The 251,489-nt window shown below is 42.5% G+C and overlaps 4 protein-coding genes and 1 pseudogene across 15 annotated transcripts; 3 read left to right on the top strand and 2 right to left on the bottom strand.

Annotated features, from left to right (window-relative positions):
• Positions 1-13,509: 13,509 nt before the first annotated feature.
• On the bottom strand, positions 13,510-161,181 carry RGS3 (regulator of G protein signaling 3). 9 transcript variants are annotated; one of them, XM_027869730.1, is made up of 16 exons: positions 161,102-161,181; positions 160,335-160,402; positions 147,642-147,723; positions 146,396-146,501; positions 145,813-146,155; positions 144,514-144,553; positions 129,447-129,643; positions 117,130-117,241; positions 105,970-106,013; positions 92,701-92,820; positions 41,048-41,803; positions 34,250-34,314; positions 17,145-17,246; positions 16,613-16,674; positions 15,382-15,548; positions 13,510-14,556 (listed from the first exon to the last, which is right to left on the bottom strand). In XM_027869730.1, exons 2-16 carry the CDS (start codon positions 160,347-160,349, stop codon positions 14,371-14,373), a joined length of 2,397 nt encoding a protein of 798 aa, XP_027725531.1. In that variant the 5' UTR covers positions 160,350-160,402; positions 161,102-161,181; the 3' UTR covers positions 13,510-14,370. The 9 variants fall into 9 exon arrangements, with proteins under 9 accessions (XP_027725531.1, XP_027725532.1, XP_027725533.1 ...); XM_027869731.1 differs by lacking the exons at positions 160,335-160,402; positions 161,102-161,181 and adding exons at positions 127,187-127,270; positions 152,086-152,249; XM_027869737.1 differs by lacking the exons at positions 13,510-14,556; positions 15,382-15,548; positions 16,613-16,674; ... (3 more) ...; positions 160,335-160,402; positions 161,102-161,181 and adding exons at positions 75,839-80,931; positions 127,187-127,270; positions 152,086-152,252.
• A 42,905-nt stretch (positions 161,182-204,086) lies between these two features.
• CUNH9orf43 (chromosome unknown C9orf43 homolog) lies at positions 204,087-215,276 on the bottom strand. Of its 3 annotated transcripts, none has more exons than XM_027869600.1 (12): positions 215,235-215,276; positions 213,848-214,046; positions 213,604-213,748; positions 211,153-211,240; positions 209,642-209,766; positions 208,916-209,015; positions 208,258-208,418; positions 207,491-207,632; positions 205,654-205,735; positions 205,241-205,326; positions 204,801-204,882; positions 204,087-204,598 (listed from the first exon to the last, which is right to left on the bottom strand). In XM_027869600.1, exons 2-12 carry the CDS (start codon positions 214,044-214,046, stop codon positions 204,399-204,401), a joined length of 1,410 nt encoding a protein of 469 aa, XP_027725401.1. In that variant the 5' UTR covers positions 215,235-215,276; the 3' UTR covers positions 204,087-204,398. The 3 variants fall into 3 exon arrangements, with proteins under 3 accessions (XP_027725401.1, XP_027725403.1, XP_027725402.1); XM_027869602.1 differs by lacking the exon at positions 204,087-204,598 and adding an exon at positions 205,066-205,139 and having other exon boundaries at positions 204,857-204,945; XM_027869601.1 differs by lacking the exons at positions 204,087-204,598; positions 204,801-204,882 and adding an exon at positions 204,894-205,139.
• Positions 215,277-215,756: 480 nt separating this feature from the next.
• POLE3 (DNA polymerase epsilon 3, accessory subunit) lies at positions 215,757-219,367 on the top strand. Its single transcript, XM_027869261.1, has 4 exons — positions 215,757-215,924; positions 216,031-216,116; positions 217,423-217,541; positions 217,757-219,367. Exons 1-4 carry the CDS (start codon positions 215,859-215,861, stop codon positions 217,927-217,929), a joined length of 444 nt encoding a protein of 147 aa, XP_027725062.1. The 5' UTR covers positions 215,757-215,858; the 3' UTR covers positions 217,930-219,367.
• A 96-nt stretch (positions 219,368-219,463) lies between these two features.
• On the top strand, positions 219,464-220,434 carry LOC114048621 (annotated as a pseudogene).
• Positions 220,435-222,812: 2,378 nt separating this feature from the next.
• Positions 222,813-232,125, top strand: ALAD (aminolevulinate dehydratase). Of its 2 annotated transcripts, XM_027869443.1 has the most exons (12): positions 222,814-222,908; positions 226,003-226,136; positions 227,188-227,238; positions 227,722-227,818; positions 227,984-228,119; positions 228,299-228,382; positions 228,579-228,667; positions 228,976-229,031; positions 229,148-229,235; positions 229,425-229,511; positions 229,881-230,010; positions 230,583-232,125. In XM_027869443.1, the coding sequence occupies exons 2-12, from the start codon at positions 226,024-226,026 to the stop codon at positions 230,642-230,644; spliced, it is 993 nt and encodes a 330-aa protein (XP_027725244.1). In that variant the 5' UTR covers positions 222,814-222,908; positions 226,003-226,023; the 3' UTR covers positions 230,645-232,125. The 2 variants fall into 2 exon arrangements, with proteins under 2 accessions (XP_027725245.1, XP_027725244.1); XM_027869444.1 differs by lacking the exon at positions 228,299-228,382 and having other exon boundaries at positions 222,813-222,908.
• The last annotated feature ends 19,364 nt before the right edge of the window (positions 232,126-251,489 follow it).

Raw genomic sequence — 251,489 nt, 5'->3', positions numbered from 1 at the left:
TATACCTGTAAGAATACCAAAGCACCAACTTTGAGTAAGTCACATGATCTCCCCTGGCCTTAGTTTTTTAGATGTAAAATGGTAGAGATGAATGAGATGGCCTCTGAGATGCCTTTCAGTCCTGAATCAAGAATCAGTTCAGTACTCTGGGAGCTCCACAGGACAGAAGCCATGTCTTAGCCAAACTTGTGTATATATATATATATATACACATAGGGTTAGGGACTGGATCTATGTAGGACTGTAGGATGTCCCAAAGTCTTAGAGTGGTATTATTAAATTATTAGGTATTAAAGCTTCAAGCTATAGGCTAATAAAGTATAAAATTTCACTAAGACTTTTGGAACAGCCCATATAGGGAAAAGGGAATAGATCCCTTTACCAGTGCAGTTAGAGGCTTTACAACTTGAAGTTGCATTAGGTGGGCAGCTAGGCAGTGCAGTGGATAGAGCACTGGGCTTGGAATCAGGAGGACCTGAGTTCAAATCCAGCCTCAGACTCTTACTAGCTGTGTGACCCTGGACAAGTCACTTAACCTTGTTTGCCTCAGTTTCCTCATCTGTAAAATGATCTGGAGAAGGAAATGTATCTTTGCCAAGAAAACCCAAAAAAAGGGATTATGAAGAGTCGGACATGACTGAACTTACAGAGAATTAGAAGGTTAAACAACTTGCCCAGGGTCACATAGCAGTATTAATCAGACACTGAACTTGAACCCAAGCCTCGTCTCCTTAACTATACCTGGCATTTAATAGATTTTAGAGTGGATATTGTTTAACTCATGGGCAAGAAGCAGAGAGAGGCAGCGTTCAGTCTCCCCAGTGCAGTGGCAGGGTGGTAAGCTGCCCTACGTGCCTGATGGAGGCTTTGCCCACTCCTCCTGGCACAGGGAGGGAAGGCCCCGACACAAAATTCTCTGGGCCCAGGGCTATACAGTGGGGGAGGGGGAAGGGGGCAGATTTGAGGGAGTCGACAAAGATCCTTCTGAGCCAAAGCTTGAGGAAGATGCTGAGGCAAGCAGGGAAAAAAAGTTTTCCTTCCAGAAAGGAGAGAGAAGCAATTTATATTTCTGTCCAGGAGAGAGGGGAAAGGAAAAGCTGAGCCTGAAAATAGAAAGCAGGAAACCATGATTCAGCCTGGGCAGCACTGGCTTGTGGCTTGGCAGAGCTATTTGGCACAATGGGAGTCCCAGAGGCCAGTGAGGAAGGTTCTCCCTATGAGGCCGCTCCCCCAGCCAGTCATTCTCTGTCCTGGTGCCAGGAGGCAGCCACAGGCAGGCACTTGTCAGGGACCCACCCACCCCTGCTCACTACTCTCATGCCCCTTCCCCAAGGCAACCTACCAGCTCTGGCCTCCCCTGGCCTCCGCGCCCTGGCCAGGGCTTCTGGTGCCTGCAAGGGGCCCTCCATGCCAAGTCCCAGCGGAGCCAGGTGCTTCTTAGACTATTGCCCCTCCCCCCACCCAGAATCACAGAATCAAAGACCTAGAGTTGACAGAAGGGACCTCAGAAGTCATGGAGTCTATCTATCTCCCTCATTTTACAGTTGGGAAAACTGAGGCCCAATACTGCTTATGCTCACAGAGCAATTTACTATTTACTTTTTTATTTATTTACTTTTACCATTTATTATGTTGGGTGGGGTACAGAGGGAGAGGAGAACTTGAAATACTCCTATGAGGGAGACAGGCTCATCTCCCTGAATTATCATCATCATTTTGCAGATGAGGAAACTGAGGCCCAGAAAGATAAGTGACTAACACAAGATCACACAGTGAATTAGCAGCAGAGCCAGGACCAAAATTACTTTCTAGGGACAAGAAACCGGGACCACAATAATGGGGGAGGGAGCTGACCTGATGGACAGGCAATCTCTCCAGATTTCCAAGTTTTTCTGCCCATTGTGGACCTGGCCAAAGGCAGACTATACACCCCAAACTCTAATCTCACTCCCAGCTCTCAAGGGCTGTTAGGATACCAATGAGTCCCCTTTTCCTTATGGTTTAACCAACAACATTAAGAAATTTCCCACGGTCCTTCTTTCTACTCCACATAGCGGCCCCAACCCCTCAGTATCTTTTATTTCCTTCATTTTAAATTGGGGGCCAGGGAATAGGAAGAGAAATGGTAATATTATAATAACTCCTATTTTTACAGTGCTTTCTGATTTATAAAGCACTTCTCACAACAACTCCGTGAGGTAGTGTGAGGATTCCCCCCCGCCCCAATTTTACAGATGGGAAAATGAAGTCCTGAGAAGTAGAATGATTTTCCCTGGGTCACCAACGTAGAGTGTTGGAGGCTAGAGTAAAGCAAGTTGTTTTTGAAGCTTTCCTAAGCCCTGGGGAACCACCTTCCCCAAGCTGGAAACAAACAGGAATGTTTGGTTCGTCCATTTCTCCTTATCTCTGGGAACACAAGGGTTTCTGTGTCCTGGCCTAAGTTGACATTGTGTCTTCCAAGGGCATTGGGCACATCTAGCAGCCGCTGAGCCCTGCCTCACCCCCCATTCAGGGGTAATCACAGCCCTCATTCCAGCAAGGAACTGGAACATACGAAAAACAAGGAATTGCAAAGTCCTGTGTTTCATGGAAGAATGTCAAGTGCACAGATTTAGGGCCGAAAGGGGCCTCAGAGACCATCTAGTGGGAAGTCCCAGTTGGGACTCCATAATAATGGTGACTCAGAGCCTGGGGGTAAAGATATGCAATTTCTTTAATAAAAACATATTATGCAATCCCCATGTCAAAGCAATCCACAAGACAGTCAAAACAACTGTATAGATGGTGCCTGGCACATAGCAGGCCCCTTAATTAATCCTTGTTGATTGGTTAAAGAGATACATACAGTAAGAAAAGCAGAACCTAGAGAACAGTATACACAATGATTACAATAATGTCACTTAAAGAAACACCAAGAGACAGCTGAATGCCAAATAAAAACTAATCCTGGCCCTGGAGAACCAATATGAAATGTACTTCCCTCCTCTCAGGAAAGAGGTAGGGGACTACAGGAGTGTAAGGGTACATACTTGTCAACTGGGATGTATTTAGCCTTTTATTTGTTACAAGAGAGGGTTAGGTTTGGGGAGGTACATTAGGAATTGAAAAAAAAATCTTCAGTAAGCAATACGACCTCTTAAAGGTGGGTAAAAAATCCAAAATTCAAGGAAGTTTCCTGGAGCTTGTGAGCACCCCACCAGAATCCTAGACCTGTCTTTATACTCCCTGCCCACAGAGCCCACAGCTAAACCGATCAATCTCCCTGGGGGCAAGGTTAAGTCAAACAGCTGCCCCCTCCCCACCTTTCATAGCTCTTCTCTCACAAGAGCTAAGTGATTCCGGGTGTGTTCCAGTACTACGGGTTAATTCAAGCTGCCACAGTTTCAATAGTGTCCAGGCCCACAAAATTTGACCCCCTCATTTTACAGATGAGGAAACTGAGGCCCCACCAGAGTAATTTGCCTATGGTCACAGATAGTATGTAGCAAAGCAGGGAAATGAACCCAGTTTGCTCAGAATCCAGATCTAGGCTTCCATCCACTGCATGTCTCTGCCTCCAAGAAGCAGGTTTCCCAGGGGGAAGGACAGCTGAGTGGACAGTACACATAGAAACATCTTCTGGAGCCCAGCATCCTCCCAGAGCTTGGAGAACAAGGAATGATAAAAAAAAAAAAAAAAAAAAAACAACAACAACAACAACAATACAAGGGAATCCTCTGGGGAATCTCTGTTAGAGACACTTAGGTAAATACTAAGTGCTATGTCATAAATTGGACTCGGGTGCCCAAAGGACAAATGCTTTCTCCAAAGACACACAGTAAGGGAGGGAAGAACCAGAAACTAGCTCTTCATCCTGGTATCTGGGCTATATGTCAGGCTAGTCAAACAAGCCCAGTGCTGTTCAAGGTCACAGAATCAAATATTCCATGCAGGGCTCCTCAAACAGCTCCCTAAAGTGTTTGTCTACAGACCATTCATCGATGGTGGGAAAGAGAAGTTAAGGAAGGCAGGAGGAGTCACAAAGTTGTTACAGATACATAAAAGGGGGGGGGGGAATCAAACCAGGGAAATGGGGAATGGCTCACCTCCACCATGATCTACACCATGGCCCCAGGATGACAAGGGATGGACAGTCACAGAATGCTAGGCAGGACCTTAGACACAACCTAGAATCAGAGAAGTCTTTCCTGATCCTCTCCATAGCTAGTGCCCTTCTTGTCCTTACCCACTTTGTATTAATTGTCCTTATATTTATAAATGTTCTTGTACATCTCCCCCTTAAGAAGGGAAGCTCTTTGTGATTAGAGATTGTTTTTTCATTGCATCTGTATCTCTAGTGCCTTGCATATAGTAGCTACTTAATAAATACTTGTTTGATTGGAAAGAGCATTAGATTTGGAATCAGAGAGCTTGGCTTGAAATCTAGATTTCATAACTTACTACTTGTGTAACGGAGGCCGATAACTTAAACTCTTCTAAGCATCAGTTTCTTCATCTGTAAAATTAGGGGATTGGACTAGATCACTAAATCCTATGATCTGGTCTACCCCTTCATTTTATAGATGAAGAAATTGAGACTCAGAGAAGGGAGTGACTTACCCAAGGTCATCCAATGACTCTGCACCCATGTGATCCCCACAAGTAAACAGGAGACTGTTTTCTATTGAGTTGGCATGGTCAGGGGACTCTGGTTCCAAAGGCCAACAGTTTGCTCAATGGACTTCACTGGAAATAATTTCACCCAGTACCCACTTTGAGGCTAGAGTGTGCAGAAGGCCTTGACAGTATCTTTTTTTTTTCTCCCTGTCCCAACAGCAATGATCCAGGATGATATTTCTCGCCCATTTTCCATCCACTTTCTCTTTGGGGTAGATGCCCAAAAAGGAGCATTTCTTGGCAAAATTACAGTTTGGTGGAAGTTTATGAGATCATGCAAACAGCAGCAAGGACAGCCATGCATAAAACCTGTGAAAGCACTGACCACATGATTCTGACCTCAAGGTGATTATCTCTGCTCCTAAAATGATTAGGAAATGGAAAGAACAATGAAAAATCAGTGGAGATCTTAGAAATATAGATTCATAAAATGTTAGGGTTGGAAGAGACCTTAGAATATAGAAGGTTAAGGCTGGAAAGGACCTTAGAGGACCATCTCATCCAATTCCTCATTTTACAAATGAGGAAACTGAGGCTCAGAGGGGTAAGATTTGTCCACAGTCAAATTGTGAGTAAGGACAGAGTTGGGATTAGAACCCAAGCCTCTTGACTCCCCATCCAGCATTCTCATGATGGTATCATGTTGGTGTTGGTAACTTGCACCTTTTTTAACTCATCTACCAGATAACAAGCATTTAAGTAGAGAAGGCACATGGAATAGAGTAGATAGAGTTTTGGATATGGAATGGGGAAGACTTGAGTTTGACTTTTAATATTGGCAAGCCCATGGGCAAGTTACTTAAGTTTTTTGGGTACTGGTAAAACAGGAATAACATTGCCTAACGCCCAAGGTTGTTGTAAGGAACAAATGAGGTAGAAATGTATCCAAAGCACTTTGCAAGCCTTCAATATTATATAAATGCCAACTGATTTTACCTGCTGGGTACCCCAACAAGGGATGAGCCCTTCCCTTAAGGAACCAACAGTACATTTGGAAAGATAAAACCAAGCCTTGTAGAACTCCAAAGGGAGGCAGCAGGCCACAGTGGTAAGAAAGCTAGAATAGTTGGTGGAAGACCTGAGACTATTTCCCAGGCTTGCCATTCATTTGCTCCTTGGGCTGTTTTAGGGGTGGGAAGGGTACCTCTGGGCTCTGTGGCTGGAATTCAAAGTCCCTTCCTCTCTCTCTGATCCATTTCCCTCAGTCCTTCTTCCTTCCTTACCCAGTTTATCACAGAGAAGTCTAATCAGGGACCAGAGAATGGGAAAACTGTGCAGGTGAGCTCTGCCCCTAAAGGCTAGTTCCTCAGGGGAAGTTTCAGAAACTTGGACCCCAGGGAAAGCATGCTGTTCTTGTTGGGAATTATCAAGGCCCCACTCAGCCATAGCAGCAACTTCAGTTTAAATGAGGAAGTCTCCCTTTTCACCAAGCAACCCCAAAGGAAAGGGAACCCAAAGCCAGTTTCTAGAAAGCAGTCAGAGGCACTGCCCCAGAATGGGGCTGGGGAGGAAGAACGGTGGAGAGGGTAGCAATAGGCCTGGGCCATGACAGCACCCGCTCCCTGGCCTCACTCCAGTGACTAGGGACACGAACTTTAGCCTTTCTGACTAATGCCCGAGGTTCCCTCTCTTGGGGCTATTATACTGCCTGTTTGCCTAGGCAGCAGTGCTCGTCTGAGGGCTGGTGACATGACAGGATGACCTTATGATTCTTGCATATTAGTTCCAGCATGAGAAGGGACCTCGAAAGCCAATCCTCTCATGTCAGAAATGAAAGAGATCTCAGGGACCTATCTAATCCAACTTGGAATTTTTTTTTTGGAATTTTTTTTTAACAGTTGCTCCCCCCCCAACATAAGATGGGTGACTTGTCCAAGGTAATACATCAGGTTAACAGCTGAACTAGGATTTAAAACCCACATCTCTCAACTCCCAGACCAGTTTTCTTTCCACTATACTGTGAGGGATAGGGCTGGGCAGTAGGAGTGGAACTATGGGTGAAGGAATTTTCAGACTAGGTGGGACAGTATCATTATATGGTGGTCGGAGAGAGAGGGGGATCCAGCCAGTGAAAGAACTTTGGCATGAAGGAACCAACTAGGGAGCAGGTTAGGGCCTCAAGACTAGGAAGCCATATGGCGCCTGGTCCTTAGCTTTCAGATAGTAACACTCAAATCTGGAGAACCCATGTTGAATTTGAGCTCAGGACCATTTGTGGTCATCAGCCCTACCTTACCACTCATCCACCAATGCTCCTCATTCCTGATTAAATTGCCCACCAGCCAGAGCAGCACCTGGCTCCTCGAGGCTCCCACAGTTGCAGGAAATCCAGGGACAAAGGGTGCCAAACAGAAACCTCCCTGCAAGTCAGCTGGAAACTCACTCATCTTTTCCTCCCGCTTACCCCCACAGGAGCATCACCATCTAATCTGCAGAGAATTGACCCTTTCTTTGAATCGTCCCTGAATAAGGCAGCCTTCATGGGATCATTCCTTTCTATCTCTGGGACCTCAGTCCCTCAGAATACTCTGTGGGATCATTGTTCTCCCTTCTGCTTTCAGTGAGAGACATTCTGCCCAGAAGCCTGGAGTGCTGGGAACCGGGCTGTCCCCCAGCTAAAAATAACCCCAGCCGGCGGCAATTGTTGGGTTCTTGCTCCCTTATCTGTCCCCCTGGAGGTCAGAAGCCATCTTCAGCCCAGAGCAGAAAGAGCTGTCCCTGACTCTCTTTTGGCAGAAGCATTCTACTGGACTGTTGACTCACCCAGCCCCAGCCCCCAGCCCGCTCCCAGCTGGGAGCAAGGCAGTTGGCTCTGGAGCTTAATATCTCCTGCCTATGTGACCTGGGCCAAGTCACTTTGTCTCTCCAGACCTTTTTAAAAACTTATTATTTTTTTCTAATGAAGATCTTCCTTCTCTACAACCTTCCTGCCCCCTACCTATTAAGAAAACAAGAAAAACAAAACCCTTGTTACAAACATGTATAGACAAGCAAAAAAAAAAATAATTCTCTCATTGGCTATGTCCAAAAAAAATTATGTCTCAATCTTAGACTAAGGCCCAAGATTGTTTCATTATCTACAAATTAAGGAGATTGGACTAGAGATAATGAGACAGTGTCTGCTACATAGTAGGTGCTTAACAAATGTTTGTTGACCAAGATTTCTTCCAATTCTAAATCCTATGATCCTTTTCATTTAAATCACTCTCCCAACTTACTCTTAGGGGAAACCGACATCCAAGGTTGTAAAACTCTGCCAGTTCTAGGATTCTAAGGTACCAACACATTATTGCATGCCCCCTTTCAGGAAACCTACTTTCATTTTAACAGGGTCTTTTTGGAGACCATTCTTGAAACCCAAAGCTGGGACCTGGGGAGGTCAGTCCTCTCCCTTCCCCCAGTTGCAGCTGGAGGTCCAGTGGTGGTGGCATTGCATCCGCCTTCCAACATAGCGCGGCAGATCTACTACAGACACAGTTTTTGGATGAAAAATGCTATTCAGAAAGGATCATTTTTTTCCATTTCTCAGATTTCCTTATTTTCTTTGTGTAGCCTAGAGGCTAAGCCAGAGGCCCCCAGTGGTTAAAAATAACCTGGAACAGCACTAAATTGATGGAATCAGAGAATTACAGAGTTGGGGGAGGAGGGATGATGTCAGATATGATCTCATGCAACCTCTACCCAAAGCATGAATCTGTCTATACCCTCCCTGACAAGTGGTCATCTAACCTCCACATGAAATTTCAGGGAATGCACCATTCCTCCAAAAAGCAAGTTCCATCTGGGGGAAAATGTTAAGAGTTAAGACAGTGTTTTCTCCTTTTTAAAGGTTAGGGACTAAAATCTCCACCCTTTAATCCCTTCTTCCTTCCTGTCCCCCCACCCTGTAAAGTCCACCCATTGGCCCTGGTGGTCCTTGTTCTACTGAAAGCATTGAATCTCTCTCCCACAGGACAACCTTTCATACATCTGAACACAACAACTCTCCCTGTCTCTGTTAATTAAGACTTCTCTTCTAAACAACCTCAGTTCCTTCAGCGTCTGGCCCTGGCATGGTGTGGTTTTAAGACCCCTCTACATCCTGGTAGTTCTCCCTTGGATATGCTCTACCTTGTCAATGTTCTTCCTGAAATGTAGCATCCAAAAAAGAAGATGATTTTACCAGGCCAAGGACAATGGGACCATCACCTCCCCTGCAATGGCTGCTGGACTTCTATTAGTGCAGCCTGAAATTGAATTAGCTTTTTTGACAGCCACATCCCACTACAGGTCTGTATTGATTTGACACCAATAAGCTCTCAAGGATATTCCAGCCAGAAGGGACCTCAGAATCCATTTCCTTTATCTTACAGTTAAAGTCCAGAGGGGGCTAATGCTATCCAACATCACAGTTGTGAAGTGGCAGAGCTGGTATTAGAATCTATGTCTACTGATTGGAGGCTAGTGCTCTGTTGTCTCACTATCTGTTCGGTGGCAGCTATTTAAAAAAACAAACAAACAAAAATCCAAACTCCAAATCAGTTACCTCCCTAACACTTAGCATTTGCTGAGAAAAACTGAACAATCCTGATTAAAAAGAGCCAGCCTGAGGGTGGGGGTGAAAGGGGGAGGGAAGAGGAAGACAGGACAAGTGTACCATATGCTTCTCTTTGGGGACTATTTTTTACCTCATTCCCCTCCTCCCCCCAAATTGTCCAAGAGGCCAGATGAGGCCTAAGGCATAACGGAGAGAAAGTAGGAGCTGACCCTTTGGTATGAGCTGATGAAGGGAATGGGAGAGATGGAGGGAGGTTGGGGTGGATGGATGGAGAGGCATGAAGGATGAGCCAGAGTGGGGACAAGGAGCATCTATCTGTCTGTGTACCAAGTGATCTGTTATCAGTGTCCCTGAAGCAAGAATGAAAACCAGGCAGGCTCTTGGCAGGGGTAGGGAAATAACCCACCTGGGTGGGTTCTAAAGGCCCTCACGGTGCTCGATTCTGAAGGAACCAAGTCAAATGGCTGAGCAGGGTGAGGACCCTGCCTCAAAGAGGGAATTCTGGAAGGAAAGAAGTGTCTGCGAGCAGTCAGAGCTAAGCCAGACGTGGGTGGGGAGTGAAAAGTTAGGAATGACAGACCTGATACTTTCAGTGACACACACAACTGGAGAATGGCACGAAGTCGGAGGCAAGAACCCTGGGAGAACAATGCCTAAAGCCAGGCCAGTGCCCACCTGGGCCACACCTGGAATTTCCTCACCCACCCCAAAGAATCGTAAGAACTCAGGTTCTGTGATACCATTTCAGAGCTGGAAGAAACACAGACCACAAGCGAAAACACAGCATAGAATGTCAAGAATGAGAGGCACCTTAGAACACTGAATGTTAGAACATAGAACCAAAGAATCTCAGAACGAGATATCTAAGGAACCACAGAATCTGTCTTCTGATAGTCCAACCCCATGACCCCCACCCAATGCAGGCATCCCTTCCATTGCACCTGACACAACTGCTCCCCTCCAGTGATCTTAGATTGCATCAGCTGAGTTGGTGGAGAGCAGGAGGCCTGTGAGGGATGGATGGACTTTGCCATGAAGAGAACAGTGACCTCGTAAATAACTAGGAGGTTGTCAATGGGTCCATGTGGCTATTTCGAGCAGCAGCAGATGAGACCATGACAGCAGCCTGAATTACCCAATCGATTTCCTCACAAGCACAGAGTCAGAACCACAAAAATAGAAGCCAATTGACATCCCAAACCCTAAACATGTCTTTTCTTTCATTAATAGTTAAAACTTTCACCTTCCTTAGAAGGCCTGCAGATTATGGACAAAAAGGTGCCCCTCGATTCCCAGGCTTATTTATCACCACGATAATTCCTGACATCTGCATAGCCCCACATAATAACAAAGTTCTTTTCTCTCATTGTCTCTATTGTTGTCTAACACAACCCGGTTAGGCAGCAATTGTTCCCAGTTTACAGACAAGGAAACTGAGACCCGGGTGAGGCTGTATCTCATAGCTAGCAAGGACTAGAATCAATGCCTCCCAACTCCCAATCCAGTGGTCTTTCTACTGGGCCACACTGCCTTCTGGAATTTAAAAGTTGCATCTCTAAATCTGCCATAATCTGAAGGCAGGCCTAGGGGCTGGTGTCTTAGCTTTCTTTCTCCAAACAATTCCCTGGGGATGTATGACATTAAACAAGTTAATGAGACCTGCTCCCCCCTTTATTGGAGTCAGAGAACACAGTATCTCCCTTCCATAAATTCACTCAAAGGTGGCTTTCCCCTGCCCGTTCCCAACCCCCACCATGTCCATCCATGGTTGACCTTTAGGTTCCCATGGAAACAAACCCCAAAGGGAATAGAAAGCCAAAGTGGTCAGAATTCAATTTCATTGAAGCCAGCTGCCCCAGTTCCACTAATCCCACTCTGGTTTCTTTTAGATGCTGAATGTGGAGAGCCAGGGATAATATTTGATAATGCTTTGTTCATGACCTCTCAGGTATAAATCGATCATCTAGGGTAAGTGTCATGAGGTTGCAGTGGGGAATTACCAGCAGGCCTGGCTTCTGTTCCCAGTTCTGTCACTGACTGGGTGACCTCTGGGGCCTCAGCTTCTGCTTTGTAAAAAAGGAAGAGCTGGCACTGGGTGACCTTTAAGTCCAGAATTCAAAGTTCAACGGAGACTAATATCAGGAGAATTGTCTATCCATCATTTTCAAGAAGTTCTATGGTTCTGGAGCTACCCTTTCTAATCCAAGGTGAGGACTCCTCAGGGCAGGGACAGGATGTCTGTCTCTTTGTCTTGTTCTGTCTATGCTCCCTTCTCAGATCTGCAGGGTGGAAATTGTCTGGTGAAGAAGCTCAGAATTGGATCAAGAAGCCCTACCTGCTGGTTCCATGTAGAGGCCAAGGCACATCATATCTCAATTGGGAGCTGCTTTCCCTCAATCATCAGCAGCTGGGATGTTGCTCTAGCATGAAAACCATGCATGGTTCCATGTTCTAGTGTGCCCATCCCACTGCTGACAGTGATTCAGGCCCAGGAGGTAGGGAATGTGAGGCACCTGACCACACATTCACCTCCTCTGCTTACCTCTTCAACACTTTAAATCAGCAATCATTTATTAATTACATACGAGGCACTGTGCTAGATACTTGGGCTATCCCCAGTAGAATATAAGCTCCTTGGAGGCAGGGGTTATTTTTGATTGTCTTTGCATACCCTGGTGACTTGCACATAGTAGGTGATTTAATAGATGCTTGTCGGATTGGATTGGATTCTCAGACAGCCAAGCCCTGGTGTCCAGAGCTAGGAAGGGGCTCTGGCAGTGAAATAGCAATAGTTCTGCCACTAGTGGCTTCCTGGCAGGCAGGCTACCCACAAATCCCAATCTGGGAACTGGGGTCAGGCACAGGCTAAAGAAAAGTTCTCTAGTCCCTGATGGGAGTCAGAGGGGATAAGGAAAACAAGGGTGGTCTCTGGCCACCTAGCAATGGAGCATACAACAGGTTTCTGAGCACTAGTGTCTGCTGGCTGACCCTGTAAGTTGTCTCTCCCCAGGAAGCCGGTCTCAGACATAGTTGGTACCAAAACCTAGAAAAGCTTCCTGGAAGAGAGGACACTTGAGGAAGAGGTCAGGTGGGAGGAGGGGGAAGAGGAGAGACTGATAGGTATGGGGAAAAGGAAGGGAGAAGGAAAGAGAGAAAGAATCTAAGGGTCTCACTGCAAAATCAGGCAAAGAATCTAACCCACAGAGTAAGTTTTGGTGCTTCTACCCCAAATAACAGGCCCAGGGCACCCACCAAGGAGGGACAGAGGCTAACTCCATATGCTGAGAGGTCACAAGGTAGCTGGGTCACAAGGATGAGGAGGGCCTTTCTGCAAAGTCTTCAGGACCTCAGGGAGGCCCGTTAAGAGCCTAAGTCCTACCTCTTAGAGGAAGCCTTAACAGATGACTCTAACCCACTGTCTCTTGCTCAGGCTGCATTTAGATTCAGTACTACACAGGTTAACTCCTTGCAGACCGCTCTCTCCGTGGAGGTAAGGAGCCAGCTGCCGAGGGGAGAGCTAAAGGTAGGTTCTTGTGCTGGTCGGTCCCGTGCACAGGGCCTAGGAGGAGGCTACATCCTAAAGATGATCTGAGGGAAGGACCAGACTCCTGGGGAGCTCTGTCCTATCCCACACTGAACCAGGAGACCAGAAAGGTCATTAGACGCCACATCTCATAGGACCAGATACAGAGTGGCAAGGGCCAGGCCCCTCATTCTATGATGACATACCCACGACTGCAGTCACTGGCAGAGCTTGCCTGCGGAACTAGTTTCTGGCTCCAGTTTTCTTTTGACTCTCCCACCATGCCCAGACCTGTGTTCTAGTTCACTACTCACTAGCTGTGCGACCTTGTGCAAGTCGCTCCCTGCCTTCCCCACTCTGGGCCTCAGGTCCCTCATGAGGCAGCTGGACTAGATGGTGCTCTGTGAAGGGCTCTGCCTTCTTCCAGTCCTGGACATCTATGAATCTCAGTAGGATTAAAGCGTTAATCCTGTAGGTGAAAAGAGGGCCTATAGCATCCAGATAAAAGAGATAGCAACCAGTAATAGAAGTCAGATGGGCCTTTTATTCATTCCATCACCTGGCTGTGTGGATGGTTTGAGAGCCACAGCAATGGCTCTCAGGGACCAAATGTGCTGTCCAGAGCCAGGTGGGCCCCGTCAGAGATACTGTCCCTCTGCTGAGGGTCAGGCTTGCACGGCACTGTGTTCATATTATTGAACTTGAGATTTTCCACAAATAATATGTACATCCAGGGACCCCAGCTGCCTGCTGCCAGGGTCCTTTGGGCAAAAGAACAACCCTCCCTCCCGCCCCAACTTATAAAAGTGTGTACACCTTCTTAAAATAGAACGGTCATTCTGCTTTGTAGCTTCCCACGAAAACATACTTAAAATATTGCACTTGTAAATTAAGAAAATAAAGAGGCAAGGATTTCCTATTACAGAACAATGCATCAAGCATTCGGCTACAGTGTTGAAATAAATAAAATTCTGAGGCCAGGGTCCAGGGTGGGGATGTCAGGGTGCTGAGCACCAGGGCCCCAAGGGATGGCACCTGGAGGCCAAAACCTACAGGGTAAGTCAACTGAGCACCTGCCGCCTGGCCCAGGGAATACCTTCCCCACCCCCACCTTCTGCTACCCAGTTGTTTCAGGGCCCTGATCACTGTGAAGTGACCCAGAAGCAGGGGGCAGGCCCGTGCTGGAGGATGCTTGGTGGAGCTCATAAGTTAGAGGTAAGGTTCCTGTACTGGTTGGTCCCCTGTCCCCTCAGCTTCACACCTGCCCCTGGCTCCTTGCTGCCTGGACAAGAACCTTTCAGCCTGTACCAAAGCCCTGCCTATGCACCACGCCCATAGGCCCAATCCTGGGGCAGGCATCGTCGTACCAGAGAGTGGCACTGGGGGTGGGAGCAGGGTGCCAACACACATGGCACCAGCCCACTGGCTTCTCGAGTCCCCAGGGACTCTTATAGTCCAGGCCTCAGGCTTCTCATATGTCCATGGGCCAGTCCAACAGAGATATGGCTTCGAGGAGTCACAGGCAACAGAGTGGTCCATTCTCTCAGCCATCCTCAGGAGGGTGGGGAGGGACAGGGCAGGCCACCTGCTGGGCTGGCTTCATGTAAACATTCATCTCCCCTGGGCTGCCCGGGGGAAGGGAGGGGGAGCCCCCCTACAATGGAGGGCTCAGCTTCTTCTGGTTAATGAGGTCTAAGTAGAGCTCTGAGCGGAGGAAACGAGGATAGGAGTCCTTCTCCATAAGCCCATAGATACGCTTCTGGGCCAGATCGAAGCAGCCCCTGGTGACATTCTGCAGGTTGTCCTTGGTGTGTTCCCTTGTGTAGGAGTCCAGGTTCACCTGAGAGGAGAAGCAGATGCAACATCAAGGCCGTGACCTGAAAAGTTGTATTGGGCCCTCAGAAGTAGGATGTGCCCAGGAGGCCAGTACCAGTCAATGTTTCCAAAGCTAAGTCTGTACTGGTACAGTCCCTTATCTTCAAGCCCCTGTGTCTCCAGCTATATCTCCAGCTGCTATCTCTCCAGCCTGGTGAACTGATCTAATCAGAACCCCCCAGGCGGCTTAATTCCCTGCAAGTCCTTTAGTGACAATCCCCAAGGATGTCCTCAGTTCATGTCACTGGGAACAAAAGACTAACTTTCCATCTAGTCTCCCAACTATAGGAAGGCAAGGAAGACACCTGCCCCCCTTCCCCCTTAACCAGTAGGGTGGAGAGGGGGGGTCTTTGAGAAGGAACTAACAACTCAAGATGAAGCATTAAGGGCTTTAAGGGCAACATGACCTGAGGCCTTCCGGGTTCACTCCCTCAGGAAAGGCACATACGGAAGAGTCAACCAATCAACCAATAAGCATTTATTAAGCACCTACAATGTGCCAGACACTGTACTAAGTGCTGGGGACACAAAGACAGAAATAAAATAGTTCCTGCTCTCAAGGTGCTGACATTCTCTCAGAATGAAGCAGGCCCAGCGTCACTGTGCTACAACCCAATCCTGCCTTAATGTCATGAGCTCCTACCATAAAATGGACTGATCAAGTTTCCATTCGTAATATTGCTCCGATGGAACTACTTTCCCCTGGAACATTGTTTTGCCCATAGCTATTTTCATATAACCAGTTAAAGACATTGGCTAAGAAATACACAACCACACACAAAGGGGTTACCTCTTTACACGCCTGGATGGCAATATATTCTGCAAAGATCTTCTTTGCCTTAGATGCCATCTTGGATTGGGACTTGACTTTCTTGAAGTCCTCACATGCCAGCCAAAATTCCAGGTTCTCTTCACTGAACTCTGTTCGAAGGAAGGCACGAAACACTGCTAGTCCATCTGTCAGAAGACAAAGAGCCCAGATTACATTGGGAAGGGACAGCCTAGCACCAGATGAGATGCCTGCCAGTCCCATCATAGGTCCCATCATGCATCCGGGAAGAGGAGGACAGAACATACCCGAGACATCTCCTAGGACTCCCCACTGAGCCTGGCCCAGAAAACCAAGGAATAGCTTGGTATATTAGAGAGCTCACAGGGCTGGGAGTTAGGACACCTGTGTTAATTTAGTCCTCTCTCTGCTACCAACTCATTGTATGACAATGGGCAAGTTGATTCGCCATCCTGAACCTCAGTTTTCCATGCATTAAATGAAAGAGTTGGATAAGATGACCTTTTAAGGGTCCTTTCTAGTTCTCTGACAATTAGCTATAAGACAGACTCAATTAAACGCAAGAAACATTTATGAAATCAACTAAGCCTACTATATAAGGCACTGCTCCAAATTTTGGGCATACAAAGACAAAAACAGTGCCTGTCCTCAAAGCCGCCCTATCTCTTATCTGTCTCTTGCTAGTTGTAGGAAGAACCCAGCCTGGCTTAATGCCTGGCTGATAGGGGTATAAAGGTACAGCTAAAAAGATTCCTTCCCCCCACTCCCGCCCCTTCTCTTTGGACCCGCAGTCTCTCTCTCAGTCAAAAGTTCAGAGGAACAAGTGAATCCCAGTCCCATCAGAGGCCTCCACATCAGACTTTTGAAACAGTGACTCCCTGGGAGGCCGTGTTGAACGGTTTGACATTCATCATGGACATTCCATGTGGGATGTTTCTGCTGCTTCCTTCTGGTGCCTAAGGAAGGACTTAGGACCCTTTGGAGAATGAGAATAAGGGCTAGATAGTGACTACGGGTTATGGGGTAAATTTTCCATACATTCTCATGGAATATCTAGCTTCTGCACTGAGAGGAGAACAAGCCTGGGCCTGCAGCTGCCCAGAAAACAGAATCCTTCTCTTATAAACTCTAAAGGGAAGAATGGTACACAAGCCCCCAAATTGAAGACAGGAAAGAAGGCAGGAGAGAGGTACAGGAGAGGAGGAGAGGACCTGACAATACACACACTTACATTTGTGCAACAGCAGTTTCTCCAGAGATTCTCCCCACTTGAGTGCCTCCTCGGATGTGGGCCTGCCAACAAACAGGAGAGAGATGATGTGAACTCAGGCTGAGCCAAGGCGAGTGCTACTGCTGCCTATTTAGCTAATAAGCAGCAGCAGTTGCACCCATCCAGGAACACAAGAGTGATGGGAGCTGTGCTCTTTTGCTCTAGGACTGGCTCTCAGATTTGGGCCTTTTCAGTAGACGGTCAAAGTTAACCAACAAAGTCTTCTGTTGCCCCCCCCCCCCAACACTATGGGATGAGGAGGCTATAGGAAAATAATAGATCCCAGATCCCTGAACTCTGGCAGGGGAAGCTGGCCACAGCTGGCAAAGGCTCCTTTCTCCGGTCTTCATTCCCACTACTTCTGAATCCCCACCAGGGGAGCAAGGATCTTCCAAAAGGAGCCCAGGTCTAGTTTAATGGTAAGGGTCCTGAGGCAGGAAATGTGGGGGTGGAAGCAGAAGAGGATCTACTCCGGACCCACAAAAGAACTCACTTCAGGGATTTCATCCCTTTGTCCGTCTTGCCAGCCACATTGCCCCCAGGAGAGTCATTTCTTCTCCGGAAAATCCCCAATCTGTTCTTCATATCTTTGGCCCTGAGAGAGAAAAGAGGGAGAAATCTTTAGCCTCAAGAAAGAAGGCAAAGCAAGCAGGAGTTGAGGGCTAGGGCCCATGGTCCAAAAACTTCTTGGTGCCTGACAGGTAGGCCCAGATCGCACGTACTCTTTCATCGTGTGTCTACGTTGCAGGTTCCCATTCCTCGTTCGGTACATGCTCAGGAGCATCTCCGAGTGGAACTCAAGAGGCCCTGGCTTAGACAGGTCTCGGAAAAAGGGCATGGCCCTGGAACCAAGTTGGCCCAATCTGGACGGACACTTCAGGTGGATAAGAAGCAAACCACCCACCCAAGGATCCTTCTACAACCCTTGCCCCCAGGCTTGGACAGGCAAGGACTGCCCTCCACGGAAAACTCAGCCCAGGCAAGCAGGCAAGCAGGCAGGAACCAGCCAGGGCCAGTGTCCACTCAGAGCAGCGGGAATTCAATGTCTGGGCTCTGAGCAGAGGCTGAAGCTGGTATTCAGACAGGAGGAGTCAGGAAGTAGGAGGGGCTGGGAAAGCAAATGAGCAGAAAAAATACAAGCCAAGCCTAACAACTAGTGAAAGAAGCATGTGTCTTCCACTAGGCTGGCCGGCTCCCACTGAGGCCCGGCCCCCACACGCCAACCCTTACATGGGGCTAAGGCAGGAAGCTGCTCTGAGCTATTTGTGACCAGGGCTCAGTAGTTGCCATGACAGCAAGGGAAGGGAGAAAGAAAATAAGTCAGCAAATACCAGGGATGGGCATCAACACGTCCTGCCAGGATGGCAGTAATGGTTATTTTTAGAACAGACTCATTTTTAGCACTTTCCCCCCAGAATGTCATTGGGAAAAAGGATAGCAGGTTTCAAGATGGGATAACCTTGGTTGGGGGGGGGGGGGGGAACAGTGTAAAATTAACTGGCAGGGAAGGGGTTAAATAGCCCACACTCATTCCTATTTTTTACCCCAACCCTTACTCCCTCCCCAAGTCTTGGCACTTGGGATTAGGGGATTGGCCAAACTTGGGCAGTGCCAAGAGATGGGTGCTGGATATAGGCATCTGTCTGACAACTCTGGTCCCTCTGGGCTCTGCTTTCAATCAGCAGCACTGGAAGAATTCCAGGATCCAGCTATGCCTATGCACAGAGGTGCAAAATTAACAAACAAGGCAACCAAGCCTTGTTGGCTTGAAGCAGAAGACTAGACTTTGGGCACTGCCAGAGGCTTACCCCAGCTGTCTTGGCCCCCAGAAGCAGGCTTTCTAAAGGGCCTGGCACTTGGAGCACAGCCCAAGCAATGCCAACCCAATGAAACAACATAGGGTGGAAAAGCTCTAATCAAAATGCAGAAAACAATCATTAGGATAGGGAGTGGGCCAGTGGCTTAGGAAGAGGAGTGAGCATCTCCTCTATTGTTTACCTTCAGGCATTTGGCTCTCAGGGGAGGAAGGGGTGGGGAGGTGGGAAGTTGGAGGCAATTTCATCCCCAGGAGAGAATTCAGGTCTGAAGAGTCTAGAAACCCACAACTAACCAGTTTGCTTCTTTAACCCTAGGTCCTCAATCATGGGCTTAATGTTCACAAGGATAAAATACTACAGTGTTACAGTGAAGTCACCTAACCCAACCCTCACATTTTTCAGACAGGAAAACTGAGGCCCTGAAAATGGGGAAATTGATGTCCTTAAAAATCATACAACTCTTTCTACTACTACTATTTTTCCCACCACATCTTATCAATGAGACTCAAAGATCACACACACACACACACACACACACACACACACACACACAAATGACAGACAATTCCCAAAACTCTTGTTAGTTGTGAATAAATCCCCTCCTCATCCTTCACCTAAAATGTAAGCAGTAATTAACTGGACAAATAAGGACTGTTGCTCTTCTCCTATCCCCTGATCAGCCTCAGGTGGAAGGTAGAAGGGCGGTGATATTCATATTTGTTATGAGGGTTTTATTTTTGTTTTTCTTTTTTCCGGAGGAGGGGAAAAGTGGAGCACAGTGAGAAATAAATGTTTAATTCAAAAAAAATTAAATTGCAAAAAAAAAAAAATCACTAAATGAGTTTTCCCTCTACCCTGAAGCATGTCTATTACTTCCCTCCCCCTCCTCAGGACTACTGTCTTAGACTTATGCTCCTCCTGGAGCAAAGAAAAAGAGAAGGCACAGGCTTGCAATAATTCATTCTCTGAAACACTGGCCCCTGGATAATTAAGAGTTGACTATATTGTTCTGGGCCTGTCACCAAGTGCTTACAGATGGAAGTCTGAATACCCTGCTGACCTCCTCCTAGGACAAACAGCCTAGAGATGCTACCATTAAAGCTCGGATTAGTTATCTCTCCACTCCCAGCCCAGCCCACTCTCCCTTCCTTCATAGCACAATGTCTCTTCTCTGGTATGTGACGGGTGACATTCCTTTTCCTATTTCCCCCCCCCCCCCCCCCCGCTCCCCAATCAGAGCAGAGCTGAATCTCCTTTTTGCTTCCAAAGGGGGAATGTGGCCAACGATATCAGAGGTCCTATGGACGCTGAGAGTGGGGCAAGGTGAAGGACAGGGCTTATAAGATTTGAGAAGAGACCTTAAGAGACCATCTACTATAATCCATTCATTTTACAGATGAGGAAACTGAAATTTTCAGGTCACAAATGGAAGTCAACAGGAAGGCAACTGCCCAGAGACACCATGTTTTATACCCTCTCCATCCCTGCCTCTAATAGGGAACAAGACTCCCCCTCTGGCCCACTGCTTTCAGTTGACAAGAGCCTTTTTTCCTTTCCCCAGGTTCCTCCTGCTGTCCTAGTAAGTGAAAGTATTAGGACCCCTGTGGGGAGGTCGAGAGCAAGGGCAGTGAGATTGCAAGAGTCTCCCAAGGCTTCTGTTTCCAAGTCTTCCATTAAACTGCCCAGTAAAATTGCTTTCTCTTCTCAGGCCTCTACTTTCAGAGCTCTCTCTGGGTACTCTCTACCTCTAAGGGGAAAGGATTAATGGGGTGAACGGCTTTGAATTCCCAGGTCAGGTATCCGGCCAGACAAGTGGAGCAGTTATTCTCTAATATAAATATGTCATTAAGGATAAACTCCCCGACTCACAAGCAATCCATGTGTATTCCGCATTGGACTGCTTCCTTAGTAACCCCTACCTTCCCCCCCATATGTCAACTTCTTTTGGAGTTTACAAGCGCTCAGTATTTTTCTGCAGCTCCAGAGCTAAGTCTAGAACCACAAGGGCATGCTGAATGTGGGGAGTAGTGTAACCCCAGAGTGTGTCCAAGCCTATTCACATGCTGAGTTGACTCTGTAGCCAACCATGACTACCCAGCTGCCTTCTTTCGAAGCCTATGTCTGGCCAAATGCATGTCTTTAAGGAATGTCAAGATCCTTCCCTTCACAATCCCCTCCCCTCAAATGCAGACTTAGGAAACTACATGTCCCTTTCCCCCACTAGACTCCCCACTTTCTTGAAACTAATTAAAATCTTTTCCCCCGGGGACATTGGACTTATACAGTTGTTTATTTTTCTTTTACTTTCTAGTTTAATTTTAAAATTTATTTCCAAATACATCTTTCCCCAAAGTATGATCCCTTGTATAACAAATCATGAAAAATGAAAAAAAAAAAAAGCTGTTTAGCAAAACTAACCAGCAACTAAACCAAGCCTGACATTATATCAATATATGTAATGTTCCATACTACAGTCCCCCATCTCTGCAAAAAACAAAGGGAGATACTTTTGCAGTTGTTTTTTCAATGAAAAGGGGGTGGGGTGGGGAATCTACAACACTGCCCCAGTTTGTAAATAGTTAAAAATTATGTGGGTTTGGGTTGTATGCTGTTTTTTCCCTTCTGGAAAATCCAAATTGTTCCAGGCTGCCCATAGTGGAAGAGCTTCCCCAGTCTTTGTAGTGAACAGGGGAGAAAGGAAAAGAGGCCTGGATAGAACAGGAAGGGGCTGGAGAACAGGGGCATCTTGTAGCAATAAGTCCAGGAAAATATTGCCCAAATCAAGGTTACAATAAAGGCCTCCAGGTTACATACAACCTTAGGTTAAGAGAGAAAAGACACAGAAATCCTCTGTGCAGGGCACCCTTTAGGAAAATCACTCCAAACCCCAGTTTCTTCCTCTCTTGTCCCTACCCCTCACACATCTGCCTTAGTTCACAGCTATAAAATCACAAATTGAGGTCCTACCTTTCCAGATACTTTTCAGAAAAGTCAACCATAGTGTGGTACATTGGGGAGAAACCGGTCAGTAGAAAGCAGTGGGCCAGGCGCTGTGCTGGAGGCACTTGGCTCCAAGCACAATAAATAGCCCAAGAAGGCTGCCGGCAACCAAGCCCCTGCAGTCAGCCAATGGGAGGGCGCTTAGTCCCAAAGCTCCCCAAGGCGAGACCCGGGAAGGTCTCTAGCTAACTGCCAGCAAGGCAAGGACATTAAGACAGAGGGGTTATACTTCTCCCACACACAAACTCCAGGGTCAACCAGCACCCTAGACTTTACCCTGGTTTTTCTATAATCTAATCTCAAAGAGTATGTTAGGGTATCAGAGAGGAAAGAATCTGATAAAGGTATCCTTAGTGCTAGGAACTTCCAGCATGTTTTTTTTTGCAAATATTATTACTGCAATGGTCCCATTAATTAACAGCTACATTAAAAAACCAACACTGGGGGAGAGGGGGAACAGAATTGGAAAAGGGGAGAAGGAAGGGAAGGTACTTGAAATGATAACCAAGATGGGCCTTTGGTGTAATAGCTCCACCTGCTGGCAATATTTGGGATATTATAACTGATTTTTGAATTAATTTCTCATTTGTACAAAGCTCTAATATCATGGGTCATAGACCTTGAACGGAAAGGGCTTAGAGGTAATCTCTTCTAATCCCCTCAGTTTACAGATGAGGAAACTGGTCCATGCAAAGGCTAAGCGACCTGGCCAATTTCATAAAAAGTGGTATAGCCAGACTTCAAACGCATCTCGACTCCCAGTCCGTAATTCTCCACTGCTTCCCATCACAGGATTCAGAGCTGGGTGAGACTGTAGGAATCTTCTCTTTCCACGTAACAAAACTGAAGACCAGAGACGTTAAGTGATTTGCCTAAGGCCATATAAGTCATAAGAAAATTGTCTACGATCCGGGCCTTTTCCTCTCCTCTCACTCTCGTCTCAACTCTGGCTTCCTACCTCATCATTCCACTGAACCCGCCCCCTCCAAAGTTACCAGTCATCTCTTAATTGTCAAACCTAATGGATGTATCTCAGTCCTTATCCTTCTTGACCTCTCTTCAGCTTCTGATGCTAACAATCTCCCTTTTCTCCCAGATACTCTCTCCTCTCTAGGATTTCATGACCCTGCTTTCTCCTGGTTCTCCTCCTATCTGTCCGAGCGCTCCTTTTTAGCCTCTGCTGGATTTTCATCCAAGTCATGCCCACTAATAACCAGGGACCCCATGGCTCCATTTTCGACCCTCTCATCTCTGTATACTGTCTCACTTGGTGATCTCATCAGCTCACATAGTTTCGATAACCACTTCATGCAGATAATTTTCAGACGTATTTATCCAGCCCTAATCTCTCCCCTAAATCCATTCTCACATAGACAACTGCCTATTGGACATATGGAACTGAATGTCTTGTAGACGTCTCAAACTCAGCATTTCCAAAACAAAACTTACCACTTTCCCCCCAAACTCTCCCCTCTTCTGAACTTCCCTATGACATTGAAGTCACCATCATCTCGCTAGTTGCCCCAGCTAATAACCCCAATGACATCCTTGACTCACCACTTGTACTAATCCCACATACCCAATCTGTCACCAAGTCTTGTCGCTTCCACCTTCAAACATCTCTTGCTCTCGTATGCTCCCCTCCCTGTTCACATAGCTGGCACCCAAATGCAGGCCCTCACTGCCTCACAACTGGACTATGGCAATGGCCTCTTACTGATCTCCCTGCCACAAGTCTATCCTCTACTCAGCTTCCAAAGCAACCCTCCTGAAGCTCAATCCTTGCCATATCACCAGCCCTCCGCCCCCACCACACACCCAATAGACTTCAGTGGCTCCCTGATACCTCCAGGATCAAATATAAACTCTCCTGTTCAGCTTTTAAAGTCCTTCACAACCTGATCCCTGCCTGCCTTCCCAGTCTTCTTTCACTTTTGTCCCATTCATGTGCGATCAATCCAGCAACGATAGTTTCCTTGCTCCTCAAACAAGACAGTCCATCTCTTTACTCCACACTTTTCCAGTGGCTGCCCCAGATGCTCTACCAGAGGGTTGCTGGAACCAGCCACAACAGCTCCAGGGAGCCAATTGTTAAATTTTCAGTGTGAGCATTTATGCCTTGGAAATTGGCAAATAATACAAATTTGGGTTTGATATATTATTTTATTGTCTTATTAATTGGCTTAAGAAAACAATGGAGAAAATGTTTAAATGCAGATTGACCTTAAAAGTGTGCCATGCTTTTCAGACAGCCAGTTGTTAAATATTTATCAACAAACTCCTGCTCTCCCTCTGACTCCCTGGCTTCGTCCACCCCCTGGCTTCCCTGGTTTCCATCAAGACTCAGATCAAAACCCAGATTTTGTAAGAAGCCTTTCCCTTGTAGTGCTTTCTCTTTGAGATTTATATTATATTGAATTATAGCATATATCATATTTAAAACATATACATAGTTGTATATACATAGGTGGTTGCATGCTGTCTCCTCACTAGAATATGAGGTCCTTGAGGGCAGGGACAGTCTTTTCTCCTTTCTTTGTATCCCCAGCCCTTAGCACAGTGCCTGGCACACAGCACTTAATCAGTGCTCATTGATGATGAAGTAGCCAAGCCAGAATTTGAACCTAAGTTTCTAAGACCTCCAATGCAAAGGTCAGCCCATTCTATTGCACTGCTGCTGTTCTGGACTAATCTTAAACCAGAAGTGCTCATGCTATATATCAAGGACCAGTGATTGACACTATGGAGCTAGGAGTGGCCTTGTTCCTGTTCACTGGCTAGGAACTGGGCCAGCATTACATAGGGGTTGAGCATGGGGGACTTAAAGAACACCAGAAGGGCCCCTTTGCCCAAAAACCCCTAATAGAATCAGTAGAGTCACCTCACTTTAGAAACAAAGGTTATCTGACAAAAAAAAAAAAACTTCTCTCCTCTCCATATTTTTACCCATTCTTTCTCTTCCTACTACCTTGTCTCACCTGAAGGGAAGATCCTTTGTCCTAATCTCTCCACCTGTCTTCTAAGTCACCTCGTTCCATCAACCATCCCTTCTCTTCCATGAATCTTTCATTTCTCTCTCTACTGGGCCATTCCCCACAGCCCACCAAACTACCCAGGTCACTTCTGGTCCCAGGCATCATCCCTTCACCTGCCAAGACCTCTAGCTCTCTCCCTCTTCTTTTTACTCCTAAACTTCTACACCACTGCCTCCAACTCCATTGAACAAACCTTTAGCAAGTACTTAGAGTGAGCATGGTACTAGGCAATATATGGAGATAGGGAGACAAAACAAAAACAGAGGGACTCTGCTCTCCACAAAACTTTCATTCTACTGGAGGAAACAACTTTTACAGAGATAAGTACATAAAAAACAATGAAGAGGACAGAACTACAAACAATGAGGGAGATCAGGAGAGGTTTTAAATAGGCAATGGCACTAACACTGATCCTTGAAATTTAGAATTTTTAAAGACATTTTATTGATTCTCTTGTATTTATATCATTTTAACTTTCTACTACCCCTTCCTTCCTTTTCTCCCCTCCAACAGTATAATCCTGTCTTGTAACAAATACCTATGCCTGAGGAAAGCAAATCAATACATTGGCTGTGTGTGGATATGTCCACTGTATACATCTGCTGTAGAATCCAATGCCTCTCTCTGTGGAGGGGGGGAGTCATAAAGCTAAGAACTGTAAGAGGCAGAAGTGACAAGGGAGTGTATTCCAGATATGGAGGGACAGCTGTGGGAGGCACGGAGCGGGGACATGGATGTAGTTAGGCTGGGATAGAGACTGGGATAAAATAAATTTGGAAAAGAAGGCTCAATGCAGATGGCGTTACATACTGAACTAAGGGAAAGGAATGGGAATCCACCAAAGCCTTTTGAGCAGGGAAATAACAGTCAGACACGGACCTAAAGAAAATCATGTTGTCAGCAGTGTGGAGAATGATCTAGAGAGGGGAGAGACTAGAAGCACAGACTCATGAGGAGGTTACCACAACAGTCCACACACACACACACACACACACACACACACACACGAGGTGGTACAGTGAATGAAGAGGAGGAGATGGACGAGAAAGACATTGGGAAGGTAGAATCTTTCAGACACGGAAGCTGATCAGACGTGAAAGGGTGCAGGAAAGAGAAGAGTCAAGGGTGACTTTAAAGTTGCAAACCTGGATGACTTAATTCCCCGTCACATACTCTCCACCCCAGTGACCCTGGCTTCCAGGCTGTTCCATGAACGAGACACTCTGTCTCTGGGCTCTGGGCATTTTCTTGGGCATTGGGCATCCCCCATGCTGGGAACACTCTTCCTCCACTCCCATGACTGACCTCCTGGCTTCCTTTAAGTCCCATCTAAAACTCCACCTTCTACAGGAAGCCTTCCCCAGCCCCTCTTAATTCCAATCCTTCCCTCTGTTCATTTCCTATTTATCTTGTCTATAGTTTGCTTGTACATATTTGTTTGCATGTTGTCTTCCTTATTAGACTGTAAGCTCCTCGAGGACATATTTTGCCTCTTTTTGCATCCCCAGCACTCAGTACTGTGCCTGGCACATAGGAGGTACCTAATAAATGTTTACTGATTGATTGACTATAGGAAGATGGTGGTGTCCTTCCTCAACAGAAACGAGGAAATCCTGGAGGAAGGATAGATTTAAAGCAGAAAATAGTGGACATATTGAATTTGAGAGCTGATAGGAATATCCAGGTGAAGGTGAGCTGGTGATGTAGGACTAGACTGAATAATAACAATAATTGATATACAGTTCTTTAAAATTTACAGTGTGCTTTACATGTATGATCTCATTTGACCTTCACAACAACCCAGTGAAGTAAATATTACAGGTTTTATTATCCTCATTTTATAGATGAGAAAGCCGAGGTTGAGAAAGGTCAAGTGACCTAGGGTCTCACAGACAGTGAAAATCAGAGGCAGGATTTGAACCCAAGTCTTCCTGACTCCCAGTCTAAAATACTATGTACTGCATGCATCACGCTGCCTCCCAAGAAGACAGACTAGAGCCAGAAAGAGAGATGTGAGCATCTTCTGCATAGAGACGCTGGGAGTAGACGATCTCACCAAGAGGGAAACAGGAGGAGAAAGAAAAGATAAGATGGCATAGGATAGAGGTTTAGGCAATACCCATACTTAGAGCAGGGAGGAGAGCGACCTGATTCAAAAAAGGAAAGTGAAACCACAACTTGTTACAGTGGGGAAAAATAAGGACTTTGGAGTCCCGAGGACTTGAGTTCAAACAATGCTTCTCATTTCATTAGTTGCATGACCCTGGACAAGTCACTTACCCTCTGTTTGTCTGTTTCCTCATCCATGAACTGGATATACTAGCACCTACCTCCCAGGGTTGTAGTAAGGATAAAGCATTTTGCAAAACCTTAAAGTGCTCCATAAATGCTAGTTATAATTATTATTATGTATGTCCCTGGGCCAGTCCCTTACCCCCTCTAAGTCTGTTTCTTATGTACAAAATAGGGGTTCTGGACTAGCTGGCCTCCAAGGTCCATCCTGGCTCCTGATCTATCATCCTGTAAGGAGTAGTCAGTCAGGTAGGACAGCCCTATCATAAGAGCCAGGGGACAGGATGTAGAAAGCACTTTTAATAGAGTGATGAGATCAGAAGCTAAATCCAAAGGACTTAGGAATGAGTGGGACGTGAAGAAGCAAAAGCCATAAGTATACACAACCCTTTTCTAAAAGTCTGAGTATGAAAAGGAAGAGAGATATAGGTGGAGAGTTGGAGGGGTGGCAGGGTCCAACGAAGACATTTAAGGCTGGCAGAGACCGGGGAATATTTGTAAGCTGTAGGGATGGAACTGCAGTTAGGAACAGTTCGAAGATGGGGCAGGGGGAGTGAATGATCAAAGGAGGCTTCCAGAGGAAATGGGAAGAGAGTAGATTGAGGACACAAGTAGGATGGATGAGCTTGGCAAGGAGAAGAGCCACTTTTTCCTCAGAGACTGGAACAAAAGAGGAGAGATGGTGGAAGGGAGGAAGGAGTAGAGAGAAGAGAGAGCTCAGGACCACTTTTCTTGGCAAAATAGGAAGTGAGGTCATCTACTGAGGACAGGGGGAAAGGTGCTTGGGCTCAAGTAAAGAAGAGATCTGAAATAGCCACTTTAGGGAGCGTGGTAGCCATCAGGTGCTGAATGTGCCAGTCACCTCTTGGTGATGAACAATAGGTATAAGAACGGGGCACATGTTTTCAGACATAGCCCCTGTCAATTTGTTTTGCTAGACCAATACACCAAGGAAGGGTTCTATGGCGTGTGCATGTGGTAAGGGAGGTCACTGAAAAGTGACTGACATATTAAAAAAAAAAGGCATCAATGAAACTCTTTTCAGGAAAAAAACTCAATTAGGGATGGAGAAAAGATTACTGTGCAGCATTTAGAACACAGTCGAGTTTAGATTAATAAATTTGTAGTGGATCTAACTGAGGACAGTTATGTGACTTCTTTGGTGGTATTCAGCAGCACTTGAGTAGGCTCAGAGAAAGTGGAGGAAGGGCCGGGGCTCAAGCAATGACAAAAACAAAAAGGCAATGGTGCAGCAAAGTGTGTCATTGACCTGGCTAAGTAGGGGACAAAGAGAGGACAGGAATAAGGGGGTGGGGATAGGGTTAGGGACAGGTTTAGAGTTGGGGATGGAGATAAGGATGGGGATAGGGTTAGGTAGAGAGATAGGAACAGGGTTAGGGATAGAGATAGGGATGGAGATGTGGCTAGGCATAGGGTTAGCAACAGGACTGAGGACGAGGATGTGGTTAGGGATAGGGATGCGGATGGGAAGACAGTTATGGACCGGACCTCTGATTTCATATAGTGAACTTTCCAATAAAGAAACTCTCTCTATCCATGAAGGTTGGCACCTGCCCTACAACTTACAATCCTAAAGAGCCCTGAGAGCAACTGGGCAAGCTTAGTGACTTTCCCAGAGTCACATAACCAATGCACATCCTAGGCAGGACTTGAACCCAGTTCTTTCTGACTCTGAGGCCAGCTCTCTATCCATTATGCTAAACTCAAAAACATGAAGAGAAGAAAATGAGGACTACAACAGAGGGATGGAAGTATTAGAGGTCATTGTGAAGAGCAAAGAACAAGTTTTGGAAGGAAAGAAGGAAACAAGCATTTATTAAGCTTAACTTACTATGTGTCGGGCACTGTTCTAAGTGATTTATAATTATTATCTCATTTAGTCCTCACAAATAAACCTGAGAGGTAGGTGTTACTATTATCCCCATTTTATAGTTGAGGAAAGTAAGACAGCCAGAGCTTAAGTGAGCTGGGGTGGACAAAAAGACTGACCTCCCTTGGCGTCCACTCACTTCTCAAACCTTTGGCAAAATGACTTCCATCCTCCTCTCTACTTAAACACCCCTCCCCTCTCTAAGGTTGCACTTGACCTTATCATCAAATGGCCTCCTTTCTGCCCTTGACCTCTCTGTGACATAGGACACTGTGAACCACCCTGTCTCTTCCCTTGGCTTCCATGACATCGATTCTTTATGATTCACCTCTTATTCTCTGAGTACTTCTCTATCTCTTTTGTTGGCTCCTCATACCCCTTCCACCTTTTTGATGTATATGTTCTATCCCTAAACTTCCATCATCCACCCTCTTCTCTCTGTATACTCTGGCCCTTTGTGATTCCATCCACTTTCATACCTTCAATCAGCACTTTTCTAGCCAATCATTTGAAACCTAGTAGTGGGGTGAAAATAGGGGCTGCAAAATCAGAAAACCTGACCAAGGTGTCTAAAACAGGAATAAGGTCGGTAGAGTGAGGAAAACACTGAATTGCTGAATGCTAGTGATTGTTGATCAATGAGTCAATTGGAGAGTACAGGAGAGGTCCCTGGAACAGTTACTGGACATGACTACACATGCCTGAAGTTTCTGAATGGGCCAAATATGTATAGGGCCTTATGTATAGGGAGACAGGTCCCATTACCTTTGTCCTAAAGACACTGACTGATCTGTGATAACTATGAGGTGCTCCTCTCAAAACAACCATTCAAGTGTGACTCCTGAGACTCCATCACCAGCAGAATTACGTGCTTTGTCCATCACAGCCAGGGAACTGGTGGTTCTGAATCAGTCTACTGGGCAAGTCTCTGATCTGCAGCCTGAAAATGTCAAGTCATACTTGACATCTTTTTTTCCCTTTTTCTAAGATCAGATGGTCCTCTGAACCAATAATTAGATAAACAGATTTATATATTTTATGCCTATTATTTGTATTCTCCTATGTATTTGTTTATGTGTGATGGTGTCCACCTCCAGAGAAAGAATTGATATAGTCTGAAAACAGACTGCAGCATACTGTTTTTCTGTCTCTTTCTCTCTTTCCTTTCTCTTTCATGTCTTCTTGCACAAAATGACTAATATGGAAATGTTTTACTTGATTGCATATGTATATGTATAATCTATATCAGATTGCTTACCGTCTCAGGAAGGGGGGACAGAAAGGAGGGAGGGATGAATTTGGAACTCAAAACATTTTTAAATTTAAAAAAAATGTTAAAAGTTGTTTTTACATGTATTTGGGGGGAAATAATTTTTTTAAAAAAGAATCTCCAGGTGAAACATTAGGGTATACCAACTTTGCAAAAGATAAATCTTTGTTTGGTTCTTTCAGACTTTTGGAAATGGGAGGACCATGGAGATCATCTAGTGACTAGTCTAATCCCCCTCATTCTGCAGATAAAGAAACAGAGGCTCTGAGTCACTGTCATTTTCAAAGCTGTCTCTATACACGTCAATGCACAGCAAATTAAGGAGCAATAGCCCCAGGAATTTACTCTCTAAACCATATAACATAAAGATATTTTTAAAGGTATAAGTATTTCCACTATGTAATAAGCAAAGGACTAAATCTAATACCATGATGAAGGAAGACAAGACCCATGGGAGTTGTATGTCATGGGAATTACTGCTACTCTCAAAGTTAAGTGGGAAAAGCTTTTTGGAGCAGATGCAATTTCAAGAAGTGTCTGATGAGAGGTAATTCCCCTTTAGCAAGGGGAATTATGAAATCATGCTAGAACCACTGCATAGGAAGAAGGAATCAAATGGAAATGAAAGGCCAGCAATAGGAGTCCTAGCGTATACAAGTTGAAGAGGAAAGGACAAAAAGGCAAAAAGGGCAAGGGGAGCAATTCTCAGATCTCGAGAAAATGTCTTATACCAGTAGATTGACAGCTGGGACTTCTCCTATCCCTCCATACTCTTACATTTGGTTGATCTTATCAGCTCCCAGGGATTCAATTTATTATCTCTGCTAATGATGATTCTCAAATCTACTTATCTAACCTTAACGTCTCTGATGCCCTACTGAACATCTTGAACTGGATGTGCCATCTTAAACTCAACATGTCCAAAACGGGATTCATTCTCTCTTCCCCAAAAATATCCCTTCTTCTGAATCTCCCTATTACTGGGGAAGCTTGATGGTACAGCGGATAGCACACCAGGACTGAACTCAGGAAGACTTGAGTTCAAATATGGCCTCTGACACTTACCAGCTTTGTGATCCAGAGACAGTCATTTAACCTCTGTTTGCCTCAGTCCCCTTATCTGTAAAATGGGGGTAATAATGGCACCTACCTTCCAGGGTGGTAGTGAGGAAAAAATGAAATATTAATTATACAGTGCTTAGCACACAACTTGGAACATAGTCTGTTATGTAAATGTTCTCTTACCCCTCCATAGCCTAACTGTTGCCAAGACCTGTTGATTTTACCTTCACAATGTCTCTCGCATATACCTTCTTCTCTCCTCCAATATTATTGCCATCCTGATATAGGCCCTCATCACCTCACACTAGGACTACTGTAAAAGGCTGCTCGTGGGTCTGCCTGCCTCAAGTCTGTCTGTATTCTGGTCCATTCTCCAAAGATCTTCCAACACACACCTCTACCCCTCCCCCATTCAATAAACTCCAGTGTTTCCCTAACACCTCCAGGATCAAATAAAAAAATTCTCTATTTGTCATTCAAAATCCATCAAAACCTGGCCCCTTCCTACCTTTCCATCTTCTTACCACACACACACACACACACACTCTCTCCAGTGACACCAGCCTCTTTGTTCTTTGAACAAGATAATTCATCTCTTGATTCTGCATTTTCATTGCCCATCTTCTAATCCCCACCTCCTAACTTCCCTGGCTTCCTTCCAGTTCTAGCCAAAATCCCACCTGCTGCAAAATGCCTTTCCCAGTCCCTCTTAATGCTAATTCCTTCTTCTCTGTTGATTATTTTTAATTCATCATAGATAGATAGATAGATAGATAGATAGATATCTTCTTTGTACATAGATGTTTGCATGCTGTCTCTCCTTGAGATCAAGGTCTCTTTTACTCTTCTTTATAATCCTAGCACAGGGTCTGGCACATAGGAGGTGCTTAAGGACTGCTTCTTGACTAACTAACAGCTATTCCAGGATGATTTAGAATTCCTTCATCCTATAGACTTTAACAGCAAAAAAGCAAACAAAAAAAAAAAACACAGTTACTCACTGTACCAGATCTCTCTATAGCCACAACCTATAAATTACCAATGCTTGCCTGAGAAGTTTGAAAAAACAGTGATAGACTAGAATGGAACCTTGACAGCAGCCACTGTTACCTCTACTTCTAGGAAATGGGCCAGAGCCCTAACACCTACCACAAAGCCAAATGGATAAGCTCTCATTTTTTCAGCTGCATGTCTGCACCAGTACATGTAAGGTTCCTACCAAGCCTTCTTCCTTCTCTATATCAGCAAAAAGACAAACTTCTGACCCTGCTGACTCTAAAATGGAATATTACGAACTGAATACTGGCTGTGAATCAGCTTACAAGAGACACTAAAAATAGTTGGTCCTATTACCAAAGACAGATGAGAATTTCAGAGGTTGGATACAGAAGCAGCAAGGGCTGGTGGAAAGGGGAAGGAATATAAGCTCTTGGTTTGATGTCATGGGCAGAGCACAGATTGGTTTGAAGTCAGAGGGCATGGGTTCAAATCCTTAGCTTGGCTATTAATTACCACACACTAATCACTTTAGCTCTTGGGGCCTTGATTTCCTCATCTGTGAAATGAAAGGGTTGAACTAGATGGTTTCAATAGCCCCTTCCATCTCTAGATCCCCCCAGTCCTCTGTAGATAACTCCCAGATAGCTTTCTCCACCTCCAGCCCTCCCCAGGGCTCCAGCTCTGTGTTTGTCTGCCGAATATCTTCACTGGAGGTTTCACCTACACCATAAACTCAAACTGTCTAATGCTCTGCTCACCAGCTTTCCCTCATCCCGGCCCCCTGCTCTCCTTCTGTTTCTGTTAATGGAACCTCCCAGTCTTCTAGGCTCGTAACTTTGGAGTCCTTTTCCCACTCTCTCACCCCACACATTTGATCAGTTGGCAATTTTTTGTCATTTCTGTCTTCAAGATCTCTTTGCTATTTGGCCCCTTCTCTCAGCTCTCCCTAAAACTACTTTAAGTCCATTCTAATAGTCTCCTCTCCCATTTTCCTGCCTCCAGCTAGCAACATTCCTTAGGCAATGCCACAATCATGCCACTCCTCAAGTGACCACCAAATAAATGATCAATTCCCATCCTTGGCATTCAAGGCCCTCAACCATTTAGTTCCAAGACATTTTCCCAGTTCTAATTTCATACTACTCCCTTTCACATACTCTATATTCTTGTCAACTATACTACTCTCCATCTGCCATTCTTATTCTCTACTCATCCATCTCTATGCCTTTGCTCACAACATCCTCCATTCCTAGAATGGACACTCCATCTCCACGTGTTGAAAGCCTTCCTTCTGGGCCAAATCACATATCATCTCCTCCTTGAAATCTTCACTGATATTCCTTAGTGAAAGTGATCTCTCCCACCCCAAATTTTTCGGTCTCTGTTGGATCAAGGCAAATATACTTGTCCTCCTCTCCCTCTCCATGAGACTGTAAGCCCCTTGGCATCAGAGTCTGTATTGTATCTGTCTTTGTATCCTCAGAGCCTCATACATTGCAGGCATTTAAGAAATGTCTGCTGAAATGAAATCAGACGATTTTAGAGCTAGAAATAACCTCAGCAATATAGTCCAAATTCCTCACTTTGCAGATGGGGAAACTGAGGCCTAGAAAGGAGAAGTGACTGAGACAAAGTCTCATGTTAATTTAGTAGTAAAAAGCTTGAACTGGAAGCCAGGCCTCCTGACTCCCAGTCCACTACTCTTTCCACTATGCCATGAGTCTAAGCACTTCTGTATGCGGATCAGAAAACTGAGATATAAAAAGGGGAAGTGATTTGCCCAAAGTAGGATCTTTGCAAAGCTGGTCACTGAATAAAAGGTTGACTTTGGAGGGGTATGGGTTGAGTGTCAAGCACGACATGAGATTGGAGGATCCTCTAAGGCATCTCCTAGAGATATAAAAATTCACTTTGTCTTCCCCCTAGGGCAGAAATGCCTCTGGTTGATCCAAATGTCAGGCCACAACACATAACTCTCCAGGGCTGATAGGAAGTGAGCATACAGCACTTTCTATCTCAACCTCAGGCCCAGAAGTACCTGTGGCAGGCTGAGAGGAACTAGTCTGAGAAAAAATTCAGTGAAACAGAGAGCAACCCCCAACTGGGAGAGGAGAAACCTGAAAGGAAATGGGAGAGTCAAGTAAGCCAGAGAAAGCTCAGTGAAGCCGGCAGTCAGAAGATATGCTCCGGAAAAAGAAGCCATGACAGAAGCCGATACCCTTTTTGACTTACAGTTTTTTGCTCCTCTTCTGAGATGCCTCAGCACCATCATCACAGCTTGCCTCAGGCCCGCTCAGCTGGGGAAAGATGAAGATATTTTGTTTACATTAAGAAGGCTATAGTTAGACCAAGGAAAGCTTCATTCTGAGGTATTACTACCCACCTAGATCTCCCTCCCTGGTTCTAAGCCCATGAGGAAGGTGTCTGTATATAGGTCTCCAGCAATGAAGTGAAGCTTTGGGGACTAGGACCAGATTAGGAAACAGAGAAATTTTTTTTTGGGGGGGGAAGACAACCTTCAGCAGACAGATTGCTATCCCCAGCCCAAAGAGTACCTCTGGCTGAGAAAGACGCCTCTGGCTTCTGACTTGTCAGGTCAAAGGAGAAACAGCCGTGCTTGGGCCAAGATCGGAAAGCAAGGGCTGACTTGGAAGAATGAGTCACTACTAAACTCTGACCTTAGCAACCAAGGTCACACAATGTATATGCTAATGACAGAAGTAGGGGCTAGAACCAGGGGTCCTGACTCAAAGTCCAGGCTATAGCTACTCCACAATGGCGCTTGGCTATTTCCTTTGGTATTACATTCATGATAGTCACCCCAACCCTACCTACCGAGCAGCATCTTGTTCTCCTTCTCATGAAGTTTATAGAATCATAGGATCATTGATTTAAAGTTGGAAGATACAACAGGAGTTTATCTGGTCCAACCCCCTTGTTTTCCAGATGAGAAAGTGAGATTCAGAGAGGTTGATTGATTTGCTCATGTCGCACAGGTATTAAGGGGCAGAACCAGGCCTCTCACTCCAAGTTTGGTTTCTCCCCCACTACAGCACATCTCTCCTTCTAGCCAGGTTACTCCCTACACCGTCCTGGCATAAGCCATATCTATGCCCACCTTCCCACTTGTGTTTGTGGCTTCGGCCACTCCTTTCTTAAAAGAAAAATAATAATAAATTTATTTACTTATTTTTAGTTTTCAACATTCACTTCCATAACATTTTGGGTTCCAAATTTTCTCCTCATCTCTCCCCTTCCCCCACCCCAAGGTAGCATGTAAATTGATACAGGCTCAACATATACATTCACATTAAACCTATTTTTCACATCAGTCATGTTGTAAAGAATTAGAACCAATGAGGGAGCAAGAAGAAACAAAAGGGGGGGGGGGGGGGAGCGCGCAAAAAGTATGCTTCGATCTACATTCAGACTCCATAGTTCTTTTTTTTTTTTTTTGGATGTGGACAGCATTTTCTACCATGAGTCTTTTCTGCCCCTCCTTTCTATTTAAACAATGTTCTCTGATCTCCTTTCGACCTAAACAAACCCTGACCATCCTTTCAGGACCTGCCCAGGCCCAGGGCCCTCTCTAGATCCTTCCTAGCCTACTACATTGTCTCCCTTCTGTGATCTCTTCCCATGCTTACATCTGTACCACACAGTTTAGCATCTGATCAGATTCCATCCCAGACTGCTCTCCAGTTGTAAAAACAATTAGTCTTATCTCTCCAACTAGACTGTAAGCTTTCCTAAGGCAGCAATTGTGTTTTCTTGTATTTCCCACAGCATTGGGCAAAGAGTATATACTTAATGAAAACTTGTTGATGGATTGATTGGCTGGAGCAGTAAAAGTTCTGTGCCCCTAGGATGGGTTCATATGCCAATCGGGTGGGCTGGTATTTTATCACAGAATCTAGCTGACACACAGTGTGTCACAAATGTGTAGGTTGTAGTATTTTTCTGTTCTTTTTTTCTTTTTTATGTTTTGAGGGAAGTAACTACATGCAGATACTCCATTTGTGGTCATGGCCTCCTTTTGGCACAACTTGGCCTCCACCTTCCTATACCAGTCTCTCCATCGGGTACCCCCCGCCCGTGGGAACAAGCACCTCTGGCCCCTCAGCCTGGCGCTGGGCTTCCTTCCATTCTAACCTTAAGCTTCCGCAGTTTATCAGCCCAGCACAATGGTACTCTTGAGCCTCTCCCACTCCCCCCTCCCTCCATAGGAGTTGGGGAAATCAAAGCAGTTCAAACACGGGAAGAAACTTCCTTCCATTGTTGGGTAGGACTTGTCTTGATCCTGGTGTCTGCTGGGATCTGTCAGACCCAACCTCCCCAAGCAGATCCTCCCAGAGGCTGGCCCTCAGGGACAAGGCTGGGGCTCAAAGGCACATCACAGAATGTCCCAAGTAGGAAAGCTCTTCAAGATTATTCCAACTCACTCATTTTATACAAGAGGACATAGAAGCCCTGGTAGCAGAAGGTCACCGTCCAAGGCTGTACAGCAAGTTTCAATGCTCAGTACCGTATCCTGAATATCTTATAGATATGGTTAATAAATTTACTGAAGTTAGTGGTAGTTTGGACATGAACCCCAGAGCTCCTGACTCACAGGCAAATGACCTTTCCATTCACAAACTGGAATCATGACAGGCCCAGGAATTGGGGGCGGGGGGGGGGGGAGCAGAGGTAAAGGGAAGAGAGAGGAGAAAGAAAAAAAACAAAACACCTATTACTCTACTTACTTTACAAGTAGGGAAACCAAGCGACTATGAATGGAAGGCCTTTGCCTAAGGATTTAGCCCAGCAGTCCTGATTCTCAATTCAACACCAAATTAAAATTAACTGCATTCCCAGCCCAATTGAGGTTTTTCTCCAAATGCCCTGTCACCTTCATGAAAAGGTTTTGGCAGTGAGCAACAATACACTCCACCCTGCCTCTCTGTTCTCTGCTCCAACACCATCCTTGAACACATGGAGTGAAGCCTGGTCAAGACTTCGATCTTCCCAAGAGCAAATATCTAAGAGTAGGAGAGCCAGAGAAAGGTAAGCAGGATAAGCTAGGGATAGATACAGAATCCACCTGGGCCCAAGGCTGGGCCAGAAAACCATTAGTCAGAAGGGGAACGACTTTTCAACCTTAGAGTCAGCTGGACACAGCACAATTTACTGACTCCTACTATCCTCATTTATAAAGGACTGAGAGCCTTTCAGGCCCGGCAACAGACTTCTCTTAGAGCTAGGATATTGCAGGATCTGAGTGACTTAGTCAAACTGCCATTCAAAAAAACAAAACACTTGAAGATTCATTGGTTTCACTTGGGAAGGTCAAGAGCTGATGCACTGATCTCTAAGAGACAAGGCAGCTAAAAGCAGGGAAAGAAGATAAGCAGCATAGAAGGGGGTGGCAGGGGGAGCATGGTGCAGTGGAAAGGCGTCCCAGGACCTGGATGGAAAGAGCACTGGATTCTGGCCAAAGCATTTAGCCTCAGTTTCCTCATTTGCAAACCTTGTACTATATACTTTATAGTAACATTGTGAAAATCAAATTCAAAGGCATACAAAGCATGTCTGTCCCAGGAGGGGATGCCGATAAGGTTCATTCTTAGAGACAGACTGATGTACTGGGTAGAGCTCTGGGTAGAGTTGGAAAGACCCAAGTTCAAACACCACTTTAGACACTTCCTAGCCGTATGAATCTAGGCAAGTCATTTTAATGTCTTTCTGCCTCAGTTTCTTCATCTACAAAATGGGAATAATAATAGCACCTACCTCAAAGAGTTGTCATGAGGATCAAATGAGAAACAATATATAAAGTGCTTTGCCTACCTTAAAGTGTTATGTAAGCATCAGCAGTAGTTTCTCTGGCCATCTTTAAGACTCGGCTCAAATCCTACCTTCTACAGAAAGCCTTCCTAAGTGTTCTCCCTGCCTCCTCCTGCTCCCTCTTCCCTTTGGAGACTACCTTCCGTTTCCTCTTTATAGATCTCGTATGCACATAGTTATTTCCATATTTTCCCCCTACTAGAATGTGAGCTCCAAGATGGCAAAGACAGTATTTTTGCTTTTCTTTACCTGCCCGGCATTCAGTATAATGCCTGATCAGGGTAAGCATATAGCAAATGCTTACTGACTCACTGATAGTAAGTCATTATAAGTTATTATTGTTGTTGATAATAATAACCCAGATCCTCACTTCTACTCAAGGGAAGATCTCCTGATGAAGGAAAATCTAAGGAAAAGAGATTATTTGAAAGGTGAATATTGATACAGAATTTTTTTTCTATACACAGGAAAGAGGAATTTTTAAAGAGAACTAACTTCTGAGGGTATTGGGACGTGAAGGAAGGCAGAGCTAGGAATCAGGAAACCTGAGTTTTAGTGCTGGCTCTTTCACTACCTTGCTTTGTGTTGATTTCCTTGAACAAATCAATCCTACCCTGCTCCTCTGTCTGGGCCACAGTTTCCTCCTCTGCAACATGAAGAGGATTGAACTGGATGATTGCTAAGGTCCCTTCCAGCTCCAACATTCTATGGTTCTAAGATAATTGGGTTGCTTTCTTCTTGGCTAAAGTCACGTAAACTGAGGAAGCAGGATTCTTTTAGGAGGGGAGAGGACAGAAAAAAGAAGGAAGGAGAAAGAAAAGATTTTAAAACCGAGTACTTTGAAGGAGTGCACAGCTAGGTGGTACAGTGGATAGAGTGCCAGGAAGACTCATCTTCCTGAGTTCAAATCTAGCCTGATACTTAACTTACTAGCTGTGTGACCCTGGGCAAGTTATTTCACTCTGTTTGCCTCCGTTTCCTCATCTGTAAAATGAGCTGCAGAAGTAAATGGCACTCCAGTATCTTTGCCAAGAAAACACTAAATGGGGTCAGAAACAACTGAAAATGGCTGAACAACAACACTTTGAAGGAGGGGCAGACCTATCTGCCACTTTAGACTAGCAAACAGCCTCTGAGCGAGGCTCACCTTAAGTCAGGTCTGAAAGCTAGAAAACACTATGGTCCTAAAAACCATGATCTCTGGACACAGAAAGAAATGACTCAATCCCCGCTCAGGACCTGTGGTTGGGGCTTCTCTCCACTAGAGGGCAGGGGTAAGCCAGCTCGAAATGTCTGCCCTCTGATCCCAGCCCACTGGAGCTGCTCCTCTCATCACTGTGCCGGTTAAAGAGCTTTCAACGTTCTGATGCCAACATTTCACTCCAGATCCAACATATTCTTGGGCCCAAACGCTTTAAGGATTAATTTAAGCAAGGGGCCCTCCTCAAGCCTAGGTTCTAACCCCGACCCTATTCAATTTAACAAGCATGTACTAAATGCCTGGTATTGTGAAAGGTGCTCTGCTAATCACCGTCCAGTTCCTGTGTGACTGGAGGTAAATGCCTCCCCTCTCTGGACATCAGTCGTCCTACTCGTCAGAGAAGGGTGACCTCTCTGCTCCCAGGCAAGTCTAGAAAGACATATTAGTAAATGTTTCGGGGCCAATGAATTACTCTGTTTTGCTTAGCTACCCATCTTTGTTTTTAAAAAAGGGGGCAAGGGAGTGTCATTGGGAAGTGACAGCCACATAGAAAAAGAATACAAATAAAACACAGATTTAATTTTTAAAATAAATAAACAAACATCTCTGTAAGGCCTGAAGTTCAGGACGCAGAGGATGGAGTTTCTGCACTCCCTGAAGTCTGTCTGACCTATCTCCACAGACCCTGAGCCTCAAATTCTCCTAAAGAAAATATTCCTCGAGACAAGAACAACCAGAAAAGGAAAATGGGCCTTCTTTTCTGCCCTCTCCAGTCCCAAGTCCAATCTCCTCAGCCTGCTAATCAACTCCCACCCTACCTCTCTAGCCTCAGCCAAAGTCTAGTCACTGTCCTCAGAACAGGTTACTCCCCTTATAGATGCCTGCCTCAAGAGAGCCAAATCCTACCATCCTTCAAGGCCCTGGTCAGCTTCACCTCCCTCAAGAAACCTTCTCAGCCCTTTCCAGGTCACAGAGGTTCAAGGGCCATCACCCTCTGAATGCCTACCATGTTCAGTGCCATACATTTGGGATTTAGCATCTGACGCCCTCTTACATCTCTTATCTTGTTGTATTATTACTTAATTTTCTATGAGAGCGCTTTGTTTCCTTAACTAAGTCATAACCTCCATGCATGAAAGCAAGGACTATTACTTTATACTTTTCTATAAGGCCCGCCTCTCCTGGTTTCTAGCATAGAACCCTCTTCTTCAGCCTCTTCGTCCAGGGCACCATCCTGCTCTATCCCTTCTGCCCCTAAGCTCTGGCTGAAGGTGCAGTCCAGGCAGACCTCGGGGATCACAAAGAGCTGCCTGTCAGTTAAGGGAGGGGCCCTAGAGCCTGCAGCCTCCTCTGTGGGCACTTCCTCTTAAGGACAGTCACTGGCAGGAGGCCCAGGTTCTTCAGGTGCCCCACTGGCCACCCCCTCTGCAGGCGGGGGCACTTCCAGGTTTGTAGCCTCCCTTACAGCTGCCTCCCCTTGGGAGGGGTTATTCTCAGGAGGTCTTTGTTCCTAGACAAGCTTTCTAATCCTGCTTCTCCCTGGCCCTGGAGTGAGGAGGAACTGAGTTCAAATCTGGCCTCTGATACTTACTAGCTGTGTGACCCTGGCCATGTCACTTAACCTGTTTGCCTCAGTTTCCTCATCTGTAAAAAGAGCTGGAGAAGGAAATGGCAAACCACTCCAGTATCTTTGCCAAGAAAACTCCAAATGGGGTCCCAGAGAGTCAGAATTCAACAACAGCAACAATCCTGCCTCTACAGCTTCTTACTTGCATGAATTTGGGCAAGTCATGTAAGCTTTCTTTGCCTCAGTCTCTTCCTCTAGAAGATGAGGAGACCGGATTAGGACAAGATCCCTTCCAGAGCTAACGCTCTGATCTTTGATGCTGAGTTTGGCATTATATTGGTAAAATCCACCACTATCCCATGCTCAGCAGGGCCTTTGCCCAGGGTCAAGGATGTGCTCCCAACCCCCTCCTCCCCCAGGGGGTATTCTCACCCACCTTTCTATGTCCTGTAAAGAAGAGGGAGAGGTGGTGCATGGAGCCCCCATTTCGGGCCAGCTCCTTCTTCATCGTCCTAGGGGAGGCCAAGGCCCAGCCGCTCTTATTGGCCTCCCCGTCGGAGCAGTTGAGGGTGGTGTCCGAGGTAAAGCAGTGGCTCTTGGGCTCTTGCAGGAGGCTGCCCTCACTGTGGGTGCGGCGCCGCAGGGAGCTTTGCACCGTCAGCATGAAGGCCCCCTCAGCGCCCGACGTCTCGATCATGCTGCACCGCTTTGCCCCGTTCCGGTCTAGGTAGTTGTCATCACTTTCGTCATCCTCGTCCTCATACCCCTCCTCGCCCTCGACGTCTTCCTCCTCTTCTTCAGCTTCTTCATCCAGGGCGCCATCCTGCTCTATCCCTTCCGCCCCTAAGCTCTGGCTGAAGGTGCAGTCCAGGCGGACCTCGGGGATCACAAAGAGCTGCTTGTCAGCTAAGGGAGGGGCCCTAGAGCCTGCAGCCTCCTCTGTGGGCTCTTCTCCTTGAGGACAGTCACTGGCAGGAGGCCCAGGTTCTACAAGTGCCCCATTGGCCATTCCCTCCGCAGGCGGGGGCATCTCCAGGCTTGAGGCCTCCCCTGCAAGTGCCTCCTTTTGGGAACGGTTGCTCTCAGGAGGGCCTGGTTCCTCAGGTGCCCCCCTAGCCCCCACCTCATTAGAAGGGGGTACCTCCTCCTCGGAAGGCATCTCTCTTCTTTCATCCACGTCTGTCTCAAGCATCTAGGGGAGGAAAAAAGGGAGGGAGAGAGAGAGAACAAGAAACAAGATGAGACCAAAGAACATCAGACTGTGCAAAGGTCCCAGAAGTCTTACCTCGTATACTTAGAGCTGATGGCCATAGGACCATAGGATTTTTAATTGAAAGAGATTATCCAGATCTTCACTTTACAGATAAGGAAACAGGACCCAGAAGGATGAATTGATTTGCCTGCAGTCATAAAAGTATTAAGTGGCAGGGCTGGGATTTAAACTTGAGTCCTCTAGGAGTCCAAATGAAAAATTCTTCCCCTGGTCCGTCCAACCTGCCCACATCCCAAATGACAACCTGCTACCTGAAGATTGATTCCCTACCCTTGAGGGGGCCCCAAATAGCCAGCCAGGGGCCAAAAAGTCAGAGGTCAAAACAAGAAGCCAAGGCCAGGCACGCAGAGACTAGGGGCCTGCCTTCGCCAGGAGACTCTGCAGATCCTTCCTGCTGTGTGTAGTGTGATTCAGTAACTGCTTCCTAGAACTGGACCAACCAATTCTTTGGTGCTCAAAGAATACCATGATGCATCCACCCAGCACAGATGGCAGGTTCTGACTGAGCCTGGCAGAGGACAGGGGCAGTGCCATTGTGTGAGAGATAAGAAAGAAAGAACAAGAAAGTGAAAAGTAAAGGGGATATTTGACCAGCACTAACATTTTGAGGGACAATACTATACCAGACCTCTACTAGAGCAAAGAGGGCCCACCATGTTAATTTTATGTTTGCCCTATATGCACCAGGTCCCAGGGGCGACAAACTAGGGAGACCAATTCTACTTCCCTAAACCCTGAAGTCTTTTTGCCTGGCTCCTAAGTACGTGGAGAGACAGGGCTTCTCAGCTGGGGTCCTCTAGTTATATCTAGTCCAGCGCAAGAGGATACTACAAAATTACGCCATTCCTGCTCAATCCTTGCTTGGAGCTAGGACCAGGCTGTGAGTTGGGGAAGTTCTAAATCCCATCTGAATGAACAATGATCAAAACACTGACCAGCAAGAAAAATTTAAACTGGCTTCTGGAAAACACTGCCAGTGACAAAGTACACCTCCCTGTCCCCTGGAGGATGTGACCCCCTTGCTCTTATGTCAGGACGTCCCTGCCTGAAGCCGGGAATGACAACTCTTGGCAATGCACAAGGATGTCACCAAGTTCTCCAAACTGGAAGAGGAGAGAGCTTTGAGAAGCCTCACAACTCTGAGCCATCTCTCTCCCTCTTCTGCTCAGACTCGCTCTGCACTAGGCCCAGAGAAGTTCTTCTCCCTATTTCAGCATTGCAGTTTAGCAGAAAAGGCACTGCAGCAGGAGTAAGGAAATCTGGGGTTCTAAGTCCCAACTCTTCCAATTTACTGATTGCACAGGGTTTTGTGAAAACTTAATGAAGTACTCTCAGATAATACTCATGAAAGCACTTTGGACAGAAGAAAACTTTCAGAGGCCAAATGCAAAGCCAGGAAAATAACTCGCATCTCTCCCCAACAGCTAACTCCACACACCCCTGAGCAGTGCTGGCTGGACTTAACTGTGCAGGGCAGTTCCCTGCCACACTGAATAAGGGATCTGAGGCAGCCTTAGAGCTAAGACGTTCCTCTTCTCCCTTACATGTGACTGAGAGGCTGCTGCTCTCTGAGAAGCAACCTCATCACTCTCAGGTTTCCAATCCTGGCTTGCCATCCCACCCACCAAAGGGGTTCATCAGCACAACAGAATCCCCACTCTCTCAGACAATTCTCTACCTGCTTCCTTGTGCTCAGCAGAAAAAAAGATAGTAAACACCCAGTCGATTCTCATCCATAGCCGGTGCCACCACCAAGGCAGAGCATTCCCAGGTCTGCCTCTCCAGGGAAGTGACTAGCTCTGAATTCCCCCTTTCCTAGGGTGGCCTGGGGTGGGGTTCAGGAGGAGGGGTAGGAGTGGCCCTGGCCTGCCCAGTGGCTGACTCCTTTGCCAGCACCCTGGTGGGTTGGGGGGCTGGAGAATACAGTGACAGACCCAAAACCAGAAATGCAAGTCAGGCAGCTCAGACCATTCCCACTGGCAGATTAGAGCAAAAACAAACAATGCCGAAAAGGGGAAGTGCCTCCTAATCACATTGGCCTCCATCAAGGGGCAGGTTCTTCTTGGTTTCACCACAGGAGATTTCTATGAGAGATTTCCTAGCCAAAGGGTCTGTTTAAGAATCATAGGATGTTAAAGCAAGAAAAAGTACTAAAAGTCACCTAAGTTCAAGTGCCAAGTTTTGGGGGTTTTTTTGAGAGGGAAGCTGAGGTCCAGGGAGAGAGAAAATGACTGGCCTACAGTGACCCTTTTAGTTCTAAGGCTCCCTCCCCTCTACCACATGGTCACTAGCTTCCTCCTGCTCCCATTGCTGGCCCGCCCTTTCAGTTATAGGAACACTGGGGTTTTTGCCTGGAAGTTTCATGCTCCCAGGGAGGGCACCTTACCACCTGGCCCAAGACTGGAAACCCCTGATCTTTTCCAAGGGTCCAGGAAGGGGCAGTATGAGCTGACAGAGCTTTCCTTCTCTGATTGCTCCAACCGGAAGCCGGCAGTTGCTGACTCCAAGTCAATGCTGGCTGAGAGGGTACCTTGGAGGCCATTTAGTGCCGGACCTTCTTGTACAAAGATACTACAAGCCCAGCTCTCTTAGATTCCCAGCCTGGTGCTCTTTCTACTGCACCAGATTGCCTTCTTACACATATGTACTTGTGGATCTCTGAGAAATCCTAGAGGAAGGAGAACAGACTAAGACAACATTTGTATATGCTCCAACCACCTTCAAAAGGAACACAAATAACTCCCCACTTGCCCTTGGAGAAAGTCCTGGGACCTCTAAATTCACTCCTCAAAGATAATCCACCCCTCAGAAGCCTCTTGAGAGCCTAACTGCTCCTGCCTGAGAGGAGACTGGGCTGGAGGCACCCCCTCCTCAGGTCTCAGCTCAGTTGTACATACCATTTCTCTACTGGTCCCTGAGCAGAGGGTCTTAGGACCTAACAAGGAAACCGACCACATTGGTGTTTGAAGAAACTGGTTGTGCCTTCATGTGCTTTCCAAGCCTAGCATTCTCGGAGGCCTGACGTTTCTCTCCTTCCAGGAGGATTTCTAGATCTACTCCATCTTTTAATTTGGCTTAGCCGTAGCTTTATTTAATTTTGCCCAGTGCCCATATCAGATAACAGAGGAGCAGGAAATGAACCAAAAGGAGACTCAGTATAGTATTTCATTAAATCCCTTACCAAATTCAATGCAGGGTTTTAGGCCTGTTGTACAGGGGGTAGCGGATAGGAAGCCCAAAGCTTCTCAGAAACTGCCATTTACTTTCTGACTTGCCCAGACTACAAGAGGAATAGCAGGACCTGGGTTTTTTAAGGGATGGTTAAGGCACTGGTATACATGGGAATGGGCTGAGAGTTGGACAGGTACAGGGGAAAGGGAAATGACAGCAGAAGGATGGCTTCTTGGCCTAAAAGCTGAGACTGGGCAGAATTACTAGCCCCTTCAGAGACAAGGGAAACCCATAAAAGGATGGGTTCTTAGAGAATCTGGTAAGGTCATTTCTAGACTATAGACTCCTTGAGGGCAAAAGAAAGATCTGCTTTTCTATCCCACACAACACCTAAGGCAAGTCTAGGAACATTAGTAGTAGGTGATCAGTAAATACTGAATAGGTGAATGAGTAGTTGAGGATTTGGAAAGGCAATACTTCCAGCAGGTTTGGACCAAAGGCTCTTAACCTGTATTTGCTGTGATGAACAAAAAAAACTAAGAGCAACAACCCATCCAGGAAAGCGATTGTGAGGTTGAAAAATTAGTTTTGACAGCACAGAAAGAGTAGAATCAAGTTCACTTTTTTATCCCTTTGTTCAGTGACCCCGCATGAATGATATTACCTCCCTTCTCTAAAAGAGAGGGCTGGACAAAATCCACAGTATGGCCTAAGATCTTAGCTCATACATTCGAAGTTTGCAGATAGGATTTCAGCAGCAGTACAGCTTTGTGAAAGCCATCTTTACAGTTTTTCACAGACAATGTGGTTTCTTGTATGTTTAACCCTGCCCTTTCAGAAGGAGGCCCTGGTGCCTCCAGAAGGTTTGCCTACCACCATGTGTCAGATGTTTGCCTACCCTTGTGTCATAAGACAAAAAGCTCCCACAGCCTCAAATTTGAGAAAAGGCTCAAATATGGTGCAGTAACAGTGAACAACTCAAGGAAACCAGTCTACTTAGGAAGAAACAGACAAACATCCCCTTTTCCATTCACATGCTCTCCAGGTCCAAATCTCCCTCATGCCTGCCTACAGGAAGCAGATGGTATTAAAACACAAATGTTGTCTCCCTTGGGTCGGTAAGATTCTTCACAGAAAAACCCTCAGTATTATCTCCCATTTACTAGAAATATCCCCAATACATTCTGGTTCCTCAGAGAGGAGGAAGATTTTGTATAGAGAAAATCCCTAGAGGAGGGATGGAAGCAGGAGTGTGCTGGAACCAGCTCCCACCAGTCAGGGAGAGTCAATTGTTAAATTTTCACTGTGAGCATTTACACCATGCCACAAATCAGGGTTTGATGTGTTGTTCTGTCAATTGTCTAGACTAAATAAAGTGATGGAGAAAATGTTAATAGTACAGATGAAACTTTAAAATTTGGCACTGTTTCAGAAAGCCTGTTGTTAACCATTTATTAGCACACCCCTGAATGGAATCAGCTGACCAAACCAATGGGAGTGTGATATTGTAGAGAGAACATTAGGCCAGATGTCCTGGTGCTTCAGGTCCTGAATTTGATCAGGCCTGGCCCAAGGTCATCCCTGGGATGGTGGTCCCCTCATCAGGGTCATCTCAGGCATCTGAGCCTGAGATGAGTAGCTCCTGTCCCATAGATTGCTCATAGTTCGGCAAAGTTCATCAAATCAGAGGCAGCCATTTTCCATATATACATACCTGTGGGGCCTAGCCATCAACCCATAAACTATTTCTTGCCCTGGCAGGAAGTACATAAGGAACACCCAAGGTCAAGCTTTTTTTTAACCCGGTATTAGGGTTACCCACACTACCTGTTACCATTATATTGGACTTGTTCATCACTTCCTGTTACTACGGATTCCCTACTCCTTCTAGATGACTGGCTTCAGGTTCCTGAGTTCTGGTTTGCCTCCCACATGTCTTAGCCACTATCTGACTTGAACCCCAGTCTCTAACTTGATGTGACACTGAACTATACGGCAGATTAACCCTCTCAGTCTAAGTTAGGAACTTTCAGGATCCTAGAGGTGGGCATTACCCACCTGCATTCACTTGCTCTATGCCAGCTTCCAGTAATACCTTCAAGGCAAGCCGTGACATTCCTGCTATATGTCATGACCAACTTTCCAAAAGAATCTGGCCAGAGTAACAACTTGACTTATTCTCAGAATAAAAGTAATAACAGTTCACCTTTGTAAAAGGTGTAAAAGGTCTACAAAATGCTTTCCTCCCATTAACACCATGAATTGGTAGTTTATTATTATTCCTGCATTAGAGATGAGAACACTAGGGCTCACAGAAGTTAACTGACTTACCCAAAGTCACAGAGAGCACTATTGGCCACACCAGGACTAGAATCCTGATTCCCAGTCCACTGCGTTGAAAAAAAACCATTTCTTTTTTTTTTTTCCACTTTTTGGTGAGGCAATCAGGATTCAGTGACTTGCTCAGGCTCACACAGCTAGTAAGGGTCAAGTGCCTGAGGTCAGATGTGAACTCAGGACCTCCTGACTCCAAGGCTGGTGCTCTATCCAATGTGCCACTTAGCTGCCCCAAAACCCACTTCTTTTGATCCTAATTCCTTGCTGCTCCTTTTCAGTACCCCTACTTGGGATTCCCCAATATAGAATGACAAGGGCATTACAAAACTACAGCTCTCCTAAACTTAGGAGAATTTCCCAGTGCCAAATACCCAGAACCCTTGCTCTTACTGGCCCGTTGGCAAAGGTAAACTTTGTTCCCCTCTCAGATTCCCTCCAAGTAGCAGGGCAGGGACTGGGTCAAGGGCTCTCTTTGATCCAGTCTACACTTAAAGATCTGAGGTCCATCATGAGGACCCAGGCCATTCAGGAAGGAGGCCATTCTTTCAACATCAGAACACAAGAGAGGGAGTTAGAAAAGTCTCAGGAGCAATGCAAATATTACTGTCATTGTCCAAGATAAAGTGGCAACCCTCTCCTTCACTTACCTTCTCATACTCACACCCCTCCTATAAGCAAAACCCTAACAAAGAAGGACTCAGTAGAATGCAGAGATGACAATCCAAAGGTCAAATCTTCTATACATTTGAAGAAAAACACCACTATCTTCTGCTTATCTGGAGTATTTAAGGAGCTCAAACCAGGGCTGTCATAATGGAGAAACTGAGGCATTGGGGAATGGAGAAGGGACTTGCACAAAGCCCTACCAGGAGAATGGAGTACATCCAAACAGAAGAAAACTTTCTGAGAAGGAAAAACAAGTGAAATCTACTTCTGCCTTTCTTCCCTCCCTTTAGGAAACTCATTGGCTGAAACCAGAAGAGGGGGAATATTACTTACTAAGGACCTTCGGCAGAAGGCTAGCCTTTGGAGCCCCCACGGCAGTAGGATTCCCAAGGGACTGAACTTGCGCCTGACTCATGGCCTCTTGACAGACTGTCAGTCCCAGCCTCAGTGCCCTCAGAGGATCAGAGCACTCTTGGTAACCACAGTCACGAAGCAGGAAGCTTCACTGCACCCCTGGGGAACAGGAAGCAGAAGTACTGGTAATGGCCCTGTGGCCTCAGGAAAGCAGAAGCAAGTGAACTTACACACCTTCGGGGCCAAAGCTGAAACTCCTCCCCCTCCAGGTGATCAAATACCAACATCACAAGGGGTCATCAATGGGAGTGGAAGTAGCTGCCCGAGGCCCTGTAATATCCTGACTTCCATCCCTCACTCCACAGAGCCAGTCATGTGAAGGAGGGTCAGGAAGGAGGCCTATTGAGAGAATGTGCTTAAACCTTGCACAGCAGGAGCCAAAGAAGTTTCAGCTAGGGTAATGTCTGGGCCACGGCGAGGTAGTGGGGTGCAACGGAAAACAAGATGGTTTTGTTCAGACTCTGGCTCTTCCACTTACTATCAGAGTGACCTTAGCCAAGTCACTTCATCTTTTTGTGCCTCGGTCTCCTCATCTATAAAATAAGGGGGATGAACTTAATGACATGTGAGCTCCCTTCTAGCTGCAAATCTATGATCTTGTGATCCTAGGTGCTGTGGGAAATGAAAAAATAAAATAGGGCCAGTCACCGCTTCAAGAAGCCAACTAGAAGAAAGAAGAAAGAGATGGGTCACTGTAATTCACAGCACAGCATGACAAGGGCATGAGAGAGACATGAGGTGCTGAGGAGGGATTCAAAGGCAGTTTTCATGATGAGCTCTTCAGACATCTCTTCCCCCCAATTACATAAGCATCTCTCTTTCCTTCATCTAGACAGAGGGGGAGCAGGAGGCTCCCGAAGCAACCCTGCCTTACAGTCCCAACCTGGGACAGCTGACTGCTTAGAAACCCCATCAGTCACTCACAGTTTCCCCGGATTCTGCTTTAGACTTTCGCTCCCCTGGCCGTGTCAGTACCACCCAATCCAAAGCCAGCACAAAGCAAATGTAGAGTAGGCAAAGTAAAAAGTTGCTTTTCAGCACCCTTCCACCATCTCTGCTTCTCACATCACAGTCATGGAAGGGCCCACAGAACAAAGAATATCACAGCAGAAAATGTTGGAAGAGGTAGGGACCTCAAAGATCTGGTTCAACTCCTTCATTTTACAGATTGAGAAATTGAGGCCCACAGGGAGAAATGATTCACTCAAAGTCAAAAAGCTATTAAATAAAAGAACCTGAACTAGAATTTGGGACTTTTGCCTCTCAGTCTAATGAAGTCTCTGCTGAGATTCTTCTTAGACTCATGCAAAGAAATAATTCTAGCAAAATGGAGGATAATTTAATTGTTACGGTGAACTCCTGACGTGGTTACCTCACTCTGCTAAAACAGATCAACAACTCAGCTGCGACAAAGAGGGCTAGAGAGCTGGCCAGGGCACTAAGAGGTTAGGTGACTTGCCCAGAGTCCCACAGCCAGAGTGTGTCCAAGGCAGAACTTGAACCCGGATCGTCCTGGCTCTGAAGTCAGCCCTCCCTCCACTGAGTCAGTTGGTCTACCGTTGATTAGTTGTGGTCCTGAAAATAAAGGCTTTGTTGAACAGGCAGTCTTGGGCTTAAGATTTGATTTATGAATGGCTCCTAATACCCAAACCACTCTTGCAAAAGTCTGGGATTCTTAACCTGAGGTCCAAGGGGTCCATGAACTTAGATGGGGGGAAAAATTACATCTTTATTTTCACTAAGCTTTGGTTTCCTTTGTGATCCTATGTGTTTTTTGTGGTCTAACTCAGAAACCTAAACACCATGTACCACTGTTTCTAAAGGAAAATATGCTCTGAAATCGAAATAGTTCACTTACAAATGAACTTTTGGAATACAACCTGTATTCAAATTGAATGTCAGAAAAGGGCAAACTCTAAAGTTGTATGCCAGGCAACACACAAGGTCAATCTCAGGGAGAAGGGAAGAATGCCATGGGAAGGATTTGAACTGCATCTGGACAAGATAAATTGTGCTCCCCTTCTATCCACACACTCCAAATGGTCCAGCACCCTCTACTGCTATAGTAAGCTCCTATGACCTCTGTCAGGGAGCTCTTACATCCCCAAAGGCCCTGAACACATGGCTCAAGTCTTTTTCCTCTCCCTGAAAGGAGATGGTCCTATGTCTAGGCCCATTGCAGCTGTACCCAGTTGGCAAAGCAGAACTCTTCTCTTTGGAGAAGCTGGCTCTGAGGAAAAACGCAAGCAGCTCTAGCTCACCCAGACCCAACCCCAGAGAGAGGCGCCAGCCTCTCCCTACTTAGTGGGACTAAGCTGTAAACAAGCTTGTTTATTCCTGGGAGGAATAATAGCTTTCTCTGGAGTGATGACATCTTGGAAACAGCATAGCTTCACAAACAACAACAAACTTCCAGCCACTAGGGCTTTTCACAAGAGTTGGAGAAGGATTTCCAATGAGAACTATTTGTCAGCCTCCAAAGAGCTAAGAAAGGAATAGGGGCCTGTTTCTGGATATGTACAGATAAGACTTTTATCTGCAATGGGTACCACATTCTCCACCCACATCACCAGGGTGAGAGGAACAGAAGAGAATTTGTAGTGCACCCTGAAACTCATAGACTATTCAAGCTGAAAGAAATTTGAGAACATGGAATGCTGTAGCCAGAAGGGACCTCAGAAAACTGAGGCCAAGGGAGGTAAAGTAACTAGTGTCAAGTCATATAGCTAATTTTTTAAAACCTTCACTTTACCCTCCTCTATGGTAGCTGTCTTCCTCAAGCTACTGTCTTATATCCCTACCACTTTTCACACTCAATTCCTAGAAAAGACTGTCTCTTCTGATTGCCTCCATTTCCTTTCTTTTCCCTTGCAATAGCGCTTCCAACTTCTTTGCCCAAATGAACATGTTCTCTCCTAATTTGCTCGTAATCTTTTAGCTGCAAAATCCAGTGGCCTCCTCTCAGCCCTCATCCTTCCTCGCTTCTCTGCAGACACTGACAGTGCTGATCACTTCTTTCTGGAAACTCTTTCTCCTCTCAGTTTTCGTAATATGGTTCTCTCTCCTTGTTCTTCTCCTCCCTGTCTAACCACTCCTCAGTCTCCTTCGGTGGATCACCATCTCCAAGTGTGGATGAATGTTGAGGCTCTCTCTTGAACCCTCTTCTCTTCTCTCTCTAAACTCTCTTACTTGGTAGTCTTATTAGCTCCCATGGGTCCAAATACCATCTCTACACAGATGACTCCCAGATCTGTAGATCTATAGAACCAGCCTTAGTCTCTCTCCTGAGCTCATCCCACATCACCAACTACAAATTAGAAATTTTCAACTAAAAACCTCATAGACATCTCAAACTCAACATGCCCACAATAGAACTCACTATCTGTCCCATAAAACCAACTCTTAACTCCTCTTCCTAACATTCCTATTTCTGTGGTTGATAGACTACTGGACCTGGAGTCAGGAAGACCTGCGTTCAAATCCAGTCTTAGACACTTACTAGCTGTATGACCCTGGACAAATCACTTAACCTCTGTTTGCCTCAATCTCCTCAACTATAAAATGGGGATAATAACAACACCTACTTCACAAGGTTGCTGTGAGAATCAAATGAGGTAATATTTGTTAAAAAAAAAAGTGTTTAGCACAGCACATAGTAGGTGCTACATAAATGCTTATTTCCTTCCCCCATCACTCAGGTTTTACAACTTTGACTTCTCACCCTCCTCCATCCCCCATATCGAATCAGTTGCCAAGTCTTGCTGATTCTCCCTCTATACCTCTCACACTCAATCTCATTTCTCTATTCACATGGCCACCCTTCCTAGTTCAAGCATTCAACACCTCTCACCTGGACCATTGCAATAACTTCCTATTTGGTTTCCCTGCCTCATGTCTCATCCTCTTTAGAGCCATCCTCCAAACAACTACTAAAGTAATATTCCTAAAGCACAATCTGACCATGTCACTCCCTAGGATTATTATACATTATTCCCCTTTCTGCTCTTCACAGTCCAGCCAAACCAGCCTTCTTGTTGTTCCTCAATCCATAGAGAAAGGAGATAGAACCATGTACTAGGGAACAGCAATTAGGACAGGAAGGGGAATGATGCATAATAATCCTGGAATGGTAGGATCAGAGAGAGACAGATTAGAAATAGTTTTAAATGATAGAAGAATTTGTATCTGATTCTAGAGGTCATAAGAAGCCACTGGAATATACTGAGCAGAGGAGTGATGCAGTCAGATCTGTGCTTTCGGAATATCACTTTAGCAGCTGTATGGAGGATGGGCTGGAGAAGGAAGACATACGAGGCAAGGAAACCAAATAGGAAGTTATTGCAATGGTCCAAGTGAGAAGTGTTGAGGTCTTGAACTATGGTGGCCATGAGAGCAAAGAGAAGCACATGGAGACAAAAAATATTGTGGAAGTCCCAAAATCTTTAGTGAATTAATGGAATAGAACGTTATATAAAGGAAAGTGTTGAGTTTGTAGTCAGACAAACTATATTTAAATGTCAACTCTAATGCACATGAGGGCTTAAGGGCAAGCCACTCCATCTCTCCAGACATCAGTTGCCATAAAATATTTGCACAGATTATCAACTTTGTAAACCTTACAGAACTGGGGGGGGGGGGGGGGGAATTGGCACAATTTTAATTTGAAGCCAGGGCTTTTTTCTAGGACTTTGTTTCCTTCTCAGTAAAAAGGAGATGAATAATCCCCAAAGTCCCTTCCAGCTCTGATACTCTATTTCAAGTAGCGTTGTAACTGATGTTTTCTTATGGAAGAAGCAAGAGATATAAAATTCTCAGCTACAGGAAGGTACACCTGAAGAGGTACAGTTGATTGCAACTTGGCATTCCAGGAAGCCAATTTCCTTCTGTCCTCCTGCCTTTCCACCCCATGTTCCTAGCCAAAACTTTTAACCGACAAATGCCACTCAGTTGCTCTTCTCACAAAACACTAAGCAGAAGAGATGTTTTCACTTAATATCAACACCCGTTAGCTAGGTTTGATGCCCCCTGCCTTGGGAGCTATGATGGAGACTAAGGCTACAGTCAGTCAACAAGCATTTATTAAGTGCTTACTATGTGCCAGGCACCACGTTAAGTACTAGGGATACAAAGAAAGGCAAAAACAAAACAAAACCCTGCCTTCAAAAAGCTTAGATTCTAAAGGGGGACACAACATGTAAACAACCGAGTGCATAAAAGGTTTATTCAGAAGAGACTCTGAGAGGGGAAGGCATTGGCAGTCTGACCTAAGTGCATTGATATCACATCAAGCCGAGGGCTGGGAGAAGAGCCACTACCCTAGGGCCCAGGAAACATGTGCAGGACCAACAATCAGTGTCCAGGCCACCTGAGTTAGATAACATGATGAGCTAACAAAGAACATTCAATTTGCTTCACTCACTACTTCAGCTGGGCTCCAAGAAACCAACCAACATAGACATACACCAACACGTTTTCAGGTGCCTCGCTTGAATGCATAAAAATCTCCTCACAGACACAAGACTAACATACTTATTCTCAGTGGGAGCAACACAGCTAGTGCCCATCAGAGAAGTTCTTGTGTCTCACTCCCCTCACCATAAAAAACCAGAATTTCTCAGCTCCGAGCTCCCCATCCTGCCTAAAAACACCTCCCCTCCTTCTGTAAATAGTTAGCCAGATAGAAAGCCTGCTCTGGGTGGGATCTTGTAGATACATATGTGCTGAAATCTCTCAGTTTCCTGCAGGAACAGACTCTCCTTACTAGACTAAGGCCAACAACTGCCTCCTACTAAGAGGAGGTCCATCAAATGTCAACAGGGCCCCCCCCCCAGACAGCCAGAAAACTGGCTGGCCACGTCTCAAAGCTGCCCCGCTTCTGGGCAATTGTCTTTGCTGTAACTTGGCAAGGGGTTTGACACGTACGAGAGAAAGGAAGAGAGCTGCTCTACCCCTACCACACCTCAAGTCAAACGTGAACTATTAGGTTGACTGAAAAATTAACTAGCACCAGGTCCAGGAGGAAAATGCTTCTGACTGACTCTTCAGACACTTGAGTAGCTGGGGCTTGACCACAATCATTTTCTTTTTCCTTGTCAAGAATAGCCACACAGTGTGGAGAAAGCAAGTCATCCCTGTCAGCTTGAAACCACTGCTGGCTCTTGCAACAGCCTGGTGAGATTTGCTCTTCAGCCTCTTCCTTCCCTCTAGGGTCCCTGAGTCTGGTTAATTTAGGTGAGACAGCCCCACCCCTTGCAGAGCCCAGCCTGGAGCGCCCCTTCTAAAAGCCAGTCTCAAAGAGATGAAGTAGAGGGGGACTGTCTTGGAAGTGGGTTTGGGGAGGACCTGGCACATTTCATAAGTGGCCTTGAGTACAGAGTGCAGAACAAACTGCCCTCAACCTTAACACTTTACAAGTAGCTCAGACATTTCAACAGAGGCAAAGTCCAGAGTTCGGTCAAATCATCACACATATTCACATTCACATACTCAAAACTGCCTAATCTCAGAAGTCTTTATGCCCTCAAAACAAAGAGTTGTAACAGTTTGAAACCGGCACCCATCAGTATCACTGATGAACCCACGAATCTTCTTATTTACTGCCAGCTGGATCCCAACTTTTCATTCAAAGCTGCTGCTTTTAACCAAATAATCCCGTTTGCTAGGTTGCTTCCTACAGTCACAAGTCCCAAGTCACAGGACAGATTTTCTACACATTCCAATTCCTTTCCTCCGAAAATAAAAAGGACGTGCCTAACGATAAGTCAGAGGCAGGGCTTGGAAAGCAGTAGGGATTGCAACAGAATCCACGTTCCCAAGAGCTTTTCTCCTCCCTTGCCCCTCTTCTTCCTCTCCTCCTCCAGAATTCAATTTCATCTTTTCTCTCTCTCATCTCTCTCTCCTCCTCCTCTCTCTCTCTCTTTCTCTCCCTCCCTCCCTCACACCCAGTCTCCTTCTCCACAGTGCCTGCCGCCTGCCGCCCCCCACCCCCTACCCCATACCACACCCAGCTCTCTCAGAGCAGTATACACCATTCTCTCTGGCTGCAACATCTGCATCAATGGCTGCCTTAGAGGAGATTTTCAAAAAGAAAAAGCACTTGGAATAGAATGGAGAGTAGCTCTCCTAAGGCACCTACCCAGCACTCTCTGATGGGAACAAGCTGAGTCCCAAGTACAATGAGCTAAATCAGCCTACCCCCAGCTGCAACAATCCTCCAACCGCAAGGTCCCCGGGAACTAACGGCATGGGCGCCAGGATCAAGCCTGCACCGGGATCCTCCAGCAAGCAAACAGCTTCCAAGAGGGCTGCGGCACTTCTTAGTGGTCCGCGTCAAGTGGCTGCCTGAGACATGTGAAAGACTCTCCCCAGACAGAGCGCCTTTTGTGTCAGCTGGGCTATTTATGGCACTGCCCAACTTCCCCGGGGGGACCATTACCTGCTGAGAGAAGGAAAGCCAAAAGATCAGCTTTCTGCTACACTCATCCATGTCTACGGATGAGCTTTCTGCTTTCTGAATCAGCTTTCTGCCGCCTCTTCTCTTTTCCTCCCCAAACATGCGCCCCATACTGCCCTTGGGCAACAGAAGGTGAGAGGTAAGAGAGACTTAGTTGCTCCCACAAACAGAAAACTCTGCTACTTGCTAAACCATTGTTGTCTGGAAAAATGAGTGTTTGATGTCTCTGGTAAGTCAGTCCTCAATCCAAGGCTTCTCTCTCCCTTGCTATTGTACCTCCGAGCTCACCAAGGCTGTGCATTATTTCTGCCTAATCTAGTCCCAAGAGCCACAGAGGATGGCTGGGGAATCACATTTTTCCCTCCCACACCTGGGAGGGACTAAATTCCCCAAATTATCCACCTCACAAACACAGGCTCGACTTCAGCTTCTGTTTTCCCAACTTCAGACCCCATGACAGAGCCTGGCCAATTCCTCTCTAAGGGCTGGCTTAGGAGTCCCTATTGACCTGGCTGTCAGGCAGCTCAGGATACACTGCTCCATACAGAGGCATGCATCCATCTCTCACACTCAACATTATTGTGTGCTGGGACGTGGAACACGATTAACTCTTCCCAACCGGAACTACTAAGGCACTGACATTTCAGTGCATCCTAGAAGGGCTCTGCTGGTCTGGGGCAAGGTGAATAAGGAAGTGCCAAGTAAAGCCACTGTGCCCTTCTAGAGGAAGAGACAAACCACTCCGCCTCCTCATCAACAACTCCTACCCCCACCCTGCCATCTTACCCCTCAGCAATCTTATTGGCAGGACATGCTGAACTCATTCCAGACCAAGAATGCAGCCACCTCTAGGGTGTGACAGAACAGCCCTTTCAACATCTTCAAAGCAACACAGCTTTAACAGTTTAGGACTGCTATGCTAAAGGAAAATATTGTGTAAATGGAACCTATGGCATGAGAAAAGGAGAGAAGGGGAGATACAATGACTCAAAATGGTATCTTCCCAAGACCTTGGGCACAACGACTATACCATCTTGGGTGTCATCTGCTACATTGTAGACATGATTCCACTTAGCAAACCTCCAGTAAACACCTCTTAAGACTCTGGGCATACAAAGCATGCATAAGATCTGAGTCTGACTGACTGCTGGCTGCAATGAAAACTAACGGAAGTATTTACCTTGGGATCTACAGTCATCTATTCACTTACAGCTACACTGGGGAAATAAGGCTAGTGTTAAACCAAGTGTTAGTTTCACACAGAAAAAGACTTAGCTGAACACTGACCTTTGCCAGGACTATCCAGGAGGCTTCCTCAAAAACATTAGGTATTCACAAATTTGAACCGATCCCTTATCTTGTCATTAGAAGGCAGAGACAAAGAAATGATTTGCAAAGCCCAGAAGTGAATTAGCATTGGCCTAGCACGGACCCCATTCTTGAAGGCAGCCTGCTATGGTGCCCTGTCCAGGATGAATGGGACCAGAGTTGCCAGCTCTCCTGGTTTGCTTGGGTCTCTCTCAGCACTTGGGGGCAGTTGCCTATGCTACTCAGGCAGCAAGGTCTCTGCTCATGGTGTGGGAAGTAGAGTGAGTGAGACCTCTGGATCAAGACCTTTCTTGATGTTTGAGAAGATAAAAGGAAACACTCAGAAGCAAAGACGTTTAGGCCTCTGTTCTGGTGTGTTCCCTGAGCTTGTTTAGCCAGTGGCTGAAGGTCCCTGACCCTACTCCACTACTGCCAAACCTCCAGCACATGAGATTTCCTTACTGAAACACGGACTGGTGGTATTGACACAGTTATGACATAATCAGTGTTTCTGATATCAGTTCAACAGCATCTCTAATAAAATTACATGGCTCAAGGTCATTAGGAGCTTGAATGGGACTTCAGAGGTCATCTAATCCAATAGCTGCATTTTATAAACTAGGAAACCAAAGCCAAGGGAAATAAAGCAACTTGCCTAAGGTTACACATGCAGCAAAGATCAGAGGTAGGATTTGAATTCAGGTCCTCTGATCCAGAGCCAGAGCTCTTTCCACCACACCACAACAAATTAAAGTTGCTCACATGGGTAGTGGGGGGAAAGGTCCTCTGAAGGGATCTGGCTGATCGAGATGGGAGGAAGATGAAGCAGCACATCTGCTGGCTCCTGCTGGGCCACTCACTGGTAGAAGAGGCTGTTCCTTAAGCCCAGTGCCTGCACTAAAGCAATATTCTATTGTCTTTATTCAATAACAGTGAATTAAGTGAGTTAAGTCTGTGCCAGAAACCAGCCAACTCCAATGATCCTCATGGCTCCAGATGACAATCAATCAGAAAATGAGCAGGCAATGTTCTCATTCTCCCCATCTCTGTTCAGTCTCGGTTGTATTACAAAGTGAAGTCTTTCCCAAAGCCTCCTTAAAAAACTAAGTGGCATCTGCCAAATGCCATTCTAGCCTCTTCCATGCACCAATTTCTCCTTACTTAATAGATAACATTAACCAGGCACATCTTTGGACCTTCTTACATGGTGTTACCATTAAAGCAGGCCCTGTCCAGGTAAGATCCATAGCATCCTTATGTACTTTCTATCCCTCTACCTCTTAATTCATTATTATCAAGTCCCTTAGGGCAACTCAGACCTGTTGTGGAAATGGGGAAATCATAGGATTATAGATGAAGAGTGTAAAAGGACCTCCGAGATCATTTAAACTAACACCTTCATTTTACAGCCCTAAGAAACTGGGGCCCAGAAAGCTTCAAATCCAACCTTCTTTCCACTGTAGCCTCCCAAGTACACTGCCCATACCACCTTGATGGCTCTGCTGCCACACCAACAAGTATAGAAGGGAACAGGATGTGACATCTAGTGAAGCCTGCTGATTCTGCAATAGCCTTTGAAACTCCCAAGTCTGTCCTACCATCAACCATAGGCTCTGGGCCTGGTCCTATCTCTGCTCCTTTGGGCTTCTTTACCACCAGTGGGATTCTTGGGTCTGATCAGGTTCTGTGTAGGGATGTTGTGTCCTGCCACAGAATCTTAACCACAGGGAGGTCCTCTGGTCCAATCAGTTCCGCACCTTCATGTAAGGTTGTGCTTCGTTACCTGAAATTCATTCATCACCTTACACCTGGACTATTCAACTAGGCGGTGGCGGCAGTGGTGGTGGTGGTGGCAGCCTACCTCAAGTCTCTCCCCACTCCAGTCTATACTCCATTCAGCCACTAAAGTGATTTTCTTAAACACAGGTCCAATCATAAACACACAAAAACACACGTCACATAAACATACACACACACATACACACACACCCTGTACTTAATAAACTCCAGTGGCTTCCAATTGCCTCTAGAAGCAAATACAAAAAGCTCTGTTTGGCATTCAAAGCCCTTCATAAACTAGTTCCCTCCTACCTTTCCAGTCTTTTTACATCTTATTCCCCAACACATACTGGCCTCCTGGTTGTTCCATGAACAAGACACTCCATCTCTTGGCTCTGGGCATTTTCTGTGGCTGTCTCCCATGCCTGGAATGCTCTCCTTCCTCTGATCTGACTACTGATTTCCCTGGCTTCCTTTAAATCTCAAATAAAATCCAACGTTCTGCAGGAAGCCTTCCTTCTTATTTATGCTGTATATAGCTTGCAACATGTATACTTGTCTACATGCTGTCTCTTGTAAATTCTTTGAGGGCAAAAACTGTCTTTTGCCTCTTTTTGTATCCCCAGTACTTAGCACAGTACCTGGCACATAGTAGGCACTTAATAAATGTTGACTAATTGATTTGTGGAGCACCTACAGCTAAGTGCTCAACACTGTAAAATATACAGAAATATAGAGAGGGAATGGTTGAGGGAAGAAAGACAAGACTGTCAACAACTTGATACGAAAGCTGGGATCTTATTTCACAGAGTGAGACATAGGAAGGAAGGAATTTGGTTCAGGGGAATTCCAATTTTGCCTCCCTCCTAGGCATTGTATTTTAATATTGGAGGCTGGAATTTCCCCAGAACATCCCACATTCCTATTAATCAGTGGGTGGGAAGTATTCTCCTAGAGGCACAGAGAGGAACTGGATATTTCTGTACTTGGGATTTGGAGGCCATTTGCCACAAGTGGTGATAAATCAATAGTTGGGAATGATCCCAAAACAAGGAGATTTTTGGTCACTACAGTTCTACTGCCCCAATCCTTTTCTTCTATTTCACAGCCCCAGGTCCTGGATAGAGGTACAATTAGTAGGTCAAGAAACATTTAGTAAGCACTTGCTTTTGCATTTTTTTAAGCTTTCAAATAAAATGAATGAATGAAAAAGCATCTATTAAGCGCTTACTATGTGTTACACACAAAGCTAGGTGCTACGGACGTAAATAGAAAAAGTAAAACAGCCCTAGCTCTCAAGGGACTCACACTCCAAGCGGAAAGACAATAAAGTCAAAGGTTCAGCTGCAGGTAGGATAGCAAAATCCAGGTTGCATCAATAGGTCAGATGACAGTGCCCTGGAGGCTGGAAGGCATAGAAGCAGGACAGATGATATGGCCCAGAGAACCTTAAGATTCAATATCAGGGTGACAAATCCTAGTGGTCCTCTATTTCCCTGGAAGGAATAGAGTTGGGAAATCCTGACCCATCCAAACAGTATGAGCAGTCAATCAGCCCAGATGGATTCTGGGCAGCCTGGAGCCCTGGGAGATGGAGCAAAGGGCAGGCAAGTGGGTCCAGAGAGTGCCCTGGTAGAAATGTATTAGCACAAACACCATAGCATAGTGTTTGATAAACCTAAAGACTTCAGTTATTTAGAAGATCTCACACTATATTTTACAAAAACTACCAGAAAACTGGGCAGTAATCTAATAGAAATTAAATTTATTCAATACCATAAACCAAGATAAGCTCCAAATGTATTCATAATCTGGACATAAAAGGTCACATCATAAAAAAATATATAAGCATCAGCCCTGGAGTCAGGAGAACCTGAATTCAAATCCAGCCTCAAAAACTTACTATCTGTGTGACCCTGGGTAAGTCACTTAACCCCAACTGCCTCCCCCAAAAAATAAATAAACAAACAAATTAGAAGAGTAAGGAAGAAATTACCATTCAGATTTATGGATAGAGAAGATCGTACAAGATAAAACCAACAACTTTAATTATATAAAATTTTTAAAATTTTGCACAAAAAAATCTAATGTAGTAAAAATCAGAAGGGAAACGTAACTGGGGGGAAATCTTTACAAGTTTGTCTGATAAAGGCTTCATTTCCAAGAAACATAAGGAACTGATTCAAATTTATAAATCAAAAAGCCTCTCCTCAATAGACAGATATATAGTTGAAGGATATGAACAGGAAGTTTTCAAAGAAAGGAATATAAACTATTAACAATCATGTAAATATGTTCTAATTCACTAACAATTAGAGAAATGCAAATGAAGGCAGTTGTGAGGTTCTACCTCATACCTATCAGATGGCAAAGGTAATGAAGAAAATGACAAACGGAGGAGCTACAGGAAAACAGGTAAACTAGAGCACTGTGGGTGGAACTGTGAATCAATTTCTGGTCCAGGCTTTCTGAAAAGCAATTTGGAACTATGCCCAGAAAGTTACCAAACTGAACATACCCTTTGATCCATCTATAGCACTACTAGGCCTATACCTCAAAGAATATAAAGACAAAATAGAACCATCTAGGAGACTTAAGGTATAGCCAGAATAGCTGTTTTATGTCACTTTGTCCTGGAGAGAGAACTAGGAGCGTTAGATTGGGGGGGTGGGGGTGAGCGGTGGAAGGGGTGAAGGGAAAAGGAAAAGGAGGGAAGAAAAAAGAGATAGAGGGACAGATAGGGGAAAGGGAAGGAGAGATGGGAGAGAGAAAGAAGGAAGAAGGGAGAGAGATGAGGAGAGGGAGAGAGATTTGATGAGAAAAATTTCTTAACAGCTCCACAAATTGGGCTGCTGAGAAGTTAATGGGTCCTTTTCACCAGAGGTCTTCAAGCAAAGGCTTGATGACTATGTGGCATGTATGCTATTACAGAGGATTCATACTCAGGCCCAAATAGCCTCTGAGGTCCCTCCTAACTCTGAGATTCTGTGATTGTATGAAATCTCTATCATACATATCCCCATTACCTCAGAACATTTGTTCAACATCATTTCAAACTGGACATACATGAAGGTGACGTGAAATAGGCAGAAGTCACAATCTGCCTCATTTTCTGGGCCCCAGCCCAGCTTGGAAAGCATTTGCAGAGAGACTTCAGGGTCACTGGAGAAAATAACTGAACAAATATTATTGCCATGATTCCAAACGAGTATAATAATTCTGACAACTCAGATTACTGGTATGAGCTCATGACAAATCCTAATTCAGAAGCTCTGGGTGTGGGCCCCTCAGAAACTAAAGCCAAGGCTTTGGCCACTGCATGACCAACACTTCCCCACTTCAGATCCGAGGAGTGCACTGCAGTCGCCTGCTCAGCCTAAAGTGGTTTGACTCAGAATCTGAAGCAGACAATTTTACTTCCTGCACAGCACAGGACTCTTTTACAGCCTCAGTTGCACACCTAACCCCTAGTGGTTGTCTTGTACAGCTACGCTAATGGTCACATAAAGATAGTAAGCAAAAAACCGGGGACAGGTTACAATTTGCACGGTCCAGTACCAATTACTGTCACAGGTATTCAATAAATATTTGATGACTGGGATAAAATCCATCTCTATTACTAGAGATACAACTCCAAATGATCATAAATGGGGCCATTTCCATAGACAAAGGCATTCTTCACAATATCACCTATCAGAATAATTGTAACTAGAAGAGTTAGTACTAGACACACAGTCACTCAAAAACTCCTTGTTGATTGTAGGATAGGGTGACCAGTCTTCTGGCCAAGAGTAAGAAAGCCAGCCCCAAATGGAACTATTGCAGAGTCCATCTACACAGTCCATTTTACTGTAAGCTCCTCAAGGGCAGGAATCACATCTACTTATTTCAATCTCCTCTGCCCCATCATACCCACCAAAAGTTCGGTCCATGTCTGTTTATATTGAAGCTGGTGTTGCTGCCAAAGAATGAGTCAGGGATGGTGGATGGTATCCGCTAAAGAGCCAGTAACCCATTATCTGGCTAAGGGAAACAAAAAAACAAATGTATCAGGGATAGGAAGGGACATAGCCTTCCCATCCCAGGCTTAGGAGCCAAAAAGCTCCTTGGAACAAACCTAGGATGTGAATGTCAGAAAGACCAAGGACTTAATGCACAGCTTCAGTATAGGGGCAACCATCAAACTGCTGACTATAATTCTACTGGACTGCAGATGCTTAGAAAACTTATAGCTCTTGGCCAAATTTTCCCCTAGTTCTCTGGAAAGAACTTTGAGGTGGGATTGCAACAATGTCTAACGCCTGCCAGCCTAAGATAAATCTTTGTGCTTACTTAGACTCTTCAGAAATCAAGTATGTACCTTGGTTAGATAGAATGATATTACAACTTTCTTTTTTTTAATTAATTAAATTTTATTTTTTTCCAAACAAATATCTGCCTTTTCTTCCTCTTCCCACAGCCCATTAAGGAAGAAAGAAAAACAAAGTTCTCCTGTTACAAACATGTATCATCAAAAAAAAAAAATCCTGCATTGGCCCCATCCAAAAAAATATCTGTCAATATGAAAACTGAGTTCAACATCTCTCTATCAGGAGATTGGTATCCTGTTGCATTATGAGTCTTCTGGAATTGTGGTTGGTCATTGTGTTGATCAGAGTTCCCAAGACTTCCAAAGGTGATTGGCTTTATGATATTGTTGCCATTGTATATTCTCACTCTGCATCAGTTCATATAAGTCTTCCCAAATTTCTCTGAAACTGATCCCCACCTTCATTAGTTCCAATAGCACAACAGTATTCCATCACATTTCTATACCATAACTTGTTCACCCATCTCCCGATTGACACTTAGTTTCTAATTCTTCTGTATATTGTGGACCTAACCTGTTCCACTGATTAACTTCTCCATTTCTTAACTAGTATACATATTTTTTGATGATTTCTATCTTCCAGTATTATTTGAGATCTGGTATTGCTAGTCTCCTTACTTTCCGCTTTTTTCATTAATTCCCTTGAGAGTCTTGACCTTTCATTCCTCCAGATGAATTTTGTTTGATTGGGTTTTTTTTTTTAGCTCTATAAAGTAATCTTTTGGTAGTTTGACTGGTATGGTTTTGAATAAGTGAGTTGATTTAGGTAGTAGTATTGTCATTTTATTACATTGGCTATGCCTGCCTATGAACAGATAATATTTCTCCAGTGATACAGATCTTTTTTTGTACAAAGAGTATTCTGTAGTTGTTTCCTGTAGTTCCTATGTGTATGACTTTGCAGTAGACTCCCAACTATTTTATATTTTCTGTAGTTCTTAAAAATGGAATTTCTCCATCCCTGATGGATTTTTTTTGTCATATTCAGAAATGCTTATGATTTGTATAAACTTATTTTATATCCTGTAACTTTGCCGAAGGTGTTGTTTCAATTAGTTTTTAATTGACTCCCTAGGGTTCTCTAAGTAAACTAACCTATCATCTGTAAAAAGTAATAATTGTTTCCTCTTTCCTATGCTTATTCCCTTGTCTTATTGCTATAGCTGGCATTACTAGCATCATATTTGACAATAGACATCCCTGCTTTATCCCTAATCTTTTTGGAAAGCGCTCCAATTTATTCCCATTACAGATAATAGTTGGTTCATGGTTTTAGAAAGATACTACTTTTTGTATTCAGGAAAAATTTATTTATTCCTATGCTTTCTAGTGTTTTTAATAGGAATGGGTGTTGTATATCAGCAAAAGCCTTTTCTGAATATAGGCAAATGATTTTTGTTGTTCTTACTATTAACATGGCAATTATGCATATAGTCTTCCTAATACTGAACCAGTTCTGTATCCTGGTATAACTCCATCCTGCTAATATGTTACTGAAGTCTTTTTACTAATCTTTTGATCAAAATTTTTGTATCAATATTCATTAGGGATATTTGGTCTTGCTTTTGACTATCCTTGGTTTCAGCATCAAGACTACATTTGTAATCATAGGAGAAATTCTTTAGGATATCTTATTTTCCAATTTTTTCAGTTTATGTAATATTAGAACTGTTCTTTAAATGTTTGATAGATTTTACTTATAAGTCCATTTGATCCTGGATTTTTTTCCTCTGGGAGTTATTTTATGGCTTGTTCAATTTCTTTTTCTGAGACTGGGTTAAGTTCTCTATTTCATGTTCTATTAATATTTTATATTTTTATAAATATCTATTTCATTTAGAGAGGCATATAATTAGGAAAAAACAGTTTCTAATAACTTCCTTAATTTCTTCTTTATTGGTTGAAAATTTACCTTAATTTTTGATACTGGTAATTTTAACTGTGTGGGCATCCTGCTATTTCAAGTATGTTTCTTGTAAACAATATATTGTTGGATTATGCTTTCTAATCAATTCTACTATCCTCTTCCGTTTTATGGGTAAGTTCAGACCATTCACATTCATGGTTATGATTATTAATTTTGTGTTTCCCTCTACAATATTCTCTTACACTTTTCCTTCTCTTTATTCCCCTGCCTCTTTATAAAGAATAAAAGGGTGGTGAAAGAGGAGGAGTAAACAGCACAAGTGCTCTAGGTTTAGTGTAATCTGCTTCTGTGACCCTGCCCCTCTTCTCTCTCCCTCATCCAGAGCCCAATAACTAGTGCTTATCCTCCCAATATTTTCTTTTAAACCCTTCTTTGAAATTCAACCTCCTTAGAGTTTGTTTTGCTTAGACAAATCCCTCTTTTAATCTACTCTACTTCTTATCCCCACCTCTCCCTATTTCTCTTTCCCTCTTGTTTCTGTTGAAACACATTTTTGTTCACAACTCTGTGTATGTTCTTCCCCTCTTTGACCAACTCCTATGAGAGTGAGGTTCGAGTGTTGTCCATCCCTTCCACCCCTTACTCCTTGTTCATACAGACTTCTACTTGAGCAAGCAAATTATGTGAAAGAATTTCCCCTATCTTTGCTCTCCCTTCCCCCTCTTCTCCAGTGTATTCCTCTTCTCCTCCCTGTCAATTCTTTTTTTAAGACCATCAAAAACACAACAGAACCACTCTCAAGCCCTGGGTCTAATTTGCTTCTCTTTACGATACCTGATGATGTTCTGAGGGGATACAAGTATCATTTTCTCTTATTACAATGTAAACAGTTTGTGTTTATTTAGTCCTTTATAATTTGCCTGTTCATGTTTTCCTTTTTGTATCTCTCTTGAATCTTGCATTTATATTTCAAAGTTTCTATTCACTGTGGTCTTTTCATTAGGAATTCTTGGAAGTACACTATCTCATACACTCTCTTCCTCTCTCTCCCATCCCCCTCCCCACAGTATTTATATTTAGTTTTTCTGGATAAATTATTCTTGGCTATAAGCCTATATATTCTTTGCCTTCTGGAATATTGTATTAGCTCTCTGCTCCTCTACAGTGGAGTGGCTTTTAAATCTTGTGTGATTCTGACTGTGGCTGGCTCCTCAGTATCTGAATGTTTTATTTCTGGCTGCTTGAAGTTATTTTTCTTCTGGGAGGTCTAGATTTTGGCTATAATATTCCTGGAAGTTTTCATTTTGGAGTTTCTTTCTGGGGCGACTAATGGATCCTTTATATTTCTATTTTGCCCTCTGATTGTAAGAGATATGGGCAGTTTTCTTTATTTTTTGCCTCATGGAGTCATTAGCTTCTGTTTGGTCAATTCTAATTTTCAGGGAGTTTTTCCCCCCTAGGTAAGGCCTCTTGTTACCTCTTATTCCAGGCTGTTAATTTCCTTTACAAATTATTCTTCCATAATTCTCATTTCTTTTCCCACTTTTTTCTCTAGTACTTTCAGTTGGTTTTTAAAATAATTTTAAATTTTTTTAAACTCTTTTTCAAAATTCTTACTTTATTCTTTCCAGGAATTCTGGTTGGATTTGTGTCCAAGCTGTGTTTTTCTTTGAGGCTTTTCTTTGAAGTTATTCTCTTCTTCTAAGTTTGTGTCTTAACTTTCCCTGTCACTATAATAGCTATTTATGGAAGAATTGTTTTTTGCTTATTCATTCTTCCAGTCTACTTCTGGCTTCAGATTTTTTGTTAGATTCAGGCTCTAGACACTTCTGAGAAGAATGTCTAAGTTGAGCTTTTCCCATCTTGGGTTCTTCTACTGCTTTCTGAAGAGTACTGAGTGTTGTGTTACTCCAAGATCTCAGGGACAGCTCAGGCTTTCAGTGCTCCCAAAGTGGTGTGATCAGAGCAAAAAAGGATTGCTGCCCTCCTGATCTGAGCTCTACAAATTCCTGACCTGGGCCTGTGCAACAGTCTTGTTGGCTTGCCCCTGGTTGGAAGTTCCAGTAGACTTCTGCTAGCTCAGCACCTATGTAGAAAGCAGCTACAAAGCAGCTACAAAGCTCTTCTGGTTCACAGCAATAGCTCCTTAAGCTCCTTTTTGCTCTGAAATTCCTGCCCAATTATTCTACTGCAGGCTTCAGGCTGGACTAGAAACTGGAACTGAGACCCTGTTCCACTCTTGGGGTCTTAGCTACACAACTTCTATTTGTTTCTGAACTAGCTTCTTGCTCAGTAACCGACAATGCAGTAAAAAATAGTCACTACACCTCACCCTGGAACACCATCTACTGGGCACAGGTCTCCTCCTCAATCCACCCTGAATCTGCGACCCAGACTGGGGTAGTAAGTAACAAAATTACCAGCTGGGACCTGTTCCCACATCCTGCACAAGGTTAGGGCTTCCGCCTCTTCCCGCCCCCCCTGCTCCCCGCATATAGGTCTATAACCTCTTTTTAGCCTGGTGCACAGCCTTGGTTCTCTTTTAGTTCCTATGGGCTAGAATGTGAATACGTGAACACTGAAGTACAGGTCACTCCTAGACAGATCCTCTCCTCAGTGTCCATAGAACTCTCTGGCTCCTTATGCTGACCTAGGTTAGAAATATGAATCATGATTTTTTTTCTTCCAATTTCTCTATCAGGACTTGAGCTGATATGTTTTCTAGATCTTTGTGAAGGAGTTGTATTGTGGAAAGAGCTCAGCTGTCCTTCCTGCTACTCCACCATCTTACCTCTACTATGCAACTATAATTTTTCTATAAAATGCCATTAAGGAAGCTTCCTTTGATTCAGCTTATCTTAATAAATAAGTGGACCATGCTCCACTGGGACAAAAGGATAAAAGGGAAGAATGTCAACCTAGCAGAGTAAAAACTGCACTCATATACCCAAATGTTTGAGGATAAGAATGAAGGTGAAAGCTCTTCATTGCTATGAAACCCAATATTCTAAGTCAATAAGAGCAGGTCCTTAGGAAGGCTGACCCTGATGCAGCTCCAGGGAAGAGAATTCCGCAGCTTCAACAGAATACCTTCTGCAGCAGAGTCTGGGCTAGCGTTCAATTCCTAATTAATGAGATTTCCACCCTAGTCCCTGGGGAGCCCATTTCATAATCCAATTGTCTTCATCACCACCAGGAAAATGTGCCAGATAATCAGCTTGAGTTTTCCTTTAATTCTGTCCCAGGGCTCCTATCTGTCCCAACCTGTACCATACTAAATTAGTGGTGAATGTGCCTCCAAGCTGCTACCAAAGGTTTTGTTTTGCTATATAGTTCTCAACCAATCAACAATTACTCATGGAATGCCTACTTATAATATGAGTTCAGGTAAATCCAAGTCTCTCTAGGCTTAATTTCCTATGAAATAAGAGGATCTGACTAGATCACTAAAGTTCCTTCCAGCTCTAACAGTCTATGATGCCCTATGAAGCACTATAGTAGGCCAGGGGAGATTCAAAGAAGAAAAGTACCATTATTGTCCTGAAGGAGCTTACATTCTATTTGTGGGTGAGAAAACCTCAGCTGCTCATCATTAACTTATCATATTGTTCTGATATGGATGGATGTGTCCCAAGCTGACTCCAGCTCCCAAAGGGTTGATTCCCATCAAAGTCTTGAGGCACTCAGCAAATCAAATCATTCTTACTTCCACAAAGCTGACCCTAGTACCAAAGGCCTGAAAAATTCTTAGGCACCTTATCAAAAACAGTTCAGATTTGCTCATGGTTTGAACATTTAAGATTTTACAGCTTACAGCTGCCTGATACAACATTAGAATTCTCATTTTTCCATGGGAATTGTTAAGTTCAACAGCAAGGTGAGGAAAAGCAGAAAAGGACTACATGGGTCCAGCTACAGAAGGAAGTAGAGATAGAAGAGGGAAGCTATTAGATGCCAGAAGTTTCTTTCTATGAACCATAAAAATTTACATTCTTCAGGTAGCCCCAACCTGAGATTTCATATTGTGGGATCGAGAAGAGAAAGCCTCCCACAGGTGTGACTAGAATATGCCAAAGAGATACTAGTGTTGATCCAAGCACCACAAATTTCAAGGTCTGACCTCTTTTCCAAACCCTAACTTCATCTCAATTTTGTTGTATGATGCCGTTTTCCCTATTTAAGCAGCAGCAAGAAATAGAGAAAGGTTTTTTGGTTCCCCTTCCCCAGATGACCTTTTTCCCACTAAAGGCCAACATGCGACAAAGAGTTGGAAAGGAAGTTCTTAAGCCTAGGAAAGGCCACCAGATTTCTCCCCGAGTTCTCATCAGACATTAGTCCCATCAAAGACTAATCTCCTTCCCCCCTCTCCTGACCCTAAAGCCTAGAGAGATGAACCAAGGCTCATTTAGGGAGAAGCATGTTTCCAAAAGGAAGTGAGTAGTGCTGGAAGGAGGATTTGAGCAGAAGTCAAGGCCAAAAGGATACTAGCCAGAGGACTAGGAGTCTGAAAGGCAACTCAAAGGAAGTGTCTTCCCATCCGGCCCCCTGGAATTCCCAGGCTCTGTTTTTGCCCAGGGTCAATAAAAGACCCACAGAGGAGCCTGCACTCACTCTAATGAAACAAGAGGGGAAAAAATAGACCTATGTTCCCCCCCCCAAAAAAAAAGACTAATTCTTCCCTTCATCCTGCTAGGCCTTTTCTGGACAGTGTTGGGGTACAGAAGGGATAGGTTACAGTTCAGATAAAGTGATTCTCAGCCAAGCTTCTGTGTACCCTAACCGTGACCTAAGCAAAAGTAACAGGAAGGGGTTGAGAAGCCACAGCTCCTCCCAGGCAGGGACCCACCTCCTCCTTAGAATTGTTGTATGCTTGGGGCAGCTAGGTGGTGCAGTGGATAAAGCACCGGCCCTGAAGTTAGGAGGACCTGAGCGTTCAAATCTGGCTTCAGAACAAACACTTGACACGCACTAGCTGTGTGACCTTGGGCAAATCACTTAACCCTGAATGCCTCACCAAAAAAAAAAAAATTGTTGTATGCTTGAAAGCTATTTTTAGGGCAGACTTCACAGGGTGCTTCTTCACTAGTCCCATGTTTTTCAAGGTCCAGGTGATTCATCAGGGCCCCATTCATTCTGCTCCAGCAAAGGCAGCCAGGAATTTACAGGCAAGTCAGTCAGCTAGGCCAATTCTTCCAAATTTGTTAGCTGATTTCTTGCTATTTCCATTACAGCCTGAAGTGGTAACTTAAATTTCCCAAGGACAACATACTGGACTGCTGAGACGGGAAAATAAAAAACATATCTGATACCATTTGTCCCTTCCACCCTCCCTGGCAAAGTTTTCAAAAATTATCAGGTACAGAGAAGCAATGAGGTATAGCAGAAAGCATACTGGAATGGTACAAGAGTCAAAAAACTTGAATTATATAGCTGCAGCTCTGCTGTATGTCCAGTTTTGTGACCTTGTCAAGTAAGTCATTCCCTGCCCCAGGCTTTCAGCAACTGTAAAATCAGGGCATTAGACCAAACATTCTCTAAGGTTCCTTCCAGTTCTAAAATTCCATAAATATACATTACACTCCCCCATCTCCCCACCACCTCCCCACAAGGTATTGGGGAATGAATGAAAGAAAGCAGGATTAAGCACTTACTACATGCAAAGCACTGTGCAATGATAAACACCACTCCCTCTCTCATCACCGCTTCCCATTCATCTCAGCCTTACCCCTCCCAAATCCCAATCCAGTTTTGCTTTCCTCTTTCATTGTGCCCCCAACAACGTTCTGTCATTAACAAACTTCCCTTCATCTTAAACCTCTTCCTCTTGTGTTCCTACCATCTTCTGGAAGTCACAGGGACCTGGTTCTCCCCAGAAGACACTGCATCCCTGCTTATCCTTTCTGGTAACAGAAGCACCTTTTCTCATGCCCCTTCCCACTCCTGCAGGATTGCTGGAGTTGCCCCTCATGCCACTTCCACGTTCTCCCTCTGCCACCACTAGTCAACAACATCTTCTCCTTTGAGGTTCATCCTATCTAGATACATCACCCTATCCAGACCCTGATGGCAGTTATCTAATGGCCCTCTAAGTCACTGGTCATTCTTTCTCAAGAAATTTGTTATTTTCCCTCTATCCTACACCCTGCTCTAAACCTATAGGACTTCTACATAGATAAAAATGTTCATTCAAACACTCTGGCCTCCCAACTCCTTTAATTTTAATCACTATGACATATTCTTTCACTCTACCTCAGTCATATGTAGGAATAGTCACAATATTGGTCTCACCATCACCTATAAGTGTCTCACTCCCATGATCAAGAATTTTGAAATTCTTCTTACCATAACCTTCCATCATTCCATCTCTCCATGTTTTACTCCTCCAAAACCTATTATTTGTCCTCACCATGACCCCTAATCTCTCCACTCCTCAGTACTCTCCCAAGCCCAACATTCTCTCTATTCTGGCTTTACTTTCCTCCCTTCACAATCGTGACCCCATAGTTAATTAACCAGTTCAACTTCATGCTATCCTCTTCTTTCACATCCCTCAACCCTTTGTCCTATCCTCACTCATACCTTGCCAAACCTCATCCCTAAATCATTTCCTCCAACTTTTTTCTCCACATCTACTCATATGTCACTGAATGGAACTGAAAGAAGTCATGCCATTGGGCTGACTGAGTCTTCTATAAGCTTATGTTTTCTCAACTGGGCCCTCACTGATATAAAACAATTATTTTACTCCTCCCTAATTCTCTATTATATTTTCCACAACAACTGTTCCAAACATTCTCTTCTTTCCTCCATTCTTCCACATCAATATCTTCCCCCACCCTTTTAGAAGAGGATTTTATCTCTTCCTTACTGAAAAAATAAGAGGCCATTCACCATAAGCTCCCTCTTCTCCCCTTCTAATATACCTCAGAATCCCTTAAAATCATCACTATTCTCTCCACTTTTACTCTAGCCTCTGATGAATAGGCAGCCCTTCTCATTGCCAAGACCAATCCCTCTACTTGCATCCTTGATCCCATTCTCTCTCACAACTTCTCCAGTGGATTGTCCCCATGACCATCCCTATCCTCTCCCTCTTATCTTCAATCTCTCCCTATCTACTTGCTCCTTCCTTCTGCCTATAAATATTCTCAGTTTTCCTCGATCCTTAAAGCCCCCTCACCTGACCACACCATCCCCTCAAGCTAACATCATATATCTCTACTCCTTTTCACAGCCCAATTCCTAGAAAAACTACATACAGTCATTGCCACCACTTCTTTTTCCTCTCATTCACTTCTCAGCCCTTTGCAATCCAACTTCTGACTTCGTCACTCAACTGAAACTTCTCTCCAAAGTTGCCAATGATCTCTTGTTAAATCCACTGGCTTTTTCTCAGTCCTCATCCTCCTTGCTTCATCCTCTCTGTAGGATCTGACACTGTTGACCACCTTCTTCTGGATACTTGCTCTTCTCTAGATTTTTTTTGTGATACTGCTCTCTTATGATATCCTATCTGTCTGTCAATGCCACATCAGTATCCCTTCGTGGATCATCATCTATGTCCCACTCCCTAATCTTGGGTGCTCTTCTAAGGTCGTCCTGTATCCTCTTCTCTCCCTATACTTTATCTTTCCGATAATGATCAAACATTGGTATTAAAAAGATGGACTTTCCTTTCAAGAAGAAGTTATTAAAGGAGCTCTGCAATTTTTTAAAGGAAATCCAGCTCATTCTCCTTCTCTTACCTAATTTTAGGCCTAACTTATTGTCCCTTTACAGTGACTGTCCGAGGGATATATCCTAATAGACAAGTTCTATAAGTTGTTCATCTAACTGCATATAATACTCTAAACAATAAACATTCTTCATCCATTTAGTTTTTCCTGTGTGCAGTGCACTACATAATCTCTAAATCTGACTTCCTCTGTGAAGTCTCCCTTGACAAAGAATTTTATTGGCCATTCTTTTTCAAGGAATTTATTATTTCCTCTCTATCCTAATCCCTGCTCTGAACCTACAGGACTTCTACATAGATAAAAATATTCACTCAAACATTCTGGCCTCCCAAGTCCTTTAATTTCAATTACTATGACATAGTACTCACTTGCCTTGTGTACTCACTTGCCCTAAATACACACACTCACACACACACATTATCCATCTATTTATACAAGTCAGTCCCTAACCTAGAAACGAATTATATTCCAAAAGTTTGTGTTAGTTATTTGAAATTTGGAACATACTTTTCCACAGAAAATCAAGCTCTCTTATATCACCACTACCCCATAGTTCAAATTCTTTCTATATCTTCACCTATATGTCTTTCTTTGCTCCAGTCTTTGAAGAAGATGACTATTTGGCTATTCCCTTTCTCCTTATCAAGGCCAATACATCTATCTGTATCTTTCAGCAGATTCCCCTCACCCCACCCCCATTTCCTCAAGAAGCTGGACCCATGGATCATTCGAATTCTCTCTCATTTTTAATCTCTCCCTAACTACCGGCTTCTTCCTTACTACCTAAAAACATGCCCAGGTCTCTCTCATCCTTCCATCTGATATCTTTTCTTCCATTACTAAACACCTAGAATCAGCTATAGTCACTGTTTATACTTCTTCACCATCTACTTCTTAACCCCTGGCAATTCTGGGTCCCAACATCATCACTTAATTGAAACTATTCTTTCCAAGGTTATCAGAGGTCTCTGATGGCCTTTTCCTAGTCTTTATCCTTCTTGACTTCTCCTCACTTTTTGGATATTATTGATCTCCTAGACAGTGCTTTCTCCTGGCATACCTCCTACTTGTTTTAACTATTCCTTCTTAGACTTTTGCTGCCATTTCCCTAAGTATGGGTATCCCCCAAGGATCTGTCCTGAGCCCTTTGGTCAGTATATTCTCTCCTTTGATAATCACATCAAGCTTCTATGGGGTTTAATTACCATCTCTCAAATCTTAACTCCAGTTCCAATCTCTCTCTTGAAATCAAGTCCCATATCACCAACTTGCAATGGCCACCTAGATGCTTTGTCACCATCCCACAATCATGTGACAGAACCAACTATCTTATCTAAATCTGCTACTCCTCCAAACTTCCCTGTTTCTGTTAAAGGTATCCTTCCAATCACCCAGGTTTCATAACCTTGGAGTGTCATCTTTGACCTCAGCTTACTTGCAGATGCAGTTGGTTTGCCAAATATAATCAACTTTCTCTCCACATCTCTCAGATTTATACCCTTACTCTCCATTCACAGGATCGCCACCGTACTTCAGACCTTCTACCCCTCTCACTGAAATCCTAGAACAGTCTTCTAATTGGTCTTCTTGTTTCTAGTCTCTCCTTTCTCCAATCCAGCCTTCTCATAGTTGCCAAAGCAATCTTCCTCAGGCACCAGTCTGGCTATGTTATTCTTCTATGCTCCCAAACCTCCAGTGTCTCTATTGCTTCTGGGACACAAAAGACCCTCTTATATCATGTAAGCCACCCCACCCCCAATCTAACTCCAGACTACCTTTCTACCTTTATTTCATATCATTTCCTTTCACTCCAGCCAAACTTCCCATAGGCCACACCCCATATCTGCAAAGGACTGCTTTCTTAGCTCGGTCTTTTGGAATCCCTATCTTCCTTTGAGAATCCACTCAGGTGCCACCTCTTCCCTGAAGTGTCCCTGATCCAATCTAGTGACTGTTCATATTCTCTTTCCTCCTCAAATTTCCTTCTTTTACTTGTTTGTGGACAACACAATTTTCTAAAACACACTTAATGTATTCTGCCTTTATTATAGTTGCATCCATATCTTATTTCTCTGCTCAGCTGGAAGCTGCTCAAGGACAAAGTCTATATATAATGTTTCATCTTTGCATTCCTAACACTGAACACCTTTAGTACATACTTAATGTTTGCTGAATTAACTGAACATCTAATTTTACCCACAAAATGGATGACTTTGCTTTTCCTTGACATAAGCATCTAACACCATCCATTTATCAGTCAGAATTGGGGTGGGGGGAAGCTAGGTAGCACAGTGGATAGAGCACCAGCCCTGAGGTCAGGAGGACCTGAGTTCAAATCCGGCCTCAGACACTTGATACTTACTAGCTGTGTGACCCTGGGCAAGTCACTTAACCCCACTGCCTAATTAAAAAAAAAAAGAATTGGGGTGGTCTGGAGGAAGAAGGATCACAAATGGAACAAAGGAAGAGAAAGATTGTTCAAGAAAGATTTTCCTCAACAAGAGGTAGAAGAGATGGGGGTGAAGGAGAAGACATACAGACATAATGTGTATGTGTGTATGAGACAGAGAAATTAACATAAGAATTATTGAGCTGTGATTAGTGAAAGAAGAAAAGGATTGAGAGAGAAGGGAAGAACAGCATGCACAATAGTGTCTTGAAAAGGAAGAAAGGAAACGGGAGGAAAGAGCCCTAGGATCAAAAGCTCTGAGTTAACTATTTAGTGATCTCATCAGTTCAGGACTGCTCAACTGTTGTCCAAAGGCTGATTGTCATTAGGGGGAGGCAGTGCGTAAAGTTATCTTTTATACATATGAAATGTGCATAAATTCAAAAGTTTACAATCCGGGGTTCAATTTTATTTGAATGTTTGTTTTTGTTGATGGTTATTCAGTTTAGAATAATAAAAAAGAGAACTTTATTCAGTTATTCCCTGAGTATCACAAAATAAAACAAACTTACTTCAGAAAAAGAAAATCACGTTAAATGAAATAATATTACAATTAGTTCCATAGGAACAATACTTTAAAGGGGTGATAATTCAAATAATGTTACAGCCGTGTTTAGTGATTATATAGTGGCATTTAGTAATACTGTATTAATAATGTCAATTGCATATTGCTGGTCAGGGCAACCTGTTTTGCAGAGTATTAATGTACACAGATAGGTTATGGATACACACTAAGGCTACAGAATTATTTGTGTGGTTTACTCCCTGCCCCCTGACAAATCTTCCTGTACCCATGTCAACACTGGAATGTTATTTGTTGAGTTTTTTAAAGAATGTCAGAGAGCTTGAGTCTAGTCTATCCTCTAAGAGTCTTTATAGCACATATATAACTATGCTGAGAAATCCTCAAATATTTGTTGCTGATGATCTGGATGAAGAAACTGGACCAAATTCTATCCTAGAGGAAGGGTCTCTAAATTTTTGTGGAAAGGAGCTAATTTTTATTTTCCCAAAGCCTCAGGGTCACTAGTAAGGAATAATAATAATAATAATAAGTAAGGAATAGCAAGGAAATGCTTACAGAAATCTATAAGGATATGAGGAACTCCCCAAAAATCATAGGGAGAGACTGCAGGGGTGGCTTTTGGCTGTACCCCAACCCCAACAGCAGAAATGCCTGTAGGGGATTAGGAGGATGGAAAGGTTGTGGCTACTGCCTCAAAATATCCAGGTGTGTTTTGAGATGAGCCATCTGAAGACTCCTGCCCTACACTCCACCAATTTAGGAGTTCTAGATCTACAGGAATGTTTTAGGAGCTAGAACTTCCATTGAACATGGAAAAGTGATGGAAGAGGAACTAAGGACAGGGCTGGGGAAAAGAAGAGGTTTCTTTTTCTAGAACTGCAAAGAAAGCAGCAAGACATCTGCAATTGAGGGCAGGATCAACAATCTCTACCAAACTAATCCGTAATTGACCCCAAATTCCAAAAACTCAATCTTCTTCTCTATGCACTGAGATGGGAAAGGAGTGAAGCTGGAGCAGTCCAGAAAGGAGCTGAGTTTGGCAGAACAAAAGAATTTAGGCCTTTAGATACTTCTAGCTCCTTACTTTCTGTCTGCAACCCTAGAGGAGAATGTCAGCGGCACTTAATGCTTTTTAGGAAAACATTTCTGCTTCCTTAGATGGAAATCTGAAATTCAGCTTGATTAAATTGACATTTGCTTGGTCATTTAGCAATACTTCTGAGAATTCTAGTGGTAACCATGCCTGACGAAAAATCTAAGCACAAAGAATGGGCAGAGCAGAGGACCTTCTATCACATTGAGCAAGGCTCTACTTAAAAGGCCTCTTTATGAGATTTCTGCTAAGTGCCATACACACATGAAAGTGAGAACCAATTTTTCTTCTACTTCAAAACAATATCTGAGTATCAGAATCCTGCCCATCTAGTCCAGGGCTCTCTTTCCTATAGAGAAACAGAGAGAAGGGCATGCTTGTCTTCTGTAACAGCAACCTCAAACATTCCAATGTTCTTTAAGATCCCACTATGGAGCTGTCATCCACAAATTTCTCCCAACTTTTTCAAAAGTTATTTTTATTTTGAACTTGTATTACTCCTTGGAATTAGGACTTCTAGATTACTCTTTCTTTTATTTTTCCTAACTTCATTTATTTCAAGCTTCAAGGGAGGTTTTTCCCTTCTTATGTCCCAGTATTTGGTGAATCTTGAAGAAGTTTCTCCTCCATTCCCTTCATGGGCTCATAAAATATCTGTTGATTAATTAATCAATCTGTTCTCTGTGATTGTCCTTTCAGAATAAAGAGTCCTGATTTATTTACCACAAATCACATCCTTCGTTTCTGCTGAAGAATATTTTTTTTAAAGGTCCAGGCTTGTGACTTCATTGGTGTAGGGGTTTCCAGGTGAGCAAAGTCCCTTTGCTAATGCAGATCAGCACCCACTCTGAAACTCACAGCCTTAGAGGGCTGTCTGAGGCACTGAGAAAGTAAAGACTTTCCCAAGGTTCCAAAGCCAGCATGTGTCAGAGGCAGGACTGGAACCCAGGTGTTCTTCACTCCAAGGGCCAGGCCAGCCCTCTAGGCGCTACCACCTCTATGCATATGTGCCATAGGAACTCTGATGGCAGGACTTTTTTTAAAAACACCCACAAAGACACAAACAAATAAATTATATCATAAAACACAAGTTAAACGTTCTCCCTATACCCAGATCAGAGCAAACACAGAACAACAAATAACCCAGTCAGTGCTGTCTACAGGAGAAGTAACATTGTGAAAGCCTGGGATCTGGTCACACATGAAAACCTTATAAAGATAAAGTGCTTATAAGAGTGCCAGGGACTAAAATAATCACTTTGTATTCAAATAGCACAAATAACCTTCTCAACAATAAATTGTTACGTTCTCTTCATCTTAACTACTGGGATTTAAGACACCAAACTAAGACAATTGGCCAACTAGTAAAGAAGCCACTATGGAGCCTTTAAATGATTAATGGAGAAGAGAGAGGGTTGACTCTGTTATAATGATGAATTTTAAATGCAATCCATTTCGATACATTACATATCATGTATGGACACTTGTGATAGACTGAGATGATGAACAGCAAAGGATACCAGGTCATACTTCCTCCTCCACAGCAAATTAAGCAAGATTAATTGGTTCATTGATTTTTGAGAGAGAATAATGATGGTCCCTGTAGCTCACCATTGTCAACAGCAAGTAAATTGAGGCTCTGATAGAAATGACTGCTTGGCCTTAACAACTAAACATCTACTTTAGCAGGAAGCCTCTGTGTCCCCTCTGGTCACCCAGCATGGGACAGTGGAATAAGCAATGGATTTGGAGAAGACTCAAGTTCAAATTTCACCTCTGCTACTTCTTCCCCATTTGACTTCTGGGCAGTCACTTAGACTCACTGGGCTCCATGCACCTCATCTGACAAATGAGGGAGTCACACTAGAATTGCACTGGCCTCCAAGATGCCTTCCCATTTTTAATCTATGATGCTCTTATCCAACTGGCAGGGAATGAGAACACCAAATCTAGAGGTCCTGGAATATTCTCCCTTACTTCTCTCACTGACCAAGCCCTATGCTTGACGCTCATGAAGAATGCCCAGGACACCTCCACTGAGAATCGAGGAAGAGTCATGGTGAGGCAGCCTGCTCGCTGCTTTCCCAGAAATGTAATTCTCCTGTGTCTCACTCTCTCACTCCCTTTAATGTCATTTCTAAGCAGAATCAAATGAAATCAAAGGGCATCTTACTGTCTGTGCAGATCCTGGCAATACATCTTTAGAGGTTCCAGCTGTTCAACCTGTCATTCACCTGGGGCAGCTAAGCATTAACCCTGAATGGCTGGTCATTGGCTGAGCTGGCCTCAATCTCTTTCCTGATCCAATTGATCCACCTTGCCTCTGGCCCTAGCCCCCCAGGTAACGACAGAGCAAGATCCTTAGTACAATTCACTTTGCTGTTTCCTAGGGGGTCAATCTTTTCTCCACTGTGACTGGGGTTCCAACTGATATACCCGTTACACAAATTCATATGGACAAAGCAGACTAGAGTTTAAAAATAAATCAGGCAATAAGCTAAGTAGAATTCCACAAAAGAATGGACAACACAGTTCCAGTGTTGTGCTGCATCATACAAAGTGGGCCAGGGATAATGTAATGGGATGGCTTTATGACCCTAGTCAGATGGTTTGTGTGCTTGAGTCCCTGAGACTCATAAAGATTTTCTCTCTAGCTTCCCTCTGAGATCTGCTCGGATAATTCGGGTGAGATACAAACAATAAATAGCTCCCCCAGCTTTCATTACCATTTTGAATAAGATAAATGACAGCAGCAGGCGAGGTGGCAGGGGCCATTTTGGAAAAATACTCTTCTTAAAATACACCTATATGGTAAGTCATCCTTCAAACTCAAATGTTAAAAACTAAGGTCTAGAGCAGGGCATCTAACTATCCGTGCAGTGCTAAAGATAAGCCCACCTCTTAATTCAACAGGAAGCAAACAAAGAGTTCCCCAAATGTATCTCCTGACCTCAACTACTCTACAAATGCTGCCATTTGTTTTTTTCTCTAAAATTCACTTTAAGCACAATGGGATAACTTGAGTTTATTGCTTCAAAAAACACCTTTAAAGCAGCGAGAAAAAAAATAACTTTCTGCTAAGGCCTGAGGATATGTCACACTCTCTTGGATACGAACATATTAAACTTGTTGGCTCAGTACAGAGAACCTAAATGTGCTTGAACTACATAACTCAGCATACTTCCTACCTCCCACGGCACTAACCATATTCTTTGGCACAGTATGGAAGGTTCAAGGAAAAATCCAAAAACCCTTTTGGCCCATCTGCTGATTGTACTGATGGGAACTGGGAGAGATATCTCTTAATCTCTTCCCATCCAGAAACCTAACTCTCTCATTCCTGAGCCTACAGTCTTCAATGGTTACAACATTTTTTCCATAAACCTAAGTCCAGGCCTTCTGAAAATGGGAGGCTTCCTAGAAGCTAACTCTACTCTGGATTATAAAGCCCCTCTAGCCATTTCCTGCCCTTCCAAGGGAGAAAGAGGTATTACAGGGAATGAGGAAGGACAGATGAGATTTTATTCATTTCTTCCTCATCAGGAAGAGCTCCATGGAGTTTCCTCTAGGTCTCCTCTGTTGTGGACAATCAGGTACCAATCCGCATACTCCCTTGGAGGCCCTCTCTTGGGACAGCCCTGCATGCCATCGAGGCCACCATCTTAGTCCTCCACATTGAGGTGAAGTTACTGTGAAATGGAGGATACTCAAGTGGAGGATACCCAAGAAAAGGTCAAGTTGTTAGAAGCAGAGTCCTGCCCTTGGGTTTGATCATCCAATGAGAGTTTGTCCTGATGATGTAAAGCTTCTATGCTGAGTTTCACAGGCTGAGTTGGCTGGCGCTGCCTCCTGCTGGAAAGAGCTGTGAGGGTGGAGTTTCTGTGGAACCAGACAGAACTGGAATTAGCTTTCTGTCTACTTCAGTGAGTTCACTTCAACCCACCTGAATTTGCCTTTGTTGCTGAACTCTATTATCTACATATTTATAACAAGTCAAACTACTAGACAGCAAGCAGAAGCAGCTGGGTAGTTAGATATTAGCTACCATTCTCTATTTTCCCTTCCCTAGCTGCCACAGTGGAATGTCAAGATAATAACTGCCTCATGGTCAGACTAAATCAAGTCCTAGTATTCTGTGTAACTCAGTGTCCGGTTTTGATATCATGTAGCCTCAGTGTCCCCACTTTTGGATGCTCAAGGACAGTGATGCAGTGCAACAGGAAAAACGTGGAGCTGTCCTTTTATTCCTGCTCTGTATGGTTCAGGCTTTACCACAAATGTCATCCCCCAAACTAATCTTCCTATAACGCCACTTTCAACATGGTTAAAAATTCTCAAAGACTCCCTGCTGCCTCTAAGAGCAAGCCCAAACTCTTTTGCCTGTCATTCCAGGCTCAATAATCTGGTCAGGACCCACCTTTCCAGTAATATCTATTTCCTAGTACTTCTATGTACACATTTTCTATTTCAGCTAAATTGGATTTTGCCTAGTCATTGCCTCCTGTTATCCAGGCCATTCTCCCCTTCTAGAATGGCCTCTTCTTTTTTCTGCCTGTCTAAATCCTGGCCTATCCTTCCAGTTCAGCTCATATTCTGCTTCCTCTATAAGGCCATCTCTGATTTTTTTCCCCTTTCTAGTTTTTAAAGTATTCAATATCTTTCCCAATTTATTTGATGCTTATTATATACAGTTTTATCTCATTTGTTATCTTTGCATGTAACATGTCATCTCCCTAGACTGTAAAGTTCTTAAATGCAGAATCCAAGTTATATTTCTTTTACAATTCCCACAATAGTATAGTACCTTATGTAGCATGCAGCGTAACACAATAAACACCTGGTGACTATTCAAAACAACAATTTTTTTTCTATGCTCATGTAACCTTAATTCTTAAATTGATGGAGGGCAGGAAACTTTTTGTGCAAGGGATTCCACAGCAGTGATATCAAACTCAAATAGAAATAGGGGCCACTAAACCATAAGGAACATAAGGACAAAAGGAACCTCACAGGTCACATATTGACTTAGAAAACCATACATGTTTATACATTTCATTTTTCATAAAATCCAAGAACTACACTTTAGTGTGATTCAGGCCACATTCATGAGTGTGGTAAGCTTCATGTTTCACATTTCTGTTCTAGGGAATATTGGCCAAAGTTATCATGAACATATGGAAGTTTTATAAAAGTTATGCTAGGAAGACAAAGAAAAGCAATTTCCTTATAACAGGGTAAAAGAGTAAGAATATAGAGATATAAAGAGAAAGGTATGAAGAGAAGAGGTTAAGGAACAGAAGAAAAAAAACAAAGAAAAAATAAAATCTACCCCAAACTATTAAACAGACACAACAACTTCTTAACAAAGTGCTGCGTAGGAACAGGAGAAAAGGAATTAAGCCTCCTGAGAGAAGAGTCCCAGAGCCGCTACCTAGTCCTGCCAACACTCTCTCCACCACAACCAAGAACCTCTGTTGCCATAACTGGGGCCCCCATATCACAGCAGCACAAAAGCCTATCCCAGGAAGGATGCCTTATAGCCAACAGGAAACGAGCACAGCACAGAGCCCTCCTCTGGCCTTCCTCTCTTGCAGCCTCCCTAGATGATATGCTTGGCCATATCATCAAATCAATTGTTTTTAAGCATTTCTAAGGGCAATGTATTTTATTATCATTTGTTAAAACTCTGAGGTAATTGACTCTAAACCTTTATGGAGACGCTGTTAGCCTAATTTTAGAGTCATTGCTGTAATCTTAGATCTAGAAGAGCCCTCTGAGACCAACTAGTTCAATCTCTTCTTTTTACAGATGTTTACAATATGGAAAGTTGTGACCAGAACCCAGATCTCATGACACTGACTACACTGCTCTTTCCAGGAACCTTCCTGCCTCCCTTTGATTATGATCCTGTGACATCTCCCCCTTCCCACCTACCCACCCTTAGTTCAAATGTGTTAGATTGGTACATATTGAACTTTAAAAAGAATTCAAAATCAGTTTTGCTAAGCAGGAATAAATCAGGGAGGTCACTTTTTTGTTGTAAAGTAGAAAGGTCTTTGTCTCCCATCCTGGCCTGTATTTCTCTACTCCTCAAACTCCTTCCTTTTTGCTGAGTGAATCTGGGGAACATCTTCAAATTAGTGGAAATGGCTCTGAGGTCGCTCCCAATCACATTTGTTATTTGGTCCGGCAGGTTTGGTATTTGTCAAAGAAATGGAAAACAGTATCAAGTTGAATAAGAAAGGCACAAGTGAGGGCTTCCTAAAGTCAGCAAAATACAAGTGGCCAGCTTAACACACCCAGGGGGCTTTCTCAGACCTAAATACATTCAGAAGCTTCATTCAATTTCTTTTAGTAACCCAAAACACACCAGTCAAAATCTGGAATTGAAGTTTATATTAAAAGTTGAAAAACCTCTGCCTGTTCTGCAGTCCAGCAGGACTAACTAGAAAACATTGAAGCTGAATTTTATTAAAAACTATTTCTTTATCTATTGATACAATCATATGACTCCTATTTATTTTTGTCACTAATATAGCTAAGTCTATAGTTTTCCTAATATTAAACCATCTCTGCATTCCTGGTTATGGTGTATAATTTTTGTGATACGTTGTGTTAGCCTCCTTGATAATATTTTATTTTAAATTTTTACATATATATTCATTAGGAAAATTGGTAGTCAGTTTTGACTGTCCCTGTTTTATGTATCAAGATTGCATCTGTGTCATAAAGGAATTTGACATTATCTCTTTTTTTTGCAAACAGCATGTGTAATATTGAAATTATTCCTTGAATGTTCGATATAATTCACTTGTGAATCCATCTGGTCTTGGAGATCTTTTTTGGAAGTTCATTTGTGACTTGTTCATTTTCTTCCTCTAAAACTGGGTTCAATTTTCTATTTTGTGTACTGTTAATTTGTGCATTTTATATAACTGACAAGTTTTATTACTTCATTAAGTTATTGGTTTTATTAGCATATATTTGGGCAAAAGAGTTTCTAATACCTTTTATTTTTCTTCATTTGTTGTGAATTCTCCTTTTTCATTTTTGATACTGGTAATTTGGTTTTCCTCTTTTTAATTAAATTAGCTAATTTATCAATTTTATTGTTTTTTTAAACTCCTAGTTTTATCTATGGATTTTTTTTTTGTTAATCTCTTCTTTGATTTTCAGGATTTCTATTTTGAGGTTTTTTAATTTATTAGTTTTCTAACATTTTTAGTTATATTCCCAATTCACTGACCTGTTCTTTCTCTTAATATAATATTTTAATATTATTATATATAGTATTGTTATATGTCAAATATTAATATATTACATTATATTCTTAACATAAGAAGATATAATAAATTTTTCTCTTTTTCATCCTCAAACTTTCTGTATGTTGTCTCATAGACTTCATTATTTTTAATGAAATTGTTCCTACGATTAGTTCTTCAACTCACTCATTCTTTAATAGTAAGTTATTTAATCTCTAATTAATTTTAATTGTTTCTTCAGTGGCCCTTTATTTAACATAGTTTTTATTGCATTGTGGTCAGTAAAGGATGTGTATAACATTTCTGCTTTTCTGCATTTGGAAGGTTTTTACGTCCTAACATATCAATTTTTGAAAAGGTGCCACACATAGCTAAGAATATGTATGTTATACTTTTTTCCTGAGGTCTATAAAATATATTTTTTCTAAAATCTTATTTAAGCCTTTAAATTCTTTCTTGTTTACTTTTGATTAGATTTTTTAGGGCTAATAGGGATACAGTTAGGTCCCCAATATAGTTTTACTGTTTCTCCTTATAATTAATTTTTCTTTCAGTATTTAGAAGCTATGCTATTTGGAACATGTATGTAAAGTACTGAAATCAATTCATTTTATCATGTTGTCTGTTATGCTTTTGACTAATCTCTCCCTGAATCTTTCTTCTCTCTTCTACTCTTTTTTACCTCTTTTTGTTCCTATCTGTATCCCTATAGCTCTGTTGAATGAACATCTTTCTAAAGTAAACTTTTTGAGTGTTCTGTCCTCTTTTGACCTGTTTATATGAAAGTAAAGTTCAAGTGATGCCTGTTCCCTCAATTCCTTCCATGTTCATATGTAGTTTTGTTTGTGCAATTCATTATAAATTAGGTGTTAATAAGTTACTCCATCTTTTTTCTCATTTTTTCACTGTATCCTCCCCTCATTTAATTTTTTTTATTATAGCATCTTCAAAACATAACAAAAATATTTATAGGTCTTCTGATTCAATTGGCCACCTCTATGATATATATGATCCCCTTGTGATATTAGGATTCCAAAAGAACCCATTTAAAGTCCCCCCAAATTAGAATGCAAATAGTTCATTCTTATAAAGTCCTTTCTGATTGTTCACTTGTGATATCTTCTTATTTTTATTTTTCTCTTAACTCTTTTGTTTATACTTCAATGTGTTCCTTTTCATCATTTTTTCATCAGGAATATTTGAAAGTCCTCTATTTCACTATTTTTTCCTTGTAGGACTACTTCATTGGGTAAATTATTCTTGGTTGTAGACCTTTGTCTTTTTGCCTTTTGCCTTTGGGAAAGGCACTCGTACTCCATGTTCTCTGCTCCTTTACAGGGATAGCTACAAAATCTTGTGTGATCTTGACTGTGGTTCTTTAATATCTGAATTCTTTCTTTCTGGCTGCTTGCAGTATTTTTTCTTTTGTCTGGAAGCTCTGGATTTGAGCAATAAAATTCCTGGGAGTTTTCATTTTGGTGTTTCTTTTAGAAGATAATTAGTGGTTTCTTTCTATTTTCATATATTATTCTAATATGCCTGCCAATTTTCTTTAATCATTTCTTGAAATATGATATCCATGGAGGGTTTTTTGGTCATAGTAGTCCTATGATTCTTAAGCAATTTCTCCTTGATTTGTTTTCCAGGTCCATTATATTTTATATGAAATATCTTACATTTTCCTCTATTTTCTCATTCTTTTGATTCTGTTTTAAGAATCCTTCTCTTCTGGAATCATTTATTTCTATTTGATCAATTCCTATTTTTAGGGAGTTTGTTACCAGAATAAAGTTTTGTACCTCTTCTGTCAAGCTGTTAATCCTTTTTCTAAGTCACTCCTCCATACCTCATTTCTTTTGTAATATAGTTTTTAAACTCTTGAATCATTTCTTCAAAAAATTCCAATTTTTCTTGCAGACAAACTTTTTTTTCTTTTCCTTTGAGGTTTTAATTATAGGTGTTTTAGAATTATTCTCTTCTAGGTTTGTCTCTGGCATCATAAAAGTCCTTTCTTATTTTTTTTTTCTTTGCTCATTTTTGTTTCTGAGGCTTCAGGAATTTAGTTCTAGGTCTCCCCTTTGTGGGGATCAAATCAAGTTGAGGATCTTTCCTTTGCCCTGGAGTCTTTCTTTAGGCCAGACTCTCCCTTTCTTCAGGGTAGGATTTCAACTCATGTCTTTTCCTTTACGAGGATACCAAAGTTCTCCTCTCCTGTGATCAGCCTTAGTTGACGCCCTTTAGATGAGGAGAGAGAGAGGAAGGAGAGGCCTTTTCTTTAATCCTCAGTTAAATCCAAGGTTGCCCTCCTCTGGTGGAATAACCTAGTTGAGGCCTTTTCCATGAGGGGAAAGGAGAAGGAGTAGGGACTTTTTTATTTTTATTTACATTGGTATATTAAGGTTATTTTCCTCCACAACACACTAAGGACCTCCCCCCCCACCCCCACCCTTTTTTCCCTCTCTAAAAGCATGTGACACAGAGGGTTTTTTCCTCTCTCAAACTGAGGGAGCTTTTCCCCCTCTTAGTATGGTAAGAGGTTTGCGGGGTTTTGTTTGTTTGTTTTTACCTTAGCTGAAGTCTTTCACTTCCATTTTTTTCCCTTTGGGATACTGACCAGGAGGCCCTTCTCTTCTCCTCCTGAGAGAAGCCTTTCACTTTTGCCCCTTAGGGTGTTAGGGACCACATTTACCACTTGTCTAAAGCAGGAATGAGTTGTTTGGTGATCAAGTTGTTTAGTGTTAAGACAGAACTGAGCTCTACTGCTTCCTTCTACGCTGTCATCTTGGTCAGTTTCAAATATTGAAATTGAGTCACAAATAGAGGAAGAAGGAAGATGGGAAATGGAGGGGAGAAGGAACCACCAAGACCTTACGGCAGAACTCCTAATTTATCCGCCAGCCACTGCTACCTTGATGACTAGCTAATTCCCTATCCCTGTGTTAATCACCAGCAACCTTGGAGTAAACAACCCCCAACCTCCATGCTCTAATCTCATCCCCATCTTCTTCAGTCCTTACCCTTCCCTGTCCTTTTCCAGCTCTGCCCACTCCTTCCACCAGGTCCTTTGGAATTCCCATTCTCTAAGGAACACACCCATTCTAGACCCCTTCCTTTCACTCCTTCCATCTACTTGGTTCTATCTGACCTCGCCAGATAACACTACACTACAGTTAACTAATGCTCTGGTCTCAAATCCTTTCCCCCCTTGTCCTATCTACCATTCACCCCTTGCCAAACCCCAACCCTAGATTACTCCCACTATCCAACTCCTCTGCTCTTCCTCATGTTTTCCCAAGCACAGCTGGATGAGGCTGACTGGATACACTACAAAGTAATGTTATCAAACCTCAACTGAGCCCTTACTACGTGCAGCATGGTATCTTTGTATTCCTCCCCGATTCCTTATCCTACTCCCTACAGAAGCTATTATAAACCCTCCCTTCTTTCCTCAAGCCTGTCACCCTATCAACTGAGGACCCTGACTCTTACTAAGAAAATTGAGACCATTGGCTAGGAGCTTCCTCTTCTCTCCTTTTCTTCATCCCCAATCCCCTTGACATTATCACTTGTTCTTTCCTCCAGTCTCTAACAATGAAGCAATCCTCCTCCTCCTCCATAAGATCAACCCTTCTACAAGGGCTCTTGATCCTCTCCCTCCTGTCTTCTCCACCAAAATGCAAATTCAATCACCTCCCACCTCCAATTTTCAAACTCCCTATCTACTAGTTCATTTCCTCCTATCTTCAAACATACCCAAATGACCCCATACAAAAAGAACTTGCATTAGATCTATCATCCCTTCAAGCTCTCAAAAATCCATATCATTCCTCCCTTTCTCAATTAAATTCTTAGAAAAAGCTGTCTTCACTCACTGTTTCCATTTCCCCTCATCAACCCTTTACAATCTGGCTTCTGACCTAATCACTCACCTGAAAGTGCACCCCTTAAAGTTACCATGAATCTTTTAATTGCCAAATCTGATGGTCTTCTCCCACTCCTCTCATCCTTATTGACCTCTCGGCAACATCTGCTGACACTGCTGATCACCAAGCTGGATATTCTTTCTTCTCTGAGTTTTCTGGGACACTATTTTTTCCTGGTACTCCTTCTCTCTGTATAACTAACCACTCCTCAGTCTCCTTTGCTGGACCACCATCTGTGTCATCCCTCCTAAATCCCCCAAGGCTCTCTCCAGGACCCTCCTCTCTCTCTACACTTTCTCTCTTGTTGACTTAATCAACTTCCAAAGGTTTGCTGTTGTTGTTGTTGTTGTTGTTGTTGTTGGGTCAATTCAATCATATCTAACTCTTCATGAGCCTATTTCAGGTTTTCTTGGTTTGCCATTTCCTTCTCTAGCTCATTTTACAAATGAAGAAACTGAATCAAATAGGATTAAGTGACTTGTCCAGGGTCACACAGCTGATAAGTGTCTGAGGCCAGATTTGAACTCAAGAAGACGAGTCTTCCTGACTGCTGGCCCAGCATTCTATCCCTGTACCACCTAGCTCAAAAGCTAGTTTGAGTTCAAAACTCATCTTTGTGCAGATGCTTCAAAGATCTATACATCCAGTCTCTTCTCTATTGCCTGAGCTCCAATTTCACTTCATTAACTGTCTTTTAGACATTTCAAATTAGAACCATCTCAAACTCAACAGTTCCAAAATAGAACTTATTATCTACCCCCTCAACCCCACTCTTCTATCAAATTTCCAGTTTCTATTTAAGGCACCACCATTCTTCCAGGCTCCCACATTCACAATCTCAACATTATCCTTAACTCCTCCCTTACACCAAATATCCAATCAGTTGCTAAATCTTGCCATTTCTACTTCCATAATATTTCTCACATACACCCCTCTCCCTCTCTCTCTCTCTCTCTCTCTCTCTCTCTACATGTATATATATATATATGAAACATCACTCAAATATATATATATATATATATATATATATATTTGGTGAGGCAGTTGGAGTTAAGTGACTTGCCCAGAGTTATACAGCTAGTGAGTGTTATGTGTCTGAGGCTCGATTTGAACTCAGGTTCTCCTGACTCCAGGGCCAGTGCTCTATCCGCTGCACCACCTAACCGTACCCAACACCCTTTTCTCTTTACTCACAGAGCCACCACCTTAGCTCAGGCCTTCATTGTCTCTCTCCTGAATCATTGCAATGGCTTCATAATTGGTTTCCCTGCCTCATTTCTCCCCACTCCAAACATCCTCCACATAGCTGCCAAAGTGATTTTCCTTAAGATCCAACATGTCACCCCTCTACTCTATAACTCCAGTGGCTATCTATTGCCTTCAGGATAAAATATAACTTCCTCTATTTGGCAATTAAAGTTCTTTACAACCTGGCCCCAACCTATCTTTCCTACTTCATTACATATGTTGTTCAGCTGTTTCAGTCGTGTCTGACTCTTCATGACCCCATTTGGGGTTTTCTTGGCAAAAACACTGAAGTGGTTTGCCATTTCCTTTTCCAGCTCATTTTACAGATGAAGAAACTGAGATAAACTGTTTTAAGTGACTTGCCCAGAGTCACACAGCTAGGAAGTGTTTGAGGTTGGATTTGAACTAAGGTCTTCCTCATTCCAAGCCTAGCACTCTATCCACTGCACCACCAAGCTGCCTTTACAGATGTTCCCTTTCCTGTACTCCAAAATTCAACTAAACTGGCCTTCTCTCTGTTCCTTACAAATGGCACTCCATCTCTAATCTCTATGTTTTTTCAATGGCCATCCCCCATGCTTGCAATGTACTCCCTCCTCACCTCCATCTCAGAGAATTCCTCATTTCCTTCAAAATACAGCTCAAGCATCATATTCTATATGAATTTTTTTCTGATCCCTGAAACTACTAATATCCTTCCTCCCTATTTGTATTTAATTACCTTGTACTTCTCCTGTCTTTATTCTGTATATGTTAATTCTATATATACTTGTATATGTACATGTTAACACCCTCAAAAAAAGTTCAAGCTCCCTGAGTAAAAATTATTTCATTTTTTGTCTTTGCTTCCCCAATACCTAGCACAGTGCTTGACACATAATAGGAACCTGATAAATGTTTATTCATTTAATTGACTAAGTGACATGATAACTGGCTTCCAATATCTGAAAGGTCATCAAATAGAAGAAGGGACAGACTTATCCCATGAGGCTCCGGAGGGAAGAATTAGGACCAATGGGTGGAAAGTTACAGGTTTATGGACTTCAGCTTAATACAGGGGAGAACTTTCGAACACTTAAAGCTATCTCCAAACAAATGGGCAGGATATCATGAGAGATAGTAGGGTCCTAATCCTTTATGGGTATCTAAATAGTTGTTTGATGACCACCTGGATGTAGGAGGGATTCCTGCCCTGGGTAAGAGCTTGGACTAGATGACATGAGAGTGACATTGCACAGAATCAAAAAAGGTCAAAACTGAAAGGGACCTTAGAAATTGTCTAATTCAACTCCCTCATGTTATCTATGAAGAAACTAAGAGCACAAAAGTGAAGTGACTTACCTAAGGTCATAGTGGCACAACTGAGACGAGAATATAAATCTCCTAACTCCTTACATCACCAGCTGGCCTTTAGGTTCCTTCCAATGTTGAGATTTTACGATTTTATAATTCCATAAAAGAAACTCTCAAGGAAATTGAAGAACAGTTCTTTTCACCACCTGTTAACACTAACCATGGTCACCTTCTAGGCAAGGCCTCCTGCCAGGTAGTCATATCTTCATTATCATACCCCCATTTGCTTACCACAGTTCTGTTGTCATATGCCTCTAACAGCTCAGAATGGGGCCAGAAGGACAACCTGTTAGGACTGGGGCAATAAGGATTGATAAGGGGATGGGAAGAGGGAGACAGTGGAACTCTTGGGTACTTTACCCATCTTGTCTCTTCACACAATTGAATTCTGCTGTCCATTTGCCATCCCAGCTTAGGTGAAATGTCACTCTCTGAACAGCACAAGCCAAGTTAAAAATTAGTTGCCATATTTTGAAATAGATGAGAAAAGGCTGATTTAAGAGAAGGGGTAAACACTCCGTAGTTTTTGAGGTATGTCAGTTAAGAGGATGCTTTTCACCAGCCTGAAAAAGGTGTCCTGCGGGGCAGCTAGGTGGCGCAATAGATAGGGCTCTGGCCTTGGAGTCAGGAGGATGTGAGTTCAAATCCAGTCTCAGACACATGACACTTACTAACTGTGTGACCCTGGGCAAGTCACTTAACCCCAACTGCCTCACCAAAAAAGCAAAAAAAAAAAAGTGTCCTCCTATGGTCATTTTTTTTGTAGATATAGACAAAAAAGCCAGGATTGCCAGAAAAATCTGAGGCACAAACTGTATTAGAACTTAAGGGCTCTGGTTTCCTACATTGATAACTTGTCACAGGATACTCCTGTTAAAAACAAAAAACATCCACCACCCACTAGCTGATGCATAAAATCCCTACATTTAAGGCTTCAAACCCTGTTAAGATACAGGTCTCACTGAAAAGGAAGCACTGTAAAATACTATCAGATAGAGAGGAGGAGTGCTATACTACTCTTAGGAGGAAGAGATGCTGCTCCAAAGGAGATAGAGACTCATTACACCATGGACAAATAACACTATTCAACAGACTAGGTAGGGGCTATATTTCAAGATTAATATCTCCTATAGCATTCAGACCCTGGCCCAGCACCCTGTCCTTTCCAAGTCAAATGTCCTGAAAAAATCTGATCTACTATGTAACCATAATTATCCATATCATCAAGTGAAGCAGGATGATCCAAAACAACCATTAATCCTTACATTTTTTTCCTTGCTTATCTTTGACCTACATCACGTGATTTATTTTGCCACAGATTAATTCTCCAAATCACATTTGGCTTAGGTTAATATTTCATATTAAAATATGTCTAAGGATCCTCATAAATATCTGTTGGATGAATGAGTATGCAGTACCTGATGGAAGAGAGAAGACATATGCTTTTTTTTGGGGGGGTGGAGGTAGAGGAGTGGGAAGGAAGGGAATCAGCCCAGTTTAAACTCTTTCCCAGATAATCTGTAAGTGATGAACAGAGAACTGTTCTACTGTTTCCACATTGTCCCTACCACTTTGGGTCCACTAGGGAATAGTGGGTTCAAACTTCTTGTGTGAGCATAGCTAATCCCCTTCAGCTGTCTAATAAACACTTAGGGGAAAAAACAATGAAAGCATCTATGCCAGAGATTGGTCTGGCAGATGTAAATAAATCCCAAAGACTCTGATCAGTTCTCCTACAAACTCAATGCCCTGGGTTCAAAGGACTTCACAGTCAGATCAAGTACTTACCAGTCTGTGACTAAGACCCTAGCACTGCCCTGTGAATGGTGAGACAGCTTGGGGATGCATTCAGGCATCCTTACCTTGTTCTCTGGTGGTGCTGCCGGCTGCTGCTGCTTGGCGATGTTCTCAGACAGGCACCAACACACCCTCTTCTTTTGCTCTTGTGAGTATGCTTCCAAAGTTAATAAGCACTCCGCCTTCTGACGTCAAGGAAAACAGAAAGAAGATTATCACCAATGCCCTGTTGCTGTTTAGTTCTAAGTATCCTAGACCCTGCACCCATCTCTGAGAGAAAGCAGCAAGTGTCTGTTAAAAGCCACAAATGCACATTAATCTTGGGTGACCCAGAGGCTGGGAAGAGGAGTTGGGAAGCTCACTGATTCAGAGGCCAGCTGGCAAGCACCCTAGAAAAGGCTGGGCTGGGGGGGGGGGGGGGGGGGGGGGGTTTTCAAATCCCCCGGGGGGGAGGGGGGGCAAACGGGAGAAAGGGGGGGGGGGGGGGGGGGGGGTGCAGTGAGGGCTTTTCAAATCCCCAGAGAGTAAAGCAGTGCAATGAGGTAGAGAGCAAATGTCAGTGAGGTCATACCATGTGACAGGCAGCACAACGGAGAAGGCTGCTGGAGTAAAATCTGAAGAATGAAAGTGCTTGGGTATTTCGTACCAGTGTTGTGAAAGGCTAGCCCCACCCCCCAGCCCAACAGTGATCTTTCTTGGTTCTAAACTCTAAGGGCATTTATTGTCTGCGTAGCTCCTCTACAAGCCTGCTAGAGTAGAAAGTCCAAGATTAGAAGCCAGAAAGCATGGATTCTAATCTCAGTTTGCCCAACTATCTGTGTGACCTTAGGCAAATCACTGAACCTACTGGAGCATTCATTTCCTCACCCTCAACATAGACAATATAATCTAACTCACAGGTTGTTATAAGGAATAAATGAGACCTACATGAAAGTATTCTGTAAACTGTAAAGGCACTATTCAAGTAAGGTTATTATTCATCTTGTACCTCCTACATGTTGTTAGCAAATTGCTAATTAATACCTATATTTTTATTACACTTTTCATAAGTTGTACACTTCTTTGTATGCCCCACAGCACAATGCTAAGCACAGAGCAGCTACTCAGTATTTGGTGAATGACTGATAGGGACTTTGGACATAAGATTAAATCCAGACGTGAGGGCTGGGTGAGCGCTAGGACTCCTGAGGGTATTCATGTGATATTGATAAAAAGGTGTTTAAAGTTTTTGGAAGAGTCAATGTCAGAATCACATTGTCATAGATCACAAGTGTCCTTCCCCACAAAGCCTGAATTAAGTCATTAACATTACAGGGCTATGATTTCATAAGCAAAGATTCAGAGCTGAAAGGGACATAAGATGTCATCTAGTCCAATCTCTTCACTTTATAGATGAGGAAACTTAGGCCCAGAGTAGTTAAGAGACTTACCCAAGGCCACACAGACAGTAAGTAGCAGAGTCGGGATCTGATCCCAGGTCCTCAAGCATTTTTTCTACCTGTACCATGAAATCAGATAGCTATTCAAAAAGTTAGGCTAAAACTACACTTGAGTGGAAGCAGCAGGAAAGTCTAGATGACATCTTAATGTCTTCTCCAGTCCTGCCATTTTGGGTGCACAATAAACAACAGATTCTTTAAAAAAAAAAAAAAAAGAAGAGCGATCTGAGGTGGTTCAATAGTCAATATCAACACCTTCAGTAATCCAACCCGTTAGAAGATGATAACTCCCAGTTTCAGTCTTTCCAAATGTACCGTTCATTTCATATCAAAAAACATTCAGTCACATTCTAAGCAATATTAATTTTTTTCAAAGAACAAAAGAAAGAGAAAAGAAAATCTCTCTATCCAGATTTAGGGAACTGTATATCTTTAGTTTCTTGAGTGAGGCTTCCCCAGTGTAAAAGACCAGCAAAATGCTGATATCAGTTAAGCTCCTAATGTCAATTGTGATATCCTCCCCTGTTAGGAAAGGGGATCATTCTGGTGGCAACTGATTGGGAGGAAAACTTTTGAAATCTACAGTGTAGATCCCAGTGAAGGAGATGGGGAACTAGCAAAAGGACAGATCCTTCCTGTCTTCCATGGTATCCTCTGCTGACTGGATATGACCTAACACCCGATCTCCTCCATTTCTCTCTTGGGAAAAATTTACCTGCCAGGATTTCATGCAACGCTTCAAAATACATTAAGGTTTCTGAAGCAAGGGAGCTGCATCATTTACTGGGCAGTACTGATGTTCTTTACAGAGTAGACCCTAAAAGTAGCAGGAGCTCAAATCATTTAAAAGAAAAATCAATTGGGATCTAATAGGCTTAAGAGCAAGTGTAGAGTCACCTGGTGGTCTGCTGATAGTTTCATGCACAACTGCCCTCTAGCAACAAGTACTTGGCAGTTCCTTTTTTAGGGATGCTACTAGATAAACTGCCTGGTCTCTCACAATAAGAATGATGCATCTTCCCTCAAATCTCAATGCAAAACCCTCAAGAGTTTTATCTATTCTCTTGTCCTTAAGCAAAACGGATCTTCAAATACTTGTAATGTAAACTATTAATTCAGGGAAACTGAACTACTAATAATTCAACATTATGTTAATGTGGGCTCCTGACCTTTTAATGACCCCACCTTCCAGGTCCACCACTGAAAATGCTATTTCTTCTGGGAATGTCAAACCTGGAGCACTAATTGAATTAAGTGATGTCTCTAATTCAAAAGAATTTCAATACAATACAGTTCACTGTTACATTGGTTTTGATAAATAATATTGATCAAATCATAAACATATAAATGCACAGTTAGCCTATAACCTTAATCCTGTCACTGACATCAGCTTTGTAAAGGGGTTTCCCTGTATTCCTAAGGACATCTGCAAAGGATTGACCCTGCTCCCTTTGAATTTGGCAGTTTAGAAAAAACATGATCAGGGTAGCTAGGTGGTGCAGTGGATAGAGCACTGGCCCTGGAGTCAGGAGGACCCGAGTTCAAATCCAGTCTCAGACACAACACTTACTAGCTGTGTGACTCTGGGCAAGTCACTTAACCCCAATTGCCTCACAAAAAAAAAAAAAGAAAAGAAAAGAAAAGAAAAAACATAATCCACTTCCCTTCAGAAACAAGAGAAAACTCTTGAATTTTCTCTGGCTTAGGAGCAGCAGCTGCATTTTGAGTTTTAATGAAACCCCAACCGCCCATCCCAATACATGGGTCCTTCAAGCACTGCCAGTCATAACTAGCTCACTTATTGATTAAATAAGGGAAGTTATAAAAGTCTAAATAGTCTCCAATCTCCCCACATCTCCACCCACAGGGAGACCTTCACCCCAGAGAAAATGGGACAAGTGACACTTGCTTGCAAAGCCTGGCAGAGGGGAATATAAGTTTAAATCTACTCTCGAGAACTAACTTCTTCTGATGTATCATCATAATAAAATATAATTTACCGAGATCCTAAAAATAGACTTGAAATCATACCATCAGAGAAGAAAAGTTAAATAATATATTAGAAAACTTGGACTAAGAAAACAGGTAGGAAAGAAGGTATTTATCACTATATATATATATGTGTGTGTGTGTGTGTGTGTGTATATATATATATATATATATATAAAGGCTTTTACACAAATAAAATTAATGCAAAAGAAAAGCTATCAACATGAAAAAAATTTTCAAATTAAATATCTCTAATAAAGGTCAGACACCCAAAATTGACACACATCTGAAAGACGAAGAGCAATTCTCTAATACACAAATATACAAGTTGGTTTGGTACATGATCAAAATGTTCTCAAAAGAAGAAATACAAATTATTAATAACCATTTGAAAAATTGTTCAAAATCACTAATAAAAATGCAAATTACAATCACTATTACCTCATAACCATCAAATTAACAAATATAGGAAAACATGAGAAAATTCATTATTAGAGAGGCTATGGAAAGACAGATGTGCTGTTTTACTGCTAGCAGAGCTAAGAATTGACTCAACTCATCTGGAAAACAATTTGGAATATGCTAGAAAAGTTATTAAACTGTTCATCTCTTTGATACATAGATCACACTCTAGGACTACCCCCAAGAAGATTCATCTATACAAAAAAAATTACTCATAATAGCTTCGTCATTACCAAAAAAATGGAAACAAAGGATGTGCCCAATGATTAGGGAATATCTGTGCAAGGTATTGCATGTGAATGTAATGAAATATTACTAAAAAATCAATTTCACAAATATAATTTTGGGAGAAATGTGTATAGCTGTCTCCCTAAAAAAAGATCTGAGGGTTTTAGTGGGCTGCAAACTCAAAAATAATTTTTTTGTGCATTTTTTCCATTTATTTATTTATTTTTAGTTTTCAACATTTACTTCCACAAGATTTTGAGTTCCAAATTTTCACCCCATCTCGCCCCTCCCTCCACCCCAGGATGGCATGCATTCTGAATACCCCTTCCCCTAGTCTGCTTTCCCTGCTATGTCACCGCCCTTCCCCTTCTATTTTCCTATAGGGCAGAATAGGTCAAAAATAATTTAGTAATAAAATATGACATCCAAAAAAAGAGGCATAGCTTCCAGAAATAAGGAGAGAATAGCTCCTCTGTCCTCTGCCTTGGTCAGGCAGGAATAGTGGAGTAGTGTTCAGTTCTGGGTGCCACATTTTAGGAAGGACACTAATAAGTTGGAAAGAACAACAATTGGGATGGCCTTGAGTCTATAACATATAAGAATTAGTTGAGGGAACTGAGGTTGTTTATCCTGAAGAAAAGAAGACTCAGTTGAGAACATGATAGTTATCTTCAAAGAGTCAGTCAATAAGCATTCATCAAGCACCTACTATGTGCCAGATACTGTGTTTAGTGCTGTGGATATAAATATAGGGGGAAAAAAAGGACAGTCCCTGCCCTCAAAGAGTTTACAATCCAATGGGGAAGATAACATACAAAAGAAAGCTGAAAAATCCAGGGTGGGAGTGGGTTGTGAGAGCTTCCTGAGGTATGAGGGAGAACTCAGAGAAGTCCTAGTGTTGTGCAGCCAGGTGAGAAATGAGTGATTGTTAAGTGGAAGAGGCATTAGATCTGCTTTCTCTCCTAGTTCTCCTATAACCTGTTAGACCATTCTTCAGTCTCCTTCACTGGATCATCATCTAGGTCACATTCCCTAATTCCAGGTGCATTCCAAGGCTCTGTCCTAAGTCCTCTTTGTTTTTTCTCTACACTTTCTCACTTGGTGACTTCATGAGTTTCCATGGGCTTATTCATCATCTCCATACAGATGACTCACAAATCTATATATGCAGACCCACTCTTTCTTCTGAGTTCCAGTCATACATTGCCAACTTTCTATTAGTCATTTTGAACTGGATGATCTCAAATTCAACATGTCCCTAAAAGCTAGTTCTTTTTCTTCCAAAATCAACTCCTCTTCTGAACTTCCCTATTTCCATAGAGGGCATCACCAGTACCCTTTCAGTCACCTGGTCTTGCAACCTTGGTGTCACTTGACTCCTCATTTCCCCTTACCCCACATATCTAATCAGTTTCCAAATCTGCCATTTTTAACCTCCACAACATTTCTATGTAAGATTGGGGACTTCCACCAAAGTTAATATAATCACAGAGGCCACACCTAATGATTGAATTAATCAATCAAAAGTATAAACCAGATATAAACAATTACTTAATTAATTTGAAGGGAACAGAGTTCCTTGATTATTGGGTAAAAATAAATTACACCAAACCAGATATACCTTGTGAGTGGCTGGAAGAACCAAATACATCTCTCAACCTATGTATAAAATAGTAAACCAGTTCAGAGTCACATCAGTGTTTCTTGGTGGAGCAGCCACCATTGTCAAACCCCTGAGACAGAATTGCTCGAGAGAAAGAAAGTTTCTCCCCACCCCTCACCTCCCACCCCCTGGCTGACCATATTAGTTTGGGAGATCCTTAGGTCCTTTCAGAGGTACCACTGGTAACCAGAGTATGTAACAGAATCTAGCAGAGTTAGCAGGAATAACCATAGAAGTTGGGAGGAGACCAAGCAGCAACCTTGATATAGCCAAGGCACAAATCCTTGAAACCTGGCAGACAGCAATCTCTATGGACAACTTCATGAAGACTACATCAAGATAGAAAAGGACCTCTGGTAACCAGGAATTCGAGTTTACCCTTTGACTACAGGTTTTTCTACACATATGCATCACTACCATTGTACTCTAAGATTAAGTTCACTCTTCCAGGGTCTTCTTGTGTGTACAGAGGGAAAGTAAGACCCTCATTTGAAATGGGGTGTTTTATAACTATTATTCTTGCTCTGTCTTCTCAGCAAATGTCCTTTTCTTAAAAGCTAACTGAAGCTACTAGCTGATAATTAATAAAGAAGCATACAGGTGGAGGCCTGTGAGCAGCAATACTAGAAACCCTAGATAATGAGGGTTGGTTATCCTTAGAATCCAAAAGGAAAAATAGCCTGAGGATCTGGCTCACCAGTGAGAATGAGTATTAGAGAATTAGTTCCAAAGGAAGTGTTACACTCACATACATCCCCCTTCTTCCTGTTCATATAACAATCACTCTGGTTTAGGCCCTCAGCATCTCTCACCTGGATTATTGCAGTGGCCTCCCTATTTAGTATTCCTGCCTCCAATTTCTCCTTATTCCCATCCATTCTCCACAGAGCTGCCAAATAGATTTTCCTAAAGTACAATTCTATTTCATATCCTCCCTCTTTCCAATTTAATAAACTTCAATAGTTCCTTATTACCTCCAGCATCAAAGAGGTTATCTTTCTGACATCTAAAGCTATTTACAGTCACTTCCTGTACTCTCTGGTGAAGCCAAGATGACCTTTCTGTTTCTCTCACTCCTTATCCCTTATCTCTACGACTGCACTAACCATCTTCCATGCCTGATAGGAACTCCCTCCCCACTTCTTCCTCTTGGAATCCCTGGCTTCCTTCAAAAACCTACTCAAGTGCTATCTGCTACACACAGCCTTTCCAGGCCTCCTCAACATTAGTGCCTCCCCCCACCCAGGGCTATTCTATATGTATTTGCTCTGTATCTTTATGTACACATATCATCTCCCCATTCAATAGAAACTCTTTGAGGACTGAGATTGTTGTAGTTTTGTCTTTGTATCTCCCACGTCTAACCAAGGGCCTGACATACAGTAGGAAATGCTTCTTGATTTACTGTCAGTTTGTTGAACAAAAACACATTAAAAAAAAAAAACACACCTCTATACCAACAAAAATTACTTCTCACTTTTTTGTGTAGGAAAGGACTAGTAGAATTTTTTTGAACATTTAAAGAGTTTGAAAGAAGAAATGGTCAAATTAAGTGCTTCACAGGTCTACTGAAAGAAATATGCTTTTAACTTTAGAACAGGAGGCTAAATGACACAGATTGCCAATGCCAAGGTCACAGCAATTAGAAAAGGTGACAGTTGATGAATATATAAAGTTGCTCAGGGTATAAATGAATCTCGGAGACTTCTTTGGACAGGTTACAAAGAAAAAAGATAAGATACCTAGAGAAAGATATTTTTGTACACATCATTTGATACAAGTTCAAGCAGTGACCAATACCTTGGTACAAGACACAAGAAGAAATGGTTCTTTGCAATATTTTATGTTGATCAATTTGTCCTACTAATGCTTAAAAAATGAATATGCTGTGAAAAAGAAGACATTTTTAAGAGAAAAAGAATTCTTCCATAATAATTATCATACCTGTCTATTGAAGCCCCAAACTGAAATTTAACCTAGGTCTCTAACTTAATATTTTGTTTCTTTTTCTTGGCTTTATTCCACACAAGTAAAATTGGTTCTTTTTTTTTAACTGAAATACTAATTTAAGTCTTGTAAATAGGTAAAAGTAAATTCATGCTAAGTAGTTTGTAAAAAAACATGAATTCATTCTTTACTTTTAAAATAACTGAATATGGCATCATAATTCTGCAAACAGTTGTTCTTCTCAATGAAGTATGTGAGAATCAAATGGGAAAAAAAGATGTCATTAGCTCTCACACACATACACACACACACTCTGCTAGCATCTGAGAGTCTACAGAGAAATAAGATGTACACATCTAAAGAGCTGTGCCTCCTCAGGGCTGAGGTGGGAAAAGGAGTATAAATTGGGTCCCTTCCTTTCAAAGTAATCATCACTGACAAATAAGCTGGGAATAAATTTAAAGGAAAACCTGTTCACAATCCAGATAAACTGTAACCTGGTCCAAAGGCAACATCATGATACTCTGGTGAATGCAAAACTTTCCCAAGTCATTTCCTTGGCAAAAGAGAAACACTCTGATAAGAGATAAAACATTTTGCTGGGCCCTCTGCTGTTTCTCCAGCTTCTATTGTTTGGAATTCTGATGGTGGTTACAGCTTTGGTTGCCAATACGGGTAAAGAAACAATCAAGTTGTGATTAGCAAATACTGAAGAGAAGGATGCAGATGGTGCTAAGGGGACATTAGCCATTTACCCTAAGATAAAATGGTCAGTCACAAGTATTTCTGCCGGGTGCTCTATACTTGGATTATTTGCACTTCTTTGAAAAACATGTTTTCCTAGAAGCCTTCCCAATAAGATCAGTGGTAAAGCAAGGAAGTCCATTATCACCACTATTATTTAATACTGTATTAGAAATGCTTGCTATAGCAATAAGACTATGATGTATATATGATAGTATACTTAGAGAACCCTAGAGAATCGATTAAAAATCTAGTTGAAACAATTAACAACTTTAGCAGGATGGTTTTAGGAAAACGTAAAAGTTTTATATAAACTGATGCAAAGTGAAGTGAGCAGAACCAGGAAAACATTATACATAGTAACAGTAATATTGTAATGATGATCAACTGTGAAAGACTTAGCTACTCTGACCAAGACAATGATCCAAGATAATTTAAAAAAAAATGTTATCCACCTCCAGAGAGAGAACTGATGAACTCTGAGTGCAGACTGAAATATACTTTTTTCACTTTCTTCCTTTTCTTTTTTTTCCATAAGTTTTCTTTTGAAACATGGCTAATATGGAAATATATTTTACATGACTTCACATGTACAAGTGATATAATGTCACTTCCCTTCTCAAAGGGCAGGGGGGAGGGACAAGAGGGAAGGAGACAACTGGAACTCAAAATTTTTAAAAATGAATGTTAGAGGCAGCTAGGTGGCACAGTAAATAAAGCACTGGCCCTGAGTTCAAATCTGGCTTTAGACACTTGACACTTACTAGTTACATGATCCTGGACAAGTAAATTAACCTCGACCGCCTTGCCAAAAAAATAAAAAAAAAAAGTTAAAAAAAATTTTAAGCAATTGGTAAATATTTAATGAAATAAATATGTTTTTGTTTTTTTTTTAAAGAAAGCATGGTTTCCCTCCCAGAGTAAGGCCATTTTTTTTTCTATCAAATAAATGACAGCTAGTAAGTGACTGAAGCCAAATTTGAACTCAGGTTTTCTTGACTCCAAGTCATATCCACTGGGCCACCTAACTACCACAAAGACAGTCTCTTAAGGAGTTTATATTATGGTTGCTGTTGTACACTCATTTCAAACTCTCTGTAACTGCTTTCGGGGAGTGGTTTGTCATTTCCTTCTCCAGCTCATTTTACAGGTGAGGAAACTGAGGCAAACACAGTTAAGTGACCTGCCCAGGGTCACACAGCCAGCAGGTGTCTGAGGTCAGATTTGAACTCGTAAAGATGGGACTTCCTGACTTCAGGCCCAATGCTCTATCCACTGCGCCACCTAGTTGCCCTTTAATTTAGGCTAATTCTCTTGTTCTCTCTTTCATGGGAAAAAAACAAAAACAAAAAAACTGACACTGAGAATATAGAGAATAGCTCTTTAGTTTTCTACACAATCAAACAAGTTCAGACTGAAGGGACCTCAGAGGGCATCCAGTCTAACGCTCTCATTTTACCAGTGAAGAAACTGAGGCCCACAGAGGGGAAGTAACACCCAGGGTCACACCGATATTAAGTGGGTAGAGCCCAGCTCAGGTCTTCTGACTTCAATGTTCAATGTGCTTTTTTTTTTCTCCTATACTATCCCTCCTCCCCTCACTGAAACCACACATCTACTACAACCCACTCATCAAGTGACCCCTTAGCTTTCTATTCTCTCAGACAAGGAAGTCCCCTCCCTGTTTCCCCAATCTCTCCTCATGGAAAGGATGCCTTTCATTGTTCTGATCTTTTTTGGTTTTCTTCTTTCTCTGGACTTTGTTTATTTTCTGAATGTTTTTGTGGTGACCAGAACTGAATTTTTAATAAAAGAAAGCAGAAATATTGCTTCCTAGCCCTTGCTTTTTAACAGTCTTTCTAACATATCCTAAACCTCATCAGTTCTTTCTGTAATTGCTTAAGAGTGACCCATTTTTAATACTATGCAAATGAGACAATGCCCTTGTATGTTTTAAACCAGAACAACAATGCTGATCATAGAACACTGTTCCATAGGGCTGGTCTTGCATGGCTGGTGATTGTCAGAGACCGAAATCCTCTTTCAACCTTCCTGCAGTCTGAAGCACTGCCAGGTTCTGTTTTTTTGTTTTTGTTTTTTTGGGGGGAGGTGGGTTGTTGTTTCTTTCTTTTTACTATCTTGCTGCCACGGCTCTGCAGGTCACCGGGTGGTGGTAAATTAAAAGAAAGCACTAACCTTACCATGAGTTGGAATCCAAAATTCAAACACAGCTTCCCTGGCCAACTTCAATGAATGTTTATGTATTACGGCATGCTAAAGCCAGGCATAGAATTTTACCTATCTCCTGGGTCTATGATGGCTAAACAATACTTCCCCAAAAGGTCAAGACACAGGTACCAAAGGCATATTCAGGAGACTTCAACACACAATTTCTTGATTGGGTAACAACTGTATCTTTGCCTCACACCAACATAGGGAGCATCTAATATTTTATTCCATATAATGAAAAACACATGATTTTATCTGTTTGACAGATAAAAGCTCTAGTTTCTACTACATATAATCAATCAATCAATCAATAAGCATTTATTAAGTGCCTACTATGTGCCAGGCACTATGCTAAGTGACAGGGATTCAAAGAAAAAATTTCTACCCTCAAGAACCTTATATTCTAACAGGGAAGATAATGTGTACATAATATATATTAATATAATTAACAATATCAATTGTGTTACTAATATACTGAATAGCATATTAATAGCATATATAATATTTTATAATATATTGTATATAATGTATACACACACGGAAAATACATACAAAGTAAATACAAGGTAACCTTAGAGGGGGAGGCATTGGCAGCCTATTTTCTACCACAGGGTAGAGAAAAGAAGGGAAACTCCTTGACAGCCATTCTGATAATGTGTCTAGCCACTTGAAACTACTATATAGGCTAAACTATGAGTTTCTGGACTCTCAATATAATTCATTTATAGAAACTCTTCCTGGAAAATCCTGAGCCACTCATATAAAAGAAAATATTCTCTCTCTCTCTGTCTCTCTCTCTCCCTTCCCTCTTTCCCTCTTCCCTTTCCCTCCCCTACTCTATCTTCTCCCCCCTCCTTTCCTTTTCCCTCCTTTCCTTCTCATCATTCTACCTTTCCCCTTCATTATAATTACTATTACATTAAGAGAAAAAGAGATTATTCTTTGGTCACTACAAAATTTCCATCCCTAAATCCCTCTGTATCAGATTAACAGAGATGGTCTCTGTACATCAGTGAAGGGAAAGGCCCAAAACCAATATGTACTCATCAATCATTAGCAGAGTGGCAGTCTATAGGCCCCTAGAGATCAATAACCCAAGGAAAAGTGTTTTTCTTTGTGAAAAACAAATTGAGCCCAGCAAAATGGAATTTTGCTGACCATTAAAGAAATTAAGGGTCTCTGTGCAGATGCCACCCAGGGGAATCAGAATCACAGAATCATAGAGCTGGAAGGGACCTTGAGAGGTCATCTAGTCAAATCTACTGACTTCAAAGAAAGTGATTCTCTAAACCATCCAGAAAGAATGGCAATTTTTTTTTTTTTTTTGCTTTTTGGTGAGGTGATCAGGGTTAAGTGACTTGCCCAGAGTCACACAGCTAGTAAGTGTTAAGTGTCTGAGGCTGGATTTGAACTCAGGTCCTCCCGACTCCAAGGCCAGAACTCTATTCACTGTACCACCTAGAAGAATGGCTATCTTGAAGCTCTTCCAGGAAAGAGATTCCACAGCCTCGCTCATTGTTCTATTCTAATGCTATTACCCAGCCACTAAACGAGTCCTTCCTTATATATAACTCAAATCTGTCCTCCTTTAATTTGGGACCATTTCTTCTTAGAATCCACAGATGTTAAAGTTCAAAGGTGCAGTTAGAACTAAGAAGTATAGTGCAGAGAGTGCCACTGGACTGGGAATCAGGAAGACCTGAGTTAAAAGCTTACCTCAAATACTAGCTGTGTAACCTGGACAAATCATTTAACTTTTCTCAGCCTCAGTTTCCTCATCTATAAAAGGAGGATAATAATAGCACCTACCTCATAAGGTTGTTGTCAGAATCAAATGAAATAATATATGTAAAATGTTTTGTAAACCACAAGGTACTACGTATAAAATAATAATAATAATAATTATTATCATCATCATCACGGAGACCACCTAGTTGAAGCCCCTTTCTTTTACAGAAGCAGAACCTGAAGGCAAGAGAAGAGAAGCTATTTGCTCAGTCACACATGCTTGACAGAAGCCAGAGCTATCCAATTCACTGACAACTGAAAACAAAATAAATCAAGCCCCGAGTATTTATTAAGCACCTACTACGTACTTGGCACTATGCTGACCTTATATTTGAAGAGCATTACACTTTTAAAATAATTTTACATCTATTACCATTTTAATCCTTTTATCATTTGTGTTAGGGAGACAATGACAAAGGTAATCACTATGCCTCTCTTAAAAAATAAAAAAAACAAGGCCCACAGAGATTAAACATCATACGTAAGCTCACACTTCTACAGCTCTTTTTAGGTTTCCAAAGTGCTCTTCAACCAGCCCTGTGAGTTAGTGCAAGCATTATTATCCCAACTTTACAAGTAAAAAAATGCAGGCTCCAGGAAGAGACTTGTCTGTAACCGCTCTAAAGCTAGGGTCACAGCCAGGATTCAAACACATTATCTCTCGATTCCACGTTCAGCCGCCTTTCCACTGAACCACACTGCCTCACAAATATGCTATGGTAGCAGAACTGAAGGGCCTGGACTACAGGCCCCGTACGCCAAAGGCCACCCCTCACTGAAGAATAAAAGGCACCACTGCTGCGCCCCACTGCTCAAGAGGATGACCCCAAATAGAAAGTACTCACCTCTGCCAAGTAGAGTACACAGAATTTCAAGTCTTCTGACAAACCTTCAGAGGAAAAAAAAAGAAAAACACTAACATTAGATGCCACCCAAGAATGCCACTATTTTTCCTAAAGGCAACAACTTCCTAAAGCCTACAACAGGCAGAGTGCTCCCCACTTGTCTACGGGGTACACAACTTCCAGCTGCCCAGCTCTCTGGGGGAACAGTACTACATGCACCAAATGACCGACGACAACCCTAGACAACAACATGCATAACATATGTCTACAAAAGTTAAAATGACATGATTAGGCCAAAGAAGAGACCAAAGGGAAGACAAAGATATGACAGGTAGGAAAGGAAAAAACAAAACAACAGGCAACTGTAGAGAGCAGAGGAGGGCTAAGATATCCCAGTGTAAGTGTCTAACTTAAAAATTAAGTAGGAGGCAAGATCAACTGAAGATCACAAAGGGGCTCTTTAGAGGCCACGGAACACACCTACCACAATGCAGAGTAGCCATTAGGAGTACAGAGTTAAAACGGAATCCACATCAAGGTGGCAGCAGGCCTGGCCAAGGGAGAGAGGGTGTTCTGGACTCAAAAAAAAGAGTCCTCTTCTTTTGATAAAAATAACTCTAGAGAACGGAGGCGCATGAATTATCAGAGCAGGATTTAAATACCGTTTGAGAACATCCAATTCCTTTCATTCTGATTCAGTTTTCACTAAACAACTTTCTGAACTGTCATTTAGGTTTCCTGAATGTGCTGGCCCACTGAGGTGAATGTGTCTTATGCAGAACATTAGTCACAGTCTGTAGAGGTATATCCAACTATAAATTAGTGAATTAGCCTTCTGGTTCAAAGACCTTTAATAAGTCCCTACTGAGCACATAATATATTGGATGCAAATTCCCTACCCTGGCATTCAAGGCCCTTCATAATATGGTCCCAAATTGCCTTTCATCTCCTACCACTTCCTTACAGGAACTCTAATTCCATACAAACTACTCTCCTCTCTATCCCTGGAATGGTTTTCTTGCCTTCCTGCCTTCCACCTTGTCTTTATATGCTGTGTCTCTTCTCCATCTATCAAAATCTAATCACCCCTCAAGGCCCAACTCAAATCTCACTTCCTTTGTTCATGAAGCCTTCCCTAATTCACCTTGCCCATCACATGTTCTCTCTTATAAAATACCATGGCATTTACTATCTAGACCCTTTTATCTGACACATAAACTTCTTCGTATTACAGCTATTTTAACATGCATTTGCCTTATGCCTCCGACTGGATACAACCAGACTGAAGTCAGCATGAAGGCAGAACTATGTCTTGTCTTTCCTTTTATCACTAGAAGCTAACATAGGGAGAGAAAGTATGGTATAATGGAAAGGGCACTAGCCTTGAGTCAAGAGATCTGTGTTCAAACAGCACCTCAGACACTTACTAACTGTGACCATGTGCAAATCACAACCTCTCAGTATCTTACTTTCTTCTATTGTAAAACAAAGACAATAATACTTGCAAACAGTTGTAAGGGAAACATTTTTTTAAATCTTAAAAGTGCTATATAAATGTGAGTTGCATATTAGTATTATACAACAGTTGGACAAAAAGATTTTAAAAAGCATATTGAGGAGGATGACTTGCTGTCTGCTACCCTCAACCCAGGATGGGACCCAAGGAGGTGGCCCTCATCTATCCTCTGGAAATCTTGACCTTGGAAGTAGAGAGAGAGAGATGAGCAAATGATAGGTACTTCACCTCAGAGATTCCCACAGGTTGGAACTTGAGCCAAGTTCCCAGGCTTGAGCCCCTTCCCCCCCCAAACACACATACTCCCCCCTGGGATGGGTGGAGCCCCAAAGAAACAGCTGGAAATTTCCCAGCCCTCTCCTAAGAGAATAGAGGCCCCATTCAAGGAAGGAGCATTGGGGGAGGGGGGAGGGGGAACAGAAAAAGTGGGGGCAGGGAAACATGGATCAGCTCAGTCAGGCCTTAGAGACAGGAACACAGTGCATTGTGAGACAGATTTGCTGCAGCAACTGGTGTAGAGCACTGCAGAGACAGGAAACGTCACAATGGCTCTCTGAGAACCGGAGATGTCTCAATTGTTAGAGCCAGTCCTCTGCCTGTTGCCATTACAGCCCTGCTCAGTCACTCAGAAGTCCAGGAGAAAGTGCTTGCCAAGTGAGATAGATAGGTTGGACTAATGCTACTGCCCAACTCTGTGAAGACTAAAGTAACAAATGGTTGAAAGGTCAACCGAGCCCCAGGCGCTTTTAACTCTCCTCCAGATTCCCCCTTAAAGCAGTTGATTAGAAAGAGCAAAAGCCTCCAGATAGCCAGCAGGGCTAAGCGTACTTAGGAGAAAAACAATTAGACAAATATCTCCACTAAAACATTGGGTCGCTGGATTTCCTTTCCCTCTCACCCCTCCCTTCCAGGAGAAAGAACAGCTCCATCTTCCGAGCAAGGAGACTGGGTGTGGTCACTCATTTATCAATCTCACTGTATAGAATGGAGCTTTCTACAAGTGTTTTCAAAAGAGACGAACAATCCTACCAAGTAGGTAAAAGAAAGAAAAGCCCCCACATAAACTAAGACAGGAGCAGCACTGTGGTGCCCACTGACTGGGGAATGGCTGAACAAATTTCGGCATACATAGTAGAATCCTATTGCACAGGAAGAAATCACGAACACGAGAAAGTTAAAAGAAACATAGAAAAACATGTACGTATGGAGCGATGAAGAGCAAAATAAACAGAACCAGCAGAATGTACGCCATGAAACGTGAACGATATAAGACAGTCAAACTCAGATTTGTTTCAAAGACCAGTCCTGAAACCCAAAGGCTTTCCTGGTCTTGGGAAAGAGGCTCAGGAACTACAGAAACAAATGTTGTATTTGCTACCCATAGCAGTTGTTTTGCTCAACTGTTTTTCTTTGTTACAAAAGAGGATTCTATGGAGGGAAATATATTGGGAAATGACCGGGAGGGCAAGAACATTTTCTTTTATGTTTGTGTCCCAAGCTCTGAACTTGGTGCCTGGCACATAATAGAGGCTGAATGAATATTTGTTGAATTGAATTTAAAATGAACTAAGGCAAAGTGAAGAAGCAGGAAAACAATTTATATGGTAACAACATTTGAAAGAAAAGCAACTCTGGAAGATCAATGCAATGCTCAACCACAGTTCCCAAGGACAGATGACTGAGTTTGCTAACTAACTTGATAGACTCAAGATGCCAAGTAAGACATAGCCAAAGTGGGAATGTTTTGTTTGACTATGCAGATTTGTTACAAGGGCTTTCTTTTTCTTTTTTAAGGGAGAAAAGGGGCCAGGCAGGTTAAGAGGAAATGGGGACAGAGTAGCAAAAAAAAAGAAAAAAGGGTCTTTGAGGCATCTTAAAAAAAGAAATGCAAAGAATGGAAAGAAGGCCAGAAAGCAGAAAGAAAAACAAGGGGTGTGAAATAAATATCTGCAATTTCAAGTACAATCCTCTTCTTTCTGTTCTACCGTGTATATGCAAATGCCTATTTAATTTGGTGTTTATCAAGTGCAAAATAAAATATTTTTTTAAAATGAACTGAACTGAAAAGAGAGGTGAAGGAAAAATCTAGTTTTCAGCTATTATCAAATCTAGGGACGATTCTGCCAAATTGATGTTTTGCCTGCCAACACCCCAATGGCTCTGTGTTGAGAAATCTATCTCCTAAAAGTCTCTGCAAGGGTAGAATGGTAGCATGGAGCAAGAGGGAGGACGACATTAGAACTCAAGGGCCTGGTTCCTGATTCTCCTACTTGATTTTCAGGAGATGAGGTAAGTGAATCTCCTGGTGCCTCTGGATACTAGTCTCAGGAGATGTAGAGGAGGAGGGAAGCAATGATATTGACCAATGGCTGAACAGCAATATGAGAAATAGAAATATAAAGTGCTGCCTAAATGTTTAGTATTATCAAGTCATTTCCTCAGCTTTCAACTACTCCCTATCCCCTCTAAGACGCACTTTTCTAGTGTTTGCTAAGTGAAATCACTAAAGTGGGGCAAGGCTCTTTGTCCACACAAAACCATCTAGTGTGCTTGCATGTGCATGCACGCACGCATGCATGCATGCACACACACACACACATATACTCACACTTACTTCACGCTCTAAAATACTCTGCTGGCCACAGCAGTTACTTCCTCCAGCCCACACTACAGATTAACAAACTGGTCCCTCAGATGAGCAGCCCCCAAAACCCTACCTCTGCCTACCCCCATCTATAGGAAAAGGAAGTGGTCTCTAACCAAAGAAAGAAGTTTCATATGCAAAGGTCACTTGAATTTGTTTAGAATGTATTGAAGGAAATGGAACTTCTCCTCCCTCAGAAAGTGTTTCTTCCATCATGAATGTGTGAAACTCTCTTCCCTCTCACCACCCTCCTCCCCCAACACTTAAGGTCTTACATAATTACCAGATATTCCATTGATAGTGTATTTATAACCTACCACCTCCATATGTAGCCTGAACCCAATTTTAGCCCTAATGACTAAAAAGAACCTTAAAGAGCCATCTCTGGCCCACTTGGTTAAAAAAAAAAAAAAAAAGTCCATTTTTAAGACAGATTGGTCATAGAGATGAACCAAGCCGTAACTCCCATCTACAACTTCCACCAACTGTCCTAGTGGCGGGTCTGACCAATTTCTAAATAATTCTATTCCTAGATGCTATCAGGCTAAAAGGATGGGAATAGGGCTGAGAGATAAAGATTGCCAAATAGGTTCTGCTCTGTAACCTACAAACAAAACCTATTCCATCATGGTACATTCTTGGAATCTAGAAGTGGAGAATCCCAGTTGTATGACTGAGTTTCCTGAGATTAACAATTATCATACTTCTACTCACAAGCTCCCACAATGGTCATTTCTTGCTCCCTAAACTATAGAACGCCCAAAATGCCTCACCAATTCAGTCACCAGTACAAAAGCCTTAGTAATAGAAACTCCAATTCCTTTCTTCTCTTCTCCACTTAGGACTACCCAGACTCCAAAGGAAGGGGTTAAAGGGTCTGGGATCGGAGAGTTCTCTGCATCTTTACAGTGGTTAACTGAGTCCCTCATCAGCTCTGGAATGTCCATGGCAGATCAACAGCAGGTTGCTATTCTGTCTTATGATATCCAAATCTTACTCTGCAGCAAGGATCAACAACTAACTAGAAACTACTAAGACAACTAATGATTGCCCTACATTGCAGGTAGGTTCTTTCACAATTCCAATTCAATGTCTACTTAATAAACAATTATTATACCATATCAAAAATAAAAAGGGTGAATACACTACTAACAAAGATGAAATTAAAGCAATTATTAGAGCTATTTTTCCCAATTATATGACAATAAATTTAACATTTTAAGTGAAATGGAAGAATACTTACAAAAATATAAACTGCACAGATTAACAGAAGAGGAAATCAAATAGCTCAATACACCTATTTTAGAAAAAGAAATTAAATAGGCCATAAATGAGATTCCTAATGATGACGCACTAATGATGGACCCCTAAAAGGTCCTGGACTTTTCCACATGGCCCATGTCCCTGGCGTTGGCCCTTTCCAATTAATAATAATCCTTTCAACTGTCCTTGCATTGTGGCTTTGACCCTGCTCCAATCTCCAATTCTCTGTTACCTCTAACCTAGCCCAGCCTTTCATTGTCTGTTACCTCTGGATCACCCCTGGCCACTTCCTACCCTTAATTCCATCTAGACCCCTTCCCACATGGCCCTGATACCTGGTATTCGCCTGGGGCATGCAGCCTTTCCAAGTCCTTCTCTGTTACCTCCCAGTCACCCAAGCTATTGGTCACTCCTTGATCACGTCCAGATCTTCTCACAGTCTTTCTGTATATAAGGTACCTCTTGCTCTCCATTAAATTGCTCAGATTCCTTAAGAGTCTGGCCCGGTTGTCAATACAAGCGTCACAAATGCTCAGTTTCTTAAAATCTTGCCCACCTCAATCAGTGTTTTTAAAAACCTTGTCTCTGACTGAAAGAAGGCTTGCATCGAATTTATTCGACGCAGGACCTGTGTCTTTTGCCCTTGAATTTCAGGGTTCCCAGCACCCTTAGACTACAACACTAAGAAAAAAACATCAGGACCAGATGGATTTACAAGTGAATTCTACCAAAGATTTAAAGATCAGCTCATTCCATTATTAAATAAATCATCTGGAATAATATGCAAAGAAGGAATTCTACCAAACTCCTTTTCTGAAACAAACATGATGCTGACACCTAAACCAGGAAAAGCAAAAACAGAGAAAGAAAATTACAGACCAATTTTACTAATGTATATTGATGGCAAAAATCCTAAATAAAATACTAGCAAGGAGTCTACATCAATGTATCACAAAGATCACACATTATGACCAAGGGGGATTTAGACCAGGAATGCAGAGCTGGTTCAACATAAGTAAAACTATTACATAATTTATTATATTATTAACAAAATCAACAAAAACCATATGATCATATCAACTGATGCAGAAAAAGTTTTTGACAAAATACAACACTCATTCCTATTAAAAAAACACTTGAAAACATAGGTACAAGTGGATTTTTCCTTAAAATGATAAGAAGCATCTACCTAAAACCATCAGCAAACATCTATAATGGATAAAGTTAGAAGCCTTCCCAATAAGATCAGGAATGAAACAAGGGTGCCCCTTATCACCAATATTAATCAGTACTGTACCAGAAATGTTAGCAATAGCATTAAGAGAAGAAAAAAGAAATTGAAGGAATCAGAATAAGAATTGAGGTAATAAAATCATCTCTTCTTTGTTTGTTGTTTTGTTTGTTTTTGGGGGGTTTTTTTTTTTAGGCAATTGTGGTTAAGTGACTTGCCCAGAGTCATACAGCTAGCAAGTGTCAAGTGTTTGGTCTGAGGCCGGATTTGAAATCAGGTCCTCCTGACTTCAGGGCCAGTGCTCTATCCACTGCACCACCTAGCTGCCCCAAAATCATCTCTTCTTGAAGGCAATATGATGGTATACTTGGAAAATACTAGAGATTCAACTAAAAAATTAGCTGAAACAATTAACTTGAGCAAAGTAGCAGGATATAAATTAAACCCACATAAATCATCAGAATTTCTTTATATCACAAGCAAAGTCTTGCCAGAAGAGATAGTAAGAGATATTTCATTTAAAAATAATCATAGACAATATCAAATACCTGGCAGTATATCTGCCAAGACAAACCCAGGAACTATATGAACATAATTATATAATACTAAATTAGTACTAAATACTAAAATAGTAAGGCTAGATTTAAATAATTGAATAAATATTAATTGCTCATGGATAAGACAAGCAAATATAATAAAAATAACAATTCTACTTAAACTAATCTACTTATTCAGTGCCATCCCCAATAAAACTACCAAAAAATTATTTTATTGAGCTAGAAAAAAAAATAACAAAATTCAATTGGAAGAATAAAAGGTCAAGAACTTCAAAGGAATTAATGAAAAAACTGTAAAGGAAGGAGGCCTTAAACTATATTTATAAGGCAGTAATTATCAAAACTATTCTGGTACTGGCTAAGAAAAAGAATGGTGAAACAGTGGAATAGAATAGGTTTACCATGTACAATAATAAATGATTATAGTAATCTCGTGTTTGATAAATGCAAAGATCTAAGTTTGGGGGATAAGAACTCACTATCTGGTAAAAATTGCTGGGGAAACTGGAAGGCAGTTGGGCAGAAATTACATAGAGACCAGTATCTTATACTGTTTACCAAGATAAGGTCAAAATGGATACATTAGCTAGACATAAAGTGAGATATCTTAAGTAAATTAGAAGAGCACAGAATCTATTACCTATCAAATTTCTGGAAAATAGAAAAATTTATGAATAAACAGAAGATAGAGAACATTGAAGGATGTAAAATGAATAATTTTGATTACATTAAATTAAAAAGATTTTATACAAATAAAACCAATGTAGCCAAGATTAGAAGGAAAGCAGAAAATGGGGGGAGGGGTAACTTATAGCCAATTTCTCAGATAAAGGTCTCATATTTCAAATACATAGAGAACTTTGTCAAATTTATAAGAATATGAGTCATCTCCCAACTGGTAAATAGTCAAAGGATATGTACAAGCAGTTTTTGGAAGAAGAAATCAAAGCTATATATAGTTGTATTTTTTAAATGTTCTAAATCATTATTGATTAGAGAAATGCAAATTTAAAAAATTAAAACAACTCTGAGGTACCATCTTACACCTATAAGATTGTCTAAAATGATAGATGCTGGAGGGGATATGGAAAAATTGGGATACTAATTCACTACTAGTGGAATTGTGAACTGATCCAACAACTTTGGAGAGCAATTTGGAATTACGCCCAGAGTTATAAAACTATATAAATTTTGACCCAGCAATATAACTCTTAGGTCTGTTTCCCAAGGTGATGAGGGAAAAAGGAAAAGAACCTACATGTTTTAAAATATTTACAGCAGCTCTCTTTGTGGTAGCAAAGAACTAGAATTGAGAGGATCATCAATTGGGGAATGGCTAAACAAGTGCTAGTATACGATTGTGATGAAATCCTACTGTACTGTAAGAAATGACAAGCAGGTTGGTTTTAGAAAAATACAGAAAGACTTGCATGAAATAATGCAAAGTGAAATGAGCAGAACCAAGAGAATGCTGTATACAGTTACAGCAATATTGTTCAAAGAGTAACTGTGAATGACTAAGCTATTTTGAGTACATTCATTTTTTATCATACTTTAAGTATGATAATATGATTATTCAAATCAACCAGGAAGGGCTTATGAAGGAAAATGTTATTCACCTCCAAAGGAAGAACTGATATATGGAAGTACATATTATATCACTTCACATATATATCTATATCAAATATTGGCTTTCTCTAATGTGGGGTTGGAGGGAGACAACTAAGAACTCAAAATGTAACAAAAAATAAAAAACAATTTAAAAAACAATTATACTGTGTCTAAATTAAATAATGATCCTAAATGGGAAGTCAAAGACTCATTCCTAGTCCTACTTTAACTTAGGAAACTATCTGTGCCACAGTTTTCTTTTTCCTAATGTAGAGACCAGAAAAGAAACTGATTTCCCCAAGAAGAGAATGGGATGGGGAAGGGGAAGGATACAGGAAATTGCATAGAAAGTTCTTTGCCAAGAAGAGACTCAATTATCTATGAATGCTAGAACAGGAGAGGATCACAGGATCATTTAGTCTAGCTTCTTCATCTTATAAATGAAGAAACCTCTCGAGGCCCAGAGAGGTTTAAGGGATGTGTTTAAGGTTACATAGCTCACTAACGGTAGAGTTAAAGTGAGAATAGAGGTCTCTTGACTTCCACTTCTGGCCTCTATTACATTACATTGCCCTTCCAATTAACAGACCTGCACAACTTGTAAACTTCTTCGGGAGGCAGACAGGTTAGACTAGGGACAGACTAATGATGGTTAGTTGCCATGGGTCACATGACAAACAGGACAGCATATGCAGTGGCAACCCTACATTTTTTGCCCGAAATCCTTTGGCAGGCCCCAAGTGGCCCATGGGCAGTATGTTGTACAGGCCTGCAATTAAATAGTTTGGATTTCACTTCATTTCCTGTCTCCCAGCAAGGGAGAATCATTACTCCCGAATGATTCCCCCAGACTTCTTAAATAGAGTTATTAACCTTTTTTGTGTTATAGACCCCCCCTTTGGCAGTCTGAGGAAGCCAAATACTCCTACTGTGAGTTGTTGTCTTCATTCATAATTGAAGGAAATGGTAAATTTCAGTTAAAGGTTTAGTTCACTAAAGATTTCAGTGACCCCTTGAAATTAATCCACATACCTTTTAGGGGCCCATGGACCACAGGTTTAAAAAACCCTTGCCTTAGATAATTAGTTGCTAAATAATTGAGAAGACTCTATGAAAGGTTCTTACAATCAGTGAGCAAATATTTACTGAATATCTCCATGGTGCCATGGTATTTTACAAAGTATTCAAATATATTAAGGAAAAAGTGTCCGTTCTTCCTAAGCTGCATGCCAAGGTGCACCTATGTCCTAGAAATCAACAAAGCTAAAGTTCTTTGGCAAGACAATACCTATGTTTGGTTATTTAGAATTTGTGGGATTGAGTGAAGTGATGGGAATTGTGGCCAAGAAAGAAGGAAGTGTCTATTCCAAATACAATGCAACTTTACCCTCAGTTAAATCTCAGAGATTAACAGAGAACTACATTATATCCTTCAGGGAACTACAAAAGCAGTGATAGATGCTGCCTAGATGCCTGGACCAGTTGGCAGAACAAAGTCCAGGGATGAAGAAAGACTACTTTCCTCCAAAGAAGCAAGGGTAGAGTTTCACACATGGACTATGTCTAAAGAGCAAAAACAACCAATGAACTAACTACATAGGATGGGCTAACAAAAATAGCCAGGACGTTTTTCTGTATCAACAGCCATCAAAACAGAATTTTTCAACTTCGTAATATTTTCCTCCCATCTCTTGCCACTCTTACTCAAACAAGTTTGTTGTTTTTGGGTGTTTTTTTTTTTCTTTTAAATAATCTGAAAGAGGAAATCAAGTCTCTTTACAGCAGCGACCTCAGGCGCCAAACTAAACTCAGAACAGATATTCCCAGCTGGATCCAAGTTCCTGGAATATAGGGAGATATGATGGAAAGTTTGGACTTGAAACCCATTTCACACCCTCACCTCCTCCCATCCCCCATCTTCACTTCTCTCTTTTTCTCCCTCCCCATCTGTCTGCTCCTGCTCTTCCTCCCCCTTTTCCCTCCCCTCTTTCTCCTATGGATCTTGGGACACACCTATGGGAGAACAAGCCACAGCTTTTTTTTCCTCTCCTCTTCACCCCTATATCCACACCTCTGTCATTAGAAATCACTCAACCACTTTGGTAGATGGGTAGGTACGCAAGGAAGTTTGCCTTGAACAAAACGAAACATTGAGCTGTCCAGTTTGAGAACTGTAAACTGCACCATTGACAGTTACCAGTGCGTAAGAGGAAGACAGACCTAAGTGACCCAAACTAAGCTTTGTGTTCATAGGTCCAACTCTGCTCCCTGGGGAAAAGAAGGGGCAGCACAAGTGAGAATGAAGTGAGCAGCAGAGAAGGACTTCTCCAACACTTACCTTCCTGCAGTTTTACACTCTGGAGGTAGAGTGGGTTCCTCAGGACATCACATCGTCCTGGCTCATCCTCCTTGGTGAAGAGCAACAGGTCAGAGTACACAAACAATGTCACCTGGGCAGGGAAAGAACCACACAGGATAAAATGCAACCAGCCCACAGAATAGTGGATAGCACTAGCCAATGAGCAAAATCTCAGAAATGCTCAAAAAATATCAGTCATGAGAACAGGGACTGAGTCTTATCTGAATTTTGTACACTCTCAGCACCTTATCAGTACTCTGAACATAGTAGGTGCTTAATGTGGGTTGAATGAATTGCTAACTTGCTGAATGAATGAATGGAGTTATAATCTGACTTACCAAACTTGTTTCAAATGATTGAACAAGTAGGTATGGTATAATATCTTCGGCATTATTGCCTAAAGCAGTTACAAGCCACTGATATGGCCCTGCCTAATAATAATTAGTGTTAGGAGTTCATTGTCCCCCTCTCAATCCCTGGCCCACTAATTATAAAACTAGGAGCAAATTGCAGGTATCCGGTTCCTCTAATTCCTCAAAGCATAAAATATGGAAACTTCCCCTAATGCCAGACAGTGCTTACCAGGCCCTTTCTTTTGCTCTGATAACAATGCCCATCGCCATGATCAAGGTTGTTAACATCAAACTCCTCCAGCTCAGTGACAAAGTATCAAAAGAGCTCCTGAGGGGAAAGCAGTGACTGTCTTGAGCTCTCTCCCAAATCCCTCCAAATACCTATAAAAAATGGCTCTAAACAAATTCTAAAGCAGCAGAACCCACAAAAAGGCAGAGTGAAACAAATTTCCAGCCAAAGACAGCCTGGATGGTTGATTGGAAAGGTATATCGCATGCCGGGGGAGGGGGGGCCTCAGTTCGGTGTGGGCGCGCAGGCCCCAGCAACCCTGGAGCAGGCCTCAGAAGACTGAATCGCGAGAAGGTGTGGCAGTTTCCAGACTTCTCAACCCCTGAACGCCAAAGACAACTTAGAAGGTCAGTGGCAAAAGTCTGCGACTGCAGTGAGAGAGGAGCTAGGTCTCAGCCACAAGTCTCAAGTGCTGCCCGGCTTTTTCCTGAGCTTCTGGCCCACAGACTGAGGGGGAATCCAGTGGCTGATCAGAGGGGGATTGTAGGGATCTCTTTGCCAGTGCTGAGGCAGGAATCTCTTGCTTTACCTGTGCTTGGATATGGGTCGCAGTTCTGAGGGGAGGTCCTGGGGCGAGGAGGAGCGCTGGTGCGGTGGGACTTGTGGTGGTGGAGAGAAAACACCTCGCCCCTTATCAAACCACCTTGGAAGAACTGAAAATTTACATGGTCCCTAGAAGTACCTCTGAAAACAGCTGTACAAACCCCCGAAGCTTGGTACAGTACACTCTTCACATTGGAAGCAGACTTCTACCTTAACAAAGAGTTTAAAACTCAAGTAATTGGCTGGGATCACGAGTAAGCAGCGCAAAAAGAGTCAGACTATATTATCTTACTTTGGTGACAAAGAAGATCAAAACAGATAACCAGAAGAAGACAACAAAGCCAAAGCTCCTACATCCAAACCCTCCAAGAAAAATATGAATCAGTCCCAGGCCTTGGAAGAGCTCAAAAGGGATTTTGAGAAGCAAGTAAGAGAAGTAGAGGAAAAACCGAGAGTGATGCAAGAAAATCATGAAAAACAAGTCAACAGCTTGCTAAAGGAGACCCAAAAAAATACTGAAGAAAATAACACCATAAAAAATAGCCTAACCCAAATGGCAAAAGAGGTCCAAAAAGCCAATGAGGAGAAGAATGCCCTAAAAAGCAAAATTGGCCAAATGGAAAAGAAAGTCCAAAAGATTACTGAAGAAAATACTTCCTTAAAAATTAGAATAGAGAAATGGAAGCTAGTGACTTTATGAGAAATCAAGACACTGTAAAACAAATCCAAAAGAATGAAAAATTAGAAAACAATGTGAAATATCTCATTGGAAAAACAACTGACCTGGAAAATAGATCCAGGAGAGAGAATTTAAAAATTATTGGACTATCTGAAAGCCATGATCAAAAAAAAAAAAGCCTAGACATCATCTTTCAAGAAATTATCCAGGAAAACTGTTTTGATATTTTAGAACCAGAGGGCAAAATAGAAATTGAAAGAATCCACTGATCTCCTCCTAAAAGAGATCCCCAAAGCAAAACTCCTAGGAATATTGTAGCCAAATTCCAGAGTTCCCAGGTCACGGAGAAAATATTACAAGCAGCCAGAAAGAAACAATTCAATTACTGTGGAAACACAATCAGGATAACAAAGATTTAGCTGCTTCTACATTAAGGGACCACAGGGCATGGAATATTCCGGAGAGCAAAGGAGATAGGATTACACCCAAGAATCACCTACCCAGCAAAACTGAGTATAATCCTGCAGGGGAAAAAATGGTCATTCAGTGAAATAGAGGACTTTCAAGCATTCTTGATGAAAAGACCAGAGTTGAATAGAAAATTTGATTTTCAAATACAAGACTAGAGTGGAACATGAAGAGGTAAACAGGAAAGAGAAAATCATAACAGACTTATTAAGGTTGAACTGTTTACTTTCCTGCATGGAAAGATGATATTTGTAACTCATGAGACCTTTGTCAGTATTAGGGTAGTTGGAAGGGAAAAAATTATATGTACGTATATACAGATATAGATAGATAGAGGGCACAGGGTGAGTTGAAAATGAAGGGGTCATATCTGGAGAATAAAATTAAGGGGTGAGAGAGGAATATACTAGAAGAAGGAGAAAGAGAGAGGTAGAATGGGGTAAATTATCCCACAAAAAAAAAACAGAAAAGAAAAGGCTCTTACAGTGGAGGGGAAACGGGGGAAGGTGAGAGGGAATGAGTGAATCTTATTCTCATAGGATTTGACTTAAGGAGGGAATAACATACACATTCAACTGGGTGTGGAAATATGTCTTACCCTACAGGAAAACAGGGGGGGAAGGGGACAAGAGAGTAGGGGAATGAAAGAGAGGAGGGCAGATTGGGAAAGGGAGTAATCAGAAGCAAATATTTCTGAGGAGGGTCAGGGTCAAAAGAAAGAATAGAATAAATTGGTGGGAGGGATAGGATTAAGGGAAATAGAGTTAGTTTTTCACAGCATGTCTACTATGGAAGTGTTTTGCATAACTGCACATGTATAACCTATATTGAGTTGCTTGCCTTATCAATGAGGGTGGGTGGGGAGGGAGGAAGGGAGAAAATTTGGAACCCAAAGTTTTAAAAACATATGTTTAAAAAAAATGTTTTCACATGCAACTGGGAAATAAGAAATATAGGAAATGGGGTACAGAAATCCATCCTGCCCTACAGGAAAATTGAAAGGGAAGGGGATAAGAGAAGGGGGGGAGAGATAGAAGGGAAGGCAGACTAGGAGAAGGGATATTTAGAATGCATGCCATCTTGGGGTGGGGGGAGGGGCAAGATGGGGTGAAAATTTAGAACTCACAATCTTGTGGAAGTAAATGTTGAAAACAAAAAAAATAAAAATTACCATTAAAAAAAAAGAGCCCCTGAGCTAGAAGGATCTTTCCTATTATCTTTTATTTTGACCTATGCATCTAGAGGTAAGCCAGAAGTCTCTCAGTGACAACTTTAATCAGCATTCATTCAAGAACACTTCTAGAAGGACAATGATTTTCATCTATTATATGTGTGTAGCACTTTTCAATCTGCAACACACTTTCATATACATCATCTCATTTGATTTTCCTATAACCCGGTGGGAGGAAGGCAGAAGAGATGGTATTAGCTCTATTTTTACAGACAATGAAACTGAAGCTCAGGGAGGTCGCACAGCAGGGACTCCATAGAAGTAGAACTCCTGAGATTAGAACCTAGAACTGGTGCAGTGTTCCTTCCCACTCCACCAGGTCTCCAGTCGCCATTTCAATTATTTACTGTCTGACAAAAACATGCAAGTTACTTATATAGTCTCTTTTTGTATCGTTCACTTCAAAAATCAGCACTTGCATTATATCACAATTAAACTGACTCAGCAATGTGTTTATCTGGTGGTTCTTTCTTATTAATCATTCTTGAAATGGTTAATTTCCACATTTCTACATTCTGAAAGTCACTCTAACCTGCCACACTCAAGATTAGACTGCACATGACCTTTTCTCTGGAAATCTTAAGGCAACCACTGGCCAAAAGCAACAAAATGTAACTAACCTAAGATCCTCAAATGAAAGCATTACATGTCACTGTGTGGATACATTTTTGCTGACACCCTTTCTGCCCCTCTAGCAATGGACCTTCTTGAGTGGGATTCTTAAAAATTGTAGAAGTTACTTTCATTGTCATCACTTGTTAATTAATTATACTATATTAATTAAAACACATGAGCTAGTGGTATTAATACCTTGAACATGTATATAATGTTTTATCATTTATAGTATAATATTGGATCTTCTGCAATTATCCTGAGGTCGATGTTATCATCCCTAATTTAAAGATGGGAAAACTGAGCCTTGAGGAGGTTAAGTGGCTGCCCAAGGTCACACAGATAGTCAATAGCAGATCTCAACCTAGACCATAGGACTTTTGACTCTTGGCTGTTCTATGGTATGAGGGCCCTTCTGTTTGTCCTGATCATTTTCTCTAACATCCGAGTTCTCTTTTTTGAGTCATGGTCCCCTTGGGCAGATTAATGATGCCTATGGGCCCTTCTCAGAATAATGCTAGTTGCCTATGTTCATAATTGGAGGAAATGCTAAGTTTCAGTTAGAGGCTAGCGAAAATAAAAAATGTCATTTTTTTTTCCCATTCAAGTTTACAGACCCACTATGAACCTATTCACAAGTGCCTCTGGACCTTGGACCTGAGGTTAAAACCTCCTGATCTATAGCTCTCTTTACTACTGAATGACAGAGCTAGGACTCAGGTTTCCTAGTCTAGTGAGTTTACACCTATACTACTCTACCTGTGTATGACCTGGCAGCAAAAGAATCACATGATTATAGCCTTCTGTGGAACTTGTAAGGCTAAGAAGGTGGCAAGATGGGGTCAAAGGAAGTGAAGAAAGGGAGAGAAAGGGAAGAACACCATTAGTGAAAGAAGAGTATGAAAAGACAAGACAACCCACATGAATACAAAAAAGGATTTAGGATAAGAAATGGGACAGAGACAAGGGAAAATTACTTTAGAGGCTAGAGTAGTCAAAAAAAAGAAAGAAAATCCTACATAAAAAAAAAATCACCTCAGATTTTCCTTTCCCCTTCTCTCAACCCAAGTCACAAATAGGCAGCACAGGGGTGGTGGATAGGATTAAAACAATGTCTGCAAGCCAAAAAAGTCATAGAGGTGCAGAAATTGACAACAAATGGGGGAAAGACATCAGGGAGATAAAAAGAGATCAGAGTTAGTTTATTAACTCTCCAGAATCTCAAAATTGGAAAAGCATGGTTTTAAGAAAACTGTTAAAACAGGAATCACAGTACAGTCTAGACAGGAAGTGATTAAGGACTGACTAAAGAATTTCCCCAAAGGTCAGGTCAGGGAAAAGGACAGAGCTGGCAAAAGTCTAGAGATGGTGACACAGGGTGAAACGGTAAAAGTGGAGTCCAGACACACCCTTAATCTCACTTTCATCTGGCTGGTCTTAGTTGGAATCCCACCAAGAGGCCTCTGACAAAAGATCCAGAAAGGGACAAAACAAACCCCTAGCACCCACCTTATTCTTCTAAGGAAGAATAAGGAACACAACACTGCAAGGTCTCAACGTTTAAATAAGTCTTCACATGGCCTCCTTTTCCAAGGATCACAATGAGCTAGAATATCTGCTTTTCCCCCACCACCCTTGCATCAAGAAAATATCTGTTGACCTAAACAACTACAATTTTGTAAAGAAATCCTCTCAAAGCCTAGGGCTACACCCAGAACATCCCAACTTTCTCCTCTACCTCCTGCTCCAAATCTATCATCAAGAAATTTATCTTAAGTCTTCCCAAAGCTGTTTTTATTTTGGGCTTTTGCAACCTCCAAGTAATAAGCACATGTATTTCCTATTCTCTAATTTTAAATGTATATATTTTTCCTTTACATCTCATTTAAGCTTTATGGGGGACTTACTAATTCAGCAACTCTGATGATTAATTATGCTGTGTCTTCTTTTTAAATAATAACTATAAAATAACTACACTGGCAATATAGAGAGAAGTTCTGGGTACATCCACAGTCTCTGAGAGTACATCAAGTTGATGGGAGTCCTTACCAAAGGAACTACCATAAAGTAATGAGATTGGTAGTGTAGTCAGAAAACTATTGACATGAGAACCAGAAGACCTAGGTTCTCATCTCTAACATTAGCTCACTGTATAACTGTATATAATTCATTTCCCTTCCCTGGGTCTCAGTTTCTGCATCTGTAAAATGAGAAGGCTAATCTTTAGTCATATGAAAAAATGCTCTAAATCACTACTGATTAGAGAGAAATGCAAATCAAAAACTCTGAGGTACCACATCACACCTATCAGATTGGCCAACATGACAAAACAGGAAAATGATAAATGTTGGTGAAGATGTGGGAAAATTGGAACACTAATGCATTGTTGGTGGAGTTGTGTACTGATCCAAACATTTTGGAGAGCAATTTGGAACTATGCCCAAAGGGCTATAAAAATGTGCATACCCTTTGACCCAGCAATAGCACTTCTAGGGCTACATCCCAAAAAGATCATACAAATGGGGAAAAGACCCACACGTACAAGAATATTTACAGCAGCTCTTTTTGTGGCAGCAAAGAATTGGAAATTGAGAGGATGACCATCAACTGGGGAATGGCTGAACAAGTTGTGGTATATGAATGTAATGGAAAACTATTGTGCTATAAGAAATGATAAACAGACTGACTTCAGAAAAACCTGGAAAGACTTATATTGTCTGATGCTGAGTGAAGTAAGCACAACCAGGAGAATATTAGACACAGTAACAGCCACATTGTGAAATGACTAACATTGATAGACAGCTCTTCTCTGCAATACAAGGATCTAAGACATCTCCAAAGGTCTCATAATGGAAAATGCTATCCACATCCAAAGAAAGAACTATGGAATTTGAGTGCAGATCGAAGCATATTATTTGCTATTATTTTCTTCTGCTGTGTTCTGTTTACTCTTTTTGTGGTTCCTCCTGTCAGTTCTAATTCTTATAACATCACTAATGTGAAAATATGTTTAATAGGAATGTATATGTAGAGCCTATATCAGATTGCATGCCATCTTGGGGAGGGAGGGGGAGAAAAATTTAAAACTCAAAAGTTTATGGAAATGATTGTTGACAATTCAAAATAAATTAATGAAAAAAGACAACAAAAAAAATGAGAAGGCTAGACTTGATTTCTAACATACCTTCCAACAATAAAAAGCTCTGATTCAACAGAGATAGGGACAAGGATGGGGATCCATGCCTGTCAAGGGCACCACCATCCTTCTAGTCCCCCAGGCTCACAACTTTAGTGTTATCCTTGACTCTCACCCCCTCATACTCAATTCATTGCCAAATCTTGTTGTTTCTACTTACGGAACATTTTTTCATATAAATATCCTTTTCTCTTCTGACACTCTCAACACTCTGGTGCAGGCCTGGACTAGTGCAAACAGCCTGCTGGTGGGTCTGCCTGTCTCTAGTCTCTCCCCTCTCCAGGCCATCCTCACTAAACCGCCCAGGTGACCTTCCAGATGACCTTGTCACCTCCCTCCTCAGTGAGCTCCAGTAGTTCCCTGTCACTTCCAGGAGCAAAGATAAACTCTCCTATTTAGCATTTAAAACACTTCCTGACTCCTCAGTCTTCTTCAGCTTCACCTCCCTCTTCCCACAGGACAAGGCATCTCATCTGCCTGTCTCCATGCCTCTGCACAGGTTGTCCTCCAGAACCAGAAAGCTCTCCTTCCTCGCCTCGGCCTCTTAGTTCCCTGGCAAGAGACCCTTCCTACTCTCCCAAGCTGCCAGTGCCTTCTCCTCATAGGCTGCCTTCCATCCACTCTATATACATCTGACAGGTACCCAGTGTTTACGTGCTGTCTGCCCCAACAGAACGTAAGCTCCTCCAGAGAAGAGACTTTTTGCTTCCCTTGGTACCAGGACAATGCCTGGTACATAATAAGAACTTAATAAATGCTTGTTGACAGACTAAATGACTGATGGGGCCTGTGATTTATTGGAATAAGGAACTACCAGGTGAAAGGGACTCCTTTTCAATGCAAGTCAGCACCTTCTCTGTAACATAGTCTTAGCTGTCTAGAGCAGAGGTGTCCAATACAAGTGCCCCCCAAATCAGACTAAAATGTAATTGGGAGATACTTAATAAAGTAAGCAAGCTGGGATCCCCATGTAGGGCTTAGTAGCCCTAGTTTCTATTTGAGTTTGACACCACTGAGCACTGAGAAGTTAAGTGAGTTGCTCAGGGTCACACGGACAGCTAGTTACATGTCAGGGGTGGGACCTGAACTCAGATCTTCCTAACTTTGAGGCCAGCTCTTTATCCACTGATTCTATACACAACTTACACATTCAGATAAATGCTGTCCTTCAAAGTAGTCACTCTGGGACTTGGAGAGAAGACGTGAACTTACTACAAAGATGCTGCCATTTTTTCCAAATATTTCTGTGCTCCTGCTTTGGATATTGTAAGCCTGTCACAGCTCATTGTAAAAACTAAGATAACACAGATCGTTTGCTGTCTTAGGGAGCAGGGAGAGAAGGGAAGGAGAAAAATTTGGAACTCAAAATCTTATTAAAAAAGGAATGCTGAAAATCGGCTATACGTGTAATTGAAAAAAATAAAATACTATTTTTTAAAAGCTAAGATAATACAACTCAGTCTGATCCTATATTATTCACTAAAGCCAGATCCAAATGAATAATAAAATCATAGAATATTAGACGTGGTGAGTATCTTAGAGATTATCTAGTCCAGTGCCCAGTTTTATCTACTCCAGTTTCATCATTTTAAAAACAAGGAAACCAAAGCCTAGAGCCTAAGCGCCTTGGTTCACAGCCATTTCCAAAAATCAAGTCCATAGTCAAAGATTTTCTTTCACTAAAGGTATTGAAAACAGTGTTCTATAGACCATAAAGGCCATTTTTAAAGAAGAGTGCCCAAAATGTTTTGATGAAATTCATCATTGAGATAAATGTTTATCCTTCCAAAGTGGCTAGTTTGAACTGAACTCACTTGGATGAATGGACTGATAGTTGGGTTTGGTTTTTTTTTCCTTAATCCATTTCTACCTGAATGGCACCAAAGGAAATATACAGAACAATAAGTTCTCTCCACAAAAGAAAGTACGGTTAAAGTTCATCTCTAATTCCAGGGGTGAAAATCTAGTTAGTCCAGCAGCAAAGTCAAACTCAGGATTTAATCCATGATGTAGTGAGTCCACAGTGGCTCAAAGGTAGATGATTCCCAGGTTCACTGTTAAGTAGATACAAAATCTACAGCTCACAAAAGGGATCTGTTCTAGTAACCAAGATCAAGTCAGACAGTTGAGATTTAAATGGAACAAGCCAAGGCCCTGAAAATGGGACTGGGGATGAAACTCACTGGGGCACTTGCCCAATAGCATTCTAGGGATTTCCCTTTTTAGAGAGCTACCATTAATTGTGGTAGATGGAAGCAATTCTGAAAATTGTGTAGAATAATTGGAAATAACTGCTCAGCTACAAAGGATGAGATAGATATAGTCACAAGACACAGTATCATAAATCTTAATTTGGCAGAACTGGAGGCCAACAGAAGTCAGAGCCCATAAATATAGAACAGATTTTAGACTTGTGCTAACATGGACAGGAGGTACCTAGATAACTAAAATCTCCCAATAAGCTAAAAATTCCATTTCAATCAATAACTTCAATTTCTCCCTCCTCCTGAACCTCTCAACAGAATTGGTCTTAGTTTGTCCTCTTTTTCTCTGTCTCTGGAGGTATAAAAGAGCAACAAAATGGCTCCAAGTCTAGCAATGAGGGGAAGAATCAGGTGCCTGGATAATTTACAAGAGTAATTAAGAACCCACTTAAGTATCTTACCTTGGAAGTTTTGTTTCTCCCCTCATAAAGCATAAGTTCCTCAGCCAGCAACAGAGTCCGAGCTGTGTTACAGAGATCTAGGGGCTGAAAACAAAGCACGGCTTGAACTCGCAGGTTAGGATGAAGAATGCTGATGGGGGTGAGGGAGAGAAGAGAAACCCAGGGTCAGGGTTGGCCCCACTGGAGCCTGGGGAAGATATGAGCTAGCTGAACCAGCTGGGAACACAACTCTATCAGTGGAGGAGAGGTTGCTGACTGGTTGGCTAGAACGGAAGAGGGGAGAAACCACCCTCTTGTGCTCAACACCTACACAGTCCCACAGCCTCAAAAAAGAGGGAAAAATACAACCACTGTCCTCGTGTGAAGCTGCTGAAGATGACACCGCTTCCACCTAACAGAGAGCTAAGAGCTAACTGTGATGAGGCTGCTTTTTCTGGGCAGGAAGCAAAACCACACAGTTTAGCCCTTTTCTGGTTGAGCCCCCCATACCCTGCCTGCTTCTTTGCCAGAGAGTTACCTTACCCTTACCATCAATGGCCTAATGCCACACACATTCCTACCCTTTTCACCCCATACAGTGAGAGTCAGAATGAGGATCTCTCTGGGAGTCAGATTAGCTCCTACCACTGGCTGACTGGCAGTATGTAATCCCTACTGTGTTCTTTTATCCTCACATGCCCTGATCACAAACCAACAGATTCATATTCAACTAGCTACTGGCTTTGATCTAAGACATGTTCAAAGCCTTCCAACAAGCCCTTTATTGCTCTCACTAAACTTTCTTGATCAAACTGATTGATTCTCACAGGAGTTCCCATAGTATTCTTAGCCCCCAGCCCTCTAGGCCAATGCATCCCAGCACTAAGCAACCCACACCAGTTTCCTCCACCATATCTCCTCTGAAGTTCTCTTCTCATCTAGACCAAATAAAGCCGTACAAGACAGCGACAACATGTGTATTTATACTCATATAGCAATATTTATTGAGATTTATTGATAGATGCATAGCACTGGATGATATTCTTAAAGAAAGCCACATTTAAACCTTCCAGTCTAAAACAGTTAATGCTGAGACAGACACATACAAATGAAAAAATAAGACCATTCAGATACATATAAAGACATATATTCGAGGCTGACAAAGTTCAATGGACAGATATAGACTATAAACCAGCAAAATGTGTTGTTTTATAAGGTATATTGGATGATACTGGCTCCAAAACAGATAACCAATGGGCCTGAAGCAACCTCACCTCAGTCAGAGGCCAGGGGGAAGTAAGACAACAACCTAAGAAAGTCTAAGGAAAATGGCTAGACCCCAAGTAAGACAAATTTATAATAATACATGTGGGGAAGCCAGGGAATTCAGACCAAATGAGAAAAGCAGAAAAACAATCACATTATGAAGACATCAAGGCTCCTAACCAGTAATTTCTAAAAGTCAAACTACTTATGTTCAGCATGGAAGCCAGAGGAATGAGAACCTTTTACATTTACAATGAGAAACATATCGAAAAACTGGCTCCCAAACAAGCATATAATCATACTCTGCTTGCCCCTTTACCTTTAAAATACAATTACAGGACAAAAATAAAAATCCCCAAAGGACAGGAGTAGGGGACAGGCATAGTGGTGCACACCTGCAATCCCTGCTAAGGCTGAGGCTGCTGAAGGGCTTGAGATCAAGAGTCCTAAGATATAGGCTGAGCTGATCAGGTGTCTGCATAAAGTCTGGCACCAAGATGGTGAACTCCCAGGAGCAGGGGCCACCAGGCTGCCTAGGGAGGAATGAACTGGCTCAGGTCAGAAACTGAGAAGGATAAAGCTCCCGTGCTGGTCAGCAGTAAGATTCAGCACATCAGTAGCAATTGCAGTTCCAACCTAGTTGAGACAGGGATATCTAGCCTTAAAAAAAAAAAAGGGAGACAGAAACAGATAGACAAAAGTAGGGAGTACCCTCCCTTAGTCGCCCCTTCAAGGTCCTACATTCCCTGCCTGATAGCTCTTGCCTGACTGTCCCCACACCCAATAATGAGTACTTCAATAAAGAAAACCTTGTTTAATTCCCGTAAGTTCCTTGAAATCTGAAATTACATTTCACATATTTGGAGGAAGTACCCAGTCCAGAACAGAATCCTCACTCACTAGTTATTATAGCCTTAAACCATGATTTCATCCTTTTCAAAATGGAATTCTCAGGGACAGTCCAAACCAAGCCCCCAGGATGACCACACCATTCCACTCACAGCCACCATCTCACCTGCACAAAAACAGGAAACACCAAGACTTTGGGAGCCAGTGTCACATAGGTGCCATAGCTTGAGTGTGGACTGTGGGGCTTCATGATGGTACAGTTCTGGTAGTTACCATAGCCTTTCACAGTCTGCACTGTCTTCATCAGTCTGGATTTCTTCCCCAGGCCTGTGTGGGATTTCCCTTTGCTAGTGTTCCCTGTATCTGTAGGAACAAAGAGGGAAGGGATGAGAAGGACTTGAAACCTAAGATTCTATACACAAATTCAAAAAGTGTGGATAACAAACAAAGCAAACTAGAGATCATAACACAAGGCAAATTAAACTCCACAGGTCTTGGTAAGACCTGGTAGCATGAGAACCATGATAGGAATATGACTCTGGAAAGGTGGTATGTCTTATTCAAAAGGAAAAGGACAGATAAAAGTAGGGGGAGTGAATTAGCTTTGTATGTTAAGAAGATAGACTTGTGAGAAATTGTGGTATATGATTGTAATGGAATATTACTGTGCTATAAGAAATAATGAGCAGGTTGGTTTCAGAAAAACCTGGAAAAACTTACATGAACTGATGCAAAGTGAATTGAACAGAACCAGGAGAAATACTGTAAGATGATCAACTGTGAATGCCTTAGTTATTCTCAGCAATACAATGATCCAAGACAATTTCAAAGGATTCATGATGAAAAATGCTATCCACCTCCAGAGAAAGAATTGATGGAGTCTGAATGCAGATCAAAGCATAATATGTTTCACTTTCTGTATTTTTTTCATGTTTTTTGTATTTTTTTTTCCTTTGGGTCTGTGTCTTCTTTCACAACATGACTGAACATGTATAACCTATATCAAATTGTTTACCATCTCAGAGAGGGAGGAGGTAAGGGGAAAAGAAAAAAATTTGGAACTCAAAAATTTTTTAAAAGTTAAAAATTATCTTTACGTGTAACTGGGGGGAAATTACTTAAAAAAGAAAAAGAAGATAGACTTGTGAGAAAATCCTGGAACTAGTAAAGGAAGCATAATAAAGATCAAAGATCATTTGAATGGAAATCAACAGAGGCATAAGCAAAAGTTATACTGTCATCTGAGTTTACCACAGACTACCTAGACAGAAAGAGGACATAAATGAGGAGTTTGAGAAATAGATCACAAGCTTGTCATAGAGGCGTGATCTAGGAGTGATAGGAAACTTCAATCATCCAGATGCCTGCTGAACTTCAATTATCCAGATATCTCTGCCAAAGGCAAATAACTTTCTGACCTGCTAAAGCAAGCAATAATTTCATCTTTCAAAAGGTAGAGTAACCTACAAAAGGGATATCTGTTTTCAATGTAGTTCTCATTTAACAATCAAGAGTTGGTTGCTAAGGTAGAAATAATGAAAACCTGGGAGGAAATAAAGCACCACTCCTTCTTAAAATATGTGATAGAGAACAGGAAATCCAGGCATAATAGCACATACATCTAGATTTTGAGAGAGCAGATTTCAAAGAGTTCAGAGAAAGGATGGATGAAATGGACAAAAAAACATCTGGGGAAGTTAGCCCAGGAAGGACTAAAAGCTCTTAAGAATGAAATTCTGAAGAGACAAAGAAAATCAATTCCAATGAGGAAAAAGGAAGGATTGTCTTAAGTGTGGATACAGGGGAAACCCATCAGCTAACTTGAATTTTAGAAAGACACGTACAGAAAATGAAAACAAGGACAGGTAACAAAATAAATACCAAAATATGGTATATATGTGTAAGAATAGTGTCAGGACATCTCTGAAAGACTTGTGATGAAAAATGCTATCCATCCCCAGAGAAAGAACTGATGGTGTATGAATACACATTGAAGCATACTTTTTTACTATCCTTATTTTTCTTAAGGTGTTTTTTGGTCAATGTTTTCTTTCACAACGTGACTAACATGGAAATGTTTTGCATGACTACACATGTATAACCTATATCAAACTGCTTACCTTCTCAATGGGGGGAGGGAAGAAGGGAGAGAACTTGGAACTCACAGGAGAACTGGGGGAAGACAGTGCCATCTCCCACCTCCAGGGTTTTGCACAGACAGTTCCCCATGCCCAGAATGTCCTCCCTTCTTACCTCCACCTCTTGGAATCCTTAGCTTCGTTTGAGGTTCAGCTCCATTGCTACCTCCTATTCAAAGACTTTTCTTATTCCCTCAGTTTTTAATATTCTCTTCCTCCTCAAATTATTTTGTACTTACTTATCTGGGGACATGCTGTACCCCACCCACCCATTCCATGCCTCAACATAAACTCCTTGACAGCTGAAACTATTTGTCCTTGTACTCTTGACCCCTAGTAGGTGTTTAATAAATGTCCGTGGAATTGGACTGGATTATTGATCTATTTTTTAATTCCTTGGGGGTAGGAGGTGGGAGGGACATGATAGAAGAGAGATTAGGCTCTTTCTGCTTGGCTGCCGGAGAGCAGAATTAGGATCAGAGAATGGAAGTTACAAAGAAGCAAAATTAGATTTGATGTAAGGAAAAACTTCCTGACCATCAGGGCCATCTAAACACGGAATGGGCTGTCTCAAGTACTAGAGAAGTCTCTTCACTAGAGGTATTTAAGCAAAAGCTAAATGATGACTTGGGGACGTGATGAATGGGATTTCTGTTCAGATACGGGTCATACTATTTGGTGTCTTAGATTCCTTTCAATTTTAAACTCTGTGTTGTCTTGCTCATAACTATCATTTTTCAATGGCATTCTCTCTAAAAAGAGCCATAGAGAGACCAAAATATTAAAAAACAGACTAAAATAACCTCCCAGTAGTACAGTAGAATTCACTTGAATTACTGTTCAGAATGAAGTAGTAGTTACTGCTCGCTCTAGTTCTGCCAAAAGAACAATGAATTTGGAATCTGAATACAAGTGGGTTTGGATCCTGCCTCTGCCTCTTACTGTCTAAATTACTTTGACCCAGTAATTTCACCCCTCTGGGCCTCAGCTTCTTCACCTGTAAAATGAGAGGGTTAACTACATGACCTCTGAGGTCCTTCCAAGATTTAAAAATTCCATAATCCTAAGAGTAACTTCCCACAGCATCAACTAAGAAAAAAGCAATATACGGCACAAAAACCAGGCCAGGAATTTCTTAGGAAGAAACCTCAAGTCTGGAGCGGTACAAACTGCTCACCACCTGCCACTGACAGGCACACAGGCATAGGAGCCCTCATGGTCATCACCTGCGGAAGCAGCTCTTGTGAAGAAGGGGCCATCCCCCCACCAACTGCTGCACACCAGGCAGGTAAGCCAGCCTACCTGAAGAAACAGAGCGCCCTGAGGAGAGACAGGAGGCAGCATGCGCCAGGCAAGTCGAACCACCACCAACCATCACCTTGACCACCACCTCCTTTCAGAGCCTGACAGGGGTAGCCCAAGTTCCTGAACTCAAGCGTCTTGAGAACAGCAGCATTCCCCAAAACACCAGACCTGCTTCTAGCTCATAGCCCACAGCCATAATTGAGGAGAGAAATCATTGTGGAGAGGGGGCCCATCTTCTTCATCACTACCAGCAACAAGTGCTGACCAACTGCCAACAACAGGCAGATGGACACAGAAATACTGGGAATGGCAGTACCTCTCACCTCTGACCACCCTTCCTGCTTCTGGCCCAGCCCTCGGGGCCAACATTCATGGGAGTAAAGAAAGAGTCAGCCATCCCCACCAATTGCCAACCAACTGCCACACACAGGGAAGGTAAGCCAACCTAGATGGAGCACCAAGGCAGCCTAAGGGAAAGACAGGAGACAGCATGTGCCAGGCAAGTCAAACCACCACCATCAACTTGACTACCATCTTCCCGCAGACCTGAATGGAGACAGACTCTGAACCCAAAAGTTCTGGGAAAAGTGGCATTAAATAACAACATTAAGCAAGAGACATTGCTGTCTGCTTTGCTGCTGCACCCTAAGGATCCTGGGACCTTTCTTGCTGACTTATAGGTGAAACCTTCCATATGTGTTGTCTCCTCCATTACTTTTTCATTTGTACCCTGAGCACTTACCAGAGTACTTTGCACATAGTAAGTGCGTAATAAATGCTGGATCTCATCGACTATTTGTGACTATGAGATAGGAATGTTCCTTCATTCCATAGGCTGTCCCATGATCTTTGAGTTTTATTTGGATGTACAGGTGATCCCCACTTTTAGACCCAGTTTGTTCCTGGATACCATATATAAAGCAAATTCTCATGGGGTGAAATCCCGACTGTGTATTATTGCCTTCATCTGTTCAGATATCAGTGGAGACCACTAACCAGGTAGATCACTGTGGCAAAGTGAAGTATTAGTCTTTAACAGACAGTGACGCAATTCAATAGAAAGTTAGGTCACATATATAATGCAAGGTGCTACAAAAAGGTTTCTACAGGCCTCTTAGGCTAGGAGCCTGGCCTTGTGTTTCGGCTTCTCTCTGCGCCTGAACCCTAAGCAATGCCAGAAATCCCACACTACCTGCTGACTGGCTAAGAAACAGAGACATCAAGGTATCACAATGTGGTTGTCTACCAAAATTGTCACCTGACACCCTGGAAGAAGAAACCTAACTACAAAAAAGGTTCTGAGGTTGCTTCCTCTACCCACCCTGCCACATCTCACAGAGGTGGGGAAATTTTGGCTAAGAAACACAGTTGGCTTCCCTCCACAACTGAATATTATGATAGGTGTGGCTAGGCACAATATTAAAACCATTAATAAAAATCAATTTTAAAAAACACATCCTGAATATCTTCAATAAGGAACTATGAGAACAATAAAGAAAATGTTATCAATGAGAGAAAAGAGTGAAGGACAATTGTCCATTAGGAGTCTTTCTTCTCTGCCCTTCTCCCCCAGCAAAGCCCACTCTTGGATACATCATTCCCCTAGGCTTGCCCTCCCCTAGAGTGCTATCCTCCAGCAGGCCTCCAGAGAGAGTATCAGCAACTCAGCATTTCTGACTATCATTCTCCTCTACCCCCAACTGAAATGCCCCCATGCCAATGTATTTTTACCTATTTAGGACCTACTTAACTAGAATCACAGATCCTAACATTGCACTTGAAAGGACCATCGAGATCCTCTAGTTCAATTTCTTCATTTTGTTTTTTTGGGTTTTTGGGGGGTTTTTTCTGTTTTTTCTTTTTTAGGCAATTGGGGTTGTGATTTGCCCAGGGTCACACAGCTAGTAAGTGTCAAGTGTTTGCCCTGAGGCAGGATTTGAACTCAGGTCCTCCTGACTTCAGGGCCAGTGCTCTATCCACTGTGCCACCTAGATGCACCCAATTTTTTCATTTTGAAGAGAAGGAAATAAAGCCTAGAAAGAAATGACTTGGCCAGTCACAAATAGACAGTGGGAGAAGCACAGAACCCAAGTCTTCTGATTCCCATTCCACTGCTCCTTACATTGATCTACATGATAAGAAAAAGATAAAGGAAAAGTATTTGGAAGCAGTCAATCCTTGGGCATCTCTGAAATTACACTGTACCTACATTATCTCTTCATAGAGCCAGATCCTAGAAGAGTCTGTTCTAAACTGAGAGAATATATTCCAGAGAATCCAAAACCACTGACTATGATCCAAAAAAAAGACCAATGATGCATTTGTTGGAAAGATAAAAGGGCAACTCTACTTATCAACACTCCCAAAGCTACCAATGATCTCAAAAATGGACTTCTCTGTTGCATTTGACCCTATTGACCACTACTAGTATCCCTAGTACTCTCTCCTGCCTGTGTGTACTCTGTTATCAACTTTCTTTGTTGGTTCAACTATCACCTGTCTATATACACATGGCTCTCAGATTACACACACACATATATATATTTAACAATCTACAACTGAATGTCCCGGAGGCATTTGAAACTCATAATTTCCAAAATTTAATTCATTAATTTTTTCCCCAAAATCATCTTCCTAACTTCCTTACTTCTGTTGAGGTTACCACAATCTTTCCAGCTACCCAGGTTCCCAACTTCAAAGTCATTGTCAACTCTACAGGCAGCTAAGTAGGACTGTGAATAGAGTCAATCAGGAAGACTTTGTTCAAAGCTGTGACCCTGGACAAATCACTTAACTGCTATCTGCCTCAGTTTCCTCATCTGTAAAATGAAGATAGTAATAGCACCTACCTCACAGCATTGTTGTGAGGATAAAATGAGATATTTGTAAAATACTTTACAAACATTAAAGTGCCATATAAATGCCAACTCTTATCATTATTATTACCTTAACCCCTCATTTCCAATCAGTCGTCGTTTTGCCAATTCTTCTCCCACAGCATATCTCAAATCCGTCCCTTCCTCTCCATTCGTGTGACCACTGCCCTAGGTTCCAGCCCTCATCATTCCTCACTTGGTTCTACTGCAATAGCCTCCTAATTGGTCTCTCTCTTTCCTCTCCCCTTTAATCCATTCTTCATGGAGCTACTAAGGTGTGTACAAGTCTGACCATGTAGTTCCAGTAGCTCTCTCCTGCTGCTAGGACAAAATGTAAACACCTTCTTTTGGCTACTAAAATCCTTTAAACCTTACTCCAGTCTACCATTTCAGGTTTACTACACACACTCTAAGAGCTGGTCAAAAAGACCTGTTTTCCATTCCCCACACACAGCGATATCTCCCATCCCTGTCCCTTCACGAAATATGTCCTCCATGTCTGGTATGCACTCCCTCCTCCTTACTATCATCTCACAGAATCCCTTACTTCCTCCAAAGCTCAGATCAAGCATATTTTCTATAGGAAGTCTATCCTGTTCTTAGTTGCTAGTGTCCTCCCCTCTCCCCAAAATGACTTTGTATACATTTTTAATTGTCTAGGTATGTGTTGCCTCCCTCTATATAATGGAATCTTCTTAAGATTCTTAAGATTAGAGCCTGATTCATTTTTGTCTTTGTATTCCTAGCATCTATCCCAATCCCTGGCACATAGTAGGTGCTTAATAAGTGCTGACTGAATAATGGCTGAATGAATAAAAAGAGTTTGGGTCAGTGCCTTCAATTCCCTGATTCCAAGGAAAAACATTCCTTTTCTCTGCTACCACCTGGCTGGAAAAAGCCTTGAGAAATCATGTAAGCCAACTCCCCACCTTCAAGAAGGATAAGTTTTCTCATTCTCATTTTACAGATGAAGTACCTTAAGTCCAAACAGGCTGAATAATTTCATCAAGGTCACTCAGTAAATAAAGAGTCCAAGTTGTGCAGAGGAGGAAGGAGGATGGCATCCATTTATCCCACAAAAGAGCACCACTTGTAAATCTTGGCATACACCTAAACCAAGAGCCACATGTATACAAAGCTCTAAAATTGTTGGTTTGAAGTTCGATTTTGTCTGTGTCTATGTGTGTCACTTTTCAACCACAGCTATCCGGCCTTTGCAGCTTAGCTCATTCAGCTCCTGCTTGTTCTCTTTTCACTCTGGAAATCTCTTTCTCTTCCCCTAAAGCCCCGATTACAAAAAGGCTTTCTTTCCCGCCACCTGCTCCACTGGCCATGCACGGTAATTACACTTCTCTCCTGCTGCTTCTGAGTCCGACCCTGGCAGCAACACTTAAATCAATTGTTGGTAGCCTAAAACCAGGCATTTTCAGGTCAGCAGACAATGCTGAGGGCGTGCCGCTGCCCTTCTCCCTCCCCTGCCCAGGAAATATGGCCAAACAGCATGTTGTCCATGTGCCATCGAACAATTTGGGACTCTGTTCATCCCAAAGAACCTCTCAATACCGTATCTTAAATTAGCATTCATAAGAATGTGGTGTGACCCAGTTGGAAGACTGTGGGTCTAGCTTTCAGGAGCCTATTTATCAGTTCAAGCCTCACAGTGGAATACTTAGGCCCACTTTCAAAATCTGTACCTCAGCTTCCACAATCTATAAAATAGATCAAGGGCAAAATTGTCCCTCCTCAGGGTTCTATATTATTAGCAAAATCAAATCTGTCAAATGCCCTGAAGATGCTCATATAAATAACAGGTATACAGACAGGGGAGGGACTGGTTCCTTGGCTACAAAGGTCCCCTTAAAGAAACTAATCATAGATTTAGAGTTGAAAGGGGCCCCAGAGATCATCTGGCCCAACAATCTCATCTTAGATAAGAAGACATAGGCCCAGAGAGATTATATGACTTCCCCTGGATCAGGCAGATGGTAAGCACAACTAGGATTCACTCCTGAGTCTTCTGACTACAGATTCAGCACCCTTGCAAACTTCAGGAGATCTGTGACCACACTGCTGTGGGGACACAGTCAGGGCAGATCCCTGCGCTCTCATCCTCTGTGATTATTGTCCATGTTCTCCCACAGATCCTTCATAAAGGATTATTCAAGATGCTGGAAACCTTCTTCTAGACCTTTCTGAATTTTCTGGGTTTCAGGGGGAACTCTCAGGTTAGACATGTCATGCCCCATTCTCTTTTTTCTTTTTTTTACTAATTTATTTTGATTTATCAATAATCACTTCCATAAACTTTTAAGTTTTAAAATTTTTCTCCCCCTCCCCCCTTCCCTCTCTAAGATAGCACACAATCTGATATAGGCTATACATATACATTCCTATTAAACATATTTTTGCATTAGTGATGTTGTAAGGAAGAATTAGAATCAATCGGAGGAACCACCAGAAAGAGGAAACAAAACAAAACAGAAGGAAAAAAATAGCAAATAGTATGCTTCAGTCTGCATTCAAACTCCACAATGTGGCTGTTACTGTGTACAGCGTTCTCCTGGTTCTGCTCACTCATTCTCTTCTTCCAGTCAAACATTCCCCCAAGAGCCTTTACGCCACTGCCTGTACTTGCATCATCACTGAATATATGCTATAGCCAGTTTGTGACCACCACGCATCACTCCATGCCCTTTTGGGTCACTAGTAACTTTGATTCTTCGGATCATTTAGACATAGATTTAGAAGGAGAAGGGACACAGCCCTCTTGTTTTATGGACAAGAAAACTAAGGACCAGAGAGGAGAAATGACTCCCCTAAGGGATTGTGCTACTCCAAGATTCACATGCAAAGTTTCCAAAGTGAAACCCTCCTCAATTTTCTCCTGTTCAATTCTGGACTCAACTCATTACTCATCTGCAGTGCCTCTCCCAGATATTTGTGCTGGTGTACCAACTCAATGGAGCAGCTGTCCAACTATTCTTCATAATCTAAACAATAGACAATTTTCATCCATTTAGTTTTTCCTATACAGAATGATAAGCCAATCACCTCTTAGCAATAATGGATCTCATTGGGGGGGGGAACCCTGCAATATTCTGGGACTTGATGCAATCAGAACAATATCATCTATAAACATTAGTATCTGGAAGATGCCATACGGAAGGGAATTCCTCTTCCATTTGGATCTTGTACAGGACATCCTCCATAACAGTACTGAGCACACATTTCCCCGATACATGCTTCACCTGACAATACTCAAAAGGTCACTGAATAGAATGGCTGTATTTATCAAGGAATCTCATTAATGGTCCTAACATGTGCATGCCAGACTCCTTGTTGCAGTGCCGGCTTTAAAATTCCATCTTGCTCTACTAAATCAAATCTCTTTTGGCAAGCAATAAGCAATAAATATAACAAGGTCTTGTATTCTCTGAACCTTTCAACCAGTTTCACAAGTATAGAAATGTGATCAGCTGTTGAGAATTGATTGCAAAAGCCTGTCTTCTCCTATTTTTGTCAAGTCATTCTCATAAAAATAATATGATAAGAAAAGTAGGCATATAGGTTGGCAATTATGTCTGTGATTTTTTCAAAATGATATCACCAACGAGCAGAACCAGGAGAACATTGTACACAGTTAACAGCCACATTGTGTGAAGGCTAACTTTGATAGATTTAGCTCTTCTCAGCAATGCAAGGATCTAAGACAACTCCAAAAGACTCATGATGGAAAATGCTATCCACATCCAGGGAAAGAACTTTGGAGTCTGAATACAGATGGAAGCATACCATTTGTTCTCTCTTTTTTTTGGTTATTTTGTTTTGTTTCTTCTTTCTCATGGTACCTCCCATTGGTTCTAATTCTTCTTTACAATATGACTAATGTGAAAATAAGTTTAATATGAATATATATGTAGAGTCTATATCAGATTGAACACCATCTTGGGGAAGGGGAAAAGGAGGGAGAAGAAAATTTAAAACTCAAAATCTTATGGAAGTGAATGCTGAAAACTAAAAATAAATAAATTCATTTTAAAAAAACTTATCATCTCTGGCCCAGATTTCTTTAGTGTGTACTTAGGCTGGTCCCACTTCTCACTGCTCTTCCCAACTTCATCTACTTAATCTACTTCATCTACTTTCTACTTTTTTTTTTTTAGTGAGGAAATTGGGGTTAAGTGATTTGCCCAGAGTCACACAGCTAGGAAGTATTGTGTCTGAGGCCAGATTTGAACTCAGGTCCTCCTGACTCCAGGGCTGGTGCTCTATCCATTGAACCACCTAGCTGCCCCCTACTTTCTACTTTCTTGTAAGCTACGTTAAGAACTAAGGTGTTCTGATAGTTTCACTGTAACTGCTGAGAAAACAGATTGTTTTAGAAACACTGACAACTTTGCTCCATTTATTGTTCTCCTGCCAGTTTCATCTATGAATGCTCTTCCAACGATGTGGCTCAGTTGGATTTCAAGCCAACTTTTCTGTGAATCTGTTTTTGTTTTCACTGTTTTTTGCTGTTCACAAGAAGATAATGCTTATAATCTTCTACCACCTACTTCTACAGTGTTTTACAAATAAGTTTGTAAAATCTGATGTTGATTTTGCCCTTTATTCTAATTAGCTGATGATATAATTGAATATAGAAGACTTATTTTTTATATGGCTTGTATATCAGTAACTCATCATTTTCTATCTGTTAAGATGGAGTCAGTTTCACTTTTGCTATGTTGCTTGGGGTTCATAAGGTCCAGCACCTCCCAAGTCTCTTTGAGAAGAAAGAATTAATTAGACAAAGTTATGAAGCCTCTAAGTAGTTCTATAATCCTTTGGCCTCTTATTTTTTTTTCCAAACCTCTACCATGTTTTCCAACATACCTTTCACCATTCTCTCCTGTGCCTACCTTCATATTAACGTCTCTGAGTATCAAAGTATATATTGGCTTAATTTACTAAGCTCTTAAGTGATCTTATCAAGTTCTTCATAGATTTCTCTTTGCCTTCACCCTTCGCAACAGATGTCACTACACAAAAATATCACATTTAAAGTACCTCCAGTTAAGACATTTACAAGCAGTCTTAAAAATTATGTGATTCTCAGCACTCTGCTTTCTTTTCCACCATTCCACCCCTTTCCCACAGGAGCACAAGAAAGCCACACATGACTGAGGTTCATTTCTTATTTTGTTTCATGTACTGTCAGGTCCAAAGAAGTCATCACCTTGAGATCAGCCTTCAAGTGACAAGCCTCTGTGCACAAAGTCACATTAATCCTCAAATACTCAGATTCTTTCTGTACCTAAAACCTTTCCAACATAATAGACGCTGACAAAAGCTAAAAAGGACCTTAAAGATTATCTAGTCCAGCTTCTCTCACTTTTCAGAAGAAACTGAGGCCAAAGGATATAAATCAACTTGTCCAACATCACACACAACTTAGTGGTAGATTTGGGATTTCCTAGACCAGTGCCCTGGACTGTCCATTATACTCCTCACCTAACAATGAGCTGATCTGGCTAGGAGATCTGGGATTCCTGTCCCACTCCAATCCCCAGTTCCAGAGTGAATGTGAATGAACCATCAAACAATCACAGTCTGCTCCTAGCAATAAGAGTTAAGGTCCAGGAGCTTTTGCTTCAGCCACTAGCAAAAGCATCAATAAATTATTTCCATTCTTCTATGATACTTAGAATTATTCCCAAGGCAAGGATTGTATTTCATTTTCCAGGCAAGCCAGGGAAAGGAAGTAACCTAGCTGTGGCCACCAAGTTGTCAGCTAATGGCCAAACCAGAACTAGAACTCAGGAGTCCTCATCTCAGTTGCAATTCAACATATAGATAGTTTCTTCCCCAATACTTGAATCCTATTTATTATTTTGCAGCTAATTAGGTACCTTATTCTCAGGAGGGAATCATATCATGGTGAGCTGGATGTTGACAGTCTCCTAAAGAGATTTATGTGGTTAAGGGCGGTTGGGGGGGAAATGTCTCTGAGCAATGGGATCTTACTCTGGAGCTCTTCAGCAACTGCCCCACCTCTTCTATCTCACGTCAATGGGGCCAGCTTCCCTGCCACACAATGACAAGCCACAAGACAAGCACTGCATTAGTCACCACCACAGCACAAAGAACCTATTTTGCTCAAGGGAGAAGACAACTTTTCTCTTGCTTTGTTCAACTTCCAACCAAGATCCTTTTCCCTTCCTGGTAGAATGTAAGCTCCTTGAAGGAAAAGACTCCTTCATCCCAGGGCCTAGCATGGGGCCTTGTACATAATTGGTATTTGAATTTCTGATGAACTGAATTTGCTACTCAAAACTTTTTAATCTCTTCATTTCAAAATATATACCTTACTCCTCCTACACCTAGCAAAAATTCACTTCTCTTAGATTCAGACCCACAGTGGCACCATCTTAGAAGGAAGTGGCCCAAAGGCAGACAATGGCTACTATTACCAATTTTCATGCCCTGTGAGCCAAGGGAGTTTTTCTTGTGGAACTGAACCAAATCAAACTGGACCCTTCCCATTTGGTCTCCTATGGGGTTTGAGTTCAAAAGCTGGTTCCTGCCCTCACTGATTGGGTCTTTGAACAGATGGTGACAGAAGAAGAAAAAGAATAGAACAATACCAGCTGATAGCAGACTAGAGATCAACTCTGTATTGACCTAACACCTTTCACTCATAAGTTGGAAAAGATTTTCCAACTGTTATCTAGAAAGAAGTACGTGGGAGAGGAAAAGACAAGTAACAGCGACAGACAAGACAAAGGCAGCTCTGAAGAAGGACAAAGGTCATTCTGAGAAGCCTTCAACATTTCAAACCCAGAAGTTAGGCACTCTGCTCATTCTATGGGGTTTATCTCCAAATTCCAGGTACTTTCTACTGTATCTAAGAACTCCCTTCCCAAAGCAATATAAGGAAAGGCCAACTTTCTCTCCCAAAGACACAAGAGGCTATAAGTCAATGACCCCTGCTGGAATCCCTGGACCTAAGCTCAGCCAAATTCTCCACCATATAAGAACTGATATCTTAGACTTCCTAGAAAAACCAATTATTTTCAGAACACAGCAAACAAGTCCAAATTTGTCCCGCTGGCTCCAGCTCAGTAAGTAACATGATGCCAGAAGGCCCTAGTTCTATTTCTATGGTGGGGAACAGACAGCACAATTTTAAAAGATCCTCAGCTAGCAGCCAAACACCCAGGAAAACCAAAAGATAATCACTGTCTTAAAAGTGCTTGTCAAACAATCTCTTTGCAGAGATGATGTGATTTCCCAGCACGATATATCACAACAGGACTTCGCACTTGAGGTAAGAGGCAGCATGCCGTAATAGAGAGAATGCAAGACTAGAAGTCAGAAAGACTAACTGGAAAACGAGCAGATAGATTTGTGCTCTGCTTCCTGACTTCCTGAAGTTAGCCAGAAGGGGCTTGATAGTCACTGTAATGCCTAACCAACTGGAGGCCTGGATAAGGGACCACATGGTTAACAACCTTCTCTGTCAAGTTCTTGTCAGCAGTGCATGCACGCACACACACGCACACACACCTGCTCATATTAAGCACAAAGAAGAATCTGAGCTTAGTGTCACACTCTGGTTCAGAGGGCTCCAGGTTCTGCTCTCTTACTTCCTCCCTGTTTCAGGAGATCAGAATAACCTTGAGAAGAACCAAACTCCTCTTCACCAGTATGGAAAGGACCCATATTTTCTTGAGTTGGGAATGAAGTCTGCTGAGTAAGCAGGAAAAAGAGCCAAGTATCCATCAGGGTCCCTTGACATCCCCTAGCCAAAAGCAAACCTCATTAGGGGTTGCTCCTCAGAATCTAGACAGTTATGGGGAAATCTGAGGTCAAGCTCTGTGTACTGTTTTCATCAAAGAACCTAGTAAAGTCAGAGCTTGAAGGGACCTTAGTGATCACCTAGCCCAACCTCCGCAATAGAAAAACTGAAGCCCAGAGAGATTATAGCAGCTTCTAAAAGGCCATATTGCTTCTTAGCAACAGAGTCAGAACTAAACCCAGGTGTCTCCCTCCTACTCCTGTGCTTCATCCACAACACAGTACCTTGCCATGTCATGACCTGGAGAGTCATGGGAGTTCATCTGGAAGCCATTAATTTGACCAGTTCCCTGAAGCAGCCTCTAGTCCTAGGATCTGCCCGACACTCTTTGTTCTTGCTCTGTGCTTGTTTGCATGGAACCACAAAGACCCTGACACTTCCCAGAGGGACCTGCACACTCAACAATGGCCAGGCAAATGACACTTGGGAAATCAACAATTCCAGAGACTGGACTTGAAGATACTAATTGGGAGTGACTCCAGGCTTCCCGGGAGCAGCTGGCTCAACAAACCAGTGCTAAATCCAAGACTTCAATCACTCCAGCATTGTCCTGGTTCTCTCCTCACTACACACAGCAGAGATGCAAAGTGATTTATATTGTAGAGCACAACAGCACCCAAAGATAGTAAAAGAGCTATCTTATATGAAGGAGAGTAAATGCCTTCAGTCTGCAATATTTCAAACCTTGAAGATGCAACCTCTTGGGAGGCTCACCCTTGGTGTCATCTTAACTGCTGTTCCAAGAAAGGGTTGAGGTGGAAGCCTACTCTGTTTAAGGAGAAAGAACCATATGTCTTTGGAGATGTCTGTTTCAATATGATTGGGAGAATTCACAAAGAAACAACAGAAATCTAGTAACTGTGATTGGACAAGGTGTGAAGATTAAGTTATTCTAAATGTTTTTGTTACCTTCATTCACCCAGACCCTATTAGAGTTGGTTGGTGCATTAGAAGTTGGTGTAAGAGAAGGGAAGGTCCCAGATGTTTTTCCTCTCCACACCATAATGATTTGGATCATAAGAATCATAGGGGGATCAGAACCTTCATGGTAGTAGAAACTGGCAGAAAACATACCCTCTGGGATGCTGTCCTCTTGATACAAGGGCCTCAGAAGCTATAGCAAAAAAAAACAAAACAAAGCACAGAACCATCAGCTTAACTACTGAAGCAATTCCTCTTGGGTCTACTTTTCCTTTATTCTAACATCTTTTCTATCCCTTCTCTCCTCTCTCCCCCCAGCCCTCAACATCACCTTCTCTGGCCTACTGCAATCATTTTTCACAGGTGGTCTGAACCCCCAGTTTTCTTTCCACCCACCCCAACCCTGACTACCCCCTTCTCTTCTTCATAACACTGCCAGGAAATCTTTCTTATGCGTAGGATCATGGCACTTTTCGGCTTTAAAAAAGAAAAAAGGCTTCAGGGACTATTGTTAGCTGAGTAAAATTCAAACTCTTTAGCCAGACATCCAAGACCCTACATCATTTGTCCCCCACCTTGCTGCCTTTCCAACATTCTCTCATATTATTCCCTTCCAAGTACTATAAGATAGAGCTAGACACTACTGTCCCTTCAACATTCTCCGACCCTCCAGCATCCATGCCTTGGTTCACACTTTCCCCCTCCTCACCTACTGAATTCCAACCCATCCTTTTAAGCACAAACCCCATGCTATCACATCTAGGTGGACTTTCTTGATGCTTTCAGTCAGTAAAGACCTTCCTTCATAGACCCTACATAGCACTTTGCATTGTACTTGTCTAACTCACTTATCATGTAATATGTATTCTAATTATCTATGTTTGTATTTAAATTTCACAAGAATAGGAACCCAAGTCTTTTCTAAACTAGGACTTAACACAATTATCTGCACACAATAGGCACTTAATAAATGTCTGTGGAATGAATTAATGAATGAAGAGAGAAATGGCAAGGGTCTTGAGAGGAGATTCTCTAGCCTAGGGTAAAAGCTTCAAAGAAAAAAAGACACCCCACTAAAATAAAGAGAAGTGAGATAAGTCAAATAATCATGAGTTGGGATGTCAGGTAGATCTCATTACATAACCACAGAACAGGGAAAGAACACTGACCCCGAAACAGAAGACCAGGGTTTAAATCTTGCCTCTAGGTACCTATGTGGCCTGGAGCAAGTCACTTATACATCCTGAGCCTCAATTTCCTGCATGTAAGATGAGGAATTAGTCTAGACACCTTCTGGGGCCCCTTCCAGCTCTAGATCTATCCCATAACCTTCCACAAACTCTGCAGCTGTGCTATTTTCTGGGACATAACAACCCCAGCAGGTAAAAGACACATGTCTTCAGACAGTTCCTCCCACCCTCATAATCACAGTAGCAGAGCACAAATTCTTACCTGGCTTCCAGGGTTCAAAGGAGCCAAGATGATGTAGTTGGGGTCAGTGGGAGCTGAAGCCCGGGACAACGGTGGCAAAGTGTGCTGGGTCCGTTTCCCCACTTCACTATAGCGCTCCCAGCCACCCACAAGTAGCCCATCAGAGCTGTCACACACCAGGTGACAGCTGCGGCGCTGCTCAGGCCTGGTACCCAGGATACTGTTCTTTTCCCGTTTATTTGGGGGTGACTGGAGGTCATGAGCTGACTTGCAGGAGGCCCTGCGTAGGACACCACCATCAGGCCCAGGTTTGATCTGAGGGATGATGCGCCACACTAGCAAGATGATCTCACCAGGGCAGTTCCTAAAAGAGTAGTTAAGGAGACAAGGGAGAGAGAGAAGATGCCAATTCGCTTTGGAGAGATTCGCTGATAAGCCAAATGGAGGTGCAGAAGCATTTGAGGGCACAGTAGAAGGTAGTGGGGTTGGGAAGATATGACAACTTGAGAAAGCATAAAGGGTTCAGCAAAGGATAGGTTCTGTGAACCTGGGAAGGCACAGACAGTCAAGTGCTTGGGGCCCTATTCCCTTGCCCCCCAGTCACCTGATCTCATGTGCCAGTTCCACACATTTCCAGTGTTCCACAGGCTGCTCGTTCAACTGTAGCACCGTGTCTAGCTGCTGCAGTCCTGCCCGCTCTGCGGGGCCGCCTGCAGGAGAGACCACCATCACTCAGTTACCTCAAGGAAACTATCATAAGCCCCACATCACTCTGGTCTCCAGGCACAGGACCAAGCCAGGTCTGACAAATACATGGATGGCCTGCGGCAAGTCACTTAAGCACTCTGACGTTTCCTGCATGTAAAATGAGGAATGGTCACGATGCCCTCTATGATTCCTTCCAGCTCTAGATCCCCGCGCTATCCTATCACCTCACCCAAACTCAGTGTATGACCCAAGTTTCTCCTCTCCCTTCTCTAGGACTGTCAGGTAAAGCCAAGTGTCTACCATCAATGTCACTCAACACTAACTTGGACTCCCTCACTCCCCAACCATCCCTGTCTCTCTAGGCACCCTCATTTCCCTGTGACCTCCCCCTCTCCCTAACTCCTTCTCACAGATGCCCTGACATCTCTACCTTATTGCCTGCTTTCCCCACTTATTTCCTCAGAGAAAAGGGAACAATTGTACAGGGAAAGAGGACAGGTCTGGCTTTACCAACAACTTGCTGTGGAATCCCAGGCAAGTTATTTAACCTCTCTGGGCCCTGTTTTCCTCTTATAAAATGAAGATGCTAAGCTAGATGGTCGCTGAAGTACCTTCAAGCTCTAACATTCTCTAATTCATCCATTCACCTCTGTGTTCATTAGAGACTGTAAACAAATTGAATTTTGATGATGTTAAATTCTGAGAATATTTATTTATTTATTTTGCTTTTTGGTGAGGCAATCAGAGTCAAGTGACTTGCCCAAGGTCACACAGCTAGTAAGTGTCATGTGTCTGAGACCGGATTTGAACTCAGGTCCTCCTGACTCCAAGGCCAGAGCTCTATCTACTGCACCACCGAGCTGCCCCCTGCGAATATTTTTAATAAACTAAATAGGTTTAGTTTTGATTTAAACTGGTTATTGATTTTTTTCTAAGAAAAAAGTTTTCAGTTTTGTGTGCAGTTCATTTTTTTAGTTAATATTTGGTTCAGGGTTTTAAAAATCAGTACAATATTTTAGTTTTTGTTTCACTATTCAAGCCCCTGTCTGCAACCTATATAAGGCAACAAATCCATGGAGCAGAAAGCTTGGACCTAAAAGCTTAGAACCAAAAAGCTGCATCAGAATCAATCATTTACTTACCAGAATCTACTGCTTGAACTCGAACAGGAGAGTCACAGCAGATGGTGAAACCAAAGCCGTCCCTTCCCCTTGGGATGGTGATCTACAACATATGCCCATAGCCAGTTATTGCCAGAAGCCTTAAGGGAAGGCTCCCTTAATTTCATTCCCTGGGAAAAGGGGATCAAGGAGCTTACAGTCCCTAGACAAGCTAAAGAGCAGCCCCAGCTTTATAGAGAGAGGGTTTTGAATGCCAGACAAAGTTGTACAATGTCAGGGAGAACTCAATTTGCCAACCAGCTCTCAGCCTGTGGGATCTCCCAATATTCCTACAAGTTGTACAAAGCAACTAGTAAATTCTCCAGGCTCACAAATTGCAGCACTTGGCTAACACTTCGGAACATGGTTTACAGGTCAAGAGAACCACAATTTGGTTGGCAGGACACAAGCTAGGAGACCAACTATCCCTCCCTACCTGCAGCAATATATCCTGCCCCTTCTATCCTCTTTCCATAACCCAGGTTCTTTGACAGAGTGAGGGAGCTAACCTCCTTAACTCTGCCTCCCTGCCCAGAAACCCCGGTCATGGACTGGAGCTCAAAATGCTAACAAAGACTTAAATGGCATCCCTTACAAGGAGGCCTCACCAACGAGAAAGTGTGTGTCAACACACAAAGGGAGCCAATACAAAAAATCTTTATTGAACACCCCTTTATGTGCCTGCCTCTATGCTAAGTACTTTAGGAGGTATAAAAGAAGTAAATACAGTTCTTGGTCTCAGAAAGCTTAAAACCTAGCTGTGGAAACAAACACACACACACACACACACACACACACACACACACACACACACATACACGTGCATATACACACACTAACTTCCTTCATTTCCCACCCAGTTGTACTACATTTCTCCCTACAGCCCTCCACAATCTCATCATCAGGAACTTCCCAGCCTCAGCACCCACATCTTGTCAATGCCCTCTGCTCCTTGTTGGAGGGAAGAGCCCCATGTAAGGAGGGCGGCCCTGGTCACAGCCAGTCATTTCTATTCTTCTCAGGGGGCTGAGCCAAGTCCCCTCTCCTTTCAGCTCCCTTGTGCATGTTGTCTCCCCCGATAGACTGCAAGCTCCTAGAGAGCAGGGTCTGTTTTTCTTTTTCATATTAGTATCCCCAGCACTTAGCACAGTGCCTGGCACCTAGCAGTCATTTAACAAATGTTTACTGATGTCACACACAAATGGTTAAATAGCAATTTCAGGCTGTATAGAATTAAATGCCAAGTGAGCAATACCAACACAACCTATTGAAATTAAGCAAAAGGAAAGAGCAGCACAGACTGGAGGTTAGGGAAGGCTTCACAAAGAAGTACAGAAATAAAAAAAATAATAGAGAAGTGAAATGAGCCCTACATAATGGGTTGGTTCCAGACAGACACAGAAGAACTGGTAGAACACTCTAAGCAAGTTGAGAAAACTGACCTGCCTGAAGCATAAGGTGTATGTCAGAAGTAAAGTTGGCTAGAGGCCAAATTGTGGAGGGCCTTAAATATGAGGCAGAGTCACACAAAGAAAATTTTGATCTTTACCCTGGGTAAAAGTTTTTCATTTGCACAGAGACTACCACAAGGGCCAGACTGGATCAGGACATCTCAAAGAAACTAGCTGCCCTGAGTTCCCAAGACCTGTGGGGAGGCTCACTGGTTGGCCTTGCTGCAGCAGCTCAGGAGGTTCTGTTTCCTACCATCCCTGGAACTCAATTCAAAGCAAGTTTATAAAACAGGAAATCTGACAGACAAGAAGGGAGGGGTGGTATGATGGGGAACCCTAGTCCCATAAGAATTCTGGGAAAATACAAAGCCAAGGCAGGAAGAAAAAAAAAAAAAGAAAAGAAAAAGAAAAACAAACTTCAGCAAAGCACACACACACACACACACACACACCCCAGACATTGCCCATGTCCAAGCTCCAAAGGCTAGCCCCAGTAGATTCGGAAGCTATGCACTACACTATAGGACAAACACATCCTGATATTGATGGGGATGAGGGGAATGGAAGAAAAAAAAAGATGGGAGTCACTTGGTTTTCACTAGGATCTGCACACCAGAAGCAAAGTCTAATAACAGTAGTACTCTGTTCTATCATACATTAAGCTATAAAGGTAAAAGCAGAAGGCATTAGGTCTTACTATGTTTCTCTTGCTGTATCCTGAAAATGTTAAAATCCAAAAGAATTATTTTCAGTGTCTAGGGAACACTGATCATTAAAAATTCCCAAGTAAAAAATAATTATATATTTATATTAACATTCATACAGTAGTTTGGTTTCTAAGCACATTTGTACCTATTATTCATTCATATTTTGCAGATAGGCAAAGTGAGACACAGAGAGATAAGAGACTTAGAATTAGCCCTTATCTGTCACACCACATTCCAACCACCTTAATGTACTTACCATCTCCCTAATGGGATTTAGCTACTCCTACCAACAGACTCTAGATTCAGAGATGGAAAGAATATTTAAGATCATGGAATCCAAACCCCGTAATTATATAGCTGGACAAACTAAGGCCCAAAGAGGTAAATGGCCTGGCCCAAGACCACAAGAAGAGCCATGATAGAACCGCCTACAGGACAGCATGGCTTGGGCAAAACTTCTACCCCTAGCAGAAAACATATGAACATTTTCATGACTGAGTTCAAGAACTCAATGATGCCCCATGTCTACTGTTCCCTATTTTGTTTTGTTTGTTACCATTAAGTTTCCTTGCTTTGGCTTCCCAGGCCAATGTGCTTACCTGGCTTCTGAATGTAGGGTCTGATCTCAGCTTTGGAGTACTCACCAGGTATGCCCATTCCTAGATTCAACTTTGCCTGAGTTTTCCTGGTTCAAGCATCCCACTCTATCTCTGTGATTCACTCCTGCCCCCAATCCCTAAACAATAAACCAACTTCTGATCTAATATTGTGTCCACTATACCCTACAGCCACCCAACAGTACAGACACTTCTAGCCATGCTGATTGTCCAAGTAACTGGCTCATGCAGCTCCAAGATGGGGGCCAAAAGAAGAGGGTGAATGAGAATGGGAAGCAGAGCAAAAAGCCAAAAACTATCAATCAAAGAGGTGATGCAGAAGAGGTGGGAGCACTATGCTTTAAATTTCTGCTCAGATGCTAAAACCACAAGCTACATTAAAGGCCATGGACGCCCTCCAGCCCAGAGCCCGTATACAACAGCTGGAAGTGCTGTCACCAGTTTAGCCCCCTGCCAGAGATGCCACAGAGGATTCAAAGAACATGAGGAGCAAATCAAGGCTACCTCAGAGAGAAGTAAGTTGCTTTACCGATGTTCAGAGAGATACTCCTTGCTTTCACATTGTCACTGCCTTCTTTTTACAAACAAAAACAAAAACAAAAACAAAAAAACACCTTCATTCTTTTCTCTTCCCTTCCCCCCCCCCCCACCAGACCCAAATATTTATCCCCTTAATTTCAGGAGTCTATCTGGGTCATATCTGCCTTCTAACCCTAGAACTTAAAGAGTTATCCCTCATTCAGAAAAGCTCCAAGGTCCATCAATAATCTTGTAGTATCTTGGTCCATCCCAAAACAATTCTGTTGGAGGAAGGAAAAGGATGCCTCTCCTTACTACCTTGGGCAAGGGTTAAGTTGCCTTACTTCTCTAGGCCTCAGCTTTCCCCATCTGCAAAATGAGGAAAATGGACAAAGCTAGCACTAAAATCCCTTCTAATTCTAAAGCCTATTATCCTAAACTCCCTCTATTCTTCTTAATAATAAAAGCTTCCATTTACATAAGCCTTTAAAGTTTGCAAAGCAATACTTCCACAAAGTCTCACAACAACCCAGTGAGGTAAGAACTATAGCTATTTTTAGTATCTCCTGCCTCTTGGCAGATGAAGAAACTGAGACTTACAGTGGTTAAGTCCAGGGTCACCAAGTTAGGAATGCCAGAGGCAGGATTTGAGACCAGGTCAGTCCTCACTCCAAGCTCAATTTTCTTTCCACTATACTGCCCTGTGTCACTCTCAGACCTGGAGTTGCTCTTCATGAAAAATTATTTTAAAATAACTTTAAAAGGTCAGGAAAAAAGGAGAAGAAATAAAATGGTGGTTTTTAAAAAGGAAAACCTACTCAGTTGTTAAGATCAGATGTGGATTTTCAAGATAAGAGAGGTTATCTTAACAGCAGGGAGAGGAGAACAGAAGTGAGATCCTTTGAATCCCTTGGCTTCCTAGGAGGATCTCCAACCTATGCCCCAGGTTCCCCCTTCTCCCTCTACTGCCCTGAGCTGAGATCAAAGAGAAATTTGCCAAGCAAGTGTAGAAGATGAAGTCAGGACACAGAGTGAGTGAAGGGGTAACACTGTAAGACTGAGTTCCAAACAAACCACCACTACCACCCCACCCCCACGCTCTTACATTTCCAGAAATTGGGTTTCCACCCACCTGTCGATAACGCCTCTCGGAACACACTTTGCAGAGCCCATTGAAGCGATTCATAGCTACAGGTCCCAACTCAGCTGTTGCCCCATGAAAACTCAATTCCCCAAAGCAGTAAGAGTCCTTGTCACCCTGCAGCACGACAGCTTGGACTGAGCCACAGTTAAACTGGCATGACCGCCCATGGGAACCCAGCTCCACAGAAGAATGGCAGGAAATCACCTTTCACCTCCCCAGCCCCTGTCTGAGCTGTATGCCTCTTTACGATAAGCCAGAGAGCTTCCTGAAACCTCTGAACGACAAGGAAGAGAGAGTTTTTATATTAAAATTCCTGTCAACTATTTAGTATTCCCTAGCCCCTGCGCTATTGATGTTGCTTTTGTTCTGGCTGCATTCTTGAGCATGGAGCACTTTGTTATTGCAGTGTTCTCACAAACACTGCCTAGATGGGAAGCCCAGGCAGAAAACACAGTTCTCCTCTATTGCAACTACTTCCCCTCCCTTCAATTTAGTACAGAGGCAGCCCAGGCTGGGATAAGGGGGAAGAGCTGGTTTTGGGGAATCCAAGAATGACCTACAGTTGTTTGTATCATGACATCCCATCCTGTTTGTGTTAAGCACAAAATACAATTGTGCAAAAGGGCTACCCCCCCAAGGGATCCAAAACAAATAATACTATGTGCCTCCCTAACCCCAACATTTCTATTGGTATGAAATTTGCCTAAAATGAACACTGAGAGCAGCTTAGAATGGGAATCAAGACAATAGTCACCAAAGGGCAACACGCAAACTTGAGGGATGGATAAGGAAAGGAGTCGGGAGGTTTATCAGGAAGACATACCCAATGTAGTAGAAAGAACCCTGGGCTTGGAGTAAGGGGAGTTAGGTTCTGCCATAATAAGTGTGTGACTTTAGGCAAACAAATTCACCTATCTAAGCATTAGCTTCTTCATCTGTGCAACCAGACTCTGAACTTCCAAAAAATGTGTGTAATCTTTATAGTACTTACTTCGCAGGGCTGTTGTAAGTATAACACACTGTAAGGTATTACATAAGTAGGAATTCATCCATATGATAACTAACACTAGCTTTTAAGGTCTCTTTTTCCTAGGCCTGACAGAGCTCCAGCTCCCAAGTCCCCAAAGCTGTTTAGATACCACCAGCCCTAGGCAGTCATACCATCAACACAGTTTTCCTAGGGACAATTCTGATGGACCAAAATAAAGGCAAGACAAATGAATCTGGTGGGCTTGCCACTAAAGCCCCAAGTCTTTATCAAGCCAGGGAGAAACTTGATCTATTTCTGTATAATGCACATAAATTTTCAAAGACAATCTCTAGTCATGGCTCATCCTTGTGTTAGGTTAGGATGGAGAAAGGAAAAATTTTTCTGTACAATCCCTCCATCAAAATTGGAGAAAAGGTTTTACGGCCCAGTCCAACTAAACAAAGAATATCTGAGCTACTAAAGACCTGACAAGTCGTTTCTAATATGAGTAAATTTTGCTGCTTGGCATTGGCCCTGATCATCTTTCCCAAAGTTCCCTGAGCACCTTAGCTCTCCTAGTCCTCATCTCATTACCCTAAAGAAATATACCTAAGATGGAGTCTGGGACTGTCATCACAAAGGCAGCAATACTAAGGACTCAAAGGCAAGGAGAAAGTCACTGCATCCTACTGGACTGTTGACCATGCTGGTCACAGGATGCAGAAGGGGCTTTTATGGGTAGAGCAATAGAAAAGTGTGGCTTAGCCTCTGAAGTCCTTGTGCCATGAGTACCTGAATCGTAAAGTCAGTTTTTAAAACTGGATAGGGCTTTAAATATCCTTTCAAATAATAGGCAATTAATAAATGTTTGCTGAATTGGACTATCCTAATCACAGCATCTTAGAATTTAGAGTTGAAAATAACATTACAGATAATGGCAACCCTCTTTTTTACAGAAATGGAAAGTGAGGACCTAAAGAAGGGAAGTCACACAGCCAGTTAGTGGCAAAGCCAAGTTCAGAGTATAAATTCTCTGGCTTTCAGGCCAGAATTCTTTCCACCCCACACCATCATGTCTCTCTGGGAGATACAGGTCATGGCCATCACTGGAAGCCAGAGAGGCAATGGTAGCAGTAGTAACCTAAACCTGTGCCCCTGATTGCAGCTCAAGGAGATGAGGAAGGAATGGCCACCCGAGTGGAATCCTCCCACTTCTGAAACACAAGCACCTCCAAACTGCAAACAGATGTGGTGTCTCCCACCCAGACATAGTCCCAGAGGAACCAAAATGAAAGGAAATTGAGAAAAGGCACAGAGCCAATTCCATTTCCATTAAAACCTGGGGACATGGGCCAGTATTATAATCTACCTAAAGATCCCAATACAAGAAGTCATCAACTTTGTCACTTTTGCTGGCTTTGTCACTAACTAGCTGTGCTCAACCCAAGACAGAAGTAAAAGTCAGATCTTTTAGCTCCCAATCCAAAATGTGTTGGCTGGGACCACTACAAATTTATGTTGTGCAATTTCAACTAAGCCCTAAAGCTACACACCAAATACTTTAATTCTTCCATAAGTGACTCCCTATCTCATTCCCTAAATTGTGTTTCAAACTTTCTCTTCCCTCCTTAAGTCACCTACACCATCCCCAAGCCCTCCCCTCTCAGAAGACTGAATTTAACTTCAAGCTTCACTGAAAAAACTGAAGCCTCCCTCTTCTGCATGCAGGGTAGAAAGGTAGAACTGCAGAGGCTAGCTTGAAGGACAGCTCCTTCTATGTGCTGGAATTCCAGCTGGCCATAGTTAGTCAGCATTGGAAGCTTCAGCACAAATAAGATCCCAATAACTCCTCTCTCTCTTATGCCCAGATTTCTGCCTGAGTATCCGGGGAAAGAGGGCCCAGTTAGAAGGAGTATAAAGAGTTGCTCCTGCTTTCATGCTGCTCTCTGGGTAACACTCCACACAGCCCAGACTGGCTACCCTGGGAGCTTTCAGAGCCAGTTTTGATTGTGCAAAAGGAAGGGAGGGGAGAATAGGCCTTGGATTTGTTTGTCTAGCAAAATTCTACAGTTTCAAATAAATGAGTACAAATGTAGCCAAAGGAAAGCAGCCAAACAGAATTGAATGCTGATAAATCCCCAGCCTTGTTGAGTCTGATTTCCTATTGGAGTCCAGTGTTGTGTGTCTATTCCCCGTCTACATTGATCATTCAAAATCAAGGAGAATTAACCTATATCAGAGGACACAACTCCAAATCCCAGGGCTGCTCCCACCTGAGGGCAGACAGCAGCACCTCTTAACAGAAGAGATATCCAAATCAAAAGAGACAACCTTCTCCTTAGCCTTACATAGCTATAGAACAGTCAGCTCCTTATTCTACTTAAACGGCTCCCCAAAGTTACAAATCAAAATCCCTATTCGTTCAGAATTCTTTGCAGGGAGGAAATAAAGTTTTCAGGACTGGAGCCCAGGCTAAGTTTTTGCATTGAAACTACCCTGTGGGGTATCTCCTTTAGCCTGAGAACAGACTCAAGAGATATGACTGCCAGCCAGATGTGTGTCACATCCAGCTGAGGCACAGGATTGTGGCCAGGCAGACCTGTTCTGGGGCAACACAGAGCCTGGCACCAGCACATACCACGGAAAGGCTAATATGATGTCAAGTTCAGGGCCTGATGTCTCTACTTCTATCCAACCAGTCAGCCTCTAGAACTTGGCTGCAAGAGGCCCAAGGTCTCTGTGAGCTAAAGAAGAGATATCAAGAATCTATGGTTTGTAATACCAATGCCAACACTACAGAATAGAAATCTTTAAGGTAAGAGAAAAAGTTGTATGACCTTGTCCAAGTCATTTAATTTCTCTGGCCTCAGCAGCCTCATCTCTAAAATGAGTATACCAGTCTACCTGAACACAGGATGGTGATTAAACCAAATGATCTTTAAGTCTCCTTACTCTAATATTGCTGAGTGTAAGTTGTGGCTCTCATGTTCTCAGCACCAGTGCATTCACTCTGGGAACAGGACCAAAGAGCAGCAGCACATATCCTAGATCACCCCATTCATCCAAACGGGCAGTGGGTGAGAAGCTGGTCTCTTTATACAGTAGAGAAGAAATATTTATATCTAAAGTGAAAGGTGTTGCTTTCCCTTTTATGACTCCAAATGCACTCATTATTTTTATTATATACTTAGTACTTTATTATAAAGGCTATCCCAAAAGTCTCAGTGCACTTTTAAACTTTAAGAGCTTATAACTGCACCAAGACTTTTGGGACACCCTATATATGATCTTATTCCCACATTGACTTGTGGCTTAATTTCCTACCTAGACTATAAAAGCTCCTGGTAGGCTTATACTTCCTTTGTACTTCTAGTAACATCAAGCACAGTGCTGAGCACAAGCAAAGCCTCACTAATGACCTACTGGTTACTATGCTTCCAATAACATACCGTTCAAGAAAAAGACAGAATTTCTGAAATCCTCCCCAAATCCCCATGTCCCCTAGGTGGGACCATCCAGTCTCAGACCTAGGAACAACAAAATCAGCAGCTGTCAACATCCTAAGACATTACACCAAACTGACCAGTGGAATGATGTGTCACATTCAGCCACTGGATGAAGCAGAGTGTGACTGCAGGGGGAGGGGAGGAAGGGAGGCCATGGTGGGGGGGGGGGTTGGGAAAGGAAGGTTCCCAGGGTCACATAGATCAACAAAACATGGTCCTCCCTCACAAGCTAAGGCTGAGTCTCTCCCCATTCCCTTAGTGTTGAACTAAAGCATTGGCTGAGAGGGAAGAAAGGCTGAATAACGGGAAAAAAGCACTTAGCTCATAGGGAAGGGCTATAGTCAAGTCAAGAAATAATAAGCAACTTAAACTCAGGAAGCTGCTACTTGCTGAGTCACCACCAACTGTGTTGTCCTGTTAAAGTGCTCCTTGGGAAATATGGAAGAATGAAATCACAGCTTCATGGCATTGGAGCTAGAAGGGCACTGAGAAATCATTCAGTCCAAACCTCCCACTTTACAAAGGAGAAAATTGAGGCCCACAGATGATCAGTGAATAGCAAAGCAGGGATTCAAAATCAGCTTCTCTGACTTTCAGAACCACCAAATCACAGACTTACAAGAAGCCACTTAGTCAGGTCTATACCTAAAAAGAAAAACAAATCCCTCGTACAACACACCCACATACCAGCACACGCGCGCGCGCGCGCACACACACACACACACACACACACAGAATGGATATCCAACATTTGCCCAAAGGCCTCCAAGAGAGGGAGAACCCACTATGTCCTGTGGCAACTCGTTTTGTTTTTTGGATAATTCGAACTGATATGCCTCTGAAATTTCTACCCATTAATCCTAATTTTATTCTCTGGGGCCAAACAAGACTTGAGAACAAGACTAATCTCCCTTCTCCAACAAAGCTTTTCAAGTGTTTGATGACAGCTACCGCGTCCAGCCTCCAGGCTAAACATCCCCAGTTCCCTCAGCCAATCTTCAACTAACTGATGTTAACTCTGTCTTTCTGTTGTTGTTCGTACTTTGTTATCAAAGGGGACTGGTGACATCATGGGGTGATACCTTGACTTCCATGTGAATTGGATTTCAATGCTCCCTAACTAAGAGTTTGCTTCACTCTTTGCTCTCCTTTATCCATCATATCTAATCAGTTGCCAAGGCCTGCTGACTCTCCCTTCCACACCATCTCTCAACTCTGTCCTCTTCTGTTTATTCGCTCAGCTATTACGCTAATTCAGACCCTCCTTCCCTCCAGCCAGTACTATGCAAGAGTATAATTGGCCACTTCTGGAGGACTGCCTTTTCTGATCTACTATCCCTTTTCTAGGGTCAAGGGCCTCCCACCTGAAATTATCTTATATTTACTTCATATCTTTTTTTTGGGGGGGGGGGGGGGTTAGGCTATGGGTTTAAGTGACTTGCCCAGCATCACGCAGCTAGTAAGTGTCAAATGTCTGAGACCAGATTTGAACTCAGATCCTCCTCACTCCAAGGCCAGTGCCTTATCCATTCACCACCTAGCTGCCACCCCATATTTATTTCATATCTTATTTGTATTTACTGTTACTCTTCATGCTGCTTTTCTCAAAAGCAGAAAATCTTTATTTTTGACTCTGTAACCCCAATTTCTGACCCACAGAAGTACTTAATAAATGCTTGTGTGATAATTTAGATAGCAGGTACTCAAAGGTCTTTCACCATTCTAGTTGCTTTCCCCTAAAATAAGACATAGCTAGCAAGAGAGAGTTTGAGCTGCCTCCGGGACTGTTTTCTGTCCTTCCTTCCAGGGTTCACCTCCCGCTGACACTCCCGACTCCCTTTTTCAGCTTCTCTATATATGCTGTGTTCCTCCATTAGAATGTAAACTCCTTGAGGGGAAGAATTGTCCTTTGACTTTTATCTGGATTCCCAGCACTTAGTGCCACATGTGACAGTACTAAGTGCTTAAGGTGGAGGCTTCCTGCCTCCACCTGACAACTCTGGAAGCTCTCCTTCCAGCTCTTCAATGTCCTTCCTCAGATATGATGCCTAGGACTGAACATGAACATTTCAAATGCAGTCTAACTACCACAGATTCAGCAGGACTATCACCTCCTTACTCCTCAAAGTTATTTATGCCTTTATTTTTTTGAAATTTTTTAGACAATTGGGGTTAAGTGACTTGCTCAGGGTCACACAGCTAGTAAGTGTCAAGTGTTTGGTCTGAGGCCGGATTTGAACTCAGGTCCTCCTGACTTCAGGGCCAGTGCTCTATCCACTGCACCACCTAGCTGCCCCTATTTATGCCTTTCTTAATTAACCCAATAAAGCATTCACTTTTTTGGCTGTACTATCATACTGTTGACTCATATTGAGCTTGTAGTCCACTAAAACCCATAAGTCTTAAGACAAACTATTGTCTAAATATGCTTCTCCCCTCCGATCTTGTACTTTCAAAGTCAATTTCTTGGACCCATTGTTGTCATGGTTTTCCAGTTGTTTCAGTTCTATCTGACTCTTTACGACCCCATTTTTGGGGTTTTCTTGGCAAAAATACTGCAGTGGTTTGCCATTTCCTTCTCTAGCTCATTTTACAGATGAGGAACTGAGGCAAACAGGGTTAAGTGACTTGCCCAGGGTCACACAGCTAGTAAGTATCTGAGGCTAGATTTGAACTTAGAAAGATGAGTCTTCCTGACTCCAAGCCCAGTGCTCTATCCACTGTGCCACCTAGCTGCCCCTAGGACTTTACCCCTATCCCTATTAAATCCAGTGCTGTAATAAAACCAAGTTACTTCTCCAAGATGTGTGATAAATATCTTTCTTGCATTACCATAAGCCATGTTTTTGATACATAGCAGTATGTATAGCAGTTCCAGAGTGGAACTTGACTATTTCCACCAATGCATGGATCATTCCCCCAAAAGGCAGCTTGAGGAGGCACCTGGTACAGAGCTAGCTCAGAGGCAGAGAACACAGAGGCAGAATCTTTGGTCTCAAGTCCATCCCTTTGCACTAGAAATCTTCCACGTCTCCAGCATTCTCTCTCACCAACAAGTGGCAGCTGGTGTCACAGACTTGGCAGGGATAGATAAGTTAGAGGCAACTTGGGCAAGGGAGAGAAAGGATGCGGCTAGCAACTGAGGGATCCTAGTGGGAGCAACAGTAAGGTTGAAAGGCTTAGGGGTTGGGCAGTAGACAAAGGTCCTCAAAAAAGTCCTTGGGCCCCAAAATTACTTTTAATTAATACTTTAAGAATCTATGATTTAGTCAATGGAACATAGACACAGATCACAGAGAGTTGCCTGAAACTCCATAAACAGTCCTCTAAAATGATGCTGTCTCAGATAGGACTATTTGGAGTATCCACTCCTCCTGGGAAGTGAATCCATCGAGGCCCCAAATGTTGCCCCTGCTCCCAAATCTAGCAAAAGGTTTCTGAGCAAAGTGTCAAATGATGTCACATATTGACTCCTAATCCTTAGATGGCTGGAACCAACCAGATTTCCAAACCACCTACTTTACAGAGCTCCACAGAGCTCTGTTTTAAGTACTAGACATGGTACTTCAGTAACCAAGAGCCAAAATTATGCAAATTACAGCAGATTTCCTAACTGACTTTCAGGTACCTTATAAGATGAATCAACTAAAGATATTTTACGGTTGTCCAGCAAGCTACAGACAATGAAGCCCTGAGAAGTGTTCTAATGGCTGACAGTTTTTCTCATTATCAGTCAGTACACAAGTCTCCCACTCACCCACCTTGAATAACTGCATGTTTTCTGTGTCCACATGTTTCGGTGCTAGCTCAGGCTTTCTCAGTAATAGATCTAAAAGGCAACCAAGAGAAGCAAGTCATCAACAGGGACATGCAAGTAGTTTCCAGCTACTGTCTAACCCCAGATCATTTAAGCAGTCTGCTCAAAGGGATGGACTCCAAGAAAAGCTTCCTAGGGAATTACATTCTCAGTGTGGCTGCATGGTGCACTTCTGCCCCTAAGCTTATAAAGCACATAGCCAATAACATCCTCCTGTCCAAAAGGAAACTCAATCAAGAGAATTAAAGGCCTCACAGCCTCACTGCCTAAGAAAGCTGCCCATCTTCCTGTGGTGGGCAAATCATTTATATCACATCAGTCAAGAGAGAGACTGTAGACACTATTCACTTTAGTCAAAACACAGGGTTAACAGGCTCTAATACAAACACAGGGACAGAACTGTCTAGATGTTTGGAAGGAGGTGGGGGCAGGAGAGGTATTGGAGGAAATTGCCTCATTAGAGTGGCATCCAAATAAAACTCCTTTATAACTTTGTGTCAAGATACAGACTGGGGGGGCAGCCAGGTGGCTCAGTGGATAGAACACTGGCCCCGAAGTCAGGAGGACCTGAGTTCAAATCCAGCCTCAGACCAAACACTTGACACTTACTAGCTGTGTGACCTAGGCAAGTCACCTAATCCCAATTGCCTAAAAACTAAAAAAAGAAAAAAAAAAGATACAGACTAGGGATTGAAACTGTGGAAAACATACCTCTGCTCTGTTTCAACTGCCGAGTTGCCACCTTAAGATGTTTCGTGCGGCCCAGGTCCTGTCCCAGAAGAAAATACCAGCCACTGATCTCCTATGGCAGGAAAAGCATTAATAACAGTAAGGATGGAAGTAGGGTCATGTTGGAGTTAGGAAACAAAATCACTTGGAAGGAGCAGCATGGCAAAGATGCCATTATCAGATGTGGCCACCATTATTCAGTATCTAAGATGTACTATGCATTGTTAAGACAATGAGAGACTTGGGCTGTTTGGACAATTCTCTCACTGAGAGAGCACTGAGGAGGTTGCTGGTGCTGCTGCTACTGCTACTGTGGCTGGGAAAGAAGAAATGGATACAGGGCTCCTCAAATAAAGAAAATGTCCCCAATTCTAAGAGAAAGGACTCAAACTCCATCCCTTTAGCCTGAGCAGCAACATCTCTCTGGAACAGCCAGAAATCATCCTCCTGCTATCCCAGGTTCCACTGAGAAGTGAGAAGCCAAACAAGCCACACAAGAAGTAGCTCCCTCCACATTCTCTGGAGTTCTTCAGACATTTTGAACCCAATTTTAAAAAAAAGTCTCACCTCTGCTTCTCCAACACTACCGATGAGTAGAATGTAAGCTCCTTGAAGGCAGAAATGGTTTCACTTTTGTCTATGCCCAGTGCTGAGCACGGTATCATAAACACAGTAAGTGTTTAACAAATTTTGGTTGAGTTGACTTTTAAGTTTCACTTCTAGTTCAGGATAACAAAGCTCATGAAATCTGGCCCCTCCTAATCTGTGGTGTACACACTGCCACATTAATGACTCACAACACAGATCACATTATTCCTTTACTTTAAAAGCCTTTGGTGGCTTCCCATTGCCTATGGGACAAAGGTCAAACAGCCTGGCGTTGAAGGCCTTCCTCAAGGTCAGTTGAGCCCCGTGCGTACCTTGTCAGCCTTAAATCCCACTACCCCTTTACGCATCCCGTCTCCAGCCAAAGGGGCCTACTTGCCCTTCTTTAAAGACATTCCATGCTTTCCTACTTCCCTACACTTATCTCCACTGAGTGAAGTATTACCCGTGTTCCAAAGTCTAGTTCAGACTTCACCTTTTCTGTGAGGTCTCCCCTAACTAAGGCAGATGAGAGGTGGAAAGCTGAGAAGCAGAAGGCAGCACGGGACCTGGGGCTCAGCAATGAAAATAAAATAATAACAACAACCCACATTTAGACAGCATTTCAAGAACAAGTAAGAGAATTTAGCAACTGCCAGAAGGGAAAGTGTTTCTTCTCACCCTCACAAAAACATTCAGAAAACCATATCACCACTCAGCCACAGGCAGATAGCAGCCGTAGGACATTCAAATAGGGCGGTTCTAGAACAGAGAAGGCTTAAGGCAGTATTATATATAGAGTCTAAACTGATAGCCAGGGGTCTGGGTTCTAATCCCAGCTTTGGAACCTGCTAGCTGTGTGCTTTTGGACAAGCCTCAGTTTCCTATATCTATAAAATAGGAACAGAATTACCATGAGGATCAAATGAGATAACAGGTATATTCCTTTATAAATCTCAAAAACTAGGGGCAGCTAGGTGCTGCAGGGGATAGAGCGCCAGCCCTGGAATCAAGAGGACCTGAGTTCAAATCCGGCCTCAGACACATAACACTCACTAGCTGTGGGACTCTAGGCAAGTCACTTAACCCCAATTGCTTCACCAAAAAAAAACTAAAAACTATATAGAAATGTGAGTTATTTTTGCTATTACCTTTCCCTATCCCTTTCCCCTGCCTTAGATCTTGAAGAGGTCCCCTAGTACACTGGTTTGTTCCCTCACAGATCAAAATTTGCTGAGTCTTGTTCTAGTCAGTCCACCTTACAAGAAATCCTAAAGAAGCAAATGGTAGGCCAGGACAGGGGCTTTCTTTGTGAAAGCTGGAGAGTTCTGAACTTAGAGTAAGGAGAAATGTAAATAATACCTGGAATATGACCTTGGGAAAGTTAATTAAGCCTTGATTTCTTCATCTGCAAAATAAAAACAATAATATCTGCACAACCTACCTCATATCAGCCATGATAATATACACAAGGGGAGACAGTAATTTTATATCCTAGCTCTTTCTATGCACCAAAGTCCTCCTTTTTAAACAATATCTCTTTCCCAAAATTCTGCTCCTTTTGGAAGAGTTCTGGGCCAGTGGATTTAGATAAGGATAAGGGGTTGACTCTAGCTCAATCAGACTTGGTAACAGATACATCTTCATTCCACTGACCTAACTGCAAATAATAATAATATTTATATAATGCTTTAATGTTTGTAAAGTGCTTTACATATGTTATCTCATTTGATTCTCACAACAACCCTGTAAGGGAAGTGTTACTATTACTCCAGTTTATAGACGAAGAAATCAAGATTGAGAATGTCTAAATAACTTGCCCAGGGTCAAAAAGCTAGTAAGTATTTGGGGTATAATTTGAAATCAGATCTTCTGACTCCAAGTTCAATACTCTATCCTGTGTCTCTTTGTTGGACAGGTAGAGTCTACCTCAGGAACTTAGCTGCCTCTCCCCCTCAAAGTTTCCAGAGAAAGTTGCCTAGGCCCACACCACCTTCAAGGTAATGACATCACCAGCCCTCTCCTAGGGACCTACCTTGTCAGGGTCCAGCAGAGACTTCACCCCAAAGCTCATGCAGCCAATAAGTTGACTCTGTCTGGAGGAATAATGGAACTTAATATTAAAACCTTTCCAAAAGTTTCGGTACCCTCACTAAAAAGAAAAAAAAAATGGACTCACTAGCTTTTTGAGAAACTTTAAGTAAGTAGGAAATAGATTTGGAGCCAAATCCACATAACAAAGAAAATCCAGGATGGACTGGAATTGCGTGTTATGAAGCTCCACTTATTCAGGGGGGATATCTGGCCAATTATCCCAGAGATAATCTATAACCAGTAGGATATGAACACTGGAACAAACCGCAGTTAATAGGAAGAAAATGGAATTATTGGTCCCATAACTAAAAACGTCTGAACTGGCCATTTTCCAACTCCTCCATTATCTTCCCCATACTCCCTTAGGCCCTCTCTTCAGTTACAGAACCCCACAGTGGAAATGAAGGTATGATGAGATCACTGTGCACTGTTACAGCTTTTAACATTCAAAATCTTTTCCCATCCACATCCTCATTTCACCCTTACAGCTTTCCTGTACAGTAGACAAGGTGGGTATTGCTCTCCCTGTTTTATAGATGAAGTGACTAAAGCATAAGAACTGAAATGGCTTGCTGGAGGTCTTATAGCTCTTCCATGTCAGAGCACTGCACTCTTTGCACTCATAACTAGAGCAATGAGAGTAACAAAAGAAAGACTGTGACGCTTAACAGTTTTACTGTCAATCAGTATCTTCCAAGTAAATCACCACGAGGATGTCACCACCTGTGTCAATAGTAATGACAGAGCATGGAGAAAAGTGTCTCAACAGTGACAAGCATCATAGAAACACTTTCAGATTACCAAGATATTAATCAATTATGGAAATACAAAGGTCAGCAAAGAAAAAGACAGTCTGTGGAATCAACTGCATAGATAGGTGGCACAACAGATAGAGTGCCAGGCCTACTAGTATCAGGAAGACCAAATTCAAAGTCAGCCTCAGACACTTAAAAGCCATGTGACCTCAGGTAAGTCACTTAACCCATTTACCTTCATTTCCTCAACTGTAAAATGGGGATAATAATAGCACCTCTCCCAGGATTATTATTAAGGATCAAATGAGTTATTTGTAAAACACTTAGCACAGTGCCTGGCACATAGTGGCATTATATGAATGCTAGTTATCATCACCATCATCATTGTCATTTGGTGAATAACACTGGTGCTGTAGTGTCAAGATGGGCAATATAAAATTTAAGAATTAGCAGGGACCATCTGACTCGTCCTGAATAAGAAGTATTCAACATTTATTAAAGATCCTCCGATCTACCATGCATTTAAGACTTTCTTTCAGGTATGGTAGCTCTCAATCTAGCAATCCAGAGCAAAATGCTAATTTGCACTGGCAAAGGCTCCCTTCCCTCTGCAGAGGTGACAAGCAGGTGCATTCAAGGCAGTTTCATGATATCAAACCAAGAGGTAAAATGTCAAAAACACTAGCTGTCTGTGAATTAGTCCAACTATTCTGGAGAACAATTTGAAACTTGCCCAAAAGTCTATAAAACTGTGCATACTCTCACTTTTACAATATCACTATCAAGTCTATACCCCAAAGAGATCAAAGAAAAAGAAAAGGACCCATATGTACAAAAAGATTTATAGCAACTCTTTTTGATGTAGCAAAGAACTAGAAATTGAGGGAATGCCTGTCAATTGGGAAATGGCTGAACAAGTTGTAGTATATGATGGTGATGTAATACTATTGTGTTATGAGAAATTATGAAGGAAGTGGTTTCAGTAAAAACCTGGGAAGATTTATAGGAACTGACACAAAGTGAAGTCAGAAGAAGCAAGAGAATATTATACAAAGCAACAGCAGTATTTTAATAATAATCAACTGTATACTTGTTCATTCTGATCAATACAATAATCTGGAGAAGAGAGTGAGGCTGGTGACTTTGTACAGCCCTCCCTCACTTAAATCCAATTCATTTGCAAGTCATGGCATTACCTTATTGATGTCATGGTCCTCTTTGAGAATAAAGGACAAACAACAACAACAAAGGACTCATGATGAAAAATGCTATCCATCTCCAGAGAGAGAATTGATGAACTCTGAGTGAAGACTGAAACATACTTTTTTCACTTTATTTCTCTTGGGTTCTTCAAAACATGGCTCATGTAAAAATGTTTTGCATGACTTCATATGTACAATGGTGCAATATGTGAAAATTTAGGTAAACTGAGAGACAATGGTTTGAGCATAATCAATTTATTAGTTAGGCTAGTGGCCTCTTTCAATGATGAGAGCTTACTAGTCTTCATATAGTTTTGGGAAATACAAGAGAACAAAGAACAGAGTTGGGTAAATGGGGAAAAAACGCTATTGTTTACAGAGTAGACTGCATCATGAAGTGGGGACAACATGAGAGGTTAGAAATTAGGAACGACAGGCTAGCAACAAACCCCTCCTTCTCTCCTGTGACTAATAAATGTTCATTGTTTAAGTCCACCTTCAAAGTTAGAGATAGTGGACCAGACTTCTTTGAATAACAAAGCAGACATCCTTGAAGGATAGCTTGGTGGTGTAAAGATTCTAGACAAGACTCCCTAGTGTCTACTTGCCTCTTTCAAGGGCAACAAATTTCTTTCACACAAGAATAGAACAGTGATTTAAAAGAGAACTGGATTTCTAAATTTGACTTATTACAGGATAGCTGAATTTCTGAACTAAGTTCAGAGACAAAGAATCATGACTTGGGCAATTACAAGACAAAATCAATTAACTCTAAATAGGATCTATTTCAATCTGATTATGTCAACTGGCATTATATTTCTTGCTTTCTTAATAGGTGGGGGAGGAGTAGAAGGAGGGAGAGAATTTAGAACTGAAAAATTTTTTTTTAAATTTAACGTTTTTTTTTTTATTTAAAGAGCAATAGCTATGCTCTTTATGCATGTGTACCAATACACTGGAAGAGCCAATAACAACTCTACGACAAAGGACAATTAATTTTAAGGTCATTGCTCTTACACACACACACACACACACACACACACACACACCCTTCCTACTCCCTTTATCCTCCACACCTTGGTTATTTCTCTCGTTCTCTGAATAAATGTTCCTTACCCTCAGTTTCACCTACTGTCCCCACTTCTTTGCTCAATTCCCCAAATACATGACCATACCAATAATCTATTCACATTTGCAAATATTCTCAAATCCTAAAATACTAAATGTCCAATTTCCAGAATCCACAGCCAAAAACACACACCATGCTTGCTTCTATTTGCATCTCCAGCATTTAGCACAGTGCTGGCACAGAGTAAGTGCTTAATAAATGTTTCTTTATTCATGAATGAATAAATGTTTCTTATATGTGTACTTCTTGTTCCCCAGTCACACCTTCCCATATATGTTCCCTGAGCATGTCCACTCTCTTCCCACTGATGGTGTGTAGGAGATCATGTCTCAGAATTATGGAAGAAAATGTTACAGTGCTCCTTTTCTTATTACAAAATTTCATTAAATGCCTTTGCTTTGAACTAATTGTGTCCTCTGGCTTACTAGTAAAAGCAAACACACTGGTGGGTGCTCATGAGCAAAAGTTTTAAATGAATGATGACACAGAGTGTGTTGAACCTGTGGTAGCTTTTGTGGGGCCTGATGTGAGAGATGCCCTGGATGCTACAGAGTTTCTGCCATTGGGGAAGTTAAAGTGGCCATCATAACATCTGTAAGGCTGACCTAAGATGTTACTCCAGAAAACCACACAGCCTCTGTGAAAGTCTTATATACCTATTTAACACCAAATGGCAACCCATTCAAAAGAAACCTACCTGATATTTGGATACAAAAAGTATTCCATTGTACTATTTGAATCTTGGTATACTAAATATATGCTATAGGATTATAAATTTTACACTTCTATATTTCTACAATCACATTCCCTTGACCTAAAGAATATGGCTTCTGTAATATTCTTTGGTAAGTTGAATTCACATTCCCAAATGAACTGAAAGTACTAAATTGTTAATAACCTCCCCACAGTTTTGCTTCCTACTCAGGCGCCAATGATTTCACATTCATTCAGGTACAGTAAATTGTCACAATTAACACTCATAAGGAGAAATCTCTTAAGTGTTCTGTAACTGACTACTTCTTACTTATGGTACTTAAAGCTATTAAAAATTCTTTTATATGTAATCTGAGTATAGCTCAGTTTATAGATCAATAAATAATACCAAAAATTCTGCCCAAAAGTTTATACCAGGGGTGGGGGATTTGTTCTGTGAAGTGGCCTTGAGGTTGCAGGTTCCCCATCCCTGGTTTATACTCAAACCACAAACTGTGGTTCCCACTATGTGCAACAAATACAAGATATAATTCTTCAAGTCAATTACAAGTGTCAGTGAAATAGGAGAAACACTTGAAAAGTAACAATACAATAGTTTTTCAAGTGGTTCAAGATGATACAACAGAAGCCAGATGGCACAGTGAAAAGGGGACAAAACTGGAAAAGAAGAAACAGAAGTTCTAGCCTCAGCTCTGCCTGTAATTAGCCTCTGTCACAAGTTTTCTCATCTATAAAATAAGGGAGATTAAACTACATGATCTCGAATGTTCCTTCCAGTTGTAACAATCTATTTTCTAACATTCTATGTTCTATGTTCACCTCCTATCTGTGATTTCAAATCTTTCAAGGCAAGTACATGATTAACTACCAAAAAGCAGAACAGACCACATTACCTAAAGCAATCTGAGGAAAGATCACTACAGCACTAGAAAGTAAGAGAGGGCTCAAGGTAGAGGGTGGGTTTGGGCCAGACCTTGGAGGACAGGCAAAATTCAGATAAACAAAGAAGTGGGGACTACAGACAGGGTAGCTTCTGGGAAGGAACTCTTAGGAGACTCTAGAGGTAAGTCTATGCAAGGCACAATTAGAAAAACAGTATGGCTGATGCAAGAGGCTATCAAAAATGACCCAAAAGCTGTATTCTTTTAAAATCGTGATATAAATTCACTAAATTTTCTTTTCAAATTGACTGATGACCATACTTAAGAAAAATGCTCTTTGATTTAAGAACACACACACCAGTATGGGTAGTATTTTTCACAGTATTTTCCTTTCTCGTATTACATACTATAAAGGCTTTTTCTCTTAGAAAGACAGATCAGTAACATGCTTCAGTATTAATTCATCAAGTTTGTGTTCAATACTTTGAGTCATGCCAAAGAGAACTGAAGATGTGCTCTTTATTAACAACAGCTCTTGATGGCTTTTTAGTAAGGCTGTCAATAACACAATTCAAAGCCATTTGAGAAAGTAATATATGTGTCTCTTCCTTTGCATGCTTTTTTATTTGGACTGCCTATTATGGATTTTTTGAATAGGGAATCATACTTTCCCAAAATAGGCAAGAATGTGAGAAACATCCCCCAGTACATTGTTGTATTGCTTCAACTTGATGCTGACTCATTCGCTCCAACATAACTGTGCCTTTCTTTGCCAATAACTTGAATTAACATTAATCACTCATTCTTGAACTGTACTTTGCTTAATTTATTCTACTGTCATGAAATTCTCGTTGTAAAACAGAGAGGTGAGTAACTGCACCTCCAAGGGTTCTCATCATAAAGCAACCACTACAGTAAAATAACTTTATAGCTTAAATGCTCCTCTATTCAATACACATCCCTGCATTCAGCCTGCTCTGAACAAATGCTCTGTCTCTATTAAAATGTTAAGCATATACTGAACAAGTAGCCTATAGAAGAAAGTTAACGCCAGGACACCGTTTTATACCACTATGATGACATATAGATTTTCTATTTTGAGGCAAAAGGTTGAAGAGGATGCTACTTTTGAAAGCATTCCAATTTGTTAACCTAGGATACAAAAAAAAAAGTTTAATCCAGAGTGATTCCCTGGCTCTAAGCCTACATATTTTCATCTGATAGTGAATGAGATAAATCTACATTCATACTACACTCTTGCCTACTAGTATTTGGTTCAGAGAAGGAAGTAATAGTAAAAGAAGGAAGAATTTATTATGTGCCTACTATGTGCCAGTCACTGTGCTAAGTGCTTTACAAACACCCTCTCATTTTATTTTCACTGCAACCCTGGGAGGTAGGTGTTACTATTATCTCCATTTGACAGATGGGAAAACTGAGACAAAAGTTAAGTGACTTGTCCATGGTCACACAGCTAGTTAAGTGTTGGAGTTCAGATAACAACTCAGGTCTTCCTGACTCCAGGCCAAGTGTTCTATCCACTATGCCACTAGCTGCCTCTAAGTGAAAATAAATGTCTACAACATGGGCAAACTGGCCTATAGAAGCTATTCCTTGAAGCATATACAGATATTCCTTGCCTTGTTCCAGTTCCAGAAACTGATGGGGAGAAGGGGGAAGGGGAACCTACTTCTGGCTTGCACTGTTTGATGATGAAAAGTCCCTTAAATGGCTCCTCAGCCTGAAGAATTGATAAATCAAGGAATATACAAAAGGGAATTACTAAGATATCCAACTCTCTTTTCCTTTTTTTCCCCACTGTGAAATGTGAACTATTTCAAGCTAGTCCTAAGAAGCAGGTTAGCAAGAGGGTGGCTGCCCTGTCTCCCACCTGGCTTCCATGTGGCCATGAGCACACGGCAACCTCTGTCTCTTTTTTATTTGTTCTTTCCTGATCTTAAGCAAATGAGTATCCCATGGTGGATATGTCTTGGACTTGTGATGACATTGTGAATTCTGAAAGGTCCAGAGGTTCCGGGAGTCCTGCAAAGTTTTGGTGTCCTGGAGTGGCAACTGATCAATAGAGGAGAGTATAAGAAGAGTTACACAGTCAACACATTTGTTAAGCACTTATTATGTGCCAGGCACCCTGCTAAGTGCTAGGGATATGAAGAAAAGCAAAAGCAATCTATGCTAGCATTCTAATAGAGGAGACAATATGCAAACCACCATGGGATTTGGCATGGCATGACTGGTGAGGCAAGGAACCTGATAGAAGAAATTAATGTACCTTCTACATTAAGGGTCCAGAGGGCATGGAGTATGATATTCCAGAGGGCAAAGAAGACAGGACTACAACCTAGAATCACCTACCCAGCAAAACTGAGTATAATCCTTCAGGGTAAAAAATGGTCATTCAATGAAATAGGGGACTTTCAAGCATTCCTATGGAAAAGACCAGAGCTGAATATAAAATTTGACCTTCAAATACAAGACTCAAGTGAAACACAGAAGAAGTAAACAGGAAAGAGAAATCATAAGAGACTTATTAAGGTTGAACTGTTTACATTCCTGCAGGGAAAGCTGATATTTGTAACTCATGAGTCCTTTGTCAGTATTAGGGTAGTGGGAGGGAAAAAAATATATGTATGTATGTATAGACAGAGGGCACAGGGTGAGTTGAAAATGAAGGGGTGATATCTGGAAAATAAAATTAAGGGGTGAGAGAGGATTATACTGGGAGAAGGAGAAAGGGAGAAGTAGAATGAGGTAAAATATCTCACATGAAACAGACAAGAAAAGTATTTTACAGTGGAGAGGAAATGGGGGAAGGTGAGAAGGAATGAGTGAATCTTATTCTCATAGGATTTGGCTTAAGGGGGGAATAACATGCACAATGGGATATGGAAATCTGTCTACCCTACAGGAAAATAAGGGGGAAGGGGACAGGACAGGAGGGAGTTGATAGAAGGGAGGGCAGATTGGGGGGAGGGGATAATCAAAAGCAAAAATTTCTGAGGAGGGACAGGGTCAAAAGAGAGAATAGAATAAATGGGGAGTAGGATAGGATGAAGGGAAATACACTTAGTTTTTCACAACAAGACTACTATGGAAGCATTTTGCATGACTACACATCTATAACCTGTATGCTCGCCTTTTCAATGAGGGTGGGTAGGGAGGGAGGAAGGGAGAAAATTTGTAACCCAAAGTTTTAAAAACACATGTTAAAAAGAAAAAAAAAGAAAAAAAATCTAGCCAATAGTTCACGAATGTTTAGACTCCTTTAGAGTCTGCCCAATATGACAGATGTTCTAATAAACCTTGTCTTAGGCTGAAAAAAAAAAAGAAATTAATGTAGAGTTGAACTGGTTCGACAAGGGGTCAAGATGGGGAAGGGAAAAGAGTGTAGCCAAAAGAGGAATGATGGCCTGAGAAATAACTGGAGGGACTAGAGGTCACAGTGAGAACAAAGAACAGAGTTATAGATTGTAAGGCAGAGGGAAAGAGAAAATGATAAAAGATGATGATGAGATAAAGGAATTTGCTTCAAGGAGAACACTTGTGGTTAATGGCAAGATCAAGGGTAGGACCATCTCTGTATAAACTGAGATAGGGTAGAGTAGGTTATGAGAAATAAGTAAATTGAGGAACCGGGAAGTTAGGGTGTTTGAGGGAGTATGGTGAAATTCCTGTAGTATGAGGGCAGGAGTTAGGGAGTAGAGAAAGTCTGAGGAAGACACCGTACTCACTGAGGAAGGAAGGTCAGTTTCCTGGAAGTCAGAATCTTGATTGGATGGTAGATATGGCTTTAGTGAATCTCAAAGGAGTAGAGGTTACTGAGTGATGGCAGTAGTAGTAGAGCTTGGAAGTGACAGTGGGAAATAAGGAGTCTTTCTACTCCCCACACTACAAACATCAAGGAGGGGGGAGGGTAGGGAAGTGGCATGGTAATGAAGGGGCAAGCAGTGCTGAAAAGGGTAGACAGGGATGTCATCTGGAGGGGGAGTCAAGTATCAGTGAGTTCAAAAAGATGGAGGGAGCCTCTTACTGACCTATTTTCAATACTAATGATAAGAAATAATTCCTATGCTTTTTTGCCTCTGTCAATTCGGTGGACTTTTCTCTTCTTTTTTTCCTTTCATTTTACCTTCTCCCTCACAGAACTACCCTCTTTTCTCAGTAGCCAGCTCTCACAGACGCTTTTTAACTTGCCACTGTATACCTCATCTCACTCCCTGCTACTCTGCCCCCACCACTATAAGGTTAACCCTGTGCTTGGGATATTGCTGTTGCTACTATGGCCTATATCTTTACATAGAACATTCCAGGTTGCCTTTCACAGCTAGCTCCTATTTAAGGTTCCCTTATTCAGCACTTTTTAAACTATGGGTCGAGAGTGGAAAAAGTTTAAGAAGCCCTGGAAGGTAACCTCCCACTCTACCTAAAACGGTTCCACTATTTAACATTTCTGTGTACTTTTGTCTTCATATATATATCATCTCATTTTCCCTATCTAGAATGCTCTCCCTCCCATTTCTCCAAACCTTCCCATTACTTCAGAACCCAAATCAAATCAAATCCCACCTCTCTAGGAAGCCTTCCTTGAAAACACTAGCCCACAAAGCTCCTTCCCTCCTCTGAATTCCTACAGGCAATAAATACAACTTTGGTGTTTATCATATACACCCCATTACTGTCTCTTAGCTTTATATGTCAATCAATAAATCAAACAATGAGCATTTACTAAGTACCTGCCAAGGTCCATGAGGCCTCTCCATCTGCCTTGCAACTCTACCCACCAGAACCCCTAAACAGTGCCTGACCTTTCTCCATTTGCCACAAAACCAAACCCTCTTTCATAGAGTGTCTCACCCAATCAGAATCTAAGCTCTGCAAGAACAAGAACTGCCTCAATTTTCTATCTGTATCTACAGCACTAAACACAGTACTTGGGTACATAGTCAGCACTTAACAAATGTTTTTCCATTCCACCCCACTCTCTATGTGCCAGCCTCTGTGTTAGGTGCTACGGATACAAAAACACAAGCAAAAGGAGCTGACCACCTAGCAGGGAGTACAACATGTACATATAGATATATACAAAAAAAATACATGGTAAATTGGACCTGAAATGCACTAGCAGCCAGGGAGGTCAGGCAAAGGGGTGATGTTGAAAGTGGCTTAGCCTTAAAGGAAGCTAGGGATTTTGCAAGATGGATATGAGGAAATGAAGGTGAGGAGGGAATCTCTTGCCCCAACTAAACTGTAAGCTCTTTAAAGGCAGAATCCCATAACCTCAACCTCTTTGCATCTCCAGTACCAGGTTAAAGTGAGTGACTTGTAGGCATCAACACTACAGTCACTGAGGAGGTGAGAGAGGACAGCACCCAAGAACAAGGTGAGTGGGTAGGTGGGGAGCCCTGGCCTCTGCTGTTTGGAAATCAAAGGAATGGAGTTTTGGGTGACAGCAGATGTCCCTCCTAATTTCTACCCAAAGGCCCAGTGGGGGAACACATTTCTACCCAGGAAACTCTTCTTACCTATGGTCTCTCTCTCTGTTCCACACAGCAACCAGAAGCCTCTTCTGCTCATCTGCCTCTTGGATGGAACTGTAAAGTAAGTCAAAGGCATCAAGAGCCTTCATGGTTGACATAGGACCCCAGGTTGAATCAAATACATATCATCACCATTAAGTCATCTTTATACACATTGTCCAATTATAACCTTCTGCTGAGAAGTTCTAGGTAAAACTCCTTTGTCTTTGGAAACCAGCCACTACACAAAAAACTTTTCTTCCCAAGTTATCTGTGTTATAAGCTTAGAGAGGAAGCCCTGGCCACTCCTCTTAGCTTGCTAAACTCAAACCCCAGAGATAAAGATTTCAGCAAAGGACAGACCCCAAAAAAGGGGAGAAGCTCAACCTGAATAAATTACTGGTCAGTTGGCTGGTAAATTAACTCGTATGGTTAAAAAACCTGAAAGAGTTATGAAACAGACATGAGCTATGCTACCAAAGCACCACGACCAAGCCTAACTTGGGAGAAAAAATGCAGAGACCCATGGAAGGGAAATCAAGTCTAAAGGGATATATACACTCTTCGGTTCATCTGAGAAGGATGTTCCATCACAAAACAGAGCGTCCAAGACTTCTTTCACCTAACTACAAGAGCCCAGAAATCAGAACAGAGGGGAAAGAGATCTCATTCTAAATACTTTTTATACGCCAAAAAGTCACCAAAGAATATCTCAGCTTTAAAGATTCCTTCACAGTTAACTTCAGCAATTGCTTCAGCAATGCTTGGGCCAGTGTTGCTTCAAGCAAAATTTTGCACTGAGGCCTTTACTTTATTCCACCGGTCCTAGAAGAGCTCTCATTCTGCACCTCCACAGCTCATCTCTCCAGAGGCTAAAGGTGGCTAAAAGCTTCCAGTTCTAGTCCTAAGCCGAGGGTATTTCAATTATGAGAAATAGCTAAATCACATCTAGCACACTGATTTTATTGCCATATATCAGGTATCAGGCCAGATATATAAGGAAAAAAGCAAGGAAAAAACATAGATGGCCTTTGGAAATAAGCATGTTTTCAGTTGGATTGCTTAACTTACTAAACAAAACTATCTCTATAGCAAAAATCCCTTTTCCACCAAAGAAGTGAAGGACAGGGTAAGACAGAGTTATACTATAATAGATTTACTTACAAGAAAAAACGTTCATGGAAAGCTGGATTTTTACAGTCTGGGATGGTCTGAGTTTTCTGTCTGCGTTTTCGATCATTATCAGGTACCACAGACACCTTGAAATGGAGACAAACTTGTATTAGCTAATCATACCCACTCTCAAATCAGATGCAGCTTGTTACCAACCACTGCAATTATCATTAATCAGCTTTGTTCACCAGCTCAAAGTTGCAAAAAAAAAAAAATTCAAACAGCAGCCAAATATTAAAAGCCTTCCCAGTTGCACTTCTTATTCCTACCAAGGAGTGACTCCCACCATCAAACAGATCAAAAGGTACATAAAGGTATCAACTTCTTAAAGTTAAAGGTAGATCTCAGAAGAGCCAGTGCAGGGCCTTAGGATGTTATAGAGAAGACAGACCCAGACTAAGCAAGAAACAATTGTTCCCAAAGAATGGGCATGACTTCTGGATTCCTGGTTAGGTCTTCAGGCAAAGCTGACTTTTCAAAAAAAATACAATTCTCTATTTTCACTATTTATAACCACTCAATTAGAGGAATATATAACTCAAGATGGCTCCTCAAAAGGTTTCAAGTCAAAGAGAAGCCTGAGATGAGTCAGGATGGCCTTGACTCTTAGTTCAAATTCTGTTTTTTAGTCTTCTTAACCAGACCAGGACAAAGGAAGTTCTTGCTCTGTTCTCCAGATCTTCCAACCTGGAATTCACACCTGAAATTTTACAACTGTCCAGAGCAACAGTAAACAATCAGAAAACACAGGAGTATCTATCACCATTCTGTCTGATGCTTGGTTCAAGGACCACACCTCCACTCTGTTCTGAATCCTGCTCCATGACTCAGGTATGAATTAATTCAATACTCTTTTTAATCTTTATTATTATGGGTACTCATTTTACCAACCCTGATCACAATCTCTCCATCCCTCAGTAGTCAATAACCAAAACATTCATTATCAGATGGTCAACTTCCTGGTGATGAGACTCTGAACTTTGTTAGGCTGGTCCTTAGGTGATAGATCATTGCTAGACCTGGATTCAAAGCATTTCTAGCTTTGTAGGACCTGTAGGAGTTTACATTCCCTGGTAGGACCAAGAAGGTTCCCCCCCCCCCACTGTGGCACAGGCTTCAAGACCTGAAGTCACCTCTGCACCACAACATGTCATTATAGTAGAACCTTAATGGACAAGGTCTCTAATGGCAAGAGAGAAAAGGGGACCATCTTACTCCCTACCACTTGCCATCCTGGAAAAGGCAAGCACCTGCATCTGGCAGACCCCATCCAAGCTCATCAGTTAGCAGGAACCACTGCCTACCATCCTCCTTCTCAATGCTCTGCTCCTCTCTACCAGCCACCAAAGTGAAGGATCAGACCCATGCCCAACCCAGCTCCTTCTCCAACATCCCTTGGAGACTGAGCTACCTTACCCAATGGCCCACTATTTCCCCTGTGGCTTCTGTTGTTTCTCTCCCTATCTTTGTAAGAGCCATTTAGGAGAAAAATGTCCCCAGTCCCTTCCTCATGTTATTTTATCCCCATTCCCCTGAATTCTTCCCCACCCATGTCCCACCCAAATTTTACCAACCCTTTACATTGTACCCTCTGGAATTCTTATTCCATAAAGAACAAACTCCTCTTCATCCTGGCCCTCTTTTTATCACACTCTTTCCATGCATTAGCCTTCACTGAGACCTGGGTCCCTCCTGATGACATAATATCCTTACCTAACTATCATCTCCAGCTGACTGTACCTTCTCACATCTACTGTCACACTTGTCTTATAAGTAAAGATCAGAATATTCCTTCCTCCCCATTGTCACTTCCAGACCCTCCCTTTACCTCCTTCACTCAGTGATCCCTCCTCCTTCCAAGTCCATTCCATCAAAATTTCCCACTCAATCAAAATTATGTTCTTTCTCATGAAGTCCAGCACCAGGCTTACCATCTGCCCCTACCGCCCAACACCTGCTTCATAATACAGGACTTTCCTATCCATGCAAATATGTTTCAACCACCTTGAGTCTCATGACATACTCCTTCAATCCACCTCAAATAACTGACGCCATTTGACATGAGTATCTCTGCTCCTATTCTCTTCCTCTCTTTTCATCAAAACCCCCTTGATATTATCTCCCACTCTCTCCTCCTCTGCTCTACACTCTGACAAAGAAGTGGCCTTTCTCCTTGCCAAAACCAACCTTTCTCCATGTACATTTGATCCTATCCTCTCCAGTCTTCTCCCTAAGACTATATACTTAGTTATTTTCCTTCTCTTGAATCTTCAACTTCTATTAACTAGTTCCTTTCTTTTAAACACACACACATTTTCCAATTCTTAAAAAAAAAGTTCACTAGAATCTAACACCCCCTTAAATTTTCTCCTCCCTTTCTCAGCCAGATTCCTTGAAAGAGTTGTATGTACTCACTGACTTCATTTCCTCTCTTCTCACTCCTTAACTCTTTGTAGTCCAGGTTGCAACCTCATCATTTACTTGAAACTGCTCTCTCCAAAGTGACTAATTATCTCTTAATTGTCACACCTGGTGGTCCTTTCTCAGTCCTCATCCTTAATCAGCTGCATTTGCCAGTGTTGACCACCCCCCCCACCCCCCCCAGCCATCTGGATAATATCTCCCTTCTAGGTTTTTGTTACACTCCTCTCTTCTAGTTTGCCGCCTGTTTGTCTGAGCAAAGTTTCCTTTGCTGACCCACCATCTACCTCACATATCCTTTGGTTTGTTCCTTAAGATTCTGTCCTAGGTCCCCTATATCCTTTCTCTTGGTAACTTCAATTCCCATGAGTTTAATTATCATTGCTTACAGATGAGCCCAAGATCTATATATCCAACCCCAGTGTCTCCCCTGAACTTCAGTCCCATATCACCAGTTGCCTAGTGGACATCTCAAACTGTATGTCCTAGAGACAGCTTAAACTCAATAAGTCTAAAGTGAAATTCATTATCTTTCCTCCTAATCACTCCTCTTCCAAATTTCCCTGTTTCTGTCAAAGGCACCATCATCCTTCCACTCCTCAGACTTTATACTGGACTCTTTACTCTCCTTCAATCTCCACATCCAAGTAGCTGCAAAATCTTTCCATTTCTACCTTTACAACATCTCCCATATGAGACCCCACACAACTAGGACCTTAGGTCAGGTGCTCATCACCTCTCACCTAGATTATTGTAAGAGACTTTTATTTGTTCTCCCTGCCTCAAGTCTCTCTCCACTCTAGGCCATCCTACCAACTGCTGCCAAAGTAATTCTCCTTAAGTGCAGATCTGATGGTGATTTTCCTCCTCAACCAACTACAGTGACTTCTTATTGCTACTAAGATAAATTATAAACATCTCTGTTCAGTTTTTAAAGTCCTACACAACCTGGCCCCAAACCTATTTCCACTATTCACTAGACATAACTCCACTTCCACACTCTACCCATCCAGCTCAACTAGCCTTCTCTTCTTTCCTCACACATATAACACTCCATCTTTTGTCTCTATACCCTTGCACTGGCCATATCCCATGCCTGGAATGCACTCTCTCCTTACCTCTGCCTAATAGTCCCTTTCTTTCTTTAAGATAGGACCATCTTCTGCATGAAACCTTTCCTGAACCTGCCAAATGATAATGCCCTCCTCCCTCCCAAACTAGCTTGTATTTAACCATTTTGAATATATTTGTATTTATTAACTTAACATTAATGTTCCACAATGTTATATTAATTTAATGAAGTACAAGAAAAGGTACTTCATTTATTTTAAATTAAATGTACCCTCATTCAAATGTAAGTTCGTTAAGAATAGGATTAATTCTGTGTACTTGTGTCCCCAGTACCTAGAACAGTGCCTGGCACTTAGTAGGTACTAAACAAATACTTGATCAATTGATCAATGGAGAGAGGGAATTGAAGAAGAGAATGCTGAGACAGAGAGACCAATCAATCAACAAGCAATTTATTCTTCAGCTACTATGTTGTGCCTTTGTCAGGCACAAGGGATATAAATCCAATATATACCAGAATCCCTACTCACAAAGAGCTTTTCTAGTAGAGAGACAACAAGGACATATATAAGCATATACAAAATAAGTTTCATCTTGAAGGAAGAAAAGGGATTCTGTGAAGCAAAAGTTAAGAGGGATGTGCCAGGGATGGAGGACATCATAGTAGTTCAGGCAAAAGGTGATAAAGGCCTGAACTAAAGTGGTGGTTATGTGAATAGAAAAAAGGGAACAGATGCAAGAAATGTTGTGAAGAGAGAAATGACAACAGTTGGCAGCTGATTGGATACTCAGGGTGAGAGAGAGTGAAGAGTCAAAGATAACACTGAAATTGTAAACCTGAAATTGTAATTGAAAGTGCCCTTGAAAGTGATAAAGAAATCCAGAACAGAAGTGGGTTCAAAGGGAAAAACGATGTAAAGAAATCTGTATCTACTCACACTTACTCATCCTGTAAACTTATTCTGTCCCACTCGAAAAAAAAAATGAGAAGTTGAACTCTTACTCATTAGTCACTAATCTGGATCATAGAGCCACCATCGGAGGGGCACCTGCCACAAGCACGAAGTAGGTATCCTGGAGGAGAAGGTAACTTTCCCAATGGCATCTATACAGCTGCTGCTATGAGTGCCCACGTATCATTTGGGTCATAAATGCCCTGAGAAATTGAGGTTCAGTTCAGAAGGAAGAGGATGGGAGCTCGAATAGCAAAGGGAGGGGGCTGATTTAAGGACTGTTGGAGGACAATTGTAGGTGTGATTGTGTTGGAGACAAGTTTCCCAGGTGGCTGTCACAAGGAAAGTAGAATGTAACCCATCTTTCCACCTTCTAACTGGTTGATCACATACTCCTTTGGGTCAGGCCATGTTCTCAGTTTGGAGACCACTAATCTAAAGGTTGATTAAACAGGCTTTAGAATTCTCCTCTTCTCTCCTACTACCTAAATTGTAGCCAGTTTGAATTAATAATTCTAGTTAAAGATTCTAGTTAAAGATAACTGAAGCTGCTACTAAAAAGATAGTCTTGAATTTTATGTGAATTTCAAATATACATGTTCTATCTATCATTCATTAGTGTTACTGAGAGATGGTTATAACTCTAAGCTATGAACTGATGAAATGAAATAATGGATGTAAAAACATTCTCTAACTACATGAAGTACTACATACATGTGAGCTATGTCTGCTGACATAATGGAACGGCAATCAGTCAAGAAATGAAGGGAATGGAGATATTCTAGCACAGTGCATAATATACAGTAGGTACTCAAATAAATACTTGTATTGACTAAACCCTAACATCTACAGCTCAGAAACAGATTTTATTTCTAAATGCCCTAGCACTGAAATAGGGGAGCCAAGTTAGATGACATCCTTCCCACCTACCCCCAGCATTACATACCTTCACATAAGCATCACAAGGTCGAGAGTCTTTGGTCATGAGATCTCTGGCTTCTACGACTAAAGAAAAGTGCATAGTTGATAAAAGGATTAATAATGGAAAATGCTTGTGCCCCTTTATCTACAAGATTCCTTCCTTTCCTTTGAGATATTATCCTTTTCCTCAAATCTGTCACAGCCCTCCTTCCCTTTCTCTGGCACCACCCATGCCAAATCATGATGAAATGAAGAAGCACAAACTAGGCCAAGCAGATAAGGCTAACCCTGTCAGGTAACCACGTATGAATCTGAACAAGAGTATATGGAGAGACAGAGGCAGTCACGGAAGCAAGCCCTGGCTTTTGTAACAAAAGCCTAAAAGAAATCCAATAGTAAGCCTCAAGTAATCAGAATCCATTTTGCTGTTCATTTCCACTCTCTATTTGGTTTCAGCTGGAGACTGAAGGCAAACTCTGCATGAGTTTATTGCAGGCTGGGCCTTGTATTCTTAGCCTAAGGCCCTACAAAGCAAGACATAGGAGAGGGAACGACCACGAAGGAGAGAAACACAGGTGGAAACATAGGTGGAGCCAAAGAAAAAATTCCCAATACAAATAAAGTGACTTATGCTGTCAATTGACTTTTTTAAAAAACTGTTTGCACAGTCAGAGTGGGGTCCATGACTGAAAAAAACTCTTTCCCCTGGTCCTTGAGAACACTCGTAAGCAGATAGTCAAGAAATCAAGAGCAGGAAAAAGAGGGCTAGGAGAGGCCCTTCCAGTGTATGCTTGCTTTAAGGCATTCTAGATTACTGCAGGCAGAGAACACTGCCCCCAGGGGTGTAAAGCTGCCCAAGCTGAGCAAAATGGCCTGGGATATGAGCCCAATACATATATGAGACAGAAGCAGAGAAAATGCCTTACAAAAGGTCTCACATAAAAGCCACACTTGTTAAAAACCAACAGAACACTCTACAAAGAAAAGGGTAATTGTTTGAAAGCAATGGAAGTGATTTGCCTAGCCCTTACTGGATGAGATGTGTAAAAACATACTTACTATGAAGAAGTAAAACTCGGTCTTGTTTATCTATTGACAGTTTCAACTGACCTAAGGAAAAAACATAAGCAATCCATTTTATCCCATGTATAATCCAAAAATCAAATGGCTAGTAATAGATGTGATTTGTTTCTATCAAACAGTTCCAAAGCACAATGCATCCAAGGAACCAAGACCCATATAAGACTTCCTAAGCAGTTCCTACTACAGACTTCCATCAAGGGATAGCAGCAATAAGGCAAAATCAAAGAAGAACCTTGATCTCACAACTACAGAGAGAAGAATAGAAGGAAGCAGTGTTGCAGAACAGCACATCAACTAGCTATGGGAATCAAGCCCTTTCTGCACCTTGATTTCATGGGTCAGGTTGCAGCCTGTCCTTCCTACAGCCCCCTGAAAAATGCTCAGATTCCAGATCCTCTATTTTCTATACAATGAAGACAGTATCATCTTTCACTGCAGGATGTGAGTGCAAAAATCACAGCCAAAAACAAAGGTTTTTTTGCAATGGGTAAAACTCAATGAGCCAGGAACCCCTTGGAGCCTAAGCCAAGGCCCCCAATGGCCTCTTGACCCCTCCGTGTTAGATACATCTCCCATTAGAGGAATAAAGTACATTCTTATGGTTGATGCCTGATAAATGTTGAGTGAACAAATGGATGATTCTATGCTTTCAAACTACAGTCCTGGCACATTCTGAACATAGCAAAACTTCTATTCAACTCTCGAATCAATCTAATTTCCCTAGGACCCTCCTGCCAATGACAATCCAGGGCCAGAATGATCCAAAGTGTCTCTAGCCTCAGAACTGGCCCTCGGATGAATGGCAAGGAGCAGTCCCAAGGACTCCACTACTCACCCACCTACTGGTCCAACCACTTCCTCCTCTCTGGCCCTCAATTTCTACTTGTATGTAATAGAGATAATAATACTGGTTACTTTACCCCCAGGGGATTAATCAGATAATACTAAAGGGTACTTTAAGCTATTTGGATGAAAGGTATCGCAAAAGTCCATGGTGTTATTATCTGAAGGTATAGGCAATTACTACTTCCCACAGCCAAGACCCTTCAATCACTGAAAAAGGAGGACAGTAAAAACACAAAATGATAAAGGTATTTTGTTTACTAGCCTTAACATTCTGAGCTACAAGAATGTGGGACACTTACGCCTTTTATCCCTTCAACATCATCCTCACCATCCAAGGATGAACCTATGGTTAACTGGGTGGGAAATGACAGGGCAGGGGGCAGGAAAAGAGAAATGAGAAAGAAGCTGATTCTCATCCACTGTAGTAGCTGTAGCATTGAAGAGCTATGATGCTGTGTTCTACACTTAAAACATGCTTATTGACTAGTTTCCTACCCTGCCCACTTACTTAGTTACTGATGTCTGACAAGTAATGACATACAATGAGCAACATGCCAGCAACACTAGAATACCTCAATTGGATACTTTCATTGCCTCACACAGGATGCCCTCACCAAAGCAAATGAGATAAGTTCCATCATGCCAGGACCTCAGACAGCATTTCCAAGGGTGGCAGGTCATGACTTGTCCATTCTCCCTCACATTGTCCCTAATGAAAAGGTATAGGTACAGGCAGGCCACCAGGTAAATGTCTAATTGCCCAAGGAAGGTCCCATGCTAAATGCCCAACAAGACCAGTATATTACCATGGAATTCCTCTCTGCTTCCTAACCCAAAAGGTTTCACGTTGATCTGGTACTTTGTTAAAATCATTCATTTAACTCCAAACATTACAACTTACCAGAGGTTCTGAACATATATTTTGTCAGGAAAAAAAAATAGATACAATCAAAAAATAAGGTAAGAGTAATCTAAGATGTCTAGTATCCATCTATGAAATACCCTCACAGAAACTTCCCTGCCAAGTTCATAAGCTTACTGAGAAAAACTCTTCTCCCCCAAAAATGTTTCATGTGTTTGGAAAGAAAAGCAACTTATTTTTAGAAGTCATCAGTTGGATCTCCTTAGACATCTCCATGGCCTCCAGTATAAGGAAATTGTCCCAAAACATTAGCAATATAAACCCAGCCCTGGCTTGAACGCATTTAAATATCCAAAGTCAGAGGAACCATTTAGTCACAGATTAATAATTAGCACCTAACAATAGTTATTTCTGAGAAACAGAAATGGGGGCCACTAAACCCATACATAAGCACCCCTGCAGGCTGCATATTGACTTAGAAAGCCACATATGTTTATATTTTTTATTGCTCTATTGACACACTAAAACCATATAGGAACTGCATTTTAATCTGGTTCAGAACATACTCTGGAGTGTTGTGGGCTGAAAGTAACCCATGGGCCACACGTTTAACAGCTCTGGCTCTAGATAACCACAGATCTATGGCCATGGGAAACACAACTGCTGTCCTAGCTTTTTTTTTTTTTTCTTTGGAAAAAAAAAATTTAACTTGCTGAAAGAAATGGAAAATTTGAACCAAGTTGGCTTTTCACAGATTGATAACATCCAATTTAATTGCTATGGCATGTTTTCAGAAGATAAATGTGGAAATTTTTAACTAGCATTTTGAAGCTGCCTTCTATGAAAAGGATGTAGTTGTTTCATTTCTTTTAAAAGGTTCAATATACCTTTGCTTAGAAGCTAAAAGGCTTGCTGACTTGCTGGGTTCTTTGATGAACAGGTTCTATCATTAATCTCTTGATGCAGCTAAGTTGGTCCAAAGTTACACACCCCAAATTCCAGATCAGTCTTACTTACAGAACATCTTTCCAGGAATATTATTACATGTCCAGAAAAAAAAGTCCTTCATTGTTGAAGGTTTTTAGTTGTCACTGAGGGCTGATAGTAAGTGCTACAGTGCCTGACTCCCTGGAGTCAAGAGGACCCGAGTTCAAATCCGACCTCAGACACTTGACACTTACTAGCTGTGTGACCCTGGGCAAGTCACTTAACCCCACTGCCTAGCCAAAAAAAAAAGTCATTACACACACATATTCCTGCCAATATATGCTAGACTTCTGAACCACATGCAACATGTTTGCCTGCCAACACTTACTTGTTAAGACTAGTCAGCAGACTTGAACACTGATGGGTTATAACTTGCATTTTGTGTGTTTACTTGGAAAATAATGTAATCAGTATGACTTTAACTGTTACACAACAGATGAAACATGTACAAACATTTTTTCAAAGCTTTCTTCTCTTCTTTCCTTATGCTTCCACTACCCTTTTAATTTTATTCAATGCCCCCCCAATTGCACCTGATGCTACTACTGCCCCCCCCACCCAATCGTTCCAGACCTAGTAGTGGAAATAGACCTAGTAGTTGTATTGCTGGACCAAATGGTATAGGCAGCTTAATAATTCTTTGGCCATAATTCCAGACCACTCTCCAAAATGGCTGGATCAGTTTGCAATTCCACCAACAATGAATTAGTGTCTCAATTTTTCCACATCCCCTCTAACACTTGTCACCATCCCCCTCAATCATTTTAGCCAATCTGGTAGGTATAAAATGATATTTCAAAGCTGTTTTAATTTGTATTTCTCCAATCATATGACTATAAATTGTTTTGATTTCTTCATTGGAAAACTACCTATTCATATGCCTTGACCACTTATCAATTGGGGAATGACTCATATTTTCATAGATTTGACAAAGTTCTTTATATAGTTGAGATATGTGACCTTTATCTGAGAAACTGTCTATAAAAAATTTTTCCCAATTTTCTGCTCTCCTTCTGATGTTGGCTACATTTGTTTTATTTGTACAAAATCCTTTTAATTTGATATAATCTAAATTATCCATTTTATACCTAACTTTGCTATCTCTTATTTATTCATAAATTGTTCACCTATCCATAAGCCTAATAGGTAATATGTTCCATGTTCCTCTAATGTTCTTGTAATCTCTCTCTCTATATCTAGGTCATATATCCATTTTAACCTTATTGGTAAATAATATAACATACTGGTCTATGCTCAGTTTCTGCCATACTGCCTTCCAGTTTTCCCAACAATTGTTACCAAATTTGACAAGTGTAAAGACTTATTTTGGGGGATAAGAATTGATCATTTGAATCCCTTCTCTAATAAAAGCAGTGTAAATGGGAGGCTTCAACAGGAATAATATATAATTCCATGCTCTCAAGGAGCTTCCAATCTAACAGAGGAGCTCAGAGTTCTCTAGTTTTTGCTCCAAAATTGGCAGTTTAGGAACATTTTACAAATTATGACAATAGTAATTTTATATTTTAAAACCCTGTGTTCACATGTTATAATGATTTTGACCTGTCATATGTTTAATGATGACATTATACAATTCATTAGAAAGAACCTCATTTTGAAAATGATTATTTTTCCACTATTAAATATATTTTTCAAAGAAAATCAATGTCATATGGCAAATATAGTCATTTCAATAAATATATAATGAAGAAATTAACTATTTTGTTTCTATTTACTTATTTATTTTTGCTATAAAATTGACATTTCAGGGAGGAACAAAGTCTACCATTCGTTATACTGTGAAAGGGTTAATCTAAGCCTACTAAAAATCTCATCATCAAAAACAACTTATCAAATGCTTATATGTACTTGATGAGAGGCAGTATGGTATAACTAATAGATAACCAGTCACAGAGTAAGGAAGACCTGAGTTCGAGTTTTACCTTTGACACAAACTGACTGTGGGCCATCAACGTACATTTGCTCAGGATATTTGCCTTTTAGAGACCCTCAGAGCTGGGGTTACAATGAAAGGTAATACAGTTTCTGACTACATGGAAAATGACCCTCAGGCTCTGCTCTAGCCCACTAGGACAACCACAGCTTCTAGCTGAAGCCAATCCCACTGGTCAGCCTATTTCAATAATGTGCAATCCTATGATCAGTCAGTCAATATACATTTATTATGCATTTACTATGTGCCAGGCAATATGCAGTCTTTGCCTACCTCCAACAATCAGTTTATGCCCTTCACCAGTGGTTCTCAAACTACTTTCTAGTCTCAAGATCCTTTTATACTATTAAAAACTAGTGAGGACCCCACAAAGTTTTTATTTATATTTATCATGTTAAAGATTAAAATATCTCAGTATTATTATGTAAATATTTTGACCTTGCAGACCCCTTGAAAGGGGACCACACTTTGAGAACTAATTGCTGCCCTACACTAAACTGGGGCAACTGTTCAATCTGAGAGCACACTAACTCCCAAGGTCCAGAAGGAGAAGTTAGCACATGAACCTTTCAACCACCTTCCAAATATATTATTAGTCCCAAACCCTCTGCTTTAGGACAAGCCACTGATAGTGAAAAGTACCTCCATGAAAAATGATGCCCGAGGCCACTTTTCAGGATATTTCAAACTCAGATATCAAAGAGAAAGCACCTCCCCCATTTCAGCATCCATCAATATACTTCGCTCTGGTGCTTCTGACAAGGCCATTACATCCCTAGGAAGCAAAACTGGCTCTACACAGAGACTAGCATGGCTGGAGTTAGATACTGAGGACTCAGAATCCCTCATGCTCAGCTATGTCCTCCATCTCCTGAGTCTATTATTGCTTGATAGGGTTGAATGCTCCTCATAAAGCCGTCTACTAAACTCCAAGAAATCAAGCCATTCACCAATTCCAGGGGCTTAGTCCTCTGGTGAGGGATTGTGAAGGGCCTCGAATCCTGTATAAGATCTAATTGAAGAAAAAGAGCAAGTTCAGCCTGGAGAAGACGTAGGAGGGGCATGTGAACTGACTTCAGGAATTTGAAGGGGGTTAAACTTGTTCTACTTGGTCACTGAGAATAGAACTGAGAGTAATGATTTGAACTGCAGAGAGAAATTTAGGCTTAACATAAGGAAAAACTTATTAACAATAAGAACTATATATAAGTGGGATGGGCTGCCTCAGGAGGCAAGGAGTCCTTCGCTCCCCAGGCTTGGTGGGTATGGGGTAGAGGAGTTTCCTTTTCTGGTACTGGCTACTGAGGTCCCTTCCAACTCTGAAGCTCTGCACGTCTATCTGTGTTGTTTCTTTCCTCCTTCACCACTGGATAGATGGAAAAGGGGCAGCTTATCCCCACATCCTCCCCACAAATGTCCAATTGCCCTCTAAAGGAATTCAGCGCTACTGCTAGCTTCCATGAAGTTTTTTCAACTGACCGTTGCCCCTAGTTGTTTTGGGTTTTGTTTTTTTTTTAAGCTCCAAACCCTATAGACAGTGGTGGAAAGGCACTCAGTACCCTATCAATCTCAATCTGCCTTCAGAGACAGACTTTTCTCCCAGGCTTCAGCCAGCTCCTTCCCCCATCTGGGATGGTCCCCAAACCAGCTGGACAGAAACAAAGACCCCCCCCCCCCCAACTGGTGAGCTATAGCTTCCAAGAGAGAGTCAGCAGACTGCCTCCCTGGCCATCTATTCCCTCGAATCTAGGAAACGGCAGGAAATCCCCCAATTGAGTCAGGAAACCCTGTGTTTTTTCATCTTTTTTAACCCTAAACTTTCCATGAACTGCCAGCTAACAAAGATCATTCTGTGTAGCAAATCTGAACTCTGAAAGACTAAACGTTGTACATTATTCTAGTCAAGTGAGGCGGAACCAACCAGATTTAGTGCTAATGAAAGGACCTTAGCAGTTGATTTTCAACAGTTCAGAATGCCTGGGTGTGTACAATTCTGAGCCCCTTTCCACGGGAAGAAGCTCTGGAGCCATTGAGAGGGAGTGAACTACAGAGTGCTGCTAATGAAACCCGGAGCAAGCCACCTATCTGGAGGCTTGGGGATCAGAAATGGAAAAAGGTTCACTTTCATGAATGTATGGGCCCCACGGGACGCAGACTCAGGATCCTGGCTGCTCCCTTCTGAGAGCCAGTGTGTGTACCCCAGACTCGGGAAAGCACTCACCAAAGCTTGTGAGGTAGAAAGATGAGTCCCAGTGGGCATCTCTACTACAGAGGGAGACTCGGTGTATGTTGTCTGGCTCCATGGTTGTTCCTCCTCCTAAGGAGTCTGTAATTGGAGTCCTCTGTGTTGCTCTCCAGTAACCTAAGCAGCCGTTAAATCACTCCCTCCACCACCACCCCCAGCGTAGGCACAGCAGGGTTTCTGGGGAAGGCAGGGCAGCTGTAACCGCCATTCATTTGAACGGGGTACAAGGGGCCCAAAATGTGATTGGCCATGACGTTGTTTGAATAGTGATGATTTCTACCTGACTGAGCAAACAAGTTTCCACCCAGCCCAGAGAGGAGGGGGAGGAGTCATGGCCCCTCTGAACTGCACAAATATGCTGCTCCCTCCCTTCAAGGCACCTGTTCAGAGCACAGTACCTGTGAAAAGGCCGCACCCAGGGGCTGAAACTGCAGAAACCCTCTACAGCTGGCTTTCCCTGCTCATTAACCAGGTCAATCTTTCCTATGTCCAGGGGACTGGAAATGTCAGTAGAATGAAGTGGCCACAAGTGATATTGCTAGGAAGCTTTCTTCCTTCTTTAAGACATTCATTCCTTCCTCTCTATTAAATCAAAACACATATTGAGGAAGCTCCACACCTCTGCTGGATGGCAAGCAATTAGCTAATGGTTATGATATTCTTTGAAGCTCAGACGTATAATTATTCCTGACACTAAAAAGGAAAGATGAAGGAAGAAAAGAATGAACTTCTCTAAAAGTTAGGTCTATGGAAATAGTTATCAAGTCTGGATTTAAGAAATTCTCACAATGCACAGTGACCCTCTCTGACCCTCATCAGTTCTCACTCTGATAAATTCTTACAAAATGATAACAAAGAGTGGCTCCTTTTAGAAAATGAGAGGGGTTTTTAATATCTAGAGCACCCTTTAGCAGGTACCCTAAGGATGTGACAACATCAAAGACTCACAATTGAAGCAGAGGAGTGGAGCCCAATGAAAACATCCTCTTTCCCCTATTCCTGGGAGTGGAGAAACTAAAAGGAGAAGGACATGCCCTTTGTGAATAAACACTTGAGCTACCATATAACTCCAGGGAGCAATGATCATCAAACTTCAAGTCATTAGAGATTGCTACATAAAAATCAAAGGCTTGCCCTCTGAGGATCCCAGGCATCCTGTTCCCTAAATGTTATTGACCAATGCCTTTCCTTTGAGATGGGTCCAAGAAGAGTTCTTCTCAAGAAAAAGTCCCAAGCAGCAGGAAAATTGAGACTCACAATTACAGAATTTAAGAGTTGGAAGGTGAACATCTAGTCCAACCCATACATGAATGGTATCCCTACTAGAACATCCCTGACTAGTGGTTATCCAGCTCCCTCCAAGGAGGAGGGATCCACCATCTCTTAAGGCAGTCCAAGTTTTCAAAACCAAATAAGCCCAACATGACACTGGAAAGAATAAAAGCCACAGATCACGAGCCTTTCTTACAAGAGGAAAGAAGCAGAGATTAGGGGATTCACTAAATTTTGGCTTTAAGTATCATATAATCTGGAAGGGTTATCAAGGAATCAATTGATCTAGCTGCTTACTACCAGATATTAGTATCCTCATTTAAAAAGGCTGTTGTTTGTCCTTCATCTTCAAATAGGACCAAACTCCAAAGCACTCCACAGCACCTGCTTCAACATCTTTCATGGCGTTGGAACAACCTGTTCTCATCCACCCCTTCTGGCAGGGGAAGTCTTCATATGGTTGGGGCAGACACCCCCCTAATTAACCCGTAGGTTTGAGGCCCTTCAGTTACCTTCAACCTGTTTTCGTTTGTCTGCCAAGGCAATTTTACCAGGGACTGCCTGCTGTGCATGCTACAGGTTCTTAGAACCACAGGTGAGAGTTTCGTGCCACCAAAGGTGTTGAGCAGCCCTGAACAGAGCTCCACAAGTCCTCACACCAGAGGTGCTAGTCCTCTTTGAATACCCCAGACCCTCTATTTAAACAGGTAACAAGATCGGAGAGGTATAGGTCATGTTCCCATGGTCACACAGCTAGTAACTATAAGAAATTAGAACCCAAGATTCCTATTTCCTTTTCTATAAGAATTATTCTATAGCCACTGTGTGTGTGTGTATAATTAGCCTACAGCTATTACTTCCAGTCCAGTACTCGTACCACTATACCACATACCACCATATGTAGGAAAGTACCTAAATTATATGAAAATTAATAACAATAATAATATAGTATTTATATAGTACTTTAATATTTGCAAAGCACTTACACATATTAATTCATTTGCTCCTCACAATAATCCTGTGAGGTAGATGCTATTATTATCTCCATTTTATAGATGAGGAAACCGACCCACATGAAGGTTAAATGACTAGCCCAGGGCCATACTGATGCTAAGTGCCTGAGATAGGCTTTGAACTCCAGGGTCCTCTTGACCTTAAGTCAAGATTCAAGAAATCTGGGGCAGCTAGGTGGTGCAGTAGATAGAACACCAGTCCTGGAATCAGGAGGACCCGAGGTCAAATCTGGCCTCAGACGCATAACACTTATTAGCTGTGTGACCCTGGGCAAGTCGCTTAACCCCACTGCCCAACCCAAAAAATAAAAAATAAAAAAAAAATCCAATAAATCTTTTTTAGTATGACTGAGGACATTCCACTTTTGCACAGCTCTAAATTGTCAAGGAGTTTTTCCTAACATCAAGCTTAAATTTGCCTCTTTACAACTTCTACCCACTGCTCCTAGTTCTGCCCTCTGAGGCCCAACAGAACAAGTCTGATTCCCCCCTCCCTGATAGCCCTTGAAATACTTAAAGACAGCCATCATGTCCCCGAGCCTTCTCCAGGCTAAATATTCCCAAGTCCTTTAACCAATTCTCATATGATGCAGATTCAAGGCCCTTCCCCACCCTAGCTATCCTCCTCTGCACAATCTCCAGGTTATCCATGTCCTTCTTAAACCCTGAGGCTGTCTCACTTCTTTTTGTATCCCTGGTGCTCGGGGCACACAGTAAGTGCTCTTTCATTCATTCACTACGATGCCCAGAACTGAATAGAATACTCCAGATCTTACCCCATCCCATCAAAGACAGCCAGTCTAGGCCCACAGACCATTAGAAGAAGAGGACAACAGGGCAAAGATCAAGGCAGCATTTTCCCAGGCTGGGCTGGACCCCACCTGATGCAGTAACAATTAGAATGGATGTAAAACAGATTAACAGAGAAAGAACATAATCCAAGGAATGTAATTTATTTGGCTCTTACAATTAAGTTTATATGCTAAAACATGTATAATGAGATGCAAATTATCCTCAGGTTAAATATTTGGGTATGCTTTGTAACACTATGCCTTCAACTGGAGCAAAAGCAAACTTCATGGAGAACTGGACAAGTTCTACCCTTCACACCCATCACGGGCATGGCTAGTTTTAAAAGGACCTCTTTTTATTCAGCATGCCCAGCAAGTCAGTCAACATACCTGCACCCTCAACTTGCAAGCGGCTGATCCTCCTTTTGGTGCTCCCCTCTGGCTCTCTTCCCTCCTGGAGAAGAGTAAGTACCTGGCCCTGTCCTTCTATTCTCTCAGGTCCCCTGTGGCCTTCAGACAGCTGCTCTTCTCTTTGTTCCAACTGAGCCATCTCCCCAGGAAGAAACTGGAGGCTGGAGTAAAGTGGGCACTGTGACTGGAAAGACTGCCCAACCTGGAGAACAGGTAGAATAAAGACTAGCCATGCACTGTATGACATGATTTAAGGGGGCTACATATGCTTCCCTCTCCAGGTGCCACAGCGCATGAAATTCCTCTATTATCACAAGCTTTTAGCTTTCTCCATATCATCTGCTTTTCTCCAATAATTGGGGAGTCCCAGGTTTCACGAGGGCATGGGGCATCTGAAGGGAGGAAGGCAAGAAGGGGCACAGGATGAGGAGCAGGGAGGAGGGGTGGGAAAAATCAAGTTTGCTTCTTTTGTCAAGGGTCGGTGCTGGTAAGAGTCAGCACACTGGTATTCCCAAAATTGCTCTCGGTTCCACAAGAGTAAATTGCCCATCTGGCTAAGCTGGGAGCAGGCCTACCTAATGACTTTTCTCTCTTCTCTCCTGACTCAAAACTATAAGATCAAGGACGGTTCAGAGACCTAAGGATGCCATATTGGAAGCCACAGGTCAGCAAGCTCTGGCTCCCCTGAGAATGCAGGGGGTCTTTGGATTTTTGTTTCTGTTGTTTGTACCTCTAGGTAGAAGCAAGAAGACAGTAGCCATAGCCTGGACCTAAGGAAGTACATTTCACCTCTGTAAAGGAGCCAAATTTACCCCACCCCAACAGACACAGACACACACACACAAGCTCCCTCAAACCTACCAACCTCTGTTTATTTGCTCTTTCCCCTAATCCCAAAGGAAATCACACTATTTATCTTGTTGGTCTTTAATCCCAAGTGCAAGAGAAACACAAATCTTGCTATTTCCCTGGGAAGAGCAACTCTTCACCTCATAATCCTATTGCCTTTGGCAACCCTATCCCCAGGCAACTATCAGGAGATCATTTTTCAGGATCCCTAAAGGTCATTTTGGTTTCAAACCAACATCCTGTCACCACTCAATTAAAAGAAACCAAATGGTGTTTGTGCTTACCTGACAGCAAGAAGCCTGCACAGCCCTGGAGAGATTTGTATGTGGGTAAAGTTCCTGCAGCTAGGTGGCTCAATGGATAGAGTGCCAGGCCTGGAATCAGGAATACCTGAGTTCAAATATAGTCTCAGACACTCACTAGACCCTGGGCAAGTCACTTAACCCTGTTTGCCTCAGTTTTATCATCCGTAAAATGAGCCGGAGAAGGAAATGGCAAACCCCTCCAATATCTTTGCCAAGAAAACCCCAAATGGGGTCACAAAGAGTGGGATATAACTAAATGAATGAACATCAACAGCAAGAACTCCTGCTCTGAAAAATATAAGCTTCCTTTTCTCCCAAGGTAAAATGGGCAATTAAGAGGAGAAATAGAAGCATGGCCCAAAGCTGCATGACAGCAGATCTGGCTACCAGTGCTCCAGGGCTTGGGCAGCCAGAAGGGTGCTATCACAGCTTGTCCTGCTGCTCCCACCCCACTGCTCCTGGCTAGGCACCCAGCCAAGGTCAGTCTGACCCCAGAAATCACTATCGCTAGCCAGCCTTCCCCTAGGAGGAAAGAAGCAGCAATTAAAGACCCTGGGAGGGATCTCTGAATCTCTTGATTTAGGGGCCCACACCCCTAAATTCCCACTCCATACAGTAAGTAGCTAAAGAGGAATTAGAACTCAAGATTCCTAACTCCTCATCTGTAGGAATCATTCTGCAGTTATAAATATACATCATATATATCACACATATGATAGATACATGCATATGCATATGCATGTATATATACATATGTGTACTTATACATATATAATTATCAATCTATTAGTCTGTAGCTATTATTTCTAGTCTAGGGCTCCTTCAACTATTACCACTTTATAGAAATGTATCTAAATTACATGGAAATTACTACAAAATACTTTCTCTTATTACCACCTCCAACTTTAAGTCAAGATTCAAGAATATTTTTGTAATAAACTGTGGATCCGGAGAAAAAAAAAAGTAGCTCCCATTGGATTTTGAACACTTCAAACAGAAGAACTTAGCAAACCTGCGACCAAGAAAAATAAATCCTACAGTAAATACTAGACTCAGAAGGGACAGAATTTTCAAAGACCTTACCTCCTGCAATGGCTTTGGAGAGCCCAGGATGATCATTGAAGAGGCTAGACAAAAGTACACGTAACCCTTATGTGAGAGGCACTGACAATATGGGGCAGCTAAGGCGGTACAGTGTATGTGCATTGGAGTGCATGGCCTGGAGTCAGGAAGACCTGAGTTCAAATCCAGCCTCAGATATTTACTAGCTGTGTGACCCTGGGCAAGTCATTTAACCACTGTTTGCCTTCATCCACTGGAGAAGGAAATAGCAAATCATTCCAATATCTTTGCCAAGAAAACCCCATATGGAGTCACAAAGAGTTAGACACAACTGAATAACTGAAAAACAACAATATTTTCTTAAACAATTAAAGTTGAAGACAGCTAGGCAACACAGTGAATAGAGTGTCTGGGGCCTGGAGGCAGAAAGACTCTTCCTAAGACTCATATTCCCGAATTTAAATCTGGCCTCAGATACTTAGTAGCTGTGTGGCTCTGGGCAAGTCTTTTAACCCTGCTTGCCTCAGTTTCCTCATCTGTAGAAATGAGCTGGAGAAGGAAATGGCAAACCATTCCAGTATCTTTGCCAAGAAAACCCCAAATGAGGTCACAAAGAGTCAGGCACATCTGAAAAATAACTAACAACAATTGACAATAAGGATCTAGGTATACTTGGGGGACCTCTAAATTTCTTTAGTTCCTTTGCCCCCACCAAAGTAGAGCTCAAAGATGGTCAGTCATCAGATACCCTTGCAAGCACTCAAATTCAAAAGGCATCGAAAATAGAACCAATTTTATTTACACAGGAAAGGACATAAAACTCACACCCAAGTCCATATCAAAATCAGAGCCCTTTCCTCCTCTGCAAAGCGATCCCTTTCCCCCATCCCAGAAATCTGTACAGTTGATACACCTCATAGCACTGCCTTGGATCAAGTTTCATTGAAAGAGAGGCCTCCTATTACTCACCCTGATACCTCCACTCTTGGCAGGCATCCAGCACTCCACCTTACCATTGTCAAGGCTCCTTACCCCCAACCAGTATTATGGTCCTCCTCATCAGTGGTGCTGGGCTCAACCCTGCTTAGTAAGCAAATTGCCTGGCATCCCAACTGACAATTTCACATCTCCGAGGTCAGAATGATTTTCAGCTATTGACTCATTTTGTTCTTTTATAGTAGGTCCCCCTACCTTATAAACAAGGGCCCTCTTCCAATGCTTCTCATTCAACTCAATCGAGTCATGGTTTCCCATTCCTCTCCAAGTTAAGAGGAATCCATTCCATTTATCTCCTACCTCCCCTAGTAGCCCAGGCAGTATGACCCCCCCCAACTTGTTTCAATACCTCTCACTGAGTCTTGTGGGGCGCAGAGTAATACAGCCGCTCCCTTTTCATATGCCAGTCCACTCCTGTCTTCCTCCAGGAAAGCAGATCCAGATCATACAAGTTAACCCAGAGCTCTGGAAAAGAAATCAGGGAGGTACTGCCCTGCTCCTGAAAAGCTGGCAAAGATTCATCTGAATCTCATTTAAAACTGTATCTGGTGGTAACAATTAGAAGGCAATTGAAAAATCTAGGCATAAGTTGGGAGAATGTTCATTAGGATGCAAGCAATGGGAATGGAAAAGAAGAGACAGAATAGAGCACTGGACCCTGGGGTCAGGAGGACCTGAGTTCAAATCCGGCCTCAGACCAAACACTTGACACTTACTAGCTGTGTCACCCTGGACAAGTCACTTAGCCCCAACTGCCTAAAAAAAAAAGAGAGAGAGAGAAGAGACAGACACAAAAACATTGAAAAGAAGGTGGAAGATCTGGTGTTTCACATTGAAAATGTCAGCAATATTAGGTCTTTTAATCAATAATCCTGCAGAAAGAGAGCATTTGGGATGGGAAGCCAGTATGATTGAGTCCATCAATATTGGCCTATCTCAGAATCAAATACTGAGAAGAAGCTCAACATGAATGAAAAATCAATCTAATTCACTGTCACATAAAAATACTCTGAGCCCAAAGCCAAGGCGTATGGACTTGGACCGGACTTTTTCAGCACCCTAAATTTAACCAGCTGGAATTATTTTTAAGTAACATTTTCTCAACCTCTTAAATGAAGGACTTGCCTTTTAATAAGATATTTTCATTTCATCTTAATGGTTTATGGAACATAGGTGTCGCTAGGTCAATAATTCCTCACTGAAGCATTTATTCCTTGCTGCAAAGATCAGCCACATGGGCCTGAGAAACTTTAATATGCCAAACAGCGTCAAGAAGACTTGACCTAAATCAGCATGCAGGGTCTGGGAAGGAAACAAAGTAGAAATACAGGCTTTCAAACTGGAGATTTTGCTCAGAAATATCAAAGACCAAACCATCTCTACCAAAGGAGACCTTGGGCAAGTCACTTCCTATCTCTGGGCCTCAGTTTCTCTTAACGGTCACCTTCCAGCTCTAACATTCTATAACCCCATGATTAAGAGCCAGCAAAGAAAATATGTGTATTTTTAGAATACTTTGGGGAACTGCAGCAATGTTTGATATCACTGCAAACTTTGTGTGGGGCTATCCTACACTTTCTATCTTCTGGTGTCATCTATATGCCAAATGTCAGTTCCGCCAGAAGTTTCTGGTTACTGAACAAAGACCTCATATTTATTGTACCATTGGCTAAATAAGTTTGTAGATGGTCGAAAAACTGTGATACTCAGAACCCTCTGCTCTCTCTTCTGCTTCTGTCCTTCTGTCACCATCACTACCAAAGCAGAAGGGAGCTGTGCTGTTCTAAAGGCTCTGTTATATGTTTTATGTCTTTTCTGGGTCACAATAACCAAAAACTTTATCACCTGGGAGCCAACCTTTTGGCAATAAGCTTAGCCATACTTAGTCTCATCCTCAGTCCAGTTATAATCTACTATTGGAACCATACTTACCTTTCTCAGCTTGGAAGAACATGCCAAAGTATATACTATATTGGATGTATTTTGAGAACCCTAAGTCAACTCCATACTATGGGGAAACATCATAGTGGAGTTTTTGTGTGGGAAGGACATGTTATATACATATACATACACATATACATATACAGGAATACATACACACACATACTACATAAGAAAGTTGGACTGCACAGATGAACCTGGCCAATTAACTATTAAAGAATTTCATTCTAAAAGGTGACACAATTTTAAGGGCTTTTGAGGATCAATTTTCAAAGCATTATAGATTCCAAAATACTTAGAAAAGCTAGTATTAATGCCCTCACCCCCGCCCCAAAAAAAGGTGATCAAGAACACATCAACTACCAGCTCCTATGCCTTCTTTTCTCATTTCTCTGAAATCCTCAATGAGAGTGGTCGTGGTGAAAAGGTAAGCAGTGCAGAGAAAGGGAAGGCAGAAATGATCTTCTACAGCAGACTTTATCTTCACAATCATAAAATGAGATACAAAGAGAAGAGGAGATCCCATTTTGTCTACTGTTTGTTGGCTGCAAAAAGGCATGACTCAGAACAAAAACAAAAGCCTTAAAAAGCTTGTTTCCAATCAATAATCTCTCCTATTCTACAAAATGACTTAATAGATACAACCATAAAGATAATCTACCCTCTGAGTACCCATACCAAACAAGGTATAAAAAAAGAGGACATGTTTGCCAAAGGCATTTGCCAGTATCATGGAGGGCGTCACTGTATCTTATTCAAAGTCCAAATGGAAGTGTGATTCCCCACTGATGGTAAGGTGCTCTGGATGCTCCAGCTTATGGATGACATTGATCTGATTGCATGGAGAGGATCATCAGAGCTCTCAGAAGCCATTTAGGTCAACCCAAACCTGAACAGGAATCTTCTCTACAACTTGCCCAACAAATGATTAACCAGCCTTTGTTTGAAGAATTTCTGTGGAAGGGAACTCACCTTCTGAGATAGCTAATTATACTACTGGATAATTCTATTAGCCTCAGTCTTCCTCACTGCAACTTCTACCCATTATTCTAAGTTCTGCCCTTTAGCATAAACAGAATAAATCTAATTCCTTTTCCACATACTTCAAATACCTGAAGGCAATCAACATGTCCCCCGCTAAGTCTTCTCTTCTTCAGGCTATTCCCAGTTCCTTTATCAGGCCTTAAATGGCATGACCTCATCAAAAGAGATGTGCCTAGTAATTAACAAAGGAAAAACTATGAAGAATGTGTATTACCCAGGTTATGCTGAACAATTAAATAGGTAGCCCAGTGACTTAGTCCAGGTACCGCAAATGGACGATAAGTCAGAACTGAATAGGAAGAAGAGAAAAGGCTAGACTGCATTTGGGAAATTACGAAGTGCTTTCGATGATCTGAAGCTGCTCTTTACTGCAAAAGCCCACCTTTTAAACACCAATATCCTTCCCCTGATGCGATATAGATGCAAATCATGCAATATCACTCTCTCAGAGGAATCAAAATTGCCTGTGTCCTAAAGGGCCATGGAAAGACACATAATGTAAGTAGGATTCAGTGTATTACCAACTATTATTTGCATATAAGAAGTAGAGTGGCATAAAAGATAACATCAAGGACATGGAAGACAGAAAAGGGATTGGGTGTCATGTGAATAAGGAATAATATATGGGTAGCTGTATTGTTGTACTGCTATTCACAAAATATTAAAAGACCTAGAGGAAAACATCAGATTGGTGTTCCTCTATGGAACATTTATGGAAAGGCATGAACAAAAATGATACAAGATGAAAAGGCATGAATAGAATACAATCTGCACTGGTGAAAGATCCATTGAAGTACTCGGGTATCCCTCTCTTAAAAGGCCAAGTAATCTTTCTCCTGGGGGTTAAGTGCGTATGTTATTTACCTCGTCTCTAACCTAAGTTTGACAATGGAAAAGTTTTTCTACCTTAAATAGTATCACATCCAAGATGAGAAGTAGGCAACTAAAGAACACTTAAGAGATCTGTGCTTATTAGTACAAACTGTAATACTTTGTTTTGAGATAATTGTAAGAACCAAATTCTAGGGAAGCTATTAACAATTTAGCATTTGCTCTTTGCTGTGAGAATGTGGATTCCACTTACTGAAAAACAATAATATGGGAATGCTTGCTATAAACTCAAAGTACTGAATCAGAGGGGTTGGGCTGCTTAGCTGTATTTCTCTCAACTTTGTTAGACAACAAACTTGAATATCAGATGTAAGAGGGCAAGCATGACTCTGTATTAGCTTCCTATGCAGATGGTGGCCACTTCGAGTCTTTAACAACAGAAACGGTATTAGGAGAAAACAGAGGTGGTACAGGGGGAGAGACCACAGCATCCCAGACTAACAATAGTTCATGCAGGAAATTTTATTCTATGCTTCTGGAGATTTTGAATGCTTTAGTGCAGCTGTATTTGGAAGAAGAATGATCTTACACCTCCCCACTCTCATTTTCTCACCCCTTATTTTTAACTCCTTAAAATCTGATTTTCACCTCTTCACCAGTGATCTCCTAATTAGCAAATCCAATGATTATTTATCTTAGTCTCAAATCTATATTCCCAGACCTGACTTTACTCCTGAGCTCCAGTCCCAAATTTACAACTACTTGCTAGACTTTTCCACCTAATTGTTCCACTAACATCTCAAACTCAACATGTCAAACCTAAATTATCCCCTCAAAGCTGCTTCCTCTTCCTGAGTTATTTCTGATCATCTCCCTCCATAAGCCCAGCTCAAAGCCCGTGATCTCTGCCTTATTCTACTTACTTATTCTAGTCCTGTCCTTTCATCATGAGAGGTCCTCTGGATTCATCCTCCTGTAAATGTGTCTCATAGATGACCCTACCCTCCTAGCTCCACTACTATCATTCTAATGAAAGTTCTTACTAACACATGCTTAGATTTTTAAATGCCTCCTAAATATCACTGATGGCTAAATGAAGTCTCACTCTGCTCCAATCCATCCTTCACACCTCCACTTGATTAATGTTCAAGTATTGCTTGCATGTCACTCCCACTATTTCACCGCCACCACCATTCAAAAACTTTTAGTGGTTCCCTACTGTCTTCCAGTAAATTCCAAATTCGTTAGCCAGAAATTAAAGGTCCCAAATAATATGGCCCCAATCTTCCTTTCCTGCATTATTCCCTATCAGAACACTGAACTCTAGCAAAGCGATTATTTACCATTCTCTGATTCAAGCCAATTCAACAAACTTTCATTAAGCATTAGTTACATGCAAGATACTCTAGAGATAGGTTCTAGAGATACAAAAATAAAGTATTCCCTGCCCTCAAAGATCTTATACTTTCCTGCCTCCATGCTCATGCTATTCCTTCCAAATGATGTCCTCTCTACCCCCAGTCTCACTCATTATAATCTGAACCACCCAGCTTTAATCCCACCTCTTCCATGAAGTATTTCCTATCATTCCAATGATCTCACTTACACCTTAACTCCCACAGCACTTTGGCTGTGACATTTGCCAAATAGAGCCTTTTATTATTTTAGCTAGTATAGGGCAGGGACTAAAATGTTTATATTTTTATATTCCCCACAAAGCTGAGCAGGAATTAAATATTTATTGAATAAACATGTTGAACAAATGAATGAACAGGTAATTAGATGATAGCTAAAGTCCCTTCTAGTTACAGGATTCTAATTCTAGAGTTAAGGTCCTAGAAGTAACTAGAGACCTTTCCCTTGAGGCGGCCTCTATGAAACAGAAACTTCCTTCTGGTAGTGCAGGATCACCACCTAGTGGTCACTGATCAGCTTGACCAACTGTTGGTCTACCTGCCGCCCCGCCTCCCCCAAAAAAGCTACTGATGTAGGACCATGTTCATTGGGACCATCCACAAAATCTTTACAACTTTTCCCCTTACCTTACCAAGACTGAAGGGTTGATTCCTCAGGGCTTTCTGAGACCTGTGTGTCCTTCCCCTGAAAATGAACTAAACAAGGTCTGGTGCCTGGAAGTGAAAACTTCACGTAGATTCTTCCCCAGATTGTTTCTGACTTCGTAGAGCCCCAAATACCCCAATTAGTTCCATCACAAAGTCATAAATCATTTTAGTACAGGCTGGGCTGAAACAACTTCAGAATCATTTAACCACATCATCTGATCTCTTAAATACAGAGTTTTTTCCACTAAGGACAAAGGCAACCTCCAAGAGAAACAAATTAAGTACAGATGCCCTTACCACAGGACCCCCACTGATCAAACCCCACTTCAGACATTAATGCTACCTCAAAACTAAAGACGAAGTGAAGAATGTCAACACTCCCAATCACACCTCATCTATATGTAGGACCAGTTAGATGCCAGCCCATCAGTATTGCAAAACAAGGTCAGCAAACTAGAGTTCAAAGTAATCCATTCGTGGCAAATATCCTAGAACAGCAACAGTCATATTGGGGACTAGAGCTCAGGAATATAGTGACTAGGACAATTCCCAACCATACTCAGTCATCTAAGCTTCTTGGCTACTTGAGTACTTAGAGAAAGCTGAAAGCATCTGACAGACTTCTTATAATCCTGGCCTTTAAGGCCTCATTTCCCTGGTCCTAAGACAGCCTACTTGTCTTGATGGTTCTTAACTCTTTGTGGTGAGGAAAAGGCAGTTGGTGACAGTTACCATGTCCCTCCTCTCAGAACACTGGGGGCATATTCCCCACCCAGAAGGTTGGGGGATGGGTATGCTGAGGCCTTCGGTAAACTCTTCTCCATCTGTCCTCCTCTATTCCTCTTAAATCACCTAAGTTCCTATGCCCAGAGGGCTATAAAAATGTGCATACCCAGCAATAGCACTTTTAGGGCTATATCCCAAAGAGATCATACAAATGGGAAAAGGACCCACATGTACAAAAATATTCATAGCAGCACTTTTTGTGGTGGCAAAGAACTGGAAATTGAGAGGATGCCCATCAACTGGGGAATGGCTGAGCAAGTTGTGGTGTACGAATGTGATGGAATACTATTGTGCTATAAGAAATGATGAACAGGCTGACTTCAGAAAAACCTGGAAAGACTTGCATGGTCTGAAGCTGAATGAAGTGAACAGAACCAGGAGAACGTTGTACACAATAACAGCCACGTTGTGTGATGACTAAATATTGATAAACTTAACCCTTCCCAGCAATACAAGGATCTAAGACATCTCCAGAGGCCTTGTGATGGAAAATGCTATCCACATCCAAAGAAAGAACTATGACAGTTGAATTGCTATTTTTTTTCCTCTTCTGTTGAGTTTTGTTTCCTCTTTCTGATGGTTCCTCCTATTGGTTTTAATTTTTACTTACAACATCACTAATGTGAAAATATGTTTCATATGAATGTAAATGTACAGCCTATATCAGATTGTGCGGCGTCTTGGGGAGGGTGGTGGGAAGGAAGGGGGAGAAAAATTTTAAACTCAAAAGCATATGGAAGTGATTATTGATAAATCAGAATAAATTAATATAAAAAAATCACCTAAATTCCAATATCAGAGAGGTAGCCTTGAGAGTATATCAGGAAAACTGCCCACATAAAACTTCATTTTCTGGATCCATGAATTAAATGTAGTTGATTAATATTGTTGAAAAGTGGCATAAATGATGAAATCCTTTTGGTATGGATCTGGAATATAGTGACAAGGGCAGGTAGAGAGAAGAGAAGCGATAGATGTACCTTCCTATTTCTGTTTATTTTAGGCCGGTGAATTGTCATTCCAATTGGGACATATACCAATTAATGGCACAAAAAGGCCACTCACAAGTAGAGATGGGATAAGAAGAGCATCCCAGCTGGAGGGATGCCAAGCTGAGATGAAAACATTTGCCATGGCTAACTGTGAAATGACATCATTCAGTAGAAATACCTTTGGCATAGGGGCAAGTGGACCTGGGTCTGTGGTACAGCAGAAAGAACACTGAACCTGGAGAGCAGGACACGAGTTCAATTACTGGCTCTGTCACTTACTACCTGGGTGACTCCAGACAAGCCACTTCTCGGAGGCTCAGTCTCCTCATCTGTAAAACAAGAAAGTGGAGTCTCGAAGCTCTCCATCAATGACACTAGGATCTCAGAGTCCCCAGCTGTGCCACCAACCTCTCTGGGACTGATAGATCATCTCTAAGACAAGGGGCCAAGGATCAGGGAACCTAGATGATCTTTCAAACTCTGACTTCATGCTTTGGGAGAAGAATACAGGGAAGCGCATCTTCTCCACTCCCCAGCTTTGAAACAAAATTCATCCTAAATGTTATAGTAGAGTGTCTAACATTTTCCCCCAAATCTAAAATCCTATATAGACTCGATTTGAAACTCAATATATTTTCCTGTAAGTTCAAGCACCCCAGAAACTAGAGTTCTTTCAATCATTATCACTAATAGCATTTTTAATAATAATTGCCCTTTTGAAGCCTGCAGAGTGTTTTATGTATACTATCTCATCTGGGCCTCACAATAATCCTGTGAAGTAGGTACTACCTGTGTTATTACCCCATTTTACAGAATAGGAAACTGAGGCTCAGACATGTTTAGTTCAGTGCTCTTTCTGCTATATTATGCTTAGTCTAGTGTCAAGAAATAGGGGCCCTTAATATTATTTGATAATGATCCCACTCCCACTAGGGTGTATATCCAGAGGATTAGTGGGAAAGTTACCCTGGTGGACAAGCTCACAAATCGCATCCCCACTCTGTGCTGTGCCCCCACCTATAAAACATTCTAAACCTTCAACAAGGAAAACAGAACTCCAAAGGGTTTATGTGAAAGAGAAAAAAAAGACATAAAATGGTATTTCTACAGGAAACATTTCACTTGTGTCCGTATTCCTCTCCCACTCCCAGGATGAACCACCCTACCACCAGAACAGATACATGAATCTTCTAACCCAAAAATGACTATTTTAATTATTAAGTCAGAACCACTCAAGAATAACAATCCATATTTCATTAACACAACTTTCCTAGGCTTAGAGGAACCTATTCTCAACCCCTGCCCTTTTCTTAACACCCTGACACCTACCAGAAACAAGTGGAAGGGAAAGAAGGTAAGTAGTCACACACAGGCATGCATAAGGGCTCCAGAGAAAAGAGAAACTAACTATTTTCCCCACAGGAAAGTGGAGGAGTCAATCTTATCCTGAGGGGACTGGCTATCGGCCTGGATGGAGCTGACAAGTATGACTGACATCTTCAATATCCTATTCTCACTCTAGGCTAGATGGTGGGGTGGGTGGCTGCTCCTCCTGCTCAACAGAAGCCTGAAGAATCTGTACGGGCTCTGAAAGTTCCTCTTTCAAATTCTTTCCATTGACAGCCAAGGGAGCCTTAGAGGTTTCCTCTGGTTTCACTTCCTGAGCTTCAAGCTCCCACTGTTGTGTCTGGTCTTCCTTGGCTGAGACAATACCTGAAAGAAAGATCAATTCTCCACTGGTGTTTTTTGTCTTTTCCTAAATCCCCATAAGCAGCAGAGGGGCAGGAAAGGAAAGGCCGGGCAGAGGGTCCAGGGAAGTTCCACCTGGAAGATGAAGGCCCCATTCTGGTCCCCTTGGGCTCAGCTTTCCCCAACCTCTGCCATTTACACAGTCTCACCCCAACCAGCCACTTACTGTCTTCTTGATGCAGGAGGTTACTGATGGAAACTTGATTTAACTCCAAAAGCTTGCTGCTCTTTGATTTCTCTTTGAGCTCCTGAAATCCATATGATTTAATGGGTAGATAAGCACAAAAGCTCACATGTGTGTGACTGTGTGTCTGTGTGTGATATGAAAATGAGAGAGAAAAGAAACCTGAAAGACTCGTGGATACTAAAATGACTTCTCAAATAAACTCAGCACCTAAGATAAGACAACAGGAGACTGTGGGGCATCTTACCATCTTGTGTCCATTCCATGATTAAATATCCTGGGTACTTTAGAATATCCACCTTCACTTGATACTCTGGCAGTCTGGAATAAGGACAGGGCCAAACTTTCCCCCATTATACAGAAGCTTGGTGGAGGCACCTAGGAACCATCTTTATTCCTAGGGCACCTTCACAGTCACTCACCATCTCTGAGGTTTGTTGGATCTCACTCTTTGAAAAGTTTGGCTTTCTGTCAGCTTTGTCAATTTTCTGCACCGGCTTCTTGAGACCTAGTAAGCAAAAAGCCAAACTACTCTTCTTCTGTCAGCTTACATTTCATCCCTAAGCTCCCATTTTGCTCCTTGTTAACAGCTGGGCCTTCCTTCTGTCAGTTCAGAACATAATCAAGATGGCAGCCTAATGGAGGGTAGGGGGAAGTCCTATTCAAAACTATGCATGACTATTCATCTAAGACTATTACCCTCCTCCCAGCTCCCTACCCTTCACACACCCTACAGGATGGTGGACCAGGACAATGTATGGGAAGTGACTCTGGACAATTCTGGGGGGCCTAAGTGACCCATCTCTGCATGTGAAGACAGCCCATCTAGCTGTACCTTTTCTCTTCAGCTTAGGAGTTGCTTTGGCCACTCTGGAATGTAATTCTCTCATATTTGCTGGATATCTCAACACTGGACTCTGAAGAAACATAAGAATAGCTCCGATTTGAATGAGCTCTTTTCCTCATTCAAATTGAACCCATATCTCACTATGTCCATATTTCAATACCTGAAAGATCTGTGATTCTGTCTCTGTACAAACACAGAATTTAATCCTGCCGTGCCTTAGGAAACAAGTTTTAGGACAGTGTCCAATCTGATGATGAGTAAGCCTCTCCAAACTTCACAGGAACCAACTAGATTGGTCCTCAGAAAAAAAAGACATCCAGAGATAGCTAGGTGGCACAATGGATAGAGTACTGGCCCTGGAGCAGGAAGGCCTGAGTTCAAATTTGGCCTCAGACACATGAAACTCACTAGCTGTGTAACCCTGGGCCAGTCACTTGACCCCAATTGCCTCTCAAAAAAAAAAAAAAAAAAGGACATCCAACCTGTCATAGAGCCCAAACCCAAAACCTTTCCCATCTGGTAGTGCCTGTCAGAGTTTAACTGGCACTGACACAACCTTCCAGAACCCAGAGTCACCTCTTCACCAGGATGAGACCTTGGAGAAGAATCGTGCAGTACACTGTACTAGCAGGTGTTATTATGGAAGAGTGGCAGAAAGTATGCAGAAGAAATAGAAGACACTGTCCCTGTTGTGAAGGAATACAATCAAAGGAGAAAACCTTTTTAGCTGCTTTTTTCAAGACTCTCTACCACCCAGAATTTTTTTTCCTTCTTCTTCTATATCATTCCACCATGGAGAAGTTAAACTTTCCGGGGAAAAGAGTGCTAGTTGTGCCCTTTTCTTATCCCAGATCTATTACTGACCTTACAGTCATCCCCTCCTTCCCCCTTACAGAAGTCCTTTAGTTACTATTGGTGCCTTGGACTGAAAATGCATAGCCTAAATTATAGCAGCTTAGGTGAGGGCCAACTCCAACCTTGGGTTTTCTCCATGACCCTGGCTAAACAAGTGTTCAAGACTCACTCCCTGTTATCAGTAACTAGGCTACTCCAAAGAGACCAAGTCCCACTCACTACCATGAGGAACAGAACTTAAGTAGCACCCCAGTCTCAAGAGTAAGCTGCCCTTTGCTACAGTCAGCATGGCATAACAGAAAGAGCTGGGCTGGGAGTTGGGGTTCTAGTCTAAGCTAAGCCACTAAGTAGCTATGTGACTCCAGCCAGATAACTTCCCTGGGGGCTTTAGTTTCATCCTCTGTAAATGAAGAATTTGTGATGCATAATCTATAAAATCTCTTTGAGCTCAAAAACATCTAAATCTTTAGTAGTAGTAAATGCTAAATGCTCTAACAAAGGCAGGAAACTGTATAACGATGAACACCTGAAAGGCAAAAAAAGTAAAATTCCATTAAAATTCTAATGTCAGAGAACAGGACAGCTCCAACACCACAGATTTTCTATGCTACAATGACAAGAAAAACTGCTATCTGCTCTCATGCTATACACAAGGCACACAATATGCGACCATGAGCATAACTTCTAAACTTCCAAGACATTTTATGTACATGTTTTGTCTACAAAACTGGATTCTAAGCTTCTTAAAGACAGATATCTCACAGGGACTCAATGACTGCAGGTCATCAATAAAGACTTGTAGCCTGTTTAAAGAGCACACAGCCCTCCTACTCTGCTAACGCTCCCCTGGGTAGCTGCTTCCCAAGACCAGGTCTGACAACAAGGTTGCCAGTGCTGTGGACTACAGTACTCATCCTTAGAGCCTGCTGAGTGAAAGAACATCTTCCCCTCAGACTGTCCTTGCTCTTACCTGAAGGTTTATTCTGTGCACGGCCAGAATCATCTTTGTCTTAGACAACATAAATCCATGCCCTTCATGAAAAAGGTTCTCTTCACTTATTCCGTCCAGTTGGTCCATCTTTGAAATTGTTTTCTCTTCATCAGACAAAGAGCTGAGGAGAAGAAGGACAAATAAAGAGTAAACAGTAGTTCTATTCTAAAAGAATATGAATGAGGGGTTAAAATGGCTAAAGAGTCAGTGAAATTTCCCTATCTAGACCATGAAAGGGGTCTGCACAAACCAACGCTCTGTCTGCAAAACCATCTAGAGATACTTATCGAGAGATACAACTGCCCATCTGTGCCCAGTTGAAAACCTAAGGCAAAAGTAGAAACAGATTAGGAGAGGACATGCATTGCACTTATCCTTCTTGACTCAGAAAAAAGCAGGTTCATCTTTTGGTCTTCACAGAGAAGAGGAAGGAGGAGGGGGAGAAAAGAAGGAAGAGGGATTGGGGGAGGAAGAGGAAGGTAAGGAGGAGTGGGAGGGAAGGGGAAAGAGGTACAGAAGAACTCAACAAGTGTTTCACATACATTCTCTCATTCAATTCTGCCAATAATCCTATGAGATAGATGCAATTATTATCCCCATTTTACAGAGGAAAAACCTTGAAGACCAGAGAAACGTTGTGATCCTAAGGTCAAACAGCTAGTAAGTGTCAGAAGGAGGATTCAAACCCAAGTCTTTCTGACTCCAAGTTCATCATTAAACCACGCTATGCTCCAAGGGACGCTCACCTCATTAATGAATGCTTGGGGAATGTGAAGGTCCAGGAAGGCAAGGATTCCAGATGTGAAGATGGGGTGACTGGAGATGGTGGAGGCACCTTTAGCCATCGATGCATCAACTGGGTAGAACAGGGCTGACCACCAGTAGGGATTTCTGTTGATTTCTTTTTCTTGAAGAGAAACAAATAGTGAAAACAACTCCCTCATTTTCTTATCACCACCTTGGGTTCATACTTCTTCCAATCAACACACTAGCTTTATAATACTAATCCTAACTTGTCCCTTCCTTCCAAGCATAATTTCTGCTTTATTTTGCACAATTTCTCACTTCCTCTACAACATTGTTCTTGTCCTATTTTCCTTCCAACAGGTCCCTGACACCACTCCGGTAGCCAGCTAACTCTATGTCATCTCCCCTGGCACCAATTAAGGGTGTCTCCTCTAGAAAGATCTACAAAGAAAGCTTTTCTCCCCAGATGGATAAACATAAGTAGATAAGGGAAAAGATTTTTTGAATGGAGAGAAATTTGGTGACTCCAACTGGAGGACGTCTCCTGGATGCTTTCCTTAATTGGGAGCTCAAGAAAACTGGTAAGAAAAGAATCTAAACTAACAGAACAAAAGCATCAACACTTTGATCAGTGAGACTAAACAAAGAGTTTACAACCTTCTGAGATGCTCTCTTGCTGATCCACTCCTGGCACGGTATAATTTTGCTGATCTTCAAGGGTACAAATGATTTCTTATCCGGGCTCAGTCTAAATAAACTAAAGCATGAAGAGGCCCATGAATTGAAAGCTGTCCAGGGACTTCTCTACCCACTCCCAGATACCTTAAATACAAGAAACAATGATTAGTCAGAAAATGATGAGGCCTCATTCATAACGCTGGTTGAGAATGGTGGTGACTTCTCTCTCTGACACCAGCCATCCAAGTGAGCTGAATTTAATGGTAAGGCCTTCGCAAAAGCTGCTAAGTAGAAACATGGACCAAAGTGACAGAGTCTGGTCTATACGGTCACTTCTTTACTGTTCAGCACCTTTAACATCCCTCAATCAGAGCTTGAGAGCCCCAACAGACATGAGAGTCATTATTTTCCTGATTCAGCTATAGAGGTCCATAAACTCTTTTATTCTCTGTTATGTGGAACTCTCGCATATTTTGTTATTCTGTGCAAGTACGACTGGTAAAAGGTAAAAAGACTAAGAAAGGATCTGCCTAAAGGAAGCAGAGCTTTGATTACTCCTGACAAGCAGGGAAGGAAAGCTTGGGGAGGGCAATTCTAATTTCTGTTCGAAACCCTTTCTTGAGAGAAACCTAGAAGGAGAGAATCTCTAGGAGTTTCATACAGGTATAAGATCTAAGGACTCCCAAGGCTAGGAACAGTGCTTACTCTGTGCTATAGTTCTGGTCAGGTTTCTTGTGTTTCACTTGTTCATTTGGGATCCATACCATAACCAAATTCCCACCATCTGGACATTTTGGAAGCTGTGTTGCATTCAAATTGAACACTGGGAGCTATAACAAAAAATGAAAAGATATGAACACTGCTAATTTGCCCCCTGGGCTTATAAGGCCCAGGTACTCAATTCCAAATAAGTACCCAAGTGGCACAACAGGAGTCAGTTAGGGAGACTGACAATAACAATGATAACAGCTGACATTCATATAGTGGTCTATGGTTTACAGAGTTATATATATATATATATATATATATATATATATATATATATATATGTGTGTGTGTGTGAATATATATAATGAATATATACCCATTAGAACCTCACTATATATATACATATATATGCATATATATAATGTATACTCATTAGAATCTCACTATATATATATATACACACACATATATATGTGTGTGAAATATATATTTCCCTCCTTAGAACCTCACACAAACCTATGATGTAGACAAAGTATTATTATCATTTTTATAGATTAGAAAACTGAGGCTTAGTGAGGTTACATAACTTGATACATGTAACAACCAAATTAAGTGATGGAGCCAGGATTTAAACTGAGGTCTAAATCTAGTGGTCCATTAAGTGAATAATACTTCTCCCCTACAGAGTCTAACACCAAGTACTATTTTGTTCAACATCCTTACACACCTAAGTCAGCTTCTGTGGACATCTGCTTCCTTCCATGAACACCAATTATATTACCCATTCTCCCCAGGAGTTATCCCCAGAAGCGGGGATTGAGACAGTTTTGGAGATGGGCAAACAATTAGGGCAGCAAATACAATGTTCTTTTCTAGGTTCTCTTTGCAGCCTGTCCACCACTCCTAGGACCTGACACCCTATGTCATTTCACCATCTGCCCCTATGTTGAGTGCGTGTGTGTGTGTCTATATATGTGTATACATATGTGTATATATATATGTACATGTGTGTCTGTATGTGTGTATATATATATATATACATATATGTCTTCTTATCAATGAGCTCCCCAGATTGATTCTGTATACTTCAGGGGTTAGGGATTTCTTTGGTCATGAAACAGATACTACCCAAGAATATTGCTGCTGTTCAGTCGTTTCAGTTGTAATCGACCCTTCATGACCCCATTTGGAGTTTTCTTGGCAAAGATATTGGAGCGATTTGCCATTTCTTTCTCCGGATCATGTTACAGATGAGGAAAATGAGGCAAACAGGGTTAAGTGACTTGCCCAGGGTCATACAGCTATCAAGCGTCTAAATTTGAACTCAGGAAAATGAGTGTTACTGACTCCAGGCCTGGCACTCTACACACTATGGCACCACCTAGCTGCCCACCCAAGAATATAGGGTGTTAAATAAAGACAATACATTTTATTCTGTGCCATGCAGCTCAGCTGGAAAGACATACTACATATACAGCATATGTGGATTATTTTTCTTTGTGACTTACTTTGACAGGTTTTCGAGACTTCTGGGCAAAACCCTGACCATGGAAGCCTCTCAGAGATTTGAGTCCTAACAAATGTGATCCTTCCATCCTGAAACAGAGACATGAAAGTTATTAGAGAAAGTAAGAGGAAAATAAAAGCTAGTGAAGGGAAGATCTTGGAGGATCCCTTCCTCATATTTACAGCAGCAATGCTTTTACATAATACTTCACTGTTTTATGGTTTCCCTTTTTAATCTTTGCTTCCTAATCCAGTGGCAAAGAAATGCATCATGATCAATAGACAAGTACAGAACACATACTATGTGTAGAGCACAGGATGTATAAGATACAGTCTCTGTCCTCAAGAGACTTATTCTAGTTGGGAAGATAGGAAATGTACATTGTAAGTCAAAGGCAGAATGTGTTAGCTATATGATGAGCTGTTGTTCAGTTATTTTCAGTCATGTACCACTTCATGACCCATTTGGGGTTTTCTTGGCAAAGATACTTCAGATGTTAGGGCTTTCTTCGGTCATGAAACAACAGATACTACCCAAGACCTGTTGTTCAGGCGTTTCAGTCATAATTGACTCTTCATGACCCCATTTGGAGTTTTCTCGGCAAAGATACTGGAGCAATTTGCCATTTCCTTCTCTGGCTCATGTTACAGATGAGGAAAATGAGGCAAACAGGGTTAAGCGACTTACTCAGGGTCATACAAACTAGTAAGTGTCAGAAGCCAGATTTGAACTCAGGAAAATAAATCTTCCTGACTCCAGACCCACTCTACGCATCATGCCACCTAGCTGCTACAGGAGTTCTGAGAAAATGGCAAGACCACCATAAAAGAAAAAAATCCAGTTATATTTCATGGAGACAGAAGAACTTTCGTTGGGCCTAGAAAAGTGATCCAATGAGGTGGAGAGAGTGTTAGACTGGACTCAAGAGACCTGGATTCAGGTCACAGCTCATTTACTGGATTTGTGACCTGGGCAAAGCAATTCCCCTTTCTCAGCCTCAGGTTCCCTCATATATAAAATAGGAATGTTTAAAATACCTCCCTAATAGGTTTGACATAAAGAAAGGGCTTTGTAAGTCTTAAAGCAATAAGTAAATATAATTTGGAGTCGTAGCTGTTAAAAGGATAGGACATAAATAAGCTGAGAGGCCTAGGAGGACATGCCAAGTAGTATAAACAATATAACTGAAGGCACTGAAGTGAAAATCAGAATTGAGTGATCAGAGAACAATGGGTAGACTAGTTTAGCTAAAGGAAAACAGTGGGAGATAAAGTGGAGAGGGAGTGAAGAGCCTAGAAAGACAAACCCTCATTTTGGCTTTATTCTGTAAGCAATAAGAAACCTGTGAAAATTTTTGAGTTGGAGGGAAGACATTCTAATTAGTGTTTTAAGAAAATCAACCTGAACTAGTTATACAAGATGAACTGAAAAAAGAGGCAGAGAATGGGGGCAGCTAGGTGGCGCAATGGATAGAGCACTGGCCCTGGAATCAGGAGAACCTGAGTTCAAATTCAGCTTCAGATACTTGACACTTACTAGCTGTGTGACCCTGGGCAAGTCACTTCACCCCACTGCCTAGCAAAAAAAGAAAAAAAAAAAGAAGCAGAGAACAGTTAAAAAGTTATCGCCACAGTCTAGGCATGAGCCGGTGCCCTGTGGATCTGAACTAATAGTAGCAGCCACAGAAACGGAAAGTAAGGGATAGATAAAACATACATAATATAGTTGAACTGACAGGATTGACTTGATGTAGCAGTTCCCTGTCAACTCTGCACTATAGCTTTAGTCCAAGAGAAAAGTGTGAATGCATGCCAACCACATGTCTACCTTCACACAGTAGAAGAGGCAGTGTTCCATTCTTTTCTCCAAAGCTCAAATCCTAGAGAGCCTGAAAATGATCTTATCCTTTCCTCAATTTTACCCTATCTCATAAAGCCCATCAGGTACTGCTGAGCAGGAAAAATAATCACTATAAAGTATATCAAAGGGCCCAACACCTGTACCTTGACTCCAAGGAGATCCACTTTCAAGTATTTATTGTGTACCTAGTTAACTATGTGCCAGTTACTATAGTACATATAAGAAAGCAAGAACCACCTCTCTGTGTTCCAGAGCTTACAAAAGAGTTTCAAGTATGAAGCAATAAGAGTAATCTAAGCAATTAACATCCTAAAAATTCTTAATCTATTTGCAGCAATTGTCCAGATACACTTCAATTTAGCATTTCTCTTGGAACTCAAAAAGGGAAATATTTCTTTCCCTTGCCTCAATATCTAATCATCACTTCATTTCATTAGTGGGAGATAACTCTTTCTTCCCATGGCAGGCCCACTGAGACAAGGCAATTGTTTCTTTTCTTAACATGGCATACCAAATTCTGGAGCATGGCTCTAAAAAATAACCACCTGGGATTCTGAGGCACAAGGTTTCTGGTGTTTTCATGATGATTCACCTGCTTTGTAAATCCGACTCAAATTTTGAGTCTCCAGTCAAAGAAGTAGGTTGCTTGAAGAATGGGACCGAATCGGTGATTCTCTCGGCCAAAACAGAAGAATCAGGTAAAGATAAGTCTACTATCTTGAGAGTTGGCAGTCCATCTAGAAATGCAGACCAGAATAAAAACTGGTCAGAAAAGAGGCCAAAGATCCCAAGTATGTGGGTCTTAGGACAAATATGAAAAGGCCTTGTCAATTCACCTTCACTTTTCTTGGGAGCTCTGGAAATTGGTTGAAGAATTCGAGGATGGCCCCTCTGAAGCCTTCGGACTGTTGCCCAACATTGTGGATGCGGGCAAACAAGTTGTGGGCAGGTGGTCTCATCCCATTGACTGACATCTGGCAATCTGATATTTATCACAGATTTACAACAGAAACCAACCTCAAGATTATTAGCCATCTAAGGAAACAAGAATTAAATAAGCTAGGAAATATTACACAATACCAATATCTGCATGGCAACATGTAGCCTACACTTAATTTGATTGTGAATACCTATGTCACCTCAAAAAAAAGCATTAGAGGGGTTCAGAAATCTTTAGTGAAATTAAAGAGAAGTGTCAACTCTCTACTGCAAACAGCCACCAAACTAATACAATACTGATACGGTGGCAGATAAACAAGGTGGAAAATGAAAAGAACACTGGATCTGGAGTCAGAGGCCTTGGTTCTGAAGGAGGAGTCTGCATTTATTAATTGTGACCTTGGACAAGCAATTTCTCCTCTTTCCACGTCAGTTTCTTCATATGTAAAATGAAGGGGTCAAATGGTGATCTATAAATTCCATTCCCATTCTAAATCCTACCATCCTATGAAATGAGTAAAAATATATCTTTATCTTGCATTTATATGGCATGTTCTATTTTTCAAAATACTTTCACATATATCATTTCATTTTTCCTCACAACATAAACTTGTTAACATCTATCTATAATGGCGTGTGCTACCAATAATTGTGTATTACTTAAAACATCTAAAATTTACTCCAATGGAAAATTTCTACAGCCAAAGGAAGCAGAAGCCTAGTCCTGATGTTCTCCTAAGAAAGGAGCAAAATTTGGAAGTCAAACAAGCTTAAAGACAAAAGGATTCTGGAACCTTGGGAAGGTCAGAGAAAGAGGAGGGCAGCAATGACGGAGAGTGATCAAATAGAAAGCCTAAGAGTCAATACCACCAGGATTCAAATCCTTGATGCCAACATACAGGGGCTGCAGGCCTCTGGGTAACTAAGATTATAAATTGCTGAGAAATCGCAGTTCTGCACTGGGAGAAGTTCCTCACCGCGAACTCCCTACACCATTTAAATTACAGGTATGGTCCCAAAAAGGCAAATGGGACCGGTCACAGTGAAACAAGACAAGACAGAAGACAGGTCGCAGTGAGAGGAAGAAGTACAGGGCACGGAAGACAGGGGGTGCTCTGGGGAGGTGGCGATGAAAGCAGAGAAGGGTGCATGGGGGACTTCGGGGCACGTGTTAGAGGAAGACGAGGCGTGGACCGGGCACAGGAGAGAGGGTTTGGGACGGGGCTGGGAAAGAATGAGACCAAGGGCAGTAAGGGTCAGGCGGGGCACAGGAAGGAATAGAACCGCGGAGCGGGAGGTCGAGGCAGGTCACGGAAGCAGACACCGAGAGTCAGGACTTGGGAGTCAGGATGAAGCAACACGCCAGGGTCGGCGAGCACCGCCAAGTGCGAAGGTTGGCGGGGAGGCGCGGAGGACGCCCCGCAAGGAAGGACGCAGCTGCGTGGCTCGGAGGGATCCCTGCCCGGGCACTGAGGTCAGAAGAGCTCCCTCAGTGCGGACCTTGCACCCCCATCCCCTGCGCGACACTGAGATGATTAAAGGAGTCTCTAGGCAACCGCGCGCTGCACCCTGGGGGAACCACTGGGAGGGGCGGGGCTTTCAGGTTTCCAGGCCGGGCCAAGCGGGCCTTGGATTGGCGGAAACCCATCGGGGGAAGTCGCAAGGCCTGAGTGCACGAGGCCGGCGCCGCTCCCGGAGAGCGAGGAACGCGCTGGGGCGGGGAGGCGGGTGTGCGAACGGAAGCCCAGGCAGGACACGCGGTCGGGGGCGGGAAGTACGGACGCCGTAGCGGCGCCCTGGTTGAGAAACGCGACCGGCGTAGGTCCCGGGCGCAACTGCCGCCCTGTCTCGGAGGCCGGCGGCGGAGTCGTTGCGGCTCTCCCGGGCGAGACGAGGGCAGAGGTGGCCATGGCGGAAAGGCCAGAGGACCTGAACCTTCCCAACGCCGTCATCACCAGGATCATCAAGGAGGCGGTGAGCGCAGTCGGGCCGGGGCCGGGCTGGGGTCGGGGCCGGGGCAGGGGCCGGAGCCGGAGCCGCAGCGCACCCCACTAACCCCGGTGCCGCCTCCCCTTTGCAGCTCCCTGACGGCGTCAACATCTCCAAAGAGGCCCGGAGCGCCATCTCTCGGGCTGCCAGCGTGTTCGTGCTGTACGCCACCTCCTGGTGAGAGGCTCGGGCCACGGGAGGGCCCCGGGCGGGTCGCTTGTCGGAGCCCAGCGGGGCTGCTCGCCCTTCCTTGCCCGAGGCTGTCGGGCCTCTCCTCCCCGCAGCCCCCCTGCCCTGGGGCCCGGAACGTAGCTCACCTAAATCCCCAGCTCTCCTCAAGGCTCCCGCCTCCCCCAAGAAGCTTTTTCTGCCCTAACCCTAGTTACCCCTCATCGGGTTATTTTTTGGTATTTATGTGTCTGTACACATGTAATATTTCCACCACCGAAATGCAAGCTCGTTGAGGGCAGGGACGGTTTCTGTTGGATTTTGTATCCCCAAGAGCTTCTTGGCTTATACATGGAGAGGGAGCCAGAAACCGGGAAGACCTGAGTTCAGGTCCAGCTTCTGACTCATAACTTGGAAGTGTGACCCCTGACAAGTCACTTTATCTCTCCCCGTGCCCTAGGCAGCTCTCTAAAACAAGTTTAGAGAAGGAGTCGACGTTTTCCTGAACTGAGAGTGCCCTATCCCAGTGAAATCATAATAGGTCCAGTCTCAGCCTCTCTCTCAAGCACTTAGCTTAGTCTTACTCATTTGAGACACTTAAAAAATGTAGTTTGACTTGAGCTTGGAGATAATCAAGTAGAGCTTCCTCATTCTCAAGTTGATGTCACGTAGACTTAGTGATGAAAAGACTTGTTGAAAGTCCCACAACCAATTAACAGAAGTAGGACTTGAACTCAGCTCTCCTTGCTCTTGGTCCAGCTCTGGTACTCCCTCTACTGTGCCATGCTGCCTCCTAAAGGAGGTGAGCTTCGCCACCCCTAGTCCTCTGTAGGAGCAGAGTATTGCTATCGATGTTTACTGTATTAGAAATTTAAATGCGTTAGAATTATGAAAATAATGTTGACATCATGGACCCTCTGAAGAGACTTTAGGGGAGAACCACTAGTATGATCTCAAAGGTCAGCTCTTTAGGCTTCAGTTTCTATTTCTATATGAGTAAAATAAGGAATTGAAAAGATGAAAAGCACATTTGTGATGTGCTCCCTACAACATCGCCTTTGAGGTGTGTAACCCTTCAAGCTTCACATGGCTTAAGATTGCTGCACCTGGCATCTTTCACACTTTCTTTCCTTTACCAGACTTGAGTAACTGTGATTTGTAAGTACAGGTTAAAGTTTGAGGCTACAGGTACTCTCCCTAGAAGTGGGTTTGGTCAGGTGGTCAGATTTGCTTTTACATTCCTTTTAATTGTCTTTAAATGTCTTGAGATGGGAGTTGACCAAGATAATTCATCTCTCCTTTTTTTTTTTCTAAGTGCAAACAACTTTGCGATGAAAGGAAAACGGAAGACCCTAAATGCTGGTGATGTACTATCAGCAATGGAAGAGATGGAGTTTCAGCGATTCATTTCACCTTTGAAAGAAGCACTAGATGGTAACAACTCCTGTGTTTTATTGGGCGGGTTAAGCTTCTTGGTAAATTGATGGTCATGTGATTTAACCAGATGGACTTAATATAGTATTGAGTATTGGATGTATCTTCATTGGAACCTGTCTTGAGTCCTGTAGCCTCTCTACTCTGAAATGGAATAAGATAATTTGGTTCTGTTCATTTAGCCTTGCCTTATGATGGCTTCCTTCTATTTCTAGCATATAGGCGTGAACAGAAAGGTAAGAAGGAAGCTTCAGAGCAAAAAAAGAAGGATAAAGACAAAAGAACAGATTCTGAGGAGCAAGACAAGAGCAGGGAAGATGATAATGATGAGGATGATGAAAGAATGGAAGAGGAGGAGCAGAATGAAGAAGAAGAGGTTGACAACTGAGAGGTTGACAATGGAGAGAATGAGTCAGATGATAAACTTGGGGTTCAACACTGTTGCCTCCACTGTACTGTTTGACAGAGAATTCTGTGGCCTTTTCCTCCACTGCTAAAAATGCTCATATATGAGGACCTGAGAATACTTCTTGAATAATCCCCAAACCAGAGTTTTTCTGAATGAGGTCTTTCCACTTTCATTTTACATAATCCATAAATTGTGACCTTTTGACAAGGTAGGTTATGAATTGCCATTTGATCAAATTTTTATAGGAAAAATATAGAAGATTCATATATTTCACTTGCTGTTTTATGACCCAAATTTCATACTATCTATTATTTAGGGGCTGTAGAGGCAGCTAAAAATTGGAGAGGTTTGAACTCCTGTGATAGATTGACTGTGTAGCTCATTGAAAGAGTAATGGAGCCACTCTGGATTTGGGGGACTGTCCAAAAAGTCTAGGGTAAAGAATGTAACTTTCATCCCTTTGAAAGTAACTTTCAGCAAGGTTCTGCCTTCTTTGGTTTGTAACTGATTATCTTCTCTTCTTGAGTCTTCCTTCCCGTAGTCTCTTGCTGAGTTTGGAAGTTGGTCGCTATTTGCCATGCCCTACTTAGCACTTTGTTTTGAAGTTTGTACTTCACTATGTTAGTGGAGTGTTGGGTCTAATATAAAGTAGGCATTTCACCTCAAAATTCTCTTCCTTTCCCCTGCCTACTGAACAAAATTTTGAAAACAGACTTTCTTGTATATGTAGTCCCTTTACTTTTGGTTTTGTAGTAAACCTCACAAGTATTTCATCCTTGTAAGCGCTTGGCTTTTTTATTTAAGAAATGGCAAGCTCCAAAATTCATTTCTTCTAGGTACTACACAGTCGCTGTCTCCAGACTGTTCTTTGCTTTGGTAACTTGTGACCTTCAATCCAGCTTAATTTAAGAAATGTAAGGTTTTCTTCCAGTCCCAAAGTTGTGATTCTTGTCTTTTAAAGACAAGCTTGATAGAATAACTGTTAATGAAATATAATAATGCTTAGGAATATAATTCTAGTAAACCACTTTTCTAAAGTGGTTTTGGTGGGGCCTTCATCTTTTGTTAGGTTTCCCCTTCCCATTCACTCCCAAGTAGTGTTTAGCTAGAGGGGACTCCCACAGTGACCACATTCAGTCCCTCTATTAAGAGAGCTACCTTGAAAATTGGGAGGAAAGGTTCTTGCCAACTTCTCCCCCTAGTCAGTCTTAATTTTTTTTTGGTCTAAAAAATACTAATAGTAACCCCATTCCAACTGGAGTATGACAAGTGAACAAATGTAATCTGCTATCATTTACTCATTAATGGATTATAGGGACAAGTTTGTTGATAAATGAGGGAAGAATCTCATTTCTCCACATTTGGGGGAAGGAAATACAGTGGTTTGTATAAATAAAAAATGTTGTTTAAATTGTTACCTTTTGCTGTTCCACATCTGTTCATGGTGACTTTTTGGAAAGAACTGACCTCTTCATTGAGTCTTCCATATTTTGTAATATGGGAACTATAGAAAATGAGTTTTGCAGGCCAGCTGGCCGAGCAGGCCAGTCCTAGGCAGCATCAAGCCCCACTCCCAGCCTCAGTGCCAGAGGTGGCCACTGAAGCCCCGATCCAGTACAACCTGTTCCTGCAGCACCTGGGGGGGTGGGGGGACAAGTGGCTCCTGAAGCCCAGCTAAGATTGAGGAGCAGAAGATGATTGAGAAGGCCATGGAGAGCTGTGCCTTCAAGGCCTCCCTGGCCTGTGTCAAGGCATTTGTCTTGGGAGGAGCAATGGAGTGTTCACTGCTGGCATTGATACAAATTTGGGTTTTGACCCAAAGTATCCCTATCAAACACCAACTGCAAGAGAAGTTCTTAAAGATATGGGACAGAGAGGAGTGTCCTAATGCCATTGTGGGGGCCATATTTTCCTGTACCAAGTGTCTGGTAGAATCCTATCAGGGAAAATCTGACTGGAGGAACTTTGTCCTCAGGAGCTGCATTGCTGGAGGAGCCACTGGCTTTTAGAGCTGGTGTAAAAGCTGAGGCCATCAGCTGGGGAGGCTTTGCTGCTTCCTCTGCTGTGATCGATGATTATTTACAATGAGAGGAGCTTCTCGTGGGTCAGGAGCCATGCAGTCTTTGAAGGACTTTGCCTGGACCATGAGTGTGAAAGATTCACTAGGTTTGCTTCCCCTCTTCTTGAGTGGTGGGTGACATGAGGCAGGCTCTGTTGGCTGCTGCTGCCTTCGGTTTTGTTAACAGCTACACTCGGCTCTTTCCAGGTGCTGGCAGACTGCCTTTCAGGGTGATCCTCAGTCCTTCCTGGACTCCACCCAGAAATTTCTAGTGAGAAATGCCACAGAATAGCCCCATTGAACAGATCATGTACAGTTTGTTGACTTCGAGGAATCCTGACAGCAACTGTCCATCCTGCCTTTGTTACTGCTAAAATAGACATTCTTTACTATCCTATCTTGGGATTTATTTCAAGCAACATATCATAAGGTCCTTTTATTTGAGGGAAGGGGGAGGGTGTAGGGGGCAAAGTAAAATTTAGCCCATTCTGTGGCTAGGGAATGGTTCCATCCTGTTGGCTACCACCAGGCCATCTTTGCTGTGGAAACTGTATATTTAAACACAGTTTGAAAAGACAAAAAAAAGAAAGAAAGAAAATCAGTTTTGCAGCACCCTGGATGGCCAGCGGGTGTTCCTCAAGTACCAGAAATAGCTCAGAGTTATGTTCTTCATGACACTGCTTTCATTGATTAAATATTTTCAAATCTTGAAAATTATTTGAAATTATTACCTCAAAATTCCCTTCTCATTAATTCAGCCTTGTTAATTCTTCTTTCACAAGTATATTCTTTGCCTACTGGGTCATGTCATGAATGAATATTTGTTAAATGTTGAAAGAACTTGGAGGGGGGAAGGATTGTGTTGTGCCTAACCATGAAAAGACTAAAGGGGAGGGAAAGATAGGATTGCTGGTCTTTAAAATACCAGTTTGGAAAAGAGAACAGGTTCGTTTTATTAGGCTCCAGAGGGGAGAAGTAGAACCCCGTAAATAGATGTAATAGAAAAGCTACTGCCAATTCATCATACAAAGGAAGCTCTTTCTAGCAACTAGAGGTCTCCAATAAATGAGGTTGCTTTGTGGGAAAGTGAGCTGCTGCTTCCTGAAAATATTCAAGAAGAGCCTGGATGACCACCTGAAACTGTAAAGAAGGAATTGGCTTTTGAGTTTGGTTTTTTTTTTGTTGTTGTTGTTTAGTTAACAAGTATTTTCTCTTCTTCACTCCTCAATTTGAAAGAAAAACAAAATCCTTGTTAAAAAATATATATTCATAGTACCTGCCTCCCGTGACTGGTATGAGAATTAAATGAGGTAATATTTGTAAAGTGGTATATAAATGCTAACTATTATTGTTATAGTCGAGCAAAACAAATTCCCACGTTGTCTACATCCAAAAACTGTGTGCCTCATTCTGCTTCTCGAATCTGTTACTTTGGGTGGTAGGTTCATCATCACTCCTCTGGATTCGTAGTTGGTCATCGAATTAATCAGAATTCTTAAGTCTTTCAAAATTGTTCTGTCTTTACAGTGTTATATGAATTGTACTCCTGTTCACTCTTTGTTCATTTTGCATCAGTTCATGTAAGTCTCCCCAAATTTCTCTGAACCCATCCCTTCAGTATTTCTTATGGCACTGTTGAATTCCTGTACCATAATTTGTTCAGTCATTCCCCGACTGATTGGCATCCCCTTCGTTTCCAATTCTTTGCCACTACAAAAAGAACTACTCCAAATATTTTTGTATGTGTGAATCCTTTTCCTCTGATCTCTTTGGGTATAGGCCTAGCAGAGATTATTGCTGAGTCAAAAGGTTGGTATGCAGTTCAGAACCTTTTGGGGCAGAGTTCCAAATTGCTTTCCAGAATGGAAGTACCAATTCATAAGTCCACTAACAGTGCATTATTATGGCTGTTTTACTACAGTCCTTGCCAACATTTGTCATCTTTGCCAATGTGATGGTTGTGAGGTGGAACCAAGAACTGCTTTAATTTAATTTTAATTTCTCTATTAGTGACTTGAAGCTTTTTTTTTTCAGATAGCTTGGATATAATAAGTTTCCTCAATTTGCTGAGAGGTTGGAGTAGTAGCAAACTTCTAAGATTCTTGATGGAGTTCTTGCCCTGTCACACCTGAATTACTGTACTTGCCTCTCAGCTAATTTTCCTTCTAGTCTTCAATCTGTACAAAAACCACTTGCATTGTGAGTTTGTGATGGCAAGTCCAACTCCAGGTATTCAAGGTCCTCCATAAATGTGGCCCCAACTTTAGTATCCAGCCATATCCTCTGCTATTCTCCTACATACACCATTTGCCCCGTTCGCTCTGGTCTCTTTAAAACACTTGTGTGTCGTTTTCCAATGTCCTTCCAACTCCTGCCTCGTAAGAGCAGCCCCAAAGACTCCATCCCACTTGATTCTAGCTCTTCTCTGAACACTCCCTGCATTTGTTTTCTAGTTCACACACTTGTGTCACGTCCTGTCTATCACAGTACTGTAAGCAGGCGAGGAACCGCGCCGTCACACGTGGAAGCTCGGTAGCTGCTTGACCTGTGTCCTCCTTCCTTACTGGAGTCATACGCCACAACCCTCCCGCCTCACCAGCCACTCATTGGTCATCCGGCAGGCGGTTTCGCGTAGAACTTTGATGTCAGCAGGGCAGGGGATCCCCCGCGCGGCGACAGGGTCCGCACCCCCATGGGATGCTCAGGCAAAGTAACGGGGTCTGGTGAGTCCACGGCCCCCCCGCCCGGGGAGGGCGAAGCCGCGGGCCCCGAGGGGCGGGGCCTGGCCCGGAGAAGCTGCTTCCGGGTGAGCCGCCCCACCCCCACGTGGGCTGATTTAGAAGCGCGGCGGGCGAGCTCCTGGTCGGTCGTGTGCTCAGGCTCTCCGCAGCGGCTCCTGGTAAGCGGGGACCTGGGTTACGGGCTGGCACCGAGTGACTGGGCCGGGGAGCCTCCCGGGGAGAGCGTGCCCAGCCGCCCCCCACCGCCCGGCCAGACTGGGCAGCCCTCGCTTGGAGGGTCGCCTCCCCCAGACGGACCATCACAGCCCGGAGCTCCACCACCCCCAGCCGCGGCCTCTCCTCCCTAGCGCGCAGGGTGGGAGCGGGAGGCATGATCGAGACGTCCGAGTTCGTAAACTTAAGGATGTTAGAGCTGAAAGACAACAGCCGGTCCCTCGTGCCTGATTTTACAGAAGTAGAGTAAGAGAGGGAATTGTCCAAGGTCACACTGTCAGTGAGTAGCAGAGTCTAGTATCCTGGCTCCCTACAACCTTATTTCGGCCCCAGGCTTCCTTCACCGACTCCAGTAGAGCCATCCTTCCCCCAGTCGCAGCCTCCTGGATGCAAGTTTCCCCCGGGTCCGTGCTAACCCAGGCATGAGCCCTCCTGGCCTCTCTCCTTGCTGCCCTCTAACACGGGCTGGGGAGCCCGCTTTCCCTGCCGCTCTGTTCCGCTTTACAAGGTCCCAGGGTTTTTAAACGTCTCTGGTTCAGACCGAGTTCCTTTCCTTTGACTGCTACCGTAACTGTGCATCTGTGCGGCCCCTGCGGATATGGAAAGCAGAGTCAGGGCTCAGAGCCAGGGCTGAGGTCACATGGCTTGCCCTTGAGTATACCTTGGGAGCCAGACCCACACTAACCAAACAGCCTGAGCCCTTGCCCTGCGAGAATTGACCCTAGGACTTTTTACCTTCTCTCCCAACTCCCAGGACCCAGTACCAAGACACAAAAAGTTCTCTAGCTTCAAAGCTACCAGGGCAAACTACCAGTCTAGGGTAGTGAGAGTATAATGCCCCTTTTCTGACCGAGTAATTTGATTTCTCGGTCCAGACAGTACCCACTCCCCACTCCTTGGCAAGGAGACTGTATTTTCCAGACTGTAAGCTTAGGGAATTTTTTCTGCTTCTGCCTGGCCGACTGTGCCTTTGTCTGTTCCTTTAATGGCCCTCTAGGCTTTAGTTGTCTAATGTGATGGTATTTGCAGTTGCTCCCTCCTGCCTTATAACCTTCTTATAAGCCAGCACCCTTGGTAGTAGTGTCTGCTGAATTTGTTGCCCACTTGTTGCCAACCAAGGGAGAGTTCTTCTCTCAACACTTAAAAAAAAAAAAAGTACAAGTTTCCTGATGTTAGATGTGTTCTAGTAGAAAGGGCATTTGAACAGGGAATATGAGACCTGGGTTCTAGTTCTGGTGTGACTACTAATTGTGTGACCTTGGGCAAGTCATTTTCCTGCCCTGGGCTTCAATTTCCTCTGGAAAAAAAAATGGAGTTGGTCTCCTAGCTTTAATATTCTAGGATTCTATAATAACTTCTCCGTAGCACCAGGATCTTTTTGTCTGGTTCCCTGAATCTGGTTGTTGCTGGTGGCAAGCTGTGATCTCAGACTCCTTCATTAAATCACTGGTGAAATTACAAGATAGGACAGTATTTGACAAGTATACCTGTTTTTGAAAGGTTCGCCCAGCCTTTCACCCAGTTATCTGCCAAAGCTTCCAAAGTCTGGAACAACTCCTCCTAGATCTGTTACCCTGCCTAGCACCTGACAGTGCAGAGAAGCCAGGCCTTGTGAAACAGTAGCAGTTTTGGGTGAAGGTGTGGTAGAAGAGGATGGAGTGGTTGACTCAAATGGGGTGAATGAATTATCTGTGATTTCACCAGTCCAAGACTAGCCCTATCTCCATATAGTGATATGATGGTATCCAAGAAGTGGTTGTTCTTGGGATTGCTTAAGAGATCTTCCTCTTGCATGCTAACCTTGCACCTACTGAGGACAAGGAACGAGATAGATTGACACTGGTATAAAATACCTAGCAGAAAGTTGTCTCACAAGAGTTGATGTTCAGAAGCCAAAGAATTGGGACCAGTGTTAGTTATCTGCTCCCTCTATCATACTGTAGGTTCTCTTGCCCCTCAGAAGTGTAAAAAATCATATAAGATGGCAGAGCTCAAGAGACTTTTGAAATCTATCCTCTTCATTTTACAGATAAGGAACCTGCGGAGGTCTTTGGGATGTGGGTAGTTGGGCGAGCGCAGTGTGTAAGCCTGTGGCTCACTTCTATCCCAGTTATGGCCTATCCCAATATGTCTGTGGCCCTAAGATAGGATTTTGGAGAGAGATAGAGGGCTGAGTGTATGTACCAGGGAAGGTGGCAAAATTTGAGGGGGAAAGGATACTGGCTTGGTAGGGAAGAGGAAGAATGTGTTGGGGGTGGGGAAGAGAGGTAGTGTGTTAACCCTGGGGTGTGGCAAAAGCCTGAGGCCTTGTGTTTCTAGTGATAACACAACCATTAAACAGAACTGGGCCTTGAAAATTAAGATAGGGCTACTAGGTTGACTGGGAAAGGAGCCTGAAACTGCCAGGTGCCCAGAGTTCATCAGTAGTAGATTAAACAGCAGCAATACCAACCTACTGGCCACATTGGAGTTGTAGGAGACCCAGCTGGGGTAAACTAGCCTAGAAAACTCAGTTGCCCCATACTGATCACCTCCCACATCTCTAAGACCTGCCTGCCTGCTGGAATTCTTGTTATTTATCACCTCAAAATTGATGTATTTAAAACTGAACTCTTATCTCTACTCCTCTAGCCCAAAATTGTTACATCGGTCTCTTAATTCATGCCCCTGCTTCCAGTTTCTTCCCTTTTCTAGTCAATACTGTACCTGCTGCCAGATTCAGCTTCCGAAGGCACAGCTCTGATCATCACATAACTCCTTTGCTTCCCTGTTACCTGTGGGATGCAAAGTTTGAGCTCCCCAACCTGGGCATCAAGGCCTTCTACAGTGTTGCTCCTACCTTTTTGTGTTGTGTGTTTATCTCTGTGTCTGTGTGTATATACATATATATGCATAATCATTTGTATCTTTTTTTCTTCTTAAAAATTGTAAGATCCTTGAGAGCAGGAACTATCTCTGAGCCTTCTTTTGTCTTGTTAGAGCCCCTCGCACAGGACTGGGTATGGGGCAGTCAATAAATACTTCTTTGTTTGTCTCCAGAACTCCTGCTGAACCCCAGTCATGCAGCCAGAGTCCTTGCTTCACAGCGGCTACTTCCACCCCCTATTGCGAAACTGGCAGACAGCGGCCAGTACCTTTGATGCCTCCAATCTCATCTACCCCATCTTTGTCACGTAAGTTCTTGGGATTATGGCCAACTTCAGTCTGCTTGTGGAGTTTGGTAGTGGGAAGAAAGGTCTGCAGAGGGTCAGCTTGCACCAAACTGACCCGATAAGGGCATCTGGCTACTGAAATAGGCTTATCTGCCTGCCTCCTCTCTCTCTGGGGAAACTATAAGCCATCTTTAGAAATTACCAGCTCCTGACCTTCCCTGTTTTACCAACTTGAGCAAATAACTTCCTCTTTGAGCTTGTGACTTGTCTGTAAAATTAGTATAATAATCTTTCTCCTGCCCAGCTAACTGATAAAATGATTAGCAAATCAAATAGTTAGCACATTAGCAAATACAATGGTTAACAAAGTACTTTGAAAATCATAAGGGGCAGCTAGGTGGCGCAGTGCATAGAGCACCAGCCCTGAAGTCAGAAGGACCTTGAATTCAAATCCAGCCTCAAACCAAACACTTGACACTTACTAGCTGTGTGACCCTGGGCAAGTCACTTAACCCCAATTGCCTAAAAAAAAGAGAGAGAGAGAGAGAGAGAAAATCATAAAGCTTTCACAAAGTCTTAAAATCTAATTGTGGGGTATTATTGTTGTTGTTGTTGTTGTGATTATTGTTACAGTCAAGAGATAATGAGCAAGAGGCTGAGTGGCTCTTCAAGCTGACCTTCGTGGGCTACTTGAGTGCTGGTGTGAGCACCATAGGTCGAACATCTGGTCATCAATTTTGCTGGGGTTGAGAAAGTCTGTTTTGTTATTTCAACCAGAGATAACTAGGCTATGGAGAGTCCTTTCACACCAGTAAGACATAGAAGTAAAACAGAAAGCAAATGTATTCATTGACAATGCGAGCTGTTGCTAGCCTCAGTACAGGTTACTGGTCTCCTGTCCAAGATATACCCCTATACCCTGATGGGTGGATCTACCCAGGGAATCAGCTTCTAGATCAAAAGTGTCAAGACACTTCATTCTCCATTTTTATATCTTCTCAGCTCCCCCAGTTATCTTTTCCCCTCATCCCCTACCCATCCTCTCACACCTTACCCCCTCTGCTTCCTCCAGGGACATACCTGATGCTGTGCAACCAATCGACAGCCTTCCTGGCATTGCCAGGTAAGAGATGCTCCTGGAAGATCTCTAGGAGAAAGGAAGAGTGGCTAGAATTCTGGGTTAGAAATCAGGAGATCTGGGTTCTAGTCTAGGCTCACCCACTAACTAGCTGTGTGATCGCCGAGGTAAGTCACTTTAAACTCCCTGGCCTTCAGTACCAGATGAGAATAATTCAATCTGCCCTACCCCTGTCATGAAGTTTTTATGAGGATTCAATGAGATAACAGATGTAAAACCACTTTGGGAAGTATGAAACGTAATGTACAGCCCCCCAGCCTATAATATCCCTATGCCCTGCTCCTTCCACTCCTGCCTTGATCAGACTTTTATTAAACACCTAGGGATGCAATACCCTTCACAAGAGAATGACACAGATAGGTCCAACCTCTCTTGCTCTGCCCAGCTTCAATCTGAAACCCTAAGATAAGGTCCCAAAAAGGACAAGCAGGCTGTCCAAGGTTCAGGCTGCCCTCCCTCTTTCCCCAGGTATGGTGTGAATAAACTGGAAGAGATGCTTCAGCCCTTAGTAGCCAAGGGCCTACGAAGTGTCCTGATCTTTGGGGTACCCAGCAAAGTCACCAAGGTCAGAACATGGGTAGCAAGGTGTGGAGGGGTAAAGAAAGGAGAGACTTAACCTATCAGGGCAAGAGAAGGACAAGGGGGAGAATGTATGGTGGGAGTGAGAGTTGAGGATCTGCATGGTGAAAAGGCCTGGATATCAGTGATAAAGCCATCCTCACTCAACCAGGATGAGTTGGGCTCAGGAGCTGACACAGAAGACACCCCAGCCATTCAGGCAATCCGTCTGCTGCGCAAGGTGTTTCCCAGTCTCCTGGTGGCCTGTGATGTATGCCTGTGTCCCTACACCTCACATGGTCACTGTGGTGAGTCCGGAGCTCCGCATTCTCTGCTTCTGCTACCCACTCCTGTCCCCTCCAGTCCCATCTCTTTCCTCCTGTTCTGCCAACAAGGCTAAGTCCTGGTGAATATGGGAGTTTTCCTGGGTTGGGAGGCAGAGAGGGATCCCAGAGCCTTTCCTGAGTCCCGGCTGGGCGTCCTGCAGGGCTTCTGAGGGAGGATGGCTCGTTCCGGGCTGAGGACAGCAGCAGGAGGTTGGCAGAAATTGCTCTAGCCTATGCCAAGGCAGGTAAGTAACTAAATACCACGTGGTCCTTGATGGAAGGGAAAGGAAAACATGGTCTGGGTATATGAAGGCCTGGTTGGTTCTGGGAGACAAACAAAATACAGAATCTCTTTGTCTACAGAATCACATGATTAGAGCTGATAGGAACCTTGGAGAATGTCTAGTTCAATCCCCTCCCATCTTCTAACCCCTCCTCTAGGCTGCCAGGTGGTGGCTCCATCAGACATGATGGATGGGCGTATTGCTGCCATCAAAGAGGCATTGATTACCCATGGGCTTGGTAACAAGGTAAGGGGGCAGGAAGTTGAGGTTGTGCCCTGGAAGAAATGGCAAATAAGAGGGAGGTGGCTGCCAGGGACTGAAAGCCACGCCCCTCCCCAATCTGTGCCTAGAATCTGTGGGCTTATCAGCTCATAGGATATAGAGCTAGAAAGTCCTCCTCCCACATTTCACAGATGAGGAAACTGACTCGAAAAGGGTAGCTGATTTATCCAGAGTCGCAAGGGCAATGATTGGAGCTGGGACCTCCTGGGGCTGCTGACTCCAAATTTAAAGCTCTTTTGGTAGAATACTCAGTCCAAACTATCTCCCAACAGGTATCCGTGATGAGCTACAGTGCCAAGTTTGCTTCTTGTTTCTATGGTCCTTTCCGGTGAGTGGAAATTGGAGGGAATGAGAATTGGCACCAGGCAACCTTGTGGTAAGACACCAGGAGCCAGGGCCAAGTTAGCCCCATCCTGATGACCTGGCTTTTTTCCCACTCCACAGGGATGCTGCTCATTCTAGCCCAGCTTTCGGTGACCGGCGCTGTTATCAACTGCCGCCTGGGGCTCGGGGCCTGGCCCTTCGAGCTGTGGTGTGTAAATGGGGACCAGCCCCAGCCCTCCCTACCCCAACCATTCCTTTATCACCCTCCTCTCCTTCCCTTGGAACCCTGTTGCAGGTGTTCCTCCTTCCCCCAACCACAGAATTTCCTACTCTCTGCCTTGGAAGTGGTTTGGGGGAGGAGCTTTGGAGGTCAAGTTCTCCATCCCATGTGCCTTAGGATCGAGATGTCCGGGAGGGAGCAGATATCCTGATGGTCAAGCCAGGGTTGCCATACTTGGACATTGTAAGAGAAGTGAAGAACAAGGTGAGTGGAGGGCAAAATCAAAAACAGAACTGTGAGAGAGGAGAGGATTCTGCAGAATTTTTAAATCACAGAATGAGTGGGAAGGTCACATTTGGTCCAATATCTGACCCAGTATCAGAGTCCCCTCCTATATCATCTCTGCCAAAAGATCATTCAGCTTCTTCTTGGATACTTCTGGTAACAGGGAACTCACCACCTCATAATAAAGCTAGTCAGTCTCTTACTAGTCCTGAAGTTTGACAGATAAAAAAGTCAGGTTGCTCAGGCTTGATCAGAACAGGGCGGGCCACAGTTTGGAGGAGATGGGAGCGTGCTTCCTTAAGGGCACCATCAGCCACTCCCTGTAACTTAGCTCATTCCCCTCTCCAGCACACTGTCCTGCCCCTTGCTGTGTATCACGTTTCTGGGGAATTCGCCATGCTGTGGCACGGGGCCAAAGCCGGGGCTTTCGACCTCAAGACTGCTGTGATGGAGGCCATGACAGCCTTCCGAAGAGCAGGTGCGTAAGGCGGGGATGGGGGGAGGACCCTCCTCTACCACTTCTGAGATACTGAAATAAAGAGTGATTTAGTACTATGTGTCTGCAAATTCTGGTGGGCTGAAGGCTTTGGCTTCAGTTGAGGAAGCAGGCCCACGGTGAGGATATGGATAATGATAGTCACTTAAAACCAAGACTTTAAGGTTCACCAAATGATTTCCTCCTGAGAGCCTTTTAAGGTAAATAGGGCAAATAATATCCCCATCTTACAATGAGGAAACTGAGGCTCTACAAGACAAAGGATTTGCCTAGCTTGGATGTGATGGAGGGAGGGTCAGTCAGTCTGGCCATGAATATTCATTGGGTTTGAGCCAGGTCTCCTGACTCAAAGTGAGTCTGTGCCCTCCCCCATTTCATCATGTTGACCCTCTAGCCTCTAAAACACGTTATGCTTCTCTGGTGGCTGCAAATACCGCGAAAAAGTCCCAGGCAGTGCCCTTTGCTCCTGAGGGTGGGCAGGGCATACAGGCCAGTGGGATACCTCCATGCCAGCCGTGGTACTCCCACTCCCTTTTCTTTTCCTCTAAATACAGGTGCCGATATCATCATCACCTACTACACACCTCAGCTCTTACAATGGCTGAAGGAGCCGTGATGGACAGATAGAGAGTACAAGAACTAAGAATTTTTTTTAAATGAAGAAAAAATAAAAAGATAAGCCAGACGTCTTAGAGAAGTGAAAACCAGAGTAAAAGATGCTTCAAAACTGTCCCTTCTCTCTTCTGCCTGCCCCCAAGTCCAGGGCTCCTGGCCCACCCCACTCCCCTTCTTTCATCGCTGGTAGCCTGTGGGAAAGCTTGGTGAGCGCACAGAGCCTTGGAGCCCTCAGCACCACCACTACCACCACCACCACCACCTCCTCCTCCTCCTCCTCCTCCTCCTCCTCCTCCTCCTCCTCCTCCTCCTCCTCGTCCTCCAGGCAGCTCTGCTCTTCATGCCTCCTGCTTTCTGTGGTCCTGTCAAGCAGACCCCTCACCTGGATGCTCCTCTTCTCTGGGTGTTACTGTCATACTTTCTCTTAGAAAACCTCCAGGTTTTATTTAGCTCCTCGAGTGTTCTGACCTGCTGAGACCAGGGAGATCCTGCCTTCTACTAGAATCATTTCAAGCCGACAGAAACCATCCATCAATGAGTAAACCAGGAGCAGGGCCTTGGAAGAGTAACATTGGCATAGCAGAATCTTCGAGAGTGAGGTGACAATGCTGATATCAGGTGGTGGAAAGAGCATTAGACCTGGAGTCTGAAGACCTGGATTCATCACTTCTCCTCTCAGAACCTCAGTTTTCCTCATCTGTGAAATGGGGGTCTTAATATTGTACTGCTTGCCTCCCAGGATCTTTGTGACAAAAGCACTTTCTAAATGCTATGAAAATGTGAATCATTGCTATTACCATTACTATCTCCAGGGCTGAAGCTTAAGTTTAAAGTGAAGGCAATAGACTGTTGTTGTTGTTGCTTTATGTGAAGGGTCGATTCTGTGATTCTCTTATATCCCAGTGCTGTTCTCTGTGCCTGGTGTCATTGGTTTGACTGTCTCCTGCCTATAAAGACAAAATGCTAGGAAGCAGAATTATGTTGGAAACCAGAGTGAGTTGGTTCTGGTGAGTTGAGGAGGGAAAATCAAATACCACCCTAGTGTGTCAAATTAGTCCAGCATCCTGCTTTTATCTATCTGTATCTCTGCTGCTTTTCTGAGTGAAAATGTGAAAATTTTCTCTTCTCTGGGCCTCAGTTTCCTCTGTAAAATGAAGGGATTGGACTACATATCTTCTGAGTCTGGAGTTGGGGGACCTGTGTTCATATTCTTCTGCTGATGTTTAACATCTCTCTGAGTAAATCACTTAGCCTCTTTGGGCCTCAGTTTCCTCATCTGTAAAATGAGGGGATTAGATGATTTCTGAGGTCCCCTCCAGCCTCAAAGTGCAGTGGTCCACTGGCTGGCAGATAAGAGCTTTTCCTGAAGGACAAAAACAAGTTCAATTCAAATAACTCGGCATCATAGAATTTTGAAAACTAAAGAGATCTCGAGGATCATCAGGATGTCAAAATATAATAAAGTTATATTTTTAAAACCCAGTTTTATTCAGTTCAAGGACAAGTATGATGTGTTTCTCAGCTCAAATTTGTTTCAGTTTGATTACATTTTCTGCCCTGGATCAAGCCTCCCATGATCAGCAGATCTGGGGGGAGGGGAGGAATAGGCCTGCATCCAGATGGGGGCCCCTTTCTGTACGTTTACATAGTACTTGCTGCAGTTGTACTGTCTGCCTCACAGACTTGTGAAGCAGCTATTGCAGATGCTATATTACACCTATTTTAGAGGAAGAAACTTAAGGCTGAGGGGAAGTAATTTTCCCCGATCACAGAGCCAGTCAGCATGGGAGCTGAGATGCAAATCTTAGGCTCTTGCCTCTGTTCATAGGCATTATCTCATAAAGTCATTTCTCTTATGTAATTTGATGTTCTTGCTCCCATTATCAGAGGACACCTGGAGTTTGTTGTTTTTTAGGGTCATTTTGTTTTTCTCATATTGGAGTGGATTGTACTAAGAACCCAGCTCATTGTCCTATATATTCCACTAATCGAAGTGTCGTCTAGTATGGTCTGTGGTGGGGAGAGAGAAAAGCACGTGGGAGGTTCTGCCCCACAGCCTTGGCCGTAGTGGTATGATGTTCTATCCGAGTGTTTTAACCAGACTGGATATTTAAACTGAGGGAGGTAGGACATCAGCATAAAAAGATAACCAGCAGCACCAGGGATTGTAGGCTGGCTGCCCAGTGAGGGGTACAGTTCCAAAGTGTTGGAGGATCCAGAGATTACTTCAGCCTGGGAAGATTAGAGAAGGCTTCATAAAGAAGACAGGAAGCTAGCCTAGTTTTAAAGGACAGGCAGGATTTAGCTGAACCAAGAGGAGGACAAAGAGGGAAAGCTTCCAACCCATCACTGGTGTGAATGAAGGTGTGGAGGGGGAAAGGGGCAAGGCCTGAAAAGGGAGCTGTGAGTTCATGAAGGGGGAGGAATTAATGGAAAGAAAACAGTGGATGGATTCAATGGAATGAGATTAAGACAGCCTTCAGTGTTTGGTTGAGTTTCAACTATTCTTTAAGTAATGGGGAGCCATGGAAAGTTCACAAGCCAAGGATGCTACATGAGATAATGTTTGCAAAGTGCTTTGCCAACTTTAAAGCCCCCTGTAAGTGTCACTATTTAATGTTTATGGGAAAGTCTGGCAATGGAGGGTTGTGGGAATCCTACCTCTGCAGGGTTGTTGTAAGGGTGTAATGAGATCATGTGTAGAAAACTGCTTTGTAAACCTTAAAAAGTGATATATAAATGTAAACTTGTCATTATTGGACAGAAGAGAGCTCAGTCAATCAATAAATATTTATTAAGTGCTTACTTCATGCCAGGCACAGTGCTAAGTGCTGAGGATACAAAAAGAGACACAATAGTCCCTGCCCTCACGGAACTTACAGTCTAATGGGGGAGGCAACATTCAAACAAATCTGTGCCAAGCAAGCATACACGATATAAGTAGGAAGTAATTAAATGTGAGAAGGTTTCCTGTGGAAAGTGGAATTTTAGTTTAGTTAAAGGAAGTCAGGGAAATCAGTACTCAGAGCAGAAGAGGAAGAATGTTCCAGGCATGGAGGACAGAGCTGAGAGGTGGAGCGTCTTGTTAGTAGAATGTCCAGGAGGCCAGTGTCGCTGGGTGGATCCAAGAGTTTCGTGTGGGGAAGTGAGGTATAAGAGCACTGCAAAGGGAGGAGGGGGCTGGGTCATGGAGGCTTTGAATGCCAAACAGCATTTTGTATTTGATCCTGGAGGTGATAGGAAGCTACTGGAGTTTACCTAGGGGAGAGGGAGTGGTGCATGACATGATGAAGACCTGTGCTTTCCGAAAATCACTACTGACTGAATGCAGGATGGATTGGAGTGGGGAGAGACTTGAAGCAGGCCGACCTCTCAGCAGGTAATCCAGGCATCAGGTAAGATGAGCCTCCCTGCTTGGGAGCTTTGACTAACTACGCTAGTATCTCTCCAGCGTTCCCTCCCTAGACCTCCTCACCCTCAGGCCTGTCAGGGGTCTGACTCACTCTCAGGATCTTAAATCTTCTACCTCAGCTTCTTCCTGACACCTCCCTGTCACCCCAGGGAAAGGAAGAACTGGAGCAGGCCCCCAGAAGGTGCCTCCTCCCCACTGCCCTGCCCCTGCTCGCTGGTTGGATATGGGTCTTCACTTCATTTGCCAAATCTTGGACTTTCCAACACATTTTGGTAAATGGTTTTACAATGGTGTTTTACATCATTCCTATTTTGCAGACCAGGACACAAAACAAAGGGGTTCAGTGAGTGACCTAAACACCCAGCTCTTTAATGACAGCTAGGACTGACTGGAGCTTGGGCTTCAAGGTTTCCAGTCCATTCATACCCTTTCCATTGGCCGACACTGCCTCATTTAGGAGGTGAAGAGTCTTTAACCCATTTAATTCCTCAAGGAGCTTCCACTCACTGCTACGACCTTTTATCTGGACGTGCAGAACCATTCATGCTCTGTTCTTCAGATGATTCCTCAGTGGAGGAACCATCACCTGGATCCTTGGTGCCCAAGACCAAATACAAGGGTGTAACAGTGCATGGAAGCTCCCTGAGGGTAGAGCATTCTCACTTTTGTCTTTGTATTCTCAGCATCTAGCACAACTTATAATGCACAGTTGGAACTTAATAAAAACTTGTTGAATTGGGTGAGGTCTAACGTCATCTGTGGCCAAAGACTAAATGTTTTGTTCTGTGGCCACTTGAGGGAGGAATAGGAATTTAGGCCCAAGTGAGACTGATATGTCTCTGACCATGGAGGAATTTATCCTTTTTCTCTAGAATAGTTATTGCAGTAGGTAAAGAATCTGAGATGAAAGCAGGGTGGGGGAAAATCCACTTTCTTTTCCCATGTTTGCCTTCCCTCTGCAGGTTGGAGGTCAGGTTCAATCTTCCTGTGCCTTCCTCCATGATGCACAGGAGTTAGGACCTGCTCACGAGTCTTCCTTGAAGTTCATCCAGTTGGCCCAAAGGATCAAATCACTGAACCAAAAACTTCCCATTTTCTCCATGCTTTAGAGAAAAATCTTGTGATTTTATCAGTATTCATACTCCTTCCAAAAATGCAAACAGCAGCCCACCCTGTACTGCTGTTGTCTTTGTCCTCCTAGGACCCAACCACAGGCCATCAGCCCCTTCAGTGTTAGGGGCCTACCTTCAGGTTTGGATTTGACCATTGCATGGATACCAATGGAGTGCACAGGCTGTCTCTTAGCCTCACACTCACTATGTGACCAATATGTATATTTTGCTCCTGTCATTCAGCTCTCTGGTATCTCCTTGCTTTTCCTGTGCTTCTCATTTGTAACATTGTCTGCTCTAGCCCACCCCGCACCATTTCCATTTTATTTATTCTCAGCTGTTTTTCTTTATTCTCTTATTCTGTGACTTGCAGCTGGACATCACCAGAATATTTTTTAAATGAAAAAATGATGCTTCAATTTGCACTTAGAGTTCATCAGTTCCCAGTTCCCTCTCTGGAGGTGGATAGCATTTTTCCATCATGAGTCCTTTGAAATTGCCTTGGATCATTGTATTCATCAGAATAGCTAAGTCATTCACAGTTTGACCGTCATTACAATTTTGCTGGGACTGTTTCCAGAGATTTCATTCTGTTTGCTTCACTCTTCATCAATTCATATAGGTCTTCCCAAGTTTTTCTAAAACCAACCTACTAATCATTTTCATATACCATAACTTGTTCAGCCATTCCCCAATTGATTGGTCACTGTTTGGACTTTGATTGACTCAGAATGAATATAAATAACAATTGTTTCTGTTTTGGCCAGAAACTCTGAGGGTCTTCCCCTCCCAGATCTATTTTTTTTAAGACCCCTCATTTTATTAAGCCTTAATCACTGAATGGGCACTGCCTCAAACTGAGATCTGTTAGAGACCTTAGCTTGAAAAGGCCAAGGTCCTACACTGTATCCTGGATGACCTCCAGTCATCCTGATCCACATTTGGCCACTGGACCCAGATGGCTCCAGAGCAGAAAGTGAGTCTGGTGACTCTGCATAGGCCTCCCTCACTTAAATCCAATTCACTTGCATGTCATGGTCCTCTTTGAGAATGAAGGACAAAAAGTAGCAGCAACAGAAGCAAGCTATGCCCCTTGCCCTCCTGGGGCTTCAAGTCTAACAGAAGAGACCAGGCAAATGAAAAGATAACAGGAAATCTCAGGGTTGCAGGAACTGGGAAGAAAGAGGGATACGTGTTTTGGGAATCAACTAAGAAATACTGAGTATCTGGTAGCCAGCTCCATATTGTGAGGACACATAAGTATAACAGTCCCTGACCTCACGGAGCTTACAATCTAGCTGGGGTGAAGGACACATGCACACGAATCACTAAAGAGGGAAGACAATGTGTTAAGTTGTGGGCAGCACGTTAAGAATCATGGGAGATCGATGAGCCAGAGCTGGAGTTGGAATAGTCAAGGAAGGTTTCATCGAGTCAGTAACATTTAAGGTGAGTCCTGGAGGATATGTAAGATTCAGAGAGGGGGAGAGCTTAAGTTGGTAAAGTAGAGGACTGTGAAATGGGGTGGGGCCAGATCATGGAAAGTCTTGAAAAGGACAGCAGAATTTGTCCCAAGTGACATAGGACAAGGAAAGTCATTGGAAGCCTTTGAGCAGAAAAGAGGTAGACCAGAAGACTAGTCTGGCAGCAGGTGCATTAAGTGGCCAAGGAGGAGAGGAGTTGGAGCAAGTCAGGTTAAGGTTCTATTAAAAACATTCCATGCAAATAAAACCTTTGCCCTCAGGAACCAAAAAGGAATTTTGGCACCACCCGCCTATCACTAACTTTATAATTAAAAGTTCTGAATCTTCAAGGTCATCAAGTGAAAGAGTAAATTAACTACGATGAAAAGTGAACCCTGTTAGTGAACTAACTTCCTCCTCAAATGATCATATTCTGCATATGCTTTTATATTTACATGTTGTATTACACACACACTAACATATACGCACTCTATACATCACTAGAATTATGCTCCTTAAGGTCAAGGGACCATTTTTTATTTTGTCTTTGTACCCCAAGGAGTAGGAAAATCTGTGCAGCTCTAAAAACCCTAACTCATAGTTGGTAAATTCCTGACTGGACCCTATATTACACAGGCAATAAATTTTCTGTAGCCACGTAGTTCATTTGACATAAAGATGTAAGGAGAGAAGTTTCAGAGCTACATATGCATTCTGTCCAACCATATCCCAGCCTTTCTTCCCACACTGGAAGCTCATGGAAAGGGGATAAAGGGGATAAGATTTCTCTTATGATGAGGTTTTTGGAAGCTACATGTCTCAGCACCTTAGTACAAATTCACTCCTTCACACTGGTTACCAACTGGTGGCTCTATGGGCCCCCTGGTCCCTGCTCTAGCTCCTAGTGCAAATTAAGTTCTCTCACCACCACTCCTAGCTTGAGTCCCTGGAGCAGCCATTCATGGCCACTACAACTTTCTTCCTTCCTCCCTGTGCCCCCCTCCAACATCACCCTCTGCCAAATTCTCTGTCTTAAGGGCAAAATGGCAAGAGATCTAGCAGCATCTGTCTCTGCTGCATTTACTGAAATGAACAGCCAATAGGAAGTTTATCTCAAGGTCAAAGGGAGGAAGACAAGATCTCATTCCCCTCCTCCTACAGTTTAGCTTCATGCTTTTATCAGCATGCCCTCCTGGGGAGGAAGAAGGACATGACAATCTCCAATGGTCTCTCAGTCCTTCCTTCGGTGTTCTCTAATCATTTTCACCCTGGGCTCTGAGATAAAATAATTCAGAAGTGATAAAGAAGGCCCAGTCTGGGCACCAGGAACATACAAATAAGCTAAGTGATGCTACAAGAAGTGTTTCCTAGCGTGCCCAAGGTCACGTAGCTGCTAAGCATCTAAGGTAACATTTGAGCACAGATCTTCTCCAGTAGGTGATAAATGACTACTTGGTGAATTGGACTGATTTCTGATACTGTCAAATCACAAAAGTTGATCTTTTTATCACAAATGGGAAAGAAGGGCTATCTTTTCTACTTCCTGAAAAATAAGGATTAATCAAGAACAGGGGGAAAGTCCTGAAATTAAGGAAAACTCCATGGGGAAGGCGGGGCAGGAAGATAACTAATCATCTGTTCAACATGACAACATGCTAGACATTTTCCAGAGGAACTTAATTCATCACTTCCCTAATCAGAGAACACTAGGGTGGAGAATGCCCAGGTCCAGGAGCCCAAGTAGGCTTATTTACTTATTCCATTTACTCCTAGTCAGAGTTAAGATCTTTGTGCAAGAATGGGCCTATTTGACAGTCACCGCCCTGGGCTCTATTGCTTACTTACCTTTGTGACCTGAAGCCAAGTCATGTCCTCACTTGGAACCTGTTCCTTCATTTCTAAAATGAAGGAGTTGGACTAGATGACTTCTAAATTGTTTCACTGCTTTTTTTTTCTTTCTTTCTTTCTTTCTTTCTTTCTTTCTTTCTTTCTTTCTTCCTTCCTTCCTTCCTTCCTTCCTTTCCTTCTTTCTTTTTTACAGGATCTCTGGTTTCCTGTAGGGGATTTCTTGTGAGAAAATTTCCATCACCAGTGCAACTCAGCAACCGTTGTGCAATTTGTGATCTCAGAGAGATTCTGAGACATTGAGAAATTAAATGACCTGCTCAGAGTTACACAGCCAGCCTGTGTCAGAAGCAGAATTTGAACCCATGTCTCTGCCCCCTCCTTCCTCCTCACTCCAAGGCATCCACTAGATATCATTGCCTGTTTTATTCAGGTCAATTTATCTATTATTTTGTTGCTTTTTAAAAAGTCATATTGACTTTCTGTGTCAGGATTGGGCAAACTGATGGGGCCTATGGCAAATAAACAGCCTTGAACCCATCTAATTTAATACAATTCCATTCAACATTTATTAAACCCCTACCATGTATATGGCACTAAATAGTCTCTTGGAAGTCCCTATGCAACTTCAGGAAGGGGGGGAAGGGGGAAAACAACACATGTAAAACTAAATATAGTATAAAGAAAACTGATGAAAGAATTATAGCAACTGCAGGAATCAGAATTGGGTTGTGCAAATAATGCATAGAGGTAGAATATGACTATTGAGTTCGATGATGTTTTGTTTCTCAGTCATGTCCAACTCTTCATGGCCCCTTTCGGGGTTTTCTTGGCAAAGATACTGGAGTGGTTTGCCATTTCCTCCTCTAGCTCATTTTACTGATGAGGAAACTAAGGAAAACAGGGTTAAGTGATTTGCCCAGGGTCACACAGCTAGTAAGTGTCTGAAGCCAGATTTGAATTTGAGGAGAGGAGTCTTCCTGACTCCAGGGCCTGCACTCTATCCACTGTGCCATCTAGCTTCCCTGTATTGAGTTCAGGGAACAGCTAATAGTCTAGTTTGACTGAAACACAGAGTTTATGAAGGGGAACAATATAAAATAAGTATAAAGAGATAAGTGGGAACCAGAATGAGAAGAGACCAAAATGCCCGTCTAAGTTTATGTTTGATTCTCAAGGCAATAGGTTTGGGGTTTTTGGGGGGTTTTTTTGTTGTTGTTGTTTTTTTGATTTTAAACCAAGAAATGGTATGGTAAAACTCTGGTGGTGCAGTAGATATAGCACCCAGCCTGGAGTCAGGAATACCTGAGTTCAAATCTGGTATCTGACACTTATTAGCTATGTAACCTAAGGCAAGTCACTTAACCCCTATTTACCTCAGTTTCCTCATATGTAAAATGGAGTGATAATAATAGCACCTAACCCCCAGAGTTGTTGGGGGCAGTTAGGTGGTGCAGTAAGTAAAACACCAGGCCTGAAGTCAAGAAGACTCATCTTTCTGAGTTCAAATTTGGCCTCAGACATTCACTAGCTGGACAAGTCACTTAACTGCCAGCTGCCTCAGTTTCTTTATCTGTAAAATGGCTATAATAATAGTACCTGCCTCCAAGGGTGGTTGCAAGTATCAAATGAGATCATACTTGTAAATGCTTTGCAAAACTTAAAGCACTATTACATAAACACTGGCTATTATTATTAACAGAAATGGAAAAATTAAGATAAGGAGCTTATCAGGATTGCATTATCAGGCTTTAGAAGAACAAGAAAATCCAATTAGGGGTAGTTTCTTGGTTTGTTTTTCTCACTAGAAAGGAAGTTAAAATGAAAATAAAGTGGAATCTATGGTTTTGTAATAGCTGGATGACCTTGAATAAAGTCCAGGAGCTGCTTTGGCACATTAGGAAAAATACTAACTCTAGTCTCAGCAAGCCTAGGTTTATTGTGTTTAATATCTGTATGACCTGAGGCAAGTCACGCCCTCGCTGGGCCTCAGTTTCCTCCTCTGTAAAATGGGGAGGCTTGATTCAGTTGCTTCAAAGTTCTGCTACTAGTTCAAAGATCTAGGCTCCTTTCACTCCGAGAGGCCTCCCTCTGGACCAGATAATCTCGGACATTCTATCAAATGCTTATCTCTCGTGCGCTTCAGGCTTATCTTCTCTAAACATTTGTGGACCCCACCTGCAATCCTTCCCACACCCACTTCTGAGAAACTGACATTCTTACACAAAACCTGTTCTGCAGGGTTGCCTTCTCCAAGTTCTTGAGATCGCATTACCTCCTCTTAATACCCTTGTGACGTAGCAGTTTTTAATCTTCCAAGTTTGGGGGGACAGTGGGGATTATGTTTAGAAAAGCCAAGAATAGACCGGTCCTTGAAGCTTCTGAGGAGTCGTTCTCAGTAATTATTTTCTCAGCATGTCAGGCTGTGGGAGCTGGGAGGGACCTTGGAGAGCAGCCAGCCTTTCCATTTTACAGAGGGGTACAGCAGGATCAAAGAGAGAGTTGTCCATGGTCTCACAACCAGTTAGAAACGGAGACAAGATTATAACTCAGGACTTCTGAGCCCTTTTTTCAAGGCAATTTGCAAAACCAGGTTCCATCCATCAGGAAATATGAACTTCAGGTCGTCGGTGCGACTTCAAATCCCAACTCCGTTGTTTACTATCTATTTATTTGACTTGGGAAAAATCACGTTGCTTCGCTGGGCCTCAGTTTTCTCACCTGTGAGCCGAGGTCTCTTCCAGCTCCAAATCGTAAGCGAACTATACAGCATTCGGTCTGAGCCATCCTCGCCATCCTCTGGACCAGCCAGGAGCCGTTGCCCGCTGGCCAGTTTTCTCCCGTTATAGTGCAGAAGCACCCGGGAAAAGGGTAGTGGAAGCAAAGTAGGTACCGAGCCTCTTCTGAGAAGAAAATAGGGTGCACCGGCTCCCTCCCGCGTTGCTGCCTCGGGGACCACAGCCAGCATTGCAGCAGCGCAGGCCGAGGGAGCTCTCCCGTCCCAGACCCGCACGCGTTGAGCGCGCGGTGGAGAAGGAACGCACACAGGCCCCACTCAGCCCCTAGAGAGCTCACAACCGAGCGCGTAATTTACAACGCCGTGTGCCACTCTCCAGGGTGGCAAGCAGCTCCAGTCCCCGAGCGAACAGTGCTGCCTCTTTGTGGCCGTAGCCAGAATTGCACCCCACTGCTCTCTTCCCGCTTCACCGCCCTTCCCACTTCTCCCACCTACCTGCCTGTTTTGGTACCTGCGCATCCTGCAGAGCACCAATCCGGAGCCCCTCTTATTTGAAAACTCACCTCTTCCAAAGGAAGCTACTATTTACACTTCAGGAGGGGATGTCCTTTGCGATAAAAAGATGCATAAGGATGCTTTGGAAACCATACAACTTTAACTCACTGTCAAGGAACGTAGATTACATTGTCTGGGGAATATCTGGTTCTGTTACCAAAAGCTTGGGTGTTTGGGGTGACATCCCTGAACAGGGGATTAAAGGATGATTAAGAATTGTTCTCTCCTGCTCCACAGGCCGCAGCCCCTTGACGACCCTCCTCTTTTACCCTCTGTTACAGTTTATCATACACACTACCCCTGAAGAAACCTGGAGAGGGGAGAGCATGGGGCTGGGGGAAGAGGAAATTAGGCAGGAGAGGAAAGGAGTGTGTCTACAATTTGTAAAACAATAGTACTGAATTATCACAAATAATACTTTAAAAGAGTAACAGGTGCTTCTAATAGTATGAATGATGACTCTCTTAAAAAAGAAAGATTGCAGCCAGATTGTGAAATACTCTAACTGCTTAGCTGAGGAGTCTCTACGTCTTACACTAGAATCAGTACAGAGTTCCCGAAACTTTTTGAGCAAGGTCAAACATGCCATAGGAAGATTCCTTTGATGGTACTATCAGAGCTCTAGAACTGGAAGGGACTTGGGAGGCCTCTTCTTTTTATAGAGGCCCAGGGAAGTTGTTACTTGCCAAAGAAACCCAGGTACACTCAATGCAGAGTTAGTGCTTTTCTCCACTAGGTCAGAGCATGTGGATTTAAGAGGGAAAAGGTTGGAAGCAGGAAGACTAATTAGGATCCTATCATAATAGTCCAGGCAAGAGAAAGGCCAAGATAGATACCACGTAATAATGACTAGCATTTCTCTGGTACTTTTAGATTTGCAAAATGCTTTCCATATGTCATCTTATTTGCTCCTTGCTACCAGTCTGTGAAGTAGGAGTTATTATTATACCTATTTTGCAGAGTCATAGAGCTGGTAAGTATGATTGAGTTAGGATTTGAACTCAGGACTTATTCCAAGTCTAGCAGGCTTCCCACCTTCCAGCTACCATGCTTGCTTTGCTCTTTGTATACATCGATAGGTTCTGAATCTGAGAGTCCTCTCAACTCAATCCCTAATTAGGTCTGGGATTAAGCCTCAGTTTCCCAGGTCCCACAAGGAGTAGGTCCCAGGAGTAAACACTGGGGCAAGAGCCTTGGTGTTCACCTGAATGCTCCATGTTCGTAAGAGGTCAGAGGCATTTTTTTTTTCCAGATGGCTTTGTAAAGGGCAGTAACATTATCATAGAGCTCTGCATTAACCAGAGATGAGGTGGATTCAGATGAGTGATACCTGCTTTCTCTCTCTGGGGCATCCCTTGTGTTAGCTGATTCTTCTCTATCCTTGGGATAGGGAGTATGAGGAAATAGGAAGGATGACACACTTCTCCTATGGATAGAAGGAAATTCTTCTACATTACATTAGGAAGGGGAAAACCCAGAGCTTACCCATAGCAACACCTTCCCTGGCAATACCCACAGCTGGACTGTTTAGCCAATATCAGGCCCTCCTCACATCCTGACTCAGTGATGAATTCTGCTCCCATCTCTCCAGAGGAAAGTCCCTTCTCAGTCCCTCAACCTCCCTCCATTTCTGTTCCTCTGATTACAGGTCTTTTTGCCCTTGGCCCTACCCATGAAGCCTTCTAGCTTACTTGCTGGGGGTGGGGCATGGGGAGGGCAGTGGAGCAAACCAAGGATGCTCCTTTCTCATGTATTTCACAAAGTCAACCTGGGTGAGCCATGCCAATCTAGAAAAAGATAATAATTAAACAAAGTATGAAGTGATACCAACTTACAAAACTATTATGTAAATAACTCCTGAAAAAATGGGAGTTGATTATTCCTATCTCCCATGCCCAAAGGAGCAAACATAATCCCTTGAGGTCTTTTAAGGAACCATATATCTGGGTCTCATGGGAGTGAATCTGATATACTTTAGCCTGGTCTGATGATCTTGTCTAGGAATGTTATGGGGAAAAGAGTATTCTCTCACAAATATAAAGAACGTCTCCTTGACCCGGGTCTTGGGAGCAAGTCAGAATCAGAGGAGAGATAAGTAGTTTCTTTTAGAACTATTAACCTTCCCTACTTTATCCTGTTTACATTTTAAGGCTTCTAGGACATCACCAGGACAGTGTGGGTGTGAATATTAGAAGGGGATAAGGGAAGAGAACAACTATTTATTAAGTGCCTACTATGTGCCCAGCAGTGTGCTAAGCACTTTACAGATATTATCTTATTTATCCTCACAACCACCCTGTGGGTAAATAATATTATTATCCCCATTTTACCATTGAGGAAACTAAGGCACACAGCGATTAAATGATTTTCCCAGTAAGTGTCTAAGGCTGGATTTGAATTCAAGTCTCTCTGACTCCAGGACCACCATTTCACCAGTATCTACAAAGTCATTGGTGACTCAAAGAGCCATGGAGAACTGCAACACATGATGGGCCCAGGGAAGCTGCACCATATTTCTATCAATGAAATGCAACCAAGAAATTCAGTTTAACAAACATTTATTAAGCACCTACTGTTCAAGGCACTGGAGATATTAATATAAAAATGAAACAATATATCCCCACCCCCTATCCCCTGCCCAAGGAACTCACACTCTCTGGAGGGATATGACAATAATATAAATATCAAACAAGAAAAATTGAGAAGGAGGAGAGTGCTTCTTACTAGGGAGGTCAGGCAGGCAAGGCTTCACACAAGAGGCAGCACCTGACAGAGCTCTTGTTTGTCAATAGTAGGGAGAAACTATCTCATTGAAAATGGAAGTGAGCCAGTCATGCAGCAAGAGTGAAGGGTGGACAGCCCAAGAGCTGGACCAGCACTCACAAAATGTATAATGAGCTAAAAAGAGAACTTCAACATGTGGGGTAGCTCTTCTGTGCAGGATATACAGAAGAACAGGAACCCAGGGGCAGCTAGATGGTGCAGTGGATAGAGCAATGGCCCTGGAGTCAGGAGGATCTGAGTTCAAATCCGGCCTCAGACACATAACAGTCACTAGCTGTGTGACTGGGCAAGTCACTTAACCCCAACTGCTTCACCAAAAAAAAAAAAAAAGAACAGGAACACATATCACACAGGATGAGAAAGGATGGATGGATGGATCTCAATTCTAACTAATGGAGGCATTACTATTATGGATGAGATCACAGAACTAGATATAATAGTTACAATAATTACATGCTATTACATATTATATTAAATATATTTCTTATAGATAATAACTATAATAATTTAAACTGCTCTGTGTTTAATTCTATTTTCCACTGTGAAAATGGATTATGTGACTACAAAAACAATAAACTAAACTTCAGTGGCCGCTAGGTGGCGCTATGGATGGAGTCCTCCAGAAGACCTGAGTTCAAATGCAGCCTCAGATACTTACTAGCTGTGTGACCCTGAGCAAATTACTTAACCTCTGTCTCATTTTCCCCATTGGCAAAATGGGGATAGTAATAATAACACTTTCCTCTCAGAGTTGCTGTGAGGATCAAGTGAAATAATATCTATAAGGCACTTTGTAAACCTCAAAGCACTATATAAACATAAGCCATTATTATATTATTATTATATCTCAGAGATGAGAAATACTTCCTTGGGCTATTATCAAATAATTTGCATTTACATTGATGAAGCACACTGCCCTTTCCTCTCTCTGAAGGCCACCCTGACCGATATTCCTTTTTGCCTTGGGATGTTGTCCAGCTGGTCTGGCTTCTAGGTTTTTGGCCCTGATGGTAGTTTCAATGTTTGCCATGAAATGAAAAAATGATGATTATAGCATTCTTATTATTTGACTTCAAAGAGAATGAGGAATTAGAATCATTAAATCAATTAAACAATGAAGTCCCTGTGTTAAGCTCTGGGGGAAGGTAGGGAGGAAAATAAACACATACATATACATTCCCACACACATATATATAGACACATACATGTGTATGTGTGTGTATATATGTGCATATATATATATATATACACGTATATACACACACATATAGTACCTTCTATGTGCCAGGCACTATGCTAAAAGTTTTTTACAAATATTATCTCATTTTATCCTTACAACAACCCTTTGAGATAGCTTTTGTTATTATCCCCATTTTTCAGTTGAGAAAACTGGCAGAGTTTAAGTGATTTGTCCCAGGATGCTAAAAATGTTTCTGGAGAATGCAAATAAAGAACTGAATGGGAAAAAACATAATTTTTTAAAAATTTTTAAGTGACTTTCCCCAGGTCACACAGCTAGCTGGTAAGTATCTGAGGTTGTATTTTAATTCAGGTCTTCCTGATTCCAGGATCATCACTAGATCTGCTGCAAGCCACCCTGGGGATAGAGGTATAAAAGTAAGAGGCCCCTGTCCTCAAAAATTACAGTTTCTACTGGGACAGAGGTTCTTAACTTGAGACTATGAACTTGTAAAAAATATTTTGATAACCATATTTAATATAATGATTTCCTTTGTAATCCTGTGTATTTTCTTTTATTCATTTGAAAACACCATTCTGAAAAGGGGTCCTCCATATCCCTTGGACACAAAAAAAAGGTTGTAATTTGTAATTTTGTATCCATGAGACAAAAAAAGTCAAGAACTCCTGGACTAGGGGGATTCAACAGATTCTTACATGAGTAAATACAAGAGATACATAAACACCTAGTGATGGGAAGGGAGATGCTGATGAAAGGAGGAATAAAGAAAGGTTTTAAACAAGGTCTGTAACAAATTGCTCTCCTACTGAAGTTTCCTTCTTTCTATAAAGTCTTTGGAAGCAGGTAACACTGGAAGAGAGGAGAGGAAATTGGGAGTGGAGGGGGGAAAGAGACAGGTTGTCAAAGATGGCTGAGGCTGGTGGATTTCTTGAACTCCAGTGTTCTGAGCTGAAGTGGGTTAAGCCAATTGGTGTTCTGCTCATCAATATGGGGAGGAGAATAGGGGCCACCATGTTGCCTGAGGAGGAGAAAACCAGTTCAGGTCAGAATCAGAACAAGCCAAAGCATCCATGCTGATCCCTAGCGGGGTCTGGCAATGAGTAACTATTGCACTTCTAGCCTGGGAAAGATAAGAAGAACCAATCTTTGAAAATAAATAAAGCAGAAATTTTCACAGAAACTTAAAGTGAGCAAATTTAGAGACATTTCCATTCCAAATGTTCGTATGGATTATTTGTGCCCTATCTATTGTAGAGACTTCCAAGCTCATATTGTTCTGGTCAGCCACAGTTGAACGCACTGTACCTTATGTTGTCATTTTGAGTCTTCTTAAAGCACAAAAGACAGTAACCAACCAACCACTACCGGATCCATACCCCAGAGTTTCTTTGATTAAAAAAAAAAATAGGAAAATTACCCAAATGTGCAAAAACACTTATAGCAGTTTTTTTGATGGTGGCAAAGAATTGGAAACTCATTTGGGGAATGGCTGAACAAGTTATGGTCTATGAATGTGATGGATATTATTTGTTTTAAAAAATAATGAAGGTTTCAGAGAAACCTGAGAAGACTTGTATGAACTGATGCAAAGTGAAATGACCAGAACCAGGAGAATCAATTTCTGCAATCTATACAATAATAGTAACACTGTAAATACAAATAACTCTGAAAAATTTAGAAACTCTGATCACCATACACACACAATCAACCACAGTTCCAAAGAACTCATGATATAGCACACTACCTAACTCCTGACAGACTGGGTGCATAGTTCAACTTTTTTCTTTTTTCTTTTCTTTTCTTTTCTTTTTTTTCGACATGGCTAATATGGGAATTTGTTTTGCTTGACTATACATGTTTGTAATGAGTTTTGCTTTTCTTACATTCTCAGTGAGAGGTGGGGAGGTTGGGGTGGGAGAGAGAGAATTCAGATCATAAAATAAAATTGAATTTTTAAAAAAAGTGCATTTAGAACTAAAGGTCCTAGATTTAAATCCCAACTCCAGTACTAAATGGGTGACCATAGATCACTTTAACCTTTTTGAACCTCGGTTTCCTCATATGTAAATTAAGGGGTGAAAAAGTTAGACTAGATGACTTCTGAGGTCCCTTCCAGCCATAAATCTGATTTTAAGAACTTGCTGTTATGAGCAAAAAGGTTTTTTGGTTACCAGACTGACACAGAAATGGCTGTTAAAGGGCCCTGAAGAGATAAAGTCCAGAAACTGGTAGCAAGGTGAATTACCCAGCAGAGACCATAAACACTATGTACATTTCAGCTATTATTATAAAAATAAGACTTTAGGGAAAAAATGTAACTTTTGACTCAAAGCCCCCCAAAACATGCCCTGATCCCAGGGGCTCATCCAAGATGATTTGATCTCTTTTAGTTCTTTGACCTGGCTTGGAGTTTGTTCCAAGAAAATGTAGGCATGTGGATCTGCAGAATACTTGAAACCTGGGACTAGTTATACCCCTAAGGACCCAACTTATAAACCCATGCCCAGCAAGGGAGATTGCCTAAAGGGGGTGCTGCTCTAGGAACAGTTCCTTTCTTTAAAAAAAAAAAAATCAGTTCCAAATTCTCTCCCTCTTCCCTACTCATTGAAAAGACAAGAAAAACAAAACCCATTATAAAGACATATGGGTAGGTTTCCCCAAATGTTAGCAAAAGGAGCCCCCAGCTCCTGTACAAGCACTCAAGGTAATAAATATAAATCAGGCATGGGACAGACTTTTTACTTCATCTCACAGAAAATGCAGAAGATGCAAAGGACTCAAAGGAGAACATAAACAGATACAAAAAAAAAACCCCACAAATCATTAATTGGGCTATGAACATTCCCTACCCCAGTCCCAACCCCTATGCAAGGCAATCATATTTGGGGGCTGCTAAACAAGCAATATTTCTTTTCATTGGATCTGTACCATCCAAATCACTCACTGTAATACCAGGAGTGGCTAGGTCTAGAACCTTTGCATCCAACTCATAGGTCCCCTTTACCAATTTTCCAGCTGCATAAGCCATGTCAGTAAGCATTTTCTTTCCTCAAGAGCGAATGAAATTGGGGCAGCTAGGTGGTACAGTCGATAGAGCTCCAACCTTGGAGTCAGAAGGACCTGAGTTCAAATTTGGCCTCAGACACTTGACATTTACTAGCTGTGCGACCCTGGGCAAGTCACTTAACCCCAATTGCCTCACCAAAAAGCAAAAAAAAAAAAAAAAAAAAAAAAGAAGAGTGAATGATATTAAGGAAATTCTCTTCTCTCTCTAGAAGCTCTGATCCCTGAATTCCAGAACTTGGGAACAGCAATCATCAGAGGTAATATTTGAACTTCAGTCTTTGATTCTAGAGGAACCAGTGTTCTAAAGCATGAATTCAAACAAAATCCTTAGAAAATATTTGCAAGCCTTACATGAACTGATGCAAAATGAGGTAAACAGAACCAAAGGAACAATTTATACAATAACAATTTTGTAAAGATAATCAACTATGAAAGACTTAGCAACTGATCAACACAATGGCCAACCATAAGTCCAGAGGACTTATGATGAAATATGCTCTCTGCCTCTAGATAGAGAAGTTGATGGACTCATAAGGCAGATCAAAGCATATTTTCTTTTCTTTCCTTTCTTTCCTACTTCCTTCTTTCTTCCTTACTTCCTTCCTTTCTTCCTTTCTTTGTTTCTTGACAAGACTAAGCAGGAATTTGTCTTGCATGACTATATACATTTATAATGTGTGGTTTTTTCCTTGCCTTCTCAGTGGGTGAGGGAAAGAGAGGAAGAGAATTTTGAACTGAAAAAAAAATGGATTAAAAAACAGAAAGAAACTATTCTTAGTGTAGTACCCCCTCCAGTCTTTACTTGGCACCATTTTGCAGAGTCCTCAAGGGGATAACTAGTCCCAGATTTCAAGGTAGTCTGCAGATCCACACCTACAATTCATGCTTCCCCACTGGTATACCTACCTTTTAAAAATAGTCAGCCAGTAGATACAATTAGCTCAAAAACAGCATTCCCCTCACAAATCTGGGACACACTTTCCCACAAAATCAGTCAGAAGAGCAGAGTAAGAAGAGCACATTGCTAGTGAAACACACGCAAGAAACTCATGCAGCCAAAGCATCTTACTCCTCCATAAATGCAGGATCCCAGTGTTCTTTTTCTTCTTGTGGTAGCTCATTCTATTCCTCCCTGGGCTCAGCGACTCTGTTGAGCTCAACTGGGTTCCCTAAGACTACTTCTTTCAGAATTTCAATTCCCAACTGCCAAGGCTAATTCTTCTTTTGAGGCTCTTTTCTCTGCCTCCCAGACTTATACTCCTTGGAGCTGTTTTCTTTCATTCATTCATTCATTCATTCTCTCTGTGTCTCTGAGTATCTCTGTCTATCTCTCTTGCAGTCTTTGTCTTTGTTGCTCTCCTCCTCTACCTCCCATGAAGTGTCTCCTACTAGGGTAAATAGATCTGCTGCAAAATAATATGGCCAACAGAGGTGAGGGGAGAGGAGAGAGAGAAGTCTTTTCTCCCCCTGCATTCTTCAGGGAGTAGCCTTGACTCTCTATACCTCTGGTCCTTTTTTTTTTTAAACCACCAAGGATATGGCCTGTTCTTGGCAGGCCATTAGCTAGTTGTTCCCTAAATCCAAGACAACTCCGTACACTTTACAAAAGAGTTACAAAATTAACCCTGCAAAAATTTTAATTTAATTTTAAAAACAAATTAACACCTCATTACCTGCTCTGTTTTTTTTTCTTTATTTTCAAAGACTGGGCTGAGGTGTGAGGATGGAATTCCTATCCTATACAACAGAATTTACCGTTGGTAGAGAGATACTCTAGAGAACTAGAATAAATGTGCCCCAGATTCAACTTACATTTTGTCATTTACCTACTACCACTTCTACTATTCTCGTCCTATTTATTTTAAAACTTACTACAGTTTGCCATTGCTGACTGAACTTTTAAAATCATTTCATAGTGTTTTCTAGGCTCAGGAAAAATTCTCTGAGGAAAATGAAGATAGCTCCTCTACTCCCCTAGCAGAGGAAAAAAATATTTCCAAGATTCTATTTAAAGTCATTGTTTGTCAATTCTATTTTTAACAGAAGGTACAAAACATCTTTGGATCATAGGAAAAATATGGAAAACCAATTACTTTTGGGCAAGCTGTCAGTTCTCTGTTTTTGGTTCTCATGTTCTATTAGAATCTTCCCTCAGCTCTTCTCCTGTTACTACCCATAGATGCCTCTAAGAGTAACCTAAGGGAGACAACACAAAGATTTCCTCCAATGACACCAACTTTTCCACAAAAAGCGCCACTTTAGCAGTAACACATGAAAGACTTTCCATATGTATTTTTGTGATATATCAAGAGTATCCAAGATATTTACTTTTATGACATCAAAATGATGTTGGTTTGATGGGGGGGGCAGGGGAGGAGGTGCAAAGGAAATGTGATTCTTTCCATACAGACCCAGTCATTCTGTCTAAATGGCTCTTCCAGAAAGTGTCTCTCTCCCCTTCCAGGACTACTTGCTGCCCCTCCCTACTTTCCCATCCCTTAACAAAGTTGGAAGCTTTAAAAGTTACATGTGAGGATCAAATGAGTTAACAGATGTAAAATGTTTTGCAAACCTCAAAGTGCTATAAATGCTAGCTGCTGCTACTACTACTAACACTACTACTACTACTACTACTACTACTACTACTACTACTACTACTACTACTACTACT

The sequence above is a fragment of the Vombatus ursinus genome, unplaced genomic scaffold (assembly GCF_900497805.2).
Source record: "Vombatus ursinus unplaced genomic scaffold, bare-nosed wombat genome assembly UNPS02014793.1, whole genome shotgun sequence".
NCBI lineage: Eukaryota > Metazoa > Chordata > Mammalia > Diprotodontia > Vombatidae > Vombatus > Vombatus ursinus.
This window is presented reverse-complemented; position numbering and strand designations above follow the sequence as displayed.

What these genes read in the sequence shown, in the direction of transcription:
- RGS3 (XM_027869731.1), bottom strand. Translation starts at nt 152,139, where the DNA reads ATGAATCGCTTCAATGGGCTCTGCAAAGTGTGTTCCGAGAGGCGTTAT. An exon ending in CTTTGAACCCTGGAAGCCAG is followed by an intron (nt 144,554 to 145,812) that starts GTAAGAATTTGT and finishes TTTTTGCTATAG; the next exon opens with CTTCTGAGGCCCTTGTATCA. An exon ending in TGTTTCCTGTTTTTGTGCAG is followed by an intron (nt 127,271 to 129,446) that starts GTGAGATGGTGG and finishes CTTTGTTTTCAG; the next exon opens with CCCCTAGATCTCTGTAACAC.
- CUNH9orf43 (XM_027869600.1), bottom strand. Translation starts at nt 214,046, where the DNA reads ATGGCTAATAATCTTGAGGTTGGTTTCTGTTGTAAATCTGTGATAAAT. An exon ending in TGCACAGAATAAACCTTCAG is followed by an intron (nt 205,736 to 207,490) that starts GTAAGAGCAAGG and finishes ATGTTTCTTCAG; the next exon opens with AGTCCAGTGTTGAGATATCC. An exon ending in TCCAACAAACCTCAGAGATG is followed by an intron (nt 204,883 to 205,240) that starts GTGAGTGACTGT and finishes TATGGATTTCAG; the next exon opens with GAGCTCAAAGAGAAATCAAA.
- POLE3 (XM_027869261.1), top strand. Translation starts at nt 215,859, where the DNA reads ATGGCGGAAAGGCCAGAGGACCTGAACCTTCCCAACGCCGTCATCACC. An exon ending in CCAGGATCATCAAGGAGGCG is followed by an intron (nt 215,925 to 216,030) that starts GTGAGCGCAGTC and finishes TCCCCTTTGCAG; the next exon opens with CTCCCTGACGGCGTCAACAT. An exon ending in GTGCTGTACGCCACCTCCTG is followed by an intron (nt 216,117 to 217,422) that starts GTGAGAGGCTCG and finishes TTTTTTTCTAAG; the next exon opens with TGCAAACAACTTTGCGATGA.
- ALAD (XM_027869443.1), top strand. Translation starts at nt 226,024, where the DNA reads ATGCAGCCAGAGTCCTTGCTTCACAGCGGCTACTTCCACCCCCTATTG. An exon ending in CACCTCACATGGTCACTGTG is followed by an intron (nt 228,120 to 228,298) that starts GTGAGTCCGGAG and finishes GGCGTCCTGCAG; the next exon opens with GGCTTCTGAGGGAGGATGGC. An exon ending in TCTAGCCTATGCCAAGGCAG is followed by an intron (nt 228,383 to 228,578) that starts GTAAGTAACTAA and finishes CCCCTCCTCTAG; the next exon opens with GCTGCCAGGTGGTGGCTCCA.